Source organism: Pinus tabuliformis, chromosome 2_2, assembly GCF_031772625.1.
Source record: "Pinus tabuliformis cultivar Carrire ecotype Pingquan chromosome 2_2, CPIR1, whole genome shotgun sequence".
NCBI lineage: Eukaryota > Viridiplantae > Streptophyta > Pinopsida > Pinales > Pinaceae > Pinus > Pinus tabuliformis.
Genome location: NC_142300.1, coordinates 72,705,793 through 72,994,150, shown reverse-complemented (window position 1 = coordinate 72,994,150; position 288,358 = coordinate 72,705,793). Strand labels below are relative to the sequence as shown.

The window sequence follows — 288,358 nt, the reverse complement described above, 5'->3', positions numbered from 1 at the left end:
GCCTAGATGGCAAAAAGAAGGATAAAGGTATCTATGCATGTATTTAATTGAGTCGTGTCGTCATATGGTTGCATGGGTAAATGCTCTATCTCGTGAGCATGATCAGAGAAAAGGGATCTCCTCCTTTGGAAAGATGCAGGAAGGTATGGTTCACATATTGACTAGATGAAATCAACATAATGTGTCCTCATATGGAATATGAGGTGGTAAATATGAAGGAACTATGGGTGGAAATTCCTAAGGACCAATATGTGAAGAAAGAAAGAAGAGATTATGAAAGATGCAACTATGGTCACATAGAAAAGGAAATAAACATATGATCACTAGAATAATTGGTCATGACATATCCATAAAGAAGGCATGAAGATTCTGATAAGGTTTGTAAATAAAGGAGACACTTGACATTGAAATTTTTGGATATGTGCTTATGAATGTGTAGGATGTTGATACTGCAAGCAAGATGTCATGATGAAAGGCCATCACAAAAGGTAACTTTGATTTGAAGTTCATTTTTTTTTATTTTTGAACAACATCTAGATGGATTAATACAGGGGTACTGAAAGAGAGTTGTAAATGACATCTACAACTAGCACTCATGTGGTTGGATGAAATATCCTAAAGGAAACATGACTTGGAAGAGGTAGTTGTATGAAGAAAAGCCAGATATGGATTAGAAGACCACTTTTCGATAAAGAAAAGGATGACATTACTGACATGGTTTGTGAAGGAAAGTGATGGATGGTTGATTCCATATGAAGAAGTTCCAAAAGATGAAGGCCCCATAATGATAAAGATGAAATTTATGGCATCAAAAGAAGGAACCCCACACGCAGTTGATAGTCCCATGATCTCCACCTAAAGCATAAAGTTGTTGTAATAAAGTCCTTGGTTAAGAGGGATCTTGGACAACTCCCTAGATAAGAGGGATCTCGGGTAAATTCCTTTTATAGGAATGGGTGCATTCCTTCGTAGGAATGGGTTTATCCTCCCTAGTTGAGAGGGAGAGATAGACACATCATTCTTTTCTTCACTTTAGAAGAAAGAATGGAGGATTGGGTAAGAATATGGCATCCGATACTCTTTGAGGATGAGATAGGGCATTCAAGATAAGAGTAGTCATAAAGGATTTATTTACTTTGAGGATCGGGAATCCAAGACAAGAATAATCCTCGAAGGGCATACCTTGTGAACACCCGAGTTGGGTATGTACCTTGAGAGACAATGATGATGATGGTTGTAAGTCATTGGTCTCTCCAACATTGTGCTATGATCTTGTGGAGAGATAGAGTTGTTAGTCAATGCCTTGCTATGTAACAAATGTTGGATGATATGATGCTAAACAGATGGGTTACCAATCTAACTCTTCTTATGATAATTCTTCAGATTGAGAATGTTCAAGTACCTTGTATGGATTATGAATACCTCCCTAGTTCAGAGGGATTATTGAAATATGTAACTAGGTTTGGTCTTCATAATGACATTTGTAATCATGATTTTATGTATTTAATGGGGAGAGAAAAATAAATTTCTTATTGTTGTTCTTAAGGCATGGGTTTCATGCCCAAGGAAAAATTGTTTTTAGGTCAAGCACCCATTTAGTGCTTCTATGGTTTGTAATTGATTATACAAGTCAATTTAATCATTTTTGTGTATGAAAGACCCTTTTGGGCATGTTACATATTGTAAATAAAATTTACTTGAGTCAAAATAAAGTCAAAAGACCCTCCAAGACCTTATCATGGTGAAAAGATCAAGTTGGTCTACATGAAGGGATAAGTCAACCTAAAGATAGAAATTCGTACCCCAAAAAAGCCTATAAATAAGAAGGAAATCGAACTCATTTGGAAACACTCTCAAGCAAGTTCGATCTCCTCAAGATAGAAGATGAAAAAGGATGAAGAATAATAAGAAGAACAAGATAGAATTTTGGGCATCTCTCTCTCTCTCTCTCTCTCTCTCTCTCTCTCTCTCTCTCTCTCTCTCTCTCTCTCTCTCTCTCTTATTGGGGTTTCTACAATTACTGAAGATGAAATTATGAAGCTGTGAAGTTGCATCGAAGCTATGAAGTTGCATCGAATTTGTGAAGTTGCATCGAAGTTGTGAAGCTGCATCGAAGCTAAGAAGTTGTAGCGAGGTCCAAGTTGTGAAAGGTCGAAACCATGAATCCGCTGGAGATGTTAGTAGAATATGTTGCTTGAAGTTGCAGAAGAATTTCTTGGGTAGAAGAATTTGTTGGAGGTTGAAATTGAAGTAGTTTATAAGGAACTACTAGAAGGAAAAATCGTCAAGGGACTTGGTCTTGGAGGGTCTTGTTCAAGGGTCATTGGTATTGGAATTCGTCAATTGAAGATTCTATAAGAAGAGAATAATTCTTGTGGGTTTTCCTCTCAAGTGAAGAGGTTTTGGCCTTGGCTGATCGCCTATATATTATGTCCTTTTGTCTTAATGTTCTTTATGGTTTGCTAGTTGTTTGATGAAACTAACACAATAAAAATTAAGGATAAAAGGAATCTAATCAAGATAAGCAAAAAATGCATTACAAGCAGTTATCAAAGTAAGAGAAATCACATAATCTAGATGCCCTAGATTTCTCAACAATTTTTCCTCACCAAACTTTCAGTGATGGTTTTATTCAAAAGTTAACCTCAAAATGGGCCTACAACCTTTCAAAATCATCGTAAGTATATAAACTATGTCGAAGTTATATGTTATTCAGTGAAAAAGTCATTAATGGTGGAATTGACCATCATCTAATGACAACCTAACATTCGTTGGATATTCGATGCCGTCAAACTAATTTCATATATTCAATGGTAAAGGAAATTACGTCAGATATCCGATGGCCATTAAAAAAAAAATACATTTAACTTCTGAAAATATTTCTAATTTTATCCATACTACCGGATTCCATTGTCAGATTTTTTGCCCACGTCTCTTAATGACTCGTATGAAGTGAAAATTTTGTGAGAAATATAACGCTCAAGGTCCATGGGGTATTGGAAATGGATCTAATACCAGTAAATATGATATTGTGCCAACTCATGCAAAATATGTTATTCATCAAACATTAGCTCAGAGAAGTTTTTATGAAACTGAAAGGTTGGCAAAGCCCATTATAGAACTCATAGTGGCTATAAGTGAGGCTAATAAGGAAAAGGTCATAACCACCATGAAGTTAGAAAATTATTGCATAGAAGGATATTTCAATTGCTACTTATGAAAATCTATGTCATCTTCAAATGCATCTACATACACGTAATATGCCTTCTTGAGTGGAGTATTCTTCCTACACAAATAGAAAAACAACCACTGAAATTATTCACTCTATATTAGATTACCTTAAAGAGGTGCAAGCTAGAAAAATGTTAGAGAGTCCATTTTGCTCTATAATGTTAGATGAAAGTATAGACAATGTTTGGAACAACACCTTGTTGTGTATTCTACATATATAAACTTAAAAGGTTTAGGTCCTCCAGTCTCACGATTTATGAAAATGATTAGTGTTCCTCATGGAAATGGAAAGAGAATATATGATACCAGCATTAATTTAAAGGAAACAAGGAAGTTGAAAAATGAGAAACTAATAGAAACTTTGACTTATGGTGCTTCATCTATAGTTGGATGTGAAAATGGATTTGTCAAATTTCTAAAAAATGATCTACCAAATCTTATTGGTACCTATTTTATTGCACATCATGAAGCACTTGCAACATCATATGCTTCAAACAAGATACTATAGTTTTTGCATGTTGAGAAAATAACAAACAAAGTATACTCATGGGTTGGAAATTCGGCAAAGAGAAAAAATGAACACATTGATTTATTATAGATAATGGAATTAGAATCCTTACAGTTTATTCAAATCCATGGGATTCGATGGCTCTCTAGGGGTCAAGTGGTTGAAAGGCTAGTTACATTGATGCCTGCTATTTTTGAGCTTGTGGAAGAGAGAAAGAAAGAATTCATGGTATCATAAGACAAGGATTTTTTTAGTTGAATTTTGTTTGAATATGCCTGTTGATGTTTTGAAGGAGTTGAATAATTTAACCAAAAAATTTCAAGAAAATGTGCATGTCACATCTCTTAGAATAGCTATTAACCATGTATTAGATACTCTTAAAAGATATTTTTGTAGACTAGATTCTTTTGTAGAAGGTGTTGAATATATTTTTAGATTTTTAAAAACCTTTAAAGATGGTTTCCATGAAAATGTTGACAAAGAGAGGACTACCCATATACATGATTTCTTGTATATTCCAATCCATGATGAACAATTGTCACAACCAATGGAAGCTTGCATTGATGGCTCCCTCAAAAGTTGCATACAACTTACAAGAAATTATGTCCAAGAATTGATTGAAAGTTTCAATTCAAAGTTTCCATATCTTCATCTTTTTAATGCAGCAAGGTTGTTTAGTCCTTGTCATTATTTGTCAGATTTTTATGTTAGAGAAAATAATGCAAAGCATTGGCTTAAAATACTTTTTTCACATTTGCAACATAAAACATATAATGAAGGTGAAATTTACTAGCGTTTGATATTACAGCGTGTAAAAGATAATTATATCAATTTATTGATGTGGCTTATTTGAATGGAGTAAGATTTCCAATGAAATATGCATGGAATGTAATTTCTCAAACAAAAGATTGATATTCCAAGTATCCAAATATGCTAGAATTATGGCGAGTTGTGCTTTTCATACCAGTGAGCACTGTTTCATGTGAATGAGGGTTCTCTAGGCAAAATATGATCAAAGGTATAAGGAGAACAAGACTATTAATTAACACACTTGATGCATTTATGTGTATATCATTAATGGGTCCTAGAACAACAAAGGTGGAATAGGAACGAGTTTATGAGATTTGGAAAGATGTAAAAGAAAGAAGACTTTTTTGACATGTGAGAGTTATTAAGTTATAAGTTTTTTTACTTTGCACAAAGTTTATTTATGCATAATATTTTTTTGACTTTTGTTGTCCTCTAGTATATTTATATTTTTAATATATGGAATTTTAATGTTCTTTGTGTATTGATGGAATGGGGATTACATGCATTAATAGTTACATGGATGATAGCTACCATAAGAAGAAATCGAAGATATCATTTGAAAGCTTTTTCATGTGCCATAAGAAGAATGAAATGTTGATTTGTTGTTGTCCATTTGCATCTCATATACGTAGGTGGCCCATATCTCACAAACATTTTGAAAAATGAAACAAAAGATATGATGCATTTAGATTGGATCATTTTGCTACTATGGCAGGGTGTCTCTCCATTTATGCTTCTCAAGATGCATTTAAATACGAGGAGATTATTTTGCATAGATATCCAATCACCCTTTTTCTTTGGATTTATTGCATAGCTTCCATGCAACTTGAGGCATTTCTTTGCATTCATTTTCATTGGGGCAAAGGAATTTACATTTATATTTAGGGCGTCATATATTTATATTTTGCATCAAATCTTATATTAGATGATGTTGGAAATTATCTCTGAATTCACATGGAACTTAGTCTTATTGTGCATCTAAATATTTAGGTGGCATAATGTAAATCATTTTTGTTAAATGATAGTTTAAAAATATGCAATGGATAACCATCAAGCACTTTACCTATGACCGATTATATACTTTCAATAAGCAAAATAAACATGTTTAAAATGTTCAACACTTTTTGTTCAAACCTCTGCAATTGTAGCTGTCAAAGTATTATAATTTAAATATATTTAAATTTTAGGCGATATGTCTACGAGTTAGATTAAAGAGTATAATCTTTAAATAATACACCAAGGTAAAAAAAAAAAAAAAAAAAAATCAATGAAATCCTTTTGTCTAAAAAATAAACCAGTTAGATACTATATGGAGCCCATATAGTTAGATACTATATATATATAACAAACTCACTCTAAAAGGGCTCCATATAGTATCTAATAACATAAACCATGTTAATTAATCTACTTTTGAGTTTTTATTGATAACATTCAATAATTTTACTATGTTGGTCATCTTATATGTTCCATAAGATCTCATTAATCATATCACACATATACAAATGATATGGCATGTCCAAGTCAAAGACATTTGATTTCAGATTCCAAAGATTTTATTGTGAGTGTTCCATGCAATTTCAGATCAAGATTCAAGATTTAATGGTGTTATGGTCATTTTTTTTTCCCTTATAATAAATATGTGACATTTTTTAACATAGTTATGTTATTGAAGGGTAATTTTTTAAACAAGCTTTTATTAATAAAGTCTTAATTTATTAAAATAACATCACTACAAAATTTTAAACATAACTTTCTTGACCAGAAGTACAAGGACCGAAAATGTCAGGTAAATAGAAATTCAAATTAAAACCCTACTCTAAAAGAAATGTCTGAGATTGCGACCTACCAACTCCCGAGTCCCCACACAATCCTAGTGCATAGATCTCAAAGTTTGAAATCCATATTTTCTTGATGACTGGACTTTTTCTCCACTCAGTCGCTCATTTGGCCCGCGTCAAACATAATATTCTTCTAAAAATTGCTTTAATTCAGATGTCGATGTGGACCTGCCAGATCAATATGCACGCCCAGATTTTGTTTTTTTTTTTAAATCCATAATTTTCATCCTTATTTTCGATTTGAGAATTTGCGATCATCCTTTGATATTTCTCCTGGTTACGATTCCGATGTTGAAATTCACATTTGTGCTAACCTCTAATATGCCCAAACCATAACTGCAATACACATCCAACCTGTAATTGGTTTTGAAATTGATTTTAAATTAAATGGATGAAAATCAAACTCATGAATTGTCGTACAGCACAATTAATTTTGATGTCTGTACGACCCAAGGAAATTTGCACAAACATTATCTGGATATATTGTGAGGTTAATTGGGTTGTACAGTGTATCATTATTGTGAACAAACCACCCTTCAATGTCATAAAACCATTTTACAACCGTCACTATCAGTCAAACATTATCTGGATATATTGTGAGGTAATTGGGTTGTACAGTGTATCATTATTTACCCAGGCCACAATTTCGCGTAATCTGACGTTGTTTACCGAGGCCACAATTTCGCGTAATCTGTATATTGTTGTACACAACCGTCGTTTAACCATCTATTTCTCATTTCTCAAATTATATCAACGTACTATATATCAAACGTGTCCTATTATAGTCACTTCCTCTTCCACACTTTTATATTCGTTAAAAGGTTAAAACGGATAATTACTCAGTTCATTTATTATTATTTTTTTTAAACTACCAAATTTTTATTTTAAACTACCAAAATCATTTGGCTATATAAAATTCACATAGGCATGGTATTAAAGCACTCATAGTACTAAGTTATGTATTAAGGCTCCTTTTCAAATGGAAAGAGAAAAATTTAGATTACACAAAGATATTTTGATGTGATTTTTTTTCATTCCATGCAAAAAGGCATGAGCATCATGTAGCGGAAGCAAGGGTGGGAATGTAGTAAGGAAGCCTAGGTTTTTTGTTAGGGTTTTTGAAAGCATCTACTAAGTGTGTTTAGGGAATAATGTCATTGTTGATGTATGAGTCCTAGTTGTTGTATATCTCACCATTTTCATCACGTTTGATTCTCTCAAAGCGAGCAAACAATGTTTCGACATACGAACTGGATTTTGAGAATTATGATATTATATCGGGAGGTTTAGGAGTGTTGGTTTTTCCATTTGTCTGTCATCTAGTGTTTTTGGTTAGTGTTTTAGAGGTCTAGTTGTGCTAACTATTTAGTTTTGTTATTCTTTTTAAAACATATGTTGAGTCTAGATTATGTGAGTGGGGATCAGGGCATGGTTAAAGAAAATCTGGAGGTGAATGATAAGAAGAAGAAATCTCACTCCAAATATCTAGTTTTCTAATTTTTTTCATTGTTGGTGTTGTTGTCCTACTTCTTGGTGTTGTTAGTCAGCTTATATATTACTATTGTCTCTCTAGTTTTAAATGTTCTACAGGGGATGTGTGGGATACTCAAGTAACTTTGATGCTCTGAAGTCTGGCAGAGGGTTGCAAATGCGAATACAAGGATAAGTTGCATGTCATTTTTTTCAGTATCTTCATCCGTGATTATTGACCAAAGTTTTTATACATTGTATTAGTTTCGGGAGGATTTGGTAACATATTTGGATGTTTACCTTCTTTCATCTCGGGAAGGGTAGTTGAATTTAAGTTCTTCTGCATGTTTTCATGGTTGTTGTAATACATTGAGTGTTAGCTAGATTTTGCATGATCACCTCATTGATCTCGAGGTTGTTTCTGGGCATTTTTGGATCGTTCTTGATCTTTTGGTTCAGGACAATGACGTACCTACAAGAATATTTTTAACTCTCGGGATTCTGATTCTCAAGGCCTGAAGTTGCAGTGTCTTTAATTCTATGTGCTTATTTCCATTTAGTGGTTATAATTTGGTTTTCCCTCCTTACTTTCCATATCGAGTAGGTGACCAAATTCGATCGTTATTAATATTGGATTTGGGATAGATTTGGCTATTCAATTTTATCTTAGTATTCATGTTTTTGTGTTTTTCCAAGGGTACGCCACTTCTTGGGAAAATATGTCATGGTCCAGTGCAGACTCTTTTGAACAGGAAGTGATAACCAAGGCCACACTGTCGGTTGAGGAGGAATATGCCAAGTCATGCCCAGATGGAAACTTGATGGATTCAATGCTTTTGCGTGGAAAACAATTGGATGGGATCGGGCCCTCAAAATCTCATAATTTGCACAGAGTGAACATTGGGCAACAAAATCCAAAGCCACTAAATAGAAGACAACCTAGGCGCAACAAAAAAGCAGTTAAATCTACTACATAAACTAAATTGCTAAGATTTGGACATGACGTCCTATGGGACCATGTGGATAGTTTGAAAAAGAGAACGCTGGTGGGGAGGTGGACGTTTGTAGGCATGGCTAAGAGTGAGATGCAGGACTGCGTGAATAAATAGAGGTTTTCCATTCTGAAGTATACCCCAAAATTCTGCATTGTTGATGAATAAATGGATCAGTGTACACTTTCTCCACCAAGAATATGTGGAGCATATTATCAAGATGCCTTGGGTCAGAGGTCATATATTTATACATCTATTTCGGTGATATGTTGGATTTAATTCGTTAATCAAGACCCCTTGTAGTAGATATACATGGGTTAAGTTTCCAAGTATCCCACTGGAATTTTGGACACGGAAGGTTTTTGTGGAGAGAGGGAATGTCATACGGTGCTTTATTTATATGGATCATAAATGTTTGGGTGCCTGGGATAAACACATTTCCTGGCTATTGGTTCAGGTTAATTTCTCAAGCAACCTTCTTGAGAATATTGACTTAGAATGAGGGTTGATCAAAATTTGTCATCATGTGGATTTTTGGGGTATACCCTTTAGTTGCCTCTTATGCCATCATACTAGACACCTCAAGGATAGATGCCTTCAGAGGAATCAATTTAAGGTTGTTGAGGCTTAGTTTGAATTAGCATGGGAGCGATGGTCATGGAGATATTCTGACTCTCAAGAGCACTTCAATTTTCCAATTATCTCACACATTCATAAGCTTGTTTTTCCTTTAAGTAATTTAGATTAAATCCCCTCTACTTCTACTTGTTGGCCCTGCTCTCCAAATTCTATGGGGGTTTGGTTGGAGGGTGGATCATTTGGACCTGAGGAAATCCTTGGTTGTCGGTCTCCTAGTAAACGAGGCTCACAAATGGATGAAAAGGATTTGTTAGATTCTTTTGTTGTCCTTATTATTGAACCCTCCTCTAAACTGCATTTAAGAAAAATGTCAAGTCTTTAGTGTTTTACATCTCTGGATCCTCCCTAGGTATCGTAGATTTGAGGTATTCCCCTTCCTAGAGTCTCACAAGTGGAGGATGATTCACATGAGAATGTCCTTTCCCCTAGTCTTGATCAAGTTTCTACTCCTATGGACATCCCTACACTAAATTCTTCTCCCCATAACTTTGAGGGTAGTGACATTGAAATCTTGATGCATAATCTCACTATGGATCTCACGTCTCTCTCTATTCATAAAGCTGAAGATCCACATTTTATTATGTCCATTAGCCCTGGTTTAGCTTTGAATATCATTGTTCATAGGCATGGGGTAGAGGTAGCCAACATTTCCATAGGAAATCAACTACTAAATCGCTGGCTTTTGGCATAGACGACGACCTTCAGGACATTCCCATCATTTCATCAAAAGATTCACTGGGCCTTAGAGATCCATATTATAAGGGATCCCTCCAAGGGTAAGGCCCTCAACCATAAGAACAATTATGGGATGAAATAAAATCACAACCCTTGTTGAGGAACCTCTAGTGTATGGCCCAAGAGAAATATTTATGCTTACCTCACACCAATAAGAGGGAAGTGAGACTTTCCTTGATCTCTCTCTTGGTGAGACAATATGCTTTTGGAAGACTCATCCAACTGGTCCACATGCTCTCTAATGATAAAAATATTATGATCAAGGAAGTTTCAGCTGACCCTTCCTCTAAATCTCCATATTTGGGAATACTATGCTTCAAAAAGTTTTCATTAATCCTTCCCTAACATTCTCCGTGACATCAATACAATTCTCAAGGAATGGATGTATATCCCTTTCCTTATATATCCCTCTACAAGACATATTATTCTCAAGGAAGAGCTAATTGACCCTTCCCTATCCTCCCCTAGAAAAATATATTATGCTGAAGGAAAGGGCATCTAACTCTTTCCTCAAGATCCACTTTAACATTAATATTTCCTCTAAGGTTTGGCCAACCCTATGAAGTTGGAACATGGATGTTTCCTAAATTTTGATCGTGGTGATGGCAAACCTATTCTAGTTTGTATACCATGAGGTTGAGGCATCAATCAGATCATGGATACTAGTTATGTTCTACCATAGGTCAAATGTGCTAGCTTGGACAATGGTACTTATTACATATTGATGGTGTACCATAGGTTAGGTGTACTAACATGGATGATGGTACTGAGTACCATAGGTTAGGTGTGCTAACTTGGATAATGGTACTGAGTGGATGCTATGATTTTTATAGGTCAAGAGTGTTGACTTGGATGACTATGATGTTGATACTATGAGTTGTGAAACCTTATTCTTAAAAGAAAAAATTAACAAAGAGATACATCTAAATAATTCAAGGTGAATACCTCCCTAATTAAGAGGGAGTGTTGATTTTTGGGTAGCTGCGGGAAGTATTCCCCAGCTACATAAGTTAATATTAAAAGAAGAAAATTAAAGTTAATTTTAAATTTAATTTACAAACAGTTGTGTCTCTTTGGGGCAACCTAATACCACTATAAAATGACACTCGATACATTCATAAATCACACATCACTCACATATTCTTCTCTCGCCCACACACGTGGAAACATATCTAAGGAAGAGGCCAAAGTTTTTCTAAGAAGATTAAATGTGTGTGTGTAATTATTTAATGATGTTCATATATCGTTGGAAGTAATTACAAGATGAAAAAAAAATCTATTAAACACTATAAAAACAACAAGTGTCTCATTTATAATGTGGATCTATTTTATTGTGTGGAATTATCCCCAATTAAATCTTTCATTAATAAAAAGCGATTGAGAAAATAACTTACACTTAGACTTCAAGCCCACTTCTAATAAATCATATTGAACCTAATGGGGATAATATGAGATTAAATGTTATGAAACCAACTCACAAAAAGATAGAAAAGATAGATCAACACCTTAGAAATAAGCCTCTTCGAGGGGGCAACCTCCTTTACATTACACAAATGAACAATTCTTGGATGATACAAATGACAAGAACTCCTTTCTATATATAGGAATCTAAGGGGCCATAATATAATCAGAGCCGACATAACAATAATAATCTAAGGGCACACTAATAACAATAATGGGCTTCTATGGGGCACAATAATAACAATATGGGGACTACATGGGCACAACAATATAATAAGGAGGTTGTACTAATAACAATAAAGGGTTACATGCCCCTCTCCTTCAAAAAGTGTTATCCTCAACGCTTGCGTAGTTCTTGATGCTTTTGTATAAAAATGTTGTCCTCCCATGTGGAATCTTCAGCAAATAAGTTCTTCCACTTGATGAGATACTATGATATTGATCGATTTTGTAGTTGTTGGGTTCTTGTTTCTGTGACTGCTCCAGGTTCCAATATGATTTTTCCTTCCTCGTCAAGTTCTGGAAATATTGTTTGAACTGGGATCTTCTGCAACTTTTGAATGAGTGGCGACACTTCTTCATCCTTCTTCCATTCATCCCTTGCTTCATTTATCCAATTTGGTTGGATAATAGAAATAACATAAAACAATGCTTCCACATCCTCATCCCTTCTTGAGAGTGCATCTGCAACAACATTTGGCTTCCCGTTTTTGTAGATGATTTCAAAATCATAACCCAACATATTTGTGACCCATTTTTTCTTTTCTTCTAAAGATAATCTTTGTTCTAAAAAGTATTTCAGACTATCATGATCTAGTTTTACCTTGAAGTGTCTTCCCATTAGGTAAGGTCGCCATTTCTTAAGTGCATGTAGTATTGCCAACGTTTCCTTCTCATCAATATCTTGCTTGAGATGTAGCCGTAAAAATACCCAATCGCCTACATCAAAACTTCTTTCACTGCGATGTTGATCTACCTCTTGTTTCATTCGATTCTGCACCAAAGTGGCATTATCCTTTAAAAGTTGGAGAACTTGTTGTTGATGCTTGATTTGATCTTTCACTGCTTGAACCTTTTTCTTCTTGATATGTCCTTCTATCTTGAGAGTTTGAGTGGTAATTTCTTCCAATGCATTACAAGATATGGTCGGATTCATTTCTTGATGCTCGATGTGATCTTTCACTTCTTGAACATTTTTCTTCTTGATATGTCCTTCTATCTTGATAGTTTGAGGAGTGGTAATTCTGGCCAATGCATTACAAGATATGCTAGGATTCATTTCTTCTTTCTCGATGTGATCTTTCACTTCTTGAACCTTTTTCTTCCTGATATGTCCTTCTATCTTGAGAGTTTGAGGAGTGGTAATTATTTCCAATTCTTTACAAGATATGGTCGGATTCATTTCTTCTTTCTCTGGGGTTGGTTCTTGGTGTATATCCTCTTCTTTTGATGTTTCTTGATCCTTTTCTTCCTCCTCTTCATAATCTATGTAAAATAATTTCTTCTCAGCACACTTATGACCTTTAGTGTATTTTCTATCACAATTGTAACAAAGCCCTTTTTCTCTTTTTTCTTCCAATTTTTCTGATGTAAACCTTGTAGGTTGTGGAAGGCTAAGAGAAAAAACACTTCGATAATTATAGTCATGATTGGTGGGATTCCTTGTTTCCATAATTTTGCTTTCAAGTTTTCTTGCCAACCTGAATGCCTTCTCCAATGAATCAGGTTCCCAAAGACGAACCTCACGTTGAATGTTATCCTTTAAAGTCCCTATGAAGACATCAATCCTTTTCTTCCCTAGAATATCATTTACCCTTATATTCATTTTTTTTAAATCATCAATGTGCTCTGCCATTGAACCCTTTTGTTTGAGATTTATCAATTGGCTAAAGAAGGTGTTACTCTTTGTATCCTCATAATGTGCTATCATTTCTTCCGTGAAAACTGACCAAGTGACAAGTGGTTTACGAGAACAAAGCCCTTTATACCATAAAAATTGATCTAGTTCTAAATAATTAAATAGCAATATGTACCTTTTGTAACAGAGGTACACCATGTAGATCAAAATATTTCTCCATCTGTAGTATCTAATTTACCGGATCCTTTCCATCAAACTTCCTCATCTCACTTTTTCTTGATTTTAAGAGCTTGATTTTTGAACGACTGTAACTTTGTAGTTTCAGATCTTTAAGTTCTTAAATTTCTGCCTATAATAGCCCATTGAGTCCTCTTTTTAAATCCGTAGGTCCGATCAGAATTGTATTCCTAAAGAAAGATTTATTCCCAATTTCCCACGATGACCTAATTATAGACTTGTTCAGTAGAGAGAACTTGTATGACGTGCTGTGGGTCATTGTTTCAACCATAGGTTCTGAAAATGGTATCCAAAAAACTACATTCCATCCTCTTTCTGTAACTTCTTACGAAAATTCAATCTGATGCTCAGAGAGAACGTTATGACGATTTTCCCAAGGTGATCTGTTTGGAATGTAATTCGGGGGTCTGCAAAAACCCTAACTTCCTCAAATTATATCTCTGAAAATATAGCGAGACAGGATCTGAAATTAGGAGCTGAGGTTCAGATTGATTTCTTATCAAATGGGTTTTTTTTAGCTTCTGAAACTTCGTAGAAAAACGGTATAGCGCAACTTCCACAGTGACCTGTTTTAGATGAAATTATGGAGCTTACCAAAACCCTAACTTCCTCAGATCATATCTCCGAAAATATAGCGAGACAAGCTATGAAATTCGGACCCAAAGTTCAGCACGATTGCTTCTAAAATGAGTTTTTTTTTTTCGCTTCTGAAACGTCGCAGAAAAAAAGTTATAGCGAAAATCCCACAATGACCTGTTTGGAGCAGTGAAACCCTAGAATCCAAAGCTTTGATACCAAATGTTATGAAACCATCTCACAAAAAGATAGAAAAGATAGATCAACGCCTTAGAAATAAGCCTCTTCGAGGGGGAAACCTCCTTTACATTACACAAATGAACAATTCTTGGATGATACAAATGACAAGACCTCCTTTCTATATATAGGAGTCTAAGGGGTCGTAATATAATCAGAGCCGACATAACAATAATAATCTAATGGCACACTAATAACAATAGCGGGCTTCTATGGGGCACAATAATAACAATATGGGGACTACATGGGCACAACAATATAATAAGGGGGTTGTACTAATAACAATAATGGGTTACACTAATAGTATAGGGACCTAACATTAAATTTATATCTAATAGTGTTAACATAATAGGTGGCCCACATTTATAATGAGTAATAGTCAATATTGTGCTTGTCAAGGGTAGCCTCAATGGTTGAGAGTAACAGTGTTAATGTCACCCACCTATGTTTGAATCCTAGTTAGACTTGATCAATATGGTTTGTGAGCTATTATATTGGGTTGAGGGGCTACAATAGTAGTAGTATAGTGTGATCCTTGGTGGCATGAATGATTATGTTCTTGTCACTGATTCCCCCTTGAATATAGACACACACACACACACGTGGAATCATAATTTGGATGGATGTACTTAGATTATAAGGAAAAGGTTCTTCTAATGAGTAAGGAGTCACAATGTAACTCACCTCTATAATTACTTTGGGAGTTTTGTTTCATGCTAATATTTAGTATACATTATATGTATTATGGCTTATCATGTTATTTTAAGAATTAGTTTTATAACATGTTGGTATCAAAGTATATTTAACAAAAAATTAAATATTTTCACTTTAAATTATATTTGGGATTTTATAATTACGTAAAAATTGTTTGGTCGAAAAGAAGAAACAATGAAATATATTTGCTCCAAATTTCAAAACCTGTTTTCTTAATAATTTTGGATTTAGAAGCTAACTTGTAGTAAATATAGATTTAACCTCATTAGTATAGATATTCTTCCAGATACATGGGTAACCCTAGGAGAAATTTTTTCTCCTATAATGCAACCAATAGCCCCTACCATGATCCACAAATGAACATCCTCAAATTATTCTCGCCCATTCTACAGTCAGTACATTCATTGGTATAGCCCACTGATCTGATGAATGTGGAATATATCATGAGGTATGTTAACCATTTTTACACAAAATTGATTTAATTTAATGTTTAAGGCATTCTATTATAGATCATAGGTTGAAATTAGATTATTGACTACTTTGGTTTTGTGTCTGTTCCCTTATTTCACCTTTGTGGTTATCATTTTCCTCTAATCTAATGTGATCTTTCGCAGGGTCTTTCTTTCACTATCTAGGAGAGGCATATATAGGAGGCTTTGATTTTTGCAACACTCCACATTAATCCTACTTTACACTTGTCATTATTCCCCTTATTTTTTATCCCATATTTTTATTAGTTGTTTTCAGTGACTTGTATTATTTCCTTATATACCTCATCGTATGAGAAGGGGTTGGAAATACTTGAGGGCAGTGCAACTGTAAAAAAGAAAAAACATAAGACAAATGTTAAAATGGAAAAGGATGGAAATGGATGTAAATAAATAAAAATAAAATTATAGGTTGAGATCTACCCCCTCTTATATAGCCACTCATCCCCGAGATTATTCATGCATATCAATCTATCAAAGTAAAGGAACTCTCAAAGGACATTCTAACCCCAATGAAGCGATTAAAAACACATCATAAAAGGGGGTTATATTATATGTATTTCACAATAATCAATAAATATTTTCGAACAAACCAAATCAAATGAAGAAAAATAAAAATAAGGGGGCTTTGAAAAATTAAGGAGAGGGAAGGTAACTGAAGCAGTTAAGTGCTTCCTATACAAAAGTGTTCATGGATGAGGGTTTTGCATAATATTGTATAAGAAGTGACACCTTTTATGAAGTAAACCCCAATTCATAACACCTATCATTTGCACCTATCATTTTAAAGGGTCATCATAGAAATTGTTCCTTCTCTCAGGGTTGGGCGCACTTAATAGGGACATGTGATCAACATCTAATTTAGCTATGAAAATTGTGAATAAGTTATGTGAAATGGAGGTTAAATTAGAGAGAAAACTTGTGTGAATTACTTTTATGACTTGTACATTAAATATGATCCATTTTGATATTATTATGGTTCTTGTACCCATGATGATGAACTTACTTGATTCCTTGAGTATGTGCCAGATAATTCTTCCAAGTGTTGTTAAGATCCCTTGAGAGATGATATTATGCTTCTCCATCACTTCAGAGATGACATCTAACCACTTTTATGATGATGTAGAAAGCTTTGGGCATTTTTTTAGAAGCATTGACCTTGAGGTTGACTTGGTACAGTTGATGAGACCCTTCCCAAGCCTCAGGACCTTATACATTGACCTTTAAGGCTAGGACATTGGTTTGGATAGGTGGTTCACCCCTGCAATGATAGGATTCCCCTAGGATGGAAATATACCTTATTGATGGATGTTTCTCTTCTTTTGATGATGATTATTACTTGGGACCCCTTTAGAAAGGATATTGCACCTTCTACTATGATGATGTCATGTCCTAGCTTGATGACTTCACCTATTGCTACATATAATGATGGCATAGACCTTTTGGAGCATGAAATTGGGGCTTAAGAGGGATATTTGGTGATGAGGCACATTTTGAGCATGGAGATACATAAATTTTGGGATGAAGCACTCATTTTTTAGTTATATTTTGTGCCTTCTCATGAGGATATATGAATTTTACAGATGATGCCACCCTTTGGAGGGTATCTTTCTCACAGTTATGGGCTAATTGATATTTATTCTCATGTTATTTCGTTAGTTTGAATGTATTTGGGGGTCATCTTAATGACCTATCCACTTTATATCATGGATTTCACATTTTTAGGATCTTTTAGCCTAAATTAGGGACAAATCATTTGGTTACCCTACTATAAATAAGGGATCAATTTACCTCTTGTATTCATTATCAAAACTTGGTTCATAACTCATCTTGATTATTGATTATTCTCTCTTGTGTGCTATGGAGGCCTAGTTGAGTGACTTGTCTTGGGTGAATTTGTGACATGATGTGGTCTCTTTTTGTGCATGCTTATGGTTGGTATTGGAAGTTGAAGGGTGAATTAAGTTTTTTTTTGCATTATATTGGCATCATGTTCCAAGGGATTAATGATGTTGTGCTAAGTTAGTTTATTTTGTATTAGCTTTAGTATCCCTTGTTGTGCTAAACATTTCCTTGAAGTATTTCAAGAATAGAGATAGGTCTTTCTTTACCTTCATCATCTGGAAAATTGAGAACCTACATCTCAAACACTAGGGCGAGTTAGTTTATTTTCCCTATTTTTTTTGGATTTAGTATCACTTCAAGGAAACCCTAGAATTTTGTGTATCCTAGACTCCATATGTCGTAGATTGAGAAGGCGCTAGTCCATCCCTCTTGTGGCATTTAAAAAAAAAAAAAAAAAAAAAACATTTTTATTTGTTATTTCATGGTAAAATAGAGTTAAATTGCAAGAAAAATTTTTATTTTCAACATTTAATTACTTATTGATGTATTCCCTATGGTTATACATTAGGTAAAAGTGAATTAGAGAAGCAAAGCTAAAGCTCTTTAGCCAATTTTCTAGTGTTGACATCAAGGTTTTATTTGATATTTCACACCTTATTAACCATTAAAATTTATTGTAACTTTGTCCCTAGTTTTCTCTATAGTTTATCCTCCATTCACATAGCTTATTCACAATTTTCAGAACTAAATTTGATGTTGTCATAAACTATTATTTTACTACAATTTTTTGATTTAAAACTCTAGTTTATAATAGCCTTGAGTATTATCTTAATTTGGTGTTTTCGAGAAACCAATAGACTCTTTAGGATAACCCTGGCCTTTAGATTGACCTCTATATCCCTTGAATCCAAATTTGAAATGTATTCTTCATCCACATGAAACCCTAATTTTCCACATGTTTATCCAAAGGATTGTATTACAAAATCCTTAGGGGGAACTTAAGGTCCTTGGGTTATTTTATCCCTAAGGTCTGGGAAGGAAGCCTCCCTTGTGTTGGATTGTGTCCTTTACTAAATAAGGGAGTGGGTATTTGGGTGGCAATGGTGTCATTCTCATGTGTTGCACCTTATCCAAGTCACATAGTAACACTTTGCACTAAGTGTTAGGTTTTGTTGTAACAAGGAGTACTATATCAACTAATGTAACTAGAGATTCTAAAAACCACAATGACCTTAAACATCTAGAATATGTATTTTCTTTGTCCAAACCAAAGGGTTATTTATTTTTTCTAATCATGTATAATTGCAATGACATAAGATTTTTAAATTGCATAAGTGGTTGTGATGTATCATACTTAAACAATTAATGCATATAATGTAATTTCTTAGCGTTAGATCACAAAATTTAAGGTGAACCAAAAACATTGCAATAAGAAAATCCTAATGGCTAAGGAGAACTTGGATTGTATACCAAACTGATGTCACTGGAAAAAACAAAAAAGGCCAACTAAAAAAATACCTATGGAGAATAACTCAAAATTGGAAAAATAGGTAGAAGGTGAAATTGAACACCTTGATACCACCATCAAATCTAATTTATATATTGGATAAAGGTCAACATTTACATCTTCTATAGAAAAGTTTATAAAACATACTTAATCTGTTACTGGTTACCAAGTTAATCTAGTAGGGAATAAGTGTAGAATAATGGCACTTCAAACCATGAATGTGGCAACGTGTTGAGAAAATGGCCTATAATAATAGTATGTGAGATTTGATATGATGTGAGATTTCAGATTTTATGTTCTTTCCAACAAAGTAGTCTTTTGTTAGGAAGAGATGGTGGCAAAGGAATCAAGCCAAGTTTTCCAAAAAAAGTTAAAAAATAATATCTATCATTGTTATAATAACTTATTAGTAATTAATAATAATATAATTTGAAGTTATTAACTCACATTTGTAATATGTATATTGAGAGGGAGGACAGTTCTTCTTTAGAATAATGATAAATGTTAACAACCCTCTCATGTTTCTTATCCATTACATATTTACTATGTCCTTGATGTTGTTGGAATTCCAGTGAAAATATGAATTATTAAATATGATAATTACTTGTGAGCATTATTATAGTTCTTTTCCATTAGTTAGTTAATCTTCTTCATCAAGAAGTTATCATTAGATACAATACATTAAAGATCATAGTGTACAAGAGACAAGAGACACAAGAAGTTAGGCTCTAAGCCCCCACTCAGAGTAAAACCCATCAATCCTTTCCTTATATAGTCAAGAGAAATCCACGTCAAACACAGTTCAGTAACTAGTTCCTCCCATTTCCAAGTCATCCCTCTATTTTTCTCATTGGATGCCATCAAACTATCCTCCAAATATATGTATTCATAAGGCTAAATTTTGTCCATTGTTTCAACCAACTACAGAGATAAAACCATAGTCCTTTTTCTTAGCAACATAACCTCAGAAGACCAAACTGTATCACCTCATAAAATCAAACTATGTCACATCAGAAGCCTAAACTATGTCACCTCAGAAGCCAGAACTATGTCACTTCAAAAGCTTGAATTGTATCACCTCAAAATCTTGAATTGTGTCACTTTAGAAGCCACAAATGTTCAAGGAAAGGTCATTCGAGTTTCATAAAGAGAAAGGCACCCAAAATATTTTTATCCACATAGATTTGTACTTACTTTAGAAGATCCACACAAATGTACCTAAAATATGAACACGTTGGCCTATATATAGTTGTTTCCCACTTTTGAAAGGGTGCCCAATAGGGTTGAGTTGACCTATCTCATAGGAGGGCTGACTTGGAAAGTTGGAAGACAAAAATATCAATTATAAAATTCAATTTTTTCTTTTCTTTTATGTGTCCAAATAGGACATATACAAAATCAATTTTCTTTTATAAAATAAATGTCTTCTTCAATTAATTATGAATATTGAACCTAGTTACAATTTCCAACACTCCCTCTTAACTAGGGAGGTATTCATAATGACTCATCCTTATATTATCATCTATAAGGAAGGATCCAAATTGATAAGCATCCATGTTGATAGCATCATCATTGCCAACATTGTCACACTACCAAGACCTTGACAGGTACACTCTATCTCTCACAAGATCATAGTGTAATGTTGGGAGGCATTCCACGGGACACCATACCACCTCACCGAGGTACATACTCCACCTAGAATACCTAGAGTATGTCCTCCACTGAAGCATTTCCCTCAAGGAAATGTCTGCCCATTGGACCATTCTTTATCCAAGTCCATGTACTTGAGTTAGGATCTCCATCCTAATCCATCAAGTACATGATTGACGAATATTTGTCCAAGATGCTTATCTAATCCACCATTATCCTTATCCATGTTCATTTACTTGACTTAGGACATCAATCCTAATTCATCATTGTACCTGACACAAGGAGAACCATACCTATTCAATCCATTCTCCCTATCCATGATGCATGCACTAGACTTATGGTAGTTAGTCCTGGTTTAGTACGTGACACAGGAAAAACCAATGTCCAACCTTGCTCCCTCTCAACTTGAGAGGATAAATTCATTCTCACTCCCTCACAAACAGGGAGTGCATCAACAAGCCCTAACTTGTGTCAGAATTACTAGTACTTCCCTTTCATCAACTACTTATTATTGTTGTAGTTTCCTCAACCAACCCTCTTATCGTCAAGTTTTCTCATCTTGAAACTTCTTGAACTAGGGCTCCAAATATGCTTCCTAATATTCCATGATTTTTTACATGAGGTCTTCACCAACTGTGTCCAACACTACTTCCTGCCTTGAAGATAGTCCATCACACAGTTCCTTCAATTTTTCGATTATCATAGTACAAGGTTATCCAATCTATTGTTCAGTCAACCTTGAACATAACTTGGTTGACCTTTCCAATCAATCTCTATCAGTCAACGCAACTCCATAGACTCAAATAAGTTGTTATTCTCATCTTTTCAAAATAGTCAATTTAGGGTGATCTAGATCTCTTTAGCTACCAGAATTAACCAAGATATTTTACTTATGTGATGTTAACAGAATTTCATATGAAATAGCATGAAAATCATCATGTGCATAGTGTAAAGAAGATGAAACCTAATGACATTTTTCAAATCAAGAACACAAACACATTGATAATGGAATTCACCTAGTGTGGGTTACGTCTTAGGGCCCTGGTGTCAAGAGTGGGGAGGTCGTTTCATTAAATGTTGCAAATGATGATGATGTACATAGGACATTCTTTGGCATTACAATGATAAATACCCTTAATCAAAGTGGCATGTATCTCCACAAGAATTTATCATGAACTCTCACTCACATGGGAAAATTCCCTCAACAAGAGTGGTAGATCTCTCCACGAGACGTTCTCCCTATAGTAACTCTCACTCAAAATGGGTCTTCCTTCAGCATGACTAGCTAGTAAAATCTCACATGATGTGGCATACAAGTATCCCTCAACATAATGATAATCAGGGATCTCAACAACAAAAACATAATCTCAGAAAATCAAAGAAAATCATGACATAGCTGCATCATATACCTCCACTTTGATGGATGGATAGAAAATAAAAAACTTAGCTTCGAAAACAGACACCACTGATGAATTCGTGGTGCGAAATCGTGTCGAACAACTATAAACTTTGCCCCTTTTTGACACTGTCAAATTTTGGACCCTTGGGCATCTTGAAGATTCCCCCAAGATTCCTTCCTGAAGATGGCCGAAAAATTTGTTGCTCGGATGAATATTCTGAGCACAACACTTTTCTCCCTACGAAAGTTTGTGAAAAATGACTATAAAGTCGGCATCATTCCGTCTCGGTCAAAATATTCCTTCAAGGGAATCTTTAAGATTACATAAGATTCTACAAAGATTCCTTGTTGTTGGACACCTACATTTATGTTGCTCATATGGAGATTTTGACTGCACCGTTGGACTCCTAGTGAGAAAACGTGCAAAAATGACTATAATCTTGAAAAAATTTGTCACTAGCACGTCTGGCCCTTTAAGGGAATCTTTTTGGCTCTTAAGATTCTCCACGTTTAGGGTTCCACACCCTCTGCCCACTCATGGTTTCGCTATTTTCTAGCTCAGCACTCCTCCACTAGCTTCCGTTCAAATGCCAAGGTCGATTATATATATATATATATATATATATATATATATATATATATATATATATATATATATATATTTAGGGCATTGTTACCAATGAACATCTTTGGCGTGTTGGTTAAGGTGCTAGGAATAGAGGCGGGGAGGTCTGGGGTTCCAACCCCATCGACCCCACACCTTCGCGCGTATTTGTTGGAGCCATGTTAAATTTGAATGGTCATCGTTTATTTTTATCCATTGGTTGTCATATATTAAACCATTGTAACTTTGTTTTAGGGTCACCCGGTGGTCGGCCATGTGGGTCGAGCAGGTTCGAGCCCTGCCGGCCCCGGTGTTGACTCCAGTCTATGGGCAGGATATGCAGTACGTGGCCCTAACCCAATAATGCCTTTTGGCCTTATATGGAATGTGGAGCGAGGGTGGCAGCCCACCTCCCCCCATTAATACACACACACACACACACACACACACACACACACACACACACATACACACACACATATATATTAATATAACCAACTATACATTTTTTATTTTGCAAAATTTAAGGGTTCTTAGAAAAATTAACCATTCAAAAATTTTACCGGTCCCGTGGTCGATTTTCGTGTGCCTCTTAGCCAATTTGTTTCCTCCTTAAGCCTGCCACTTGCCCAACTTTGACCAAAACTTTGACCAGACATAACTCGACCATACGAACTCGGATTTGAGTGTCATTCACACTGTTGGAATCAGGGCGACGAGCACTACAATTTGGTTTTGGTTTTTCTTACGTATTACCACTTTGATTTTTGAGTTATTCTAAGCCACTAATGAGTTTTGAGCATGCCTAGAGCCACCTGGATCATTCCTCCCCACCGAGGAGTTTTTGTTCCTCCAAATTCATGAACACAATTTGCAATTGTTGTATTACATTCTCTGCACCACAAATGTCTTGACAAGTCACACTTCCTTCTCCTTCACCCTTGTCCTTCGGAGCCATAAGTGATAAACGACACCTGCATCCTTTGCAAACCTGTATTACAATCTTTTCAAATTACATGCTCAATTACATGACCAATCATGACCCAAGCATCCCCATACTTGCCAAGATTTTATAAGACACACTCTTTGTTCAAGTTTACATCGGAATAGAATTCAATACCCCAACTATCAACAAAAGGCCAAAAACATCATTGTTGCTTTTAATAAGTGATGAAAAACACATCATCACTTTTACAATTTAAATTGAAACACAGGATTTACAACACACGGTCATGACAAGCTACCATATCTAGAAAAACCATCTTTTACTCAACAAAGTGAATCGTACATGAATGTGGTAGATTTTCTTGTTGAACATCTTCCCCAACTAGTTTCTGCATGGGCGCTTTGTCCTTAAGATGCTGCTCTGGATAGAGCCTCCAATACATGGCTTTTTTATTTCCACATTTGTTGCAATCACTGATAAATGTCTTCTTCCTCCATACCTACTTTACCTTCTTCCTTTCCTGATGTGGATAAGGCCCTCCACGTCTCATTCTCTTTCTTGTTTTCATTCTCTTCCAGCACTCAGCAACCTTATGGTTATGCAAACCACAAAAACTACATGGGTTTCTACACCATGATTTTTTCTCATCATTAACAATACGTTTGTAATCAAAATGAACTTTAGAATACTGAGACTTTTTATACCTTTCTCAATTGTCTCTAGTGCAATTATGGCGATGAGAGCTTGCCTTAACTCTCCCTTTGCAATGTGCACTACCATGGGAGGATGGTGATGTGTTCCCATCATTCTCTTTCCTTTGACGGTTTCAACAATTCCTTGGAAGATTTTGACCCCTTTGAACACTCTCCTTTAGTGTATCAAAGACCTACAAATCAAGTTCTTTGTCCAACCTCCAATGGTTGAGTCATCTCTTGGCCATTAACACCAAGTCCTCCTCCTTTATACCCCATCTTGGTAAGGAGTCTCATGCCAGTTCCTGTAATGCTTACCTCCATGTTTCCAACATAAATAGTTTCATGTGAAGATGAAATTGAAGAACAATCAAAAAACTTTACCTCAGTTGTCGATTCTGAAACCAGTGATGATGGCTTCGCTAAGCCTTCATTTCACTTCAGTTGTTCTAATGCATCTTCTTTGGCTCGTAATTGAAGGTGCAAAATCTTCTTCTCCTCTTTCTCTTCTCATAGAATTCTCCTCAATTCAACATTCTCTGCTTGAAGGATCTGATTTATCTCCTCATCTAAATGATGAGAAGATTATGAAGAATATGAATGTACACTCGAGGGGGTAGATGGAGCATCATCATCTGCTCTTTCTTTCTCCCATTCCTCTCTTGCCATCTTCTCCTCATAATCTGCATACATTATGTCTACCATTTTTTACATCTTGTAGAATGCCTCATACATATCTTTGTCATCCTCCATTTTCTTTCTAGTTTCACGTTCAATCCTTCAAACTCACAATTCACATTAGCGAGAAGACCGCTCTGATACCAAACTTGATAGGGATCTCTTCAGCTACCAGAATTAACCAAGATATTTTAGTTCTGTGATGTTAGCATAATTGCATATGAAATAACATCAAAATCCACATGTGCATACTATAAAGAAGATGAAACATAACTACAACCATCAAATAAAGAACACAGACACATTGATAACGGAATTCACCTAGTGCGGGTTACGTCTCCAGGCCCTAGGTCAAGAGTGGGGAGGCCACTTCATTAAATGCTGCAAATGATGATGATGTACATGTGATGTTCTCTTTCATTACAGGGATAAATATCCTCAATCATAGTGGCATGTCTCTCCACAAGATGTTCTTAGGAACTCTCACTCACATGGGAAAATTCCCTCAACAAGTGTGGCATGTCTCTCCGCGAGACGTTCTCCTTATAGGAACTCTCACTCAAAATGGGTCTTCCTTCAGGATGACAAGTTAATAAAATCTCACATAATGTGGCATACAATTATCTCTCAACATAATGATAATCAGGGATCTCAACAACAAAAACATCATCTCAGCAAATCTAAGAAAAACATGACATAACTGCATCATATACCTCCACTTTGATGGATGGCCAAAAAATGAAAATCTCAGCTATGAAAACAGACACCATTGATGAATTCATGGCATGAAATCATGTCAAACGACTATAAACTTTGCCCTTTTCTGACACTGTCAAATTTTGGACCCTCGAACATCTTGAAGATTCCCCCAAGCTTCCTTCCTGAAGATGGCCGAAAAATCCGCTTCTTGGATGAAGATTTCGAGCAAACCACTATGCTCCCTGCGAATTTTTGTGAAAAAATGACTATAAGTCGACATCATTCTGTCTTGGTCAAAATCTACCTCCAAGGGAATCTTTAAGATTCCCCAAAGATTCTTCGCTGTTGGACACCTGCATTTTAGCCACTCAGTAGGATATTCTGATTGCACGATTGGACTCTTGACGAGAAAACATGCAAAAATTACTATAATCTTGACAAATTTTGTCATTGACACCTCTGGTCCTTTAAGGGAATCTTTTTGGCATCTTAAGATTCTCCACGTTTAGGGTTCCACACCCTCTGCCCACTCATGGTTCTACTCTCATCTGGCTTAGTGCTCCTCTGTTGGCCTTTGGTTGAATGCAAAGGTTGAGTATATATATATATATATATATATATATATATATATATATATATATATATATATTTTAGGGCGGAGTTATCAACGAGCGTCATTGGCATGTTGGTTAAGGTGCTAGGAATAGAGGCGGGGAGGTCAGGGGTTCCAACCCCGTCGAACCCCCACCTTGGCGCATATTCATTTGATTCGTGTTAAAGTTGAATCGTCATCGTTTATTTTTATCCATTGGTTGTCATATATTAAACCATTGTAACTTTGTTTCGGGGACCCAATAACGCCTTTTGGCCTTATATGTAATGTGGAGCGTGAGTGGCAGCCTGCCCCACCCCCCCCCCCCCAATTAATATATTGGTTTTGTTTTTTAATATAACCAACTATAATTTTTTTATTTTTCCGAATTTAAGGGTCCTTAGAAAAATTAACCATTCAACAATTTCAATCGTCTAGTGGTCGGATTCCCTGCACCGGGTCTCAACCAATTTGTTGCCTCCTTAAGCCTGCGACTTGTCCAATTTTGACCAAAACTTTGATTAGCCATAACTCGACCATATGAACTCGGATTTGAGAGTCATTTGCACCATTAGAATTAGCACAACAAGCACTTCGATCTAGTTTTTGTTTTGGTTACATATGGCCACTTTGATTTTTGAGCTATTCTGAGCCACTAATGAGTTCTGAGCATGTTTGGATCCACCTGGATCGCAGGGTCTTCAAACTTACTTATTATTCCTCTAGCTTCCTTTTAGATGACTATCCTTAGGGTTTTCAATAATATGCCTACTTTTCATTCTTCTAGTCATTTCAAAGAGTGCTCCTAAGGCTACTTAAACTTCCCTAACATTGTGACAAATCAACTATTCTTGTCACTCTACTTAGGGCTTTCAAATCTGCCCATATTATCAACACTTTAATTTCTCTAGAATTCCCTTCCTAGGGAACATTAATAACCCACAAATCTACACTTTTGTTGTTCCAAAAGTCAATTCATGAATTAATATACAAATCCCACTTGTCGTAGACTTCATTGAACAAGGACATCAAGCCATTCCCTACACAGTCTACAAATTTAGGGCTTAATGATCAGCCTACTCAACTATGATTTTTCATGTCTATTATTGTACTTTAGGGCACACATAAGATAGCCCTCACAACAATATGTTAACACATTAAATCATAGTCCTTAAGGCTTCTATAGGAAACCCACTGATTGTTCCTTTAACGATCCTTAGGGCACAATAAATGCAATCATCAAACTGCCAATTCCTTCAATGTTAGGTCTTCTATAAGCCTAGAATTCTTTTGAATATGCTACTAAACCATAGGTAGGCCTAGCAATCTCACTGACATGAAAGAGGCAAAGAGCATATAGATAGGAAACTTACCAATACCATCAATCAAGGAGGAAAGACATAGAATACTTATCTTTTGAAAATGATCGACCCTTACTTAATCCATGGGCTTCATGCATCCATTTTTTCAGCTTCATCTCTCAAGAAAAATCAGCTCCATCTTAAATTTGAGCTTGATAGGGCTAATCTCCAAACCCCCATAACCTATCAATCTAAAAATTGCAAGTTCTACAAGAATGCATATGTTAGGTATAAATTACATGATTGCTAACCATATGTTTTCCAATGATCTTCAACAAGGATTTTAACTTACAAGAGAGAATACTCTTATTCAATCAATACATCCTTATAGACCATAATCCTTCAACAATTCTCCAAAAATTTAATCAAAGCTTCTTAAGAACATACATCTTAGCAAGGAAAACTTAACGCATATTCTTGCCCAGATATCGAACAAAGAGAAACAACAAGATACATACCTTATCAACTTAGTTTATACTTACAATCCTCACATCAGTATATGTATTCCATCTTATTCTATCATGGTATCCTCAAGCCTTTTGGCCAACGAACCACCAAATTTCCTTCAAGTTGCTAGCAACATTCTTCTATCTGGTTCTCCTTTGAATACATCAATGTTTATCCCAATGCTTTTGAACAGGATATTACATATTGGAATCATGAGAATATTTTAAGAATTTTGGTTTCTTGTACACATATTGTCCTCATGAAACTGAACTACAAAGCACTTCAGGGGTTATGGGCCTACTAGGTCTCGACCTAGTCAATGAAAGATGATTGCAAGGCACTAGGCATCGGCCTATTTTCTTGTCCAATCAACAAGTAAGGTCCTGAATTAGATCTCGGCCTATTATACCAGCTTGGGTATACAATTACCAATTTTGGAAGCTTTACCTTCGGATGTAAACTTGAATCACCAACAAAATTTGGACTTCATATGTAATTCATGCATGAATAAGGAGTATGGAACATGAATGAATTCAAATTTTGTTTTGGACCATTATAAGAGAGTTCATATCTTTGGATTTTTCTTGCCACAGAGAAATCATACAACTTTAGGACCTCGCATATACAAAATTAGCATTATCTCTGAGAGATGTCACATAGCTCAGTTTATGTTTCAGAGATGAGATGAGCCATAGAAATCGTACTTTGCACTGTCACAAATCACAGAACCTTAGCATTAATTTTTTCTTCACATAGGAACATAACTCATATAGAATATTGATCTTCATCAAGACTCAGTTTTTCATAGTTTTTCCATATTAAACAAAACTCGTATCTCCAGGAACGCATAGAACTCAGATCTCCTTTTAACAGTGATCAAGTCTTATATATGTATGCATAAAAGGGGGTCTAGGTATTTCATAAGATAAGATAAGATAAAATAATTATTTTTATGTCCCACTAATGACCACAAATAGGTCAAAGGGACTATTGAGTACAACGATGTCAAATAAAGTTTTTTCTGCAAATGATAAGATACAAGACTTCTTACACCGAACTTCAAATCTACCAAAAAAATTGCTCTTGCTCTTGCCCTAGCTCTGATACCATATTGGAATTCAAATGAAAATGTGAAGTCTTAAAGATGATAATTATTTGTGACCATTATTATAGTTCTTTTCCATTAGTTAGTTAATCTTCTTCATTAAGCAATTATCATTAGATATAACACATTAGAGATCATAGTGTACAAGAGATAAGAGACACAAGAAGTTAGGCTTTAAGCTAGGGAAAAACCCTACTCAGGGGAAAGCCCATTAATCCTTTCCTTATAGAGTCAAGATAAATCCAAGTCAAACACAGTTCAGTAACTAGTTCCTTCCATTGCCAAGTCTACCCTCCATTTTTCCCATTAGATGTCGTCAAATTGTTCTCCAAATATATGTCTTCATAAGCTTGAATTGTGTCCATTGTTTCAACCTACTACAGAGATAAACCGTGTTCCTTTATCTTATCAATAGACCAAATTGTGTCACTTCAAAAGCCCGAATTGTGTCACCAAGCTTGAACTGTGTCACTTCAGAAGCCCGAACTGTATCACCTCAGAAGCCCAAACTATGTCACTTCAAAATCCCTAAATATTCAGGGAAAAGTCATCCAAGTTTCATAAAGAGAAAGGCACCTGAAATCTTTTTATCCACAAAGATTTGTACTTGCTTTAGAAGATCCATGAAAATCTACCTAAAATATTAACTTGTTGGGCTATATATACTTGTTTCCCAGTTCTAAAAGGGTGCATCATAGGGTTGATCCAACTTGTCTCCTAGGAGGGCCGACTTGGCAAGTTGGAAGACAAAAATATCAATTATAAAACTCAAATTTTTCTTTACTTTCATGTGTCCAAATAGAACATATACAAAATCAACTTTGTTTTATAAAATAAATGTCGTCTTCAATTAATTATGTAGACGAAACCTACTTACAATTTATAACAGATGTATGATTCATATTCTACTTTATTGTCAATTTTATAGAATATTTGTAGTGAATATTTGAGGATATTTTTATGGCTATACATCCTGCAGAATATCTAAAGAGATTAATTATTTTTGATGAATTTTTGCCTTGGTTTTCTTACCATATATCCTATAGAGAATATCTACGTGACTGAATTTTATCTACGGTGAATATTTGAGGTGGTGTGAACATTTATCTAGCCAAATATATACTCCACGGTCTACAACATTACACTTGCAAGAAATATGCAACAATATACTTGCACGAATTCTATGGAAATATACTCTACGACAATATACTCACTTAGTCATAATCATTGATGCATAAGTTCCTTTTATTTATTTATTTTCTTCTTACCTTTTTTTTAAATTATAAGCATTTAATCATATATGGAAAAACCTCAACCTAACAAGGGGAGGACAAGAAAAGCCACCCTAGAAAGTCATTATGAACATATTGATTCATTAGGAAAAAGTAGAGAAGAAAAATAAACAAAACATAAAATATAATTAGCTACAATGCTTGACAACAAATTCAAATTGTTAGATAATAAAATATTAAGGTTTGAAACTCAACTACAAAAAATGGAAGATATCATACAAGAAATGGAAAACTAGAAATAATCAACAATTGAAGAAAATTGCACCTTGAGAGATGAAATTAAAGAGTTAAAAGAAAAATAAATAGCAATTTGACCCTAAGTAATATAGAAAATAAATTAGACATCAAATTAGTTAAAGAGGAAATGAAAAAGCTAATTGAGTTGGACCATGAGTGCAATGAAAAAGCCTTGAATCTTATAATTATTGATATGAAAGAGCAGAAAGATGAGGATGCACTAGCAATATTAAAATAAATAAAAAATAAATCACAAATTGAAACAACTTATCTCATAGAAGCAAGAAGGTTGAGAAAGATATTTGAGCATAAAGATAGATTGATTTGTGTTAGAGTAAGTTGTAGTAACCATAAATTTAGCATACTCAGTCAATATCCCAACTTAAAAGGGGTAGAAATATTTATAAATGGGAGATCATTCCCGCAGCCCAAGTTGAATTAAGAAAGTAGGTTCAAAAGGTTAAAAAGTCAAAAAGGAAGGCATATGGGAAATCATTCAAAATAGGAAAGAAATTATTAGGGATAGAGACCAAAATGAGAGTAATAAATAGGAATTTGGAACACTACAAATCCTTTTTCAAAACTATTGTGGCTTTCCATGGTGTAAAAGTCCAATGTTACGCTGGTTCCTGAGAGAATTTGATATCATTTTTTTAATCAAAACTTGGAATCATGATGATTCTAGGGTCCTTCGCATATATGGATTTGTTTTGTGGTAAGCATGGAATAAGAAATCCTTTCACGTAGGATTTTCTGAATACCATGTTATATAATAAAGAATATTTCTCCTCACAATCAACTTCATAAGATAAATGCTCTCAATCGGTACATTTGGGTCGAAATCTCTAACATTAACACTAAGAGGCTTTATATCATGATTTATTATTTCACGTCTAACAACTCTATCCTAACAATGTGATTAATCTAAAATACTTATATCAACTCTATCTTTTTAAGAAAAAAAACCTAAATACAAATTTCCCTTGTAAAACCCTCAAACAAGATAATCATGGTTTAAGAACTGAGAGTAATATCCTCTTGTTATGATATTTTAATGCTAGAAATGCAACTAACAAATGATCCCAACATTAACCCTCTTTGGCTAGATGAGGACATTGTTTTAATTAGTAAATACAAAATAACATTTAAAGACTTGACTGAGAATTTGTTTGGTATTGAGTTAGTCAAAATTTGTAGTTGTCAAGACCTTATAATTTGCAATGACATAATCAAGTGGCGAAACCCCAACTAGATGACTTGTAGTCATGGGATTAGCAGTAGTGTTCTGTATTATGTGATATTTGATATCTTTGTTTCCAATCAGATTGTAAAATTTGACCTTTTAAATGACCATGAACCTAACTTTGATCATATACCTTTAACCCTAGCTCTAAACTTTGCCATGTACAATGGTCACATGCAAGAGAATTATGAGAATCAAAGGCACCTACTTTTCAAAAGGCTTCTCAAAGGATTTAAATAGGGATTTACACCTCTTAACTTATAAGGATAGCATCAAAACCCTCCATAATAATTTTACTACAACCCTCTCCACTTCCATTACCAAGTTCTCTATCAATGTGTCATATAAAAAGAATAATAGATATATCGACCCTTAGAATGATAATGATTGTAAAATTTCTAGAAAAATGATCAAGGATGTTCCTAATGAATATTTAAACCTTGATAAAAGAAATATGTATAATGCTCTTATTAAAAGGAATAAAATGCACTATATAAATTGGAAGAAAAAGTAATTGTTGCATATATCTCAATCTAATCCTAGAAAGTTTTGGAGGAAAATTCTAATACGTAAAACTAAAGAAAATAATATAATTCCCTTGAAGAATTAAAATTACCAACTTAAAAACCATTATGAATCTCCTAACTTCATGGAAACCATAATGATATATTTTCATTGGAATGCATTGAGTTTTGGTTTAAGTGGCTTGCTAATGGGAAAGTTAAGGATATTCAAGGCTACCAAGTAGGAATTTTTAAAATAGGAAGGAATATCCTCATCCCTCACATACACAAGCTCTTCAATTTGATAGTGAAGCAAGGCTTCCCCAAGACTTAAACACAAAGCCTCAATGTGTATATCTTTAAGAGTGAGGATAAAAATATTCTCTCTAATTATAAAACCATCATGATTAGCCAAGTTGTATGAAATTATTTTGGAAAAAAAAAGATTAGTCTATGGATAGATAGTCAAGGTAAAATAAATAATGGTCAAGATAGGTTTAGGAGATATCTTTCAAAAGTAGACCATGTGGTTACTCTCATGATCATTGCAAAGGAATGTCACAATAATAAAATTGATCTCTTCTATTGATTCATTGACTTTAGAAAAGCTTTTGACATTGTTCTCAGGACAAGACCATGGAAGAGTTTGGTAGAGATAATGGTTCCTTCTATGTTGAGCATTGTTCTGACAATGTTGTTCAACAATGTTACTGACAAGTTTAAGACCATTGAGTGTCGGTTGGAAGAAATTAAATTCTATATTGAAGTCAAGTGAGGTTGTCCATTATCCCCTACTATTTTTCGCATATTCATTGATAAGCTATAAGTATGTTTGGAAGATACAGGTTGTTTTGTCCCAATGGTAACTGATATAATCATAACTTTTCTCCTTTATGGTTGATCATATTGTTCTATTGGCAAGGAGCCATTATGATCTTGGCAAGCAACTAATAATCCTCCAATATTTTTTATCCAAGATGGTTATGACTATTAATAATAACAAAACTAAATTCATGATAATTAAATCCAAAAAATCACATATGATAGTTTCATATATGACTACTTTGAGGAAGTTCATCTAAATATCTTGGAATTAATATCCATAACAAGTTCAATTGGAATTATAGCATTGAGAAAAGGACGGATGGAGGATGGAAAGCTTACTATCAACTTGAAAATAATTTAAGTCAGTGGATCTTTGGATATGGGATCAAAAAAAACATTGAGACTCTCTTCACTCTTGTAATTTAATGTGGATGTGAATTTTCGTGTTGTAGCATCTCCAAAGATTCATGGAGGAAGATAGAATAGATCCAAAGTAGTTTATAATCTACAATCTCAAGATTAAAGGAAATACTCTCTATCATATCCTATTGATTGAAGCAAGTCTTTCCCTCATTAAAAGCATGGCTATGAATAGGTACCTTATGCATAAGAAGAAGCTAAAGAACATGGAAGTGTTGGAAATAATATTGAGAGGGGGGGTGAATCAATATTATTAAATCAATAACTTTTTCATGTCCATACTCAGATTCATATACGCTACTTCAGTTAAGGGAACCCGCGTGTACACGCAACTGTGTCTAATGCAACTTGCGTATATCCAGTAAACTTATGATTCAGTTAATCCATTAAATGTTGATCTTTAATTAGTGCATCAGAACTTCATTAACCATATGAACAATAAACAGGTGCAGTAGAACAGAATAGATCATCACACACAAGAAGCACACGTGACACCATGATATAAGGTGGAAACCCAATGTGGGTGAAAACCACCTGCTGCAATTCGTCTCTATCTTCTTTTAATAAGAAACTTCCTTTTACAACATTTCTGTACTGGTGCAGTCTTATACCAGTACGCAGGCTTCTACCTGCAAAAGGCTACAACCTTCTCTCATTCTCCAACTTCTCCTGGAAAGGGAGCTACAACCCCCTTAGCTCTTGTACTAGCTGATGTACTAGTACGTAGGTGCCGACCTACAAAAGTCTACAACCTTCTCTTTTCTTCCTCCAGGAACCATGTTTCATAAATTTTCAGACTAGATACTCATGGAACACAACATCATAATCTGAAGGCCACGTTTCATCCAATTTTCATATTGGGCCTATCAATATCATTGAAGCACAAAATCAATCACCACTTGCATCATCAATCTCTGAATCACCCAATACTGAATCATTGAAACCCTGTCAACAAAATGCAGTCACTAGAACACAGAGCAGAACACAGAACTCTGCAACAATATTTAGAGCCAACTGTATCATCAGAAATCATGCATCAGAGTGCATACGCTACTTGGAAGAGCCGAACCAGTGTGTATACACAACTTCACCAAAGCGAACCAGCGTATATGTCATCAATTACTTACTTATAACTTCGCTACACTTCCTAACTTCAGACATACCCAGATCATTACATATACAAGGATAATACGTATGTTAGCAACCAGATCTAGTCCATCAGATCACATAAAGATAAGTCATTATGATCCTGATCCATTATAGATCTCATCCATCAACACTGAAGCTAAACACAATCAACCAATCTGAATATGCAGAATACTGACACCAGTAAACAGTCACCAAAACTCAGACTTTGCATCAACAACCAAAACCACCTGTAACTTCAAACATCATAGTTTATATGGTATATGCTATTTATATGTATCTAACCTGCGTATGTACGTGCTTTTATCAAAGTCAACCAGCGTATACATCTGTAAATATTCATTCATGATTTGCAGCTATTCCAAACTTGAGTTATACCCAGATCATAATATTTACAGAACATTACATGTGTCAGTATACAGATCTAGAATAAGCATGATCAAACCGTATAGAGATGATTCATTCCAAGCCATTAGATCTCGATCTATCCTTAGATCTTGTTCTCCATCAACCGCTGAGATTCCTCCTTGGCTCAGATCAAGCAAAGCATCATGAACCCATAACCTGCATACTGGATCTCATACTTCATCAGATATTCAAGACTTTCTTCGTGCCTTTGCCTAATGATCTTCTCCTCCTTTTATAGTCTTAGGCCTTACTCAATACCATGGTCCAAAACCATGTAGAATTAATACCTTGGACCTAATACCTGGGGTCAACACGTCGAACATGATACCTTGGACCAATACCATGGATCACAATACCATGGTCCAAATACCATGGACCAAAACCAAATGTACACGCCTTTCCTTGCATGAAAGTGCATGTATACGTATATGCACCTTTTGGTCGGCTAACCCACGTGTATACGCGGCTTTATCAAGGGGAACCTGCGTATATCTATTTTTCTTCATTCTGTGAGACTGAACTGTGATCTGTCATCTTAGTAAGTTGCCATCAAGGACAACACCTGTATCATAATGCCAACAATATCCCCCTTTGGACTTGATGGCAATGTTATCTTGCTATACTGAGAACTGTCATCTTAATGAGTTGTCATTGTACATTACATCTGAACTGATTCCTTTGAGCTGCCCTGCATCCCATGTATTCTGTCACATCCGATATCTCTTCTGTAGATTCATCTAGTTATATATAAGTGAGTTGTTCTGCTACAAGTGGGTTGCCATCAAGTATAACACATGCATCATAATGCCAACAATCTCCCCCTTTGGACTTGATGGCAACAACCATACCAAGTCACTCTCCCCCTTTGACATCAAGGGCAAAGGGCGGACCAAGATATTCTCTTCCTTGATATACATTCTGTTGTCCATACTCCCCCTGAGTACCTACTGAAATCTCTTATTGAGCTCCCCTTTTGTATATGCCAAGATGTACCAATCCATCCATGATCCCTCTGAGTACATGTTGAAATCTCTGCTCTACTGAAGTGTGTTGTTCATGCTCCCCCTGACTATAAGCAAGGTCTGCAAGAAGATGTTCTACAAGAAGAACATGACTCTATACATCATAAATGACCTTCCTATCACCAAAGACTCATACATACATCCATCTCCCAACCAAGTGGGGGTATACCAATATTGACTCATCCACCCAACCAAGTGAGCATACACCAAATCTTATACATGATAAAACAAGAACATTACATCATCCATCCCAGGCATAGTGGGGAAACAAGATAGGTTGATACATGACCTTGATAATAAAAGAAATACATGACATAGAGACTAAATATCTAAGACTATGATAGTCATTAGCACTGTATGATCTACTCTATAGGCATCTATCAACAGCATCCAAACCAGCAACCTGTATATCTCCATTAGTGTAGAAGTCATCAACCTGTAACAAGGTATGTCTACATATAGATATCAACTCATCCTTTTGAACATTATCATAGCCTTCCATGAATTAATTCTACATATGACATACAAAATCATTCACATTATATCATATGTGAAAAACAACATAGTCATCTCATCATCATCAAGATCTGCATGATCTTATATACCATCCATGTATCATCCCTCGGGAACATCCCTCATCTGCATCAATCAACATATGTAAGTATCAACATATCATCATATAGGTAAGAATTCATCATCATCATGTCTCCAACAATGCAACTCTATTCTGCTTATTTGATTCTTCAAGATCTTCTTTTAGCTAGAGGATCTTAGCTTCAAGACTTTCATAGTAACTGGATCTATCTCTGAGTTTCTTGATTGTTTTGCTCCTTTCATTTGCTTCATTTCTTAATGATGTCACTTCATCCTACAAATTTTGACATTGATCTTCCTTTTCCTTGAATAGCTTCCTTACCTTGTTTCCTGCCTCTAGTTGAGCTTTTAGTTTGGTAGCTTCTTCTTTGGAGACACATTCCCTTTTGTGCAATAGACCTTTTTGATCTCTAATTTTGTCGGTAAGCCTTTTAAATTCTGCCTCTATTTGATATCTTTCTTTCTCACCCATAAGAGCAAATTCAGTTGTTTCACTATCACTTTCATCGTCTTCAACTGGATGGAGAAATGTATCACCAGAGGATAACAAATTTATACCTGATAGTTCTTTTGCTTGTTCATATTCATTTTGAAGTGATTTTGAATCTGAAGTGTTTCTTCCACATATTCCCCAATCGATTCTCCCACTGTCATAGTTCCTTTGAGATGTCTTCTTCTTCTGAGGTGCTTTCTTCTTTAGCTTCCTTCCCATTGTTCTATGGATCTCCTTCAAGCGATCAAGCTTCTACCAAAGGACCTGTTTTGATACCAATTGTTGGAAATAATACTGAGAGGGGGGCAAGTGAATCAGTATTATTAAATCAATAACTTTTTCATGTCCATACTCAGATTCATATACACTACTTCAGTTAAGGGAACCCGCATGTACACGCAACTGTGTCTAATGCAACTAGCGTATATCCAGTGAACTTATGATTCAGTTAATCCATTAAATGTTGATCTTTAATTAGTGCATCAGAACTTCATTAACCATATGAATAATAAACAGGTGCAGTAAAACAGAACAGATCATCACACACAAGAAGCACACATGAACCCCATGATATAAGGTGGAAACCCAATGTGGGTGAAAACCACCTGCTGCAATTCGTCTTTATCTTATTTTAATAAGAAACTTCCTTTTACAATATTTATGTACTGGTGTAGTCTTATACCAGTACGCAGGCTTCTACCTGCAGAAGGCTACAACCTTCTCTCGTTCTCCAGATTCTCTTGGAAGGGAGCTACAACCCCCTTAGCTCTTGTACTAGCTGATGTACTAGTACGTAAGTGCCGACCTACAGAAGGCTACAATCTTCTCTTTTCTTCCTCCAGGTACCATGCTTCATAAATTTTCAGACTAGATACTCATGGAACACAACATCATAATCTGAAGGCCACGTTTCATCCAATTTTCATACTGGACCCATCAATATCATTGAAGCACAAAATCAATCACCACTTGCATCATCAATCTCTGAATCACCCAATACTGAATCACTGAAACCCTGTCAACAAAATGCAGTCACCAGAACACAGAACTCTGCAATAGTATTCAAAGCCAACTGTATCATCAGAAATCATGCATCAGAGTGCATACGCTACTTGGAAGATCCGAACCAGCGTGTATACGCAACTTCACCAAAGCGAACCAACGTAGTGTCATCAATTACTTACTTATAACTTCGCTGCACTTCCTGACTTCAGACATACCCATATCATTACCTATACAAGGATAATACGTATGTTAGCAACCAAATCTAGTCCATCAGATCACATAAAGATAAGTCATTATGATCCTGATCCATTATAGATCTCATCCATCAACACTGAAGCTAAACACAATCAACCAATTTGAATATGAAAAACACTGACACCAGTAAACAGTCACCAGAACTCAGACTTTTCATCAACAACCAGAACCACCTGTAACTTCCAGCATCATAGTTTATATGGCATATGCTATTCAAATGTATCTAACCTGCGTATGTACATGCTTTTATCAAAGTCAACCAGCGTATACATCTGTAAAAATTCATTCATGATTTACAGCTATTCCAAACTTGAGTTATACCCAGATCATAATATTTATAGAACATTACATGTGTTAGTATATAGATCTAGAATAAGCATGATCAAACCGTATAGAGATGATTCATTCCAAGCCATTAGATCCTGATCTATCTTTAGATCTTGTTCTCCATCAACCGCTGAGATTCCTCCTTGGCTCAGATCAAGCAAAGCATCATGAACCCATAACTTGCATATTGGATCTCATACTTCATCAGATATTCAAGACTTTCTTCCTGCCTTTGCCTAATGATCTCCTCCTCCTTTTATAGTCTTAGGCCTTACTCAATACCATGGTCCAAAACCATATAGAATCAATACCTTGGACCCAATACCTGGGGTCAACATGTCGGACAAGATACCTTGGACCAATACCATGGATCACAATACCATGGTCCAAATACCGTGGACCAAAACCAAATGTACGCGCCTTTCCTTGCATGAAAGTGCGTGTATACGTATACGCACCTTTTAGTTGGCTAACCCACGTGTATACGCGGCTTTATCAAGGGGAACCTGCATATATCTATTTTTCTTCATTCTGTGAGACTGAACTATGATCTGTCATCTTAGTAAGTTGCCATCAAGGACAACACTTGTATCATAATGCCAACAAGAAGCCAAGATGTTTCTTAAAATTTCTTCTTCTAACTTTAGCCAAAACTCCCATTCGGATGAAGTGAGGATGACATAAGCATGCCCAATATTTCCTATATTGTTGGGGAATAAAGAACAAGATAATTTTGTAGAATAAGGATAATATTAAAAATATTATTACTTCAAAATTTAAAGAGAAATTGTGGGGTGATAAAGAGTTAGAAGGAAAAAATAAATGTTGGCATGCCAAAATGTTCCACCAGTGGTAAGGGAATATCCCCGATGAAAATTCCCAATTAGACCCTACACCGTTTGGGATAAGATTCCCATCCGATATGTGGGCCCGACTTCCACCATGTTGTTTTGAAGTTTTTTTTGGAAAAAAATAACAATACCTGAGAAAACCAATATAACTTCTTACAAATACAAGTTAGAATAGCTCTATGAAATACTATGCAAGTAAAATACAAAAGACATCACTGCAACAAAAGGTAATAACATGAATCTTTAAAGGAAGGATGTAAGCATAATTCAATTAGGATACTTGAATACAAGAAAGGATTTGTTAATCGATTGTGAATTAGTTCCCAACCAACATCGACGATAAAAGATAAAACACCATACAACTTCAAATAAGATATGTTTTCTAAAAAATGAAGGATTTAATTAACCTTAACACATGGAAATACAAACACAGACCATTGAATCACCACGAGATAATTCCCACAATGCTCAACAATACATGCATGAAATTGCTTCCTTGGCTTAATGAGCTTCTCAATATTATGTTGAAATGTCCAATGCACCATTACAATAATCATCCACGAAATCAAATAGTTGAAGTGATAAGCTATAACTTGATTTCTCATAAGGATGTACAAGCTTCCTAAACAAGGTGCTCAAAATGAAGTCTAATAATTTAAAAAAGTCCTTTATAACTAGTCACGAGAGTATATTTATACAAAATGAGGTGACCTTTCAACTTCCCTCCTAACTCTTCACCTTATTCATGATCTTTTATTTCTAAACTACCTTTATTTCTAAATTTTATTACAACTTTAATTTCAAAAATAAATTTATTTACAAATTACAAGGAATTTCAAAGGAAAAGTTTCCTTCATAGAACTAAACCCATGATAGCCATATATGGGGCCTCAACGTGCAACTCTTGTGTCAAGTACTTGTACCAAGCCTTGTATTCAAAAGTGATGGATTTGACCTTCTTTGACAATTCACTTTTGAATTTCATCAGGCATTCTACATCGTCCAACAATAGAATCCTCATGTCTAGTTGTATTTGATATGAAAGCCTAAAGTTTAGTGTGCAATTTGATTGGTCCTACAATATGTTGCACAATTGCTTCCTTTGTAGGCTCCAAGTTGTCTTGAGAAATGGCTTGCTTCATCACATCTAATCTCTCCTAGCCCTCTTGCCAAATTTCCCCTTCAATTCGTATTGCTCTTATAGCATAAATAAAGGGTATTTTGTATTCCTAAACAAGAGCCTCAAATTCGTTGAACCATGTTTAATACACATTTAGCATTCAAGTCATATTTTTGGTCAAATTTTCATGCTATTGTACCGACATTTTGATCTATCAGTGTTCATTCTTTCTTTCCTTGGAAGCCTTGTTGGTGCATCCAGATATTTTTTGCTCCATTCAAAAAGGTACTCTATAGCTGAGAAGGCCCGCTTTATCAGTGCTCCCCTTCCTTTCAGACCACCTTGCAATTATAATAATGGAGATATTGTTCTATGAAGGGTTATTATTCATTCATAAACTCACTTGATGACTTCTTCTATTACTTTTATTTCCTCCACATATTATTTCCTTGAAATCTTCTTTGTGCGAACTTGAGTCTTAAAGAGTGTGGTTCTCGGCACGCAACCTGTGATTTTCCTGTTATGCCCTTGCCAAATTCTCTTTTAACTCCCTCACTTCATATACCAAATGTTCAAAATTATGTGTAAAGACAAAAAAGAAGGTAGATATTGCATATGCTATGGCAACTGGATTGGCCACTATGCTGACAAATATGACCCTCTCAGCAATAACTTATGTGTGCTTCTTCATATATCTTGCTAAGTGCTTTCGCCTTTCTTGATAAATCTCATTCTCAAATTGATCGAATATGAAGTGTGAGAGATCTAGTACTTTCTATTCTTCTTCAAAGGTATCACACATTTCATCAATCGAAAGGTGTCCTCCAGTAATAGGTGTGGGAGGCTAGACATACATAGAAGATATAATTTCTTCTATCTGCAAGTTATTTGACTTGGTCTCTATTGAGAAATCTAGGGAGAAACAAGTGTAGGTGATTTCTCTTACTTTGATGATTTCTTGATGTATTTTTACTTTACTTGATTAACTTCTTCTTCCTTTATTATTATTAGTGTTCTATATCATCAAACAACTACCAAATCATAAATAACAATGAGGCAATAGGACACAAGATATAGGCGATCAGCGATGGCAAAAACCTCTCCAAATGAGAGGAAAACCCACCAAAATCCTTCTCTTCTTATAGAACTTCAATTGAAAATTTCCAAACCTATGAGCCTTGACCAATACCCTCTAAGACCAAGTCATCCTTCCTTCTTGATGATCTTTCCTTACACAGCTTCCGGCAACAAATTTTGACCTTCCAACAACTTTGACACCAACAACAATTTATGAAACTTCAACCTAGCATCTTCACGGCTTCAATTTTGATGCAGCTTTGACCTGACATCTTCACAACTTCGATCTAGAGGCAACTTCATAGCTTTGACCTTGCAGCTTCAAAGCTTCGATGCAACTTCAGGAATTTCGCCTAACCGAGAAACTATAGAAACCCTAATGAAAGAGAGAGAGAGAGGCCAAAAAACTTCGATCTTGATATTCTTCTTGTTCTTTGTCTGTTCCTTCTTCTATCTTGATGAGATTTAACTTGCTTGAGTGAATGTGTAAATGAGGTTGAATTTCTTCTTATTTATAGGCTTGTGCAGGGTATGAATTGCTATCTTGAGGCCGACTTGTCCCTTCATATAGGCTGCCTTGATCTTTGTGCCATGACAAGGTCTTGGAGGGTCTTTTGAATCTATTTTGACTCAATAATTTTTTCTTTACAATATGTAACATTCCCAAATGGGTCTTCAATACATGAAAATGACTCAATTGAATTTATGACAAACCTAGAAGCACTCAATGGGTGCTTGACCTAAAAATAAATTTCTCTTGAACATGAAACCCATGCCTCAAAAACGAAAATAATAAATTTATTTTTCTATTTTCATTAAATACATAAAATCACGATTACATATGCCATTATGAAGACTAAACCTAGTTACATATTTCAACGCTCCCTCTTAACTAGGAAGGTATTCATAATCCATACAAGGTACTTGGACATTCTCAATATGAAGAATTCTCATAAGAAGATTCAGATTGGTAACCCATATGTATAGCATCATATCATCCAATATTATTACATAGCAAGGCCTTGACTAACATCTCTATCTCTCCACAATATCATAGCACAATGCTAGCGAGACCAATGATTTATAGACACCCTCATCATTGTCTCTCTCGGAACATACCCCACCCAAGTTCTCTTAGAGTATGTTCCACCAGGACTATTCTTATCTTGGATTCTCAATCCTCAAAGAATAACAGTCCTCTATGACTACTCTTATCTTGGATGCACTACCACATCCTCAAAGAGTATCAGATGTCATATGCTTACCTAATCCTCCATTCTTTCTTCCCAAGTGAAGACAAAAATTATGTGTCTACCTCTTCCTCTCAACTAGGAAGGATATACCCATTCCAATGAAGGAATGCACAAATTATTATAAAAGGAATGTACCCAAGCTCCCTCTTAACCAGGGACTTGACCAAGCCTCCCCTTAACCAAGGGTTTGTTTCCAACAACTTTCTAGGTGGAGAGCATGGTACAACCAGTTGTTTGTAGGACTCCCTCTTTCAATGTCATGAATTCCTTCTTTGTTATGGAGCCTACATCTTTTGGGACTTCTTTGTAGGGAATCGACCATCCATTACTTTCATTCATGAATCATGGTAGTCATGTCATCCTTTCTTTCATCGGAAAGTGATTCACTAATCCATATATGGCTTTCCTTCATATAGATACCTTCTCTGCATCATGTTTTCTTTAGGATCTTATCATCCTACCACATGAGTATCAGTTGTATATGACATCTACAACTCTTCCTTTGGTATCCCCACATTGTCCCATCTAGATATTGTTCAAAAATAATAAAAAAATGAACATCAAATTACCATTGTGATGATCTTACATCATGAAATCTACTTTTTGTATCAACATCATGTATTCATATTGACACATCTCCAAAAGGATATTAAATTTTGAGGGTCATCTTCCTTTCCAGACTTCTTCAAAGTCTTCATACCTTTTCCATGGATATGTCACGGTCAATTCTTCTAGTTATCAGATGTTGATTTCCTTTTCTTTGTGACAGTAGTTGCATCTTTCATGGTCTCTCCTTACTTTCTTCACATATTGCTTCTCAAGAAATTCCATTCTTAGTTCCTTCATTTTTATCAACCACTTCATATTCCATGTGAGGAATTATTATGTTGATTTCGTCTAGTCAATATGTGAACCATGCCTTTGTGCATCCTTCCAAAGGAGGATATCCTTTTCTCTTGATCATGCTCATGAGGTGGAGCATTTATCTGCATTTATCTAGAATTCCTTCAACAACTTCCTTGATTGAAATAACTTCAATCACCTTGACTTGCTTCACTTATTTTGACATCATACCACCATTCCATGAATCCCATACAAGGTGGAATTCTTGGTGAGACACTTGGTTCTTTCGGTAGGTGAACCTTCCGATGAATATTCAAACGAAGGATCTTGATCATCCTCATCCTGCAAATGCTCCCTTTTGAATGATGTATGATTGTATCTATACTAGATGGATTTCATTTTCGTATAACTACTACTTATGCTTCTAATGAGGTTACCAAGAGCTACATAATTCTATAGGTGACAGCCCTAGACTTCTATTTTAGTTATCTTTCATTATTCTTTATGATTATGTCACGAGCTCTTGCTTTCAATCATATTCTTCTATGATTCCATCTCCTAAAATGATGCATCCTATCATGCTTTTAATGATTCCTACCATGATAGTTATACTTTACAACATAAAACTTGAAAAGAAATAGGTGAGGAAGACTATCTCAATCATAGTAGAGACCTTTTGCTTCCTCCTTCTTAAATTTTTTCTTTTCAGCTTCTTCCACTTCTTTAGTTATATGGGCTTATTCCCTTCCTCTTTTGTTGTTGTCCTTCTTGAGCTACGGACAATCTCTCTTATAGTGCCCATATTCATGACAACCATAGCATTGAACCTTCGATGGGTTCTTCTTATTTTTCTGAGAACCAAGCTTCCCAAACTTCCCTTTTCTTGTAGCCATGGCACCAAATACTTAAGCTTACTCACATGATCCTATTGTTTTTTGCATTCAGCCTGGTTTCTTCAATTTTTCACAATGACGATAGTTCGTTGAATGGAGTAGCTTACTTCTTCCCATATATGCTTAATGTGAAGTTTCCCCATTCCTCTAGTAGTGCATTGAGCACTATGGTAGTCATTTCCTTGTCAGACATTAATTCTCCCTACTTTTGGAGTTGGTCTCTCATTTTTAACACCCTCATAAGGTATGAGGCTATTCCTCCATCTTTTGATATATTCATCTTGTAGAGCTTGAGATTCTTCTTTTGGTGGTTCGACAATTAAACCCTTAACATGACCTAATAATAGGATCAAATTAAACCCTTACTAGGATCAAATCTATCCTCTTCTTCCATGCAAGAAAGTTTGACGACCCAACCAATTTGTTGCTCTCCTTCCAATATGAATTCATTTTGACATATTCAAATATAGATATAAAAATACTTGCTTGTTAAGTGAAGATACTCCTAGATGATGAAATATTCAACTTGATGCCTTCTTGATTTTTATGATGATGTATATAATAGAAGATGTCTTCTTGGTGAAGATGTCTTTCTTCAAAAGTGATCCTTATCTCAAAGGGATATCACATTGATTCCTTGATGATGATGACAACGCTTTTTCCTGCTTTTCTTCCTCCAATTCAACGCTAGTTAAACTTGTTTCACAACCTCAAATTTTCTCCCTTCTTTAAAATTTCAACATGTTGTAGCAATTCTGCAATTTCAGCCTTTTCTGCAATAACCCTAGTTCATGTGTGGCTAGAAGATGGACAAATTTACCTTCTTTCTACTTCACTTGAATTGAATTATTTTTCTTGTTATTTCGGCTTGCTCAGAACTTTATCCTTGATGGTGGCTGCAATTCGATACTTACTGATGCAGAAGGATGCCTTAATACTTCACATGAGTGGAGAATATAACCCAGAAAAACAGACCAAAAGTGCTTTGATCTTCCTTCCTCGTGATAATGACTCTAGAATGTGTGAGTTTCCCAAGAACGCTTCAAGTGTGGAACCCTTCAATTGGATGAGTCTAGGGTTTTTAGGTCTTCTTTGATGCCCTTAATTATTCCCTTTCAGTATGATGAGAGAGTTATTCCTTCTTGATTATTGATTTTCTTAATCTTTCCAAAATGATCTCTTTATACTTCAGCCCTAGGGTATCTTTGTTCGGTTTACCTTCCTTGATGTAGTCACCTTAGCTCTGATACCATGTTGAGAAATCTAGGGGGAAACAAGTGTAGGTGATTTCTCTTACTTTGATAATTGCTTGATGTATTTTTACTTTACTTGATTAACTTCTTCTTCCTTTATTATTATTATTTTTCTCTATCATCAAACAACTACCAAATCATAAAGGACAATGAGACAATAGGACACAAGATATAGGCGATCAACCAGGGCCAAAACCTCTCCAATTGAAAGGAAAACCCACCAGAATCCTTCTCTTCTTATAGAAATTTAATTGACGAATTCCAAGACCTATGACCCCTGACCAAGACCCTCCAAGACCAAGTCATCCTTCCTTCTTGATGAGCTTTCCTTACACAACTTCCACCAACAAACTTCGACCTTCCAGAAACTTCTACAACAAGTTCAACCCTAGCAACAATTTCTACAACTTCGACCTAGCATCTTCAAAAACTTTGACTTATTAGCTTCAGAGCTTCAACCTTGATGCAGCTTCGGCATAGTAGCTTCACAACTTCGATCTAAATGCAGCTTCACAATTTCGACCTTGCAGTTTCACAACTTCGATGCAACGTCTGAATTTCGTCTAGCCAAGAAATTGTAGAAACCCTGGCGAAAGAGAGAGAGAGTGTGAGACCCAAAAAAATCGATCTTGATCTTCTTCTTCTTATTTGTCCTTTTCCAACTTTTATCTTGAGGAGATCGAACTTTCTTGAGTGAGTGTGCAAATGAGGTTGAAATCCTTCTTATTTATAGACTTGTGAGGGGTACGAATTGCTATCTTGAGGCCAACTTGTCCCTTAATGTAGGTCTTGGAGGGCCTTTTGACTCTATTTTGACTCAATAATTTTTTTCTTTACAATATGTAACATGCCCAAATGGGTCTTTAATACATGAAAATGACTCAATTGACTTTATGAAAAACCTAGAAGCACTCAATGGGTGCTTGACCTAAAAATAAATTTCCCTTGAGCATGAAACCCATGCCTCAAGAACAAAAATAATAAATTTATTATCTTTCAATTAAATACATAAAAGCACGATTACATATGCCATTATGAAGATCAAACCTAGCTACATATTTTAACAGTCTCTTCTTCTTCTTTGTCAGCTAGCTCTTTGGCAATGAACTCCTCTATCTACTTGGCCAACTTTTGTTCTCTATTTTTATCTTCTTCTTCTTTTCTTTTTCTTTCCTCTTCCTCCCCCCTTTTCTTCATGGCTTCCTCTTCTTTCTTCTTCTTTTCCGCTTCTTTCCTTTTCTTCTTCTTTTCCGCTTCTTTCCTTTTCTTCTTCAATGCTTCTTCCTTTCATCTTTCCTCTTCCTCTCTTTTCTTTACCTCCTCTTCTTCTTGCTTTTTCTTCACTTATTCTTCAACTTGCTTTTTCTTGGCTTCCTCTTCATCTTGTTTCTTGGCTTCTCATTCGGCCTTTTTTTTCTTCAATCTTTCTTTCTTGGCCTCTGAATCCTATTTCCTCTTTATTGAAACTTTTATTTCCTCTAGATTCATATTCGCTTGATAGTCTCTATTTGAGTGTTAGGGGTTGTCTAAATGCTGAGAGGTGCCAATTCCTTGAGATGATTCCAAGGCTTTGGTAACATTGAATAAGTTATATAGCTTCTCCTCATCATCACCAACAAGTGAAGCATATGCCCAATTATAATTTATTGCTTTGCAATGTTTGGTGACAATGCCTTTTGGATCATATCTATGAAAATTTAGTTCACCAAACCTAAAGTATCCCAAATCTTGGGCTCTTACCTATGCATCCTTGAAATGTTTAATAAAATAGACCCCAATATTCAAGTTAAACATAGGCCATGGGGCTTTCTTGTATTTCACCAAGGAGCTTGTTAACCCTATAGTGAGTCAGTACACGACTTCTTGTAGTACCACTTTGCAGTGACGAACGTAGGTGATTGATGAGGGATCTTGTATGGACCAAATACCCTAATATACATATCATCCCTAGGAATGAACCAATCTTCCCTAGCCCTATTTGACATATAGGGAGACTCTGTATCGAAAAGTATCTGATATATTGTCGAGATGAAGTGTTTAGTGATTCGTTCATATATACCTTTGTATCTTGTGTCCCATAAATTTCTATAATAGATATATACAAGAAGAATGTCCTAATTGAAACTACTACTCCATCCTAGCCCCTCGAACTCGCATTTGGCACATAAGGCATCCAACAAGTACGATGCCATGTAAAATTTTGACTTCTCTTTCTTTGAGGAATTCTTTTCCCTTTTAATATTTTTTTGATTAGAAGAAACCAAGATATCTACCCAATTGAAAATTGTTCCATATGTGGCAGATGCATAAATCATTGAGACCTAACTTTCCTCAAAAAGCTCTGCATCTGATTTACCATACATTATACAACACATGGTTGTCAGCATTTGGTATACCTTACTGAGTGATTTTATTTTATAAATGAAATTCAAATGGGGCAATCCAAACAACATAAATCGCAATCGCAGATTGAAAGAGAGGAATGTAGTACTAACATGTGTCTAAGAACAAATCATAACTGCAGTCTGCAAAGTTGGGAGTGCTTCGTGTGTTGTGAACTCGCGAGCTTAGAGAAAACTATGATGTGTAAATGTATTGGGGGATGACCCCTTTATATACATTTGACCACTCATGTGAGGAAGTCAGTGACATAAATGCACGATCGCGGGAGTATTTATGAGATGGAGTGAGACAATGCGGTGGAATCTAGTTACCGGAGATTAAGTCTCTAGTTGCATCATCACAACTTATTTTTGCAATGCCGCAAGTTTGTTTGCAGTGAGGCATCATTCAATCACAAATCACATCGTCATGAGGTAGATGGGTTTCTATTGCAATTTGCGATGGCAATCTGCAATAAGGAGTTTTTCAACTTTTAACCTTGCAACGTGAATCAACGATGCGCTTAACTACAAAATTTTGTGACAAGTGATTTTTGGATAGAATTTAGAAGAGTGAGAAGACTTAGGATAATTCTAAGGATGGATAAGCCTAGGATAAACATTGTAATGTGTCTTCTGAGGACTTCAAAATGGGGGCTCCAAATTTTAGAGTGTTGAAAATTTTGGGGGTTATTGTAGCCGTTACAACAAGAAACTAAGATATTATAAGAAAATGATCAAACTCAATCTCAAGAATAAAAAAATATCTCTTTATCTTTACTAATGTTAAGTAGAAAATGAACATTGCTAAAATAAGAACAAATTCTCGTGAGCTTCACACTGACACTAGGTGTTAGTCAATTATCAAAACACTAATAGATGAAAGTATGTCATTTTTGTGACACTAAAAGGGTTGAAGATGAAAACTATTTTCTCTTGGATTTTCCATATTATACTCACATTCATTCTAATTTTCAAAATATTTTGTTACCTACCAACCTTCTTGACCTTTTAAGTTAGAAAAACTATGCAGATCTTGGAACACTTAATGTTTTCCAAGAATAGAAATAAAATGTTAACAAATTCCAAGTAATCTCTTACATGCTTAAGGTTTGATAGACCATATTACTCTTTAGTGGACATTAATCATCATCATAATCAATGATACATTATTTTTATTCCATTGTGATTTCTACAACCTTTGGTTCTAGTTGGTGTTTATTGTAGCACCTAACAAATGGTAAGTGTAAAGCACTTATATTTCAGTCACAATCTCGGTTGTAAACTATTTCCTATTAATTCAGGGAACAATCACAACCTTTTTATTATACTTCACGAAAAAATCAAAATATTATCTACTCGTGTACATAAAAGTTACATATGGTGTGCAAAGGAATTAATGTGCTACTTTAGTTTTTCAAAACTTAAGAAGGGATAAATTATCAAATAATTAACCATGAGAAGTGTGTTATAATTTTTGTTTAAAATTTGATATTATTTACTAGAAAAAAGCTTTAAATTTGAAACCATGGTTTATTTTTCACTATACAAGTTTATGACTACAAAGAAATATCCATTAACAATTAATCCTTTTTTATTGAAGACCTAATCACATAGACTCTTCAAATCCATGGAGTGAAAAATGAGATGAATATATCCAACATTCTTCATAACTAACCCAACAAACCTACAGTGATCCAATAAGAGGGATCTATAATGGAATGGTTGCCTAGGCATAATATGCCACCACGAGATTTTCTCACTATTCAAATGTAGCTTTTTGGAGTTTTTCTTCTAGTGTGGCTCATTTTGTTTATAACTTGCCCATGGGAATTACTATGGCAGGAACTTATCCATATTTTGATAATGTGATCCATGAAAATATAATTTAAATTCATACATAGAACCTTTTAAAAGTTACAAATGTAATTCAAGGGAATTGGTGTGCTACTTTAATTTTTCAAAATTTGAAATATGATAAATTATCAACTAATTCAAACCTGAGAAGTGTGTCATAATCCTTATTAAAAAAAATCATTTGATTTGTTAAAAGAAGTCTTTAAAGTTAAATCATGATTTAGTTTTATTATGCAATTATATTTCTCCCAAGGAGTATTAATTAGTTGTTTATTCTTTTATATCAAAGGCCTTGTTGCAGATACTCCAAGCCATAGAATGAGACCATGAGAACAAATCTAACAAGGTTCTTAACCCAACCCACCAAACATAACATGAATTGATGAATAATATGCCACCACGAACTTTTCTAACTATTCAATGTTGAAATGTGGCAACAAGAATATTCCAATTTTAATTTGTCCTTGAATTAAAATTGAGAATTAAAATTCGAATTCAGTCTCACCAACTGCTTGAAAAATAATTAATTAATGCATCTTGGATTAATTAGTTGGAGAAATTCAATCTAGAAGTCTTTGTGAAGTCATGCAACAATTATCCCTTAAATTAAGGAATTTATCCCTTAATTAAGGAGATAAGGATGAGTTATAATTGAGTTTTAATTAGTTAGCTCAGTTAACTGAGTTATGTCCAGTTAAATTAGTTCCAAACAGTTTGAGGAACTAATTGTGAGTTTAGTCAGTTAATGCATGCATGCATGCAACTAGTGTACTCCAGATAACTGAATATTCTCTCATAAATAACTCATGCATGTCTATTCAGAGAAAGACCTAGTTGATATTAAAGACAGGGAAAGTGTACTATTAGTTGCTATAATTTTCCTATAAGGAAAACTCTTGCATGCAGAAGGAATTCATTCCTTGAGATTTGCGCATTTTTGCAGGGTGTGAGATCAGTGTGAGTGATCAGTGTTACACATCGTAATAGTTGGATCACCCAGGGAAAACTGTGGAAGGAAATAGGAGCTTGGAGGGCAGAGAGAAGGCTCTATGAGCAGTCTATTTTGTCTGTGAGCTGAGTGAGAGGGATTGTACTGAGAGTTGGATAGCTGTGAGAGTTAAAGCTGTGTGTAATCCTGATATATTTCCACTTCTATGGTAATACAGATAGTGGGGTTTTTAGTTGAGGCTTTCCCCTCAATATTCTTCTGTGTTTCATGTGCATTGATTATGCTTCTGGTTATATGTGTTATGTTTGATATTGCTCAAATCTATTAAGCTTCCACAAGTTTGATTGTAGAAGTAGATTAAAGTATTTTTCTTTAGTTATATTGCATTATCATGTTAATCTACAGTGAGAATTTCTACATGGTATCAGAGCAAAGGTTATCAAAGTAGTAAATAGCATACGGAGAAGAGAATTCAAAGTTTGAAGTTCAGGATTGCAGGTACAAATCAAATTCATCTCATACTTCAGTTGGTCAATGGCGTTCTACGGCTTGAGACTCGAGAATGCCTTGGAAGGCAGCTCGAATTACATAGCATGGAAAGGTAGAATGGAAGTTGTATTAGAAGACAATGGTTTGAAGGATTTCATTGATCAAGAAATCCCCAAGCCAGCTGCAACTGATGTAGAAGAATTGGCTTAATGGAAGAAGTGTGTAGCGAAGGCAAGATAGATTCTTCTGGAGGGAGTTCGAGACCACATTGTCTCTAGTCTCCATGGAAAGGAGACTCCATTTTCAATGTGGAAGACATTGAAGGACCTCTATCAGAACAGTAGCGACCAAAGGAAACTGGCGCTCAAGGATAAGCTTCGGAAAATCAATATGGAGAAGGGCGATACTATTTCTACATATCTAAACAAGATCACCACCTGCAGAGATGAGCTTGGTAGTGTGGGAATAACTACTGTCGATGATGATATGGTGAGCCTTGCTCCCCTCGATCTTCCAAAGAGCTGGAATAGCGACCAAGACTCTATGAATGGAAGAGAGAAACTGTCGGATTAGGAATGACTGTGGTCGGATATCATGCAGGAGGAGATCAGGAGGAGCACTCGAGATGGTTCTTCATCAAAGAATGATGATGAAGAAAATCTGGCCTTAGAAAGTAAGGCAAGGAAAGGGAAAGGGAAGGCTTCCCATTCCAAATTGAATTCTTCTCATGGTGGGAAGAAGGGTGACAAATCTAAAGTGAGATGCTTTAATTGTCAAGAGATGGGACATTATGCAACTAATTGCCCATAAAAGAAGTCCAAGAAGGGATCCACAAAAGGATCGGAAGGTGAGGCATTGGCCTCTCAGTTTTAAATGGACTTTACCCTCATCGCATGCATGGTTTCATCGATGGTGGGTTGTGTTTGGTATGTTGACAGTGGAGCCTCATTCCACATGACTGGCGATAAAAGTTTATTCAGTACCTTGGAGGAGAAAGACCTCAAGATCCGCATAGAGATGGGTGATGACGAGAAGTACAGTGTCTCAGGAGTGGGCACGGTTGCTTTTCAGAGGGAGCATGGAGCTCCTCTCACCTTGACTGATGTGAAGTATGTGCCTAGATTGAATAAGAACTTGGTATCGGTCGCGATGTTGGAGGACAAAGGCTACGATGTTGTCTTCAGTAAAGGAAAGGCATTACTAAGACACATAGCCACGAGTTAGACCAAGAGTATCCAGATTCGAGTGAAGAATCTCTATAAACTAGAGGTAGATGATTGTGTAGCATTAAGTTCGAAAGAAAAATTGGTGCAAAGCCAAGACACTAGCAATTTATGGCACAGGCGGTTGGGCCATTTGCATCATGGGGCCTTGAAGATAATGCAGCAGATATCTACAGGACTTCCCAAAGGTAAACTTGAGCAAGTTGACACATGCAAAGCTTGTACCTTGGGAAAGTACACCAAGTCTTCCCTTCATGATCGAGATAGTCGAGCTGAAGCGATCTTAGAGCGAGTTCATACTAATTTTTTATGGACCATTCTTGACGGAATCCACCGCGAAGCAAAGGTATTATGTGATTTTCATTGATGATTATTCTCGTAAATGTTGGATTTATTTCATGTAGAAGAAGTACCAAACCTTCTCAAATTTTTGTGAGTTCAAAGCTTTGGTTGAGAAAGAGTCATGGAAGAAGATCAAGGCCTTGAGAAGCGACAACGGTGGAGAATATATCTCTCAAGAGTTTAAGGACTTTTGTGTAGCGGAAGGAATTAAATGGGAGTTGATGGCACCTCATAACCCACAGCAGAATGGGTGGCCGAAATGAAGAACAGAACGATTGTAGGGGCAGCACGGGTGATGCTACATGACCAAGGCTACCACTTCATTTGTGGGCTGAGGCATGCAACATAGTGGTCTATTTGCAGAATAGAAGCCCGCATCGCATACTTGGGATGAAGACACTAAAGGAAGCTTTCTCTGGTAAGAGACCAGATGTGGGTCACTTCAGGATCTTTGGCTCATCGATATATTTCCATGTGACAAAGGATGCACGGAATAAGCTTGAGCCGACAGCCGAGTTGGGGATACTTGTGGGGTACATTCATAGACCTCACAACTATTGGGTGTACTTGCCTACCAGTCGGAGGACAGTGGTTCACAGAGATCTCAAGTTTGGTGAGCAGAAAGCCTTGAGAGTTTCCCTTGAGAGGGAGCTCCAACTGCAGGCTGTGGAGGAACTATTGGTTCCTAAGGAGGAGGAGCCTCAGACTGATGCAGAGCAGCCACATGCAGAGGTTCTAGGAGTGGAGACATCCACTCAAGCAGAGTCTTCCAGAGATGGACAAAAGCACACAAGATAAGCTGACAGATTGTTGTCGGATGCAAGAGAGAATGTGGGAGAACCATCTTCTCAGCGCAAACAGAGGAGGTCACCTGAGAGGTACATTGTATACATGGCCCTTGTTGGGGGATTTGTTGAGACCGAGCCATCTTCCTTTGAGGAAACAATGCAACAACCGATTTGGGTTGATGTTATGGTGGAGGTGTATGACTCCATAGTTCGGAACAGTGTTTGGGATGTGGTTCCAAGACCAAAGAAAAAGTCAATTGTGAGTTCCCGTTGGCTTTACAAGGTAAAGCAAGCTATTGATGGTAGTGTTGAGAAGCATAAGGCAAGATTTGTTGCCCATGGCTTTTCTCAGATTGAGGAGATTGACTATGATGAGACTTTTGCACCTGTCGCAAGGTACTCATCTATCAGATCGATGTTGGCACTATCAGCACAGATGGGTTGTAAGATCCATTAGATGGATGTGAAGACTGCATTCCTCAATGGCAAGATTGAGGGAGAGGTGTACATAGAGCAGCCGAAAGGTTTTGAAAGCTTCAATCTTGAGTCGCATGTGTGCCGACTCAAGAGAGCTTTGTACGAGCTGAAGCAAGCACCTCGTGCTTGGTACACCAGGATAGACAACTACTTCATTGGGTTGGGCTTCACAAAGAGTGAAGAAGATGCAAACTAGTACCACATCATGTTAAAAGGTAAGTCATTGATCATTGTACTTTATGTTGATGATCTCATATTGACAGGTGATGATCAGTTGATCATGTCTTGCAAGGAGGACCTTGCAAGAGAATTCGAGATGAAAGACATGGGTATCATGCATTACTTCCTTGGCATGGAAGTGTGGCAAAAGGATGGGGAGTTGTTTGTGTCTCAAGGCAAGTATGCCAATGAGATACTCAGGAGATTCCACATGGAGAAGTGCAAGCCCATGCAGACTCCTCTAACAGGTAACTGGAGGAAGGAGGATGCTACTTCAGGAGAAGTAGTAGAGGCTACTGTGTACAGGCAGCTTGTGGGTTCACTAATGTACTTAGTGAACACACGACCAGATTTGTGCTATGCGGTGAACCAGCTGAGTAAAGCTATGGTTCTGCCTACAAAGATGTTTTGGAAGGCGGAAAATCATGTATTGAGATACCTCAGAGGCACATCTTAGTATGGATTATGGTACAGACGAACAGAGGGAGTGAAGCTACAGGGTTTCACTGATGCAGATTGGGCAGGGAGTCCATTAGATCGGAAGAGCACAACAGGTGGAATTTTCAACCTTGGGTCAGCGGCAGTTTCTTCGTACAGCAGGAAACAAAGGTCGGTTGCACTCAGTGCGACAGAGGCCAAATACATGGCTACAAGTCAGGCAGCATGTGAGGCCATTTGGATGCAGAAAATTTTAGTTGGTTTGTTTGATCAGAAGATGGATCCAACTGTGATCTATTGTGATAATCAGAGTTGTATCAAACTCTCTGAGAATTCAGTATTTCATGAGTGGTCCATGCACATCGATATTCGGTATCATCATCTTAGAGACTATGTAGCGAGGAGGATCATGTTGTTGCAGTATATTTCGACCGAGGAGCAAGATGCTGACATTTTGACTAAGGCATTATCAAAGTGTAAATTCGAGTTCCATAGAGACAGGATCGAGGTAGCAAATAATCCATTTCATGTTGAGAGGGAGTGTTGAAATGTGGCAACAAGAATATTCCAATTTTAATTTGTCCTTGAATTAAAATTGAGAATTAAAATTTGAATTTAATCTCACCAGCTGCTTGAAAAATAATTAATTAATGCATCTTGGATTAATTAGTTGGAGAAATTCAAGCTAGAAGCCTTTGTGAAGTCATGCAACAGTTATCCCTTAAATTAAGAAAGTTATCCCTTAATTAAGGAGATAAAGATGAGTTGTAATTGAGTTGTAATTAGTTAGCTCAGTTAATTAAGTTATGTCCAGTTAAATTAGTTCCAAATAGTTTGAGGAACTAATTGTGAATTTAGTCAGTTAATGCATGCATGCATGCAACTAGTGTACTCCAAATAACTGAAGATTCTTTCATAAATAACTCATGCATGTTTATTCAGAGAAAGACCCAGTTGAGATTAAAGACAGGGACTGTGTACTATTAGTTGCTAGAATTTTCCTATAAGGAAAACTCTTGCATGCAAAAGGAAATCATTCCTTGAGATTTTCATAGTTTTACAGGTTGTGAGATCAGCGTGAGTGATGAGTGTTACACATGGCAACAGCTGGATCACCTAGGGAAAACTACGCAAGGAAATAGGAGCTTGGAGGGAAAAGAGAAGGCTTTATGAGCAGTCTATTTTATCTGTGAGCTGAGTGAGAGGGATTGTACTGAGAGCTAGATAGATGTGTGTAAGTGTGTAATCTTGATATATTTCCACTTGTATGATAATATAGATAGTGGGGTTTTTAGCTGAGGCTTTCCCCTAAGTATTATTCTGTGTTTCATGTGCATTGATTCTGCTTCTAGTTATATGTGTTCTGTTTGATCTTGCTAAAATCTATTAAGCTTCCACAAGTTTGATTGTAGAAGTAGATTAAAGTATTTTGCTTTAGTTATATTGCATTATCAAGTTAATCTACAATGAGAATTTCTACATTCAAATGTAGCTCTTTGGAGTTATTCTTCTAGTGTGGCTCATTTTGTTCATAACTTGCCCATGTGAATAACCATTGCATGAAATTATCCATATTTTGATAATGTGATCTATGAAAATATAATTTAAATTCGCATAGAACCTTTTAAAAGTTACAAATGTATTTCAAGGGAATTGGAGTGCTACTTTAGTTTTTCAAATTTTGAAATATGATAAATTATCAAGTAATTCAAACCAGAGAAGTTTGTCATAATCCTTGTTAAAAAAATTCATTTGATTTGTTAAAAAAATCTTTAAACTTAAATCCATGATTTAGGTTTTATTAAACAATTATATTGCTGCCAAGGAGTATTAATTAACAGTTTATTCCTTTATATCAAAGGCCTTGTTGCAAATACTCCCAACCATAGAGTGAGACATGAGAACCTGTCTAACAAGGTTCTTAACCTAACCCACCAAACATAACATGAATTGATGGGGGGATTTGCATGGAATGGTTGCTTAGACATAGTATGTCACCACAAGAAGTTTTTCCCCGCAATCAAATGTAGCTCCTTCGAGTTTTCTCCAAATATTACAAGTTTTAATAATATGTTTGTTAGGCCCCTATAATACTAGTGTAACTCCTTATTGTTATTAGTATAACCCACTTATTATATTGATGTACCCATGTAGTGCCCATATTGTTACTATTGTGCCACATAGAAGCCCATTATTGTTACTATTGTGCCCTTACATTATTATTGTTATGTCCGCTTTGATTATGTTATGACCCCTTAGACTCCTATATATAGAAAGGAGGCCTTTTCATTTGTATCATCCAAGAATTGTTCATTTATGTAATGTAAAGGAGGTTGCCCCCTCGAAGAGGCTAAATTCTAAGGCGTTGATCTATCTTTTCTATCTTTTCTTGAGCTGGTTTCATAACATTTGGTATCAGAGCTTTGGATTCTAGGGTTTTGCTGCTCCAAACAGGTCATCGTGGGATTTTTGCTATAACTTTTTTTCTGCGACGTTTCAGAAGCTAAAAAAAAAAACGCATTTGATAAGAAATCACGCTGAATCTCGGGTCCGAATTTTAGAGCTTTTCGTGCTATATTTGCAGAGATATGATCTGAGGAAGTTGGTCTTTTTGTAGAATCTTGAATTACATTCCAAACAGGTGACCTGGGTAAAATTGTCATAACTTTCTCTCTGAGCATCGAATTGAAATTTTGTAAGAAGATACAGAAAGAGGACGGACTGTAGTTTCTTGTAGATATTTTCAGAGCCAAAGGTCGAAACAGTGACACGTGGTACTTCATACAAGTTCGCTCTTCTGGAAAGGTCTATAATCAGGTCATCTTGGGAGATTGTGCATAACTCTTTCTTGGAGAATCCAATTTGGATAAGACTGGTGGCATTAGAAAGAGGACACAGAGGGTTACTACAGGTCGCAATTTCAGAACTTAAATATCCAAAAGTATAGAGTTACAGTCGTTTCAAGATCGAGCTCCTAAAATCAAGAAAAATCAAGATGAGGAAGTTTGATGGCAAGGATCCAGTAAATTGGATACTTCAGATGGAGCAATATTTTGATCTACATGGTGTACCACTGTTACAAAAGGTATGTATTGCATCTTCATATTTAGAACCGGATCAATTTTTATGGTATGAAGGGCTTTGTTCTCGTAAACAACTTATTACGTGGTCAATTTTGACGAAGGAAATGATAGCACATTATGAGGATACAAAGAGCAACACCTTCTTTAGAGCAACACCACAACAATTGGAAAGAGTAAAAGGGCTTTGTGACATACTGGAAAGCAAAATTATGGAAACCGGGAAGCATACCCCTCACAACTATAAAGATGGAAGTGTTGTTTCTCCCATCCTTCCACAACCTACAAGGGTTACACCACAACAATTGGAAGAAAAAAGAGAAAAAGGGCTTTGTTACAATTGTGATAGCAAATGCACTAAGGGTCATAAGGGTGCTGAGAAGAAACCATTTTACATAGAATATGAAGAGGAGGAAGAAAAGTATCATGAAACACTAAAAGAAGAGGATATACGCCAAGACCCCACCCCAGAAAAAGAAGAAATGCATCAGACCATATCTTGTAAAGTATTGGCAAGAATTACCACTCCTCAAACTCTCAAGATAGAAGGACATATCAAGAAGAAAAAGTTGCAAGAAGTGAAAGATCACATCGTGAAAGAAGAAATGAATCCAACCATATCTTGTAATTCATTGGTTGAAATTACCACTCCTAAAACTCTCAAGATAGAAGGACATATCAAGAAGAAAAATGTTCAAGAAGTGAAAGAACACATCGAGCATCAAGAAATGAATCCGACCATATCTTGTAAAGGATTGGAAGAAATTACCACTCCTCAAACTCTAGAGATAGAAGGATATATCAAGAAGAAAAAGGTTCAAGCAGAGAAAGATCACATCGAGCATCAACAACAAGTTCTCCAACTTTTAAAGGATAACGCCACTTCAGTGCAAAATCAAACGAAACAACAGGTAGATCAACATCGTAGTGAAAAATGTTTTGATGTAGGTGATTGGGTATTTTTACTGCTACATCTCAAGCAAGCTATTTATGAGAAGGAAATGTTGGCAATACTACATGCACCTAAAAAATGGCGACCTTACCGAATGGGAAGACTCTTCAAGGATGAGGATGTGGAAGCATTGTTTTGTGCTATTTCTATTATCCAACCAGATTAGATAAATGAAATAAGGGATGAATGGAAGAAGGACGAAGAAGTATGGCCACTTATTCAAAAGTTGCAAAAGATCCCAATTCAAACAATATTGCCAGAAATTGAAGAGGAAGGAAAAATCATATTGGAACCTGGAGCGGTCACAGAAACAAGAACCCGACAGCTACGAAATCGATCAATTTCAGAGTATCTCATCAAGTGGAAGAACTTAGCCGCTGAAGATTCCACATGGGAGGACAAGAATTTTATACAGAAGCATCAAGAACTACTCAAGCGTTGAGGACAACGCTTTTTGAAGGAGAGGGGCATGTTAGGCCCCTATACTACTAGTGTAACCCCTTATTATTATTAGTACAACCCACTTATTATATTGATGTACCCATGTAGTGCCCATATTATTACAATTGTGCCACATAGAAGCCCACTATTGTTATTATTGTGCTCTTACATTATTATTGTTATGTCGACTCTGATTATGTTATGACCCCTTAGACTCCTATATATAGAAAGGAGGTCTTTTCATTTGTATCATCCAAGAATTGTTCATTTATGTAATGTAAAGGAGGTTGCCCCCTCGAAGAGGCTGAATTCTAAGGCGTTGATCTATCTTTTCTATCTTTTCTTGAGCTGATTTCATAACAATGTTCCATGAAATGGTTATTACTCACACTATCATAATAAATAAATAAATTGATTTATCATCACATTTATTTTCCTTTCAACTAGCCTCTATATTTCTAGAGCATTATAAATTGCACAAATATAACAAAGAATGTGCATTTCAATTGAAATGTTCCAATTTTAATGATGGGTTTTATGAAATGATTTTACTCACACGACTATAATAAACATTGAATCGGTTTAACTTATCATTACACATTACATATTTTCCTTTCAAGTAGCTTGTATATACATAGGCCATGAATAAGGGATTGCAAAAATATGATAGAGAGAACATGTACTCAGTTCAAAAGTTGACATTTGTTGTTTACATATTCAAATTTTGGGAATCCTCTAAACCACTACACAACTTAATATAAAATGCGTTTATGTTTATAGTTTTCGTTTAAGATTTTATATTATTTAAAATTCAATCCATGGTTTATTTTTCACTATACAAATTTATTACTAAAAAGAAATATCCATTAACAATTAATCCTTTTTTATTGAAGACCTAATCACATAGACTCTTCAAATCCATGGAGTGAAAAATGAGATGAATATATCCGACATTCTTCATAACCAACCCAACAAATCTACAATGATCCAATAAGAGGGATCTATAATGGAATGGTTGCCAAGGCATAATATGCCACCACGAGATTTTCTCACTATTCAAATGCAGCTTTTTGGAGTTTTTCTTCTAGTGTGGCTCATTTTGTTTATAACTTGCCCATGTGAATTACTATGGCAGGAACTTATCCATATTTTGATAATGTGATCCATGAAAATATAATTTAAATTCACACATAGAATCTTTTAAAAGTTACAAATGTAATTCAAGGGAATTGGTGTGCTACTTTAATTTTTCAAAATTTGAAATATGATAAATTATCAACTAATTCAAACCTGAGAAGTGTGTCATAATCCTTATTAAAAAAAATCATTTGATTTGTTAAAAGAAGTCTTGAAATTTAAATCATGATTTAGTTTTATTATGCAATTATATTGCTCTCAAGGAGTATTAATTAGTTGTTTATTCTTTTATATCGAAGGCCTTGTTGCAGATACTCCAAGCCATAGAGTGAGACCATGAGAACTAGTCTAACAAGGTTCTTAACCCAACCCACCAAACATAACATGAATTGATGAAGAATATGCCACCATGAGCTTTTCTCACTATTCAAATGTAGCTCTTTGGAGTTTTTCTTCTAGTGTGGCTCATTTTGTTCATAACTTGCCCATGTGAATAACCATTGCATGAAATTATCCATATTTTGATAATGTGATCTATGAAAATATAATTTAAATTCGCATAGAACCTTTTAAAAGTTACAAATGTAATTCAATGGAATTGGAGTGCTGCTTTAGTTTTTCAAGTTTTGAAATATGATATTTTATCAAGTAATTCAAACCAGAGAAGTGTGTCATAATCCTTGTTAAAAAAATTCATTTGATTTGTTAAAAACATCTTTAAACTTAAATCCATGATTTAGGTTTTATTATATAATTATATTGCTTCCAAGGAGTATTAATTAGCAGTTTATTCTTTTATATCAAATGCCTTGTTGCAGATACTCCCAACCATAGAATGAGACATGAGAACCTGTCTAACAAGGTTCTTAACCCAACCCACCAAACATAACATGAATTGATGGGGGGATTTGCATGGAATGGTTGCTTAGGCATAGTATGTCACCACAAGAAGTTTTTCCCCACAATCAAATGTAGCTCCTTCGAGTTTTCTCCAAATATTACAAGTTTTAATAATATGTTCCATGAAATGGTTATTACTCACACTAGCATAATAAATAAATAAATTGGTTTATCATCACATATATTTTCCTTTCAACTAGCCTCTATATTTGTAGAGCATTATAAATTGCACAAATATGACAAAGAACATGCATTTCAATTGAAATGTTCCAATTTTAATGATGGGTTTTATGAAATGATTTTACTCACACGACTATAATAAAAATTGAATCGGTTTAACTTATAATTACATATTTTCCTTTCAAGTAGCTTGTATATTCATAGGTCATGAATAAGGGATTGCAAAAATATGATAGAGAGAACATGTACTCAGTTCAAATGTTGACATTTGTTGTTTACATATTCAAATTTTGGGAATCCTCTAAACCACTATACAACTTAATATAAAATGTGTTTATGTTTTATTAGACTCAAACGAATGTGAGAGGAAATAATCTAGTAAATTGATGCATAGTAATTCGTGCAGCATGTATGAATTATGATGTTTTCCATACTTGTTAAAGCAACTTTTATTCACTACCCCAAAATACTTCACTTAAAAATTGTCAATTTCACTAAAAACTAATTTACACAAACATGATTTTTTTTTTAATTCATTGGAAACCTCATCCATTGAATTTAAATTACATTAACTTAACTTCTCTTCCCCTTAATACGATGGGAGACGATGGGAGCATAAATAGTTACTTTCTGTTAGAGTCCTATAATTTATAGGATCAAATGTTGATTGGCTATTATCTTTCAGTTGATAGAAATTGTAAATAATATTGTATTTTGCAAATGAGTTACAAAAATATGTATATAAAAAAATGATGATGAAAACGGGGATAAAAAATGTATATGAGAAAATAAAAATAGAATAAAAAAGAAAAAATGAACCCCCCCCCCCCCCCCACCCCCGAACCCAAAAAAAAAGATGTATGCATGTGAGCAAGCCTAAATGCCACTGAAAAACAAAAAATGCATCACTTTCAAAAATTTTCAAACATAGTGTGCAACTTGTTTAAATGCCACATAGGAATAGACTTCCTAAGTTCGATCATATTGTCTAATGATGGTTAAATTGAGTTAAATGGGGTTGTTTAGGTTAGTGAATAAATCAACCATCCAGTTTAATCTTGGTTGAAATTAATTAAGTAGATTAGAGAAAGATTAACCAAAGTATTTAAGCTTGGTTAAAATTCATAATTAAGCATTAGGGTAGAAGTTACACCTTAGAAAAATAAAAATGGGCTTGCTAGATTAAATGCGCCTTTAGGATTAATTAAACAGGTTTTAGAGTAATTAATCCCACTTGTAATAAATTAATCGTGTCATTTCAACACGATTAACAATATGTAAATGAGTTATTAGCGCTTAAATTTTGATTTATGGTAAAGTCGAAAGGGACAAAATTTGGTTTGTCGGTTTGTGGTAAAGCGGGCGCATGATCCAACCGCCACGATCTACCCCGCCCGGATCAATGGTGGAGGATCGATTTCGGACTCCCTAGCCCATTCTATCATTATCGGCAGGGGGGGTGGGGAGTCTGAAAAGCGGTTTCATTTTCACGGGCCCCACCCTACGTGGCAAGTTCTCACAATTTCATACCCGCCCCGCTCAATACCTCTTACCACCTACCCCCCCGAAAACCACTCCATCTCCTGCCAACGTTATAAATGCCCGTCACCTCACTGCTTCCCACCATGTCTCTGCTCCCCCTCCACTCCTATCATGCCACGTGTCCTCCCCACTCCCACATACCGTTTCCCTTCCCTTTGACACATGTCCTTTCCCTATCTTGACACCTATAATTCTCGTTACACCCTATCTGTTACACCATGACCATTTTCTCTCCAACGTGCACCAGATCATAACGGACCCGCTCCATAACGATCAAACACAACGAGAATTACCCAATTGCTTATAAAAACCTCCCAGTTATTCAGTGCGGCCCCCTTTCCACTTCCTGTTTACTTCATAGAATAGGTATAGAACCCCCATCTCCCCTACCAAATTGCTCTGTCATCCACTGTAGATTCCAAATAGCGTTTTCCCGGCCAGGTACTTGTTACAGAAAGTGAATTTTTTAGTAAAGCAATCAAATTTTCCCGAGTAAAAACCACTAGCTCTTCACCTCTCGTTCTGATAATTTTTAAAAAGATGGCGCCTAAAGGAAAGTCGAAACCAACCAATGAAAACCCAATGACCCCTCCTGCCATTGATCTAGACCATTTACCCCTGGTTGACCAGCAATATAAAATCACAGAGACTAATTGTGAGTTCGACTTGTTCGAACTACACAATTGGCTCAAACAAACCTTTCTAGACCAGAGTGATGAAATCAACCTCTGGGAATCCATCTTGCCACTATTCATGTTTCCCCAGACTCATCCTTTCCAAAATTTTGTTTTTTGGTGCCAGGCCAAGTATATCCCCAACCAAAGAGTCATGGTGTCCTGGAATAGAGACATTTTATTTACTATAACCCCATAGTCAATTAACCAGATGTTTCATATCCCCCACAATGATTCCTTGAGCCCTTTCTCTGTATATTCCCTCATGGAACTCTACCAAAAGATAACCTTCTATGGGAGAGCCAGAATATTTGAATTTTTCTTGCCAGGGGATGTCCAGCGTCCAAAGAAGAATCCACCATATCCAACCTCCATGTTTCCAGAAAAGACCAAGCAAATTGTCTCATTAGTATCTTGTTTCATAGGGTATCAATCAGATCAATGGGTGGATGAACCTATCCTAGGTTTTATGTCCATTTTTTCCACAGAAGAAAAAACTTCTGTAATGTTTAATTTCAATCTCCTTGTAGACAACATTCATGAACAGTTTCTATAATTACCAAAGAAGGAATGTTTAAACATGCATAAGTGCTAGTTTATATGTTTGTATTTTTCCAGGCAAAAAGATTCCCAATTGCTTTGCAGAAACTAGATGAACAAGGCAATGCACAATCAGTCATCCAGTGGACCTCTTTGGAGCGAAAGAGTTCGAATAATTTCAGTTTGAGTGCAACAATGTAAACTTTGAAACGGGAACTGATACTGTTACCCGTTTCGTAGAGATGCAAAAAAGGACCTGATTTTGAAAAGGGGTGATGCAGAATACACATGTTTTTTTTAGAGCATAGTTTTTGGCACTTTAATTTTTTTCATGTGCATTACGTATTAGAATGGTAGTGATTTTCATCCAAAATTTTAAAAAGTGTGTATTCTGCATCACACCCTTTTTTAAAAGACCTATTTTTTGACTTTGAATTTTCTAGTGTATGAAATGTAAATAATTATTTTCTAAATTTGATAGTTTTTGAAGTGGTCATTTTATTCATATTTTCTTGTTTTCTATCTTAATTTTATTTTTTTTTGTAGTGGGGTTCTTATTGTTTTTCATTTTTAAATTAGAAAGTCGATAGTTTGAATTTTAGATAATTTACATATTTATACATCTTTAGTTAATTTTTCAATCCACATGAAATAATTGTTTCTAAAAAGCAATATTTTTTAACAATGGACATAAAAATAACAATTTTTAACATAAATATAACAAAAAAACTAAACGTTTTGATAATTTTTTGCTAGAATTAACATGTCAAAATCACAATTTTTATACAAAAATATTAACTAAAAATGGTCAAATAATAGTTTTTTTAATGAATTTCATGTCAAAAAAATAATAATAATCATTTTTTCTCAAAAAAAATAATTAACTTCAAAATCAATGCGAAAATCACAAATTACAAATATTGAACACATAACAACTTTAATTGATTGATTATTCTTTTCATAAAATGTCAGAGTCAAAACATTGCAAAGCTTGATATCCAGGTATAACTTAAATTTAATCAACAATGTCACGTAATCCAAACTCTTCGTCCTCTAGAGTTTCATCATTGTCTTCTTCCACAATATTTTCTACTTCTTTTTGCGCATTTTCCTCTTCTAATGGGTCTTTGATGTCTGCGAATCTCCCAATATATGTCTTTCCAAACATTCCATGTAATGGTGGTTGGGGTTCCTTTGCCTTTTTTTCCACACGTGATTCACTAAAGTCCCTTTTTTTCAACCCAATTTCTTGCATTGCATCTGGAAGAAATTGAAGAGCATTAATTCTTTGCTGAATGAAATTGCATTGTAATGGATCTTTCTCAATTGCAATGCAATTTCTTCCTTTTTGAAGGCAGCATGCTAGTGTTGTACCTAATTATCAAGCACAAAAAAATAATGAACTAAATTAGTACAGTGACATATTAATTCAAAAAAGAACATATTGAAATTCAATTCCATGTGGCAAAACCTACCTGAGCCAGAAAATAAATCCAGAACCCAATCTCCTTCATTTGAACATATGTCTATAAGATAGTTAATCAATAATTGTGGTTTTTGATAAATGTTAACTATATCTCCTTTCGTTTCTTTGTCTTCATATGTTAGTTTTCTCACAACAGCACCATAAGTCAGTATTTGGCTATGACTCTTTCTATCCACCCGATTAAAAATCATAGACATATGGCTATCATCTTTTGCCCAACTATCAATATGAATGGACTCACAGTGATTTATAAATTGTTGATCTTCATTGTTAAGAAGATTTGACTTTTCCCTGTAACATGAAATAGTAAAAGTTCAGTTAACTTGTACATAAATGAATTTTTCAACATTAATCAAATATACCTTTTAAATGTCTTACCATGTAAGTTGCATCCTTGAATTTGTTTTCCCCTTGAAGCTTGACAATATCATTGCCAATTGTGTGTCTGAATGAAATGTCACAAATCTCCATAATGGTGATGACGTCACTTCTACAAATCCCACAACCACTTTATTAAAAGCTTGATAAGTATAAGGGTCACTATCATAGTAAATGTTTGGAATATTGAAACCATGGGGAATATCCGCAATAACTAGGGCATAGTCCCTTTTTGGTATGAGTTTAGCAATGTCTTCACAGTCGCCTTGTATTACTTGATATTGAATAGTGTTTAGCCCATTCCAAATGAAATGATTAAGAGTTGGATCAAGTTCAACATTCTTAATCGTTGCTTTCTCAATGTTTCAATCTTTATTTTTTCAATAAAAGTCTTGAAACTGTCTGGTGCTCCATTATCTTTTTTCCTCATCTTTTATCAAATAAACAAAAATATGTGTAAGTTTTAAATTAAAATAGTACACAGATGAATAAAAATGAATGTATAAATCAAGATACCTTTTTAAATGCAAGATAAAAAGCTTTTAATGTTGATGTAGAACTTGAATCTGGATAGTTGCGTACAACATCATCCCAACTATCTTCATTCAACAATCTAACCATTTGTTCCTGAATTTTCATGTAAACTTTGTGACTGCATAGATAAAGTAAGAAAAAGTTAATATAATGATATGTATAACAAATAATACCAAGAACAACATGTTTTATTTAAAAGATAACTATAATCCTAGAAATAAATAAAAAAAATTCAGCAAACTTACTTTTTAAATTCTTCAGACATTTCTTCCAATGATAATTCCCCTGACCTCACACGAGATAATATTGTTTTGAAAAAAATTTCATCTTTCACTCCTTGCATCGCCCTCCAAGGTGTGATGGTCATATCGTCTGGAAGTTGCTTCAGTTCAGGAGCTGATTTATTGTTGCTACATATCAATGGCTTAGACTTTTTGACCCTCTGGTTTTTAATGCCAATGTCTTCCCACATGCTAAAAATCTCATCAATCAACTTCCAAATATCTCCAGTTCTAAATGCCAATTGGAAAATGTTATCAACACCTCTAAATAAATCGCTATATCTGTTGTCTTTTCCACCTTTTGAATTGGTTTTCTCTTCAATTTGATAGCCTATTTCCATACAACATTCCTTTCGGAAATCTGCAGTAATATTCATCCTATCCCCACCACATTTTTCTAGGAATTCACTATGAATAAATCTAACCCTTTGGATGAAAGTCATAGACATCCTATATTCATTATCTGAATTATGATCCCATGCCACTAACTTTGCTTCTGTTTCATTTAAACCAGCATAAATGATACATTCCATTGCTTCAAAACATAGGTTATTAGGATATTCCTCCATCAATTGTCTTTGAGCTTCAACAGAATGGTTCCCCCCAAGCACATAATAATTGTATTCAAAACATTTTGACTTATCGAATGCTTCTTTGTTGGGAACTTGAAGTGGATCAACAAGAAGCACATAACTAACCACATGAGCATATGGATTGTACCTCATCAATGTCTTCAAGTTGTGAACATGCAGATGATGTGGCTTTCTGACTTGATATTGGAATTGTCCTTCACTTGCCTTGTATGTTTGTCTGACATTTAACTGAAATGTACAACCACCATCAATTAAGTTTCTCTTTGTCAAATTTTGTCGAATGGCATTTTGTTTTGTTTTGATAATGCCATCATCTAAATCAGCTCCTGGTGTAATGATTTCTCTGCTTTCTTTTAAAGTTTCACTAGGTTCTTGACTGCTGGTAATGACTACTTCAAGATCTTCAAATCTACTTTTCTTCGTCATAACATTCTTAATAGATTTATTCTTGGGCATTGTTACTTTTGGTCTTTTACAACTTTTCTCAGTTCCAATGTCATCTTCAGTAATGGCAACATATGCTTCACTGTCAATTTCAACTTCATCGTCCTCAAAAGTAACTTGTTTACCCTTGCTAGATTTATCCATCAGAGGCCTTTTTTTTCTGATTCTTTGGATGTAGTTTTGTAGCATCATCAATTACTACATTTTCCATGTTTTCGATATCTTCTTCTGACACTGAGTAAAAATGGCTGACAACTTTCATGATATCATGCTCTATGAAATGAATGCCTCCCAACCTAATTAAACAACTTTCAACAAAATTCTACTAAACAAAATATCATATGTCAATAAAAACAAAGTTAAAAAAATATAGCGAGACACTTTCAAAAACGCAAAATAAAAATACAAATAACAATACTTACGATGTTTTGTGTCATCTCATTTACGATTTGTTTACACAACTTTGTAGATACCTCTCTCGTGTCATATAATGAATATGATAGTCGGTATTTAATCCTTTCATGTGACTTGGGAGCTTTTGTAAGTACGTAAACAACTTCAGTGTTTGGTACCGAACACATATCTATGACTCTTCCCATCACCTCCAAATTTTCATTATTATGGGGTATATCAATATATAGATATATATTCACATTTGTGCTTTCTCTTTCTTTCACATACCAGACTCTTGATGGAAATTTCACCTCTTTTGAATTTTTCCAGTCTGAATTATCTTCTTATCACTTAAGGCACTTGAAATATTTGTAGCCATGAGCTCAGGTGGAGTTCGTTCACCAATGTTTTTTGAAGATGCACCTTTAAGAGTCTTTGGTCCAGAAAGATTCACAGAAATTTTCCTTGATGTCATTTTCCTAAAAAAATAAAAACACATAAATTAGTAAATAAAAAAACATATTAACTTAAATTAAAAACCAAAATATACCATAAATTTTTTATTTGTATAATCAGAATCGCCCAGCCACCTCTAACGGGCAAGCGGGTCGATGGGCGGGCGAGAGGTCGGGTGAGGGATGATGGGGCTAAGTGGACACCTAGGCAAGTATGGGCAAGCCCCCCCACCCACGCGCCCCCCACAACCACCAAGCAACCTGTCCTCAACCCATGCCCTCCCCTCTACCCCCCATACATATGCCCCCCTCTACCCAACTGACCCCCCAAGCCCCTTACACATGCCCCCTCCCCTCAACCCCCTTACCCATGCGCCCCAACTCTCCACCCCTCCCGACTCTCCACCTCCCCAAAACCCCCTACCCACGCCCACACCCCTACCCTCACCCTCACTCCCCTCACCTCTCGCCCCCCCGGCCACCACTACCCCCTACCCCGGCCGCTCCCCTCTCCTCCCCCCGCCCACACCCCCTCCCGCACCCCTCACCCCCCCTCCCCGCCCCCCCTCGACCACTGCCGCTCCCCCGCCCTCACCCTCACCCTCACCCACCTCACCTCTCGCCCCCCCCCCCCCCCGGCCACCACTACCCCCCTACCCCAGCCGCTCCCCTCTCCTCCGTTCGCCCCCAACCCCCCCGCCCCCACGAGCCCCGCGCCCCGCCTCCCCTCCCTCTTCCTAGGCCGCGCCCGCCACCCTCCCCTCCCCTCCCCTCGGCCCCACCTTCTCCCGGGCCGCGCCCTCCACCCTCCCGTCCCCTCCCCTCGGCCCCGCCGCCACCCTCCCCTCCCCTCGGCCCCGCCCCCCACACTAACCTCCCCTCCCCTCGGCCCCACCTCCTCTCGGGCCGCGGCCCCGCCCCCCACCCTCCCCTCCCCTCGGCCCCGCACCCCACCTCCTCCCCGCGCCCCCCACAGCCCACCTCCTCCCGGGCCGCGCCCCCCTCTCGGCCCCGCCTCCCCTCGGCCCCACCTCCCCCCAGGCCGCGCCCCCCTCTCCCTCTCACCGGCGACCCTGTGCAGGCCCTCGGCCCGGCACCGCACCCCCGCGGGCCGCCCGGGGGCGGAGGGTCGATTCTCGGAATCGACCCTCCGCCCCCGGGCGGCGCGGCGCCGGGCGGAGGGCCTGCATAGTGGCCGGGGGCGAAGGGTCGATTCCGAGAATCGACCCTCCGCCCCCGGGCGGCCTGCGGGGGCGCGGCACCGAGCGGAGGGCCTGCACGGGCCCCCGTGCAGGCCCTCCGCCCGGCGCCGCGCCCCCGCGGGCCACCCGGGGGCGGAGGAGGCCGGCGGAGCGGAGCGAGGGGGAGGAGAGTGGAGGGGTGGCACAGGGAGGTGGGGAGGGGAGGGGGAAAGGGGAGGGCGGGCGAGGGTGTGGGGAGGGGAGAGGAGGGGGTGGGGTGGGGAGGGTAGGGGGAAAGTGGGGGGCAGTCGAGGGTGTGAGGAGGGGAGGGGAGAGGAGGGGAGGGGCAGCCGAGGGTGTGGGGAGGGGAGGAGAGGAGCGGCCGAGGGGGGAGGGAAAGGGTGGGCCGGGTCCCCGGGGGGGAGGGGAGGGGGTGAGGTGGGGAAGGGAAAGGGGGTGACGGGCCCAGGGGGGTGCGGTGGGGTGGGAAGGGCGGTCGGGGGGAGGTGGAGCCGGGCAGGGGGGTGTTAAGGAAAGACGAAGGGGTGGGGCACGGGGGGTAGGCGGGGGGGCGCATGGGTTGAGGGAGAGTGGGAAGGGACATGGGCGGCATGACAATGGCCCACCCACGGTTATTGGGTGATTAAGTTTGATCGGGCCCACCATGTTCACGATTGACATAATTGTTATTTTGGCTTGGAAAAATTATTAATTTAAAAAAAATATATATTCTTCATTAAATTAATTTAATATGAAAAATTTGAAGAAAAAAAATGAACTTACCTTTCACTTGCGATAATTGTTCGTTGAATATGTTGTTATATAGCTGCTCCACAAATTCACGAGTCTTTCAACGAACTTTAGAAAACCTGGATGTGACGTGAGTAATAGTGACAATGAAATTTAATATATAAGTGAAATTAAGAAGATGTTTTTCCGTACGATTAATGTGGGATAATTTGTTTTAAAATATTATAAAGTGAATATTGTAGAATTGTTTTACAACGGATTGAATGTGGGATTAATTTGTTTTAGAATATATTATAAAAATTAAAAAAAAATTCAGTTGTTCAGTAAATATTATATGCTTTAACTATTAGAATAATTAATGTACAAGTTGTAGTCTACAATTTTAATTTTAGTGATTTATTTCATAAAAAAAATTAGTTTACGTTTTTCAATCAATTGTAGAATAAAATAATAAAGGTAAATAAATCTAACAAACTTTTGGAAGGAAATATTTTCGCGAAAATTTTTAGAGGGAAATATTTTCGCGAAAATTTTTGGAGGGAAATATTTTCGCGAAACTTTTTAGAGGGAATATTTCATTCTTTAAGCTATATAATATTCTTAGGAGACTCCATTTGTATCATTCAACATCTCCTATTTGAAAGGGATGGATTGTTTTGATAGTGAAGTTTCGATTTATACACCATCAACATCTTTATCGCGTAACAACTCTATTCATATTGATGAATATAGCGGGAATTCTTCCACTATGAATAGAAAGTCAATTCTTCCACTTAGTCCCGATTCTAAAGACTATGAGAGCAGCACTGATGAAAGAGGGGATGGAGAATTTCAAATTAATAAAGAGTCACAGATTCCACTTAGTCCTAATTCTAAGGACTATGAAAGCAGCGGTGATGAAGAGCATGATGGTGAAGTTCAAAAGAATGGAGTGTCACGATGTCCACTTAGTCCTAATTCTGAGGACTATGAGAGTAGCAGTTTTGAAGAGCATGATGGTGAAGTTCAAAAGAATGGAGTGTCACGGTGTCCACTTAGTCCTAATTCTAAGGACTATGAGAACAGTAGTTTTGACGTGCATGATGGCGAATTTCAAAAGAATGGAGTGTCACGGTGTCCACTTAGTCCTAATTCTAAGGACTATGAGAGCAGCAGTGATGAAGAGTGTGATAATGAATTTCAAAAGAATGGAGTGTCAAAGTGTCCACTTAGTCCTAATTCTAAGGACTATGAGAGCAGCAGATGAAGTGTGTGATAAAGAATTTCAAAAGAATGGAGTGTCAAAGTGTCCACTTAGTCCTAATTCTAAGGACTATGAGAGCAGCAGTGATGAAGAGTGTGATAATGAATTTCAAAAGAATGGAGTGTCAAAGTGTCCACTTAGTCCTAATTTTAAGGACTATGAGAGCAACAGTGATGAAGAGTGTGATAATGAATTTCAAAAGAATGGAGTGTCAAAGTGTCCACTTAGTCCTAATTCTAAGGACTATGAGAGCAGCAGTGATGAAGAGCATGATGATGAATTTAAAAAGTATGGAGTGTCACGGTGTCCAGTTAGTCCTAATTCTAAGGACTATGAAAGCAGCAGTGATGAAGCGCGGGATGATGATTTTCAAAAGATTGGAGTATCACAGTATCCTCTTAGTCCTGATTCTAAGGACTATGAGAGCAACAATGATGAAGGACAGGATGATGCAGTTAGTCCTAATTATAATGAGTACAAAGGTAGCAGTCACAAAGGACAGGATGTAGCATCTTCAATAAGTAAACAGCCACATTTTCAACGTAGTCCTAATTCTATGGACTATGAGAGTAGCACTGACAATGCACATGAAGAAGAATATCCATTAAACATCGACTCAGGTTTTCCATTTAGTCCGAGTTCTAAGGACTATGACAATAGCACTGAAGAAGGGGAAGATGAAGAGTATCCTCTAAGTCAATATTTGAAAATCAGAGCTGATCATAGTGTGGATAAAATTCCTCTTAATGATGATGAAAATTCTTATAAAAATGATGATCCAATGATGGAGATGCTGCCAAGAAATATTGTATCGAGGAGTAGGAGCAGGCTTTTTCGTATCAATGCAGGCTATTCTAGTTATACAAGGGGTAGAGCAGAATATCTGACGAGAAGAAGTTCTATCAACGCTCTCATTTCAAGTGAATGTTGCCAAAAGAATTGCTTAAAACATATGGATTTCACATTTGCATTAGAAAGCAGGAAGAGATATTTGTCAATGAATGAAAGCATGCAAAACTCATATTTAGTTGGCTGCATGCAATCTACATTGTCAGGTTATGATTATCATATTAGGAATTTATTATTGTGTAGAAAAGCTTTCAAAATGTTTCATTCAATTGGGAATTTTTGTCTCTCGAGAATTCAAAAAAATTTGGAAAAGGATCCCACATTTTATTTAGAGGTACATCATAAAACACAGTTTGGGCCATTATCAAATACTGCAATGTCATGGATGAAATATTTCTTTTCAAAGCATGGAGAGTGTATGCCAAATAGAGAGACAATACATATTCCAGATAATTTTTCAAAACGAGAAATCTACAACTTATACAAAGAATATGCAGAAAGTGTTGAGGGACATGGCCAATTTATTACATATCAATATTTTGTGAAGATATGGAAGAAAGAATTCAATAATGTCTGTATTCCTAAGAAGACAAGGATGGGGATTTGCAGTACATGTGCTTCTCTTAAATCAAAAAGGGACAAATGTGAAGGCTCAGAAAGAGGTAAGCGTTCATAACTTTTACTTTTAAAATTGTATAGTCATCAACTATGAAAACATATTTCTTAATGAATTTCTTTTATGTTGTGTAGATTTAATTGTCAAAGAACTTCAGGAGCATCGCGAACAACAAACAAATGAAAGGAAGAAGTTGTACAAGCATCGAAAGAAGTGTTATGATAATCCGAATAAATATTTGGGTTTGATAATTGATGGTATGGACCAGAAGAAAACACTTTTACCACATTTTGTTCGCACACCCAAAAATTTACAAGAGGAAAATTTTATTCAGTTTCACTTGGTCGGTTGTATGGTCTTCAATGGGAAAATGTTGCCAAGGGTGTACTTCACAGCTCCAAATATTCATAATGATGCAAATCTGACCATAACCATAATTCATGATGTGATTTTTCATTGGTCTGGTAATCTTCCTGAAGTTTTGTATCTACAATTGGACAACACTTGCCGTGAAAACAAAAATCAGGTTGTTTTTGGATATCTGAACATGCTTGTTGAATTGAGAATTTTTCAAAAGGTAAAGGTTGGTTTCCTTCTTGTTGGGCACACTCATGACCATATTGATCAGATGTTCAGTCGTTTTTCAGTCACATTGAGGAGGAAGGAAGTTAGGATCTTGCCATCACTAATTGAATGTATTAAGAAATCATACATGCCAGAGCCTACTTTTGATGTGTTGGAAGAAACTATTGACATGCGAAGGTTTATTCTAGGATCATATGGTGAGGGGAAATGCATTGAACAACTTAATGATATTAGCTTCCAACATCAATTTCATATCAAAAAAATTGATGGGAAAACACTAATATGGGGCAAGAAGTTTTCAACTACTACAGAATGGGCACCGTCATCAGGTTTGCAATTTTTGAAGTTAATTCCAGATCGTCCAATATTTGCATCAAAAATATTGTTATTACAATCAGTTGGTGAAGTTCAGAATGCACGCAGACAGAATAGACATATAAATTATTCTGATTGCTTAGAAGAAATTAAAAAATGTATTAGATATACATATGAGTACTTCGACATTGTTGATTCAGTTTGGTGGGAGTCATTTTTCAATAATTAAAGTGATATCATTTCAACAACAACAAATGAAGATATACCTTTGAAAAATCCATTTATTTGGCCACAAAATGTGTCGAATGAACATGAGGAAGTAAACATTGTTGAACAGCAACAAAGTCAAGGTATTATTAATTCTTCACAGACAATGGAAAGAGAGATGTATATTGGTTCCAGAAGATCTCATGCACAACGTGAAGCCATGGAAGACCTTTATAGGGGTTTAGTACATGATATTAAGGAGGGTTGCATGATTGCAGTGCTAGCAGATGGAGATCCCAATGGCTATCCATTTTGGGTTGCTAAAGTTATAAAGGTCTTTACAGAAAATGAGGATGTTACAGGTGTTGAAGTACATTGGTATGCCACAAATACACACCCATTCAATGGTGTGTATAAGCCAGAGATGGTGGTTGACCAAAAAAATGGCGGAAAAAGAAAAAGAAAGGGTACAAATATAAATCGCCACCGCACAGACATATTACAATTGGAGGATGTTGACATACTTGTTTATGACTTCAATTTAACAAAGAGAGGAACTCTTCGCTTCAAGACGATAGAGATTCTGAAAAGGTTGTTACCAGAAGGCACAGTGTTGACATGGGAGTCTGCTGAAACCAGTCATAGATCTATAAGACTTTTGAAACCTGGAATGTTGGGCATGCATGTGGACTCAGATGGGGCACTAGTTGATGAAAGAGAAGAATATGGAACATCTTCGTCAGCATCCAGTCACTCATCTGAAGATGTGAATTCTGATGGTGCGCAAGAAAATATGAGTGATTTTGAATAATTGTTTAAGACAGTTTATATAACTGATGTATGCATCATATATTCAAATAAAATTAATGTTTTCCATATGTTGTTAAATGAGAAGTTATGAAGCATTTTTATGTTGTTGGATTATGTCTTAAGTATGATAAATTTTATTGTTTAAATATCTACAATGCAATATCAAATTAAAGATATAATGTTTGTTTTATTCAGTATAGAAATAAAGACTTTGGAATTCATTTAGTGATATAATTTGTTCATAATGTCATGGTTTTTTAATTTTACAGTTGAGAAAATTTCAATTTCTTTTGTATCTAGCATGTTGTGGTTGAAAACACGTTAAATTTATACTTAGGAAAGAAAAATGATATTCTACCAAAAACATTAATGTGTTTTTTCCTCAAAAATAACTTTGTTTGAGACATAAAAAAATTGGTTTTATTAGTACTTTTAAAAAATTTTGAAAATTGACCCTAAAAAAAATATCATTCTTCCAGTATCATTACTTTAATTTTGAAGCTATATTTTGCACAAAAATTTCATAGTAAATTTCGTATTCACTACCATTTTTAAAACATGTTCAAAATTGACGCCTAAAAAATAAAAACATTGTTCCAGTATACACACTTTTCGTTTTTAGCACTGTTTTTGATGTTTTTTTGGGGTTTTTTTGCTAGAGTTCCCGTTTTGAGTTTATAGTTCCCGTTTCAAAGTTTACATTGTTGTGCCTTCATAGACCAGTGTATTTATACAGTTGCATGTCTACTTAATAGTGATGCGGAACCTAGAATAGGTTCTGAGATACAAAGAACTTTACACCTCGGTGAACAAGTTAAAACATGAGACTGGTACTTGTACCAGAGCTACACAGGAAGTAGAGTGTATGGTTGTGAGTTGCCACCATACAGACTGCCAAAATATGTTCCTAGAATATATAAGGAAAACGATTAACATGGATGACTTACACTTTGTTTCAGCTAAAAAGAAGGCACAGTTCAAGATCAAGACACGGGTGGGGCCATTCATATGCCACTGCAGAGCAATAGGTAAAGAGGCAAATGCACTTCTCAAACAAATGAATTTCCAATTAAGTTTTACTTGATCATATGACCCCTTTAGCATCATATCCAGTTTAAGAGTGAAACAAAAGACCACTCTTTACACTCACACTCCCAGGCCATAGGATCAATGGGAGGAGAACACTTTGCAAGAAATTGAAGAACAGGTTTTGTCTACAACCACTTCACAAACTCCAGTACCTCAGGAGAAGCATGACCAAAGGCCAAGAGAAGAAAAATATCTTGCAGTAACAGAAATTGAAACCAAGGAATTCCTAATATATACAACGAAGCAAAAAACTAATCCAAAACCAGTTTTCATGTTGGATGATGAAGGACAATGTACTATAGTTTCCATAGGTCCACATGTTTCTACAAGATCAAAAAAAAAAAATTGCATGTACAAGACAAGAAGACATTTTTGTAGGCTCTCCATCTTCCTCAACCTCACAAGATCCTCTAGATTTAGCACAGACAACAGACTTGGCTCAAGTCCAAACAGAGCCAAATATTTTTGCTAAGTACAAATAAATAAAGCAGAAATATGAGATGTTAAAGGTCAGCACATATACTCAGTTCTAGAAGCAAACTACTTCTTCCCAATGCAGGCTTCTATCAGCGTTTGACACTGAACAAGGAAGAATGCAAATGGCTTTTCTACAAGCACAGGTTCCATTCCCAAAATCACCAGTAGACTACAAGAAGACAATCTTCTCCTTTGACACCAATCAAATCCATTTGATTGATCATATGGATATGCACAAACAGACTGGGGAGATGTTATACTCCACTTTGACTAATATTGCCATGATAACTTCAAAATTGCAGGCCTCTATTAGCAACATACAGTCACAGTTAAAGTTGGAGAAGACCTCATCTTTGGCAAAAGATACTAGAATTAATTCATTGGAGAACTTAGTCATTAATCTAGGTTATGACCCCAGTGATGTAAAGGCAGTAGAGGAGATTGTAAGGAAAAAGAATGCAGATATAGCAACTCTGAGGAAGCAGCTCAAGTTGCCATCTACAGAGGATCCACAAACCAAGGAAATGGGAGAACTGGAAAAGAAAAAGGAAGACATGTTCAAGATAATAATTGAACAAAATGTCCAGATCAGAGAAATGGAGGTGGAACTAGAAAAATTTCTCAAGGAGAAAGAGCAGTCCTCACAGTTGGTTATAGTTCCACTAACTGCAATACCTATTTCAGCCGCAAGGATAACAGAGGCTTCTACGTCGGAAACAACACCAACACCAACTACAGATGTTGCCACCAAATTGGTTAAAGCCATGCATGAGATGCCCATTCAAGGAAAAGAATTTGAGAAGTTCAAATATCAGCTAAAGAATTTACAGAATTAGACACTGAATATAGACAACTCCTATGTAGCAGAATTGCAAAAATCTCATAGGCTTTCTCAAAGAATAGAGTTTTTAGAGAGTGAGTCTTTAGCACAGGCCAAAGAAAACGTATGGGTGGATATTAATCAGGCCATAACAGAAATTTGGCCATCAATTCAGATCATCTTTGAATAAGAAGAATTGATGCAAAGATAAAAAACAATGATAGAAGAGGTAAGAGAAATGTTGGGAGACAAGCCAAGTGAAGAAACAACCTTAATCAAAGTTTTGAATTCTAAAACTAAGGAATAACGGGAGGAGCTTCAGATTGCAGACAGAACATAAACCATTTTGGGGATAAGTAAAATTTTACAAAAGAGGAACCTCATGATACAACTAGAGAATAAGTGTCAGTCTCTAGAAACTGTTGTTCAGAGGTTTCATACCAAGTTCAATTTGCTAAATCAGAGAGGGCTACCAGGGCTGGTAGCAATGAATGACAAATTGATCAGTTTGAGTGACTACAACCACAAATTGTTTACTATTGCCCAAGATAAGTCTAAGTTTGCATGGGTAAAAGGAAGTAATACAAGGAAATCTTTCCTAGAAGCTTTAGAGTTTGATTTGATCATTAAACATGAGATCAAACACATTTTCATCAACAAGCCTACATTTGAGAAATATACCGAAGTTGATGAAACATATAGAAAGCTAATAAAACTTTCTATCCCTAGTGAAGATCGATGGGATCACTTGTGTGAATTACTTGAGTGAAACATATTTCATCTTAGACAGTGAGGCAGCACCTTTTTTGGGACCAATTATCAACAGCGATCCTCGACAATAGTGCCAGTAGTTCTAAATTCCTAAATTTTTGTACTATTTATGTAATCAGTTTTAGATATTTTAGGATTTTGTCTTGATCTTTTGACATCAAGATATTTTGTAATTATTTTTCTATAAGTACTTCATAATTCAAAGTAGTAGAGGTTGATGTTTATGTAAAAGAAAGGACCATTGATGTAAAGTTGTTCCACAGAGTTCCAGTGGACACATTTCAGTAATACAAAAGCTTTTTCAGGATTCCTGTGTCAGATTTTTGGTGAAGTAATATTCTCTTTTGTTATTGTGTTTTCCTTTCTTTGTAATTTCACATATGTTTTCTAATCTATTTTGTTCAAATAAAATTATGAACCTGAATTTAAGTACACTCAGTTCTGTCTTTTGAACAATTTCAATGTTTTCTACTGAAGTTAAGCAATAGAATTCTTAATTGCTCTCTGCTTAATGGACACTCGATCATTTCTTATTTTCCCATATCATCAAACATATAGGATCCAATAAATCTCGATCATTTCTTATTTTCCCATCTCATCAAACATATAGGATCCAATAAATCTGTCAACCTTGCCCTGTTAGATCTGTGTGTAAATGCTTAAATAAATCCATTCTATGTATGTTGGCTCCATTTCCCAATGGTGTACGGTTACATCATCAACAAAACAACCAAAACCAAATTACTGAACTTTCATAATTAGCCTAATACCTCAATATAAACAAATCTAAATCTGAAAAAAAAAAAAAATAAATAAATAAATCCCTCTCTGAAGCTGGCCGGGCTAGATCCCAGCTTCCAAAGTGGTTTTGTAGTTACCTTTGTATTTTTTTCAAAGTCTTAGGAAATACATAGTGCTAACACTTTCCAGAACACCTCTTAGTTCTAAAAAGAAATAGCACTAAGCTAATAATAAAGATCCCAGCACAAAATCCAAAATAGTAGTCTTTTTTGGAAACTGACCACTGTCCCATGCGTAAGATCAAGACCAAGGTAATAGCTGGCCTAGAAACCAACCACTACAAGAGTCAAATTTGACAAGGATACTAGAAACACCGTCTTTCCTGGAAATTGACCACCGTCCAAGGGATGAGATCAAGGCCAAGCCTAGAAACCAGCTATTTCAAGAGTGAAATTGACAAAGATATTACTCGAAACATTGTCTACACTTGCCATTTTTTCGTTAAACCACATGCTCATGTAAATCATTTTGTCATAGTGATGTATTTACTTTAACCACTTCCCTATTAGAATTTAAGTTGTTCCATTATAATTTATATCATATAAACTTAGCATCCCTCCACCCTGTAAGAATAAAGCATAAACAGGTATTTTCCTAAAACACTTCTTAGTGCTGAAAAAAATAGTACTAAGCTAGCAGTAAAGAAACCAGGCACAAAATCCAAATTAATAGTTCCCCTGGAAATTGACCACTGCCCCAGAAATGATCAAGACAATAGCTGACATAGAAACCAACATTGAAAGAGTGAAATTTGATAAGGATGCTCTGAAAACTGACCACTGCCCCAAACATGATCAAGACGATAGCTGACATAGAAACCAACTATTGCAAGAGTTAAATTTGATAAGGATGCTCTTCAAAACATGTGTGATTCAAACCACTTATTTAAGTTTTCTTTGTTAGAGCACATGCTCATGTAAAATCATTTTGTCGTATTCATGTACTTACTTTGACCGCTTCGCTATTACAATTTGTTATTCCTTGAAATAAGTTTTTTTTGTTAGATCACATGCTCATGTAGAATCAATTGGTCACATTCATGTAATTACTTTGACCACTTTGTTATTACAGTTTATTGTGACTTGAAATATGTCATTTATCTTTGTACATTCTTCACCATATATACAAGTTTAGTGACGTCAAGGTTATGATAGGCATTGCGACCCTTGCAGTGTTGAAAATAGCCTTATGTGTAACGTATGTTTGTACATTCTTCACCATGTTTAGAAGTTTAGTGCTTATGATGGGCATTGAAACCCTCGCAGTGTTGAGGGTTTATTTTTATTAACTAGATGAGTTTTTTTATATTCCAATTTAACATGTTAAATCTATTTGTATTCTTAAAGTCGTGTTACTTCTGTATCTTTCAGACACATTAGACCTTAATTCTTTGAGGCTACCTTATTCAACCCCGATTCAGTATGATTGCTAATATAGTAATATACAGATGCACTGGCCCTCATTGTTGTTGCCTGTGGTAACTCTGCATCAACAGTTGACATTCTTGATCCTCTCCCTCTCTCATTGCGTTATTAATTAAATTCGTAGCAAAATCTCCACTTCCTTCCCACAACAGATTGTTTCCAACTGCGGCTTGGTCAAAACCCAATCAAAACTTTCAAACAATATTTAAGTAATAACATGAGAATATTCATCCATAAAGACTGAATACTTGTACTCCCATCCAGTGTTCAGCAAAACTCTACACACTTGGATGTCAGCTGTACATTCAAGTGACCACTTCTTAGCCATCACTTAGCAAAACCACAAACGCGCTGCCAATCCATGTGTCATTATTCATGACAAAAGACCTCTACTTCAAAAGAGGCAGAAATCGTAAAAATGCTACAGCGTTAAGATCAGTAGCAATAATGAAATAATGGTTTTCTATTTTACATAGGAATTTTTGTGATTATTTTTCAACTTATTAGAAATCATAGATTATGCCCACACAACAATATCTCTTCAACGCCAGGCCTGGCAAATTTTCTAAAGTGATGCAACAACAAGAGGGAGTTTGCTTTTTCCACATCTCTCATTCATCTTAAACTCCAACCATGCTCTGCAAGGGCTTCTCGTACACGACTAGCTGCTTCAGCATTGTCATTAAGAGGAGGATAGCTCCAGCTGTCAGACATCTGAGCAGGAAAATTGCAATCATGATTATAAGATAAAAGAAACAGTAACACTGTTATGATAAAAATAGCAATTCCGAGTTCCATAATTATCTTAATACTTACATCCTCTGTTCCGGTGAATGTTCTCACAACACCTCGTTGACGGAGAGTATTATGAAATGCTGCAAATTTCCATGTACATCGTTCTGCTCCAATGACATACACTGGCTTCCTGATATTAACTCAAAGAAAATCAGCTTTCATAATAGCTCTGAGCATTACAAACGATCACAATAAAACTTAATAACTGGTCAAAGCTTCGCATACCCAGTACTACATGCTTCACTTAGCATACTGATCGAATCTGCTGTGACTACAAAGGCATCAGCCCACGCAAGGTGCCCTAAGTGTGGGTTTGGATCTGCAAAATCATTTAAGCATTTTCAGCAGCCACAGCAATGTTAACATAATAGAGATTATAGAAACACACCAATTTTGATAGAACCATGGTAAGATAGGTTCCCATGTCAACAGTGCAGTTTTCTTATTGCCAGATCTATCTACCCATGCCATCAGTTATAAGTAGAATAATGTGTGCAGTTGGTGTAAATCCACAGAAAACAAGCATGTGAGTGCATTTGGAAAAAGCCAACAGCTAAATGAGATCAGCCTTGCTTTTCTATGACTATAAATACAGAGTGGTAAAAAATGTACCTTGGCCATCCCAAATATAGACCTTTGGATGACTACCAAATTCTTTCCACATTATGTTACACACCTGTTTGCAAATAGGAAGAATGGCCAGAGTTAATTAACTACCCTGTATAAAAATCTGATGCTACCATAAAAGGAAATGTTATATCCATTCTATGCAATGTAAAATACCTCTTGCACAGACTAGAAAGAAAGTTATCATCCATTGTAGGGCCTCACCTGAAGAGGCGTTCTTCTCGAGAAAGAAATGCGTACAGTCCCGCATTTACCAAGCACCTTATATAGAGCATCTACTAGCTTTACAGCAAGGTCTGCGCCATATTTACAATGTCCTACAATAACCATGTGACAACAAACTTTTTAATGTTTGAGAAAAATATCATAATTAGGGCTTAGCGGACTTCAGACATTTCCTTTAGACTTATTAGAGACTTTATAATAAAGTGATGCAATCATTCACCAATAAATGTAGTCATTAAACGATTCAGCTTTTTGGGTTGACAGAAGTACTCATCTCTCCTACTATGTAAAGAGGCATTGTATCAATCAACATGGTACCAATCTAATCTCTCCTATTCTGTATTGTATTCACATTTACACGCATGTATAAAAAATGACATGGTATCAAAGCCACAGTTAGAAGCGAGAAGCTGACAAAGCAAGTGAAGGTGCCGAGAGACTACTGTGATCAAAGAAAACACCAAGGAACTGCAATCACACAGAGTAGAACATAAGTGAGGCAACACGATTTTGGCAGTGTTTTTCTTTATTTAAGTACTATGAATGTGTTTTTCTGATTTTATGTTAATTACTTGAGAAAGGAACCCAATAAAGAGCCATAATGGTCAAAGTCTGCGAGAACCATGAGATAGTGTTGTTGGGGATATGAGGGGACTATGCAGATCACCTGTGACTCTTGTGACATCATCCACACTGGCATACAGTAATTGTCAGTGGGATGAACAGACAACCCGACACTATGAAAACCACACTGGAATACAGGGATCGTCAGTTGTTTGAAGAGATAACGCAACACTTGATGACCTTATCCAGTGCACTATGAAGAGGAATTCATGAATACATGAAGAGCTTAGCAGTGAGGGATAAGGCGAAACCCATGACAAATCTGTGAATTACTAAAATTGTGAAGAGAAGCATTGAAGTCACTCCAGTGTTTCTTCAATGTTATGTGGAGTAATTCATAAGCCAGTAACAAATTGCAATCTACAATAAAGTTTGAAATTTCTCTGACAATAAAAAGGAGTTGCTAACAACTCTGACAAAAGGTGGTCTTGAGGAATTCATAAGAGAAAGGTACCACTACAAGAGCACTGTAAGAGCCCAAACTCATAAGAGAATGTCAAGCACAGGTATCTGAGGTCAGGTAAGGCCACACAAGCCACTACAAAAACATCAACCTTAACCATTAGTATGCCATGAAATTGAAAAACATGACCAGGCAATTGAAGTAAGTAATTATAAGTGCCCACAATTTCAAGATTGGTAGAAGGTTTTTTTATTTCTACTTCTGAATTTGAAATTAATTCCAAAGAAAAAAAAATTGAATAAATTTCGAATGGAAAGAATTAATGTGTAATGCCAACGTGAATCTACATTTAAAGAGTGATTGGTAGGCTATTGTGGTGTTATGATATAGTTCAAGATTCAGAACAGTTTAGTCTTTATAATACTAGGGATTTTCAAAATTTATTGATTTATTGAAACCTTCAAAACGGTTAGTTTATCCCATATTATGTTGGATAGCGCTCAGAGGTTTAACAGGAAAAACCTTACCACATGGAATTAGAGATTACTTGAGATTTTTGAATGCAAGTGCTTAAACAATAGTCTTTAGAAAGGACGTGAAAAGTACAATAGACGAGGATGCTCAATTTCAGTTCGATGCTAGAAATCAGGATGTGATATTGATACATAAGAGCTCCCTTACAGGGAAAATGGCCCACAGAGAATTACAGAATTTATATAGCAAATGGAACCTGAAAATATCAGCCCCCATGGAAAAACTCAGCTCCCTGGAAAACATGGGCCTTGGAAAATTTTGGCTTCCCCAATCTGCAATTCAACCTCCTCTCTTCTAGCCTCATATAGTTTGTGCATTGGGTGAACCTCTCATCCTTAGCAAGGTTGTGACTCGTATGACCCCTTGTCCAGGCATCCACACTGGATCTCAGCCCCCTTGCAAATTCGATCTTCCAAGATCTCAGCCTCCAGCTTTTCCTACTGCAATGTTTTCTTCTTCTTAGCCCTGAGTCTCTCACTCTTCACTTGAGAAAATCGTTCTCTCAATGATTCAATGTGTCTTCCTCCTCTCCTTAGGCTTTCTTTTATAATTTCTCATTGAGCTAAATCCCTAACCCTAATCTCCAAAGTGATGGATGGCTAGGATTAAATCTTAACCCACTTGAGATCAACGATAGAGATTAGATCTAATTCACTAAAGTGAATAATTCACTTTTCTTTAGAAAACCTTAGCCCAATAGCCAACATTAATTCATTAGTCAATGTGTTTCCTATGTTATACTTCAGAAAGAATCATAAAAGTCACTTAATAAATTAAGCAAATACCTAGAGAGATTTTTGACAACTTATGAATGCTTGACACCTGGCCTATGCAGAAGCACCCATCCAAGCAATAATCATCAACAAAATAAACAAGCCATTGGGAACAAAACAGATTGGTACATTGATTCAGGCATATCATGGAATGTTACTAATCAGAAATATTGGCATATTAATTTTGTTTAGGAAAGATCCAACTCTAATTGTGTTGTCTCAAGTGGCAGAGAAGAACAGAGTTCAAGGGAGTGTTCAACTTGAAATGTAAGGTAAGAGGTTGCTATTTAGGGATGTCTACTATGTCCCCAATTTACAAAAAAATCTACTTTCCATTATTTGCATTATGAATCATAGGCCATACTTAAATGTTGTCTTCAGTAATAATAGATGTTTTATCATTGACAAGAAGAGCAAAAATATGATTCCTATGGATGTGGAAGATGAGGATTTGTTTGAACAGGTTAGACAGGAAAACCTGGAGAAACAAGGTAAGCAGCTGATTCCTTATTTATTCTCTGCTGAGTTTCATGAAAAGAGGAAGACTCCTAGGGAGAGTGAAGATAAAGCAATAAAAAAACATGGTGCTTCCTTGAAGAAGAATAAATTGATATGTTGAACTGCCAAAATGTGGAGAAGCTGAGTTCAATGAACTAGCCAAGTTCTATGTCAATAGTGGAAAGGCTGACTATTCAATCAACATTTCCTTTCATCAAGCTGGTGAGACAATGCTCGTACAGAAGGATAGCGATGTGATTTCTACATCACCAACCTCAAGTCACCCTCAATTGCTAATTGAAGACCGTTATTAGAGAATTTTTGAGGTCTAAAATGGGCCTCATGAGGAATATTACAAATAGTGGAAATAATAAAATAAGATTAGATTACATCAACAAATTTTAGAGGAGAAAAAAAAAATACTAATTTTTCAACTCGTATTTTCAACTTATCCCCCTATGGTTTTACTCAATTTCAAGCGGGAGCACTCATTTGATGCAGAATTTAATTCTTCATCCAAGGAGTACCTATGTTGCATACTTTCAATGGACCCTGCTACATGAAAAATGAGAAATATATGGAAAACATTATTGCAATCACATATTTTCATGTATTTCTCATTTTTCGTGTAGCAGGGTCCATCGAAAGTATGCAACATGGGTACTCCTTGGATCAAGGATTAAATTTTGGATCGAATAAGTGCTCCCACTTGAAATTTGAGTAAAACTGTAGACGGATAAGTTGAAAATACCAGTTGGAAAAATAGTTTTTTACTCCAAAAATGGTTAATCATCCCCCATGGTTGACATCATCATCTTGAATCCTATTGGTTCTTATAAAGTTGATTTTGGTTGTATATTTTTGTTGAGGCCCATTTTTTACCTCAAAATTTCTCTAATGATTTTGGAGTTGCCTGCAAACATCTTACTTGTCCAAACTTTTGATTTTTCTTTGGAACAAGCATTTTTATGCAATATGACCACTATGGGAGGGTGTTAAGTCATAATTAGATCTTAGGGGTACTTTAAAGTTTAGACATTTAATAAAGGCTTAGTTAGAGACTTCATAATAAAGTGATGTAATGCTTACCTAACAAAGGTGGTCTTTAAAATATTAGATTTGCAAGAGTTACATTACTACTCTCTCTCCTACAATCTAAAGAGATATTGCATCACTCCATATGGTATCATTTTGTAATATCCCAAATAGATAAATTTGTAACGATTGGAGATATTATAAATGTTTTGTTTATTTATAATTCGTTTAATTTTGAAAATTTACAACGACAATTTTCACAAAATTGCAAAATTAACTGGAATAAGAAACACTGCAAATTTAGAGAAAAATAGAATGAATACTGGAAATTCAACTTTATTTATATGATATATGCTATTACAATAGAAATAGTTGAGATAGAACAAGAAGAAATGAAGCACCAGTTGAGGATCTGAATGATCCTCACTCCAATATCACTGAAGCTCTGTGAAACTTCTGGATGAAGTCTCCTCAAGGAGTGTTGGGGTTTTGTCCAACACACAAAATGGAAACCCAAGGGTTTTTGTCTTGGGGCTTGCTGAAGTTGGGAACTCCGTTCTCCAAACCTCACTATAACAAATGAACAACCAAACCAAGATATCCCAAATGATCTCATCCTCCTTCTAAAGGCTCGATAGATAGATCTCCAATCTTCTAGAAGTATTTTATTTTGATTATTTTAGTATTATTCAAGAAAATCCCCCTTGACTTCATCTAAGTGACTTTTAATTTTAATTTATTTTATTTAAGACACTTTTGGCCTTTTTTCCTTCAATTAATCATTTACCATTTTTTTATTTAATGGACTAACTAAAGTCACTTTTTAATCTGGGAAAATGATAAATCTTCCACCATACTTTCTCTGACCGCTAGAAGTCACTTCCCATCATCCCATCCTTCAGATCTTCTCGTTTCAGTTCCAACGAGCTATTACACTCAGGTGTTCCATCAAATATTCCTCTCAAAATGCCAACTTAAGCATAGTTAATTAGGTTAGGCTAAAATTAACCCCGTTTTACAAGAATTATCGAAATGCGACAGAACCAAAAGAAAGTTGTGCGAAACTAACCCCAATGATGGAATATGCCAAGAGAATGTCGTTGGATCCCATAAAACTCCTCAAAACCCCTCTGAGAGCTCTAATCACGTAATCTAGCTCCTATGACCTAGCCATCATGTACCCTAGAAATCCATCCTGATCTATAGAGGAAACTGAAAATGGGGACATTACACATTTTATTCTCTCTTATGCCCATGTATTCACATCCAAAAAACTGACATTTAAGAGATATTGGAAGTGCAAAATTTCTATTTTTCTGGCAAAAAGTGCCAAGGGAAAGAACATAATTCATGGGGAAAAAAACAAACTTAAAAGTAAAATTACAAAATCATTGTACCTGCTATATCTTTCTTACATTATATCCATTCGTAAACTCCAGGGTGAACTTTTATCAATTCAGGATATGCATTCAATTCTCATTCACCTCCTCCATACCATCCTACTCACTCAGAACTTCCACTCACACATCTTTAGTTAATACTAAATTGTATTTTCGCTTACGCATTTCATAAGATGATGGAGGGTCACCATTCCACCTCACCAGTACCTAAGTCACATGACACGAGGACACGAGACATGGAGGACACGTAAATACGAGTATTCAATACGAAACGCAGCGACCTGGAAACAGGACACGGGGGACACGTTTTATATATATTTAATATATATATATATATATATATATATATATATATACCGAACAGTGAACAGTGATATATATATATATATATCACTGAACAGTGATATATATATATATATATATATCACTGAACAGTGATATATATATATATATCATTGTTCAGTGATATATATATATATATATATATATCACTGAACAGTGATATATATATATATATATGTGTGTGTGTGTGTGTGTGTGTGTGTGTGTATCACTGTTTTAAGAATTTTTCAATTTTAATTCAATATGCAGTTTGTTACAAATTGTTGGGGTGTCTTTGATGTGATTAATGACAAATTGTTAAAAGTTAGGAAAAACTGTAGCCACAGGTGACAGTACCCATGGTAACAAAGGAAATATACACAGTGAACTCCACAGCACTGACTTCATTTCACACAATAAGCATAGCTGCAGCCTGCATATATATAAAAGGTGGTTTTTCATATTCTGTGGAAAGCTGAAAGTTTCAGCTATCAACTTGTTTGCCAATGAGAGTGCACCTCTGCGTGGAATACTCTCAAAGTTCTGCCAACAGAGCCTGCTCTTGAGCACTTGTCTCTAGTGTTGTAACTTGGGAAGTGGAACTGATACCCGAGACGAATTGTAGACCATATGACAAGACAATAGAAACTGCACCATGCCATAGCAGTGTATGGATAAATACAAACATAGTGCCCTGTTTCACTTATAGGGATCATTCGCTTCAACAATATGTTCACTAGATTCTCTTCTAAGTTCAACAGTTAGAACACTTGGCAATACTCTAATGAGAGGCTGATTTCAACTCTGAATGTTCAAACTGTGTCAGGTGGCAGCATTGATCTAGATATCAAATAAACTTGAGTTTATTCAACTAGTTTAACTTTTGAAGGATAAATGTTAACCAACATTTAAGCTTATCGTTGGTTGAAAGCACTAAAGTGTTATGCTGTCACTGGTCAGCTACAAGATACTAACACTCCTTTACTTTTTAAGATTGGAGTTCCTCAAATGACATGAAATTTATATACCCACAACAATATCTGAGGCAAACAAATTTTTTTACCTTTAAGTAGCAAGCTCACTGAAGGCGAAAGAGACAAGTGTTACTCTGGGCAGCTAACAACAAAGTATTGTTTCAGGATGTAATTTTTCTGAGGATTATGTTCTTAGCAAACATTTATGGAATGATTTCACCGACATCTGGCTTCACAGGTGCACATTCATTAATAGCCATTACCCTGCAGCCAAACTCAAGCTTTGGTATATTATCTCTAATCTCAGTGATTTGAGGGGAGTTTCTTAAAAGATAAATATCAGCAGTCAAGGCACAAAGCTTCAAGTCAGCTATTATGCTTGCCAAAGAAATCGAGTTATGTTACATTTCTAAGATTCTTGAAATTCAAGCTGACGGTAATCTGCAATTTCAGGAAAGCCACTGTGGATTGGAAAATGGAGGGTTGACTGCAAACACTATCCAATATAACTTATACCCCGACAAGGTTCACGCTGTTCGTTTGACAAAAAAAAAGGAATGCGCAGATAAAACACGGGTTCCGGCTTACTGGTTTACGGGCCGGTCTTGAACGCTGCACACTGGCACACTCTGCTCGACTTCAAATAGCTCCAGACTTCAAATATAATGGCAAATGCTAGACAAACACTCTCGCAGCTCCACACGACAGCTCCAGACAACCGAAAATAACCCGGAATAGACCAACGCGTAGGCTTTAAACCATGTTTTTTTTGTGATACGTATTCAAACCGTCGAAATACGTTAGGGCAACGTATTCTATGTACAAAATACGCGTATTCGAAAGTTATGACACGAAGGAAAACGTCGAATACGTATTCGAATTTTTATGACACGTTGAAAATCGTATTGGACACGTATTAGGGCCGTTTTCGTGTCAAATACGTAAAATACGGGACACGGGACCCTAGGGGACGTGTCCTGTGACTTCACCACATTTCAGAAACAGTACATATTTCCAAGTTTCATGCAAGTTATACTTGTACTCGGTGCCAGGTATATTACAGCTAGTGCACATGCATTGATATCTTTCACACTTTAAGAGATTCTCAATGTACATGTAGAACACGAAAGTTGACTACCACCAAATAATGGTACAAATACAAGCTTTTCTATAGTCAGATACTTGATAGACCCCAACTTGCCATTATTAGAGATCGAAACAAACTAAGGAGAGTGAGATTAAGTTCTCAAAAGCAAATCAGCATTACGTGCATTCAGCAGCAGGAATCCAGGGAGCATACAAAAAGCAAATTGGAAAACACTGTAAAGAGTGGTATTGTCGTAATAGCTTATTTCAAATGAAAATATGAATATCTCTGTTTAAATCTATAGACTTGGACATATCAATAACCATACAGAATCAGTTGATATTGAGTCCATGTGCCTTTGATATGCCTTAAAGATGGATTATTAAGTTGAAGAATCTTACCCTACACTAGTGAGATAGATGGCAACAAGTTTCTTAGCCACCATGCTTGTGAGGAATTTAGTTGCCTTAAATGCAATATTGCTAGATTAACAAAGACGATAAGTTTTTTTAAGGAGTAAAATGATTCATGCTTTAGAGAAATTGGAATAGAAATAGATGTGAAAGTGGAAAGGACACCTCAGGGATGTGTTTGTCATGAAGGGATACAATGTGTTTAGCCAAAGATTATAAACAAAAAATCACCATGAGATTTAACCAGCAAAGTGTTTCAAATCTAACTTCTAAATTGAAATTCAAAACTTTTATGTGCTATACAGAAAAATCAGCGAGATAATGGTTAGAAACTTTGCATGGATCTCCTTGCATTGCTAATTATGAAAGAATCATGAAACCAGAGGAATGATTTCATGATATTATAAATAAAGTAGTTTAGTAAGAACAATGGGTGGCAAGGGACAAGAAAATGTTTGTCTTCTATGTACAGACGACATTTCAATAAAAGTTGGAGAAAGCACATTATATAACAAATGGGAAGAGAATTCTTCTTGATTCAAGGGTCTTGTGAAGCAGTATTTCAACAAAATCCATTATTTACATCCACAATAGAGTCATATCAAAAAGGAAATTGTTACGAATAAAATATATATAAATAATATAAATATAAATAATTGTAATAATGATTAGTTAATTAATAATTAGTTAAACAAAGAGGCGTGTCTCTATAGACATGCCTATTCATGAAAGGGTACTTACCTGCCTATATATATAGGGCCCTCACTCTCATTGTATCATCATCTTATTCATACATTTTAATATATATTCTTGTATCTCAATGGAGATCTTTATATTCCAAGTATTCTGGAGTATTTGATCTAAAAAACGAACTTTGTTCGTTCCATTTGGTATCAGAGACACGTTTGATCCTAGCCTGTGGCCATCAAGGTTTCGTCAACATTGTTTCCATCAAGATTGAAGTGTTTCGCTACACTTTTGGAGTTTCTTCGTTGTTGAGTTCGTCAGAAGCCCTTGGCGATTTTTTTAAGACGACAAAATATATATATATAAAGAGAATATATCACTTCTAGCGGTCAAACACATATTACCTGGGCCACGCAAGCAATAGTCGTAGCCGCATACGTAACCCGACGGCCTTGACAACAAAAGCCAATAGACCATTGCAACAATACCCAACAAGCCGACGTTGCTGCAACCGTCCACTTCATTTTGCTCAGCACCACATACGACCCCAACCAGCGACCACAGCAGTCCAAACTCCCGCAACTGTAGACACTGCCATAGTCATTTATATGATTCCACTGCCATGGTAGACCATCGTCAGCTCGCTTACCGACCCTGACCGCTAAAAAAAAAAAAAAAAAAACCTTCTCTTTCGCGATTGCAGCTAGCTAACGACGTCACCACTATTGGTCCGCCTAACAAATCCATACAGAGTTGTATTTCGACCTCGCCGTTTCCAAGTCGCATCCATCTTTCTGGTGTCCAGAATTTAGAAACATCAAACTCAACACACTGGTAAATTCCAAATCGCGTAGAATTAGTGTCATAACTTCATAAGCCATTCAAAATCTTTGGTCAAAATTTGTGCGCTAGACATTGGATCAACACGCAAAATTCACCAACTTCCCGTGATCTCAATACATTAATTAATTCATGGCTCATTTTCATCACAATACGCTGACACCATTCTAAATATTCAAATGACCCTTCATAACATAAAAGGAATTATTTCCAAGGTTTAATTAATCCAAGAATACATTAATTTCAAGACTAAAATAACAACGTTTAAATTAACATATAGTATATTGGCATCACATCAACAAAAAGGTGGAAGGCTGGTTATATATATATATAAGCAGTGTTGAAAATATCGGTATCGTCAATATCGGCAAGCATAAAAAATGCATAATATATTCATTTTTTTCAAATTTTTAAACATATAAAGCAATAACAACATGAAATAAACACATTGGCACATAATTATGAAGAAAGCACTGATATATATGATGTCAAATAGAAATGATACATCAAAGGCAATACCAAATCCTGTTGATCCCAGATAATTGTCCATTCGAGGACTCAAATGTGGAGAACCAATACAAAATAACATCACATATATAAAAGTATCTCATCATCATGAATTATATGTAGCATAACAAATAAAACTAGCAGCTATCTATCTGAAATCACTGCCCTCTCCCCCTTTTACGGGAAAACATGATGGGCCGTTTGCCAGGCCTGCCCCTAGTAGTAGAAGGCCCTGACCCTGCCTCTGCACCTAATGTCAAATAATGAGTGCTAGGTATGGAGTTGTGCTCTCCTATATCTATAGCAGATGGTGTTGATGTTGATGCTCCCACAATGTCCTCCTCCTCCTCCTCTTGCTCCTCCTCCGAGTCCTCCTCTTGCCGCCCCTATTCTAATGGATCATCTGGCTCTAACCATGAAGGTGGCTCCTCCAAGATGGACTCCACCCTCCACTGAGACAATACATTAATATTGTTTAAGGAAATGGCATTTGGATCCATTGGTGCTTCTATTTGCCTCACTCGAAGTCAGATGTTGTAATGCACATACACTAAATCATTGAAGCATGCAAACTCCAACCTGTAAGAATGTCAAAAAAACTAATGAGTCTTGACTCTTGACTCTTGACTCTTGACACTTGAAGGTCATAAATTAAAAATTAAAAATTACAATAAGTGTAATTGCTCAACTGAAGGCGGGAGCTCAAAGTTATACTTGTTGCGCCTTTTTGCGTGTATTTTCTCAAATACACTCCAATTGCGCTCACACCCTGAAGAGCTACATGTTTGACTCAATATTCTTATGGCCAATTTCTGCAAATTTGGTGCCCTTGCACCATAGCTTCGCCACCAAATATCTACAACAAAATAAAGAAATAAAAAATTGAAAAACTTAAACATAATTAAACTTTCAAATAAAAGTTACATAATTGAATTTAAAAAAAAAATAGAATTATAAGGAAGGAAATTCTAAATTGAAAATTCTAATTTCTAATGAGTGATGACTTGTCACTTACGTGGCATGAAGAGGGTCCTTCCCCTAATAGCATCATCAAAGCCAAATAGGCCAACACAATCCCGATAATATTGTATCTCGCGATTGATTTTGCTACGAAGCTCAGGATCAGGTACCATCCTATGAATACAGGAATGGAGCCCTTCCATCACCTCGCCATCAAAATCAAAGACGCATTTGTATGAAAATGCGGGCTTGAGGAAGAGTGTTGTTGCATGAATGGGTCGATGAAGCATCCCTATCCACCGACTATCAATCACATCCCATAACATCATATGCCTATCAAGGCCAGCAGAACCCTTGTCTATAGAATAAGAACGAATGGCCTCCTTGGCCCTATCCATGGCCTTATACAAATAAGCCATTGCAGGCTTCTCCCCATCTACCAATCTGAGAACCTTTACTATAGGTTCACTAACTGAGCATGCTTATTCTACTCCACGCCAAAATGTCTCAGAGTACACCATTTTTGCAATGGCTTTCCCATCCTGTCTCCTGCTGTATCTACAATTACGCCAGTCATCAAACACAAACATTTGCTTCAACTCGAATTGACATCGAAGCAAAGACTAAAGAGTAATAAAATTTGTGGCAAAACGTGTGATCGCAGGACGCCGCAACTCCTTGTTTCTAGTGAACTTCCTCATGAGGCTAAGAACAAAAGCATGGTTATAAATGAACTTGGGGACGCTCCTAGCCATATCAACCGCCTCCTTGATGAAGGAGATTTTCCCCATATCCTCAAGCAACAAATTGAGACAATGTGCTGCACACGGAGTCCAGAACAATGTGCGATGCCTCTCCATAAGCATCTTGTCGGCAGACACATAATTAATTGCATTGTTTGTTATGACTTGCACCACATTCTGCACACCAATCTCCCAAATTAACCCATCTAACAACTCACATATCGTTGTTGCATCTTTGATATGTTCTGATGCATCCACCGATTTAATAAACATGGCACCTTTAGGACAATGTACCAAGAAATTTAGAAGGGTCCTACCCTTCCTATCTGTCCAACCATCAGACATCACTGTGCATCCAGTAATCTCCCATGTTTTTTTCAACTCCGCCAATCTAGAGTTGATGTCCTGCTTTTCTGCTTGAAGAATTGGCCCCCGCAACTCCTCATATGTAGCACTTTTGTAACCTGGGCCCACAACAGCAATAGCATCACACATTGGCTACCAAAATGGATTGGTTTTGGTGATGCTGAGAGGTAAGTCACTCCAGAAAAGACACCTCCCCATGACTCTATCTGCTTCTTGCTTCTCCTTTTTTTTAACAAGCAATTTTATGCCAGGTTGTGATCCATGTCCTGTTCGTGGAATAAAAAATGATGACCTCGCACTAGCAGTAGTAGGTGATGATGTGCCAGCTGTGGAGCCCCTACCACTACCCTCAACATCATGTCCAGTGAGTCTAGCCAGATGGTATTTCAGTCGTGTAACCCCTCCTGTCATCCTGGTCCCACACAATTTGCATGTAAGATATGCCCGATTTGTCCCACCATCAGGGTCCCCATACTCCCAAAATGGGTCCAAGGCTTTTGGCATATTTGAATTTTGTAGTGAGCTAACTCAAACCTAGGGCACCAAAAGAAAATTGGAATTAATAAGTAATAACCACATCATTTTACAAAATAATGTTTTTGCTACATTATTTGCAATGTGAATTCAATGAAAAACCATAAATGACAATAAGAGGGTGTATTTGAAAGTTTAAAAAAAAATGGAGTTTGCTCTCCAAATATGGAGAAAACCCTTGCATTTTCTCATGGGCATGAAAATCATAGCAAATGGAAAAAAAAAAAGCAAAATGATTGTAAGCAAATAAGCAAGCAAGAATAATCCTAAAACTCTCAAAAAATTCATTAACATAGGGGTTTATTTGAACATATCTGTTAATGGAAGAAATGAAATTTTCTCACTGTTCTTCAAGCTTAGATCAACAAAATCTTCGTTGTTGGTGGCGATAATAGCTATTCAACACTCAAACCATCCTTGGCAACAAGCACATAGCTCTCCCCTTCCTTCTCCAGCAATCAGAAATGAAAATGATTGAAAAAAAAAAACAAAATTGGACTTTTATAGCCGCGGTGGCAATTTTTACTGTCTCCCGACGATATTTTAGGTCGTAGTGCGATATTTCCCCGAGATATCGCCAATATTTCAGAAATATCGCAATATTTTCGGGGAGACCAAATATCGCAATATTTTCTCGGCGATATTTCGTCTCCCCGAAAATATCGCAATATTTCCGAAAATCGGTGATATTTCGGCGATATTATATACACTGCAACAAACCCATGTCTACACCTATGATCACTAACTGGAAGAAGCATCACACTTCTGATTCCAAGTTGGTGGATCCTACTCTATACAAACAACTGATTAGTTGTTTGATATATTTGGTCAACACTCGACCAGATATATGTTTTACAGTTAACACTATGAGTCAGTTCATGTGTGAGCCCAGGAGAGTGCGTTGGGTGGCTGCAAAACACATTCTTCGTTACTAGTAGGGGACTGTGGATTTTGGTCTTGATTATAGACAAGGTGATGGAGTGAGACTGGCAGGGTACACAGATTCAAATTGGGTAGGTTGTGCTTCAGATAGGAAGAGTACTTCCCGGTATTGTTTTGGGTTCGGTTCCGCAGTTGTGTCGTGGATCAGCCAGAAACAACAGTCAGTTGCATTGAGCTCAGCTGAGGCAGAGTATATGGCTGCTAGTTTGGCTAGTTGTGAGGCCATATGGCTTCGCAAGATGTTGTTTGGTCTATTTGGTTAGGCATTAAGACCTTCAGTAATTTACTATGATAATCAGAGTTGCATAAAACTCACGGAGAATCCAGTTTTCCATGACAGGTTAAAGCATATTGAGATCAAGTATCACTTCATTAGAGACTATGTCCAAAAGGGAGTTGTCAAGCTTGAGTACATTTTCATGAATGAACAGGTAGCAGACATTTCCACCAAAGCCTTACCACGGGGCAAGCATGTCTACTTCAAAGACAAGATGGGAGTGGTGAGGAAAACTTTCATTGGTAAGAGGGAGTGTTAAAATTTGGGTACCAAAGGACAAGCGGTTCCCTAAGGCTTTGATCTTTGGCCTAGGGAAAAGTGTCCAAATTTATTTTTTACTTTTCTCCTAAAGTGATTTTATCAGTAGTAAAGTCAATTTAATTTAAAAGTGACTTTATAAGTAGTAAAGTTACATTCTAATTTAAAAGTGACTTTATAAGTTGTAAAGTTACATTCTAATTTAAAGGTGACTTTATTAAGGTCAATGAAGAATTAGAAAGTGAAAAAGTGACTATGGAAATAAAAGGCTAAGTGGGTCTTTATTTAAAAGGGTGAGTTAAAAAATAGAAAGTGAGAATTAAATGCACATTTATTCTCATCCCTAGATCTAAATGAATCTCAACCATTAGATCTTAGGGTAACCCAAAAGGTCATTTAGAGAATAAAAGGAGAAGATAAGAGGAAAAGATCAATTCATTCTTTCATGAGCATTTGAGAGAAAGAGAAGAGAGAACAAGGAGAAAATTTATGAGCAGTGAGGAAGTGAAGGAGAGCAGCAAGAAGACATTTCAGCAAATCTAGGCAACAGATTTATTGGCATGCATCCCAAAGCAAAATCGTACAGTAGGAGAAAGGCACAGATATCGAGGAAGAGGGGCGGCACAGATATCGAGGAAGAGGGACAGCAGCAAGGGCACAAATTTTGAGGCATATTTGAGCATGAATTCCAAGGCAATCGTACTGCTGAAATTCGTACGATTTGTACAAGAAGTTCTGGGCACGTTTTTTGAGGTTGGTCATACAACATTTAATGTTGTTTTATTGCTAGAAAAATTTTGCTTTGCCTATTTGCTAATTGGCACGATTTTCGAGGCAGAGTGCAAGCACGGAAATCGAGATAAGTTGTAATTTGTGGTTGCTAGAATTTTTACTGTGTATTTAAATTTCTTTGTAAAAGCATTTTCTGAAATAAAGAAGAGCTCTCAAACTGGTTTTCCCCAAGAGTTGTAGGGGGTTTTCCAGGGTCACATTGACCAAAAATACCTATGTTATTTTATGTGTGTGGCTGTCATAATTTTGTTGTGTTTTATTTCTGCAATTTTAGTAGTTGTGAAATATCTAAATTTGTGTTTTCAGAAAATTAGTCATTTCCAGATTTTAGAATTTTTTACCATGCTTGGATTTAAAACTAAATTCATGGAATGATAAGGAACACTGATAATCAGAGTGGGGGTTGAAATTTCTTCAATCATATGCTGCTCATGCTGACTCATCACTGGTGACACGCTATCATGAATGTCTCCCATAGAGTCCACTCACTACTCGTCGTAAAAATCTGGCCTGTTGTCAACAACTCTACATGACTCGTGCCCCTCGGAAGCATCCTTGTACGAACCCATGGACTCATCCAAAGAAGAATCCTCACCATGGTGGTCAGAAGGAATCTCCATTTGCTCTACCTCTGTCATCTCCTCAGTGTCACTCAAGCATGAGTGGTCAAGTCCCCAAGGTCCCTTGCAGACAAAGAAAGTTCCCTTCCTCCGCATCTCATTCTTGCTGCATGATCCTCCAAACCTGAGCAGCTCCTCCCTAGTCAACTGTCTCCTAAACAGCCCCATGTTTTTCTCAACCAACCTTTTGGCCAGTTCATAAGCAACAGGTGAAACTAGTTGTTCTCTCCTCCAAATGGTCAACAATCTAGCCCGCAACTCCCTGCAAATGGCATCACGATCTCCCATAACTGAAGACAAAATGGACAACATGTTTTCTTTGATCGTGTCAGGGTGATGTTCCTTAATGCTGAAAAAGGATTGGAACATTTGAAGAATCAGGTCATCACACTCTAGATCAAACATGATGTCATAGGTTCGGAGCTTGGCCATATCCTCCAAAATTCAGAGCTTTTTCCCAAAGGTAAGACCCACAGTGTTATCTAAGTCCTGAAAGGTCTCTACTATCAACCTGAAAATTCTCCTCATAACATTATCATTGAAAGGAGGTATGGGTGCGGTCAACCTCATAATGTTACTAAGACATGATGCAACTAGAAGTTTGACCCTTCACAAGGTTCCTCCAAGAACTTGGGTTGTATGAGAGCAAGCATAGCTGGTTTTAGAGAACAAATTAATTTCTTCCCTTCTAACTGACTCACTTTGGAAAGGAGGGCATCTAGTTCATCAAGTTTGAAGAGAATCTTCCATGCGACCCTCATTGTTTCAAATTTATCCCAAGTGCAAGGATCTTGTGCCCAATCTCTGGCTCCTTCTGCAAATCTCTTGGCTATTCATGGGTAAGAATGGCATGGATCTCCTTTGAGAAAGGTCTGCTAGCCAATTTTGTTTCCTGGTCTGTATTGCAGCACATGGAGGTATTGTTGTGCTGGTTCATGGGGCGTTTCAAAAATCCCATTATTCAGTGGTATATATAAGGTAATGGAGCCAATAAAATATTATTGCTCATCAAGCTTTGGCTCAGCCAATTAACACTTGGCAACAATATTTACATACATTACTCATTCAACCAAATCTAGTTTCAAAGGACAGTGATGACACTTCATGAATAATTCTAATATCAGGGCCTAGCAATACAATTTAGTGCTCTAGCTACTATACTCAACCACACAAGATACATGAATACAATACATGGGCATGTAACAATGTATGATAACGATATAAATTCACCAACATCAACTCTTGTAGCAAAAGTAACGCACACTACAAACAAGCTTATGATAATTAGTTTGGTCCAGCATAGACTTTGACAACAAGGCAAAGTATACTCTTAAGCATACAACCAATGCAATAGAGAAATCGGGTTGCGATTTGACACTTGGTTCAGAAGATAAAGGCTCAGCTCCTGAGAAACTATGTCTTAATTTTGATGCCTTAATGAACTGTGTCCTTCAAACACGCTGCTACAAGACTTCCTTTGAAAAAAAATCCCCAGGTTTTGGTTAAGAGTTTAGTGGTAGCGTTTCTTCATAAACGCACTGTTGTAGATTCATTTTATATATTCTTCTCAAAACATCATACACAAAATTAAGAGAATATGCATGTCATCTACATGATATCATACATTTAATGCTACAAACCTCAACAAATATAGTGGAACGACTACCTGATAAATATAGCCCATAAATTGTCCCCTCTGTGAAAACTCGTGAGCTATAAAATTGATCGCTCAATGATGGAATCTGACACCCCTGTAGCTGCACATAGTCACCATTTAAGTGTCCTCAGGGTCAGCGATCATCCCCGTGGCTTCTGATGACCAATCCAGGCCTCCGCTTATCAATCGTTGATTTCCTAACTTGACTGTCGCCGACGCCACTTACACCACAATTCATATTTTACTCAACGGAGTGATTGCACGAGTGGTTCAACACCCAATCAATGGAATAGTGTTACCGTGGATTAATATTTCCACTGGGATGGGTCATACGCACCGTCAAGGCACCCTGCGATGTGGACTTTCTATCGTTGTTAAGTTATCCCTGGAACAAAGCTCGATCTCGCTGCAATTTTTGTCACCGTGATAAAGGTTTATTTTATGTTCACATAGTCGACAACAACCAACGGCTTGGTCCACAACCACGTCCACAAGCTTCTCCTGCAACCCCTTTGCTGAAAAGAAATGAGCCCACACTTCCTCTGCAATTGATCACGAACCAAACTCAGCAAATGCGGCGTCGATCTTCCTTACGCTTAGCCGCGACGCCAATCTCACCTCAGTGGCTCTCGCACAATCTTGTTGCCCTGACGCCCCCGAGGACTTAATATGGTCCCTGAGAAATGGTGACCCTCGCACATGTAATCCCACTCAAAGGCACACTGTAAATTTTGGCGGCCCCCACAGGCAATTCGATCCCTCTTCATCCAATTGTCACCAATTAGTTGATGGATTTGACAAATTTTGAATTTATATTTGTCATGCCTTCTTGATCGAGCTACATACATCAAAATCGCCCAAGGTACTCCTGCTCGTGATGGGAGAAGCACCCCACCAATCTCTACAATATAATTCTGCGCAATTTTTTTGATACAACTAGGCTCTAGTTGTTGGCTTTTGGGACACTTGATAATGCAACTCCGCTGCTTCAGGTCCCTTCTTAAAATTGATTTAATATGGCACCTCAAACAAAGATATTCCGACCTTAAAATTTGGCCGCATTGAAACCTTGATCCACGCCTTTTCAACACTTTTGATTCAAAAATGATCATTATGCCTGCAACGATTCGTTAGCAATCTGTAGGGCATTTACTAAGAGTGCAACAAATTTGCAATCATCATTGAACTTGATAAACCCTGGCTATAAAAATGTTCCTCAGCAGCAATCTGACTTCTCTCAGAAAGATATGTCTATGCAATAAACCCTCCGGCTAAGCCAACTTCGATGCTCTAATACCACTGTAATGTCCCAAACGAAATAAATTTGGAACAATTTGGGGTTTTCTTAAAATTGTAGAAAATAACTTCAAAAATTTAAGTCGTCAATACCATAAATAATTTGCACAAATTTTCACCATGAAATTAGCAGCAAAACCATGAAGCATAAACTGCAACTTAAAATGGACAAGAAATATATGCAGAATCCTCAACCTTATTTTATTAAAAATAAAGAGTACATAGAAAGCTGGAAATGGCTAAGAATATGGCCACCAAAAAAATCTGCTCTAATACTACACTGGGCCTCCAAAACAAACTAAAAATCAATAATCTGCAACTTGTGAACCCTGTATGGATCCACCAATGGAAGAGATGGGTGCTCGCCTACTCTCACTGAAGCACCCTAGGGTTTCTGTCTTGGGGCTACTACTGAAGTAGAGAACCACGTTCTCAAACCTCTCCACAAGAAAGAAAACTCAACTCCAAGATGCCTCCAAATGATTTTCTCCTCCTCTTTTATAGATCTGATGGATAGATCTCCAAGCCTCTAGAAGCATCTTATTTTATTATTTTATTATTATTCTAGAAGCTCTTCCATTGACTTTATCTCAAGTGACCATTTTATTTTATTTTATTTTACTTAAGTCACTTTTGGCCCATCTCCTCTAATTAATTATTTTTCCTTAATTAAGTGATTAATTAAAGTCATTTTTAATTAAGGAAAATGGTAAATCTCCCACCATACTCTCTTTGGCCACTAGAAGTCACTTCTCAGCATCCCATCTTGAAGATCTTCTTGTTCTGATTCCAACGACTTATTACACTGAGGTGTTCCATCAATTAATCTCTCCGGAATGCCACCTCGAGCATAATTAATTAAGTTAGACCCCATAATAATGCTCATTTTTAAAATTGTCGAAATGCGACGAAACAAAAGGCAAACTGCGCGGATGATGAAATATGTCGAGCGAATGCCATTAGATCCCATAAAAAGTCCTCAAAACTCCATCGGGACTCTTGATGACATAAACCTGCTCCACTGACCTGGCCATCCCCTGCCCTAAAAATCCACCCTGGTTGTACTATGAAGAAGAATAAAAATGAGGACATGGCAAGTATTCATAATGAATATCCAGATGTTCTCTTGTTGACAAATTTCTCTAAGAAAAGGTTAAAACAATTCATTATCAGCATCAGCATCATCTGATTACCATAATCCTGGTCAGCAACTCTGACCCATGGTAAATCAACAGCATCAACTAGTCACCATAATTCTAGTCGGTACCTCTGACCCATGGTGCATCATTAGCATCAACTAGTCACCATAATTTTGGTCAATACATCTGACCCCTGGTACATCATCACCATAATGTTGGTCAATACCTCTAATCCATGGTGCATCATTAGCATCAACTAGTCACCATAATTTTGGTCGATGCCTCTGACCCATGGTATACAGACTAGTCTTGGTTCACCATCATCTTGGTCAACATCTTTGACCCATAATGAAACCCTAGAGACACACTCAATCCAATTAAGTAATCCTTGTCCCAATCTCAAAGGCCTCACTCTACATAATTCTAGGCTTGATGCTAAATGTGGTCACTCAACCTATCTGGAGAGTAATTTTGAGCTCAATGCTGAAAGGTACCCACTCAACCCTATGGTTGAGTAATTTTGGACCTTTAGGACCATTCTTCCTAATCCTGGTCGACATACTTGACCCAGGAAGAATGACTATCCTCTGCCAGACCATTCTCCCTAATCTTGGTCAACATACTTGACCCAGGGAGAATGACTGTCCCTGATGCTATCATATCAATACTCTGGACCATTCTCCGTAATCCTAGTCAATATACTTGACCCAAGAAGAATGATTGTCTTTGATGTTGAAACTTCAACATGCCCTCTCACTGAGAGAGGCATTCTCAATCACTCCAAGCTTGTCCTTGAAGTATACAAGCTTCATCCTAAGATATATGCTTTGTCAACAATCTGCTTGACTGTAGAACAGGACTGGAGCCACGTTGCTCCCTTCTGTACCACATCTTGGTACTAGTTCTCAATGTGCTTTGACCTGTCATCACGTTTTTGTACCACGTCTTGGTTCTAAATCTCAACGTGCTTCGACCTTTCATCATGTTTTTTAACCACGTCTTGGTTCTAGATCTCAATGTGCTTCGACCTGTCATCATGTTCAACACTTGCACCTGAACAATTAATCCTGCAAGTAGTTTTTGAAGCCATATTGCTTCACAACTTGCCAATCAAGTTGCAATATTCGGCTTCTACAATGCTAAGTGTGATAGATGCTTGCTTCCTGCTCATCCACCAAATCATAATGAAGCTCAAACTGAAGCAACATCCTAATGAATTCTTTCAATCTTCTGCTCTCTTTGCCCAATCTAAATCTGTATATTCCAATAGCTACATTTTATCATTTTAATCCATATTCAATAGTACCATGTCAGTACTTCAACCTTTTGCAATTGTTGCAAAAATAGTGTTTCATTGAAATTTGCATCTTAATGTTTTGAAGCCTTTATGGCTCTAACATTTCCTTTAGCAAAATTTCACCAAATATTGATCCAAATTGGATCCATAGAAAACTGTCAAGAACCATGACTGTATCAGGTCGAACAAATCTCTAAAGAAATCCAAAACAGCGATCAAAGACACCCTGAACCAGTGGCAATGGTAGCCAACGTGGAACGACGAGGACCTCGGTCAAAGTGCGCTGACCGAGGCCCATGGAGACTACGCAGGAGGTCAAAGTAGCCCCTGGGAGCCCCGGAATGGGAAAAGGAGGTGATTTTTGATGCGCAAATCGCGCATCGCTGGGCGAACAGGGCCGTGAAGGAAAAGCCCGAGCACTCGGTCGCGTGGGGGAACCGGAGGACCGCAGGCGGAAAAAGAAAAAAGCGCTAAACGTACAAGGCGGGACCCGTACTCTCGAAAACAGGCAGTATTGATTGGGGCGCCCTTAAATGGTAAGAGGTTTTGGAGGTGAGAGAAAAGCGTCGTTGGTCAAACGCTATCAGTGGAGCAAGTCAATAGCGCGAAACGTGCGTATGGTGTCGAATCTGGAGGACTCAAATCGGACCGCTGAGATCACGCCCGATGGAGGAAGCGGAACCGACAAGGAATTAAGCCGCGTTTTAGAAGGGATTTGGCGTTTGTTTGACCGCCATGGTGGAGGAAGAACGCATCCACAATATAACTGAAGAAACGAACTAACAAAGCAGGCTGGGGCCGTTTAGAGGAGGACAAGTGGCCACTCCCTGACTCTTCATGATGACGCCGAACAGGGAACTCCAAGCGCAGCTGCAGAAGGTGAATTAACAGAGGCGGAAGAGGAACCGAACAGGCATTGGAATGAATGGCTAAAAGCCATGAACAGAGACAGTCGAATCAGAGTTGAGTTAGACAAAAGTCGAGAGACGAAGAAGTGGAACAGTGAACCCAAAGAGGAGGACTGAACACAGAGAACAGTAAAGCAAAGCAGAAGAGACAAAGGGCCGAGCTGACCAGCGGCAGCATCGAGCACCAGAGAGCTTGAAGATTCAAGCCATCCCATAGAGGAATCTGTCCGGACTGAGCATCACATTTGGCTCTTTCCACTGTAGACCAGAAGGTCACAGAGCTGGTAGGAAGAAGAAGAGTCTGTGTACTCCAGTGGCTTGGGGAATCCAAGAACCACCCTGCCAAGCAAAACCTGCTTCAGGAGAACTCACATTGAGTCCCTGTATTGTAATTTCTCTGCTTAAAGGCACAATAAAACAAGGCCACCACTAAAAGCTAAACCGGAGACGTAGCTCTGGAGAATAGCGTGAACTCCTTATAAAATTTCTTGTGTCTTTGTGTTTGCTTACTATGTTTCTCTGCTGTCTTTCCATTTTATTGTCTGTGTATTGGCAATCTGATCGACCTGTTGCTTCAATAACACAGAACACACACCAACACATGAGTCTGTAATACCTTTTGTTTAATAAATCTTTAACTGATGTCACTCATAGGGTGAATATCAGATCAAGATTCAAGTGGTATCAGAGCTCTAGGCTGCAAGGTTAGACAAGCTTGTGTTGGTTTAGCTGTGAATGCTCACAAGATCAAAGCTCAAATTAGGAGAAGAAGAGTTGGTGGAAACTAATCCTGAAATTGGGAGAGTCTATTCTCAAAAGACAATGTCAAAGGAAGGTTCTGTAGGGCCAGACCCTCAATTCATAGTGTTTCCTAGCTATAAAGTCTATGGTTGAAGAAATGTACAGAGACTTTAGAAAGAAAAAGGTGGAACGTGCATCAGGCTCTAAACAAGATAAAGAAGAAGATGAGTCTCACTTCCATGCCCACTCCAAAGGAAAGGGGAAAGAGGAAAGCTTTCTCACACCTCCTAATAGCCTTGTGCATAATAAGAAAGCATCTTTGATTAAGCTAGATGTTAAATTTGATTTGCCTATATATGATGGAGAGCTAAATGTTGAAAAGTTGGACAATTGGATTAGACAAATTGATGTGTATTGCAGGGTACAGAACATAAACTCAGACAAGAGTAAGATTCAGCTGGCAAGCCTACGCCTAGGAGGCACTGCCTTGGTTTGGTGGGAAGGCAGAACCCAAGCTGATATGAAAAGACATGGCAAGACCATCTCTGTCTAGAGTGAATTTGTTGTTGCAATCAAAAAGCAATTCTATCCATTGGCCTACATGCAACAAGCCATGATGAGTTGGCAAACTCTTCGACAGTTGAAAGGGCAAAGTGTGCAAGGGTATACTCAAGAGTTCAGAAAGAGAGCATTGATGTTGGGTATCTCATTAGACTCACCAGAGACTCTTTTGAAGTACATTGGTGGTCTACACAGCTACATGAGGCATACCATCCTCATGTTTAATCCCACTAGTATAGATGAGGTATCTATACAAGCTACTCATCTAGAAGCTAGAGGAAAGAATGGAAATCCAGAAGTTGGGGGACCATCCCAACCCACTGTAAGCAAGAGCAAGGAGAAAAGAAAACAAAAGTGAAAAGCAAGAAAGGCTAACACTGCACAGAAAGCTAAAGCTTCATGCACTCATTGTAAAAAGGAGCCGCATGATGATGAGCATTGTTGGATTCTGCATCCAGAGCTGAGACCTAAGAAGTCCTAAGGCAAGAAGAAGAAGACAACTGCAGCTATTCAGAAAGATTTGGGGTTAGACTCGGGAGATGAAACAACTATAGCAGCCACAAGTATAAAAGGTTGTCTGCTTTAGAGAACGCTGAAATCAAGAAGCAGGTGCAGGAGTTGCTCGAGAAGGGCTTCATCAGGCCTAGCACATCACCATGTGGGTCACCAATCGTTTTGGTGAGAAAAAAAGATGGCTCTTGGAAAATGTGCATTGATTACCAAGCATTGAATAAGATAACAATCAAAAATCGTTATCCCCTTCCTCGCATAGATGATCTTTTAGATCAATTGAGAGAGGTTGTTTATTTCACCAAGCTGGATTTGCACAGTGGATACCATCAGGTCAGAGTTGCAGAGCAAGATGCATGGAAGACTGCTTTCAAAACAATGCAGGGATTGTATGAATGGCTGGTTATGCCTTTTGGCTTAACTAATGCTCCTACTACTTTCATGAGATTAATGAATGATGTACTCAGACCATTTCTTAATAATTTTGTTATTGTGTATCTGGATGACATTCTAATTTTTAGTAAAACGTGGGAAGAACATTTAAAGCATGTTAAGCAGACATTAGATGTTTTGAAAAGAGAAAAACTTTATGTTAAACTCTCAAAATGTGAATTTGGCAAAACATCTTTAAACTACTTGGGTCATATAGTAGGGGGAGGTGAATTGAAAATAGATCTCTCTAAAGTGGTAGTCATTGTGAACTGACCTAAACCCAGGGCTGCTACAAAAGTGAGAAGCTTCTTAGGAGCAGCACAATATTGGAGGAAGTTCATTTCTAACTACTCCTCGATTGCAGCTCCCTTACATGCTTTAACAGGATTGAATAAGGTGTTTCAGTGGGGAGGCAAACATCAGAAAGCCTTCGACACCTTGAAAGAGAAAATTAGTACAGCACCTGTACTAGCACTGCCAGATCTACAAAGACCATTTGAGATCCAAACTGATGCCAGTGACTATGCCATGGGAGCAGTGTTGACACAGCACGGTAAACCCATATGTTATCATTCTGAGACTTTTAACCCTGCAGTAGTTAATTATCCTACATATGATAAAGAATTGTATGCATTAGTTCAGAGTGTGAAAAAGTGGAAACATTACTTAATGGGCAAAGAGACAGTAATACATACTGATCATCAACCACTTCAATATCTACACTCCCAAACTAAGTTGCAGCAATCAAGACATTACAGATGGATGGGTTTTCTACAACAGTTTCATTTAGTCATCAGATATAAAAAGGGCATACATAACAAGGTTGCAGACATGTTATCTAGACCCATTATAAATGCATCTACCATACTTAAGCATAATTTTGTGCTACATGAAAGCTACATAGAACAATATGCTCAGGATATGGACTTTAAAGATGTATATGCAACTTTGAGTCAAGGAAAAAGAGTAGAAGAATTGGACTATCATATAAAGGACCGACTCTTATATCATTGTGGGAAACTCTGCATTCCACAAACTGAGAGAGTAAAGATAATTAGGGAAGCACATACTTCTCTGATATCAGGTCACTTTGGGGTAAGTAAAACAGTTGCACAGCTGCAAAGATTCTGCTATTGGCCGAAAATGAATGAGACAGTTTCTAGATATGTAAGAGGGTGTGCCATGTGTGCTAAAAGCAAGCCCAGCAATAGAAAACTAGGTTTGTACACTCCATTGTCAATTCCTTCTCACCCTTGGGAAAGTGTTTCCATGGATTTTATTGGAGGACTGCCTAAATCTAGGAAAGGTCATGATTATCTATATGTTGTTGTGGATAGGTTCAGCAAAATGTGTATTTTGATACCTTGTAGTAAACAGGTCACAGCTGAACAAACTGCAAAGTTGTTCTTTAAACATGTATGGGTTCATTTTGGATTACCCGCTTCCATTGTATATGATCGAGACACCCAATTTGTGGGGAGGTTTTGGTCTAGTCTGTGGGAACTGATGGACACCAAACTGAAGAAAAGCACAACTTTTCATCCACAAACAGATGGTCAAACAGAAGTAGTAAATAGGACAGTGATCCAGTTACTAAGAGGATATTGCAGCAAGCATCCTAAGCTTTGGGATGAACACTTGTGTTATGTGCAGCATGCTTACAATAGAGCCAAACACTCTTCTACACAGAGATCTCCCTTTGAGACCCTTTGAGACCTGCTTTGGTTTCACACTAAGGTCTCCTTTGGATTTTGTCTTTGGTAAAGATACCATGGTCGATGGACACAGTGATGTGGACAAGGAACCTAGTTTCATTGAACAAATCCAAGAGATCCACCAGGAAGTAGAGGAACAGCTGGAAAAGAGCCAGGCCAAGTACAAGGCTAGGCATGATAAGCATCAGACGGAGCATAGTTTTCAAGTTGGAGACCAAGTCTGGTTGTATATCAGCAAGGACAGGATGCAAGGTGAAGGTAAAAAGCTAAAGCCCATCAGGTATGGACCTTTTAGGATAGTTGAAAAGATTGGTGAGAACGCTTTTCGCCTTGATTTACCAGCTTACATGCACATCTACTCAGTGGTAAATGCAAATTGCTTGAGATTGTTTGAACCTTCAATGATTGAGGACCCTGAAGAGCAAAGTCAATTGCCTTCTATTAATGACCTGCTACCTGAATACCTCAATGAGTTGCAGGAAGACACAATGCTGGACAGGAAGGTGAGGACAACGTGCAGGGGAGATGTTGAGTACCTCAGGATTGGGCTCAAAGGTTCAAAGCCAAGCAGTGCAAAGTGGATTGAGATTAGACAAGTGAGAAAACAGTACCCTCACTTAGTCGATGCTTAAAAACCAACTTTTGGTGGTCCAAAAGCTTTTTCAGTGGGAAGGCCGTGATCCGAATTGGATCCATAGAAGACTATCAAGAACCATGACTGTATCAGGTCGAACAAATCTCTAAATAAATCCAAAACAGCGATCAGGGACACCCTGAACCAGTGGCAATGGCAGCCAATGTGGAACGACGAGGACCTTGGTCAAAGCGCGCTGACCAAGGCCCATGGAGACCGCGCAGGAGGTCAAAGTAGCCCCTGGGAGCCCCGGAATGAGAAAAGGAGGTGATTTTTGATGCGCGAAGCGCGCATCGCTAGGCGAACAGGGTCGTGAAGGAAAAGCCTAAGCACTCGGTCGCGTGGGGAAACCGAAGGACCGCAGGCGAAAAAAGGAAAAAGCGCTAAACGTACAAGGCGTGACCCACGCTCTAGAAAACCGATAGTATTGATCAGGGCGCCCTTAAATGGTAAGAGGTTTTGGATGAGAATGGAGCGATTCCATACACCGATCAACGTGTGGCAAGCGGAGGTGAGAGAAAACTGCCGTTGATCGTGTGCTATCGGTCGAGCAAGTCAATCGCGCGAAACGTGCATATGGCGTCGGATCTGGAGGACTCAGATCGCACGGCTGAGATAGCGCCCGATGGAGGAAGTGGAACCGACAGGGAATTAGGTCGCATTTTAGAAGGGATTGGAATCCGTTTGACCGCCACGGTGTAGGAAGAACGCATCCATGACGTAACTGAAGAAACGAACCGACGAAGCAGGCTAGCACCGTTTAGAGGCGGACAAGTGGCCACTCCCTGAGCGTTCATGATGACGCCGAACAGGGAACTCCAAGCACAGCTGCAGAAGATGAATTGACAGAGGCAGAAGAGGAACCGAACAGGCATTAGAATGAATGGATAAAAGCCATGAACAGAGATAGTCGAATCAGAGTTGAGTTAGACAAAAGTCGAGAGACGAAGAAGTGGAACAGTGAACCCAGAGAGGAGGACTGAACACAGAGAACAGTAAAGCAAAGCAGAAGAGACAGAGGGCCAAGCTGACCAGCGACAGCATCGAGCACCAGAGAGCTTGAAGATTCAAGCCATCCCATAGAGGAATCTGTCCGGACTGAGCATCACATTTGGCTCTTTCCACTGTAGACCAGAAGGTCACAGAGCTGGTAGGAAGAAGAAGAGTTTGTGTACTCCAGTGGCTTGGGGAATCCAAGAACCACCCTGCCAAGCAAAACCTGCTTCAGGAGAACTCACATTGAGTCCCTGTATTGTAATTTCTCTGCTTAAAGGCACAATAAAACAAGGCCACCACTGAAAGTTGGACCGGAGACGTAGCCCTGGAGAATAGGGTGAACTCCTTATAAAATTTCTTGTGTCTTTGTGTTTGCTTACTGTGTTTCTCTGCTGTCTTTCCATTTTATTGTCTGTGTATTGGCAATCTGATCGATCCGTTGCTTCAATAACACAGAACACACACCAGCACATGAATCTGTAATATCTTTTGTTTAATAAATCTTTAACTAATGTCACTCATAGGTTGAATGTCAGATCAAATATCCATCAAGGAAACTTAGTATAGCATTCCATGTTCTTAAATCTCCAATTGATTGAAACTTGCTAGGATTTTGATGGACAGATTTTCTCTCTTAGCTCGTTGCAATCAAGTCTTCAGACATAGACTTACTCCTTATATGACTCCATATGCCCAGAAATTGGTTGATAAGCCAAGGCATTGATCCTTCATTCTCCATCACTTTATACCTTTTTGTAAATCATAAGAACCATTTTTTTAGGGTTCCATTCTCCTAGGAAATCTTGTATTATGTTTTGGCGACATTCTCTTTGAACTCTAACCTTGATTAATCTAAGAAACCTAGTAATCTTATGTTAAAATTGGCAACTAGGGCCAAACTCCACCTTAGACAGCTCATATGATGGAGATGACATATTTATTGGATTCCTCTTTCCGAGAGGTGCAAGATTGATCTAAAGATCCTCTCATTCTGACAAGTAGAAATGGAGTTATGAATTTATTTCTTCTATGGACAAATTGTCAAGGTCAGCCAGAAGTCTAATGTAGGCTCATGAAGCCCAACAGACGTGTCTCTTCACCCTCAATGTTGTGTATAAATAGAAGATCCCTTTTCCTCGTTAGGACATTTCACAACTCAACATTCCATTCTCTCCCTTCATCTAATTGGGTCGTACAAATCACAGGCAACCTGTTCTTCTCCACATGTGCGAAGGTTTTACTGGGCATTTTGGTTCTCTTTGTTGATCGAGTTACATCTAGCTTTGACCAGCGTTGACCGAGCATTGTTTGACTTCATTTGAATATGATTTTTATGGAAGAATCTCTGTTTGGGCAGGCCACATTCTGGCATAGATACCGAGATTTTTTGTGCAGGTTGACCAACTTTGACCGCAGCGTTGACCGACTTTGACTGAATTTTTCAGGACCGTTTTGGGCTGATTTGGATTGTCTTTGGAGGCCGAGTTGACTCGGTATGACTGAGCTAATTTGGAGACTTTTTGTTGGTTTGACCAGCGTTGATTTTCTGGTTAGGGCATCCTATTGACTGTAGTTTGACTGGACTGTTTTACAGTGATTGGACAAGTAAATTTTGTATATTGTACTCTCTCTCTGTGGTGAACTTTTGAAGAATAATAAGAAGATTTGATCAAAGGGTTTTCCCCACATTGGGGTTTTTCCCTGGCATCTGCCAAATATTGTGTCCTCTTGTCTTGGCTTGTCTTCTGCTTATTGTTTATGTTTTATCTGCATTTACTATCAGTGTTAATGTGATTGCTAATCTAGAAATTGATATTGGGCAAATAAGAAAAATTGAAGTAAATAGCTCTAAAGCATAGAACTTACCATTGTCATCTAAATAACATGGTATCAGAGCTGAGGTGAAAACAAAGCCCAAGCAAGATTGAGAAGAGCAATCACTGAGATTTGTTGGATAAGGACAAGATTCAATGGCCTCCTCATCTTACTTCAAATCTAATGACAAGCTCAATGATAAGTTTGATTATCATGCATGGAAGATGTCTCTTGACTTGACTTTGGAAGAGCATGAAGCTATGGACTATGTGCACGGAAAGATTGTTGAACCTCTGTCAAATGCACTGGTTGCCAATAAGACAAAGTATAAGAAAGGTGAAGTCAAAGCTAAGAAGATCATTAGGGATTCTATTCAGAAGCATTTAGTTGCTTACATCTCCGATTTGGGCACATCTAAGGAGATGTATGACAAGTTGGTTAGCATGTTTAATGCTAGCAATGCAAACCAAGTCCTCTTTCTCAAGAACAAGTTGAAGGACATAAAGACAGGAAAATGAGAAGATATCCAATCCTACTTCATGAGGATACCGAAATCAAAAATGATCTTCTATCAATTAGAGAAGTTATACCTGACAGGTAGCTCACTCTCATTGCCCTTGGAGGTCTCCCTTGTGAATGGGATGTGTTCAACACTACTATCCTCAACAATGACCGGATTCCAGGTTTTGATGAATTGTTGACTAGATGTACTCAAGAAAAAACAAGGATGACAGGAGAGACATGCCTTCAAATAGGAATGATCCTACTACATTCTCCGCTCATGCTAAAAAGAAGAACAATGCAGGTTCGAAGAAGCAATGTCAAGGAAGACCCGGATTCAAAGATGAAGAAAGGGTAGATGCTTCATTTGTAACAGGTTTGGCCCCTATGCTAGGGAGTGTCCTAATAAAAGGGATCCACCTCAGGATGATGACATCAACCGCAACAATTTTAGGGGCAACAACAATCAAAGGAATGGCAGGTTCAACAACAAAGGAAAAAGGAATGCTCCCGCTACTCAACATGGAAATAGTCGACCTCCCAAAAGATCAAGAAACTCCAGGTATGATGAATCTAATGTTGTAGATAACAAGAAAAAATAATTTTATCTTATATCTGCCCTCTCTACTGCCTCTCCTCCGGATACCTTGGGAAATTGGTTGATTGATAGTGGTGCCTCAAGGCACTTCACTGGGTATAAGGAAGCTCTTTCAAATCTGATAGAAAAGGATACAAATTTGGAAATCATTCTTGAAGACAATGCCACCTATCCCGTGAAAGGGACTGGGAATGTTACTCTCCAATTGAATTAAGGTAACATCATTCATCTACAAGATGTACTATATGTACCCAATCTAAAGAAGAACCTGGTACATATCTCGGCAATGGAGGACAAAGGATTCAAGGTGGCATTCATTGATGGAAAGGCACGTGTTTGGAAAAGAAATTTCAAAGAAGCATTTACTCTTGGATTTAGGGTTGATAGCCTATATCAAGTTGGAGGAAGTCCACTGGGAGCTATGTCTTGCGACACATCTCTTCAATCTGAATTATGGCACCGGAGGTTTGCTCATCTTCATTATAAAGCTCTACCTGATGCAAGGAAAATGGTAACAGGTATGCCCGAATTTAAAGTAGAGCATGAAGGTGTTGGTCAGGGATGTGTTGAAGAAAAACATACAAGGGGACCATTCACCTAAAGTGATAGCAAGAATACCGACATTTTGCAATTGGTTCATTTTGATCTATCTGGTATGTTTCCCGTGACATCTTTGGGAGGATAATTATATTATGCTATTTTTGTGGATGACTTCTCTCGCAAAACTTGGATTTATTTCTTGAAGAAGAAAGACGAAGTGTTCACATGGTTCCACTCTTTCAAAGCCTTGGTCAAAAATCAAACAAGGAAGAAGATCAAAATATTGAGGACCGATAATGGAACCGAATATGAATCAAATGAGTTCAATGACTATTGTAGAGAAGCTAGCATTAAGAGGGAGACAACAACCGCTTATACTCCTGAGCAAAATGGGGTTGTGTTGACGGTGTTGGACTCGCCAACATGTCAAGAGGATCTCCCCTGTAAGAAGTCCCAATCAGACCTCAGACCGTTTGGTGTAGGAGTCCCAGCAGTGGATCGTAAGGTAATGCCTTAACCATGATGTCGCACAGAGGCAAGAAAGATAACTCTGTCAGTAGCAAGGGTGTGACCGCTACAGTGAGACAAGGAAGGTGCATGAGAGGTTCTAACACAGGTGGGTTGAGATGAGGGTGAAGGTGAGTTCCAGGTTGAAAGGGATCAGTCCCAACTCGGCTAGGAACACACAACACACAGGACATACATAGCTTCTAGTGGAGCAGTCCACACGGATGCGGCAGTCACAACATACAAGGTAAGATAACACGTACAACACTCACGGATTAGTCCAAACGAGTGCAACGGTTGTTACAGCGAGCTTCATATGAAAGGTTTGTCTGATGTCCGGCAGAGCAGTCGACACGAATGGGACAACATTAACAACATATACAACACATTTCCATTAATAGATTATGCATTACAACAAATGAAATAGTTTAGATGTAGAACACAGGTTAAAGCAACATGCATTACAAGTGTTAAATATTAGTCTTACAACAGATACAATACATGTGTGAAAACGTGTTGGCTCTTATTATATAAAGAAGTGTAAGTTCCAATCATACAATACATCCATGTAAACCCGCTAGCCCCAACAGTGGAACGTTACAGCCACATCTGTCTGCTCCTCCAAAGAGATGAACTAACTCCATGCGGTGGAGAAGCCAAGGCGCATTACAATACTGTCCAAGCTCTTTCCAAGATAGTCTTATCAAAAGCTTGGCTAACCAAAAGCCTTTACAATGAGTTATGAGGGATTATTTATAGCAAAGGGTGGGGTGACCCTTGACATTCCCTTTTGTGACAGTTCAACTACCCTCATGACTCTTCACCTACTCTATGACTGTTACATCCAACTATTGACACTTGACTTACACTTGACATGACTCAACATTGCAATGCCCATGTACTCATGTGAGACAACATCGCTTGAGCAAGCCATGCAAGACATCACTGACACTCGGTCCGCTGTGATGAGACCAACTCTTTGACATGCTTGTGATGGTGAAGGTGATGAGTCGATGCCAAGCTTGGTCGTCCGTGATGGTGTGCATGCACCTCATGGTGACATCTTGCTGAAGCGAACTCTTGCCTCGCATTGGTTCGGCCCCTTCATCCAACTCGTCTGCTAACATGTACATGGTCTTCTTGGGTGCGGTTGAACTGGAAACACACTGATGCAGTGTCTGTGCTCATCTTCAAGTGTGTGTCGATGGTCATGCGCATCAACTTGCCGAAGTACATGTTCAGCTCCAGTTGGACTTGTTTTAGTCTTCGCCTTGGTGAGTGTGCTGAATGGGTTGGATAGCATGCGTGCGCATAATGACATGCATGCTGCTGAATCCCTTGCATGCAATCAACAACACTGCTCACCACGCCTACTCCGTGTCAGTTGCTGGGATGGATCCTTAACTTGTACGGGCGCTGTTTCATCCGTGAGTGCATGTTGCGCCCACTGATATTCCTACTCTTGCTGCAACTCATTCGTTTTTCTGTGCAGCTTCATGTTCTTCCTTGAGTTGCTACTTCAGCACATGCAACTCCTTCTTTGTTCCATTCTCTATCTCTGTGCGATCTTCATGTCGCGTCGTCACCTCATAGCCTGAGTCTCCAAAGTTGCTTTCATCATCAATGGATCTGCTTGAGCTTGCAACTTTGTTCCGCCTCCATGTTGTCAACAACCCTCCTCTTGCATTCGTTGCATCCGGTATGCTGCCTTCAGCTGTTGTTCATGATGTTGCTCGCTATGATGTTGTTGTTGTCATATCTTGATGCCCTTGTCTACGAACAGCTTGATGTCTTCGTGAGTAGGCAAGCTCATAGACACTTGATCGACTGCATCCCCAAGTGTGCTTTGAACAGTGTCTTCGACTCTTCTCTCCTAGAACCATTGTACCTGTGCTATGTGACTGATCATGAAGGTTGCGCAATTTGAACCGGGAGGTTAGGAGACTGACTGCCAAGACCGCACAAGGCACAGTCCGAGCTGTCATGAGACTAATTGGCTGTTGCGCAATGCACAGTCTAGCCTGACTACTGACTGCAGGTTCTTTGACTGCATTGCACAATTTTCTGGGCCAGCAGTCATTGTCCCTCAGGATTGCGCAAGGCAGGCCTAGGGAACAGCTACTGGGCAAAAATGTGCATTTCTGGAGAGGAAGTCAAAGCATTCCCTCTTAGGATTGCACAATGCTATCTTGGTGAGGCAGAGTCCGGGCCAAGGCTGGCCAGACTCGCCGACGGGCAACTAAACGTGAATGTGAATGCGAATGCACGCTAATACTGAGTGTAAGCATAAGTGAATGATCATGCATGCAAATGGTGAATGACAGATTCAGAAAATGGAACAACGTCCATGTGGGTGAGGCAAGTCGCCAAATCGACAATCGTTCGTGAAAAACAGTTTCATGCATGCGACAGCAGTGAGATAGCAACGAAAACTGAAACGGTGCTAAGACAAGCTATTATACATGTAAACCACAACAAGAGTTCAAAGAAATCAAGCAAACAGTACTCATACAAGAGAAAACACAAAAAGCGACAAAAATGCAACACAAGGCATGGGAAGCAGGATTACCCCAAAACAGCTGAGCTGAATGTGCCGACTGCTCCTAGATGTGATGTGGGATGTCAGAGCTGCAAGGTTGATGTGAGGAATGAGCTCTGTGGCGTCCGATTGATGAGTTTTGATAACATCGAGGTTGTGACGCGCATGCCACAAATCTAGGGAAAGCGACACTTGGTGGGAGGTTTCTGAAATGATCCTTGCATGTAACCTCCAACTGCTAAAAATAGATCCCTGAAACAAGGGATGCCTTTGCATGCTGCCTTGGGAGAAGCAACCCATGCATGCAAGTCTGTTTTTCTCGGTCCCGGAGGGAACCGGTCAACTCAGCTACACATGCAAGAGGTTGTTCGACTGCTTGAAGGAAATGTGCATTTCTGGCTGGGAGCTGGGCTGACTACCCAGGAGATTTGCGCAATTTCTGGGCAGAGTAGCTAACTGCTGCCCAGATTTGCGCAAATTCTAGGCTGAGCAACCCTACTAGGGAAATTTGCGCAATTTCTGCTAAGAGTGTTGGCTGGCAGAATTGCGCAATTTTGGAGCCTAGCAGGCTGCCAGACAGAATTGCGCAATTTCTGGAGGGAAGGTTGGTTTCCTTCCAGAAATGTGCAATTTTCCAGGGGAAGTTGCTCAACCTGCAACTGGACCAAGTTTGGGTGAACAGCCTGTGAGGGAAATGCATCAAGTTGTGATCGACAAGCTGCCTTTGTGCATGTAAAACACTGAAGCAAGGCAAGCTGTTGTGAAAAGTTGGTAGGGAGACTCCAAAATGGGCTAAGGCAAAATTTTGGAGGGTGGTTGTAGCCGCTACAACAAGTTGTTGAAATGAAGAATCATTCTATTATAGAAGCCACTTGTGCCATGCTTCATGATCAAGGCCTTCCGAAGTTCCTATGGGGAGAAGCTGCCAACACTGTCGTATATGTTCAAAATAGATGCCCTCATCAAGCATTGGACTCCAAAACTCCTGAAAAAGTTTTCACCAGTAAGAAACCTAATGTTTCTAACTTTAGAATTTTTGTTAGCCCCATGTATTTTTATGTGTCGAAAGAAAAGATAAGCAAATTGGATGCATCTAGGAAGAAAGGAACATTTGTGGGCTACAGTGATACTACAAAGGCATATAGAATCTATGTCCCTGGTCAAAGAGAAGTGGAAATAAGTCATGATGTCACCTTCGATGAAGATGTTTCCCTCGGGAAAATTAGGAACCTTCCTATTCCAAGGAAGGACAAAGAACTAGATACAAGAAAGCAGGGAGAACCACAAGATGAGTTGATGCTCGATGCTGAAGGACCAATGGATCCCATTGATCCACCTCCCCATCAGCCCTACTCAAAAAGGAGACCCTCATGGCTTAGAGACACTCTCGAAGATGTCGAGAGACATATTGCACCAAGGGGGACATTTCGTGAAAGTAAGAAGCCGAATAGGTACCAAGGGTACTTAGCTACCATGAGCAACATTGTTCAAACTGAGCCTTGCACATTCGAAGAAGCTGTGAAGCACCAAGTTTGGAAGGATGCTATGAACAAAGAGTATGAGTCGATTATGAAGAATGATGTCTGGGATGTGGTCCCTAGACCAAAGGACAAATCTATTGTCACCTCAAAATAGCTCTACAATATCAAGCATCGAGCTGATGGAAGTGTTGAAAAGTTCAAGGTCGGGTTTGTTGCTCGAGGTTTCTCTCAAAAGGAAGGTGTGAACTACAATGAGATATTTGCACCAGTTGCCCGATATTCCACCATCTGTTCGATCATCGCCCTTGCTGATTCTCAAGGATGGAATTTACATCAAATGGATGTCAAGACCACCTTCTTGCATGGTTCACTTAAGGAGGAAGTCTATGTAGAACAACCCGAAGGGTTCAAAGTTCATGATCGAAAGACACATGTATGCAGGTTGAAGAAATCCCTCGATGGGTTGAAGCAAGCCCCCCCGGCTTGGTATGAGAGGATCGACAACTATCTGATGAAGCTGGGTTTTACAAGAAGTGAAGTTGATATGAACCTTTACTTTAAGGTTGAAAACGATAGACCTCTCATCTTGGTACTTTATGTGGATGATCTCTCTCTGACAGGTGCAGACCCTCCTATTTATCAATGCAAGAGGGAGTTGACTTCTGAATTCGAGATGAAGAACCTAGGACTGATGCACTACTTCCTAGGCTTGGAGGTCTAGCAAAAGCCAGGTGAGATTTTCTTTCCCAAGGAAAATACATTGTGAAGCTACTTGAAAGATTTTGGATGGTAGACTGTAAGTCCATGACTACTCCGATGGAATTTAACTTCAAGAAGTTATGCGGAAGTGTTTCTCGGCCCGATTTGGGAAATCCTTCTGAGTATCGTCAACTCGTGGGGGCGTTGATGTTCTTGGTGAACTCCCATCCAAACAAATGCTTTGCAGTGAATACATTGAGTCAATTTATGGTCGAGCCTCATCACATACATTGGATTGCTACCAAGAATCTCTTGGGATATCTCTGGGGCACAATCACCTATGGACTGAGATACACTACCAGGAATTTGAGGCTCCATGGTTATTTTGATGCTGACTTGGCTAGCAGTGTGGTGGACTGTAAGAGCACATTAGGATGTCGCTTCTCACTAGGCTTCGATATCCTGGATGAGCAGGAAGCAGAAATCGATTGCTTTGAGCACCGCCAAGGCCGAATATATTGCTGCTAGTATGGCCTCTTGTGAAGTTGTTTGGTCGAGGAAGCTCTTTAGTGAGTTGTTTGGGCATGTGCTGGATACCACTGTGATTTACTGCGACAACCAAAGTAGGATTCGTCTTTCTGAGAATCTCGTGTTTCATGACCACTCCAAGCATATTGATATCAGGTACCACTTTATCCGGGATATGGTACAACGGGGAGCAATAAGGCTCCATCACATTGGGACTGATGAACAAGTCGCAGATATTCTTATGAAGCCCTAGAGGAAGGTAAAATTCTTAACCTTCCGAGAACGACTTGGAGTCGTGGAAAGACCCTCTTATGAGGGTCCCGTTTGAGTTGGATATTGAGCTCTAAGAGCTCTAGGGGGCTTGGCGTACTTCTTGGAGCTATGAGCAACCATAGAGTGAGTGGTTCACCTTCCCCTAGTGGTGCGTTGTGTACAGGGTGAGTGGTTCACCTTCCCCTGTGATACCCCATGATGGTTGATATATGCATAGGATGAGTGGTTCACCTTCTCCTATGGCATATGAGCAGGATGAGTGGTTCACCTTCTCCTGCAAATACATCCTACCCATTTATTCTGAGACTCATGGGAAGTACCTCTCATCTGGCCAATGAGTTGGGAAATGAGGTTAGGGACCATAGTACTAACGATGGACGCATCGTGTACTACCGTACTCCCTATGCTAGGATGTTTGATATTGTTCTAGGATCAGTGGAGACTAACTTCGGGTCAGTGGAGAGTGGAATGGTACACTCTCAATCATTTCTTCTTCATTATTTCTTCATGGTTCAGCAGAGCAAAAAGATAGAGATGGTACAGATTGACAGATGGTTTGGCAAGTGGATTTCTCCATAGTTGAGAGGGAGTGTTAAAATTGACAACTAGGGCCAAACTCCACCTTGGATAGCTCATATGATGGAGATGATACTTTTATTCAATTCCTCTTTCCGAGAGGTGCAAGATTGATCTAAAAATCATCTCATTCTGACAAGTAGAAATGGAGTTATGAATTTATTTCTTCTATGGACAAATTGTCAAGGTCGGCTAGAATTCTAATGTAGGCTCATGAAGCCCACAGACGTGTCTCTTCACCCTCAACATTGTGTATAAATAGAAGAGGCCTTTTCCTCATTTGGACATTTCACAACTCAAGATTCCATTCTCTCTTTTCATCTGATTGGGTCGTACAAATCACAGGCAGCTTGTTCTTCTCCACACATGCGAAGGTTTGACTGAGCATTTCTGTTCTCTGTGTTGACCAAGTTCCAACCAGCGTTGACCAGGCATTGTTTGACTTCATTTGACTGCAATTTTTGTGGGAGAATCTCTGTTTGGGCAAGCCACATATTCTGGCACAGATACCGAGATTTTTTGGGCAGATTGACCAACTTTGACTGCAACAACTTTGACCGCAGCATTGACCGACTTTGACTGAATTTTTCAAGACTGTTTTGGGCTGATTTGGACTGTCTTTGGAGGTTACGTTGACTGGGTTTGACCAAGCTAATTTGGAGGAGACTTTCTACTCGTTTGACCAGCATTGACTTTCTGGTTAGGGCATCCTGTTGACTGCAGCTTGACTGGACTGTTTTACAGTGATTGGGCAAGTAAGTTTTGTATATTATACTCTCTCTCTCTCTCTCTGCTGAACTTTTGAAGAATAATAAGAAGATTTGATCAAAGGGTTTCCCCCACATTGGGGTTTTTCCCTGGCATCCGCCAAATATTGTGTCCTCTTGTCTTGGCTTGTCTCCTGCTTATTGTTTATGTTCTATTTGTATTTACTCTCAATGTTAATGTGATTGCTAATCTGGAAATTGATACTGGGCTAATAAGAAAAATTGAAGTAAATTGCTCTAACACATAGAACATACCATTGTTATCTAAAATTAACATCTTATCTTCCACCTAAACCCTAATTGATCAAATCATTTGATTGGTGGAGCATGAAGTAGAATCATTAGAGAGCTTTTGACTTGGTGTGACTAGGCCATTAGATTTCTAGGATCTATAGCGAGAACTGCCTTTAAGTAAGGGGAGAGCTATCCAGAAGCAAGAAGAGGGTTGGTGAGGTGATATTGGCCCCCTCTGAGGTGCAGTGGGTCTCACACTTGAGCTTTTGGATTTTATCTCCAGAAGTGTGAGATTTTGCTGTAATAGGGACCAAAACAATAAAATTGAACTAAAGTAGCGATGCTCTCTCAGACCTAAAATGCATCAACCAATTTTATTTCAAGGCCTAAGTGGTAGTGCTTCAAAACATTTCAAAAAAAAAAACATTTATGAATTTGACAATACCACCTCTTGTTAGTAGAAAATGTCTCAAACTTTCAAACTCTAGCTTCAAAGGCATTGGATCTAAGTTGATACTACTCCCAAGAAATTGGTCTCCAGTTCAAGTAAGTTTTCACAGGTCATAGAACTCAAGCATGCAGTTTGTTTTCTAAGGAAGATAGCAACTGACTCTTCTTTTTACCTAGAGTCTAATCCTCTACTACTTTGATACTGTACCTCCAATAAATACACATTTATATTCTTGTTTATTAGCTCTAGATTTTCTCTAGTATTCTAGGGAGATGACTTGTGCACCCCTTATATCACCTATTTTGGTAGGTTGTACTTTCCAGTCCAGTCGACCTGTTATTTGGTCATCTACAGATGCTTATATAATTTCATTCATTTCTAAGTTGATTGATTTGGCCATTATATTTGGGATGAAACTCTATTCATCAGATTCAATTCCCTTGGAGATGGGAAAAAGTGATTGGTGCCATGTGCCAGTCCTAAGTGAATTCAATGAAAAGAAACCCCCTGTTGAGGCAACTTATCAAAATGTAGGTACTTGTGATATGTGATTCACCTCTAGAGGGTCATTTTTCCTGCATAAGTGGCCCTCTTGTGCTGCCCAACCTCTTCAGGCCAGTTGTAATGCGTTCAGGTCAGTTGTAATGCCTTCAAGTGAGTTGTATGCTTCTCTTGAGTTTTAAAGAAAGCATTTTCCAGAAAAAAACATTTTCCAGAAAAAGATATAGAAATTTCAAAATTAACAATATCTACTAAAAGGTCAGTCCAACTGTGCTTTCACTAACAACTTGCTACTTTCAAAGACTTAGACGTATAAAAATTCTTACTTGTAGGTCCCCCTATATTCACAACAAGCAATGGCTTTGGAAGTGGTGCTAATTCATCATGCCACTGTGCAGCAGCCATTCGTAATGTTGCAAAATCAGCCTCGTGCAAAGCTCCAACCGTAAGCACCTGCAATTGACAAATTTGAGAATCTAAACACCAAACAGTGCCATCAAATCTGTTTTCTACTGAGGACAACAGGCTCAGCAACTAATGCTTATAACAAAGGAGTTGGTCATTTTCCCTAGTGTTCCATACCACTTTTCTATCTGGTGGCTCTCTAGGAGTTATCCAATTCCATAGAAAACGAGGAACTTGTTGCCGTCCAGCAGGAGTCAAAGCATAAAAATCATGGTGAGGGGTTACCACCAAGTCAAATCGATTGAGCTGACACCTCGGGTGTTGTATCTGATTGTATATCCAAGAAAACAGTCAACACTAGATATATCTATATATATATATTAAATGCATCATTCCAAACCAATTATGTACCTTTACAGCATCGTTATGACAATCAAAGGATCTAGAAGTATGCATACAAAATACCAGGGATATAACGAATAACAAGAATAGGCTTCAAAAAATGTCTCAAATGGAAGGTTTGTACAAATGGATGTGCCTGTGATGTAGAGTATGCTATAATCCATTTGACATTTAAATTGGTGTCATTAACAAATTAAACAAAGGGGCAAAATTCAATGGAATAAAAACAGTTCTTCTAGTACCTGTCTCCTATTTCAGATATATATGGAAACAATAGTGATATATGGACATCTAAAGTGTGTTTTCATTGTCTTTCTTGGAAAATGTGTTATGTTAATAGAGAAAAATTTACAAAACAGAAATTAGAGACAGAAGGGTATATATACAAAAATGAATCATATCCTCTCCTCTGTGCAGAAATAAAATCAGAATAAGGTGAAGCATCTAATTCTTCAGCATATTTGATCAGAATGTATCCTTTGACTAAAACTGCATACATATCTCTTTCCACCAAACATGACAAAAATGTTATGATGTTAAAACCCACTGGCTTCTCATACTTGTTTGGAGTCTTTGGACACCCTTTTTGAAAAGTACATGAGAAAAATTGATCTCCAAATATATTCTCTAGGAAAAGAGAAATGTTTCATGTCACTTGCTTCTTGTTTGTATAGAATTCATGATTCCAACTAACACATTCCATGAAGATAATTAAGAATTACAAGAATGTTCAAGTTTCAAAAGGCATTAACCTTTCTAGCTAGGCATAACAGCAGATGAATTTTTGGCAACTAGGCTAAGGTAACTGGCACTAGTTGAATATCTATTATGACCACATAAAATGTTAAACCTAGACAAAATATTTTGAGAAATTATAAAGTTTAGCTGTAGCATTTGATTAAAAAAATCAATGCCCAAAACACAACACACGAGGAAAAACTGCAATCTTTTCTCTAGATATGACCAGTACCAGTTTTGGAGCCCCGTGCAGAACAGCACTTTCTGGGAAAACTTTTGAAATCAGGGATTTGCTGTTCTTGTAATACATGTGAAGAAAGCATCATTCCAAAGAACTTTGACATTGCTTAGGATGAGATTCCACCATCAACTAATTCTGTATTGATAGACAGCTGGTATGACACATGTCAAATGACTGGATCAAACTTGATGCAGATCATTTACTTGTGTTTTATTTGAACTTTATATAAGATGTGCCTTAGGCACTCCTGATGTAAATGTTAATTTTGGCAACTAGGGCCAAACTTCACATTGGAGTCTTGGACAGCTCATATGAAGAAGCTCATATTTTTATTAGATTCCTCTCTCTGAGAGGTGTAGGATTGATCTAAAGATCATCCCATTCTGACATCTACAAATGGAATTATGAATTTATTTTGATTATGGATAAGTTGTCAAGGTCAGCCAGCAAACTAATGTAGGCTCAGAAGCCCAACAGTCACGTCTATTCATCCACAACATTTGCATATAAATACAAGGTGCCTCCTCCTCATTTGGACACTTCACTCACTTCACAGATCTCTCTCTTCTTGATTGGTTACGGATTTCTGAAGCTTCTCTCTCCACACGTGCGAAGAAGGGACTGTTCTTTTGTTGTCCCTGTGTTGACCAGCATTGACCATCTTTGACCACGGTTTTGTGTGGGTATTTCTGTTTGGGCAGGCCGCAGTTCTGGACACGAAATCCGAGGCTGTTTGACCTCTGTTTGACCAGCATTGACTGTGCTAGGGTTTGCTGCAGCGTTGAATTTTATTGACCAGATTTTACTGGACTTTTTCAAACTGTTTTTGGGCTGATTTGACTTGCTGTTGGAGGCCGAGTTGACCAAGTTTGACCGAGCTGTTTTGGAGGTCAAAATTTGCCCTGTTGACCAGCGTTGACTTTCTGGTTAGGGCTTTCTGTTTTTGTTGTTTGACTGATCAGATTTCACTGTGATTGGGCAAGTGAATATTGTATATTGTACTCTCTCTCTACTGAACTTTTGAAGAATTATAAGAAGAATTGATCAAGGGTTTCCCCACATTGGGGTTTGTCCCTGGCTGGTGCCATATCTCATGTCCTCTTGTCTTGGCTTGTCTTCTACTGTTTTATTTATGTTCTATCTGCATTTACTGTCATGTTAATGTGATTGCTAATTTGGAAATTGACATTGGGCTAATAAGAAAATTGAAGTAAATTGCTCTTAAGCATAGAACATAGTAACATACCATTGTTATCTAAAATTAACATGGAATCAGAGCTGAGGTGAAGACAAAACCCAAGCAAGAGTGAGAAGAGCAATCACTAAGAGGAGCAATGACTGATCAAGGACAAGATTCAATGGCCTCCACATCCTACTTCAAGTCTGATGATAAGCTTCATGATAAGTCTGATTATCATGCATGGAAGATGTCTCTTGATTTGACTTTAGAAGAGCAAGATGTTATGGATTATGTGCAGGGAAAGATTTCGGAACCTCCTTCAAATGCATCGGTTGCTGACAAAGTACAAGAAGGGTGAACTCAAAGCCAAGAAGATCATCAGGGATTCTATTCATAAGCATTTAGTTACTTACATCTCCGATTTGAACACATCAAAAGAGATATATGACAGGTTGGTTGGCATGTTCAAATCTAGCAATGCAAACCAAATTCTTTTCCTCAAGAACAAGCTGAAGGATATAAAGAAGGGAAGAAATGAAGATATTCAATCCTACTTCATCAGGATTACTGAGATCAAAAATGATCATCTTTCAAGTGGAGAAGCTATTGCTGATAGGGAACTTACTCTCATTTCCCTTGGAGAACTCCCTTGTGAATGGCACGTGTTCAACACTACTATTCTTAACAACGACGGGATTCCAGGTTTTGAAAAATTGTTGACTAGATGTTCACAAGAAGAAACAAGGATGATGGAACTAGATATGCCTTCAAATAGGAATGATCCTACTGCATTCTTCGCTCATGCTAAAAAGAAGAACAATGCAAGTTCAAAGAAGCAATGTCAAGGAAGGTCAGGTTTCAAAAATAGAAGGAAGGGAACATGCTTCATTTGCAACCTAAGTCACATGACACGAGACACGGAGGACACGTAAATACGAGTATTCAATACAAAACACAGCGACCTGGAAACAGGGCACGGGGGACACGTTTTATATATATTTAATAAAAATACATATATATACCGAAATATAGTTTTTTATCCATATTAAATTGCAGGTTGCAACTTATCTAATCAAATTAAAATATAATTACTTCTCAAAGTTCATAGTTCACTTTAAAAAAATAAATAGAATCAAAATTTACCATTTAGAAATTAGAATGTGATATGCTTGGTCTTGATTCTTGAATATTCAATGTTCATTGTTCATGTACAACTTACAAGCACATAAGAAAATAACTAAAGTCTAATCCTATTGATTTCCTCTGCCCCTCTTGCGAGAAAATGCCACAGCTTTCCCTTTCCCTCTAGATGTAGATGCTGGTGCTGGTGGAGTTGGCAGTGGAGTTTGCTATGCTCTAGAAGCTGAAGAACTAGAAGTAGGAGCTATAGGAGGTAGACCACGTCCTCTACTAGTGGCAGGGGTAGCCCGGGCGGGTGGTGTCCCCTGGAAACATTACAATCTCCCAATCCTGAAATCTTGAAAAACTGATAAGTCTGCTGCATTTTGAATGAAATCTAAAATTCTACTTTCTCCATATGAAATCCAATGAGGCTGGAACCACTCTCAAACATCCTGAGTCATTTCATGGTAATGTTAAAAATTTAAGTAAAAGGATGAAAATGAAGATTAAGGAGAATGTCACTTTTACTTTAAGAATTTAACATTACCATGAATAGCATATCAATACTAGGGCCTAGACTTGATCATTAAGTTGCCCCACTCAAAAATTATTTGTTTCTTTCAAAAAAAATTGCAGCTTATTCAGGCAACGTTTTCTATCAACAGAATACGCGTTTTCCAGATGCAGGACACGACGAAAACTGGCGAATACGATTTACATTTTACAGGACACGATGAAATACGTTTTCGACACGTTTTAGGGCCGTTTTCATGTCCGACACGTAAAATACGGGACACGGGACCTTGGAGGACGTGTCCTGTGACTTAGTTTGCAACAAGTTTGGTCACTATGCTAGGGAGTGTCCTAATAGAAGGGATACACCTCATGATGATGACAACCACAACAACAACAATTTCAGGGGCAACAACAATCAAAGGAATGGAAGATTCAACAACCAAGGGAAAAGGAATGCTCCCTCTCCTCATCAAGGAAATGGACGCCCTCCCAAGAGAGCAAGAAACACCAAGTATGATTAATCTAATGTTGTTGATAACAAACAAAAAAAAAATTATCTTATATTTTCCCTCTCCACTGCATCTCCTCCGAACACTTTGGGAAACCGGTTGATTGAGAGTGGTGCCTCAAGGCACTTCACTGGGTATAAGGAAGCTCTTTCAAATCTGATTGACAAGGAAACAAATTTGGAAATTATCCTTAGAGACAATGCCACCTATCCCGTGAAGGAAGTTGGGAATGTTACTCTTCAACTGAATTAGGGTAACACCATTCATCTTCAAGAAGTACTATACGTACCTGATCTAAAGAAGAACTTGGTATCTATCTCGGCAATGGAGGACAAAGGATTCAAGGTGGCATTCATCGATGCAAAGGTACATGTGAAATAAAAATTTCAAAGATGCACTTACACTTGACTTCAGGGTTGATAGCCTATATCAAGTTGGAGAAAGCCCATTGGGAGCTATGTCTTGTGACACATCACTTCAACCCGAATTATGGCACCAGAGGTTTTCTCATCTACATTATAAGGCTCTACCCGATGTGAGGAAGATGGTGACAAGTATGCCCGAATTTAAAGTAGAACATGAAGGTGTTTGTCAGGGGTGTGCCAAAGGAAAGCATACAAGGGGACCATTCCCCTCAAGTGATAGCAAGACTACTAGCATATTGCAATTGATTCATTTTGATCTATCTGGTGCAATGCTCGTGAACTCATTAGGAGGATATTTATATTATGCTATCTTTATGGATGATTTCTCTCGCAAGACTTGGATATATTTCTTGAAGAAGGACAAATTATTCTCATGGTTCCGTTCTTTCAAAGCTTTGGTCGAAAATCAAAACGGGAAGAGGATCAAAATATTGAGGACCGATAATGGAACCGAATATGAATCAAATGAGTTCAAAAATTATTGTAAAGATGTTGGCATTAAGAGGGAGACTACTATAGCATATACTCCTGAGAAAAATGGTGTTGCTGAAAGGAAGAATCGTTCTATCGTAAAAGCCACTTGTACCATGCTTCATGAACAAAGCCTTCCGAAGTTCTTATGGGCCGAAGCCGCAAACACTGTCGTGTATGTTCAAAATAGATGCCCTCATCAAGCGTTGGACTCCAAAACTCCCGAAGAAGTTTTCACCAGTAAGAAACCTGATGTTTCTCACTTCAGAATTTTTGGTAGTCCCGTATATTTTCATGTGCCGAAAGAAAAGAGAAGGAAATTGGATGCTTCTAGGAAGAAAGGAACATTTGTGAGCTACAGTGATACTTCTAAGGCATATAGAATCTATGTGCCTGGTCAAAGAGAAGTGGAGATAAGTCATGATGTCACCTTCAATGAGGATGTTGCCCTTGGGAAGATTAGTAACCTTCCTTTTCCAAGGACGGACAAAGAAGTAGATTCAAGAAAGCAGGGAGAACCACAGGATGAGCCAATGCTCGATGTTGAAGAACCAATGGATCCCGTGGATCCACCCCCTCATGAGCCCTCCTCCTCGTAAAGGAGACCCTCATGGCTTAGGGAAACTCTCGAAGATGCCGTGAGACATGATGCACCTAGGGGGGCATTTCATGAAAGTAAGAAGTCGAATAGGTACCAAGGGTACTTAACTGCAATGAGCACCATTGTTCAATCTGAACCTTGCACATTCGAAGAAGCTGCAAAGCACCAAGTTTGGAAGGATGCTATGAACGAAGAGTATGAGTCGATTATGAAGAATGATGTCTGGGATGTGGTCCCTAGACCTAAGGACAAATCCGTTGTCACCTCGAAATGGCTCTACAAGATCAAGCATGGAGTTGATGGAAGTGCTGAAAAGTTCAAGGCCAGATTTGTTGCTCGAGGCTTCTCTCAAAAGGAAGGTGTAGATTATGATGAGATATTTGCACCAGTTGCCCGCTACACCACCATCCGTTCGATCATAGCCCTTGCTGCCTCGCAAGGATGGAATCTACACTAGATGGATGTCAAGACTGCCTTCTTGCATGGTTCACTTAAGGAGGAATTCTATGTAGAACAACATGAGGGGTTCGAAATTCAAGATCGTCAAACACATGTATGCAGGTTGAAGAAAGCCCTTTATGGGTTGAAACAAGCACGCAAGGCTTGGTATGAGAGGATCGATAGCTATCTAATGAAGCTGGGATTTACGAGAAGTGAAGTTGATACAAACCTTTACTTTAAGGTTGAGAATGATAGACCTCTCATCTTGGTACTCTATGTGGACAATCTCTTCCTGACAGGTGCAGACCCTCTTATTCATCAATGCAAGAGGGAGTTGACTTTCGAATTCGAGATGAAGGACCTAGGATTGATGCATTATTTCCTAGGGTTGGAGGTCTGGCAAAAGCCAGGTGAGATTTTCCTTTCCCAAGGAAAATACATCGTGAAGCTACTTGAAAGATTTGGGATGGGGGACTACAAGTCCGTGACTGCTTTGATGGAACTTAACTTCAAGAAGTTGTGGAAGTGTTGTTGGGCCCGATTTGGGAAATCCTTCTGAGTATCGTCAACTCATGGGGGCCCTAATGTTCTTGGTGAACTCCCATCCAGACATATGTTTTGCAGTGAATACATTGAGTCAGTTTATGGTCGAGCCTCATCACATACATTGGATTGCTGCCAAGAATCTCTTAAGATATCTTCGAGGCACAATCACTTATGGACTAAGATACACTGTCGGGAATGTGAGGCTCCATGGTTACTCTAATGCAGACTGGGTTGGCAGTGTGGTGGATCTTAAAAGCACATCCGGATGTTGCTTCTCTCTAGGTTCTTCTTCTATATCATGGATGAGAAGGAAGCAGAAGTTGGTTAACTTGAGCACCGCTGAGGCTGAATACATTGCTGCTAGTTTGGCCTCTTATGAAGCTGTTTGGTTGAGGAAACTCTTTAGTGAGCTGTTTAGACATGTGTTGGATACCACCATGATTTTTTGCGACAACCAGAGTGGGATTCATCTTTCAAAGAATCTCGTGTTTCATGACCGCTCCAAGCATATTATTAGGTACCACTTTATCTGGGATATGGTACAACGAGAAGCAATAAGGGTCCAACACATTAGGACAGGTCGTCGATATTCTTACGAAGCCCCTGGGGAAGGTCAAATTCTTAACCTTCCGTGAACGACTTGGAGTCGTGGAAAGACCCTCTTATGAGGGTCCTGTATGAGATGGATGTTGAGCTTGGGAGCTCCAGGGGGCGTGGGGTACTTCTTGGAGCGATAAGCGACCTTCCCTAATGGTGCAAGATGTACAGGGTGAGTGGTTCACCTTCCCTTGGGATACCACATGGTGACATGCATAGGTTGAGTGGTTCACCTTCTCCTATGGCATATGAGCAGGATGAGTGGTTCACCTTCTCCTGCCGACACATCCTACCCATGCAGTGGAGGATTCATGGGAAGTACCTCTCATCTGGCCAATGAGTAGGGAAATGAGGATAGAGACCATAGTACTACTGATAGACACATCGTGTACTACCATACTCCCTATGCTAGGATGTTGATATTGATCTACGATCAATGGAAACTGACTTCGGGTCAATTAAGAGTGGTACGACACACTCTCTACTATTGGAGACTGACTTCGGGTCAGTGGAGAATGGTATGATACATTCTCGATCATTTCTTCTTTCTTCATCGTTCAGCAGAGCAAAGACAGTGATGGTACAGATTGTCAGACAATTTGGCAGGTGAAGTTCCCCCTAGTTGAGTGGGAGTGTTAATTTTGGCAACAAGGGCCAAACTTCACCTTAGACAGCTCATATGAGGCAGCCCATATTTTTATTAGATTCCTCTCTCCGAGAGGTATAGGATTGATCTAAAGATCATCCCATTCTAACATGTACAAATGGAATTATGAATTTATTTTGATTATGGATAAATTGTCAAGGTCGGCCAGCGAACTAATGTAGGATCAGAAGCCCAACAGTCACGTCTATTCATCCTCAACATTTGCATATAAATACACGGTGCCTCCTCCTCATTTGGACAATTCACTCACTTCACACATCTCTCTCTTCTTGATTGGGTACGGATTTCTAAGGCTTCTCTCTCCACATGTGCAAAGAAGGGACTGTTCTTTTCTTGTCCCTGCATTGACCAAAGTTGACTAAAAATTGCAAAAGGTTGTTTTGACCAGCGTTGACCATCTTTGACTATGGTTTTGTGTAGGGTATTTCTGTTTGGGCAGGCCGCAGTTCTGGGCACAAAATCTGAGGTTGTTTGACCTATGTTTGACGAGCGTTGACTATGCTAGGGTTTGCTGCAGCATTGACTTTCATTGACCATATTTGTTTGGAATTTTTCAGACTGTTTTTGGGCTGATTTGACTTGTTGTTGGAGGCCCAGTTGACCAAGTTTGACCGAGTTGTTTGGAGGTGAAAATCGCCTTGTTGACCAACGTTGACCTTCTGTTTAGGGCTTTTTGTTTATGTTGTTTGACTGATCAGTTTTCACTGTGATTGGGCAAGTGAATATTGTATATTGTACTCTCTCTCTGCTGAACTTTTGAAGAATTATAAGAAGAATTAATTAAGGGTTTCCCCACATTGGGGTTTGTCCCTGGCTGGTGCCATATCTTGTGTCCTTTTCTCTTGGCTTGTCTTCTACTGTTTTATTTATGTTCTATCTGCATTTACTGTCATGTTAATGTGATTGCTAATCTGGAAATTGACATTGTGCTAATAAGAAAATTGAAGTAAATTGCTCTCAAGCATAGAACATACCATTGTTATTTAAAATTAACAAATTTCCAGCCACATTGACAACTCTTAGTCACCTAGCATGTAAATATAGTTGTTTGTTTCCTCATGCATCTTTTATTGGCATCATCATCCCAAACTCATCCAAATCAGGCTCATCTCAAAAATGACATGTACAAACATTTGCCTGCCTACTCGCACAAAATAATAAAATACAATAATTTTACCTTTCATAGGTTTTATGGGTTGTTTATCCTATTTATAAAACCAGAACCTGTCTTCAAACCAGTCACCTATCAAACTAATTTCGAACCGGAACCAGATTGAACCATATTCAATGAATCGGTTTTATAATAAATAAATAAAATAATTAATTTTTAATGGAAAAAAATATATATTTTAAGATTCCAAACCATTAGAGCCAAAATATGCAAAAATTTGCTCATCTATATGCCATGTAAGGGTGAAATATCAAAACAACACCAAGTGCAATACATATCAGCAACAAAATACATAATCAATGAAGCTCTATGGCCTCTGGAGTCCATAAACAATGTGACAAGCTACTAGGCACTAGCCTACTATAAATCAATGATCAACAAGATCACTCATCAAGCTCATCACCCACTACTAAAAATTGGATCAATAGCAGGAGCTCCATAAACATCTTGTTGACCACTATGTGTCAACGACCCATAGCAGTACACCCCATTTTTTCACAAAAGAGATAGCGCTTGATCGATGTGTCTGTGTCGTTGAGCTATCGTCATCAACCTTATTTACAAGATGTTATAATGTAAACCCATTATGCATGTATATGACGTAAATAATCTCAGCAGAGTCGTGTCATGTATGTAATTGCTTAGGTAAACCTACTTTTCTGGTGACGATCTACATTCTGGGAGGTTTTTTGTCTCACCAATCCATTCTCGGATGGTCGACAGAGTACTCCTTCAGTCTCACCCCAAAGTCGGAATGTATTTTGTCATTGGGATCTTAGGCGAATCCTAATGTTATAGATAGAGTCTATGTAAAAGTGATTTGGGAATAATCCTAACTATTTGGTTAAGTTATTTTATTACAAATTGCTTGGTCTGCTAGATTATATTTGTGTCGTAGAATTGGGTAGTCTGTGAGGGTCTATTACAAATGGGTTTTCCTCCTTATTATGTAAAAAATACGAAAATTATGATGTAAAGTGTCTTGAGGGTTGGAAAAATAAATTATCCAGGTTAATTAATTAAATTTTCTAGCCAAAAATTAATTAAAATCCTAAGCCGGAGATTTAATTAATTCTACGTCCTAGGTAAATTTAAATTCTCCAAAGGCAAAATTCGTCGATCCTTAAAAATCAAATTTTAAAAGATCCCGGGACTAAGGTAAATTAATTATTTTGCTAAATTTTAAGCCTTTGGTCCCCGGGGGTTAAGTCAAAGTTAAATTTTTGAGGAAATTAACTCAAAATTTTTATTTTTGAGTTAATTAAAATGCATTTAATTGAAAATTTGAATTTCCTCAAGAATTTAATATTTCGATGGGTGAAATTAAAATAAATTTTAATCCTCATCAACGGTCGAAATTGCTTTGACGAGGATCACTTGAACACAGCCGTTGGAGGATTTATCTTTAGATAGGAAGCCATTTGTCAGTTGATCCATCCGATCTCTGAGTTGTGTGCTAAGCAAAAAGCTCGTGTAATTTTTTTTTAACAATAGAGAAAGACTTTGTGGTTAAATTTCGTTGGTGTTACTTTTCATGGGAATACTGTAAGATGTGTTGTTTTCATGCATAATTTTTTTTAAGCCATTGATGATAGCTTCTAAAGAGTGATTTGAGTACAGGTATCTTACTCGGTCGCTGTGGTTTAAATGATAATTTAAATTTTGAATGTAATAGCAGTTATCTCTATTTATCTGAATTTTATTATCATTTTCTCGCTCTATTTTTATGGCTGGATTGAGTTTTGTAGGAATGTTTTGATTTTGGATCCTCGGGCGTTAAATAAAGTTTTCAGTTGGACCAGCCAACTCCCAATCTGTGTTTTCTAAAGAGCCCAGCTAAAATAGCTACGGGCTTATCATAAGATTTTTTAGCGGTGATATACGAAGGGTTTTGAGCTAAGCACCTCTTTTAAAAAATTTAAAACTTAATTTTTGTGTAAGAAATTGATAGATCTGGCTGTTGAGAGCCTTAGATTATTAGATCTGGGAGCGCAGTTGGACTCATACTCATCTAATAGATCTACCATTCTTGTGCACAAATCTGTAAAATTGCTTGGTTTTCTGACTTGAGTTTCTGGGGTTTTATTTATTTTTGTATATCTAGGTTCTGGGTGTTTTGGTTTTCAAGTATAGGTCGCAGATCTGAAGATGAAGTTTGATTTGAAGCCAAATCTATGCCCTAGAGGGTAAGATCTGGCCTCAAAACCATATTTGCCGGGGCATTATTTTTGCAGTCCAAGGGTTTGAAATTTTTTTTCTAACTCTAGAAAAAAATTTATAAAGGTTTTACTGATAAATATGACGCAGAATATATCAACTTAATCAGAAGTTTCTCAGAAAATTTTTAAGGATTTTACTGATAAATCTGAAGCATAATATATCAACTTAATCATAAGCTTCTCGGAAAGTTTTTTTAAGGGTTTTATTGGGCTACCATTTATTTGTTCGCTGCTGCATTGAGCGTCCAAAAAGCGCAGTTGGACTCATACTCCTCAGATCTGATAGATCTACCATTCTTGTGCACAAATCTGTAAAATTGCTTGGTTTTCTGACTTGAGTTTCTGGGGTTTTATTTATTTTTGTATATCTAGGTTCTGGGTGTTTTGGTTTTCAAGTATAGGTTGCAAATCTGAAGATGAAGTTTGATTTGAAGCCAAATCTATGCCCTAGAAGGTAAGATCTGGCCTCAAAACCATATTTGCCGGGGCATTATTTTTGCAGTCCAAGGGTTTGAAATTTTTTTTCTAACTCTAGAAAAAAAATTATAAAGGTTTTACTGATAAATATGACGCAGAATATATCAACTTAATCAGAAGTTTCTCAGAATTTTTTTGAGGATTTTACTGATAAATCTGAAGCATAATATATCAACTTAATCATAAGCTTCTCGGAAAGTTTTTTTAAGGGTTTTATTGGGCTACCATTTATTTGTTTGCTGCTGCATTGAGCGTCCAAAAAAAAAACAAGTTTATTTGCGTTTTCGGGTTTCTAAAAAAAAAATTGAAATATTTTTGTTGCGAGGCGTTTTCCATTTTTTGCTCCCTTATCCCTCCATTTCTCCTCACTGTCTGTTCTGCCCTCTTCTACTGCGTCATTCCAAAATCGCGGCCATATTTTCCCTATCTCCTCGCTGCTTGTCCGTAGCCCTCCCCTCCACACGTTCTGTTGCGGCCTACCCATCCTTCGCAATTCGTCGCTGCCCAAGTCCCCTCATTTGATCTGCGTTTCCCTCCTCTGCAACTTCTCCATCTTACACTCCCTCCGTGCGGCTGCCTTGTCTCTTTCCCTCACTTCTCTACTCCGTCCATTGCCCTTCCATTCCAGCTCGAATTCCATACATTGCTTGCAAACACAAGCAAACAACTCCTCCCTTCCTCGCTATCATCCCGTTGTCTCATTCTCCTCATCTCTCGTCCCTTGCTCCTTCAGCCTCCTCTCGCTGCTGTCGAGCTCAATCTGCCGCCACCAAACCTGCAAAAACATAAAACAAACACAATTCGATTTTTTTTTTTATTTAATTTCGCATGAGTTAGGTTTAGACTCTAGACTTTTTAACATTTCAATATTTTTTTATTTTCATTTGAATTGTTATGATTTAGGTTTGATTTTTTTTTTTTAGGTTTGGTTAGGTTTCATTTCTTTTGGTTTTAATTTGATTTTTTGTTTTTACATTTTGTTTCATTTTGATTTATTTTTTGATTTCATTTAAAAATAAAAAATCTAAAACATTTAGCAAATATTAAAAAATTTAAAATTAAAAAATCTAAATATTGAAAATGAAATAAATTAAATGGATTTGTGCTTTTACATTAAATATTTTAATGTGGCCTATGGCCCATTAAAATTTTAAAATTTTAACCCTTTGATTTAGTTTGACTTCTTTATTTATCACATTAAAGTTATTGCCTAAGGAATAACTAAAATTATAATTTAAAGTTCCTTGGTGTTATTTGGTGATTAAATGCATTTTTGTGATTTCTCTATTGTCAAGGTACGATAAATGTTTAAAAAATCATATTGACTGTCAGAGAAAGATAATTTTGCTAGATTATCATGCATGCTAAAGTTTTGAGCATTTTACATTTAATTGTTCATGATCGTCGCTTTGCCACGTTATAAATTGCTCTGGGTGACTTGTTATTCATTTAGTCTTTGGTTAATTCAAATTAAAGGCACTGGTCTGTAGTCATTTCTCATCTTGTGATTGTGTCTATCAATCTCAATTGACCGAGACTTGCTTTAAATTCATCAAGTTGTTCATCTTTAACATCTCCTAGGGCCTGTGTTCCACAGGCTATCCTCATCCATTCACCTTAGGGACTACCCCCCTTGACTTGTCTAGGAGAAACTCTAAACGGAGTGAGTAAGGATTAGAGTGACAGCCCTTACTCTAAGCGTTGTCGCAGTGCCTAAACACTTTCTGTGAGAACATTTTTTGGCGACATTCCTGGGGACAGAGTTTTATGTCCTTGGTCCTCTCATCTCTTCTCATCATTTGATCCTTCCATCTTCATCTCATATCGTCTTTTGTGTCTAAGTTAGATTTTTGTCCGAGTGGCGACTCCACTTCCTTCATCTTCTACAGGGGCATGTACTAGGAGGAATCCAAGCAGCTTGGCTAATCCTGCTCCAAATCCTGAAAGGGCTCTCAGAGCTAGATTACACAAGCTCTCTTCTCGTACACTCCTTGTCAATCTCGGCCAGGAAGCTCTCTATGACATCCATTCACTCTTCTTGAATCCTCCCGTTCCAGACATCATGGATATCTATCAGCCTCTTAACTTTGCTAACATCCAGGGTTATCCCCATAACCTTCCTAATACTGGTCTAGACAAGCTACCCGCTTTCCAAGGAAATAATGCAATCACTGTTAAAAATCATTTATATGCTTTTCAGACTTGGTGGGCTAAATTCGCTCTGGCTCAAAATTATGAGGATGTGCAAATGAAATGCTTCGTCTTGACCCTTGAGCAGGATGCTATGGATTGGTTTAGGGATAGGCCTAATCATAGCATTGATTCATATGATTCCCTCCTTAATGCTTTTAAAGAGAAATTTGGTGATAAGAAAGAAGATCGATTTCTAGCAAAAGCCATTAGCGTCATTAAAAAGAAAGAAAATGAGACGTGTGAAGAATTTAATAGAAGGTTTAATGGTATGCTTAAAGAAATATCTATTGATTATAAACCAACTGAGAAAATGCTTCTTGAACACTATCTCGATGCTTTCAATCCTGACACTTCTTATGAATTGAGAAGGTCCAAGCCTGGTGATTACAAGGCTTGTCAAATCACAGCTGAAGAGATGGAAAAGGATAAGAAGGCTTCTAGCAAATCTGAAGTTCCTGGGTTTGATAGATCTGTTGTTAAATTAAAAGAACCTAAAGGAAAAGAAAAGGAATCTGAAGAAGAATCTATGCAACAATTGCTTAAGAAGTTAGAAAATATGGAGTTAAATCAAGCTAGGATGATTGTTGATCATGCTAAGGAGATAACTGCATTACAGTCTAGGTTGATTCAAATGGAACGAGCTCAACCTAGGGGTCAGAATAATAATAATAATAATCGAAATAATTGGCAGAAGAAAGGTCAATCTAGTGAGCAGAGGCCTCCTCACCCTCTTGAAACGAATAATCTTGTGGAGGAGACCCCACCTTATTGTAGAGCCTGTGATGAGCTTCATGAAGAAGCCACTTGTCCTATTATCAAGAGAATCATGCATCATCAGATGCTTGGGACAAGCAACCAGATAAATGTGGTTGGTAAAGAATATCGCTTGTCACAGGAAAATTGGGAAGAGGTCAAGGGAAATAGTCAATCTGTCAAACCTTTTACATCTTCATATAGTATCAATAATTTTGGTCAGGAAATTGATGTCTTAGTTAAGCTCTTTGGTGAGAAACCTCCGCCTGAGCGAGTCCTTGAAATCGCTAAGGACAAGGGGTTAACTTATCAAAGGAGAAATCAAAATGATAATCTGGTTAATTCTCGAAGTCTTAATTTTGGATCAGCTTCTGGAATGAATATTGATTTAGGAGGTTGGTTTAATAACTCTAAAGTTTTGGTCCCTGTCACCGAAATAGTAAAGATCCCCTCCCAAAGGACTAAGTTATTGAATGCTATTAGTAGCACCCAGGTAAATGCTACTCAAGAGGAACCTCCTGAGGTTTTCTATCAGGATGCTCCCATATACTTGCAGAGTATGGATTCTGATAATAAAGAACACTCTTCGTTCTTCATTACTTTGCTTGTGAACAATTATCGCTTATATAACTGCATGCTTGACTCTGGTGCTTCCACTTGTGTGATGACTAAGAGAGTCATGGAACAGCTTAACTTAAGGATATCTAGGCCATACTATAACATATGTGCCATGGATTCGAAGAAAATTGAAGTTCATGGGTTGATTAAGGACCTACAAGTCCATCTGTCTGTCTACCCTGATATCATGATTGTTATGGACATTGTTGTGGTTGATGTGCCTAATGCTTGGGGTATGATGTTGTCTAGGAAATGGGCCTCTGATTTAGGAGGAAGCATACAAATGAACTAGTCATATGCTATGATTCCTTGCCCTAATGGTCAAAGATATTTTAAGTTGAACAGAGAGCCTGAAAGGAGATTCCATGTGGAAGATCCTAAAAGTCCCCACAATGAAATCATAAGTGAACAAACTAGCCTTGGGAATCATGCTATCTTGTCTAATTCTATCATTCCCTTGGAGGCCAAGGTTGAAGAAAAAGTGGGTAATTTAAAAGATAAGGTTTGGTATTTATACTTTGATGGTGCAGCATCTAGGAATGGTAAAGGTGCAGGGATTGTCTTAAAACCTCCCCTTTGTCATATTTGTTAGAGAATTATATGTTATAGAGCAATGGAACACATAAAATATTGCAGAAATATAAGCACAGAAAACGCATAAAACAAGAGAGACACAGATATACGTGGTTCACTCAGTTTGGGTTACATCCACGGAGAAACAGCCAATCCTTCTTTTTATATTATCCAGCAAACTGAAGAGATACAACCTACAGCGGATCCGTTGTAATTCCCTCTTTGCTCTCAATCTCCTCTCTCTTCCTCACTCAGAATACAGATCTACATAGATGCAATACAATTCCCTCATATATAGCGAGGGGTTGCCTTCTAGGGCAAAAAACCCTAAGTTAAACATAACTTCTACTGTCATATCTCCGCCTAATGAACGGCCCAGATTGACTATGAAATTACAACATTTTACAAGGCAATTTTACATCTATTCTTAACTTTGGGGGCGCTGCCCCCTGGCGGGGGGGCTCCAAAAGGTCGCAGTCGCCTCCCCCTGGACCCCCCTGCAGCGAATATTTTACAGGCCCCATTACGAACTGGCATCCAATGCGGCAATACCTTTGAATACAGAGGATAATCAGGCTCCACACCCAACAATCTCCCACTTGGAGACTGATTATAGCAACTCCATCGCTGCCTCATTTGCTGGACAATGACTCCACTTTGGACCTAGTTGTTTCTCATCTTCTTCATCATAATTGAAGACCAATTGAAATTGAAGCGACTAACAATGTGGCTGAATATTAAGCCGTGTTGTCGAGTATTGAATTTGCAAAAGTTTTGAAAGTTAAATTGATAAGTATCAAGGGTGATTCAGATTTAGTTATCATGCAAATTAAAAATAAATTCACATGTAAAAATCAGAGATTAAAAAGTTATAGGAATGTTGTGTGGGATACCATGGAGTATTTTGATGCCATTAACCTTGAAGCTATCCCAAGGGAGCAAAATAGTTTGGCCAATGAATTAGTTGTTGCTGCTTCCACCATGCAATTATCTGATAATTTAATTGAAGATAAAATTAAGATGGAAATTGTTTTTAGACCTTCTGTCCCAGATAATTCTGAGCATTGGCAGGTCTTTGATGATGAAAGACAGATTATTCGCTTCTTAGACAATTTGGATGAGTTTCAGGGTTTTCAAGTAAATTATAAGGAGGATGGACCTGATATCGATGAAGATATTTTAAATCCTACTCCTCGGAATGTTGTTGCTCTTGAGCAACACTTTGATTGGCATGATGTTGTTAAGAAGAAAGAGGAAAATAAAATTGATCCTGGAGAGTTTGTTGAAGTAAACATTGGTACATCTAGAGATCCTAGAACTATTAAAATTGGTAAGGGTATTAATGAAGATGAAAGAAATAAATTAATAAATTTACTTCACGAGTATAGGGATGTTTTAGCTTTTTCTTATGATGAATTAAAAGGCTATAGGGAAGATGTTATGGAACATACCATTCCCTTAAAGGATGAAAATGCTAAGCCATTTTGTCAGAAACTTAGACAAATAAATCCTAAATTGCCCCCCTTAGTCCAAAAGGAGCTCACAAAGATGTTGGCTATTGGCATTATTGCTCAAACTAGGCATTCTACATGGTGCTCAAATTTGGTGATCGTTAGGAAAAAGAACGGTACAATCAGATTGTGTGTCGATTTCAGAAACCTTAAATTAGCTTGTAAAAAGGATAACCATTTGCCTAATATGGAGACCATGTGGCAAAGAGTGACGGGATCCGAAATGATGTCATTGTTAGATGGTTTTTCCAGATATAATCAAGTTTGGGTAAAAAAGGAGGATCGACATAAAACGACTTTCACCACACCATGGGGAACATTTGAATACATAAGAATGCCTTTCGGTTTAACGAATGTTGGGGCTACTTTCCAAAGGGCCATGGACTATGCTTTTAAAGGTTTAATTGGAAAATTCATTGAAATATATCAAGATGACCTTACTGTTTTTTCTAAGAATTGTATTGATCATATAAGTCATCTTAGGCAAGTTTTTGACAAATGTAGGGAATTTGGCATTTCTTTAAATCTTGCTAAATCTATCTTTGGGGTAACTGAAGGGAAGTTACTTGGTCACATAATTTCAAAGGATGGGATCAAGATTGATCTTGAAAGGGTTGAGGCAATTCAAAATATTCCTCTGCCCCATAATCTAAAATCCCTCTAGTCCTTCCTAGGAAAAATAAATTTCCTTAGAAGATTTATTCCGAATTACGCAGAATTAGCAAAGCCTATTCAAAGTCTTTTGAAAAAAGACGCAAATTTTCTGTGGAAAGAAGACAGTAGAAAGGCTTTTCAAGAAATAAAGAATGCTATAGCCAAAGCTCCTGTTTTAATTAGTCCCGATTATTCCAAGGATTTCATGATTTTCTCTTTTGCTTCTGAGGATACCATTGTTGGTGTCTTACTTCAAAAAAATAAGGATGGGCAAGAACAGCCTATTGCTTTCATGAGTAGAGCGCTTCAAAATTCTGAGTTCAATTACACTACCATGGAAAAGCAAGCTTATGCCTTAGTTAAATCTCTTAAGCATTTCAAGACATATGTGGGATATTCCAAAGTCATAGCTTACGTCCCACATTCTGTTGTCAAAGATATATTAACTCAAACTGATTGCTTAGGGACCCGTGCTAGGTGGGTAACGAAAATTCAAGAATATGATTTGGAAATTAAACCCACCAAGTTGGTCAAGGGTCAAGGTTTAGCTGAAATGTTAACTGAAAATAACGAGAAATTTCTTGGTTTGATTTGGCTTAACGATTCATCTTCACCTGAGCTGCAAAGATTAGGAGAGCATGAATGGTACAAGGATATTATATATTACCTATTGAATCTTACATGTCCTAGCCATTTAGTTGCTCATAAAAGAAGGGCTCTTAGATTAAAGGCTTCTAAGTATTGCCTCATGAAGGATGGCCTTGGGTGGCGAAATCCAGAGGGCATTATACTTAGATGTGTTGACGAAGTTGAGTCTAAAAAGTTGATTTCCGAGTTTCACTCTGGATTTTGTGGAGGGCATTATGCTGCTAGAACTACCGCCCACAAAATCCTTAGAGTTGGATATTACTGGCCTTCAATTTTTACTGATGTGCACAAATTTGTTAGATGTTGCCAATCCTGTCAACTATTCACTAGGAAACAAAAGCTAGCTGCCCTGCCCCTTCAACCTATGGTTGTTGAGGCTCCTTTTCAGCATTGGGGTTTGGATTTCATAGGGAAATTTCATGAAAATTCTAGCAATGGCTACTCATGGATTTTGACCGCTACTGATTATTTTACAAAATGGGTAGAAGCCATTCCAGCTAAGAATGCCACTGAAAAGGTTATTATGGACTTTCTTGAAAATCAAATAATTACTAGATTTGGTGTCCCTGCCAAGATCACTACTAACAATGCTAAGGCTTTCAATTCTATGGAACTTTCATCATTCTATTTTAAGTACGGAATTGTGTTATCTCATTCATCTAACTATTATCCTCAGGGTAATGGCCTAGCTGAATCGAGTAATAAATATATTATAACCATTATCAAAAAAATAGTGGGAGATAACAAGCAATCTTGGGACAGTAAAATCAAGTATGCTTTATGCGCAAATAGGATAACAAAAAAGATCTATGGCCTGGACGCAACTTTCTCAGTGCACCTTAAATTGCCAGCTTACCAACTCCTTCAGCGCTTTACTAACGATAAAACTGTTGTCCAGAATAGAATTGAACAGCTTGTGGAGTTGGATGAAACGCATAGGAAGGCTTTTGATAATATGTATAAGAATCAATCTAACATCAAGAAAAGCTTTGACAAAAAATCTCGTCCTAAATCTTTGCAGGTTGTAAATATGGTCTTGTTGTGGGATCCAAAGAATGAGAAACCGGGAAAGCATAACAAGTTTGACAGTCTGTGGTTGGGACCATACATCATTCGAAGCATTGTTGGACCCAACTCATTCCATTTGAGCACATTGGAAGGCGAACCACTGGATTTACCCGCGAATGGCCAAATACTCAAATTGTACTTCAGAGAGGACATCTGATGCCACTGGGCATCCTTTGTATTGTATTCCTAACCCTACACCCTTTCATTTCAGCATTTCATTTTGTAGTTATGTCAGATTTATGTTTTTCATGTTATTAGATAGTTAATAAATGAAGAGCTTGTATTTTCCCTGTGCTTAATATTATATGATGATTTCTGGACGGACGCTACTTATGTTATCCTTTGTGTTGCATGGATGCAGATTCTGGATTCTCACATTCCTCTGGTGCAGCAACGTGTCCCCAAGTAGAGCCAAATGTTGACCACTACGTGTCAACGACCCATAGCAGTACACCCCCTTTTTTCGCAAAAGGGATAGCACCTAATCGATGTGTCTGTGTTGTTAAGCTATCATCACCAGCCTGATTTACAAAATGTTATAATGTAAACCCATTTTGCATGTATATGATATAAATAATCTCAGCAGAGTCATGTCATGTATGTAATTGCTTAAGTAAACCTACCTTTCTGGTGACGATCTACATTTTGGGAGGCTTTTTGTCTCACCGATCCATTCTCAGATGGTCGGCAGGGTTTTCCTTCAGTCTCACCCCAAAGTCGGAATGTATTTTGTCACTAAGATCTTAGGCGAGTCCTAGTGTTATAGATCGAGTCTATGTAAAAGTGATTTGGGAATAATCCTAACTATTTGGTTAGGTTATTTTATTACAAATTGCTTGGTCTGTTGGATTATATTTGTGTCGCAGAAATGGGTAGTCTGTGAGGATCTATTACAGATGGGTTTTCCCCCTTATGATGTAAAAAATACGAAAATTATGATGTAAAGTGTCTTGAGGGTGGGAAAAATAAATTATCCCCTCATAGGTTAATTAATTAAATTTTCTAGCCAAAAATTACTTAAAATCTTAAGCCAGAGATTTAATTAGTTCTACGTCCTAGGTAAATTTAAATTCTCCAAAGGCAAAATTCGTCGGTCCTTAAAAATCAAATTTTAAAAGGTCCCAAGACTAAAGTAAATTAATTATTTTGCTAAATTTTAAGCCTTTGGTCCTTGGGGGTTAAGTCAAAGTCAAAATTTTTAGGAAATTAACTCAAATATTTTATTTTTGAGTTAATTAAAATGCATTTAATTGAAAATTTCGAATTTCCTCAAGAATTTAATATTTCAACGATGAGATTAAAAGAAATTTTAATCCTCATCAACGGTCGAAATTGCTTTGACGAGGATCACTCGAACTAGCCATTGGAGGATCTATCTTTAAATAGGAAGTCATTTGTCAGTTGATCCATCCGATCTCTGATTCATGTGCTAACCAAAAAGCTCTTGTGTAATTTTTTTGAGCAATAAGGAAAGACTTTGGGGTTAAATTTCGTTGGTGTTACTCTTCATGAGAATACTGTAATATGTGTTGTGTTCATGCATAATTCTTTTTAAGTCATTGATGATAGCTTCTAAAAAGTGATTTGAGTACAGGTATCTTGCTCAGTGGCTGGGGTTTAAATGATAATTTAAATTTTGAATGTAATAGCAGGTATCTCTATTTATCTTAATTTTATTATCATTTTCTCGCTCTATTTTGATGCCTGGATTGAGTTTTGCAGGAAGATTTTGATTTTGGATCCTCAGGTGTTAGGGGAAGTTTTCAGTTGGACCAGCCAACTCCTGATCTGTGTTTTCTGAAGAGCCCAACTAAAATAGCTCCAAGCTTATCATAATATTTTTTAGCGGTGATATACGAAGGGTTTTGAGCTAAGCACCTCCTTTTAAAAATTTAAAAATTTAATTTTTGTGTGGGAAATTGATAGATCTGGTTGTTGAGAGCCTTAGATTATCAGATCTGGGAGCGGAGTTGGACTCATACTCCTCATATCTGATATATCTACCATTCTTGTGCACAAAGCTGTAATTTTTATTGGTTTTCTAACTTGGGTTTCTGGGGTTTTATTTATTTTTGTATATCTAGGTTCTAGGTGTTTTTGTTTTCAGATACAAGTTGCAGATCTGAAGATAAAGTTTGATTTGAAGCCAAATCTAGGCCCTAGAGAATAAGATCTGGCCTCAAAACCATATTTGCAGGGGCATTATTTTTGCAGTCCAAGGGTTTGAAAAAAAAAATTAACTTTGGAAAAAAATTTATAAGGCTTTTACTGATAACTCTGAAGCAGAATATATCAACTTAATCAAAAGTTTCTCGGGAAATTTTTATAAGCATTTTATTAATAAATCTGAAGCAAAATATATCAACTTAATCATAAGTTTCTCGGAAAGTTTTTTAAGGGTTTTATTGGGCTACCATATTTTTGTTTGCTGCTGCATTAAGCCTCCAAAAAAAAAATCGTATTTATCTGCGTTTTGGGGTTCCTAAAAATAATTCTTGAAATATTTTTGCTGCCTAGGGTTTTCCATTTTCTGCTCCCTTGTCCCTCCATTTCTCGTCATTGTTCGTTCTACCCTCTTCTTCTGCGTCATTCCAAAACCACAACCATCTTTTCCCTATCTCCTTGCTGCTTGTCTGCAACTCTCCCCTCCACATGTTCTGTTGCAGCCTACCCATCCTCTGCAATTCGTCGTTGCCCAAGTCCCCTCATTCGACCTGCGTTTCCCTCCTCTGCAACTTCTCCATCTTACACTCCCTTGGTGCAGCTGCCTCGTCTCTTTCCCTCACTTCGTTGCTCTATCCATTGCCCTTCCATTCCAGCTCGAATTCCATATGATGTTTGCAAACACAAGCAAACAACTCCTCCCTTCTTCGTTGTCATCCCGCTGTCTCATTTTCCTCATCTCTCGTCCCTTGCTCCCTCGGCCTCCTCTCGCTGCTGTCGAGCTCTTTCTGCCACCGCCAAACCTGTTGAAACATAAAACAAACACATTTCGACTATTTTTTATTTAACTTCGCACAAGTTAGGTTTAGACTTCAAATTTTTTAACATTTCGATATTTTTATTTTATTTTCATTCGTATTGTTATGATTAGGTTTGATTAGGTTTCATTTCTTTTGGTTTTAATTTCATTTTTTGTTTTTACTTTTCGTTTCATTTTGATTCATTTTTTGATTTCATTTTTAAAAAAAATCTAAATCATTTAGCAAATATTTAAAAAAACATTAAAATTTTAAAATTTTAAAAAATCTAAAAATTGACAATGAAATAAATTAAAGGGATTTGCGCTTTTACATTAAATATTTTAATGTGGCTTATGGCCCATTAAAATTTTAGAATTTTAACCCTTTGATTTAGTTTGACTTCTTTATTTTTCACATTAAAGTTATTGCCTAAGGAATAATTAAAATTATAATTTAAAGTTCCTTGGTGTTAATTGGTGATTAAATGCATTTTTGTGATTTCTCTATTGTCAAGGTACGATAAATGTTTAAAAAATCATATTGACTATCAAAGAAAGATAATTTTGCAGGATTATCATGCATGCTAAAGTTTTGAGCATTTTACATTTAATTGTTCATGATCGTCACTTTGCCACATTATAAATTGCTCTGGGTGACTTGTTATTCATTTAGTCTTTGGTTAATTCAAATTAAAGGCACTGGTCTGTAGTCATTTCTCGTCTTGTGATTATGTCTATCTATCTCAATTGACCGAGACTTGCTTTAAATTCATCAAGTTGTTCATCCTTAAAATCTCCTAAGGCCTTTGTTCCACAGGCTATCCTCATTCATTCACCTTAGGGACTACCCCCCTTGACTTGTCTAGGAGAGAGTCTAAACGGAGTAAGGATTAGAGTGACAGCCCTTACTCTGAGGGTTGTTGCGGTGCCTAGACACTTTTTGCGACAACACATCTTATGGCTCAAGGTCTTCAGATTCCTCAGACACCTCAAGGACATTTGCAACCTCGGTAATAGTAGTACTAGCACTAGGCCTAGCTGAAGCAAGAGTTGGCCGAGTTGCACAACTCGTGCTTGCATTTGCCATGCTTGGTTCTTCGCTTCCTTCAACTCCTAGTCTGACTATTGGATCTGCATTGGGATCAACCCCCCAAATGTCCTGGCATCAACATCAAAATCAGTATCAAACTTTACCAAATGAGTCTCTTCTACCCATTATGATCTGTATCAAATCTTTTGTTATGCAATTGTTCGTATCTTCACCAAAGGTTATACTACATGAAGACGAGATCATTTAATTGTTTTTGTTTCAAATGGTTTCTCTTCTTCGTGTGAATCTACTCAAAAATAGACCAAGTGTACTCACACATAGAAGCACTGCAAGCTTGACTAAGGAATCTAACTGCAAACTTTTGCAATTGAGGACATTGGCTGCCAAACGACTGCCACCAATGTGCTACAAAGACAAATACTAAAGTTAGTTCAATGTTCAACAATTTAGATTATGAGTTTTATTAAAAAACAAGCATTTATAGGTTCAATTTTAAACAATTAAACCTTAAAAAAAAATTGGAATTGCTTGCCTAGGTGGTCGACATCTTTTGCAATCTGTTAGGATTTTACCAAACGTACTTGTGGCCTTAGTGTAAACATTGATCTCTCAATGTACTTCTAAATGCCCAGACTCATCAAGGACCATGCACACCAAGCACTCATACAACCCATCCTTGACCTGCCCAATCTAATCTTCTCCTAATCAAGCTTTGTAATGATACCTTGAGTTCAAGAAATACCCAGCTACATGTATAGTGTGATGGAGTTGATTGTTCCATTTATTATCAATGATCTCCCAAATAGGCCCATACTTACCTACTCTAACCTTGTAGGTTGCTCATATCTGCTCCTTGATTCATAGCCTCATAGGCATAGTCCATGGCCAATATTTCCCCATCTAACAACTGCAACACCTTAACAAGACGCTCGCCAATGTGTTGCAGCATTAGTAGGGTGTTGCAGCAATGACATGATGGAGGTGTTACAACAATACAATCTAGGGTGTTGCAGCAACTGAACTTCTTCAAATCCTTTGTTGTTGCCTCCAAGGGTACTTGTATGGGTAGTTCTGAACTATTTCCCATAAATTCGTATTAGTTAGCATAAAAGGAAACTTGTTTCCTAATACATTGTTAGATTTCCTTAAAATCCAGTAAATTGATTTGCAATTTTCTAAGTGTAAAAATCCAAAAACACAAATAACTATTATTCTAGAAACTTAAATCACAAATACACGGAATTTTCTAACTTATCATGCATAGTGGAAAATAAATCAGAAGGCAAATACATCAAAACATAGAACACAAAATATACCCAGGAAATCCCAACTTCGGGGAAACCCTGCAATGTTGTGTGTCTTTATTACTTTCTTCGGCAAAGGATTTTCTTCTAAGAATTATAACAAAGGAGAAACCTCCCTTACATCACAAGAAAATAATCAATTACTCTCCAACCAAATCGATTCCCCTTCTTGTGCACTAGATCTACAAAATTCCTAGCCAAAACAGCGAATCAGCCCACAACTAAGATTAAAACATAAGTTAAATTAGGAATTTTTTAATTTTTCCTAACTTCAGGAAATAGTTAAATAAATTAATATTCTATTAAAGTGGCAGTCTTATGGGTTCTTCTACTAGTCTAAGCACTTCTCTACTCCAATCAACACTCCCTGTTAGACAGGAAGGTGTTTTTCACTACACCCAACTTCTCTTCGAGGTAAACAAATTTGTTCCCTGGCAAAGCCTTGGTCATAATGTTTGTTGTTTGCTCCTCTGTTGCTACGTACTGGAGTGAAACTATACCTTGCTGAACAATATCTATGATGTGGTGATAATGTATGTCAAAGTGCTTTGAGTGATCGTGAAACACCAGATTTTCAGAGAGCTTTATGCAGCTCTGATTGTCACAATGTATCAATGTAGACTCCAACTCTATCCTAAACAATCTCACGAGAAGCTTCCTCAATCAAGTAGCTTTGCACCCTGCCAAATTGGCAGCCATGTACTCAAACTCGATTGAGCTCTATGCGACTGATCTCTGCTTTTTGCTGAACTAAGAAACAATTATTGATCCAACACTGAATGTGCAACCCGATGTGCTCTTCCTATTTGTGGAGCTCCCTGCCCAATCTGCATTAGTGAAGCCCTCAAGCTTCAACTCATCAACCTGTCTATACCACAATCCATGCTCTATTGTCCCCTTGAGATATCTCAACACATGCTTGGCAGCAACCCAATGCACTCTGGTAGGCTCGACCAAAAACTGGCTCAAAGAGTTGACTGCAAAACATATATCTAGTTGTATGTTCACCAAATACATCAGCGACCCAATCATCTATCGGTAGAGTGTAGGATCTACTTGCTCTGATATGGATGTATCCACCTTCCTCCATTTGCAACTAGAGGCGTGATCATGGACCTGCAATCCTACATGTGAAACCTCCTTAGAATCTGCAGAACATACTTTCCCTTTCCCATGAAGATCTCCCCATCACCCTGCCAAACCTCCAGCCCAAGGAAATAGTGCATCAGCCCCATATCCTTCATGTCTGACTCACCTACAAGATCTCTCTTGCACTTCTGGATGAATTTTGCGCCTGTTAAAATCAGATCGTCCACATATAGCACTAGAATAAGAAGCACACCTCCAACAACAATGTAGTAGAGGTTGGGGTCCGCTCCACTCTTGGTGAAGTCCAATCCCTGAAGGTAATTGTCTATCCAAGCATACCTGCCCACAGAGCTTGCTTGAGCCCATATGAGGATTTCTTGAGTCTGCAAACGTGTGTCTCTTTCTGGCATGTCTCAAATCCCTCCAGTTGCTCAATGTAAATCTCCTCCTTAACAACCCCATAGAGGAAGGTTGTCATCACGTCCATCTGGTGGATCTTCCACCCCATCTATGCTGCAACAGTTGTAACTACCTTGACAGATAAATACATGGCAACTAGGGCAGAGGTTTCATCATAGTCAACTCCCTCTATCTGCGAGAACCCCTTGGCCACGAATCTTTCCTTGTACTTCTCGATACTCCCATCAGCTCCATGCTTGATCTTGTAGACCCAGTGAGAGCCTACCATAGATTTTCCCTTTGGCCTCGGCACCAGCTCCCAGACATCATTCTTCGTGATGGAGGCATACTCCTCCACCATGGCATCTCTCCACCCCTGCTAAGTGGTTGCTTCTTGTTAACTGGAAGGCTCGGCATCCAACAACTTCACCATAAGTGCCATATATCATGTGTATCTTTGTGGATGTCTGCTCTATCGAACTGATGTACTAGGAGCACCAACTTGCTCCTACGCCTCCTGGATCAACTGATTTGCCTATCTCGCACTCCTCCCCCCAATATTGGGGTCACTACATGAGTGGGCTCTACTCTCCTCCATCTGCGTGTCCCTCTCGTCCTCATCATATCCATGCACAGTTGTGGTATGAGGTATTCGATGAGCCTCATGCTTGGGAGCCTATTGCTCCTCCCCTTACATTATAATTTTCTCATGCTCTACGGACTTTTTCAAGGCCCTATCCTCCTCAAGCTTCATGCCTCTTCTAATGACTATCTTCCTGTGTGCTAGAATGTACACCTTGTATGCCTTGGATGTCTCGTTGTAGACCATGAAGATGCCCTTCTTTGTTGTGAGCTCCAACTTCTTCCTCTTCTCCTCTAGTACAAGGCAGTACACAAGGCTACCGAATATACAAAAATAAGGCACATCTAGTTTCTTCCCTGTAAACGCCTCCTCTGGTGTAACTCACCCCAACACACTGTGTGGGCTCTGGTTCTTCAAGAAAATTGTTGTATTGCATACCTCAACCCAAAGAAACTTGGGCAGCCCTAGTTGTGCAACATGACTTTGGTCGCTCCTACTATGGCCATGTTCTTGCGCTCTACCACCCCATTCTGTTGAGGATTATGGTGTGGTTAACTCTCTCCTGATGCCCTCCTTGGCACACAACTCCTTAAAAGTATTTAAGGTGTACTCCCCACCATTATCAGACCTCAGCGCCTTGAACTTTTTACCAATCTAGTTTTCAACCAAGGCCTTAAACTCCATAAACTTTGAGAAGACCTCATCCTTCTTTTTCATGAAAAATATCCAGGTCTTCCTTGAGCGAACATCTATGAAGATGACATAGTAGTTGTACCCACTAAGGGATACTGTAAAGAAAGGTCCACAAGCATTTGAATGAACAAGATCCAAGATACACTTGGCCATGTTGTCTCTACTAGGAAAAGATTACTTGGCATATTTGCCAAGTGTGCAACCCTTGCACACCTCATGTTAATCCACGATGCACTGTGGTATCCCTTTCATTATCTCCTTAAGAATCTTCAGTGCTCCATGGTGCAAATGCCCCATGCACCTATGCCACAACTCTCCAAGCTTGTTGTCTGAGTCAAGACCTCCTCTGCTAGTCAATGATGTGGGTGTCTCAAACTGTACTTTGTACAGTCTCTTGTGCCTAACCCCGATCTGCTTCACCACCTTGGTGTTTGAACATTTTTTTAAAACCCTCCCTTGTCTGAAGATCACTTTGTACCCCTTATCCTCCAACGCTGAAACTGCAACAAGATTCTTCTTGAGCCTAGGTACGTAAAGAACATCTCTGAGATATAGAGGGTTTCTAGACTCCCTCTCAAAATGAATGGACCAGTACCCTCAACCCAATACTTCACATCGTCTCCCATCTCAATATCGAACTACATGTCCTTCTCTAACAATTTGTTGAAATACTTCTTACTTCCCATCATATGACAAGACGCACCACTGTCCACATACTATAAACTGCTAGCCATTGAACTTGCCATACATGCAATGAGCGAAAACTCCTCAAAATGAGGCGAATTCATCTATCTTTGCAGAGGCTGCTACTTGGTCCTTTTTGGACCCTTTCTTCCTGTTAGGACATCTAGTAGCGTAATGCCCAAATTAGTGGCACGAAAAACACTTGATCTCGTTGAGATCATGTTTCTTCTTCTCTCCCTTCAGACTTAGCTCACCACAACCACTTCTCTTTTCACCATTGGACTTGGTCTCTTTACTAGTTAGAGCAAAATTTTCTTCAACTTCCATCCTTTTAACACAAGATCTAGCTTGAGCTTGTCTGTGAATCTCCTGTTGGACGTAGTCACCCCACAAACGCTCCCAATCTAGAAAGTTTTCTCGGGCACATATCCCATCTGTGAAGGTTTTCCACGAATTCGTGAAACCCAACAGAGTAAAATTCACCAAATCCCTATCTAGAACTGTCTCACCCACACCAACCAACTCTTCCTTTACCTTAGAAAACTTGTTGAGGTAAGAAACCACAAAATATGACTTGGATATCTTAATGCTCCTAAGCTTGTCTTTCAACACCAACTTTCTTGCCTCGCTCAAACCCTAATAGAGACCAATGACGGTAGTCCACATTTCCTTGGCTTTTTCTTCCCAGTCAAGTGAGGGATAATGTGGTCTTTGATTCCTTCCAGGATAATCCTTCTTGCTTTGGCATCCATTTTATTATGTTGAGCCAACTATTGAGGATATGTTGGTGTGGCTAGGATGTTATAAACAAAATCCCAGACCCCTTGTTCCTCCAACACCATTGCTATCATTTCACGCCATGAACAGAAGTTGGATGCATCGTCCAATCTATCTTCAAATCTGAGACCCTTATATGCGATACTGCCAAATCAGACTATTGAATACAAATCGCAGTGGTAGAATCAATGTGCACTGCTCATAACCTTCACAGCCAAGTCAATATGATAACTTGCTCCCTCTAAATCGCAGAATCTGCTCCTAAAGATAAGATCTGTGCTCGGTCTTCAATCACAAACTTTGCTCTGATACCATGTTAGATTTCCTTAAACTCTAGTAAACTTATTTGCAATATTTTAAGTGTAAAAACCTTGAAACACAAATACTAATATTCTAGAAACTCAAATCACAAATACATTGAGTTTCCTAACTTAACATGCACAGCGGAAAATAAATCAGAAGACAAACACATCAACACATAGAAAACAAGACATACCTGGGAAACCTCAACTCCAGAGAAAACCTGCAACCCTATGTGACTTTATTATTTTCTTCAGCAAAGGATTTTCTTCTGAGAATTACAACAAGGGAGAAACTTCCCTTATATCACAAGAAAATACTTGATTACCCTCCAACCAAATCAACTCCCCTTCTTGTGCATTGGATCTGCAAAATTCCCACGCATAACAACTAATTGAATAACACGTGTGAGCGCAATACTACTCTCATTTGCACATGTGCGAACGGAAAAAATGCATTGGGTTGTAAGAGCTCAATCCTCACTCGATTTCTACTACTAGGATGTTGAGTCCTACAATCCGAGAAACCCTCGAGTCTTCATTCGTTGATCTCTCACACTTGCTTGTGCTCAATTGACTTGCCACTAACTCGCTCCATCTCTTCTTATAATTTCGATCTCAACCCTAATCTTTCTCTCAACAGCTGAGTTTAAATCGTGATCAATGGTTGAAATTAAATTATAAGTTAGAATTTTTAAAATTTTCCTAACTTTAGGAAATAGTTAAATAAATTAATATTTTGCTAAAGTGGCAGTCTTCTGAGTTCTTCTGCTAGTATTAGCACTTAGACAAGAAAAACCCTTACTTCTCTACTCCAATCAACATACATAAGAATGAACACTAAAAGTATTAAAATCAAAGAAATAGTGTACCTTGGTCAAAAATGCATTCTTGTGTGTAAAATAGGCTATAAGATGGTACGGAGGTGGAAAAAAGGTATCAAAAGGTGGTGAATGGTGTTGAAAGGATGCCAATTTAGGTGCTCATCAGTTATGAACTCTGCTTAGAAATTCCCCCATTTGAAGACTTGAAGATGTATCAAATATAGTCCTACAAGGTTATCACAAGTCATTACAAAAAAAGCACGTTCTTCAACATGAACTTGGCAAGGTTGTCACGAACAAAAATGAAGAAATTTCTCACCTTAAAAAATGCAATAAAAGCTTGTCACACAAATTGAGACATTAAAAAATGAAAATAAGACACGAAGAAAAATCTATAGCAACTTACAAATAAAGAAGCTATGGTCGACAAGGAGACAATGGAAATAGGGATATCTTCAAACATCAAAGTCCAAGACTCCAAGAAATTGAAATCCAAGTGCCTCTACTAATATATAGTCAATGATCAACAAACCAACAGATTTTTATGAAGAAGACATAACATTAAAAGTGAATCAAGATAACACTACAAGTACGAGAATCAAGGCTCCATCCTTGGTTGGCAGCAAGAGCAATAATTGATCGGATAATGGTATATTGAGCAACCGGTGCAAATATTTTGTCATAGTCCACTCCTTCCTTTTGAGAGAAGCCTCGAGCAACGAACCTGGCCTTATATTTTTCAGCACTCCCATCAACTCCATGTTTAGTTTTGTAAAGCCATTTTGGGCTGACCACATACTTGTCCTTAGGTCTAGGCACAACGTCCCAGAGATCATTCTTCATGATCAATGCATATTCCTCATTCATCACATCCTTCCATACTTGGTGCTTTACAGCTTCTTTGAATGTGCATGGTTTAGCTTGAACGATAGTACTCATAGTTGCCAAGTATCCTTGATACCTTTTCGGCTTCTTACTTTCGCGAAATGTTCCTCTTGGAGCCATATGTCTTTCAGTATCTTCAAGAGTATCTTCGAGCCACAGAGGCATTTTCCTTGAGGTAGACGAATCACCAGGAGGAAGATCAATAAGATCCATTAGACCATCAACATCAGACATAGACTCATCCATCAGAGGTTCTTCTTGTTTTTCGATAGCATCATCATCGTCCTTCCCTGGAATAGGGAGATCTATGGCTTTCCCAAGGGCAGTATCTTCATCAAAGGTGACATCACGGGTTACTTCCACATCTATTTGACCAGGGACATAGATTCTATATACCTTCGAATTTTCACTGTAGCCAACAAATATTCCCAACTTATTCATTTTCGCTTTAGGCACATGAAAATACATGGGACAACCAAAAATTCTAAAATGAGAAACATCAGGTTTCTTACTAGTGAAAACTTCCTCAGGTGTCTTCAATGCTTGATGTGGGCTCCTATTTTGAACATATACAGCAATGTTGGCAGCTTCTCCCCATAAGCACTTTGGTAGACCTTGATCATGGAGCATGGCACAGGTGACTTTCATGATTGTTCGATTCTTCCTTTCAGCAACGCCATTTTGCTCAAGAGTGTATGGAACGGTTGTCTCCCTCTTAATGTCAGCTTCTCTACGAAAGTCATTGAACTCATTTGATTCATATTCGGTTCCATTGTCGGTCCTCAATATCTTGATCTTTTTCCCTGTTTGATTTTCCACCAATGCTTTGAAAGAACATAACCATTTGAACACTTCATCCTTCTTCTTCAAGAATAGATCCATGTTTTGCGTGAGAAGTCATCCACAAAGATTGCATAATATAGGTATCCTCCCAACGATGTTACGGGCAACATACCAGATAGGTCATAATGGACCAGTTGGAGAATAGCGGTTGTCTTGCTTTCACTAGACGGGAATGGTCCCTTTGTAATTTTCCCAACTATACAACCTTGACAAACACCTTCATGGTTCATATTAAACTTGGGCATACCTGTGACCATAGTCACCAGGTTCGAGTTCGAGTTCGAGTTCGAGGACCATGAAATTCGAATAAAGTTCGGCAACTCAAATTTTGTCGATAAAATTCGACATAAAATTCGACATATAGAAATTCGAAAAAAAAAATGTATATTTATCATATGCATATGAGAAATGGTATGGAGTGAATTTTATCATGATTATCCTTATAATCAGACTATTAAATGCTTAATATCAAATTTTATATCAGAATAGATCAAATTTTCAATAGCTGCACTCACCAATTGTTAGCTCAAAACCAAATATCAGACCTTTATGACTGCTGCAACCACAGTTTGTTAGCCACATACACATGCCAATAACAGATCAGCCTTATAGAGAAATAACTAGCAGAGCTAGGGAATGAAAATTTGGAGATTTGACCACAAAAAAGTGATGTTTAATGCTTGATACTTGGTGACCAACCCTTGCAAGGTCTGAAAAACGCCGAATTTCCCTTGAAAAACGCCGAATATGTTCGTTTTCCCTTGAAAAACGCCGAATTTCGAATTTAATGCTTCAAATTCGGCGTATCTGGTGACTAAGCCTGTGACCATCTTCCTTACCCCAAGTAAGGTTGTGTAATGTAAGTGGGCAAATCTCCGGTGCCATAGCTCAGATTAAAGATAAGTATCGCTTGCTAAAGCTCCCAAAGGACTTCCTCCAACTTGATAAAGACCATCAAGCCTAAATCCAAGAGTAAATGCATATTTAGGGTTTCTCTGCCAAATACGTACCTTTCCATCAATATATGCTACCTTGAAGCCTTTATCTTCCATCGTAGAAATAGAAACTAGGTTCTTCTTCAAATCGGGCACATAAAATACTTCTTGTAGTGAATTGTTTGACCTTGATTCAAGTGAAGAGTGATAGTACCTATCCCTTTCACGGGGTAGGTGGAATTATCTCCAAGTATGATCTTCAAATTAGTCTTCTTTTCAACCAAATTTGAGAGGGCTTCCTTATACCCGATGAAGCGCCTTGAGATTCTACTATCAATCAACCAATGATCCAACATATCCGAATAAGAGGCAGTAGATAGAGCGGAAATAAGATAGAATTCATCTTGTTTTTCTACAACATTACTTTCATCATACCTAGTATTTCTCGTCCTTTTGGGAGGTCGACCATTTCCATTTCGAGTAGCGAGATCACTCCTCTTTCCTTTGTTGTTGACCCTGTTGTTCCATTGATTGCCATTTCCTTTGAAATTGTGGTTGTTGTTATTGTCATCATCCCTTGGATAATTCTTCTTGTGAGGAGACTCTCTAGCATAGTGGTCGAATCTGTTGCAATTGTAGCAACGCTGGTCAAACCTACAACAGTTCCTAAAATTTCAGCCCGTAATTTGCCCTGAAATTCAACCTTCATGGCACACATGTGAGAGAAAAGATATGCCCAATAAGTTGTACGAACCAATCAGAGGAGAGAGAAGAATGTGTGATGAGATGATGCCAAATGAGGTTTGAGGTCTCTTATATTTATACAAGTCGTTGGGGCTCAAGTGACATGTCCATTAGACTTCATGAGCCTACATGATGATGAAGCCGACCTTGACAATTTGCACATATGTGGGCTTGACCTCAAAAACATATTTTCGCTTGTCCAAATTTGATGATCTTTAGGTCGATTTTGGTCCTCTCAAAAGAGGAATTCAATGCAATCATCATCTCCATCAAATGAGCTATCCAATATGGAATTTGGCCCTAGTTTCGAATTTTAACATTACCTAGTGTGCCTCTTGAATATTGGAATGCCAACTCCCACAAGGCCATTGGAACCTTTGGGTATGTTTATTGCTCTAGATTCAAAAACAAGGCACTAGCAATGTTTACATATATTCAAATTTGCATTGAAGTTGATCTGTGTTAATTTTACAATGATCTAATTTAATGTTCTCAGCAATTACTTTATACACAGAAAATTATATTCACCCTATCAAATTGATTTTTCTGAAAACTATTGACTAAAAGATATACTTGCATCTCAGTTAAATAATTGTAGCAGAAATTTAATAGAAAATCAGTTACAAAACACATCAGAAATTTGCCCAACAAATTCTCCTTCACTTTATATTACTCAGGGAAATTAGCACCCCCCATTAGATGGAAAATGAACCTCAGAGAATACACAAAAAATACAACACAATAGAACCTAGTTTTTCAGCCCCCTGGGAATTTTAGCCATGTGAAGAATTCAGCCCACTGGAAATTCTCAGTTCTAGAAATAACTCGACCTCCACTTGCAAATTTGACCTCCTCCACAACCTATATGGGCCCATGCACACTAGAAAAATTTGTCCTCCTCTTGAGCAAGCTTGGATGGAAAAACCCAACCCCTCGAAAATTTTGGCCTCTCCAAGTCTTGGCCTCCTCTCTCCACAAACTAAGCCTCCTCTAATCCTTCTCTGGAAATCACCTCGTTGCACACCTTCCTCTTCACTTCAGTATGCCTTGAGAAAATCTCTCTCCCAAGCATTCGATCTGTCTTCCTCTTCTCCCTTAAGCTTCTTTTATAATTTTTGTTAATTCTTTTATACCATATTTGATTTATTTTACTTCAACAATTTATTAAAAGCCTAGAAAATATTTATCTCAAATATTTCTGAAATTGTTGATAAACTAAACACATTGGTTATTAACTTAGAAAATAAAATGCAACGGAAATATAATGAGAAATCAATTACAATACAATAGCAAATTTGGGCCTAGACCCACAGATAATACACTAAAAATTACAACTATTGTGAACTTGGAACTCAGCGCCACTGGGAAAAATCAACCTAAAGGAAAACAACACTACTAAGGAAACTCAAGATCTGGAAAAATTAGCCTCCCTCACCAACAATTCAGCTCCTCTTTTCCCTTGTACGACCCTTGCACACTTGAGAAATTCGAACTCTAGAAATTTCAGCTCTCCTCTTCAGCTGACTTAACTTCTCTCTTTCATAGTTTTGAGTCTTGACTTCCCTTAAATTGTCTCCTGAAATTCCCTGTTACAATTCTCCTCACTTCTCTTCAGTCTAATTGAGTGTCTCGCTCTTGAGAAAGTCACTTCCTGAACATAATGTGTGTCTTCACCTCTCCCTTAGATTTATTTTAAATTTCATTAAGCCAAAATCCCTAACCCTAATCTCCTAAATGATCAATGGCTAGGATTAAATCCTAAACCTCACTAAAGATCAATAGTTGAGATTATATCTAAGTCACTTAAATAATTTTATTATTTATTGATAGAACCTTGGCCTAATAGTCCACAATAATTAATTAAATTAATTATTGTACTTTTCCTAAGTTAACCCTGGAAAGAAAATATAAAATCACTTACTCCACCAAAAAATCACCTAAAGAGGCAATCAAATATCTTCTACATGCTAAGACACCAATCCAATGTAGAAAACCTTTTGAAGCTACAAAATCAACACTCCCTCCTACCATGGAAGGGATTCTCCACCACCCCCAACTTGTCTCTGCAAAACACAAACTTCCCCTTCACTAGAGGCTTGTTGAGAATATATGTACTGCAATCCCATAACACCTCTCTGGACCTTGTCTTTAATGAAGTGGTAACTAATCTCTATATGTTTGGACCTATCATGAAACCCTGGATTATCAAAGAGCTTAATGCAACTCTAATAGTCACAATGAATCACAGTGGACCCCATCTCAAGACCAAATAATCCTGTCAGCATCTTGCAAAGCCATATGGCCTCACAACTCGCCAGACTCATTGTCATGTACTCGGATTTTGGTAAGCTAAGTGCCATTGGGTGTTCCTACCTACCATACCACGAGATCATAGCTAATCCCAAGTTGAAACAACAACCTGAAGTACTCTTCATGTCCATTGCGCTCCCTACCCAATCTGAATGTGTGTAGCCCTACAACTCCACTCCTCCATCTCTGAGATTCCTCAATCCATATTCCACTATACCATGAAGATACCTGAGCACATGCTTCGCTACCACCCAATGAACCCTCCCCGGCTCTACCATGAACTGGTTGAGTGTATTCACAACAACAAAAAATATTCGGCCTAATGCTGACCAAATACATCAAGGACCCGATCAATTTCCTGTACAATGGGGGAATCTAGGATCCACCAACTCCCCCTTAGAAGCACTTAGCTTCCTCAAGTTGATGATCATAGTTGTAGACATCGATCTACAATCCTCCATCCTAAATCTCTTCAAAATCTCAACTACATACTTGCCCTGCCCTAAGAAAATCTCTCTTAATTGTTGCCACACCTCCAGTCCCAAAAAGTAATGCATCAAACCGAAGTCCTTCATCTTGAACTCCAAAGCAAGGTCCTTCTTGCACATCCCTATGAGCATCTCCTAACCTGTCAAAAAGAGATCGTCAACATACAACACCAAGATAAGCAACTCACCATCAACAAGTGCATAGTAAAAGTTGGAGTCTGCCTCACTCTTGGTGAAGCACAATCCAAGTAGGTACCCATCAATCCTGGAGTAATGCGCAAGCCTCAAGGTGCTTGCTTAATTTCCTATAAGGCCTTCTTCAATCTGCATAAATGGGAATCCCTCCCATGCACTTCAAAGCCCTGAGGTTGCTCAATGTACGCCTCTTCCTTAATCACCCAATTGGGGAAGGCAGTCTTCACATCCATCTAATGTGTCCTCCACTCCATCTCTGAATCAATAGAAATGACTGCCCTAATAGATGCATATCTAGTGATAGGAGAAAATGTCTCCTCATACTATACTCCCTCCTTATGTGAGAACCCTCTCAACACGAACCTCACTTTATACTTCTCGATACTACCATATGTTGCATGTTTGATCTTGTAGATCCATCGAGAAGTGACCACTTACTTCCCCTCAAGCATCAATACGATTTGCCACACATTGTTCCTCATGATGGAACTATACTCTTCCATCATGGCATCCCTCCAACTTTGTTGTTGTTACCTCCTCAAAGGTAGAAGGCTTAGACTCATCAATGTTGCTCGTTAAGGCCAAATAATTGAAAATACGGTTGGTGGTCTACTCTTCCTAAAAGAGCTGCTAGGATCCCCCACATGCTCCTCAACATCTCTCAATGACTTCTCAACCCATCTCAGCGTCCTCCTAATAGAGCTCGAAGGAACCTCTCGCTCCTCCTGACCAGAAGGTTGTGATCTTGTTGCTAGTGTTGTTAGTCCTTGCTCAACCTTAGGAGCCTCTCACTCCCAATCCTCTACAATTGTTGGAGTTGTCCCATGTGACCTCCTAAAGGTCCTACCCTCCTCAAATTTCACATCCCTTCTAACCACTATCTTCCTCTGTTTTGGAATGCAGACCTTGTACACCTTTGAACTCTCAATGCATCCAACAAAAATGCCCCTCTGAAGAGCTCTCTAGTTTAGTCCTCTTCTCTGAGGGAATGTGGACATACATTGGACTACCAAAGTTGCACAGATGACTCAACTCCGATTTTACTCCTGTAAAAGCCTCCCCAGGAGTCATGTCCTCGACTACCCTATGAGGATTCTTGTTCTGCAAGTACACAACCATATTACATGCCTTCGCCCACAAGAATAGAGGAAAATCCTAATCATGGATCATGGTCTAGGCCACTTCAACTATACTCATGTTCTTCCTCTCTACCACTCCATTTTGCTATGGATTTTAGGGTATTATCGACGCTTTCTTGATTCCTTCTTCCCAAAATCCTTAAACTCAATGGAAGTATACTCGCCACCATTTTCCGATCTCAGTACCTTGATCTTTTTCCCAGTCTAGTTCTCCATAAGAGATTTGAACTCTTGAAACCAACTGAAGGCCTCACACTTGGCCTTCAAGAAGTAAATATGTGTCCTCCTAGAATAGTCATCTATGAACGTCACAAAGTAACTACACCCCAAGATAGACTCCGCTGACATAGGTCCACAGATGTCAGAATGCACCAAATCCAACACATCCTTGGACCTGGTCTCACTGCTAAGAAACGTTGCCTTGGCCTGCTTGCCAAGTGCACATCCCTTACACACACCATCATGTTAATTCATGAGAATTTTCGGAAAAAAATCACATAGAGTGTATTTGGTTGACGCATTTCGAACTAGCCAGTGTGGTTCATCTTTAGGACAAGATGAAGAGACAGATCTCAGAGGACGGTTAAATAAGAACCTAGGTCAACCTAACGGTCAGAAGAAAAAATGGCTATATTTGACAGGGGAGGGAAAATAATATTGAAAACCAACTAAATGGCTAAATAAGAGTAGGGAAGGGCATCACTTTAAGTTGTTTAAATAGTTAATAGATAATAATTCAATTTATTTAAATAATTATTTAATATATTAATAAACTTATTCATTCTTTATTTAATATTATATATTTTTTATTCGATCAAGAAGAAATGAGTAAAATATAAATATAAATATATAAATAACTAAATGAATAAACTAAACTAAACTAAAGAAAATATAAAATGGATAAATAATATATAAAAATAAAAAGTGAAGGTGTTCTTGAAAAAAAAAAATAGAAAAATAAATGAATAAAAATAGAATAAAATGAAATAAAAATATAACAAATTATTAAATAAACTAAAATATATATATATATATATATATATATAGATAAGTAAAAATAAATAATAAATAAACAATAATACATTGAAAATTATTTAAAACATATATATATATATAAAATAAAAATAAAAATAAAAAAATAAAAAATAAAAAATAAAATTAAAATAAAATTAAAATTAAAATTAAAAAATGAGTAAATACATAAATTTAATAATAATAAAGAATAAAAATCAATAAATCGTAACGATAATGTTAGTAGTGATAATAATAGTAATAAATGAAATTGATCACAAAAACAATAAAAATAAATAAAAAGAGGGGGAATCCTTTGTAAAACCAAAAAAAAGGAAAAAATGCTCAGAAAAAGAGGAGAAAGATTAAGAGGAGAGGGCGGAATCCAACAGCTACTGATTTTCCATCCGTCATCCCTATTAATGTTATTAGAGGACCGCTCAATTTCAATGGCTTCCCTAAACTTGCAGTGATGAAAATGAGAAATTTTTGCTACGACCTTAGCCTCCTCAATGCATATGTGATGCTTGGTCTTCACTGCATGTTCTGCTAAAGCCGAGGATTTGGTCCTCCCATGTTTGATATCAGCAGCATGTTCCTTAATCCTTTGGTTAATAGATCGACCCGTTTCTCTGATGTATGAGGTCCCACATGAACATGGGATGACATAAACACCTTTCAAATCCATAGGGTTCACTTGGTCTTTAACCGACTTTAGGGAGCTTCTAATGGTGTTGAGGGGTCTAAAGGTTGAGGGAACATTATGTTTCTTCAGGATTCTCGCAATCTTGTCTGTCGTCCCTTGGATGAAGGGGAGGTGAACTCCTGAATGTCGATCAAATGTGTCGGTTTTAACCTTAGGACCCTTTCCAACTTTGAGGAAAGCTTTAACACCCTGCTGCCTACTCTAGACAAAAACATCAAGGAGATGGGACTTTTCCTTAGAAAGGTGGTCTTCATCTGAAATCCTTAAAGCACGAGTGGCTAATGTGCTGAGAACACCTATTTTCTTAGCAGGAAAATGGTGGGAACTTGCATGAAGATATTGCTCAGTATGAGTCTTTTTTCGATACACCTAATGGGAGAAAGAACCATCAGCCTTTCTAGAAATGAGGACATCAAGGAACAGAAGGCAACCATCCACTTCTCGTTCCATGGTAAACTTTATGGAGTTAGACTGATTATTAAGATGCTCGAAAAAGCTATCTAACTTGTCAGGCTCATGCTGCCAAATGGAGCAGGTATCATCAACAAATCTTTTCCAAAGTTTAGGTTTAAAAACAACTAAGGATAAGGCTTTGGATTCAAAGTCTTCCATGAATAGGTTTGCAACGATAGGGGACAGCGGGGAACCCATGGCCACCCCACAGGTTTGTTCATAGAACTCACCTTCAAAACAAAAAAAAGTAGAAGTGAGGCAAATCTCAACTAATCTAGCAGTGTCGGGATCAGTAAGGCGAAAGATTACATCAAGAGCTTCCTTGATGGGGATGTTAGTGTATAGGGAAACAACATCAAAACTGACAAGACTGTCTCCAGGATCAAATTTCAAATCTTGTAATTCACTAACAAATGATGCGGAGTCTTTGACAAAGGACTCTGTCCGACCTACCAGGGGCTTAAGCTTCGTGGCTAAATATTTAGCTAAAAGATAGGTAGGCCCACCTATGGTGTTGACAATGGGTCTAAGGGGAGCCCCTTCTTTGTGAATTTTAGGGAGACCATAGATCCTAGGGAGGATAGAGTTACTCCCAATAAGCTTATGGCTAAAGGAGCCAACAGTGCTACTGGATTTAATGGCAAGAGCAACCGACCTAGAAATCTTTTTCAAGGGATTCTTGTCAAGCTTTTTGTAGCTTCTGTTGTTGTTTAGGTGATCCAACATCTTCTTCTGATAATCTACCTTATCAAGGATGACAGCAGCCCCACCTTTATCTTCTTTTAAAACAACGATGTTTGAGTTCCTATTCAAGGATTTTAGGGCATCAAACTCTTCCTTACTGATGTTAAGCTTAGGGGGCTTAGCTTTCCTTAAGATAACTGCACAGTCTTGTCGAATAGTATTTTTAATATTAGCTAGCAAGTCCTTTATCCCATACTTGACATCACACATAATGTCCACCACCGGAAATTTCTTTGGAGCAAGGGCAAAATTTAATCCCTTCTCCAAAAGCTTAAAGACCTAAGGAGGAAAAGAAAAAATAGATAAATTAACTACTTTGTTATTAGAATGATTAATAGAATTTTTAATTGGATAAACATTATTATTGTTATTATTATTGTTATTAATATTTTTTATTATCACCTTCATTATTATTATTCTTAATAAACCTAAGACCTCTCTTATTTATGTTATAATAGTTAGATTCTTTATTATGACCTGATCTATTGTTTATATTAATAAAGCTCATTATATCATCTTCTTTATCTATATCTACAGAGTTGAAGATGTTACCATTAATATTATTATTAATATCACTAAAAGATTTATTATTATTATTATTATTATTATTTTCCCTCCCTAGTCAAATATAGCCGTTTTTTCTTCTGACCGTTAGGTTGACCTAGTTTCTTATTTAACCTTCCTCTGAGATCTGTCTCTTCATCTTGTCTTGAAGATGAACCACACTGGCTGGTTCAAAACGCGTCGACCAAATACTCTCTATGTAATTTTTTCGAAAATTCTCATGAATTAACATGTTATGGATCACAGAAGCTTGAATTCGAACACACCATCATGCTTAATACTGATCTCTGAAAAACTAGTGACCATCTCTCATAACAGTGGTAGAGCTCTGTAGTGTAGATGTCCCATCCTACTATGCCAAATCTCACACTGGCTATCACTACTATGTACTAGGGCTTTCATTGGTTGTCCTCTCAACAGATACAAGTTATTCTCCCTACTGCCTATAACTCGCTTCATGCTAGGATCAACCCCTTTCATCCTAACAACTACCTCACCTCCCATGAAACTGACCTCAATTCCCAACTCAAACAAAAGATTCTTTTGGACTTGCACACTCCCCCCTTAGGAGGGGACTAGGGATTTTTAAAAACTTACCACATGGTCAAGAAGGAATTTTTTTGGGATGGCCTTAAATCTAATATTCAAAAGTTTGTGGCAAAATGTTTGGTTTGCCAACAAAATAAAGTTGAGACAACTAAGACCCAGGGTTTGTTACAACCTTTAGTCATTCCAAGTCAACATTGGGAGGAGGTCTCAATCGATTTTATCACAGGTTTACCCAAGTTCGAAGAAAAGAGTGTCATCATGGTGGTAGTTGATAGACTTACCAAGTATCCACACTTTTGTGCATTATCTCATCCTTTTAAAGTCAGTACAGTTGCTACTGAATTTATGGAAACAATTCAAAAGCTACATGGAAACCCAAAGATCATTGTAAGTGGCAAAGATCCCATTTTCACTGGAAATTTTTGGACGAAATTATTTTCTTGTTTTGGTACTCAATTAGCTCATAGTTCATCTTATCATCCTCAATCTGATGGGCAAGCTGAGATAGTGAACAAATGTTTGAAAGGATATATTCGTTGCTTTGTATCCGATAAACAAACACAATGGGTCAAGTGGTTACCTCTGGCTGAATAGTGGTATAATACTTCGTTCCATACTCCAGCAAAAATGACCCCATTTATGGCAATTTATGGATATCATCCATCGTCCATCACATCATCTTTAAGAGAAAAATCTAAGATTCAAGCAGTCGAAGACCATATCGAGCATCAACAGCAAGTCCTCCAACTCTTAAACGACGGCCTCACTCTAGCACAGAATCAAATGAAACAACAGGTAGATCAGCATCGCAATGAAAGAAGTTTTGACGTAGGAGACTGGGTATTTTTATAGATACAACCATACAAACAAATGTCCCTCAAGCAAGCTAAGAAGGATAATAAATTATCACCCAAGTACTATCGTCCTGATAAGGTGTTGCAAAAGATTGGTACTATGGCATACAAATTGGAGTTGTCTGCATCTTTCTGAGTACACCCAGTTTTCCATGTTTCATACTTAAATAAGGTTATCAATGACAAGCTCCCAGTTCAAACAATATTTCCAGAACTTGATGAAGAAGGAAAAATCATATTGGAGCCTGAAGCAGTCACAAAAACAAGAACCCAACAACTACGGAATCGATCAATTTCAGAGTATCTCATTAAGTGGAAGAACTTACCCACTGAAGACTCCACATGGGAGGATGAAAATTTTATACAGAAGCATCCAGAACTACTCAAGCATTGAGGACAAACACTTTTTTTTAAAAAGAGGGACATGTTAAGTCCCTATAATACTAGTGTAGCCTCCTTATTGTTATTCTTAGTGTAGCCCCCTTATTGTTATTGTTGTGCCCATGTAGCCCCCATATTGTTATTGTTGTGCCCCATAGAAGCCCACTATTGTTATTGTTGTGCCCTTACATTATTATTGTTATGTACACTATGATTATATTGTGGCCCCTTAGACTCATTTATATACCAAGGAGGTCTTGTCATTCGTATCATCCAAGAATTGTACATTTATGTGATGTAAAGGAGGTTGCCCCCTTGAAGAAGCTAATTTTCAAGTCGTTGGTCTATTTTTTCTTTTGTTTTGTGATTTGGTTACATAACACTTTAGGCTCCCATAACACACCCTTGAATGACTATAGCAATTTTTACAATTGTTGTTTTTGTTCCTTAGTACACCCCTCTAGGGATGACTCGGCCCTCAATGACACTTCTACAAACTATTTTTCTCTTAAAAATAACAAAACATACGTCTTTCTAGAACTAATGAATTTCTTGGCTTAATTGGCACTTACCAATGAGATACTTGACTTGCCCTTATCTGCGTTGATGATGAAGGATTTTCCATCCTTGATGAGGTGGTATTAGTTGGCTCTTCGCATGGAGATCACATCCCACATGTACATATAGGGATTCCCAAACAAAACTCCACATACATCAAGTGGAACTACATCCAATTCTACCTCATCAATAAAATCGACATTGATAGCAAATTTGATTTTACACTATTTGTTTACCTTCATTCCAGCCTCCTTGTTGACCTATCACGATGGATAAGGGCTACGATGTTCATGAACCTCGAATCCCAATTTGTTGACCAACTCTGCTGCAACAAGATTTTCTTGTGACCCTAAGTCGAACAAAGCATCGCTTTTGCTCTTCTTGGCTTGTATCTTTATATGGAAGAGTTTGGTCATCTCCTTCTCTTCCAGTTGTTGAAAGCTACTCAAATTCACCCCTTTTTGCACTAATGTGCAAACAATCTTCTAATACATGTTCAAATTGCTTTCCACCAGATTACTCGAATCTATGGTCGTGATATTTTTCTTCTTCTTATCCTCCTTTTGATTCTTTAAGTTGAGTTCTAGATGTAGTTTCCACATCTTCTCTTTTGTATGACCATCGATGTTATAGTCGTTGCAGTGGTTATTAGGATCTTTGCATTGGTGTGCTATGGTTGTTGTCTTTTTGTCCTTCCCCCCTTTCCATTTCTTCTTTCCTTCTTTGGAAGTTTCTTGGTGTTCCTTCTACTTTAACCCACTTGATTGCCCTTTCTTTTGGCTTATGTTTTCCATGTACTATGGAAATACACAAGCCTTATCCACCACTATGGGGAATAGCATCACTTGCTTTCAAAGATGGCTACATAGACCCCTCAAATACTTGTGGAGTAAGTCTGGGTTCTTGGGACAAATACCCAACATTATTACCATCTTCCTGAATTTTGTAGTGTACTCCTATACACACTACCTTGTCTTTACTTGAAGTAATGCCACCAAATCCACTATTCCTCTTCATATCCAATAGGGTAGAAGTAGGACTTTATGAGGATTTTGAAATCCTCCCACTTAGTCATGGCAAGAACGCCCTCCAGCGTCAGGGTTTTCATTTGGCTTTCCCACCAGGTCAAGACATGGCTCTCTAGTTCAAACGAGCAAAAGATTTTTTAACCTCTATGTGATGAACACTAACATAGACCTATAATTGTTGCAACCAGTGATTTAATTTGAAAGCGTCAGTCTCACCTTGATACAGCTTGATGTCGACCTTCACTTCCATCTTGAACAAAGACTATGAATGGTTCATGGAACTCAAACTGGGTTGTTCTTTTTCGAGTTCTCTCTTACCCTTCTGGTTCTTCTATATCTATTGATTTTCTCTCTAATCCGACCTCCAAGTTGGAACCTTCATCTTCTCTGATTCCAAGCTTATTTGCCAAAGCCACCATGAGAAGGTTCATATTACGATTGATATTTGTGACCTACTCTTCCAGCGTTGCTAATCTCCCCTCTGCCAAAGCTTGAGGGTTATTAATAGATTCATCATCCATGGCTAGGGTTTTATGAATTTCAACTTAACTGATATGGATCCCCTGCGACTCCCACAATATACTGAAGTAAACCTGCTCTGATACCCAATGATCTGTAAATTGCAGTGAATATTCCACTCGATAGTTCATCACAACAAATCTGATAAAATATATCTAAAATGTGAATCTAAACTATAAAGGTTAATTTTCCTTAGATTCTTGGATTTATTAAATCATTGTTTCTACTTATAACAAACCAATGACACAAGATATGCTCTAGGAAACCCTTATGGGAGAAAACCCAATTGGAAGGTAAGGTTGCTCTACTTTCTCTTTCTCTAAATGAAAATGGATGCAAGTACAAAGGAGTAAGACCTATGGCCCATGGGATATTACAAAACACAAACCATTTATGTTTCCCTCTCTCTATCCACTCACAACTACTCTACTCATATATAAAACAAAAAGCTCGAGAATAAAATGGAACCCCTTTTCCTCTTAGTGGCCCAGTTATAACATAGTCCAATAGCCAACTAGTGGTTAAGTTTGACTCCTTCAACTCTTAACTAGAGTTACAATATTCACCATTATAGAAACTTCTTCATCATGATCACGTGGCTAGCCACTTTTCTATGAGAAATGGGGCTAACGTGGCATCCTCTCGAATCATGGTGGTCAAAACAAAAAGGTCAACTTCTAAGCGACATCAATTTTGCATAGGGACTCTGTTTGAGGTCTTTCCTACATCGTTGGAAAGGTATCTGAGTGTATAATAGTGTCAGGGGGTCTTGCACAAGTGAGATTTTTTGGACCCCAAAAAACTTTAGGAAATGCCTCAAACTGCCTTAAGAAGGTTTAAAACCCCAACTCACCAAACTAAGACACACCTATAAAAATGACCCTTTGAGTTGATTCCTCCAATTTTTCCACTCTGAAAGCATTAAGATGGATGACAAATATTATAAAAATCCAATCCAGATAAGTTCCTTACAAGATGTATTTCCAAGACAAATACAAAGAGTGAGTACAATGATGATTATTATAATGAGAAATGACTCCCTTCTTCCTTTATTTATATGAGATAAGGGAGGAAAAAAATATAACAGTGGTCCTTATCCACTAGAAGCAACCTATCCACAAGAAGATAGACCCATATGTGAAGTGATCCCTGTGAAAAATCAGTGACCTGATTCCTTGCTACAGCAACTGATTAAATTTCTCCTACTTGTTAATTTCTAAATCAAGTTATTTACAGTGTTACGCAGTAAACATCGAAATCAAATCTACTGCAGCCTTCACAACATAAAATACTGCGGAAACAAAATACTGCGCAAGAAAGAAATAAACACGCATACAAGTACATCATTGGTTTTTGACAAACATCCCCAGAAAAACCCAATGTGGGAAAATTGGTGCAACCGCTGAGGGTTTTAATTATTATGCAATAGTTTCTGAGAATAAATCTTTAGATGCCCAAACTAGTAATCTGATACAGAGAATAAACTGGCAAAGAGGTAGTGAGAAATATTCCCACACTGTCACTGGCAATTTGACACTGGTCCAGGCTCTGGGTGGCTAGCTCCACGCTACCTCTGTGCAGTCACTGCTTACATCTTCTAGGAGCTACGTCACCCTTCAAGTTGATCGATTTGTTGACTGGAACTCGACTCTCTGGCCCTCCAGTCTCACAACCCGGCTTCCGGCACTAGATCTCGACTGCTCCCAACAAAATTGCAGACTTCCTCTGAAGCACTGCGCTGCCTCTCTGAGCCTCTCGATGCCTTCTCTGCCTTGCACTCACCAAAACTGGAAAAATCCCCTCCAGTCTGCTATCCCTGCTCCTCACTACAAGAAGATCACTCGATCTCTCTCCGACAACTCAACACTGCTACTCTTGAGAAATTCGATCTCTAGATCTCACTATCTCAGTGTGTTCTCCAAGTGCCCATCAAGCTCCTTCCTATAATCTCTCATTGGAGCACCAACGGCCAAGATTAAAACATAATCAAAGGCTAAGATTAACTGGGAGTTGATCCTCGTCTTTATGATTTTATCTAGAAGATTCGCACCAGATTGAATTAATACCCTTTAATTAATCACATTTCCTAAGTTTAGACTTAGGAATACATTAAAAATGATTAATTATTTTAATTAAACCATCGCTAGGAGGAATTTTCCCAAACGATTTTTGGGTTTTGGAGAATACATGTATTATAGCCTCTCCACAAATTTTCGTGGCTAGAACATAGTCGATGCTACAAAAATCAACACTCCCTCTTAGCGAGGAATGTCTTCTAGCCTACAACCCACTGAAACTACACTCTGTCTCTGTAACCCCTCCTGTTACGCTGTTGATTTCTGGCTCTACTGCCCACCAACTACTACGCAACTCTGACTTTTGCATCTGTGTTGTTGTTGGCCCTACTGAACTGTTGCCAACACTGCATCTGCACTGCAACCCTTTCCATCTGTTGCAGCTGCAACTGCAACAACTACAATGGAAAAGCATCCAAAATACTGAACCATCTGTGGTCAGTATGATGCATCCGTCGTCTGAGTTCTGACTGTTGCTAGCTTCTGCGTGGTCACCAAAGCCACTGTGTTGTTGCTGACTCTGCACTATGCCATTTGCACTGCTACCAATTCTACTATGCGCTACTAGCTACTGCATCTGTCACTCTGGCACTTGACTGCACCAACTGCCACTGGTCCATCTTGCTACTGTTGACTATGGGCTCTCGTAGCAAGGTCTTGATCCAAGAGGTGGACTCCTCAAGGATCCTGCCCATCCTGTAGCTCTCTGGGGCTACAGCTCTAGATCACCCCACTTCACCCTTGGAGGTAACTCGACAATCATGGCAAACTCTTCCTCCAATCTGGAGGACAGCCTGTCGATCTCAGCGGATGCAGCGTACTAATCCTGCTTCCCCTCCTTGTTCTTCTTTCTGAGAGGACATTGAGAGTTGTAGTGGCCAAGCTCACCACATCTGAAGCACTTGATCTTGGAAATGTCCTTCTTCCTCCTGCGCTGCTCCTGCTACCCCTGTGATGCGAGGGCCACATTCTCCTCTTCCTTTACTTGCTTCGTCCCACGGTTGTTGTTGCTACCACTAATAGTGCTCTTCACCAGATCTCGCCTCATCTCCTCCTACTGCAAATCAGCCCACATACGATCCCAATCTGGCAGTGTTTCTCTACCCAGGATACTCTAGACAAAAACTTGCCATTCTTCAAAAATGTTATTCAGAGCTAATCGCACCAACTCTGTAGGTTGGGGCACTGACCCTACTGAAGACAGTTGGTCTCGAGCATCCTGAAGCTTAGTAAGGAAGGGATCTATATGCTCCCCTTTCTACATCCTCATGCATCTCAGCTTCTCCTCAAGATACATCTTTCATTGCTCGAAAGATCCTTTGTACAATGTAGCTAACGCTTCCCACATCTGTCGGGCCATATTTTTGCCAGCTATGTGAGATACCATGTGATATCGAACCCCATTGAGAATCAACCTCTTAACTTTCACCATCTCCTTCTTGTATTTCTTAAGCGTATCTACATCTGCGGGTACAGCTACCACACTATCGATATAAGTTTTGAGATCATGTTCATCTAGAAGGCAGGAAATTCTAGCCTTCCAGATCACATAGTTAGAGGCTCCCTCCAACTAATCTTGATCTCTCAACCCAGTTGATGCCATCTCTCTAAAAAAAAATGTCGAACTCCTCTTCTCCTCTGCACAGCTACTGCCCAGCTATTCGCACTCCCTTCTGGAGTGAGAAATCTTGCACACAACCACTGCTACTCTACTAGGAAAATTAGAACTTCTTGGCTAGAAGTCCTTTGAGGAAAGAATTCCCTCAGTGTGTGCTCTTCCTTCCTTCTGACACTATTTTGCCAGCAACTGCTGCAAAATGACTGCGTCCCAACTGAAGATCTGCTCTGTGTGGGAACTTCTGCACTACTCCCTCTGCCTCTGCAAATCTTCGATCCAAAAAATTTACTCTCTATCGACTCACTCAGAGAAGTAATTTTCCACGAAAATTAGCCCTCTTGGCCAATGGATTACACAGTCTCTCTAGGGTTTCAAAATGATGCCTACGCAGTGTTTTCGAACTCCCTCTTCCACCTGCAATTGAGCTCCTCTGCTTCACATGCACTCCGATACCATGTGAAAAATCAGTCACCCAATTCCCTACTACAGCAATTGATTAAACTTCTCCTACATGTTAATTTGTAAATCAAGTTATTTACAGTGTTACACAGTAAAGATCGAAATAAAATCTACTACAACCTTCACAACATAAAATATTGCGAAAACAAAATACAGCATAGGAAAGAAATAAACACACACACAAGTAAATTATTTTTTTTTGGACAAATGTCCCCGGAAAAACCCAATGTGGGAAAACCGGTGCAGCAACTGAGGGTTTTAAATTTTTAATTATTATATAGTAGTTTTGGAGTACAAATCTTTATATGCCCAAACTGGAAATCTGATACAGAGAATAAACTGGCAAAGAGGTGATTAGAAATATTCCCACACTATCACTGGCAATCCAACATTGATCCAGGCTCTAGATGGCTAGCTCCACGTTGCTTCTACGCAGTCACTGCATTGTCACTGTGTCATAGCTTCTAGGAGCTACGTCACCCTTCCAACTAATCGATTTGCTCACTGGAACTTGACTCTCTGGCCCTCCAGTCTCACATCCCGGCTTCCGGCACTAGATCTCGACTGCTCCCAACAAAATTGCGAACTCCCTCTGAAGCACTGCACTGCCTCTCTGAACCTCTCGATGCCTTCTCTGCCTTGCACTCACCAGAACTGGAAAAATCCCCTTCGGTCTACTATCCCTGCCCCTCACTACAAGAAGATCACTCGATCTCTCTCCGGCAACTCAACGCTGCTACTCTTGAGAAATTCGATCTCTAGATCTCACTATCTCAGTGTGTTCTCCAAGTGCCCATCAAGCTCCTTCTTATAATCTCTCATTGGAGCACTAACAACCAAGATTAAAACATAATCAAAGGCTAAGATTAACTGGGAGTTGATCCTCGTCTTTATCTAGAAGATTCGCACTAGATTTAATTAATACCCTTTAATTAATCACATTTCCTAAGTTTAGACTTAGGAATACATTAAAATTGATTAATTATTTAAATTAAACCATCTCTAGGTGGAATTTTCCCAAATGACTTCTGGGTTTTGGAGAATCCATGTATTCTAGCCTCTCCACAAAGTTTCATGGCTAGAACACATCAGATTCTACAAAAATAAACAATCCCCCTACAAGTCACACATGTCAAGCTCCAAGGTCAATATGTCCAACAAGCAAGCCTTCAAAGCATGAATGCTCCTCAAGTTGGTACATCACTCCACCTCTACAAGCCTCCATAGCTTCAATGCTCCTCCTAGGTCATGTGCTCCTTGAAGTCCACCCCACCTATTGATCACTCCCTCAACCCAAGCATCCTTAAGTCAAGCATAAGCCTTCATGCAAGAAACTAGGTGAGCTCATGCCATTTAGGGTTCAACGCCCTCCTTCAAGATGCCCAACACTCCTCCAAAACAAGTTGTCGTCCCAAGAAACCATCCAACCTTCATGTGGGCATCATGAAAAAGTCACCAAGCTCTACATGTCTCCAATGCTACAAGGAAGAAAGCCACATAAGTGTTGAAATTTGGGCAACTATGGGACGAATTTCCTCATAGCCCATCTCACCCAAAAAGAAAAATTCAAATTGTACAAAGGAAATTATTATTAATATGTGGGCATGCAATTATTAAAGAGGAATATATTTAAATATTACTTTGAGCAAAAAAAAATTGAATTAATGATTCCCTCCAAACAAACAAGTTGGTTTCCGTTTGACCCCTTTTGTCTCCTCCATCGAACTATATAAATAAGTGGCAATGGAGCTCATCAATCATCATCCTTTGTGCGGAATCACTTTGTCCAAAATGGCTGCAAACCTGAAGGTGATTAATCCGTACAAAGGAGGTGGAGTGAAGTTTCTTTATGTTTTATACAGGCCGAAGGAGGAAGATTAAGTATGGTGCTCGTTCCACAGCTTGCATTCTGCTCACATAACTTTTATGGCTTGCATTCTATAATGTTCGCATATTTTTTCTCTGTGGTTTTGTATGACAAGCAATTCGCATTTTATAGCTTGCTCTTTGTTCCGTGGCTTGCATTATAAATCTATGGATTACATTATCGTCTGAGACTCGTATTGTTCTGAATGGATTGTGGTTAGTATCTACAGTGGCTCTATTACTCTGTAATGACTCGTCTATTCATCGTAGCATTGCTATACTCTGGTATCATGTGACTCTTTGGCTAACATTACACATCGGCTCATATTATGCTTCGCATCTCTTTTAAAATTTATACTATACACTATGGCTCATCTCTCGTATATTACACACAGTGACTTGTACCTCTCGCATATAATATGTTAAGGTTCGTAAATGATCTTTGAACTACATTCTGAAGCTCATATTACAGTGATCGTATGCTTAGCTTATATTACAGTGATTGTACGTCATTTTATATGGCTCATATATACATTACAGTAATCGTCTATCATTCGTTGAGGCTCGCATTGTAATGGTGGTTCAATGTCATAATTGTATGGCTCGCAATAATCAATTTATAGTTCTTATCTATGTCATGTTGACTATTCCTATGCCTCACTTTTCTTTCTTATGACTCGCACTTATCTTTGTATGATAAGGGACTCTCTATGACAATAATAAGGGTCTAGGTCTATAGCAATGATTTATAATTGTAACACGTTGGACAAAGATATCATTATCAATATTATATCATGACACTGACCTATGCAATGACCTATGTGAGATGGTGACCTATGTGAGACAGTGACTGTTATGAAACCAGCTCACAAAAAGATAGAAAAGAGAGATCCACACCTTAGAATTTAGCCTCTTCGAGGGGGCAACCTCCTTTACATTACATAAATGAACAATTCTTGGATGATACAAATGACAAAACCTCCTTTCTATATATAGGAGTCTAAGGAGTCACAATATAATCCAGCCGACCTAACAATAATAATATAAAGCCACAAAAATAACAATAGAGGGATTCTATGGGGCACAGAAATAACAATATGGGGGTAATAGGGGCACAACAATATAAATAAGGGGTATAACTACAATAGTAATGGGGTAATCACTAGTATTATAGGGACCCAACATGCCCCTCTCCTTCAAAAAAGTGTTGTCCTCAACGCTTGAGCAGTTCTGGATACTTCTGCATAAAATTCTCATCCTCCCATGTGGAATCTTCAGCAGATAAGTTCTTCCACTTGATAAGATACTCTGAAATTGATCGATTTCGTAGCTGTCGAGTTCTTGTTTCTGTGACTGCTTCCGGTTCCAATATAATTTTTCCTTCCTCGTCAAGTTCTGGCAATATTGTTTGAACTGGGAGCTTGTCGCCTATAACCTTCTTTAAACATGAAACATGGAAAACTGGGTGCAATCGAGAAGCTGCAAGAAGCTCCAATTTGTATGCCATAGTACCAATCTTTTCCAACACCTTGTACGGACCATAATACTTTGGTGATAATTTATTATCCTTCTTAGCTTGCTTTAGGGACATTTGCTTATATGGTTGTAGCCGTAGGAATACCCAATCACCTACATCAAAACTTCTTTCACTGCGATGTTGATCTGCCTGTTGTTTCATTCTATTTTGTGCCAACACGAGGTTATCCTTTAAGAGTTGGAGAACTTGTTGTTGATGTTCGATGTGATGTTCCACTGCCTGAACCTTAGAATTTTCTCTTAAATATGATGTGATTGATGGTGGTTGGTACCCATAAAGTGCCATAAATGGGGTCATTTTTGTTGCTGTATGGAAGGAAGTGTTATACCACCATTCAGCCAGAGGCAACCATTTGACCCATTGTGTCTGTTTATCAGATACAAAGCAACGAAGATATCCTTCCAAACATTTGTTTACTATCTCAGTTTGCCCATCAGATTGAGGATGATAAGATGAGCTATGAGCTAACTGAGTACCAAGACAAGAAAATAATTCTGTCCAAAAATTTCCAGTGAAAATGGGATCTCTGTCACTTACAATAATCTTTGGGTTTCCATGTAGCTTTTGAACTGTTTCCATAAATGCAGTAGAAACTGTACTGGCTTTAAATGGATGTGATAATGCACAAAAGTGTGCATACTTGGTAAGTCTATCAACTACCACCATGATGACACTCTTTCCCTCAGACTTGGGTAAACCTGTGATAAAATCCATTGAAACCTCCTCCCAACGTTGGCTTGGAATAGATAAAGGTTGTAATAGACCCGGTGTCTTAATTGTTTCAACTTTATTTTGTTGGCAAACCAAACATTCCGCCACAAACTTTTGAATATCTGATTTAAGGCCATCCCAAAAAAATTCCTTCTTAACCCTGTGGTAAGTTTTTAAAAATCTTGAGTGCCCTCCTAAGGGAGAAGTGTGCAATTCCATAAGAATCTTTTGTTTTAGCTGGGAATTCTTACAGAGGTATAAGCGATCTTTGTACCATAACGAATCATTTTGCCAGCTAAATGTATCAAAAGTACTGGAATCTTGTTGTAGCTTTCGAATAAGTGCCCACACTTCTTCGTCATTCTTCCATTCCTCCTTTGCTTCGTTTATCCAATCTGGTTGGATAATAGAAATGGCACACAACAATGCTTCCATATCCTCATCCTTTCTTGAGAGTGCATCTGCCACCACATTTTGCTTCCCTTTTTTGTAGATGATTTCAAAGTCATAACCCAACATCTTTGTGACCCACTTTTGTTGCTCTTCAGAGGATAATCTTTGTTCTAAAAAGTATTTAAGGCTATCATGATCCGTTTTTACCTTGAAGTGTCTTCCCATTAGGTAGGGTCGCCATTTCTTAAGTGCATGGAGTATTGCCAACATTTCCTTCTCATAAATAGCTTTGCTTAAAAACTTTCCCTTGATTGGACGACTTTCAAAAGCAATGGGTCTTTCATCTTGCATTAGAACAGCACAAATTCCATTTCTTGAAGCATCACATTCCACAATAAAGGTTTTTGTGAAGTCCGGTGTAGCTAAGACCGGTGCTTGGCACATTGCCTCTTTAAGATGTTTAAAGGCCTTTGTTGCTTCCGGAGTCCATAAAAATGAATCTTTCTTCAATAATGTTGTTAGAGGTGCTGCTATTCTCCCATAATTCTTAACGAACTTGCGATAATACCCTGTCAACCCAAGAAATCCTCGCAGATGCTTTATGGATGTGGGGATTTTCCATTCTTTAATGGCTTTAATTTTGCTAGGGTCTACCTTAACTCCTTCATGAGATACAATATGACCCAAATATTCCACCTCCTGGACTCCAAAGAAACATTTGGATCTTTTTGCATATAATTGTTTCTCCTCCAATAGTTGTAGCACCTTGTCAACATGTGCAACATGATCCTTCCAAGACTTGTTGTAGATTAGTATATCATCAAAAAATACCAACACAAATTTTCTAAGGAATGGTTTGAAAATTGAATTCATCAAACCTTGAAATGTTGAAGGTGCATTGGTAAGGCCAAAAGGCATGACCAAAAATTCATAATGACCCTCATGAGTTCTAAATGCCGTTTTCGGAATGTCTTCAATCTTCATTCTGATTTGATGATATCCCGAACGAAAATCCAACTTGGTGAAGTAAATTGATCCATGCAATTCATCCAGTAATTCATCAATGACAGGAATGGGGAACTTATCTTTAATAGTGAGCTTGTTGAGCTCCCTATAATCTGGACACATGCGCCATGATCCATCCTTCTTGTGCACCAATACTACTGGCGCTGAGAAAGAACTTTGACTCGGTTGAATTATACCAGCCTCTAGCATTTCTGCAACCATACGTTCAATTTCACTTTTTTGGACATATGGATATCTGTACGGCCTGATGTTTGGAGGAACACTTCCTGGAATCAGATGAATAGCATGATCATGATCACGCATAGGTGGGAGACCTTTGGGAGTCTCAAATACCTTGGAATGATTGTCCAAGACTTTTTGGAGATCTGGAGAAATAGATGATTCCAATGTGGAAACATCTAGCGAACATAATTGTGCAATTACACCTCTTTGCTCCTTTTTTAGAAGCTTTGTCATGCCATTAGAGCTGATTATCTTTCCTGGTTTCCCTGCAATACCCCTTAATTCAACTTCCTCTCCTTCCACCGAAAATTTCATGAAAAGTTCTTGAAAATTAAAAGCTATTGTACCCAAGGATTGTAGCCATTGGACTCCTAGTACAACATCAGCACCTCCCATTGGAATGGAAAGCATTGGGCTAGTCAATACATATTCTCCCATGGATAGCTTGATATTATGGCACTTTCCAGAACAATTTATTGTTCCTCCATTTGCAATCATCACTTGACACTCTGGTGCTGGATATAGGAAGCAATTCAATTCTTTTGCTATCCTACAATGAATAAAATTGTGGGTGCTTCCTGAATCAATCAACACTATTACCTTTTTCTTCTTGATTTGTCCTTCTATCTTGATGGTTTGAGGAGTGGTAATTCCCGCCAATGCATTACAAGATATGGTCGGATTTATTTGTTCTTCATCTAGGCTTTGTTCCTGGAATATATCCTCTTCTTTTGACCTTTCTTGCTCCTTTTCTTCTTCCTCTTCACAATCTATGTAGAATAATTTCTTCTCAGCACACTTATGACCTTTTGTGTATTTGCTATCACAATTGTAACAAAGCCCTTTTGCTCTTTTTTCTTCCAATTGTTGTGGTGTCAACCTTGTAGGTTGTGGAAGACTATGGGCAACAACACTTCCGTCTTTATAGTTGTGAGTGGTATGCTTCCTAGTTGCCATAATTTTGCTTTCCATTTTTCTTGCTAACCTGAATGCCTTCTCTAATGAATCAGGTTCCCAAAGGCGCACATCATGTTGGATATTATCCTTTAAAGACCCTATGAACACATCAATCCTATGCTCCTCTGGAATATCTTTTACCCTTATGTTCAATTTTTGGAACTCCTCAATGTGATCCATTATTGAACCCTTTTGTTTGAGACTTATCAATTGGCTAAAAAAAGTGTTGCTTTTTGTATCCTCATAATGTGCTATCAATTCTTCCGTAAAAATTGCCCAAGTGATAAATTGTTTACGAGAACAAAGCCATTGATACCATACAAACTGATTTGGTTCCAAATATAAAGTTGTCATACGTACCTTTTGTGTGTTTTGCACATTATTGAGATCGAAGAATTGCTCCATCTGTAATATCCATGTGGCGGGATCCTTGCCATCAAACTTCCTCATACCGATTTTTGGAACATGGTGAGTCTTCGATCCAACATTAGAGTCCATGGAATCATGATTAACATTTCTTTTGTTCTCATCATGAGTTTCCTTTAGTACTCTTTCACCCTTAGTGACCATTTCTTGTAGCAACTTATTCATATTTATCTTCAATTCTTCCATCTTATCATCCATGCCATCAATTTTAGCGTCCATGCCCTTCACCTTAGCTTCCATGCCATCCATCTTAGCTTCTACGCCTTTCTTTAAACAGTCCATCTTAGCTTCTACACCTTTCTTTAAACCATCCATCTTAGATTCTGTTCCTTTTTGTGCAAGGGACAGTTGTTGCACTTGGTCTTGTAATTTTGATATATCATGTTGCATTTCTTCCTCTTCTTCATGAGTCATGCTAGAGCTTTCAGGTTCCTTACTAGGTGTTTGCATTTTCTTTCCTCGGGGCATCAGTTACCGATAATAATGCTCTACTATGCCCTTTGAATTCCTTCAACCAAGCTTACACACAAAAAAATAAAAATAAAAACTACACACCTTTTTTCACTTTATAGAAGCCTGATATTGAATCTGATGTATCTCTGTAATTTTGGATCATCCAGTTCTGAAATTGCTACCTGTAGTAGCCTTCTGCGTCCTCTTTCCAATGCCATAAGTCTGAGCCAAATTGGATTCTCCAACGAAGAGTTATGTGAAATCTCCCACAGTGACTTGCTTTTAGACTGGTTCAGTAGAGCGAACTTGTACGACGTGCCACGAGTCACTGTTTCAACCTTTGAATCTGAAACACACACACAAGAAACTACAGTCCGTCCTCTTTCTGTACCTTTTTACGAAATTTCAATCCGATCCTCAGAGAGAAAGTTATGACGATTCTCCCCAGGTCACCTGTTTTGAGTGTAATTCAGGAGTCTGCAAAAAGACCAACTTCCTCAGATCATATCTCCGAAAATATCACGCAAAAAGCTCTGAAATTCGGACCCAAGCTTCAACGCCAATTCTTCTCAAATGGGTTTTTTTTTGCGACTTCTGAAACGTCACAGAAAAAAAGTTATAGCGAAAATGCCACGATGACCTGTTTGGAGCAGCGAAACCCTAGAATCCAAAGCTCTGATACCAAATGTTATGAAACCAGCTCACAAAAAGATAGAAAAGAGAGATCCACGCCTTAGAATTTAGCCTCTTCGAGGGGGCAACCTCCTTTACATTACATAAATGAACAATTCTTGGATGATACAAATGACAAAACCTCCTTTCTATATATAGGAGTCTAAGGAGTCACAATATAATCCAGCCGACCTAACAATAATAATATAAAGCCACAAAAATAACAATAGAGGGATTCTATGGGGCACAGAAATAACAATATGGGGGTAATAGGGGCACAACAATATAAATAAGGGGTATAACTACAATAGTAATGGGGTAATCACTAGTATTATAGGGACCCAACAGTGACCTATGTAAGACAACGACCTATGTGAAATAATGACTTTAATACATGTCAATGGCCTATGTAAGACAATGACCTATGTGAAACAGTGACTTTAATACATGATAGTGACCTATGTAAGACAGTGACCTATGTGAGACAACAATCTATGTGAAACAGTGATTTTCATACAGGATTATGACCTATGCAGTGACCTATGTAAGACAGTGACCTATGAAGTGACCCAGTGATGACAATGCTCCTATCACAGTGATGGATGTGCCTCTATGATAGTGCTCCTTGACAGTGAAGACTCTTGATGATACTTATTGCAGTAATAGGGATGATGCTACTTGAGGCAGTGATATGATAGCAGCTCCCTTGGACTTGTTTCGTTCAGTTCACAAACGAAGTTGTGAACTAACTTGGGTTGGCTCTAGGGTGGCCTGATATGATTGTTGTATCTCATTCTCATTGTACTTTGTATCTCAGCTGAACTATTGATGAATATCTAATAGAAGAAGTATTTGGATGGGTTTCCCCTTTGTCGCGTTTTGCCTTGATCTCTGACCAAACTCCTAGTATCTCTATTGTGTATGTTTTTCTTCTATTGTTCGTTGTTGTTCCGTTGCATTATTGATGTTATTGTTTTCTCTATATAATTGCTAACAATGATATGATGTTAAGGGGTGAATGTAATGTAAAATGTTGAAAAAGTTTAGAAATGCAATTATCTATAGCAAAGAAGAATCTAGCCCTAAAAATTAACAATAAGCACCAAGATGAGGTCTAGCAATCAATGAATAAGGCCACTTGTCCATCATGGCACATCAAAGGGTCATTTATATGACATGCACCTCACATCACATGACGCACCCCCAAGCATGGTATAAACACTTTGAAAGTAATCCCAAAAGCTGACAACTTGTAAGATCTATTATTCTTATGGATAAGATGGATGTATTATGATCATCTATAAGACCTAGTAAGCCACCGAGATCAAGTATACAACAATAGGTATTGCCAATACAATCCACTTAGGGATTGATGCATGAAGTTTGCAATGAAGTATGGAACATTGGTACAAAAAAATGGTTAAAGAGGATTTCCTCATATATCCAAGAAGATAAAGAGGCAAAATTGATTGGAAAAATTTAATGTGCAAATAGGTGATGTCTCTCTCTTATTATCACTCCACAGTTTATTGTAGCTATTCTCTCTAGGAAAAATGATAAAGATATCTTTATCACCATACATTTCAGTTACCTAGAAAAATGAAAAGTTATACAATTGCATGGAATACATGGTTGGTTTTGAGGGACAGTTTACTCTAGCACAAGGGCATCATAAGAAGCTTAAGATCTATAGATTATTTGTCTGCCTCTATTAACCAAGAAGAAAATTATCTAAGTAAATATGGTATGATTACCAAAATATAAGACATAATAGGGTATCCTATCATGAGTATGAATGTATATAATAGATTAATTGTACTTGTAGTCTTATCCCTTAGATGTGAGTACAACGTAAGTGCATCAAACTGATGTTTAGTGTGGAAGTGTTTACAAGACCATGATCAATTTTAGAATATTCTATGACAAATTAAATTCTAGCATACTAGCTTAACTTCTACAGTAAGACCAACCTAGTGGGCTAATCATAGAAAATAGGCCATGTAATTTGTGCTATACCGAATTCCAATACTGGAGACCAACCAGATGGTGCTATCCCAAACCAAAGAATATTCTATGACAAATAGAATTCTAGCATACTAATTTAACTTCTACAGTAAGACCAACCAAGTGGGCTAATCATAGAAAATAGAGCGTGTAATTTGTTTGTGCTATACCGAATTCCAATACTGGAGACCAACCAGATGGAGATATCCCAAACCAACAAATAGATAATTTACAAGTTCTGGGATGCTTATTTTTACTACCATGTATGGTCCCAAACTTCTTATTGCCATAATATGAGTTACAGAGACAAAAGCCTTATTAAGTGAAAAAAGGAGTAGATAGAAATCAGGCACTGCAACATTCTCCTAGTATAGTGGCCAGTGGGAGGACCTGTGATGCGATTTGAATCACCTCTTTAATACATAATAGGTGTAATTATCAACTTATCACCATGAAACATAGCACAGTTTCTACGTTGTACTAGAAATTAGAATCGATTTTATTTTATCTTGTATATAGTCAAGAGACATATGCTGATATTACTCTTTGAATCCCAAGAGGCGTCGGTTTTCTCAATATGACAAATGAAATGAAAGAGGAAAAAATCTACAAAGTACATGAATGATTTGTTGTGAACAATAAAATAAAGCAAGCAATACTGATTGAAAGTGATTGAAAATTGCACGAACTAGATGAAGTCTTGATATTGCTTTCTTGGTCAAGACTCTACATTTTCCATCTTTTGTATCTCCCTAATTCCTTTTCCCTTCAACTTTGGGTTTAAAGTTAAGTGATTATTATAGAATGTTTCTTTGGACTTTTCCCTTGCAATATTTCCTTGAGTTTGGACTTTAGTCCCACTTGATTGAAGAACATGGAACCTTAAAGATGTACGCCATATATGTCATTTCAGTTTCAAATTTAAACTGCTTCCCTGCTTCAAATTTAAACTGGATTTTTCCCTGCTCCAAAAGTGTTCATCAACTTGCAACTTGCAACTTGCAAATCATTTTCTGTTTCCTGTGTGTTATTTTAATTCTTAGCTATAACAATATAATCTTTCACTATTAGGAAGAGATGAACAAGATACAACTCCATCAGAAGCTTAGTATGTTCCATTATGCATATCTTGAACCATACAATTCATGTGAGAATTGGAAGCATTAACTCAAGAAGGGTCTCACATAATTTAGCCAAGGTAGCAATAATTAACAGCCTAAACAATACAAAGCACTCAAAACTGCACTATAATGTGAAGCTTCATGAAATGAACATGAAATTTCATGACAGTAGAAAATATAAGATAAACAAGCCAGCCAGCCAGATATTAAGATCTCAGTGAAAATGAGTTTGACTTTTTCTATTACTATCTTGCAAGATTGCCTTGGAACCGATAAACTCATATATCAGAATCACTTAAGCATCCACAAGCAGGCAATGGAGATCAAAGAAACAAGAAGAAGCTTATCAAAGGAATGATTTCTCTTTCTCTGTACCTGTATTACAAATGTATTTTGGGGAGCAAGTCTTTTTATTGCACTCGCAATTGAAACTGTGTCCCGACCAGATGCAACCACCAGCAATGGTCCCTCTCTGTTTGAAGCAAAACTTACACATCTGAGGTTACCCATGGTATTGTGACAATTATAAGAACTAAAATACAAACATGACCATAATATAGAAGATAAGTAATAATATCAATAATATGTGCATGTTATGAATCATAGCAGCAATCTACTCCAAAGTGGACAACCAACAATAGCAAGAATATGTGCATGTGATGATAGCAATCTACCCCAAAATAAAAATAAAAGACTTGCAAATGCATATATCCAAGATAGGGAGCATCCAAATGAAGAATAAATGACGAGATAACTGAGCGCTTTATCTGAAAGTACTTCATGCCAAGAACCAATGTTATAAAGTTATTACCAATATAGTCTCCCTTATGGAAAGAGATAATTTGAATGGTGAGATAACTGTTGATGAACTTCTCAATGCCCTTAACTCGATGAAAAATGGAAAATATCATGGTCTTGACTCTTGATGGCATGCCTTGTGAATTTTTTAAAAGAATCTGCGAGATTATGGGTGAAGAATTATATCAAATAGCTGAGGCTTTCTCCCTAGAGAAACTGTCAGAGTCGGTGGCATCTCATAGTGCTACTTAGTGTCTCTTATAAAATCGTAGCCAAAGCAATGGCTATGTGGGCTCAACATATTGTTGTCTCATCGTTAAACATGAGCAGAGTGGCTTTGTTAAGAGAACCTTTATTTTAGACAAGATGATTTTCGTTTGGGACGCTATGAAATGAAAGTTGAAACAGGGAGACTCAACAAAGATCCATATTCCTCAAAGTTGATTATGATTAAGAATGTGATAGGATTGATTGGAGTTTCATAACTGAAATGTTGCATTGCCTTGCTTTTGGTGCTGACTGTGTGGATATGGTTAATACTCACTGTTTGCATGCTTCAGCTTTTGTTTCGGTAAATGGCTCTTTTATGATAGGATCAATCTTCACTGACTCATCAGGCAAGGTTGTACATTGGCTTGTTACCTATATGTTTTAGCATTTGACACCTTAGCTTATGTTTTTCAAGAAATCAATATAGGGGCAGATTGGGAGTATTTCTCTTCTAAGAAGTTATGAGACGGTTAATAATTATTTTGCTAATGAATCCTCGTCAGGACTCATAAGGAATCGATAGACCCTATCAGTAATTGCCTTGATATTTCCTATTCTGCGAGTGCTCAGGTGAGTGACTACAACTTACAAGTCAAAGTTTCTATCCTCAAGGAGTGCTGTGGCTAGTGACTACAAGTAACTTTTGGCTCACTGGACATGAAAATCCTCCTGCTTGGATTCACAGAACCTAGAGTTTCATCCTTCCTAGGGTAATTATAAAATATCTGGGGAATCCTTTTGGTGTTGATCTTTCCTCCGCTAGTATGAGGGACTGGTTTTTACCAAGGCTGCAATGGTAGCTCCAATATTGGTGAGGATCCTTCTACTTGGTTTCATAAAGCCTAGAATTTCATCCTCCCTAGAGTGATTACCAGATATACGGGGATTCCTTTTGGTATTGATCTCTCTTCCGCTGTTATGTGGGATTGGTGTTTACAATGGATGCAATGGAAGCTTCAATATTGGCAATATAAAGATCCACCCTTTGCTAGTAAGTTAAGATTGTTTCCAGAATTTTTCAAGTATCCTATATTTACTATGTTTCTTCTTGTCTCCTTAAACATTCCCAATTTGGAAAATTGGAGAAAATCTTGAGCTCCTTTTTATGGACCAAGTATGGAGGCAAAAGGGGCTGGACAAGGGTCCCTTGGCATGTGTTTATCCTTTCTACAGACAACGGTAGCTTGAGCTTGATAGATTCAAAGCTGTTGGTCTTATATATCTTCTTGAAACTATGGAATTGCATACGAGTTTCAACATTGTTTATTCTTTGGAAAATGCATTGTAAAAGTATTTTGAAAATGGTTTAAGCTTTATCTCATCCTTTCTTGAATCCTGGCAGGAGAGCTATGATCACAATTGCCTGCCAGAGTTACTTGATTATGGATACCATGAAGCAATATATATCTGCTTAATCTAATTTGATTTTCCTCTTAGTGGCACTGAGAAAAGTTTGATTGTGCATTCTTCCTTCTCTTTGATACATTGCTCTCCTTTTGTACCTACCTTTTGTATAACCTAGGCAGCATTTTTCAACAACCACAAAAATAAAATGTACAAAGTACAAGTTGTTATATTCCAACATGATCCCTTGACCCTTTTTTTCTCTCAATTTGGATGCCAAACTTACAGGAGGCAAAGCTATGTAGATCCGGCCATCTACTCGCCAAAGGAACTAACTTTTTGCCAATTGTCAGTGGTCATCTGACCAGCTTGAACAACAAATACTCATGTTGACCAATGCTCATTAAAGTATGGTTTGATCTCAAAGTTCAGATATTGGGCACCATACTTATCCAGATTTACCTCTAGTTTCTAACTTTCTCTTGTGATAGAAATTGTCTCAAATATAGTCATGGCCTTTCTGATTGCTTTATATGAGTTTAATAAGGTTTAATTGCTTTTTCTTGAATTTTCTCACAAATTATGCCTAATTTGACTTAGTTGACCCTTCTTTTTGGAAAGGTATCATAAACTCTCACTATGATCGCAAGCTTCAATAATGAAACATTGCATTAACAAGGATACAAATTTTATCAATCTTCCTGCATGTTTCCAGGAGATATAGATGCGGGAGCAGGGGAAAGCATCTATGAAATGTGTAGAAATACTTCCAAGGTCTAAAGAACCTCATAGGGGCCAATTGTTAACTGAAGTTGGAGAAGGAAGGGCTCTGCTAAATTTCGAAGTGCACTAAATTTAGCAGAACAACCCACATGTGAAGCTAAGGCATAGTTTTAATTTCTCTTAGTGTTGACTTAGGAAAATTTTCTTGGTCAAAAATAGTAAATCGAACTCAGCATGCATGGAGATTTTATCTCAGTTCGACTTCAGTTCAGTGAGGTATTTTGACTTGAGTTCAAGAGGCCAGTTTGCTTGAGTTCAAGATGTCAATTAGACTTGAGTTCAGTGAGGCAGTTCGACTCGGGTTTAAGGAGCCAGTTTGCTTGAGTTGAAGAGCAGTTAGATTCTATATAGAAAAGGGCGCAGACTTGACGAGACACATGATTATGCACTAGCAAGAATTTGTGTGTTTTTGAGTTCAGGAAAATAGTTCCAGGTTAGCGCATGAGGTCAGGGAGAGCCAGAGCGCATAACTTTAGGAGGCTGAGATAGCTTGCGCAAGGAGACAGTTCAGCCTATACAATTGGTACAGCCTGCGCAAGAGAGAGGCCGAATTGGTCTAGGGTGTGCAAGATATTGTGTTGAGGAACAGAGAAGTTGGAAGAGAATTTTCCCTGTGCTTTTTAATTAATTACTGAGATTTTTCTGAGCAGATCAATAAAACACACAAATTAGCAGGTTTTCCCCAGTGGGGGTTTCCTGGGTATTTCTGGCATTTTGTAATTATGTGCTCATGTCTTCATAAAATTATTTTCCGCTGCAATATCGTTAGAATACTCAGTATATTTGATCAGTGAATTTCGCGGTTCAGTTTCTAGTTCTTACATCTCAGAATATTGTTCAAATTAGCTGTTGGGTATTAGAAAACTAACATGGTATCAAAGCTGCGTTATTATTGAAGACCAGAAAGCAAGAATTTTTTCCTCAGGAACAGGTGACAAACACAGCAAATAGAGCGCAGTATTTCCCAAGAGATCAGTGCGCTAGAGTTTTCTCCTAGCAGGGTTTGCGCAGGAGTTTTCTAAGCAGTTCAAACTAGCAGCATGGCATATTTGGGGCTATGATTTGAGGACCGCCTTGATGGGGCCGCAAATTTCTGTTCTTGGAAGAAGACAATTGGTATAGTATTCGAGGAGCATGGAGTTTGGGAATTTGTGGAGAGTCCACCAGCTGCTCCAGCAGATCCTCAGCAGCTGGCCCAGCAAAACAAGAAGGACGCAAAGGCCAGAAGAATAATCCTTGAAGGAGACAAGGATCACATCATACCTCACCTTTTCGGAAAGAAGACAACTCATGTGGACAGTTATCTTAGAGTTGTACCAGGTTATGAGTGAGGCTGGAAAACTGGTACTCCGAGATAAGCTCAGAAATATCAAGATGACTAGATGACTAACTCTGAGTCCGTGATTTCTTACCTAACCTGTTAATTTTCCAGTGTTCTATGCTTAACACAATTACTTATTCCAATTCTTCTTCAAATAGCAATCAATATAATTCAATCTTTCATCAATAGTAAGCAATTGTAGATAGAACAGTAAACCAATGCACAATAGAAGACAGCGAAGAGAGACAGACACAGTATTTGGTCAAAGACCAGTGAAAACCCCCACAAGAAGGAAAACCCTTTCAAAATTTCTTCATCTATTAGATTGTCATCAAATGTTTAGCAGAGAGATACAATGTTCCAATTCAACAACAATGAGTCAAAGTCAAACCCTTGACTATCCCAAAAATCAACCAACCAATATCCAATGAGAGACGAGGCCAAAAGTCAAATCTCGTCAACAAGTCAATTCTACAATTTTGGTCGAAGTCTACAACAGTAACAGCAGCCCTAACCAGTCAATGGTCAATAGTCAACAACCCTCCAAATTAGCTAGGTCAATAGTCAAAAATATGTGGCCTTCTTTGCTGGTCAAATTCTAGTCAAAATAGTGAATAAAAGCTCGGTCAAATGAAAGAGGATCTATGGCCAAACTTCAAAAAATTTGCAGTCAACTTCAGTCAAAGTCTATGGTCAACCTTGGTCAAACTACCCAAAAAACTTCGGCCTCTTGATCAATCAATTCGGCCTTCCAAAACAGAGATTTTCCCAAGCCAAACAAAGTCAAACCAAGCTCCAAGTTCAAAAAGTCAACGCTGGTCAAAGTCCCAAAACAAAGATAAATTTCAGCCAACAGAAAATACTCTCTCTCCTTCGCACGTGTGAAAAGAACCTGCAATTTCAGAAGTAGTCGAACCAATCCAAGAGAAGATGTGATGTGTTGATGATGCTCCAAAGTGATGTGACATGACTCATGAGGTCTATTTATATGTGTCTCAAAGGGTCGAATTAGCTTGCCCAAGTTGACTTGTACTTTTGTACACGTTGGTTTCACCTTAAAAATAATATTTTTCCTTGACCAAATTAAATTCTTACAAGGGCTAGGAGGGGCTTCTCTAGAAGAGGAAGGCTCTCCTATGGAGGGAATTCATCCGTGAGTTGCCAAATTAACACTCCCTCTCAGCTAGGGAGAAATTTCTGACTGCATCATGAATCTCATCTCAAAAGACCTATCATCATCATCATTGTATCATATCATATATCATCTCTACTCATCTGCTGAACACTCTCAAATCTAAAGAAGAAGAAGAATCATAGGGGAGCTCAAGCTACCACCCAACATCTAAAGACAATAGGCTAGATACAACTTACCGGGCAAGGATCATTCTAATAAAAGAATGTGCACTTTATTAATTAATTAATAAATGAACTTTTGAAAAAACATAGGATAATTTTAATGACGATTTCCATAAGTAGACACCCTCATGGAAATACATGTTTGAGCTACAAACACCAACACTCCCTCTTAGCTTGGAAGGTATTCTCCACCACTCCAAGCTTGTCTCGAAACCAGCCAAGGGCTTGCTGAAAATCTTTGCCAACTACTCTGTATAAATATATTGGAGCTTGACTGCTCCTTTTAGCACCCTATCTTTGATGAAGTGGTATTTGATCTCAATTTGCTTTGACCTATAATGGAACATTGGATTCTGCGAGAGTTTGATACAACTTTGGTTATCACAGTGAATCATTGTCAGCTCAAGCTTTTGACCGAACAATCCTATGAGTAGCTTGCAAAGACAAATGGTTTCACAACTAGCTAGACTGGTCGCCATGTACTCTGCCTCAAGCTATACTCAATGCTATTGAGGTCTACTTCCTACTGAGCTAGGAAATCATTGTTGACCCCAAACTAAAGCAGCAACCAGAGGTGCTCTTTCGATCTGTATCACTGCCTGTCCAGTCTGAATGTAAGTACCCCTGTAACCTCACACCATCTCCACCAAGGTATGGCAACCCATATCTTACTATGCCCTGCAAATATCTGAGCATGTGCTTTATTGCAACCCAGTGAACCTCCCTCTGTTCCACCATAAATTGGCTCACAGTGTTAACAGTAAAGTTGATGTTTGCTGAGCGTTGACTAGATACATCAATGAGCCAATGAGCTGCCTATATTGTCTAGAGTCTGCCAACTCTAAAACTAAAGAATCAATCTTCTTTGGGTTGGTCATTATTGGAGTGGCCATCATTCTGTTATTAACCATCCTAAATCTCTTCAAGATCTCTAGAGTGTACTTCCTCTGTCCGAGGAAGATCTCGCCCGATTGTTGCCAAACCTCAAGTCCCAGAAAGTAATGCATCAACCTGATCTCCTTCATCACAAATTCTGACTTGCAACCTGCAATTAGTCTCTTTGTACCTGCCAGAATGAGATCGTCCACCTATAACACCAAAATGAGGGCTCAGATCCAACCAACAAGAAGTATAGGTTAGGATCTGCCTCACTCTTGGTGAAGCCTATGCCCTGCAGATAGTTGTCAATCTTGGCATACCAAGCCCTGGGTGCCTGTTTGAGTCCATACAAGGCTTTCTTAAGCCTACATACATGCGTCTCTCTGTCATGGACCTCAAACCCCTATGGTTACTCGATGTAGACTTCTTCCTCAATGATGTCATTGAGGAAGGCGGTCTTCACATCCATCTAATGGATGCTCCATCCCATCTTAGAAGCTATTGAAAGAACTGCTCGAATAGAGGAGTATTTGGCTACAGGAGCAAAAGTCTCCTCGTAGTCTACTCCCTTTTTGTAAGAGAACCCACAAGCCACAAATTTGGCCTTGTATTTCTCCACACTGACATCTATAGTATGCTTTACCCTATAAAGCCACTCGAAAGTCACAATTGACTTCCCCTTTGGTCTCAACACAATCTCCCAAACATCATTCTTCGTGATGGAGTTGCGCTCCTCCACCATGGCATCTCTCCACACCTGTTAACTGGTTGATTTCTCAAAGCTGGAAGGCTCTAAATCTATGATGCTAGTCATCGAGGTCATGTATGTTAGAAACTTCCACAAAGATCTACTCTCCCTGAAGGTTGTCCTGGGAAGCTTGACATGCTCCTAAGCATCCCACAAGATCTGCTCCACCCACCTAGGCCTCCTAACGGATATCAAAGGAGTTGATTGCTCCTCCTGCGTTGAAGGTTGTGTATCTCTGCTATTGGAAGTCTCTGCTCTCGGCTCCTCCCTTGGTTCCTCCTCCTAAGGCCCCTCTACAATTGTTGGTAGGTCCTGAGATTTTCTAAATGCCAAGTTCTCCTCGAACTTGACTTCTCGACTCAGCATTGTCTTTCATTGATCTGTCAGGAAGACTATAAGCCTTTGAATCCTCGTTTTATCCCACCAAGATGCCCCTCACTTGAGGGTTGCAACTTTGTCCTCTTTTCCACAAGTATGTGGATATAGACTGGACAACCAAATATCTTGAGATGTCCTATCTCATGCTTCTTGCTTGTGAATTCTTCCTCTAGTGTCTTATCCTCCAGACTCTAGAGTGGGCTCCTATTCTACAAATACACAGTTGTGTTGCATGCCTCGACCCACAGAACATCGACAAACTCTTATCATGGATCATGGCCTTTACCACACTAATGATAGACCAAATCTTCCTCTCTACAACCCCATTTTGCTACGAGTGGTAGGCCACTTTCTTCTCCCTCTTGATCCTTGCCTCGTTGTAGAAATCTGTGAACTCATTAGAGGTATGTTCACCCTGTTGTCTGCCCTTAGCACCTTGACCTTTCTTCCTGTCATACTCTCCACCTAAGCTTTGAAAGCTTTGAAATTACTGAAGACCTCGCCCTTGGTCTTCATGAAGTAGATCCAAGTCTTCCTGAAGAAGTCATCAATGAAGATCACATAGTAAGATGCGCCCTTTACTAAAGATACATCAGATCCAAAATTACTTTGGATCGAGTGTCATTGCTAGGGAAGGATGCCTTGACATTCTTTCCAAGTGCACACCCTTTGCACACCCCCTGTCGGTTTAGACTGATGTATGGAAGCCCAGTGACCATTCGTCTAAATAATGGTAGAGTTTTGTGATGGATATGTCACATCCTCTTGTGCCAAAGCTCACACATGCTCTCACTGGTGTGTACTAGCACTTGAGTAAGCTAACCCTAAAGTCTATATAGGTTCCCCTCCTAGACTCCAAACCTCATTGCAGTCTCTGGACTAGCTCCCTCTGGGCCAATGAACACTTGCCCCCTCTGGAATTTAACCTCATAACCTTTGCTCTCCATGACTAAGATGGACAAAAGGTTCTTTTTTAGGGTAGATACATAGAGTACCTCTTGTGCATCAAAGGACCCTCCTGACTCAATCTAGAACTGAACTGTCCCCTATCCCCTCACTACACACTTGGCATCATCAGCAAGCTCAATATGGATCCCTAAGTCATTCTCTACAAAACTACTAAATAGCTAACCTCTGTTATGTGGCGGGAGGTGCCATTGTCCAAGTACTAAGCACTTCTAGCAATGGTGTTGGTAGAAAGGCAAGACACGAGTGAAAAATCACTCTCAAACTTGGAAGCAAGCTTGCTCAATTATGTCTTTGTTGTCATTGCAATTGTCTGCAACTTCCCTTTGCCCTTCTTCCTTTGTGGACACTGAGAAGCAAAGTGGCCATTCTTATGGCAGATATAGCATTTGATCTTTGCTCATATCTCTCTTATGCCTGGAATGTTGTCCCTTTCCCTAATTGTCACCCTTCTTGATGGAAACTTTCCCTTTGGTCTTCTTCGTCTTGCTGACCAGGGCTAAGTTTTCATCTATTGCTCCTCCTCCCTGCTTGTTGGTCTTGGACTCTTTGCGAGTCTCCTCTTGGATGCAGTTATCCCAAAGTCTCTCCCAGTTGGTATGACAGCTCTCGCACACAGATGCTCATGGTGAATAGTTCCCAAGCCTTGGAGAAACCATTCAGAGCAACATTCACTAGCTCTACATCCAATACAACTTCTCCAATAGCTACAAGTTAGTCAGAAATCTGTTTGATCCTCATAAGCTAGCTAGTTAGTTTGTTAGAGGAGTGCATTCTACACTCTCTAGGCTTAGTTTTTTTAATCATTTTCCGACTAATGTTATCACTTTGAAAAATCGATACTAGGGCATTAGACATATTCTTAGATTTGGTCATTTCTGTAACACGCGGAATCAAATGATCCTTAATAGCTTCAAGGATCACCCTTTGTGCCTTTATGTCCTTATCCCATGTTGCCTGCAGTACAAGTTCTACTACTACTGGTGTCTGCGTGCTCCCTAAGGCCTACGTTTGAGCTAGAGGAGGGTTGGACATGACTTCCCACATGTCTAGCACCTTCAAGATCACTAAGATTCTTACCCTCCATGGCAAGAAATCGAAAACCCCATCAAGTCGATCCTCAACTTTCACATTGGTTACTAACATGGTTGTCCTGGGCTTTATCTCTCAAGCTCGCTAAAGTAACTTGAAAATTATAGCTATGCTTTTCTCTTAGAGTTGGAGCTCTATTACCATATTAAATATCCTAAAACCAGCTATTTAAGCAAACAGATCAATTCTAGTTACTTGTTGGTAATATTAACTTTTGCACGCAATGCAAAACAAAAAAAGCAATCACACAATGCAGAAATATTTTTGCCCTTTTAGATCAATTCATCATTCAAAATTATCTTCAGAACTTACAAGAGCTCCCTTATAGGGAAAAATGGCTTTGAGAAATTAATCAAACGAATCACAAACCTAAACATTATGATTTGCACAAAATCAAGGAAACCTACCCTCAAATCCATACAGATGTACGGAATCTGTATGTCGGTACGACCTTCTCTGTTAGGCTATATGGTTGTCTTTTCCTTGCTGCTAACTGGTTTCTTGTCCTTGCGGAAGACTAGCCACCTTCTCCTTGCTGAAATACTGTTGAAAGCCTCACCAATGGCTGAAAATTAGATCTCTAGTTATCTCCTTCACTGACGTGACTTGTCAAATGAATGCTCTGTGTGTCTTTGTCCTTTGTTGTCTCTTTCTTTTATAACTTTGACATGAACCAAAATGTAATCTTCAACGGTTGAGATTTAACCGTGAGATCAATGGCTCTCTTTTAATTAAATTATTAAGTGACCCACTTTAGTCACTTTATTAATTAAAAATCACTTTAATAAAAGAATGTTCACTTTATTAATTAATTAATAAAGTGAACTTCTAAAAAAGCATAGGATACTTTTAATGACGATTTCCATAAGTAGACACCCTCATGGAAATACCTATCTGAGCTACAAACACTAACAGAATTTATGTGATTGACTACATGTAATAGCACTTGACCAATGTAGAACAAGCTACAATTTCAACACTCCCTTTTAGCGAGGAAGGTGTTCTGCACAACACCCAACTTAATCCCTGAAGAATACAAACTAACCCTTCATCAAGGCCTTCGTCAGGATGTTTGCTCCCTGCTCTTGTAGGTATGTACTGTAGCTTCACAGTCTCCTTCTACACACAATCTCTGATGAAGTGGTACTTGATCTGAATGTGTTTTAACTTGTCATGAAACATCGAATTCTCAGAGAGATTGATGCAACTCTCACTGCCATGGCGAATGGAAGTCGGCTCCAACCCCTGATCAAACAGCCCCACAAGGAGCTTCTGAAGCCAAATGGTCTGTTACCACAAAATCTAGCAAGTCTTGCAGAGGGAAACCCTACAAGACAAGAGCTAGACAAAGTGCTAACAATGGGGTAGAGGCCCAATGTCACCTCAGCCAAAACACCCCGCGCTTTATGGACTTTCACTGATGGGAGGAGCATCGGTAGGAGGGAGATCACTTAAAATGGAAATGCTAGGAATAAAGCACAAAGTGATCAAGCTACAGCAGTTTTAAAACTGAGACTCAACAATGGCTCAAGGCTTCAAGGAAGCAAAGCACTCTCTAAGAAAATCCCTATAAATAAAGGTTCAACACCTTGGGTTTTGAGGTTTTTCAGTGGTGATAAGTATCCACAAGGTCAAGAACAAAGAGAAAGGGCTTCTTGCAAAGATAATCAGCTATTCCAAGGCTCATGAAACCCTCAAGAAAGACCTCAAGTTTAGGGAGAAGAAACTAGGATTTCCCTCTTAGAGCAAGACCTAGGGAAAGAGATTTTATGGATGAAATTTGAGTGGATACCCACCAAAATGATAGGTCACATAGCAAAGGCCTACCTCTTGATGTTTAGGCTCTCAAACCACCAAAAAAGCCTCCCCCCTAAAATTTCGCTCCAAGTCCTTGTTTTTGTCACTAACCTTAAAAGGACAAAATTTATGGAGAAAATTTTGATATGATCACCAAAGACTTACTAGTGCCTTGTCCTTTAGACATATGGAGTCAAGGATGTGATAGATAAGCCAAATTTGTTGCTAGGGAGGTTGAAATTTGATGTCCTAGGTATCAAAATTCCAGTGTTTACCCACTCAATGATAAATGGAGTTTGACGAAGAGTTACAAGAATTCCTCACTAGGAACATTCATTACATGTTATAAAATGAGTAACATATGCAATTCTCAGCTAGATAGCAATTGAAATTTATTTTCAACAAATTAGGGCACAATCAAGCATAATCTAGAAGCAACAATTCCATATATTAAACATTCAAAATGATAACCTTCAACAATAGGCACTTACAAGATAACATGTAGTATATCCAGTCATTCACCAAAGAAATAGCTCTAAAGACAATCCAAAATAGCTTCCAAACATCAAAATGCATTCTAAGAATCTCCAATAGCCAAGAAGGAACAAGTGTGAATTCCTATATGAGGTCTAAATTCTCCTAGTGATGGTGATCAGAGGATCAAATGATCCCTCTCTTATTTATACATGTCTTATGATCTCTAACTTAGCCTAAAAGCCACTCAAATTGTAAAATAATGGGCTTGATACTAAGTGAGGTTACAAGCCAACCTCATAGCCAATGCAAAACATAAAAGTTAGCCCTAAAAAGAGGTCGAAATGCTGACATCATGCCCCCCGAGGCCCTTTTGGGGCAAGCATTGGGATCCTTCAGTGGCAAGTCGAGTTGAGAGGGCTCCATAAATCACAATCTAGGGGTTAGCCCCTCAATGTCCATGCAAATCATCTTGTACACCCCAGTTTTGTATTTGGGGCACAAAATGGGTCTCATGGGTCTCTTGGTGATAGAATAAATTGGTCCTGCTCCAACGTTGAGGGCTCAGAGAATGGTGCTAGCCCTCCCATGTCACAAAGGGTGAGACAACCCTCATCTAGGCCTCAAATCAACTGCCACAACCTATACGAACTGTTAAGCCGACTCAGGGCATGCTGGTCCAAGTGCATCATCTCATGAATAATGTTGGGCAAAGTGCAGACTGTTGGGGTGCTGCAAGTGCCCATGGAATGGAGTGACGCCTGCAAATGATAGGAATCCCATGGCCTTGACGCTTCACCTGTAGGGTGTCATATGCTCCTCTAGTGGGCTTGGGCCCCAGTTAAGTTGCCAACCCATGATGAAAACCACCTACCATTCACACATAATGTCCAGTGCTACATCTTCACCATTAGGTACAATTAATCATTAGTGCATCTAAGTGAACCAAGCTTGTTAGTCAAGGGCAAATTGAGACTTCATACAAGGCTTCTCTTCCAAATTTGGGCTTTGATCTCGTAGTAGTGTTACCTCCCTAGGTAGGAGTGGCTAATAGACAACCCTATTACGTGTTCCCATCCCCTAAAGGGAAAGATATGTCCCAAGTACATCCTTCAATCAACAGGTGGTATATGAATAATGATGGAATGGATGGGTATAAGAGGGATCTCAGAGCCAAATGCCATGGGCCAAGGGGTGGCAATAATGAAGAAGTCCTTATATTGGGTATATAGATGTAAGGAGGGAGCAATCGTGGATGCATGAGTTACTCCAACCTTTGTTTCTTCCACTCCTATTTATCTGCCTTTTGCTTTCTCTTGATTATTTTTTGTATTACTACTCTAAGCTCTACAAAATGAGAGCATGTTGTGAATGATGCATAACAATTATTACCCCCTTAAAAGTGAGGTAGTTCATCACCCACCAAGGGTTGGGACGTGCATGGGTTCCTTTAATGATGTAATTGGGCAATCAATGGCCCTAGGAACAAGGTGATGGCCATAATTGTAAGGGGAAGAGTTCATGCTTGGCTTTTTCCCACGTGCTCTTATTAATGTCCCAGCCATCTTTTGCATTTTATGATTTTCCTTTTCTTTTGTTTCTTTTCTGTGGCCATGATATGCTTTTAACTTTCTTTTAGCTGCATCAACCTCTGGGGCAACATTTCCAGGCCCGACCCAGGTATGTGGATAAGGGAAGGGGGTGTGCCAAACCCTACGGACCCGATGGTCATGTGGACCCGAAGAAGGGAAATAGTGAATAGGGCTCGTAATGTGCGGAGTGAAGTGATAAATATGGAATAGGAAAACGGGACCACACTACCAAATTCAGGGTTTCCCAAGTAGTGTCCTTCCTAAAGCCATAGGCCAATAGGGGAAATCCCATGGGACTAAGATTGAAGATTAACCCTCGATTTAAGGTGAGGGAACAAAACCACGGTCAAAGCCCTTCCTTCTTCCAAGTCACCCAATAAACCATGCCAAAATTCCCAAATAAGAAAACAAGCATAAGCACCCAATTTCACAATGAATAACTGTTAATTTAAGATAAAAATGGTATGTTCTATGCTTAGCACAATTTACTTCAATGTTCTTTAGCAGCGCAACAACAATTTTCAGTAGCAATCACATCAACCATTAATCACATTGATAGTAAATGCAGATAGAAGATAAAAACATACGCAGAAGACAAGCCAAGACAAGAGGACACCGGATTTGGTGGATGCCAGGGAAAAACCCCAATGTGGGAAAAAGCCTTTGATCAAATCTTCTTATTATTATTCAATAGTTTAGCAAAGAGAGAGAGTACAAAAGTCAAATAGACTAGCCCAATACAAAGTCAAATCAGCCCTGTGAAACTTTGCAGTCAACTGCAGTCAAACTTCAACCCTAACCAGAAAGTCAACGTTGGTCAAATAAGCATTAAGTCACCTCCTTTGAAGCTCGATCAAAGGCAAATTAATTCGGACTCCATTAAGAGTCCAAGTCAACCCAAAACAGTTCCACAATTGCTGGTCAAACAACAATCATCCCTACGGTCAATGCTAGTCAAACAGTTCGAAACACCTCGATTTTTATGCCAATTAATGCGGCCTCAAGAGAGCGAAATTTTGCCTCCAAAACAAAGTCAAAATTCAGTCAAATCAGCAAGGGTCAACGCTGGGCAACAGTCTTAAAAACTCAGTTCTGTTTGAACCCAGAAAAACAATCCTCCTAGTCGCACGTGAGAGAGAGAGAGAGAAGATCCCCAAGTTGTACAAACCAATCTGTTGAAGAGAGAGAAAAATTGTTGAGTGAATCATATCTAAATGAGAGAGGTCTCTTCTATTTATAAACTTTGATGTGGGTGAAGAGACACATCTATTGGGCTTCTTGAGCCTACATTAAGCTAAGGCCGACCTGAACAATTTGTACATGTGAGAGAATATAATCAAAATCACACTTCTGCTTGTCCGAATAAGATGATCTTTCTATCAAACTTGGACCTCTCGAAAAGAGGAATCCAATGCAATAATCATCTCCATCATATGAGTTGTCCCAAGGTGTAATTTTGCCCTAGTTGGCAATTTTAACACTCCCTCTCAACTAGGGAGAATTCCACCTGCCAATCCATCTGTGATCATCATGTCATACTGTCGTCATGTACCATCTCCGTCATCACTGCTTTGCTTTGCTTTGCTCTACTCTGTTGAACCATGAAGTAATAATGAAGAAGAAGTGAACGAGTGTGAGTCACGAGACCTTAGCACTCTCCATTGACAAAAGTCAGTCCTTGATCCCAAATCAAGTTGTTGAACACCATGCATCCTAATCATAGCGAGTACGGCAGTACATGATGCGTCCATCTGTAGTGCTATGGTGCCTAACCACTTTTCCCAACTCATTGGTCAGATGAGATGTACATGTTGATTTGAGGTAGCATCGAATGTGCTCTAGCCACGAAATTTGGTGGAGAGGTTGGGGCACATGAGATCTCCAATACCCAGAAAGGGTTTGGGCAGATTCTAAACAATTTGAGAAATATTAAAATAATTAATATTTTTAATGGAGTCCCTAAGTCTAAACTTACGGAAATTAAAATATTAATGTGGATTAATATAAAATCGTGTTAGAATGGTCCAAAAGACATGGATCAAGCCAGATCTAATCTTATCCGTTGATTAGAGACTTAATCTTGGCCATTGATATGTCAACGAGAAAAGTATAAGAGGAGGCTTAAGGGTCACTTGGAGAGTACACCAGATGATCAGTCATTCTATTCTCTAAAGAGGGGTTTGCTAAGAGAGATAGAATCAGTGATCGAAGTTGCAGCGGAGAGGCAGTGAGTACAGAGAGACAGAGAGGCAGAGATAGTGTCGGGAGATCAGCGCAGGAGCCAAAGAGAGTGACGCAGAACCAACCAGGGCTCACTCACGGCCACACAGAGGCAGCCAGTAGTTGTGCAGTGCTTCAGAGAGGCCAGCGTTGCTGAAGCAAAGCGCCAGAAGGCTGACGCAAGCCCATTCAGGGTGACGTAGGGCCAACATTGGGCAGAGAGAGGCTGACGCAGTCCAGAAAGGTAGACGCTGGGGTTTCTGGGGCAGATTGCAGCTGAGGAGCTATCAAAGGGTTTATCCGGAGTTTCAGCCAGGACATCTATCTCACATTGAGAGGTACTACTGCCAAGGGAATTCTCTATTGGGTACACCGGATTTGGCACCCAGATTGTACTTTGAAATTGCTTAATAAGAAAACCCTTAGATAGTTGCACCGGTTTTCCCGCACTAGGTTTTTCCAGGGACATTGGTCCAAAAATAATGATGTCATTTTGTGTTCTTATTTCTGTTTCCTTCAGTTGATGATCTGTAATATGTTGAACATGCACTAGTATTTATTTTCAGTATTTACATTGTAAATAACTTGTTAAGTAATGGAACAAGTAGGTAGGAATAAATCAGTAAAGTGCATGGAGGGTTTCTAACTGGTAGACTTAGAAACTTCAACAGTGCTTCCCAAGAGTCCCAAACTCCATGGGTAGGATGTATGTTGGGTCATTGGCAGGAGAATGTGAACCACTCATCCTGCTCATATGCCATAGGAGAAGGTGAACCACTCATCTTATGCATATGTCAATTGTAGGGGAAGGTCAACCACTCACCCTACATACATGTGTCCATAATCGTAGGGGAAGGTGAACCACACACCCTACACTGATCCAGGTGGATATTGGTGGCCACCTGCCAAGTCCACCTGGACCCCCACCATTGTCTTTCTCAGCATTTTCAGTTTCCTTAATTGTAGCACAACTTACTATTTTTAGCAGTTTTTCGGGTCCTGAACTTCCGGAGCCGTTTTGAGGCCCTAAACGACGTTTTTTGGGGAATCCGAGGGCAACATGGAATGGACCGATGTTGCTCGTTCCAACAATGATAGTGCTCGGATAGATCTTTCTAATGAGCTATTGTACGCGTCAAACGGAGATCATATGCCAAAGTTACGACCCCGGGAAGTTGATGTACCAACTTACCCCCAAACGGGGCCCACAGTTTGGCGTTTCATCTCCTAGGGTTAGGTTTTGGAATGTTAAGGGTTTTCCATTGTTTCTCAATAATAAATAGGCCTTCGAGCCTCATTGTAACACAGTTCAGAGGCATGTAGCCATCACATCTCTTCTCAGAGATAAGCTACCATCGCCCTAGCTGGTTTATTTCCATTTCTGGTTGTAAGCATATTTCAGTATTTTCCATTAATGAAATGAAGTATTATTTCCGCTGCATCTTTGTGTATATGGTTATCTCTGTAATTTGTTGCGTTCCTGTTTAAATCCGGATCAGTGGTATCAGAGCGGTCTGCTCTTTCTCTGTTTTTCTTTGCATGTCCCCAACAAGGTCGGGATATAAGGAGTTAGGGCTCGAACTGGTTGAACCTTTGCAAGACCAGCCTCGCAAATCCCGACGGCCTCCCATGGCGGACGAGAAGAAAGACGAGGGGGCAGGAGATCCCATCAAAATCTTGCTCGAAGAAGCCCTCGAGCGACAACGGAACGCGATGATGGACAGCTTTGCCCAGATCCTTCAGCGGCTACCCAGAAGCAACGCATCGGCTTCCAGCAGCTACTCTGGAAACGCCACACCCTTTAAGGTACAAGTTAATTTTGAAATCCCCATATTCGAGGGTCAGATAGATGCAGATGCCGTAGATAAATGGTTAAATCTGCTAGAGGGTTATTTTTCTGTTCATGAATTTTCGAGTCGGGAAAAGATTGTTTTTGCTCTCCTCAAAGCAGCCCCCCACGTCAAGGACTGGTGGGAAACCTACTGCGAGCAGAAGGATGAAAGTACTGGCTCACTATTTTCAGCCGCACCCACCTGGGATTCGTTCCGGGATGCCATCAAGGAGCAGTACTACCCTGTCGGGAGCTATGAGGATGAATACATAAAGTGGACCACGCTGCGGCAGGGAAGGGACCAAGACGTGCCGGAGTTCACCAATCTTTTCCATACCCTTCGCACAAAGTTGGGTATCAAGGATTCGGAGCAACATTTGATACTCAAATACCGTGGCTGCCTGCACAAGTACATCCAGGAAGAAATACAATTCCTAAACATCCCCTCGCTCGGCGCAGCATACCGGTATGCCGTCAAGGTCGAGCAGAAGTTTAAACAAAAGAAGCGAGACTTTGGATCTGCGAATCCAAAGCAAGGGAAAGGTGCCCCTAAACCACAGAACAAAGGACAAAGCCAAGGCGGGACAGCCCAAGACAACCAGCCGAAGCTGCAAGCAAAGAACAGCGCCGCGAAGCCGAGAAAGGACACTGGAAAATGGTGCGAGTTCCATAAGAGCTCCACTCACAACACAAGTGAGTGTCGGGCCAAGCAGTCACTGGTGGCTGAGCTAAAGGTTTCAGAATCAGATGCATGTTCCGACTCTGAGTCAGAACCCGATAAGGGGTATGAAAAAGGGAAGCAGATCATTGATGCGGACCCCAGCGCCACTGTTGCTACCGCAAAGATCCAGAAAAATGAACCCGAAGATCCAGAGGAGGAGGAGCGTCTCTTCCACTCCCAGATGTGGGTAAAGGGCTCCCCGATACAGTTCATTGTTGATAGCGGGAGTCAAAAGAACCTCATTTCGGCAGAGGTCGTGAAGCGGTTGGGCTTACCGACCACAGCACATCCACAACCATACACCATTGGGTGGCTTCACCAAGGACGAGATCTTCGCGTGAGCCAGCAGTGTCGCCTTCCATACAACATCAAGCCCTTCACGGATGAGGTATTGTGTGACATTGCTCCCCTTGAAGTTTGTGATGTATTACTAGGACAACCATACTTGTGGAAGCGACATGCTGTGTATGAATCAAGGCCCCGTGCTGTTATTATTACATTGGGAAATAAGTTGTTCAGGATACCAGAAGTAGCACCACCTGCCGCCCTCTCTTTGATTACTGCAAAACAATGCAGTAAGATCATTTCGAAAACCAGGAAATTTGTTTTCCTGATGATACGCCCTCAAGGAAAGAAGAAGACAGTGGCTGCGGCCTCCAAACGGGGCCCCTCTGCACGACAACTACAGATGGACAAGATTGTGGAGGAGTACGAGGACATCTTCACCTCCCCGGCAGGGGTTCCTCTGCACTGTCAAGTCAAGCACTCCATCGATCTGACCCCAGGTGCGCCGCTACCCAATGGACCAATTTATCGGCGCTCCGTTCTGGAGAACGATGAAATCAAGAGGCAGATTCAGGAGCTCCTGCAGAAAGGTCACATTCGTCCGAGTTCATCGCCCTGTGGGAGCCCGATCGTGTTGGTACAGAAGAAGGATGGGACGTGGAGACTCTGTATTGACTATCGGGCGCTGAACAAGATCACTGTCCGTAATAGGTACCCGATCCCGCGGATTGATGACCTCCTAGACCAACTAAAGGGGGCGAAATATTTCAGCAAGATCGACCTGAAGTCGGGATACCACCAGGTACCAATCGAACCCTCCGATGTGTGGAAGACTGCCTTCAAATCCAAGGAGGGCCTCTTCGAATGGTTGGTCATGCCTTTCGGATTGACGAATGCTCCTGCAACCTTTATGAGGCTAATGGATGACATCTTGCGGCCATTCACCAACTCCTTTGTAGTAGTATATTTGGATGACATTCTGATCTTCAACCAAAGTTGGGAAGAGCACCTCCACCACATCCGACAGGTTCTCCAAACACTGCGGCAACACAAGCTATGTGCCAATTCGGAGAAATGCACTTTTGGCATGACCCAGGTTCAATATCTGGGATACATCATTGATGAACAGGGGGTGCATGTCAATCCAGCCAAGATCCAAGTCATTCGGGATTGGCCCTCTCCAACCACTCTAACAGAGCTCCGCAGCTTTCTAGGTCTTGCCAACTTCTACCGCAGGTTTGTGTTGGGGTTTTCTCATATTTCTTGGCCCTTGAGTCAAGTCACCAAGGGCGGGGCGAAAGCAAAATTCTTTTGGTCTGAATCTCAACAGAAGGCATTCAGGGAGTTGAAGGATCGCCTCTGCACGGCACCAGTGCTCGCGTTACCAGATTTACAACAACCATTTGAGGTCGAGACAGATGCCTCTGACTATGCTATTGGGGCAGTCCTTACTCAACATGGACATCCAGTGGCATATCACAGTGAAACACTTTCAGACACAGTCCGGAAGTACCCCACTTATGATAAAGAGATGTATTCCATTGTACAGGCCTGCCGACAATGGAAGCATTACATTTTGGGGAAGGAAACGGTCATCCACACAGACCACCGACCTCTGCAGTTCATACAGACCCAAGGGAAATTGCAGAATGATCGCCATCAGAAGTGGTCTACATACCTGCAACAGTTTCACTTGAATATCAAGTATAAAAAGGGCAGCACCAATAATGTTGCAGATTGCCTCAGTCGACCACCGATCATGGCGCTAACCACCGTGCTCAACTCTTGTGGGCACGAGACTTCTGATTGGCCACTTCTCTACAAAAGCGACCCAGAATTCGGCCACACATACCAGACACTCTTGGAGGGTCGGCAGGTTGCAGATTTTCACCTCCAGGATGCCCTATTATGCCACCTCGGTCACCTTTGTGTTCCTTCAAGCGAGCGTGCCAAGATGATTTGGGAAGCACACTACAGTCGGGCTGCTGGGCATTTCGGGGTCGAGAAAACAGTGGCAGTACTGCAAAATTATTTCTATTGGCCGAATCTTCGACAGGATGTTGGAAAGTACATCCGATCATGTACTGCCTGTGCCATTGCCAAACCGGCCATTAAGAAGCACGGCCTCTATACCCCGTTGCCTACCCCTAGTCGACCTTGGGAATCCATCTCCATGGATTACATGTCAGGCCTTCCTTCCACTAAGCATGGAAATGACTGTGTTTTTGTGGTCGTCGACAGGTTCTCGAAGATGGCCATTATGGTGGCCTGCAAGAAGAATATCACAGCAGAAGCCACTGCTAAACTCTTCTTTGAACGAGTGTGGGTGCACTTTGGGATCCCACAGTCTATCATCTCAGATCGGGACAGTCGGTTTCTCAGCACATTTTGGTCCAGTCTCTGGTCAATGCTGGACACCAAACTCACGAAGTCCACAGCCTTCCATCCTCAAACTGATGGCCAGACAGAGGTTGTCAATAGGATGATTGTGCACATTCTGCGCATGTATAACTCAAAGCATCCACGCACATGGGACGAGAGCCTCCCCTATGTTCAGCACAGCTACAACCGAGCTCTTCACAGCTCCACTGGCCATAGCCCTTTTCAGGTGGGTTTGGGATTCCAGCCACTATGCCCCATTGATGTGGCCATGCCACTTGCAGCTACTCACATAAATTCAGCTCATGTCCAGTCCGAAACAGATAAGGCCACCAGCTTCATTGAGCGCATCCAACATATTCGCCAGCAGGTCCATGACATTCTTAAGAAATCAAATGCCAAGTACAAGCAGCGACATGATCAACATCGGGTGCCACACAAGTTTCAGGTGGGCGACAAAGTCTGGTTGCATTTGCAAAAGGAACGCCTTACTGGAGCCTATCGGAAATTGAGACCACTCCGATATGGTCCCTGCACCATTACTAAGGCTATGGGAGACAATGCATTTGAGCTCAGCATTCCCCCATTCCTTGGCCTGCACCCAGTGTTCAATGTGGACCACCTTCGACCATACTTTCCACCATTGCTAGACACATCCGACATTGCAGAACAGCTCAAACCCACAAAATTAAATCCAGATTGCATGGAACAAGCTGCAACTGATCGGATCATGGACACACAGATCAAGAACACTCGCCAACAGAATATCCAACTGTATCGAGTTGTCAAAGCAGGCCAACTCCTTCAGCAGGGCAAGTGGCTCACCAGGGAACAAGTTCAGCAGAAGTTTCCTCATCTCATGGAGGAGCTCAACGCAATGGGGACCATTGCTTCCTAAGGGGGGAGGAATGATCCAGGTGGATATTGGTGGCCACCTGCCAAGTCCACCTGGACCCCCACCATTGTCTTTCTCAGCATTTTCAATTTCCTTAATTGTAGCACAACTTACTATTTTTAGCAGTTTTTCGGGTCCTGAACTTCCGGAGCCGTTTTGAGGCCCTAAACGACGTTTTTTGGGGAATCCAGGGGCAACATGGGTCCATGGAATGGACCGATGTTGCCCGTTCCAACAATGATAGTGCTCGGATAGATCTTTCTAATGAGCTATTGTACGCGTCAAACGGAGATCATATGCCAAAGTTACGACCCCGGGAAGTTGATGTACCAACTTACCCCCAAACGGGGCCCACAGTTTGGCGTTTCATCTCCTAGGGTTAGGTTTTGGAATGTTAAGGGTTTTCCATTGTTTCTCAACAATAAATAGGCCTTCGAGCCTCATTGTAACACAGTTCAGAGGCATGTAGCCATCACATCTCTTCTCAGAGATAAGCTACCATCGCCCTAGCTGGTTTATTTCCATTTCTGGTTGTAAGCATATTTCAGTATTTTCCATTAATGAAATGAAGTATTATTTCCGCTGCATCTTTGTGTATATGGTTATCTCTGTAATTTGTTGCGTTCCTGTTTAAATCCGGATCATACACACATGTCAACCATCATGAGGTATCACAGGGGAAGGTGAACCACGCACCCTATACACAGTGCAGCAATAGGGGAAGGTGAACCCACTCACCCTATGGTCACTCATAGCTCCAAGAAGTACCCCAAGCACCCAGGAGCTCCCAAACCTCAATGTCCAACTCAAGTGGGACCCTCATGGGAGAGTCTTTCCATGACTCCAAGTCTCTCTCATAAGGCTAAGAAATTGACCTTACCTAAGGGCTTCATGGGGATGTCTGCGACCTACTCATCAGTCCTGATGTGTTGGAGCCTTATTGATCCTCATTGTACCATATCATGGATAAAGTGGTACCTAATATCAATGTGCTTGGAACGGTCGTGGAACACGGGATTCTCTGAAAGGCGAATCCCACTCTGGTTGTCGCAAAAGATCACGGTGGTATGTGGCACGTGCTCAAATAGCTCACTGAAGAGCTTCCTCAACCAAACAACATCACAACAGGCCATACTAGCAGCAATGTATTCAACCTCGACGCTACTTAAAGCAACCGACTTTTGCTCCCTACTCATCCAAGACAATGAAGAAGACCCCAAAGAGAAGCAACACCCAGACATACTCTTACGATCCACCACACTGCCAACCCAATGAGCATCAGTATATCCATGTAGCCTCAAATTCCCAGCAGTGTATCTTAGTCCATAATGGATTGTGCGTCGGAGATATCTCAAGAGATTCTTGGCAGAAATCCAATGAATGTGATGAGGCTCAACCATAAATTGACTCAATGTGTTCACAGCGTAGCATATGTCAGAAAGGGAGTTTACCAAGAACATCAGGGCCCCCACAAGTTGCCAATACTGGGAAGGGTTCACTAATCCGAGCCCAGCAACACTTCCACATAGCTTCTTGAAGTTGAGTTCCATCAGAGTAGACACGGACTTGCAATCCACCATCCCACATCTCTCAAGTATATTCACAGTGTATTTTCCTTGAGAAGGGAAAATCTCACCTGGCTTTTGCCAGACCTCCAACCCTAGGAAGTAGTGCATCAGTCCTAGGTCCTTCAGCTCGAATTCGGAAGCCAACTCCCTCTTGCATTGATAAATGAGAGGGTCATCACCTATCAGAAAGAGATCATCCACATAAAGGACTAGAATGAGAGGCATGTCATTTTCAACCTTGAAGTATAGGTTCAGGTCAGCTTCACTCCTTATAAAACCCAGCTTCATAAGATAGCTATCTATCCTCTCATACCAAACTCTAGGGGCTTGCTTCAACCCATAGAGGGCTTTCTTCAACCTGCATACATAAGTCTTACGATCTTGAACTTCGAACCCCTCGAGTTGTTCTACATAGACTTCCTCCTTAAGCGAGCCATGCAAGAAAGCAATTTTGACATCCATTTGGTGTAGGCCACATCCTTGAGAGGCAACAAGAGGTATAATCAAACGGATAGTGGTATATCAGGCAATTGGTGCAAATATCTCATCATAGTCCACTCCTTCCTTTTGAGAGAAGCCTCAAGTAACGAACCTGGCATTGAACTTTTCAACACTCGCATCAACTCCATGTTTGATTTTGTAAAGCCATTTTGAAGTGATCACTAACTTGTCCTTGGGTCTAGGAACCACATCCCAGACATCATTCTTCATGATCGACTCATATTCCTCGTTCATCGCATCCTAAGTACCCTTGGTACCTATTCGGCTTCTTCCTTCACGAAATGTCCCCCTTGGTGCAATATGTCTCTCAGCATCTTCAAGAGTATCTTTGAGCCACAAAGGTCTTTTTCTTGAAGTAGAGGGCTCACTAGGAGGTGGATCAATGAGATATATCGGACCTTCAACATCAGGCATCAAATCATCTGTCAGAGATTCATCCTGCTTTCCTGCATCATCATCATTGTCCTTCCTATGGATAGGAAGATCTCGGACTTTCCCAAGGGTAGAATCTTCATCGAAAGTGACATCATGACTTATTTCCACTTCTCTTTGACTAGGCACATAGATTCTATATGCCTTTGAAGTTTCACTGTAGCCCACAAATGTTCCTTTCTTCCTGGTGAAAACTTCTTCGGGTATCTTGAAATCTAATCCTTGATTCGGGCCTATAAGAAAAGCAATAAATTTCAGCCTAGCATAGCGAAAATAGCCAACAACACGCATGTGGCATAAAAAAATGACAAAATAACATTAAAAGAGTACTTACATGTAGGAAAAAGTATATCCAATCATCATTATATGCCAATAGTGAAGCTCCAAGACAAAAATGAAGAGATCCAAACATCAAAATTCATCCATTCATCCAATTTCGTCCACCAAAAAGAATAGCGAAAATCTCCCAAGGGAGAACGATCCAATCCAAGTGATCATGAAAATGATTCATCACATTTGTATCTATACACTTGCTAATGAGTTTGATTTAGCTAATTAGGCCTAAATTAGCCCCTCAAATAAAATAATGCGCATAATAACAAAACTTTTGGTGACAAACCCACCAAATAGCTCAATAATGTAAAGATAACCCTCTCAAGAGGGTTGAATGATCAACAAAGTGAATCGTTGGGCCTTTGAGGAGGCCTGATGAAGTCCAAGGGGTGCCATAATGAAGAAATGGACTCCAAACATAGTGGACAAGGGGTTGGCCCCTTGTTATCCAATTAAGAACCTGTGGTGCTCCCAAGTGGGTGTGGGGGCACAAGGACATCCTCATGGGTCTCCAAATGGATCAAATATGCTTGTAGACCATCTATAAGGGTTAGAGTAATGACATAAGCCCTCCCTCTACAGCAGGAGGCATCCTGGAACATCTGCCAAGTGTATGGTGCAACTGTGGAGTCGACTGGGCATGGTGGACCAGGTGCATCATCCTCATCCAAAAGGTGGAACACGAGCAATCAATGAATGTTGTTGGGGATCCATGAAGTAATATCTACTATGGTGGAGGCCCATGGCTCTCAACGCTCACCCTACAAGTGCCAATGTGGCCCTTTGGAGGGCTAGGACCTCGTATAGGGAGACCAAACCCTAAATGAAGACCCACCTACAATCCTACATAAGATCCAATGCGTCCCCTTGCCCTCCAATACAACAAATCATTAGAATAATCAAGTAATAATGCTTACAAATCATGGGATCAATGGGGCACTTCATGGTGGCATGCCCTTCCATAGTGGGTTTTGGCATGTACAAGTGTCTCCAAGCTCAATAAGGGGTTAACCAAGGACCCTATTAGGTGGTTTCAACCTCTAAAGGGGGTGGCATGTCCATAGTACATCCTTTAAGAGGTAGGTGGCAAGTGATATAATAATGGAATGGAGTGGGGGATCAAGGGAATCATCCAGACCACATGTCAAGGTGCATGGGTAGCTATAATAAGGGAAACCCACACCTGGGTATATGAGTGCATGAGGGAGCAAATCGTGGTACATGAGTTACCACGACCTTTGTTTTTCCACCCTTCTTCATATGTCTTTTGCATTTTATATATTTTTCTTCATAATTGCTCAGGGCTCTAGGGGATAAAGAGCACGATGTGTAATATATAGCAGTGAATACCCCCTTGAGGTGGGGCAGTTAATCGCCCACCTGGGGTTGGGACAATCATGGTTCCTTAATGATGAAGGGGGCTCATTTAGGACCCATAGAAACCAGGGTGATGGCCATGAATAAGGGGTAGAGCTCATGTTTGGCTTTTGCCCACGTGCTAAATTTGTATGTCCCGGCCATCTTTTGCATTTTGTGGTACATTTCCTGTTGAGAGTGGCCAAATTAGTCTTTTTAATTTCTTTTTAACTGCATCAACCTCTGGCGCATCGTCCCAAGACCGACCCAAGGTGTGGACAAGGGAACGGGGAGGTTAACCCTATGTGGACCCAATGGACACATGTGGACCCAGATGGGAAAAGAGATGAATGGGGCTCAAATAAGTGGAAAAGGGGCTAATGTAAGTGGTGTCGAGAAGTGGGACCACACAACCAAAATCAGGATTTTCCCATGTAGTGCCAGCACTAAAGCTAATAGCCAGTAAAGGAGATCCCTCGGGACTAGGATAGAAGGGTAACCACGAAATCAAGCAATGGAGACAAGAATACAAAACATAAACCACTCTTTCCGCTAAATTCCCCCACCAATTCATACCCAGAAGTGTCCATGACAAGTGAGGAAAACTACTCAACTATACTAATGAAAAGCCATTGGGGTCAGAAGGCCCACCTTCAAACATACATTCATGACAGATAGTCAAGGGACCACATGGCGGGCTCAAGTGGCATAGAAAGTGGGACATCGAGTTATCTGGGGGCTGCAAGGGGTTGTTGCTACCAGTTGAGGACCATCTAGGAGAAAAAATTTCTCTCATATACAATACCCACAGGTGGTGGATAACACGTCCCACATTTTCTTTGTTGTATCTAACTCAGCGATATGTGGAACTATATGGTCCTTTACTCCATCAAGGATAATCCTCCTAGCTTTGGCATCTTCCTTCTTGTACGTTGAGAGTTATGTTGGATCCGTTAGTATGGCTATCACACTGGTCGCATACTCCTTGAGACCATTTTCTTGCAACAACAAGATAATCTTAGCTTTCCAGACACCAAAATTTCAGGCTCCATCCAACCTGTCCTGATCTCTCAAACATGTTAAAGCCATTTCTTGCAACTCTTGGAAACTGGGCAAAACTCAATAAATTTGGAGAGGTTCGAACTGGGTTTTACAAACCCTCGTTTTCTCTTTTTGTGCCCTGCGTTGATCTACTTCTCGTAAATCCCCTACGCTTTAGATCTACTCTGAAACCATGTGAAATTTCCTTAACTGTAGTTACTAGAAATTATTTCTCTATCTTCTGCAAATTATTTGTCTACAGAAATTAATTACGACAAATAACAAATAAAATCACTAATGCAATTTTCACCAATAAAAACAGGAACTAAGAAAGTAATGCACACACATGAAAATTTAGACACCGAAATTTTTGGACAATAGTCCTTGGAAAAACCCCAGTGTGGGGAAAACCAATTCTGCAGATGAGGGTTTATATTATTAATAAATCTTCAGCAAATTAAGGATTACAACTACTTCGCTGACACTGGCAAAGCTCTGGCAAATATTTTTCTCCACTCCTACTGGCAAAATCGAATTGGGAAAACAAAAGTCTCCCTCTGCAAATCCACACGGCCTCTCCCAGGCTATTTGCACCTCCTCCAGAAAATCACACTGACAGATAGAAGAGTATCAACTGGCCACCCAAAAACTCGCACTGCCTCTGAGAAAATTAATCTTGTGTATAATCCTACCTCCAGCAACCTAATAAACCCACTTGCTCTGCCTCTGGAAAGATATCCAGCAACTGGCAACTGAATCGAGCCTTTGGCTACTTGCACTAGTTGAACTGGCTACATACATTGCCTGATTCGGCCTTCTCTCTGCAGAATAATTCAGCCTCCTTTCTCTTCTCGAAACACTGGAATCTCGGTGCAAAATTTCTTTGGAAATTCTCTCCTCAACTTCTCTGTTGAAACCCCACTGCTAGTGTCCCCCACTACTGGTGTTCTCCATGCTATCACTACGCCCTTGTTGTCATTGCAATTCTGTGTCTTGAATGTGATCTCCCAGTGCCCCATCAATTTCATCTTATAATCTCTCGTTGGAGAATAAACGGCCACAATCTAACTCCAATCAATGGCTCAGAGCATCTTGACCCCATCAAATGACTTTTCTAGAAGTCACTAGAGCAAAATCGATTTGTCTCAATTAATTTGATTTAATTAACCACTTTTCCTAAGTTAGACTTAGGAAAATAATTAAAAACTAACTAATTAATCTAATTAAGACATTTCCTTAGAAACCTTTTTTGGGCCTTGGAAATAATTATCCTTTTGTGTTCCTTAGCCTCGTAGACACTAAAAGAGACTAGAACACATGTCCAAGCTACAAAAACTAACGGGTTGGATATGCTATTCCGTTTTCCCATGGGAAATTAATCAATTGAGGACATTACACAAATACATAGGCGTAGGGATTAGATTGGCTACCCCTAATCCATAAGATGTGGGACCACAAGCCCACCTAATAACCACCAATATGGGCTCTAACCAAAATCACTCAAATAATAGTATAGAAGTTGCTTAAAAGTTTAAACTCAAGGTTTGACCCCATGGATATGTTTCCTTGATAATGCCTGCCATTTTCCCCTTTCAAAAAGTCGGTTTGATTATATTGAACACTATAGAGTTAGACCACTATATAAATTTCTAACAATGCAATGCAGAAATATCTATTCCAGGATGGTTGAGAGCAATATGAAAGTGATATTTTCTATTCATGGTAGCCACACATGCATGGCTTACTAGCTCTAATACCCTTGTTAGATTACAAATAAGATTGTAATCACGAGATAATATAACACATCATAGAACATCAACGCAAGTAAGCACACTAAATAGAATAACATTATATATAAACAATAAACAAATTTATAGAAGATGGTCACAAAATGATTCGTGAGTCCTTGCTTGTTGGGCATCTCTGTTGTGTGTAAAGCTTTTATTGATTCTAGGATGCACCGTCTTGCTTGTCTAATATGATTTAAAGTATAACTTTGATTCAGTGTTGCACTTATTGCGATAATATCATAATTATTATGATAATATCGCCAAAACCAACTTCAGCGATAATATCAGCAGTATTTATCGTGATAATTTTCCCTTTTGAAATTATCACAATAAGCCCCAAGGGTTAGCTCAATTGGTCAAATTCCCATTGCTAAAGTACCTCGCCAATGGGAGGTCACGGGGTCAATTCTCCTCGACACCCTTGGGGCTAGGCTTGCTAGTTTGGCTAGCGGGATGTGATCCCTTTGAGTTGATCTGCATAGATTTTCCTCATAAGTAATTAAAAAGAAAAAAAACTATCGCAATATTTTAGGTAATTATTGTGATAATTTCAAAATTATCACCCTATCTCTGTCAATTTCAACTTATTACCATTTTCCTTTTCTTTTAACCCTAATTTTTTAAGAGTTAGGGGATTGAGCTGTGAGGATACTCTGACTATTTCCATCAAGCAAACAAGTGGAAATCTATTTTTTTCATTTCCATGATTCATCTCATGAGATACATACCCTAGTTGTGAAAGGTAATATTAAATTTTTGAAGTAAAAGCATGAAAAAAATTTACATGAATTTTTAACATTACCATTAATTGACTTAGGATGTTTGAGAGTGGTTCCCACCTCATCGGATTTCATATGGAGAAAGTAGAATTTTAGATCCCACTCAAAATCCATTATCTAGCAAACTTAACACTTTTTAGGATTTCAGGATTGGTGAGATTGCAACATTTCTACTAGATTTTGTGATGTACAAGGGTATGGAATTAACATTTAATCAAGGTAACCAAACCCTCTATGTACCTCGATGTTGGTGGCATTGATTGTTAAGCTCCTCCTTCATGACCCCAACAAAGATGTGCACTTAACTCAAGCAAAGTCATTGATTAGGATGTTAAGTTTTTTCTATCTTATTTTAATGGTTAGAGGATGGTCTTAATAAGGATCTCAATATAGGCAATGATTTTGATGTTATATACCTACTTGTTGTAGCATTATTTTCTTTTCAAAATTTGAATATTTTATGTATTTTTTGTTAAGAAATCTACAGGGAAATAGTTTGGATGATTTCTCTTTTCTTGATAATTGCTTGTGATGTATTTTTACTTTTTCTTACTTATTAGTCTCTTCACTTATTATTACGTTTGTGTATCATCAAACAGCGACCAAAACAAGAAGAATAATAGTACACAACAACACGGAATGTAGGTTGCAAGCCAGGGCCAAAACCTCTCCACTTGAGAGGAAAACCCACAAATCTCTTCTCTTCTTATAAATTCTTCAATTGATGAAATTCTTCAATTGACGAATTCCAAGACCTCTAGACCAAGACGAATGCCCTCCAAGACTAAGTCCAACCCTTCTGGATGATGTGCTTCCTTTGTCCAAGTCAAACCCAATCAAATCTCTTCCAGCAGCACAACTTTGACCCCCAACTTCAGAATTTTGGCCTCTACCGCAGGTCTGAAATTTTCAGCCCTCCCAGCAGCAGTTGTTGCCACACGTGTGAGCTTATCCTGGCCTCCCAAGGCTTCTTTAGACCTTCACTTGGCTTTCTCCTACTTTTGGTGCTTAAGGATAACCTAATGTGACCTTCGTTGACCTACCTTCGCTCTCTTCTTGGTTCAAGATTGAACCAGCAACAAAAAAACCCTAGTTCAGCGTCATAAACTGTTAATTTTAGGCAACAATGGTATGTTCTATGCTTTGGAGCAATTTTACTTCAATTTCTTTATTAGCCCAGTATCAATATTCAAATTAGCAATCACATCAACATGATAGTAAAATGCAGATAGAACATAAACATAAACAGTAGAAGACAAGCCAAGACAAGAGGACACAAGGTGTGACACCAGCCAGGGGCAAACCCCAATGCGGGGAAACCCTTGACCAAATCTTCTTTTAGTCTTCAATAATTCAGCAGAAAGAGAGTACAATTTACAAATCTGATAATTTATAACAATAGCAAAAGAGCCCTAACCAGAAAAGTCAAGAATGTTCAACAGGGCAGATTTGACCCTCAGCAAATCGGTCAACTTCAGTCAACTTTGGCCTCCAAACAGCAAGATAAAGCAGCCCTCAAAACAGTCAAATTCAGCCGAGTCAAAGTCTGGTCAAACAACCCACCTGCGTCAGCCCTAGGTGCAGTCATCCCTAGCTGAAGTCAATGACGGTCAACAGTCAACATTTAGCCTCGATTTATGTGCCCAAAAATGCGGCCTACCCAAACAGAGATAACCCTTACAAAAACGCAGTCAAAGGAGATCAACACATGCTGGTCAACACTTGGTCAAACTGTCCATAAATTCAGTCTCCTGGAATTTTGGCCTCCTGAAATTTCGCTCTCCTAAAATTTCGCTCTCCTGAAATTTCAGACGTGTGGAAAGAGAGAGGCCCAGAAATCCATATCCAATCAATGAGCAGAGGGATAGAGAGAAGTGTGAAGATGAGTGTGTCCAAATGAGGTTAAGTCACCTTCTATTTATATGCAATGTTGAGGATGAATAGACGTGATTGTTGGACTTCTAAGCCTACATAAGTTTGCTAGCCGACCTTGACAATTTGACCATAATCAAAATAAATTCATAACTTCATTTGTACATGTCAGAATCAGATGATCTTTAGATCAATCCTACACCTCTCGGAGAGAGGAATCCAAGAAAAATATCAGCTGTCATAAATAAGATGATCCATGTGGAGTTTGGCCCTAGTTGCCAATTTTAACACTCCCTCTCAACTAGGGAGAACTCCATCTGCTAATCCATCTGCCAATCTGTACTATCTCTGCCATCAATGCATTGCTCTGCTCTACTGAACTATGAAGAAGAAGAAGTGATCGAGAATGTATCATACCATTCTCTACTAACCCAAAGTCAGTCCCAGTCAAAGGAGAGTGTGCCATACCACTCTTACTGACCCGAAGTCAGTTCCAATCAAAAGAAAGTGTCCCATACTACTCTTACTGACTTGAAGTCAGTTCCAATTGATCCCAGATCAATATCAGTGATCCTAGAATAGGGAGTACGGTAGTATACGGTGCATCCATTGGTAGTACTATGGTCCCTATCCTCATTTCCCTACTCATTGGCCAAATGAGAGGTACTTCCCATGAGTCCCAGACTGCACGGGTAGGATGTCTCAGCAGGAGAAGGATGAACCACTCATCTTGCCTAAATGTCGCCAAGGGGTATCGTAGGGGAAGGCTGAACCACTCATCCTGTACATATCAAACCACTAGGGGAAGGCTCAACCACTCACCCTATGGTTGCTCATCGCTGCAAGAGTACCCCAAGCCCCCCGGAGCTCCCAGAGCTCAATGTCCATCTCATATAAGACCCTCATAAGAGGGTCTCTCCACGACTCCAAGTCATTCTTGGAAGGCCAAGAACTTGACCTTCCCCAGGGGTTTTGTCAGAATATCGACAACCTGCTCATCAATCCCAATGTGATGGAGCCTTATTGCTCCTCACTGTACCATATCCCAGATAAAGTGGTACCTGATATCTATATGCTTGGAGCGATCATGAAACACGGGATTCTCTGATAATTGGATCCCACTCTAGTTGTCGCAGAAGATCACGATGGTATCCAGCACATGTCCAAATAGCTCACTGAAGAGCTTCCTCAACCAGACAGCTTCACAGGAGGCCATACTAGCAGCTATGTATTCGGCCTCAGCGGTGCTCAAGGCAACCGATTTCTGCTTCCTGCTCATCCAGGATATTGAAGCAGAACCCAAAGAAAAACAGCATCCAAAAGTGCTCTTGCGATCCACCACACTACCAGCCCAATCAACATCAAAATAACCATGCAGCCTCACATCTCCGGCAGTGTATCTCAGTCCATGAGTGATTGTGCCTCGAAGATATCTCAGAAGATTCTTGGCACCAATCCAATGTATATGATGAGGCTCAACCATATATTGGCTCAATGTGTTAACTGCAAAACATATGTCTGGACGGGAGTTCACCAAGAACATCAGTGCTCCTATGAGTTGACGATACTCAGAAGCATTTCCCAGAGCTCCCAGAGCTCAATGTCCATCTCATATAAGACCCTCATAAGAGGGTCTCTCCACGACTCCAAGTCATTCTCGGAAGGCCAAGAACTTGACCTTCCCCAGGGGTTTTGTCAGAATATTGACAACCTGCTCATCAGTCCCAATGTGATGCAGCCTTATTGCTCCTCGTTGTACCATATCCCAGATAAAGTGGTACCTGATATCTATTTGCTTGGAGCGATCATGAAACACGGGATTCTCCGATAATCGGATCCCACTCTGGTTGTCGCAGAAGATCACGATGGTATCCAGCACATGTCCAAATAGCTCACTGAAGAGCTTCCTCAACCAGATAGCTTCACAGGAGGCCATACTAGCAGCCATGTATTCGGCCTCGGCGGTGCTCAAGGCAACCGATTTCTGCTTCCTGCTCATCCAGGATATTGAAGCAGAACCCGAAGAAAAACAGCATCCAGAAGTGCTCTTGCGATCCACCACACTACCAGCCCAATCAACATCAAAATAACCATGTAGCGTCACATCTCCAGCAGTGTATCTCAGTCCATGAGTGATTGTGCCTCGAAGATATCTCAGAAAATTCTTGGCACCAATCCAATGTATATGATGAAGCTCAACCATATATTGGCTCAATGTGTTAACTGCAAAACATATGTCTGGACGGGAGTTCACCAAGAACATCAGTGCTCCTATGAGTTGACGATACTCAGAAGCATTTCCCAATTCAAGTCCAGCAGCACTACCACATAACTTCTTAAAGTTAAGTTCCATCGGAGTAGTCACAAGCTTGCAATCCACCATCCCAAATCTTTCTAATATCTTCACAACATATTTTCCTTAAAAGAGAAAAATTTCACCTGGCTTTTGCCAGACCTCCAAACCTAAGAAATATTGCATCGGTCCCAGGTCCTTCATCTCAAATTCAGAAGCCAACTCCCTCTTACATTTGTGAATGAGAGGGTCTGCACTTCCATCAACTCCATGCTTGTCACTTGATTTTGTAGAGCCACTTAGAGGTGACAACAAATTTGTCTTGTGGTCTAGGGACCACATCCTAGACATCATTCTTCATAATTGACTCGTATTCTCATCCATAGCATCCTTCCATACTTGATGCTTCACGGCTTCTTCGAATGATGAAGGCTCATTTTGAATGATAGTGCTCATGGCGGTCAAATATCCTTGATACCTATTCGGCTTCTTGCTTTCACAGAAAGTCCCCCTTGGTGCAATGTGTCTCTCAGCATCTTCGAGAGTCTCCCTAAGCCATGAGGGTCTCCTTTTGGAGGAGGAGGATCAATAGGATCCATAGGTTCATCAACATCAAGCATCGTTTCGTCTTCTTTTGCATCTTGATTTCCAGTGTCAACTTCTTTGTCCTTCCTAAGATAGGAAGGTTGTTGACCTTCCTGAGGGCCATATCTTCGTCGAATGTGACATCATGACTTATCTCAACTTCCTTTTGACTAGCCACATAAATTCTATATCCCTTAGAATTTTCAGTATGGCTGACAAAGATTCCTTTCTTCCCAGATGCACCCAATTTACTTCTTTTCTCTTTCGGCACATGAAAATATACGGGACTTCCAAAAATTCTAAAATGAGAGACATCGGGTTTCTTACCAGTGAACATTAAATCGGGAGTCTTGGAGTCCAATGCTCGATGAGGGCATTGGTTTTGAACATACACGACGGTATTTGTAGCTTCAGCCCATAAGAACTTCGGAAGGCCTTGATCATGAAGCATGGTACGAATTGCTTCTACAATAGTGCAATTCTTCCTTTCAGCCACACCATTATGCTCAGGGGTGTATGGCGTTGTAGTCTCCCTCTTAATGCCAACTTCTCTGCAATAATCTTGGAATTCATTAGATTCGTACTCGACCCCATTATCAGTCCTCAATATCTTGATTTTCTTCTCGGATTCGTTTTCGATCAAGGCTTTAAAGTGTCAGAATGAAGTGAACACTTCATCCTTCTTGTTCAAGAAGTAGATCTGGGTCTTGCGAGAATAATCATCCATAAAGGTGAGATAATATAAGTATCCTCCCAAAGAGTTTACGGGCATCATACCAGATATGTCGGAGTGGATCAATTGCAATATATTGGTGGTCTTGCTATTACTTGAGGGGAATGGTCCCCTTGTAAGTTTTCCTTTGGCACATCTCGGACATACACCTTCATGCTCTACTTTGAACTCGGGCATACCTGTCACCATCTGTCTCACATCGGGTAGGGCCTTATAATGAAGATGGGCAAACCTCCGTGCCATAGTTCAGATTGTAGAGATGTGTCGCAAGACATGGCTCCCAATGGACTTCCTCCAACTTGATACAAAGTGTCAACCCTGAATCCAAGAGTAAAAGCATCTTTAAAATTTCTTTTCCAAACACGTACCTTTCCATCGATGAATGCCACCTTGAATCCTTTGTCCTCCATGGCTGAAATGGACACCAGGTTCTTCTTGAGATTAGGTACATATAGTACTTCTTGCAAATGAATAGTGTTACCTTGATTCAATTGAAGGGTAACATTCCCTACTCCCTTCACGGGATAGGTGACATCGTCTCCAAGGATGATTTCCAAGTTTGTCTCCTTTTCTATCAGATTAGAGAGGGCTTCCTTGTATCCAGTGAAGTGCCTTGAGGCACCACTATCAATCAGCCAATTTCCCAAAGTGTCCAGAGGAGACGTAGTGGAGAGGGTCGATATAAGATAGTACTCTTTTTGCCTATTGTTAACAACATTGGATTCTTCATACCTGGAGTTCCTTGATTTCTTGGAGGGTCGACCATTTCCTTGATGTCCCGCATTCCTTTTTCCTTTGCCATTTGACCTACCATTCCTTTGATCGTTGTTGTTAAAGTTGCCCCTGGAATGATTGTGATCATCATCATGCGATGTGTCCCTTCGAATTGGACACTCCCTTGCATAGTGGCCAAACTTATTGCAAACAAAACATATTCCCTTCCTTCCATTTTTGAATCCTGGTCTTCCTTGACTTTGCTTCTTTGAACCTACATTGTTCTTCCTCTTGGCATGAGCGAAGAATACAATGGGGTTGCTTCTATTAGAAGGCATTTCTTGCTCCACCATTCTTGTTTCTTCTTGAATGCATCTTGACATCAATTCTTCAAACCCTGGAATTCGATCATTGTTGAGGACGGTGGTTCTAAATACATACCACTCAGGTGGGAGTCCTCCAAGGGTGGTGAGAGTAAGTTCCCTGTCAGAAATGACTTCTCCAATCGAGAGTAGATCATTCTTGATCTCAGTAAACCTCAAGAAATACGATTGAATATCTTCGTCCTTTCCCTTCTTAATATCCTTCAATTTATTCTTAAGAAATAGAATTTGATTAGCATCACTAACCTTGAACATGTCGACCAACCTATCGTAGATCTCCTTGGAGGTCTTCAATTCGGAGATGTAGGCCACCAGATGCTTGTCAATGGAATCCCTGATAATCTTCTTTGCTTTGACTTCAGCCCTATTGTACTTGGTCTTCACAGCAGCCGGTGCATTTGAAGGAGGTTCAGGGATTTTACCCTACACATAGTCCATCACTTCTTTTTCTTCCAAGGTCAAATCAAGAGACATCTTCCATCCATGATAGTTAGATTTATCATGGAGCTTGTCTTCAGCCGGGAAGTAGGATGAGGAACCCATTGAACCTTTTGTCCTTGTCCAACTGTCTTTGGTGATTGCTCTTTCACTCTTGCTTGGGCTTTGTCTTCACCTCAGCTCTGATACCATGTTAATTTTAGGCAACAATGGTATGTTCTATGCTTTAGAGCAATTTTACTTCAATTTCTTTATTAGCCTAGTATCAATATTCAGATTAGCAATCACATCAACATGATAGTAAAATGCAGATAGAACATAAACATAAATAGTAGAAGACAAGCCAAGACAAGAGGACACAAGATGTGGCACCAGCCAGGGACAAACCCCAATGTGGGGAAACCCTTGATCAAATCTTCTTTTAGTCTTCAATAGTTCAACAGAGAGAGATAGTACAATTTACAAATATGATAATTTATAACAGCAGCAAAAGAGCCCTAACCAGAAAAGTCAACGCTGGTCAACAGAGCAGATTTGACCCTCAGCAAATCTGTCAACTTCAGTCAACTTTGGCCTCCAAACAACAGGATAAAACATCCCTCAAAACAGTGAAATTCAGCCCAGTCAAAGTCTGGTCAAACAGCCCACCTGCGGTCAACCCTAGCTGCAGTTAGCCCTAGCTGCAATCATCCCTAGCTGCAATCAATGTTGGTCAACAATCAACGTTTACCCTTGATTTCTGTGCACAGAAATGCGGCCTGCCCAAACAAAGATAGCCCTCATAGAAACGCAATCAAAGGAGGTCAATGCATGCTAGTCAACGCTTGGTCAAACTGTCCAGAAATTCGGTCTCCTGAAATTTCGACCTCCTGAAATTTCACTCTCCTGAAATTTCTGACATGTGGAGAGAGAGAGAAGTGTGAAGATGAGTGTGTCCAAAGGAGGCTAAGTCACCTTCTATTTATATGCAACGTTGAGGATGAATGGACGTCACTGTTGGGCTTCTGAGCCTACATAAGTTTGCTGGTCGACCTTAACAATTTGACCATAATCAAAATAAATTCATAACTTCATTTGTACATGTCAGAATCGGATGATCTTTAGATCAATCCTACACCTCTCGGAGAGAGGAATCCAAGAAAAATATCAGCTGTCATAAATAAGATGACCCATGTAGAGTTTGGCCCTAGTTGCCGATTTTAACATAAACCCTAGCCTTCCTCGCACATGTGAGAGAGAAATAACCAAGAAACAAGTCTTCTTCGTCGTCTTCCTTCTTCGTTGCCTTCTTGCTCTTCTTCTTCACTAAGATGAGAGAGTGAATGAATGTGTTCCAAGGAGGTCGAGTTCCCTCCTTTATATAGGCTTCTAAAGGTGGACATGGCTCCTCAAAATAGGTTGACTTCCCAGCTGCCAGGCCAACTTGGTCTTGAGGGGTATTGTGACACTTTTAATGACAAAAATATTTTTCTTTACAAGTTACAATGTGCCTGATGGGGTCTTCGACTTATGACAATGACTATTTTGACTTCTTGACCTAGGACAAATCCTAGAAGCACTCAATGGGTGCTTGACCTCTAAAATAAAGGACCTTGAGCATGAAGCCCATGCTCCAAAAATAATAATAACAATTTTGATTTTGTTTTCATATTTATGAACGCCAAACCTAGTTACACATTTTTCAACACTCCCTCTTAACTAGGGAGGTATTCATAAATGTTACATGGACATTCTCAACTGAGGAGATCTCATAAGAAGAGTCGGATTGGTAACCCATTTGTTTAGCATCATAACAACCAGCATTGTCATATAGTAAGGCCTTGACTAACAACTCTATCTCTCCACAAGATCAGAGCACAATGCTCGCGAGATCAATATTTTATAAACACCATCATCATTGTCTCTCTAAGCACATACCCCACCCAGGTGTTCACAAAGTATGTCCTTCCTTGGACTATTCTTATCTTGGATAACTAGCCCTCAAAGAATATCGATCCTCGACTACTCTTATCTTGGATGCCCTACCTCATCCTCAAAGAGTATCGGATGCCAAATGCTTACCCAATCCTTCATTATGTCTTCCAAAGTGAAGACAAGAATGATGTGCCTATTTCTCCCTCTCAACCAAGGGAGATATATCAACCAAACCAAGCTTGTCTCTCAAATACACCAGCTTCTTATTAGGAAGAGATTTTGTCAATCTGTCAGCTACTTACTCATCGGTGGAGATATACTATAGGTGCAGCACACAATCTTGTACTAGCTTCCGAAAGTAGTGATACTTATTGTTTATATGCTTTGTCTTTCCATGAAACACTGGGTCTTCAGACAATCTTATACAACTGGTGTTATCACAATGTATCACTGTAGGGTCCATTGGTCCTTTGAATAAGTCAGACAATAGCTTCCTCAACCAGACAGCTTCTCTACTCACTTCACAGGCTGCAATATATTCAGCCTCGGCACTACTCAAAGCAATCGTATCTTGCTTTCTGCTCATCCATGAGATCATGGAGGATCCCAAACTAAAACATCCTCCTATAGTGCTCCTTCCATCCTGCTCACTGCCTCCCCAGTCGAAATCTGTATATCCAATCAAGTGGACATCATTCCTCCTATCATATTTTAGGCAGTAGTGGATTGTTCCTTGCAGATATCTCAGTATGTGCTTCGCTGCTATCCAATGATCATGTTTTGGCTCCACTTGGAACTGACTGAGAACATTCACTGTAAAACATATGCCTAGTCGAGTATTCACCAAGTACATCAGTGAGCCAATCAATTGTCTATACCCAGTTGGATCCACTAGGTTAGATTCAAAATTCCTTAGTCTTCTCAAGTTTGTGATCATCGAGGTTATCATTGGTTTGCAATCCATCATGTCAAACCTTTTCAACATCTCAACCACATACTTCCCTTGACTTGGATAGATTTCATCAAGTCCTTGCCAGACTTCTAGTCCCAAATAATAGTGCATCAGCCCAAGATCCTTCATATCGAATTATGTTGCTAGCTGCTTCTTGCATTCTTCAATTCGACCTTCCACACCTATCAAGAGAAGATCATCCACATACAGAAGAATGATTGCAGGCTCGCCCTTTACAACATTACAACCTTGAAGTAAAGGTTCGTATCAGCAGAACTTTTTGTGAAGCCCAATCTTTGAAGGTATGCATCCATCTTTGCTTACCTGTCCTTGGTGCCTACTTAAGGCCATAAAATGCCTTTTTCTACCTACAAACATATGCCTCTCTGTCTTTGACTTCAAATCCCAAGGGTTGCTTTACATAGACTTCTTCATCAATTGTGCCATTCAGGAATGCAGTCTTAACATCCATTTGATGTATATTCCATCCTATCGATGCTTGCAAAGAGACCAGTGATCGAATAGTTGTATACCTTGCTGTTGGAGCAAATGTCCCTTCATAATCTATGCCTTCTTGTTGAGAGAAGCCCCTAGCCAAAAATCTTGCCTTATACCTGTCAATACTTCCATCTGTCACATGTTTAATCTTTTATAGCCACTTGGAAGTTACCACAGACTTGTCTTCAGGCCTAGGTATGATCTCCCATACCCCATTCTTCAATATCGATTGGTATTCTTCGTTCATAGCATCTTTCCATTCTTGATGATTAACAGCTTCCTCAAAAGTGGATAGCTCTACTTCTATTAACTTTGTCATATATGTTGCGTACTCTGAATATATTTTGGGCTTCTTGCTTTCTCTAAATGTGCCTTTAGTTGCTCCATGACCCTCTACATCTAATAAGGTAGATTTCAACCAATTAGGTCTCTTTCTAGTCTTGAGGATTACCATAGGTTGTATAGGTTCACTAGGACCTTCATCTTCATGATTTGATTCTTCTTCCTCCCTAGCAACTTCCTCTTCAAATACCAGAAGTTCTACATCATCAAAGTCCATATGGAGATCTTTTGATTTCTTAAATGCAATACTTTCATCAAATATCACATATCAACTAACTTCTATTTGGTGTCCTTATTTTATGTAGATCCTATAGGCCTTTGAAGAATTACTATAGCCAACAAATGTTCCCTTCATGCTTCATGGATCCAACTTCTTTCTCTTGTCCTAGTTTATGAATATAAACAGGACAACCAAAAATACGGAGATGATCTACCCTTGGTTTCTTCCCAGTGAATACTTCTTCAGGAGTCAAGTTATCTAGTGATCTGTGGGGACTACAATTTTGTATGTGCACAGTTGTCTTTGTTGCTTCACCCCGCAGGAATTTTGGCAAACCTTGACCATGTAGTGTTGCTTTCACACTTTATTCAATGGACCGATTCTTTCATTCTGCAACTCCATTTTGCTCGAGATTATATGGGACTATCAACTCCCTCTTAATCCCAAACTCCTTACAGAAGGCTATAAGTTCTTTGGAAGTATATTCTCCCCCATTATCAAATCTTAATATCTTGATTCTCCTTTCTGTAAGGTTCTCTACTTCAACTTTGAATTCTTGAAATTTGGTAAAGACTTCATCCTTGGATTTCATTAAGTAAACCCAAGTTTTCCTTGAATGGTCATCTATGAATGTGACATAGTATAGATGACCTCCAAGTGACTTTGGAGTCATAGGACCACAAACATCGGAATGAATAAGATCCAAGATTTCTTTTGACCTTGAAGCACTGCTTCCAAATGGTCTCTTGGTGTTCTTACCCAATGCACATCCCTTGCAAACTCCTTCATGATCTTCTTTCAATTCGGGGATGCCATTTACTATGGTATTTAGGGTTGGTAAGATTTTGTAGTGGAGATGACCAAATCTTCTATGCCAAAGTTCACATGGGCTAACTTCAATGTGAACCAAAGCTTGAGCGAGGGGAGTTATCAATCTATAGAGTCTTCCTTCACGAATCCCAATCATTCTAGCATCTTCTATGCTTGAGTTTTTACCCCATACTACAACCTTTCCATCAATGAATGCAACTCGATCACCCTTGTCTTCTAAGCATGAAATGGAAAGTAAATTCTTGTGCAAACCTGGAACAAATAAGATATTGTTGAGATGAATGTTTCCTCCATTTTTCAGCTCAATTGAAGTTGATCCAATTCCTCTGACGATGTAGCTTTTATTATCACCAAGTTCTACAGAGTAAGAAGACTTCCCTTTTGATAATGTCTACAATTGCTTATGTTGACTAGTCATATGCCTCCATGCTCCACTGTCGATCACCCAAATATTCTCTTAGTGAGTGCTCAGAATAATCCTTCATCCTTTGTAGATGTCTTCGTCACTTCCTTCTTAGAAGAAAATAAGAGATCCCATACTTCTTTGATGCCCTTCTTGAGTTGACTTGCCACCTTTGTACACTTCTTTAGGAACTTCTTCAGTGTAGTAGAGATCTTCATTATGCCCTTAGCCAACCTTAGCTCTGATACCATGTTGAGAAATCTATAGGGCAATAGTTAGGATGATTTCTCTTTTCTTGATAACTGCTTGTGATGTCTTTTTACTTTTTCTTACTTATTAGCTTCTTCACTTATTATTATGTTTGTGTATCATCAAACAGCGACCAAAACAAGAAGAATAATAGTACACAAGAACACAAAATGTAGACTGCAAGCCATGGCCAAAACCTCTCCACTTGAGAGGAAAACCCGCAAATCTCTTCTCTTCTTATAGATTCTTCAATTGACGAATTCCAAGACCTCTAGACCAAGATCAATACCCTCCAAGACCAAGTCCAACCCTTCCGGATGATGTGCTTCCTTTGTCCAAGTCAAACCCAATCAAATTTCTTCTAGCAGCACAACTTCGACCCCCAACTTCAAAATTTCAGCCTCTACTGCAGGTCCGAAATTTTCGACCCTCCCAGCAACAGTTGCTGCCACACGTGTGAGCTTATTTTGGCCTCTCAAGGCTTCTTTAGACCTTTGCTTGGCTTTCTCCTTCTTCTAGTGCTTGAAGATGACCTAATGTGATCTTTGTTGACCTTCTTTCTCTTCTTGCTTCAAGATCGAACCAGCAGCAGAAAAACCCTAATTCAACAGCAGAAACCCTAGACTTCCTTCGTGCGTGTGAAAGAGAAATAGCCCAAAAACAAGTCTTCTTCGTCCTCTTCCTTCTTCGCTTCCTTCTTGCTCTTCTTCTTCACTTGGATGAGAGAGTGAATGAATGTGTTCCAAGGAGGTCGAGTTCCCTCCTTTATATAGGCTTCTAAAGGTGGACGTGGCTCCTCAAAATAGGCCGACTTCCCAGCTGCCAGGCCGACTTGGTCTTGAAGGGTATTTTGACACTTTTAATGACAAAAATAATTTTCTTTACAAGTTACAATGTGCCTGATGGGGTCTTCAACTTATGACAATGACTCTTTTGACTTCTTGACCTAGGACAAATCCTAGAAGCACTCAATGGGTGCTTGAACTCTAAAATAAAAGACCTTGAGCATGAAACTCATGCTCCAAAAATAATAATAATAATTTTTCTTTCATTTTACAATATACAAGAATCAAAAGTACTTTTCATATTTATGAAGACCGAACCTAGTTACACATTTTTCAGCAAATCAATCTTTTGGTCCAGTTCTAATAACAATGTTGAAGATGCTATGACCATTTTCCATCAAGCCAAAAAAGGGGATATCTGTTGTTTTCATTGCCATGATTCATCCAGGGATAACAAGTGTATTACAACAAAATACATCTATACATCCTTCCAGGCAAGGAGTTCAAGGCATAATGTACACCTCTGCATAGGTGTCAATTGAAGGAGTTAGCTGCAAAGAAAGCTGTAAAACTTTACTTAACCCCAACAAGGCAAGCTATAAATGTTTTCCTGCATGCAAAAGACAGTAAAAATTAGATAAAGACATACTTGTCCGTAATTTCACGAGCCATTGATGCAATCTGCCTTGCATCAGCTTCTGGAATAGATATAGAATCTGCACTAGTCCTTTGTGCCAAAGTAGAAGGTGCAAACTGTTTTCCTCTGAAATGATTTATAAGTGGTAAATCAGCACAAATATGTCTTATCAGATAATCCAGCCTTTTGTGAAGGGAAACAGGAAGCCATCTCAACCATTCGTTATAACCTCCTCTTGGTCTTGTAACACGCTGCACAAATAAAGAAAAACAGCTCAGACAATGGAAAATCCAAATTCCATGAAACACAATGGCCACTCTAAAAAGCTATGTACTAATTTGTAAGTCACCAAATTTACAAATGTAATATTCACCGATTCTTACACTCATTACAAATTAACAGAAGCATCAGAATGGGAAAACATAATCCAAGAAAAGGGACAAATATTTTCATATCTACTTTATCTAAGACAATTAAAATCACAGCAAAAGCTATAAAAATCATTATTTGTTCTACAGAACATGCAGATAGCCACGCATACATGGCTAGACTACCTTGCTTCTAAATGAACAAGAGCCATCAGGAATAAGGGGAACCAGTGGAAAGTCATCTTCCAAAGCCATTTAATGTGTCAGTTCCCTGCAAACAGAGTATCTACAAATACAATTACTGTAGAGCCCTTTACAGTTCGTATAGTATTTTATGCAAACAAAGGGGATCCATGCCAATCAAACAGATGATTGTGCCGCCAATGCAGTGGACTCCTCAATCACAATCACAATCTGTTATATAAAATCAAAGCAGAGATGACTAGATAGTAAACAGAACCTAGTCAGAGTGGAGATGAAGATTGAAATCTACAAAGAAGGTTTCCAAACAAACAATAGAGCAGCCTGTTAGCTTTTAAGGCTACTTAAAAAGTGGTTACACCATGCTTGAGGGTGCTTCATGTGATGTGGGGTGCATACTGTGTTGATTACCCCTAGTTGTTCTATGATGGGAATATACATTGGAGAGAGCTTACACTTGGATTATGATGCCTTGTTCCTTGACTGATGCTTATGTCACAGACTTCATTAGGGTGTTGAAGACCTATATAGTTTAGTGGCCTTCTTCATGGAGCATGCACATGAATGTTGCTTGCTTGGGAAGATGACTTATTTTGGAGAAAGAGGGCAACTTACCTAGGAGAAGCTTTGGCCATCTTGGAGGAGAGCAATCAGCCCTAAATGGCACAGGGACATTTGATTGCTTGCATGGAGGCCTGTACTTGACTCGAGGAAGCTGGGGTTAAGGAGTGATCATGTAGGTGTGGTGGACCTAGAGGTACACATGGCTTAGGCAAAAGCGTTCTAGCATTGGAGGCCTCTACGGTAGGAGTGTTGGACACATTTCATGGAGCATCCAGCCTTAGACCCTTGCTTGTTGGACATACTCACCTTGGACCATGGTATGTGTCATCAGAATTGGAGCACTCTACATTTAAGCCTATCTTGTGTAAAGTTAGGTTGCTTGTAGTGAAGTAGGTCCATTTGTATCATTGCCCTTAAAGTCCCCCGTGTTGTTCCCACACTCACATGGGTCAATACCAAGGCATAATGTGCAGAAAGAATCCTTTGAGTCAACTCTTGGGTTAGAGGGGGGTACCCTCATCTCTGTGGAAAAATTCGCGATAAAATCATGATGAAATCGGCAACTCACGATTTTTTAAACTTGTCGATGTTATCGGCCGAGTTTTTCACGATTTTTTCAAAAAGTAATAAACTTGGGAATTTATTATTAAACTCGCGATCACATCGGGACTCGATCCAAAAAATTGTGACAAGAGTCCGAGCCACGTATAAGTTAGGAAAAGGCTGAAAAATTCACTCATTTTGCACTCTCACATTTTCCATCCGTGCCCGTGGAGAGAGGAAGTGTTTGTCACTGCCCAAGAGGAAGAGATTTACCAGTTTTGTGGCGTGGATTTGGAGTTTTGTCCACTGCTCAACGTGAGAATCTTAGTGCGCCGATTTGCAGGTGCTAGGTATGTATTTTAATTTCTCTCTGAGTATTTGTAACACAAATGGTTTTTTAAATCTGTCTATCAGCTTGTTTTTAGTTTTTTGTTGCTTTGAAATTTGAATCAAAATGTTTCAAACTTAATTTACCGTAGATTGTTTACTATAGATTGTTTACATGTTTAAAAAATTCAAAAATTCAAACCCTTGTTTAACGAATCTGAGTGTGTTCACTATTAACTTTAGTGAGTGAGAAGAAGCATTTAAAATTTTAAATTAGCAATTACAATTATGTTTGCTTCTTATGTGATGGGCAATTTTGATTTTTTTTTCAATTTTTTTTGTGCCCTATGTTCAAATTCAAGTTCAAAGTTTCAAACAAAATGTCAAGGCATTTGGACCCTTTGTGGCAATATGGTGAACCTGATCTTGTACCCGAGAGGGAAGGGCGGGCGAGCGAGCGGGCGGCGGGGGGGAGCGGTCAATAGCCAATATTTGACTTGCAAGTTGTGTGGCAAGCATATGTCAGAGGGTGTCAACAGATTTAAATTCCATCTGGGGCAAAATATGTAACTTTGCCCAAATGCAACTCCAGAAATCATCTAGAAGGCCATTAAATAACTGCATGATAAAGATGATGCAAAAGACAACAGGGCAGCGGTAAAAAGTCAAATTGTAGAGGTAGGAGTGGGGGGAAGTGAGAGTGGTTCTCCAACATCACATTCCACATCCACATGGCCCAACCCTTCAGCTTTCTCATATTTTTTTGTTCCTAGAACCACACTTGGTGCACAACATGGGATCAAATTGACACTTAAAAAAAGGGAAAGGAGGAAGCTGACAGGCTGGTCAATAAGTGTCTTCTATGGAGTGATGTTACTTTCAACGTTGCTAAGACCAATCCATTCTACCAAGCTATGTTTGATGTTGTTGTTGTTGGCATGGGGTACAAAGCCCCTACCTTTGCAAAGTTGAGAGGGCCTCTTCTTCAAAATGAAAAGGTCGATTGCACAAACTGGATTTTAGGGCATTATGATTGGAGGAGTTTAGGGCATCATGGGAACGCACTGGATGCACAGTGATGTCAAATGGTTGGACTGACCTGAAGGGTAGGACCTTTCTTAACTTCTTGGTTAGTTGTCCCAAGGGGACAATGTTTATGAAATTTGTTGATGCATTTGCACAGAGTAAAGATGCACATTTATTATGTGAGTTGTTGGACACCTTCATTCAAGAAGTCGGTCCACAAAATGTTGTTCAAGTCATAATGGACAACGCTACAAATTATGTTGTTGTTGGTAGGTTGCTTATGGAAAGGTATCCTAACTTGTTTTGGACACCTTGTGCTACACATTGTATTAACTTGATGCTGGAGGAAGTAGGGAAGATTCCTTTTGTGAGAGATATTGTTGAATCATCCAAGAGCATAACAAAATTTATATATAATCATGCATTTGTGTTTGCCTTGATGAGAAGATTCAACAACAACAAAGAGTTGGTACGTCCTGCCATTACACGATTTGCCACTAGTTTCATATCTCTTTAGTCTCTGTTGAATTCTATGTGGGATTTGAAGACCATGTTTCTTTCACAAGAGTGATGTGCTTTATTTGTTAGCCACAAGCCGGTGGGAGAGGGCATATGCACATTGCAGACTAGTTTCATATGATTAGAGCTTTTGGGCAGGAGTGGAGGAGGTGTGTGCTATTTCGGAACCTTTGGTAAGGATTCTTCGGTTGGTTAATGGAGAAAAGCCCGCAATGGGCTACTTGTATGAGGCCAGGATAGGACCAAAGAAGCCGTTCGTGCCTATTATGAAAGTAAGGGGGATGAGGGGTTTGAGAAACAATAGTTGCTCTGGAGAGTGATTGATCAATGATGGAACAATACCCTCCATCACCCCATTCATGTTGCAAGTATCTACCTCAACCCCACATTTTCTTACTCTTGTGGTTTCAGATTTGATGCCGAGGTGATGGATGGATTCTTCACTTGTGTTGAGAAGATGGTGACATCTGAGCAAGAACATGAAGATATTTCTAAAGAAATGGAGATATATAGCATGGCAAGTGGCACATTTGCTTTTACCATGGCTATTAAGAATGGGACGACCAAAATGCTAGGTAAGCTTCAATTTGTTTCAACTTTCAAATTTCATAATCCATTCTCTTCGTAATTTACTTCAAGTTTAGAATTTCAAAGTTTTAACTTTTTTCTTATGTTTCTCTTATTTCTTTTAACATGTAGATGCTTGGTGGACAAGCTATGGTGGCAGAGTACCCCATCTCCAAAAGCTTGCCATTCGAGTGCTCAGCCAAACATGCAGTTCCTCTGGGTGTGAGTGCAACTGGAGTGTATTTGACAAAATACACACCAAAAAAAAAGCAACAGGTAAAGAAAATTCGAATTAAAATTTTAAATTCATTATAAATTATAATTTATTATTTTTAATATTTAAATTTTCTAAGTACTAATTTACAATCGATGACCCTAATATAGGTTGGAGCCCCAATCCCTCAATGACATGGTCTACATCTACTACAATCTCCGATTGTGGGTGAGACAACTTCAGAAAACCCCAGATGTGGAAGCCATCTCATTGGACCATATTGACACCATTGTTGCATGGATGGTTGAGACTGAGAGGCCTATCATGGACTCAGTCCCTGATTGGTTAGAGGTGGATCTGGAGGCACTAGAGGCGGAGGAGGTAGCAACTGTAGGGGAGGGAGAGGTAGAGGAGGAGGAGGAGGATCAGGAACAAGAGCAGCAGGAGGAGGAGGATCAGGAACAGGAGGTAGAGCAACAAGAGGAGGAGGAGTAGGAGGAGGCGACACCATCTAGGATGGGCAGCAGCAGAGGACAGAGGCAATCTCCTATTTTTGCTTCTAGAGGACGATAGATTCCATTTGTAGCCCAAGGGGCAGAGCTTCTTCATCTAGAGGAAAAGGCAAAGCCATTCCATATTCCCATCAAAGGGGCAGAGGAACTCAATGACTTATTAGTTTATGACATGTAAATGACTCGTGATGATGAATCACAATATACATTTATTATATTTTTTATCGATATTTTGACTCTTGAGAGTCAGAACTCGGGATTCGGGATTTGATTGACTATTGATATGTGATGTAGCACTAGACTGCTTATACACCTTATATATTAGCTTTATTTTCATATTTATGTGGCAATGCATTTATCTAATGTTGTGGATATTTTAGAGGCTAAAAATATTTTTTTTAAATGAAAATTTTTATACTTTTAAAATTTTGCCAATTTTCTCAAAAACCTCTAGACTTTAACGATTTTTTCAATTTCTGGACCCGTGTTGATTTATTCCGGAGGTCGACTTTTTTCCATTTTGACCCTCACTAAACTAGATATACTCTTGGATTACACAGACAGGGTTTCAAGAAGATAACAACATTGTAGCCTTAAAAAACTAGAGAATAGGTTTAAGTTATAATTTTGGAGTGACCAAATAGCCAAACAACACGAGGATTAAAAAGATTTTAGCCATACAAATGATCTTCTAAACCACAGGATTCGTAATCCAAATCTATTAATAGATAACTCAAGGAAAATGGATTTGCAATGAATGGAAGGGTTGTTTAGAATTTATTTCCCATGATTGTAAATTCCAGACAGTAGACTTATTCATGGATTTCTTCACATACATATTACATCAAAAATATTTCTAGGAAGAGAGGAAATGGCATTGGGGGGTTGACTCACCTCTATCATCCATTATTCCTCTAAATTTGAAATAGAATGTCATTTGTTGTGACATTCTTCAGTATATCTCTTCCACAATGACATACATTGGGTCTTGTTACCCCTCCTTCTAGCAAGGGTACTTATATTTAAATTCTTCATTATTATTAGCAAAGTAGATTGGAGACAGAACCATATTTGGCCCTTTCCACATTTCCAGAGGCATTTCATAGATCCCAATGCACAAGGCTCCCAGGTCAAAGATTCAACAAAGGCTCATTTTATTCAACACAATGCATAGTTGACATGCCACATTGAAATTTTGGCAAAAGAAGTTTTTTCGAGCAAAATTTAATAAGTAAAGGAGGATGTGAACACAGTAATGTGTGAGCAAAAGGTGGCAAAGTATATCTAAGTTGCATATCATGCATAGAACCTCCTATCACATGTGCCAACCTCTCGGAGCCCAAAAGTAGCAAAATGCTAGAGTTCTAGCACCCATGCAAGCAAAAAATGGCAATTTCCAACTCACATGTGTGATTTATTCAAGATGTCCTACAACTACTGCCCTAGCTCAAAATTGGGCATGTAATAGCTCATTGGAATCCTCATGACAGGGCCTACATCCCTAAAGCAAAACACTCAACAAATTTAGTAAGGTGTTTTTTGCACAAGGCAGTTTTTAGGACTAGTCAATTCACATGCCAACTCAAGCTAGTTGTTGGAGCCACTTCAGCTAGTCATTGGTCTACTATTCCTCTCATTTAGCTTAAGATTTATTGATGTTTGTAGCTTGGGCAAGTACTTCAGCATAGGCCTAAGTGTCTAGGCATGCATAAGTCGTTCAAGATCACCAAGCACTAGTATTGATATCCCCAGAGGATCGAGGGAGAGGCTAGAGGAGGAGGTAAAGGGTGTCACTAATGATGAGGATATCAATATAAGGGAACATTTTTATGATATGTAGTTATTTTTTTGGACTCTAGAAACCATTTCAAGCCTTCACGTTAATGTATTTATTTTAAATATATATATATATATTCCATTTACAATCATTTATAAATATATATATATATATATGGGGGAGGGTGCCCAGTAACAGACCTGTTACGAGGGAGGCACCTGAGTGTTGATTTATGGTAGCATCAGATGTGCTCTAAGTCTCAAAATGTGTAGGGAGGCTTAGACACATGTATTCTCCAATACCCAGAAATCGTTTTGGGAAATTCCACCCGGAGACAGTTTTATTAAAATAATTAATTTTTTTAATGGGACCCTAAGTCTAAACTTAGGAAATTAAAATAATTAAAGGGTATTAATCTAACTGTAGGTGAAACTTCTAGAAGAAGACGAGGATCCAGCGAAAATGATCTAAGCCATTGATTAGAAGTTAATCTGGGACGTTGGTTGTCCAACAAAAAGATATAAGAAGAGGCTTGAGGGGCACTTGGAGAACACACAGAGGGGAGATCAAAAGTTCAATTTTCTAAAGCAGAGCAACTGCCGAAGAGATTTTCGATAGTGAACTTTTGCAGTGAGGGGCAGGGATAGCATCCAAAGGGAAATCTTTCCCGGTCAGAGAACACTCAGGCTTCAGCAGAGAAGGCAGAGAGAGATCCAGCAGAGGCAGCAGAAAGCCAGAGAGGCTGACACAGAGTCACGCAGAGGTAGCTTAGACGCCAAGAGGGAATCCGAAAATTTGCTGAAGAAACCAATTGCAGTAATCGGAAGCCGGGGTGTGAGACCGAGAGGTGCAAATCGAAGTTCCTGGGTAGCAAATTGATCAGTTGATGGGGTGACACTATCCCCAGAGGGTGTGACGCCGGGTTGACAAAGTGACTGCGTAGAGGCAGCCAGGGGCAGTTTATTCAGTGGTTGGATCAGCCAAGATTTCCAGTGATAAGGTGAGGTAACCTCACTTATCTCTCTGTCAGTGATATTCTCTATAACTGGATTGCCGGGAAGGCATCCAGAGATTGTATTCAGAAATTACTACTGCATAATAATAAAACCCCCAAAGTTGTTGCACCGGTTTTCTTGCATTGGGTTTTTCCAGGGACATTTGTCCAAAAATCATTGTGTAGATGTGTTGTGTATTTTTTTCTTATTCGATTTCTTGTTTTTGTATTTTATTTAAATGGTGTAGGCTGCAGTGTATTCGTTTTAGTGTTTACTGTAGGAAACTGTAAATAATTTGGTTCAGTAATTAACAAATAGGAGAAACATAATCAGTTGCTGCAATGAAAATTTGGGGCAACCAAATTTTCACACGATATCAAAGCTGCAGGTGAAACAAGAGAGCAGTTTCGGAAGAGCCCAGCGCTGAAGGAAGAAAGGAGTTCGAAATTCCTACAGAGGTAGCAATTCGAATCCCTAGAGGGATTGTGCAGTTCAGGCCAGGAGGGCAAGATTTTCGTGATAAATCTCTCTCTGAGTGAGTGGACAGAGAGGGAGGATTTCCAGATCGAAATTTGTGAGTGGCAGAGGGAGCAGCAATAGAAGCTTTAGCAAAGAGGGGTTTTTGGTGGGACGCAGTTTTCTACAAGCAGTTGTTGGGCAAAAAGACATCAGAAGGAAGAAGAGAGACACTTGAGGGAATTTCTTCCTCAGAGAATTCCTAGCTAGGGAATTTGAATTCTCATTTGCTAAGTAGCAGCAGGAGAGAGGAGGTCATTCGACTTTTTCGATTGGCAGAGATGGCAGCCAGTGGATTGAGAGATCATGATAGGTTGGATGGTGCATCCAACTATGTGATCTGGAAGGCAAGGATGTCGTGCCTTCTAGATGAGCATTTTCTCAAGATCTCCGTCGACAGCATGGTAGCTGAGCCCAGGGATCCAGATCCGCTCAAGAAGTACAAGGGAGAAATGGCAAAGACCAAGAGAATCATCCACAACGGACTGAAAGATCATATAGTCCATCACATCGCTGGCAGAGACACTACCAAGGAGATGTGGGATGCTTTGTCGACGCTATATCAAGGATCTTCTGAGCAGTGGAAGATGTACATGGAGCAGAAGATGAGATCTATGCAGATCCAGAAGGGGGAACGCATTGATCCAATCCTTACTAAGCTTCAGGAGACCCGAGACGAGCTAGCAGCTATGGGGTCAACACCTCAAGGTTCCAAGGTGGTAAGACTAGCCCTGAATTCAGTTTCTGAGGAGTGGCAAGTTTTTGTCCAGAGTATCCTGGGCAAGGCGACTTTGCCAGACTATGATGGAAAGTGAGCAGCTCTTAAGCAAGAGGAGCTGAGGAGAGACTTGGTCAAGTGTAAACTTGACAAAAGCAGCAGCAATGGGTCGAAGCCCAAGTAGGAGGAAGAGAATGCAGCCCTCGCATCCAAGGGACAGCAAGACCAGCAGAAGAAGAAGAAAGATGTCTTGAAGATCAAATGCTTCAGGTGTGGTGAATTCGGTCACTACACAACATAGTGTCCTCTCAGAAAGAAGGACAAAGATGAGAAGCATGATCCAAAGGTTGCAGTCACAAAGATCGAGGAGGATGAGTTTGCCATGACAGCCGAGATACCTCTAGGAGGGAGGTGGGCTGATTTAGAGTTGTAGTTCGAAAGAGCTACAGATGGGCAGGATCCTTGAGGAGCCCACCTCTCGGATCAATTCCTTGCTACGAGAGCCCAGAACATAGGTAGTAGGATGGACCGGGGCAATTGATGCAGAGGAGTGTAGGAGTGACAATTACAATGGCTAGTAGCACTAGAGACCGAGCAGAGTTGGCAGCAATGCAGATGGCACAGAGCAGAGGTCAGCAGCAGCACAGAGGCTTCAAAGAGTCAGACTCCAACAGCGAGATGCATCATACTGAACACTAGTTCAGTAGTTTGGGACGCTTTTCCATTGTTGATGCAGTAGCAGCAGCAGCAGCAGTTGGAGAAGGTTGCGGTGCAGATGCAGTTGGCAGTGCCAGCAGCAGCATGGATGCAGAATTGAGAGGAAGTTGCAGTACGGATGCAGTGTTGACAGTGGTAGGGTCAGCAGCAGTACAAATGCAGCATTTGCGCAGTAGTTGGTGGACAGGATGTCAGACATCAGCAACGCAAAAGGAGATGTTACAGAACAAAGTGATGCTTCAGCAGGTTGCATTGCTAGAGCACATTCCTCGCTAAGAGGGAGTGTTGATTTCTAGTAGCATCGAATGTGCTTTAAGTCTCAAAATTTGCAGGGAGGCTTAGACACATGTATTCTCCAATACCTAGAAATTGTTTTGGGAAATCCCACCCGGAGACAGTTTTATTAAAATAATTAATTATTTTTAATGGGACCCTAAGTCTAAACTTAGGAAATTAAAATAATTAAAGGGTATTAATCTAACTATGGGTGAAACTTGTAGAAGAAGACGAGGATCAAGCCAAAATGATCTAAGCAATTGATTAGAAGTTAATCTGGGTCGCTTGTTGTCTAACATAAAGATATAAGAAAAGGCTTGAGGGGCACTTGGAGAATACACAGAGGGGAGATTAGAAGTTCAATTTTCTAAAGCAGGGCAGCTGCCAGAGAGATTTTTGATATTGATCTTTTGCAGTGAGGGGCAAGGATAGTATCTGAAGGGAAATCTTTCCCGGTCGGAGAATATTCAGCAGAGAAGGCAGAGAGAGCTCTAGCAGAGGCAGCATAGAGCCAGAGAGGCTGACGCAGAGCCATGCAAAGGCAGCATAGAAGCCAAGAGGGAATCCGAAAATTTGTTGAAGGAATCGATTGCAAAAGCCGGAAGCCGGGGTGTGAGACCGGGAGGTGCAAATCGAAGTTCCTGGGTAGCAAATCGATCAGCTGAAGGGGTGACACTATCCCCAGAGGGTGTGACGTTGGGCTGACGTAGTGACTGCGCAGAGGCAGCCAAGGGCAATTCATTCAGTGGCTGGATCAGCCAGGATTTCCAGTGATAGTGTGAGGTAACCTCACTTATCTCTCTGTCAGTGATATTCTCTGTAATTGGATTGTTGGGAAGGCATCCAGAGATTGTATTCAGAAATTACTACTGCATAATAATAAAACCCTCAGAGCTGCTGCACTGGTTTTCCTGCATTGGGTTTTTCCGGGGACATTTGTCCAAAAATAATTGTGTAGATGTGTTGTGTATTTCTTTCTTGTTCAGTTTCTTGTTTCCGTATTTTATTTAAATGGTGAAGGTTGCAGTGTATTCGTTTCAGTGTTTACTGTAGGAAACAGTAAATAATTTGGTTCAGTAATTAACAAATAGGAGAAACGTAATCAGTTGCTGCAATAGAAATTTGGGGCAACCAAATTTTCACACTGAGTGATTACATGAGGAGCAGAGGCAAGAGGTAGGGGAAGATGACCAACAACCATTGGAGGTTAAGGAAGAGATTAGGTGTGAGAAGGTTGATGTGCCAACCTCAACACCACATTGTACACAAAGTCAAACACTCACCAATGACCATCCATCTCTACCAATAGGCATTCTCCTACAATAAGATGACCCACAAGCAGTCGCTGGCTGCTAGATTAATTATCATAAATGATTCATGATGACCCACAAGCAAGGTGTCTAATACGTGAATTTGGTGTCTAGCTAAGGCATGACCTTAAGATTAGATGATGATGATGATTCTTACTATTTGATGAAATTTTGTATTTTACTAATCTTGAATGGACAACTATCAAGGTTCAATGCTAATTTTGATGTATATTTAACATTTGGTATCCACTACATATATGTTGGTGTTTTTTTGCCATATTTATGTGCCAATGTGCTTATTTGATGTTGTTGGTTTATATTTTTAAATTTATAGAAAAAATATTAAAGAAAAAAAAATAATATATATATATATACTAGTTAATTAGCCCATTTTTCCAACGCGAATTTTGTGCCGATGCTGAATTTTTCAACAATGGTTTTACTTTTGCTCCTCAAAGGCTCTAACAATGGCACTCAAATAGTTATTATTTAACAGTACTTATCTTCCAGTACAGCTAAGCTATGAGATATGGATATACAAGGTAATATCGTGGACCCTTAGAATATAATGATTCCAAGTGGATATGTAGTAATCAATTTATAAAATCTTATTTATTTTGAAGCAGTTGTACAAATGCAACAAATTGGTTCAGATTCGGCAGCGGTCCAACCTCGTGTCGTATTCATTTTAGTTTGAACTTAAGTATTCGAACAGACAAAATGAGCTGAGTTCGATCAGTTTTTATAGCAGGCCGTTCACAGTTCAATCCTAATAGGGTCACCATTGCTAGGAGGATGTTTTTGCGCGGATAACCAGGCTTTTGAAATCTTATTCAAACCCAAGCCCAGGTTTTATGTTAATTCTTAGGAATTAATATGTTTGTTACAAAAACAAGACCTTTATAATTTTGAATTCAGATCATAAACCCGAAAAACTCTGGATTAACTGGAGATCAGGACAATGGGGATTTTGGATTATACAGTTTTATACAATAAAAATAAAACTAAAAAATTTAGAAAAACAAAAAACAAAAACCGAAAAAATAGACCCAAATCAATCCCTGAGGATTGCACTTTCTCTACAGTCAAAAAATAGACACATGAAAAAGAGTTGTATATACGGTGAATGAATAAAGCAGAGGTAAAATCAACCAAAAATTGGGGTGAAAACCAACAAAAGGTGTACAAGACGATGACTTACAAATATAGAATGTGTGTTCGATTGTGTTAGTCCGAGAGCTCTAACGAGTCCGATGCACTGATTCTCAGCACCGGGGACACCATTGCCAATTATGACAGCCCTTCTTACAACGCTAGACACCCCGCTATCAAAAATCTCTGGCATACCTGACGAAGCGCCGGGAGGCTCTGGTAGCCTTATAGGCCTCATTGCTCTCCTTTATATTTAACGACCTAAATAATTGAGAGCTAAATGCCCCCAGTTACCCCTTTACTTCCTTTCTTCAAGCCCTGCACTTTAGGAAGATGTTTAGAAGGACTGTCCTTCGGTTATTCCTGTCTATGGAATCCCTGCTGCTGCTCGCCTTTTAATTCTGTCTTCGCTCGGCTCTGCAAAGCCTCTGTTTGCGTTTGTGAATCAGCGATTGTAAAAGCAGATTATGGTCAAAATAGGAGGCGTGCAACTCCAGGTGGCGAAACTAAAGCGCACACACATGAATATATATGCACCTCCTTTAGCCTTTGTTTTGTTTTCTTGTAAGATACTTTGTAGGTGAAATTGATATCACATTAATTTTAAGTAATTTTCTATTTTCGGGAAATTTAAAAAAAAAAATGTATGGATTGGTCCACTACTTCCAAAAGATGATGTTTTTATTTGAAATAATGCTGAAGATCAAAATTACAAGCAAGTTAAGTTTATCTCGATTAAATTATTTTAGTAGTAATTTTGAATACGGAGTGGGGTATAAATAATTTTATAGTAAATGAAGGTTTTTTAATAAATATTTTGAAAATAGTTTTTATAAATTTCATATTTATTTAAATTAGTGTAAATTTAATTTAGTTTGTGATTTAGTAAGTATGAAAAGAATATGATAAATTAAATGGAGTCTATTTATTACTTTTTATTTTATTTTTTTTAAATTTAGTTCACATTGTGGCTTTGTGAATAAGGGGCAGGGTTTAAATTTAAGATTTTTTGTACGAGGATCTATCTATGCATAGGAATTTACTTATTAAAACTTACAAAAGTGTCTCCTCGTAGGACAACCAAGTGGTTGGTACACTGAGATGTTATCCTTTCCACCCAATTTCAAATCCCATGAGGGGACATCTTTGGCTCATTGTGATAAGGCTCAAGGAGGGGGCTCCCCCGCCCTCATGGAGTCTCGGCTCTTACTAAGTCATAAATTCTAGGTATATTTGGCTTACGAGTTGTTGGATATACTCTTGGCCTTATGGTGGCAGTCACTAGGTTTGATCTTGGACCTCACCCAAATTAATCCAACGAGTTATTAATCCAAAGAGTGAGAGACTCTGAGACTGGAGAGAGGGAAAAGGATTGCAGCAAGGAAATTTCGGCAGCAAAGTTTAGGGAGGGCGAGTTTCTGAAGAGGAGGGTTGAGTTTTTGCGGGTGGGTTGAAATATGCAAGGGCCAATTTTTCTCAATTGTGTAGGGGTTGTATGAAGGGCAAAAAAGGGCCCAAGTTAGCTAGTAAATGAGGTCAATTTTCCAAGGCTGAGATTTTCAAGAGGGCCCAATTCCTTGGGGCTAGTTTTCTAGAGGGGTCGATTTTGAGGTTCCAGGCAACTGAGAATTTTTTGTGTATTCTTTATGGGCCTAGGCCCTAATTTTCCCGAGTAAGATAAAGTGAAGAAAGATTGTGGTGGGAAGAGTTTTGTGTTGTTGTGTGATTGATTTACCTATTTTATTTCCATTGAAAATTTAATTTCTAAAAGTTAAAATACCAGTGAAATCATTTTCCAACAAATTTCATGTTTTGTTCAGTAAATAATTTTTAGGTATAAAATAATTGTTGAGGCATGCATATGTGTGTGTGTGTCGCTTTAGATATCATGTGTGTGTGATATCTAAGGGGGAGATGCGGTTATGTGGCCTCGCCTACGTGGTTTGGGTTTTCCTCACGTGACAAGACTTCAAAGGTTTTGGCAACTCATCAGGTATGATCTAGCATCACAATTCTCCCTCGTCTTTTTTGTACCCTTTATTATTTATCATTTCATTGGAGCTCTCGGATCTTGGTGATAGGTTGTTTGTCCTTCCTCATGTCTGGTCCCTCGCCATCTGCACACTGAAGTTATGGAATATTGAGGGGAGGACGAGGTAGACTACACATATAGCCAGTCTCCCTCCCTGCCTTCGTCTCTCAACTAGAGTTCGTTATGTGTCACTCTCACGTCATGTTTTTTCCTCTTGAGACATACATGTCAAATGCCCTGCTCCAGTCTAGACCTTTATCCTCTCCCTCACCTAGTTCCCCCACTCCCTCATGTCTGTCTATTTTCTCTAACTCAAGCATTGGACGTCCTTTCAATGATGCCCCTCAGGCACCATATAACCCTTCTCCTCTTCCATCTGCCTTCATCGACCCTTTGCCTCTAACAGGTCAAGTTTTAGTAGGCGACTTAGGTAGGCGAAGAAGGAAGTGCATCTGACAATGCCACGATCTGGTAAGCTTTGTTGTTGGCAAAGATATCTCTCTTTTGCAAGTTTTGGACTACATAAGCAAAACCCTATTGGGCCGTTTTAGTGGAAGCCCCATCAAATTCTCTACAGTTGAGGCTTGGCTCTCAAAAAACTAGAAGCCCATTATCATATACACACCAAACTTTCATTTGCTTCCTCATGGGTGGTTGGTTTTCATTTTTCAATTTGAGGAGGAAAGCACCAAAATTATGATGAGGTAATGGTTTTGGGGCAAGGTGGGTCTTACCCTTCAGCCTTAGACAATTAATTTTGACCCATCCATGGAGCTAATGGACCACATCAAAGTGTGGGTTATTCTACTAGGTTTCCTTCATGGCAATAAGGAACAATATTGGTTCCTTCGTCAGCGTAAATGAGGATGGGACACAAAACCTTATTGCAGATGGGCTTAGATGCAAGTTGAGGTGAGCTTAAAGGAAGGCCTTCTAGAAGACTTGGAGTTTGAGGTGATCGAACATAGATGGTTTCAGAAGATTGACTACTAGAAGTTCCTCTTTGAATGTTTCCAGTGTCATGAGATAGGTCATGTAGGAGAAGATTGTCAACAATTAGGTCCACTTTTTGTTGTTATCTCAAAGAAAAAACATGCTACCAACAAGGACCCTCCTCATTGTCTTAGTTCTCCTTCCTCAAGGCATCACTCTCCGAACAACACACGACCGTCATCTAGTTAGTACTACACCTGCTCTAACGGTTTCAACAGGTATGACTTTCCCTCCCCTCCCCCCTCTTTTCCCCTTATTTTCTAGTAGTACCACTCTCCCTCCTGCCACTTCTCCCCCTTTGGCTCCTTTCCCCTTTATAGATTTCCCCCTTCCTTCCTTCCTCCCCCACCAATCTCCCTCCCTCCATTCTCAACCCCCTTTATCCCTACCCTCTATTGCTCTCTTCCCCCCTACTCTACCTTCTCCTATCTCTCACCTAAAAGACACAGAACACTATGTCTTATACTCTTGATCCAAATTACAGGAATTCCTTATTTCAAGTGGGGGACCTTGCTCTTGACTTCCCCGTCCTTAATACGGTTGGAAAAAAAACCAAATTCACATAAAGCCCAAGAAAAGGCTTTAACCAAAATCAAGAAAGGGAAGCAATTTCCCATCTTCAAGGCCCTTAGAGCTAGTAAAGCCCCCTCCTCCCTTTCCAAATGATACTTCTCTCCTTTAATTCCAAAGGGTTAGAGGTCACCCACAAAATTTTAGAATTGCTAGCCACTAGCCGGGTGTTATCCTCATCCAAGAAACAATATGCCTTGTGTTTATTTTTAAGTGCAATATATATACAAGCACATATTTCTTAAAAATTCGAAAATTACTTCCAATTATATAGTTCTTCTTTTAAAAATTCCAATTTATCATTAAGCAATTACACTTCAAAAATTCAACCATAAAACATAAGGACAATAGAGATCACAATGCACAAAAGAGAACACAATATTTACCCTGGGAAAACCCACTTAGGGGAAAAACCCAACAACCTTTTTCTTAGAGAAATTCTTCAGTTCAACAAGAGATACATCTAATGTTGCTAGTCAACTATGCCAACAAGCTAATGGTCAAACTAGTCTCCAACCCTCAAGTCAAATCAAACCAATTCAAACTTTTGCTTTTCAAGATTTTGACCTTCTCAGATCTACCCAGAATTTTGGCCTGCTAAGAAGCTGCCCAAAATTCGCCCTACCCAGAAAATTGACTAGAAATTCGGCCTATCCAAAACTACTGCCTAGAAATGTCACAGGTGCAAGTCCTTGGAGAAAGAAATGTGAGCTAGAGAGAGATATATTTGTCCTTCTTCTTCTTCTTGTCCTTCGCTTGGATGCCCATAACTTGTCTTCTTGTGATGAGATCGAATGGTGCTCTTGTGGAGGAGGTCAAATGCCTTTATATAGTTGTTTTGCCTTCACAAATGGGTGTGTCTCTTCACAGGGGCTGACTTGAATTGAGGGAGGGCCAACTTGACTTTCTTGGAGCTAAAAATTCAAATTTCAAATTTTGAAAATTTATCTTTTAAATCCAACATGAAGAACATGTCTTATATAAATTCTTTCAAGGGCTAAATAATCAAAATGACATGAAGAACATGTCTTACAAATTCTTTTTCATTACAAGAGAAAAAAATATAATTATGAAGACCGACCATAGCTACAAAAATTCAACACTCCCTCTTAGCTAGGGAGGTATTCATAATTACTAGACAGATGTTCTTCTTGTGAACAAATTTCTCTAAGAAAAGGTTATAACAAATCATCATCAATCAACTACCATAATTTTGGCCAAATAAATTTGACACATGGTAGGATAATAACATCAAAAAACTACCATAATTATAGTCAAGCATCTATGATACATGGTAGATCAACAACATTAACAGGTTACCATAATTCTGGTCAGTATTCTTGATATATGGCACATAATTAGCATCAAATAGTCACCATAATTTTTGTCTATGTGACACATGGTATATAGACTAGTTTTGGTTTACCATCATTTTGACCAATACCTAGAACACGGTCAATCCCCAAAGGCCACACTCTAACTGAGTGTAACCACCCCTTCCATATTTACCTAGTTTCACCAGCCCTCTGGGTTAAACATGGGAGGAAGAGCTACAATGACATGACCTACCCTCCTAGGTCCCATCAAGGAAGTGGGGTCGGCCATGAAATACAACTGATAATTCAACACATCCTATAGGGGCTACAAGTCACTTAGAGGTTAAGTAACCACTCTAGGTTGCCAAAACCTTAGTTGGACACCCTTTTTCTAATATAAGCCCTCAACCACTCCCACAACGAGGAATCCATGTGGTTGGGAGCCTCCAACCACATGCATAAGCCTACATCCCAGTAGTTGTAGCCCAAAAATTTCAGTTCAAAGCATGCGATCTCGAATTTTGAGCCTAATTTCCAAGTTAGCCTCCAGACCACTGCCCAAAACTCAGTGAGACTTTCCATAATCATTTCTAACATGAGGGCAAAGACACTTAACCAAACTTGAATAAAAAACATGACCTAACCAGCCCTAACCATGACATTCATTTCATAAAACATGTGGCATACATGTAATCTGCAGGTCAATGCATATTTAAACATAGGGGTCTAATACCTATCTAAGAATCATCAAGAAGGTCTAATGCCCTCTCATAATAGTTGCAATAACATTTATTACCTCATGCATTCATTAACCATTAATCAACAAATCAAAACACATCAAGAGCCATAGTCAATATAAATCTTATAACTAGCAAATGAACAACATACACACCATGATAGAACAACCATCAAAGCCACATAATAACAAGTACAATTACTCATGAAAATACAAGTGGAAAAGAGTTCTTATTAACATTATTCAAAATCCAACGAAGTTGGGGACTTCCACGTACTACCTGACCATAGATTGGGTTGAACCAAATCTCTCTTTCAGCCAATCACCCCCGTGACATATTCTAAGCGTGAATGTGGGATCTCATGGAATGAACCCAACAAAACCAAATCAGGGCTTCCAAAGGCCAAACCACCTCAACCCTCAACTAGTGATTCCACCTCATGGTCGAACATCACTAACACCAACTAGATCGTTCACTACCTAAGTTGTCCAAGGCTCTAGAGCATTTGTCCCAACCGAACTCCAAGAACTAATAACTTAACCCACAACCTTCCAGGGCTCCAGATCATTTTTCCAACCAAGGCTCTAGGACTAGTAACTCAACCCACCGAGGGCTCCAGAGAGTTTTTCCAACCAAGGCTCTAGGACTAGTAACTCAACCCAAGTTGTTCCAGGGCTCTAGAGCATTTATTCCAACCAACGGTTCCATGAACTGGTAACTAAACCTGTTGTTTCTTTGTAGATAGTTCTAGACTCGGGAATTGTGCTAAAGCATCTAAATTAGTATTTACTTAAAGGGATGATCAATGAATCAAATCATTCACATGTACATATCCCATATATCTTAAATATTTCCCAAAGTGTTGATTCCAGTACTAACAACATGCAATCTTTAAATGTTTATGATAGATGAAAAATAAGGTATCTAATAATTAAATACCCTTCCTGAATATCTATATTACCAAACATAGAAGAGGTGTATAGAAATATCTCTATAGCTAACAGTTATACATTTGAGAGATTACAGAAGGCAATAATTTAATGATGTAGAGGTACTAATTCAAACAAATTGTTTAATTAGCTAATCTTAGTGATGATAATAACTTTGCAAAGGCTATCAGGGAGGTCAAAACTCGACCTAGCCTTACCCAATACTTCTATATTACCTCAAATACATGAAGAATAACATAAATGATTACACAAAGGAGACTCACATGAACACAAATGTTGCTAGAAATTGAAGCCAGAAGCCTTTGATTATCTTCAAAATTTCCAGAAATACAATAATGTCTTTGGTTCTATCAAAGTATCAACCCTTCTTACTTTGAATTACAAAGTATTTATAGAGTCTTCTAAAAATATCTAATCTATTACAATCTTTTACATAAAAATAAAGTTTTATCCAAAATAATTTGGATAACTCTAATTAATACAACTCAAAATAGAAATTATGAAACTGATTTAGTGGAATCAACACACTATTCGAGGACTTAGTTTCCAACTGCTTCCTTTAAAACCGATTCCGCTAATTTTGCTCCTGTTGCTTTTCCCAAATCCTGCCTCCAAACTTGCTTTCTGTTTACTCGATAAGTTCATGGAACTTATCCCACTTATCATCATCTAGATATGAAAATTTAATTACTTTCCTATATGTTTCATCTACCTCAGTGTATTTTTCAAATGTGGGCTTAGTTACAAAAAGATGGTGAACTTCATATGAAATGAATAAATCATTTTCTAAACCTTGGAGAAAAGTTTTACCACCAAAATTTCCTTTTACTTTAGCAAATTTTGAGTTGTTTATTGCTATATCGTGTAACTTCTTCTGATAATCTTCCTATTGGATCAATTGGCCATGAGAATCCCTTAATTATGGGAGTCCTTTTTGCTGAAGAATATAAAATTGTTTATGAAACCTCTTGATCTGAACTTATAGGTTTTGGCATTTTTTTTCTAGTTTTAGCATCAAATTCCTCTTTGTCAATACTTTTCTCACTTCAAGGACTACATCCATTCTGTATTCAAGATCCTCTTTAGTTTTTGAATACAAAACTTTGATAATCCTTATTGCTTCTCCAAGATTATTGTCCAAATCCTCTTTAATCTCAGCAACAACTACTTTTGCTTTGTGCACCAGTTGGTCCTGTTAAAAAATAATTTCTATTGATGTCCAAACATCTAAAATGGATGAATTTATGTTTGTCCAGATCTTCTCCTTAGCTTCTGTCAAATTTTGTGCACTGATTGATTCATCCATATATTTTTCAAGTTGTCTAGTGAGCTTGAAATTATTTTGTACTTCTGCAAGATATGCATTATTTGCTTTGATTTTATTATCTTTTGCCTTTTGTAATGATGCTTTAAGTTTCTCAATTTCAATATTCCTCAGTGATAGATATCCCATGGCTTTAGATAATTGTTCAGTTGCATCTTGGTTGGCTGACCCTATTTCAGCTGTAGAAGTTCCTACACTGACTTGATGTTCTTTCTCCTTCAGAAGTTTTTCATGTCTACCTCCATTTTATGAATCTAGATGTTTTGCTCAACAACCATATGTAGCATATTCTCTTTTTCTTTCTCTAATTGCCATAGTTCTTGAGCTTGAGGATGCTCCCTTGTTGTCAATTTCAATTGTTTCCTCAGTGCTTAAATGTCTGCATTCATGTTCTTAATAATTTCTTGAGCAACATTAACATTATTAAGATTTAATCTTAATTTGATTACAATGTCCTCTAAAGCTTTTATTCTTTTATCATTTGCTAAATATGACATATTTTCTAACTTAAGCTGAGAATAAGTATTATTTAAAGAAGCTTGTAGCTTTGAAGTAGCCATGGAAGAACCTGTTAAAGAAGAATATATCATTTCACCAGCTTGTTTATGTAGATCAATTTGATCTATGGGATGAATTTGTTTTGTGTCAAAAGAAAATATTGAAGTCTTATAATCTTCTATTGTTTTTGGGCTTGGGAACTTCGGCTCAAGGAATGCCAATTGAAATTTTCCTCTGTCAAGGTCTAACGTAGACGAGTCTAGTTTGAGTAGTATAATTTTGTTTCCAGAACTCAGAGCATGTAGCATTCTTTAGCATTTCATTCTTCTTCTTCATTTCTTTGAATCTAGCAAAAATACTTTGCTCACCAAAAGAAGGGAAAGCAGATATATCAGGAATTGTTTCTTTAGTTTGTTGCAAAGTGAACACAGACTCACTTGATAACATGAATGTAGTAGATACCTATGTATCTTTGACCTCTCATCATTCTTCCTTTGTATTCTTTGTCTTCCTCCTCTTAAAAACTTTGAATTTTGCTAATTTGGAACATGAACCAGCAAGAGACATACTTTCACTTGGTCTCTTTAACTCTTTCTCTTTAATTCTTGTATTTTCCAATGTTGTTTGACTAGAAACTTCCTCTTCAACCTTTGGTAATGTGTTCTCCTCCCATACATCCTTATTAGCATATTGTTCAATTTATGGTTTTAAGATATGAGTATAAGGAGTAGATTTTTGTTTAAATCTGATAGATGAAATTGCTCCCAAAGGGTCATAAGTCCAACTGAAACTTAATGGACCAATTTAAGCCTTTTGTTTGAATTGGGCCTTTTTCTTTCTTGATACAAAATTAATTTCATCCATGTTCAAACTCTGTCTTACGAATTCTAGAGCGAAACCATAAACACAAATTGGCAGTTTGTATGGTTGCAACTCAAAACCATAAACTCTAATCTCTGTGAAATTCTGATACAAGTACCAATCTCCTACCTTTGATTGTTCACTTAGATACAAAATCCTTTTAATTTTTGTTGGTACCCTTGGGAAAACATCACTACTAAGGAGACACAATGAAAAATATAGGAATTGATCTACAAAATCACTAAAAATAGTATACTTCTAAATTTCTTCTAACTAATGAGGTCTAGTGAATAACAGACAATGGCTTTCCTTGTGAGTCAAGCTTTTGAAGTGGCATTTTGAACCTTTCTGATTGATGATATAAAAATAAATACACTAATACAAATTGATGTTTAAAATATCTTTCTACACTAAACTTCAAAAATTGTTCATGAATGATGTCTGAAATAAACTGACCAAAGTTGAAAAGAACAAAGGACTTTTTACCAGATGAAAAGACTGACAGAAACCCTAAAATGACTTCATCAACCCATTCATCACTCTGGTAGCCTAAAAGACAACAAGCCATAGAAATTACTTGTCTGGACATTTCTAGAAAGGTTGTTGAAGAATATGGTGGATTATGACAAGGTAATTCAAAACCCTCTAGCATGAAAGACTCAAAGATACTAGCTTGCTGCTAAAAGTTGAGTTTCTAGTAGATTTTCATCAATGGATCACTGAAAATGTGTGAAGGGAACTTGGAGGGTTAACTTGTAAGGCCTGACAAATGGATTTTGGGGTTATGGAGAACAAAGATTCACCATTTCTAGCTACAATTGCTCTATGGCTGGGCAGATAACGATTTTCACACCAAGAAACAAATTCAGGGAAATTATGAGTTTGAGGGAAAACAAATTGTGGTAACATGGATTCCCAAAAGCTAAATTCATCATTGGCATCCTCAAATTTCTAAAATGCCCAATTGTATGATTTTAAAATCTGTATCTACTAGAGGGAATTCATCTAGATTAGGAACATGAGGAAGCATTGGGTTTTCAATAGAAACCTTAGCTTTTACCTTCTTACTAGCCATTTCTAAATAAGAGGAAAGCAAGTAATTTAAAAGTACCTAGTGATCTATTGACTGATTGAAGTGGTTGACTGTGAAATTCAGAAATCTTTTGTCACTGAGCACCTTTGCAAACACTGGAAAAATGAAGGAAAATGATATGGTTGATGGAGGATAAACTAGTTTAGCAAATGATTTTAGATAGTCGTTATTGAAATTAATGTTCGTCGTGTCACCAAACAATTATTGGACGTTTGTGAGAAAGCATTAACGACATAATAGTTAAATGGTTAAGCTATCGGAGAAAATGGCGGGAGTTAATTTGGAGGAAGTGTTAAAATAGCGAAAGTGGTGGTGGAGAGAGAAATTGAGTGGAAAGCGGTTTGTGGGGGGGGGGGGGGGGTGGGGTGCGGGCCTCAGTAGCGGTAAATGGTATTCATGAGGGGTGTCCCTCAATGGTTGAGCACGTGACATGTTAGGGTGGGCGGTTTTAATGAAACCATTTTGTGGATCCTCCCCCACCCTTCGTTAAATGGCGGGAGTGCAAGGGGGTCCAGTAATCTATCGTTGATCATTGATTTAGGCGGAGACAATCCGTGTCGTTGGAAACTACCCAACATATAATTGTTGCCAACATTTTGCAAATAACACTTAAACAAAATTTATTTGCGCCTAAAATTTAATTATAGAGGCATTTATAAAAATATGTCGAACTTTATTACATAATGCGGTTAAACTATATATATATATATATATATATATATATATATATATATATATATATATATATATATATATATATACAATTTAGAAATAATTTGCACGGGTAAAAAATAGTTACAACACAACCCACAACCATAAGGAACATTAGCATCAATCAGAAGTAACAATTGGAAAAACCCACAACACCATTGTTATCCAGGAAATGGCAAGGCTAAGAAAAACCAATGTTAATCCATGCAATCCTCCATGCCAATGAGAGATCATAACCAAATAACATGCCTATACCATGCATGTCAAAACTAGCAAGGAAATCATACATGTGACTTGATACCTGCAAAGCAATCCCGCTACAGTTGTTGATCTCGTTGTTCCCTTGTGCTTTCCTACTTTCCTTTGCCTTCTTTCTCCAAATCTAATGAAAACTAGAGTGCTTCAAACATGCTCCAATAATGTTCTAAGTGTATAGAAGAGAGCTCAAAGCTAAAACTGACAAAAGGTTTCACACATTGACCAAAGCTATGAACTGATCCTCAGAAGCCTTGTTATCATTGAGGCCTCTATTTTCTTCATTTTCCTCTATTTTTCCTTCAAGTTTCTTCACATGCAATTTTGTGGCCTTTCACCTTACTTTTCTTTTCTTTTCCATTATTTTCAAAAATAAAATGTCAATTAATGTCTCTTTGCCTTTGCCAATTTCCATAGCCATTTATTAATCACCAGTGATCCCCGTCACTATATTTTTTCCCAACATTCAGCCTTGAATATGCATCCCATGACCTTGGTTATTATTTTTATTTATTTACAAAGGAAATCAACGTGGGGTTGTTACAAACCCCTTCCCCTTGGGGGAACATCATCCTCGATGTTCAATGACACTTATGAAACAACAAACACATGCTGTCTGTGGAGCTTTATAACACAACTCGATACAACATTTACATTATATCCATCTGCTGAAAACATAACCAACATATCATGAACACCATACCGCTTATTGAAGCTTTATAACACATCTTGATGCGGTATTTACAACATACATATGCTTATATAGACATAACCAAAATAAAACATCAAAACATACACTGAAAGACATCTTCTCAACCAACGAATAGAGAAGGATACATAGCTCGCATCAAATCGACCATCTCCCATGTAGCTTCATTGGGCCCAAAGTGCTTCCACTGCACTTTAACTTGCTCGATTACTCAATTCCGAAGCATGAGCATCTTTTGCTGCAAAATGCACTAAGGTCCCCACTGGAATTCTCCTTCTAGTTCCACCTACAATACAGACCAATCAATCACATGATCAACATCTTTCACATGCTTCTTAAGCAATTACACATGGAAAGCATCATGGATTTTCATTGTCGGAGGCAGTGCAAGCCGGTACGATACTAGTTCAATCCTCTCAAGAATATTTAAAAGCCCACAATTCCAAGCTGCCAACTTGGCACATGATCCGATCCCCAAGGAGCTCTTCTTGGGCTTGATGCGCAAGTACACCTGTTCGCCAACCTAAAACTCCTTAAACACCTTGTGTTGATCTACATAAGTCTTATGTATGTCCTGTGTTACCTTTGAATTCTTCTTGGTTACCTGCATTTCTTATTCCACATTTGCTAACATGTTCGGCCCAATCAATACCATGTTCACTGGATCACTCCAACTGATAGGAGTATTACAACACCACCCGTAAAGTGCCTCAAACAGACTCATGCTCAAATATTCTTGATACCCCTTGTTATATGCAAACTCCACCAGTGGAAGATACTCTTCCCACTTTCCTTGCTGATGCATAACATACATTCTCAACATGTTGTCCAAAATCTTGTTGACCCTCTTTGTCTATCCATCTATATGTGGATGATAAGTTGTACTAAAGGCGAACTATGTCCCCAAACATGCAAACAACTCTTTTCAAAACTTGGAAGTGAACTTGTCATCTCTGTTTGACACGATATTCTTAGGAATACCATGTAACCTCACTATCTCCCGATGAATACTCGTGCTACTTCACTAGTTGAATTCATATACTTCACTAGAATGAAGTGAGATATCTCGGTTAATATTTCCACCACAACCATAATGGAATCATGTTGTCTTGATGTCCTCGACAAACCTGTAATGAAGTACATTGAAATGGCCTCCCATTTCCACTCTGGAATCGAAATCGGCTGCAATAGCCCACCTGGATGCTTACACTTTGTTTTACTTGTTGACAATCCAAACACCTCTCAACAAACTCAACCACCTCTTTCTTCAAATTCGGCCAATGGTAGAACTTCTTAACTGTTGTCAATGTCTTCTGATATCCTGGGTGCCTGAATACGAGTTAGCATGAAATTCCCTCAAAATAAGCTTCTTGAGCTCACTGTTGTCTGACACATAGATCATGTCCCCAAATCTAACCAAACCGTCTGTCGTGAGATGACAGTCTGCATCCTATTACCCTGTACCCTGTTGTTGTAACCTGTGCTTAAGCTGCTAGTACCTGTCATCTTGTTGTCCTACCTGCAAGATCTGATCATGAAAATATGTCCCATATGAACTTATAGTTGTTATTTGATTTACCTATACTCTTCTGTTAAGAGTACAACCTTATTCTCTTTTACCTTAACGTACCTGATCTCAAAGTCAAACTCATTGATCGTGGCCAACCACCTAGATTGCCTGACATTCAAATTAGGTTGGTCAATTAAGTATCTCAATACAGTGTGATCACTCATCAAGATAAACTACCTACCCCAAAGATAGGCTAGAAGATAGTGTCTCCACGTCTTCAATGCATGGATGTCCATTGCCAAGTCAAGATCATGTGCCACATAGTTGTGCTCATGCTCATTCAATTTCCTTGATTCATAGCATACTACCTGTCCTTCCCACATCAAAACCCCATCAATTCCTCTCTTACAAGCATCTGTACATACCACAAACTCTTTTTCTAGATATGCAATCTTTAGAACTAGAGCATTCATAAGCAATTGCTCAAAACTCGTTGCACATCCCTCTATCCATTAAAATTTCTTTCCTTTCCTCTGTAAACATGTAATGGAATAGGCAATCCATGAGAATTTCCTGATGAACTGCATGTAGTAACCTACTAATCCCATAAAAGATCTTACCTCATCCACATTCCTAGGATTTTCCCATTCCATGATAGGTTGGATCTTTTCTGGATCGACTGTTATGCCTTCCTTGGATACCACATGCCCCAAATAATGTACCTTTGTCTGAAAGAAGCTACATTTACTAAGCTTGGCATACAATTGATGCTCTCTTAGAAATTTCAACATTTTCGCTAAGTGTTTTGCATGCTCTTCCTCATTCTTAGAATATATCAATATGTCATCAATTAATACAATCACAAACTTGTTCAGATAAGGACATAACACACTATTCATCAAACACATGAAAGTAGCTAGAGCATTAGTCAAACCAAAAGGAACCACAACAAACTCATAATGCCCATACCTAGTCCAGAAATCAATCTTGTAGATGTCTTCTTCTTTGATGCGTACCTGATGGTATCCTGATCTCAAATCAATCTTCGAGAACACTACTACTCCCTTCAATTGATCAAACAAGTCATCAATCCATGACAATGGATACCTATTCTTAATGGTTACCTTGTTCAACTTCCTGTAATCAATGCATAACCTGATAGTTCCATCCTTCTTCTTCACAAACAACACTAGTGCACCCAAAGGTGACACACTTGGCCTAATGTATCCCTTGTTAGGCATTTTCTTCAGTTGCAACTTCAGTTCCACTAACTCTGGAGTGGTCATCCTATATAATTCATTTTGATGTTGGTGCTGCTCTAGACATCAACTCAATAGAAAAGTCCACTTCCTTGTGAGGCGGTAACTCTAAAATCTCTGTTGGAAATACATCTTGAAACTGCTACAAAATCAGATACTTCTTCAAGACCTCAGCATCCTCAACATCCTTACCTTTATCACTGGAAATATGAATTGCAAAAAATACACATCCTTTCCTGCTACTATGCATTTACTGCATATTTGTAACCATTCTAACTGATGTCGCCTTCTTCTTACCCTGCAAGATTCTTTGTTCGTCATTGTCATCCAAGCACTCAATAGCCTTTTCATAACAATCCACCTTAGTCCCATGAATGTACAACCAATCCATACCCAACAACATATTGTATGATCCCAATGGAAGCACATTTAGATGCACTGATGTAGACATGCCATTCAACTCAAATGCACAAGCTCTTAACCAATGATGAGCTATTTTCTTAGTACCTATAGCCAACTGCACTAATCAAGGCTCTGCATGCACTTCTTTATTCAAACCACAATTATGCACCAGGTCAGGAATGATATAACTATAGTTAGATCCAGGGTCAATCAAAATAGAAACAACTTGATCACAAAGCTTACCTTCCACCTCGATAACAGATGCATGCTGATCAGCCTGCCTATTATCCAACGTTGCATAAATCCGACGAATACTTTGTCCAACATCCCCACTGTCTATGCCTCCTACACACTGTAAATTTGCAGTCTGCCACCCTGATGTTGTGAACAATCTCTCCTGTGATGATCCTTGCCACAAGTCCAGCATTGTAAAGGCTTCCTACCATCACCCTTGTTCTGCTTCTTATACTGAAATCCCTGTCCTATGTCAGATGCATTGAACTTCTTATGCAATGTTGCATTCTCCTTGTCATATGTATCTTGTGGCGTTCCTCTCTTCTTAGCCCATTTTCCCTTATTCTTCTTGTTACCTTTCCAATCATGTTTAGTCTTAGACCTGCACTTCGATTGATCATAATAGTGTTTTGACTTTCTGATGGCTTCCTCCAACAATCTAGGATCATCAAACTCAATCCTGTCTTTGAATGATACTGGCAACCCACTGATATCTTTACTTTCTCCTCTTTAAGACAAGGCACATATCTCAACAACTCCAAGAATCTACTAGTATACTCCTCATCGGTCATAGATCCAATATTCAACTCATAGAACTCCTTTTCCCTATCTATTAGTGCCTAAATCTACCTCAGGCTGAAGGAAGGCAGGTCTAGGGTAACATCAAACCACGCTTAACCTGGTAGCTATCCCCACCAGGTAGGGAGAGGGCTCTCTCCTTGTCAATCTCAATTAGGATATTGTCAACTAGGGCCTTAGATGATTGAAATGAATGTTGATTTTAGGCTAGGTATAGTAGATCAAATAATTTTGTTTGATTTTAGGTTTTGGTTGCTGGATCAATTGGAGAAGGTAGATTGGGTCCGAGAAATCAACTCAGGGATACAGTCATGTCCTGTGGGGCAAGGTAGACAAGGGTTTATGTATTAGCAATGGATTGAGATGGTAGATAAAGACAGCTAAGGAGTTGAGGAGGGCATAAAGAAACTATGAATCCTCTTCAAACAGTGAAAACATTGAAAACTAAATGCATTCCCAAGACAAAGCACTGTAAATTAGTGTATTTTGTCTATTCACCTTGACTCGTTTAGTTTAGAAGAGAGAGAGAGAGAGAGATGTGGATACATATAAAACATCATAAAAAACTCATTACATAGAAGAAACAATACATAAACTCACTGTCACAAGAATCCCACAAAAATAGTTGTGAAACCTGGTTTTATTCCTTGCCAAACTGCTAATACAAATGTTCAATGAGTCCAACAGTTCTGCCAAAGTCCAACCTTTACAAATGAATCAAAAAGTACATGATATAGGCAAGGAAACTACTCAAGCTAGCTATTAGGTCGAATCCATGAGAAGAGGGGTGGTTTCATAAGAACATGAATATAGGTAGTGGAACAACTTGCCTCTAAAACCAAGGAAACCAATTTATTACAGCTCAAAACCACTTGGAACTTGATGTATCTACCCTATGAAGTGATTTTCAACCATATTTACATCGAATTCATCATTTACCATGCTTACATTTACCAAGAAATGAGGAAAAATTGATCTCCCAAGAAAACTAGGAAAAATCTAGAAAATCAAGCAAAATTGGCAAAAACAGTTTAATGCGCAGCGCTTTTTCTAGGACAATTTTAGAAGGCTTCCCAAAGTCCAAATCAGGTGTAGGATAGCTCATTGGAAAGCTTGTCAAGTCTAATTTCTGGAGAAACTTGAATTTCTAAATTTGGAGTCCATTTTCCCCTCCAAAAATTGATTCTCCCAAGACTGCTTCCTGTGTGGCAAAAAAGTGGCAGAGAGGGCACTTTTTAGGTGTTTTTTGCCCTTTTGGAGACCTAGAACTTGTCCAAAATTCCTCGCCATTTTTGAGCTTTCATATTTTTCCATGCTGATTCCAAAAATGTAAACCATTTTGCAAGAAGATGTCCCCAACAAAAGCGCAGCGCCACCTATTGGAAAAGCCTGTTTTTCACATTAAAAATTTCAAAAATGAAAAAAATTTCAATGATCCTTGTTAGGTGATTTGATGGGCCAACGATGCTTCAGCCAAGATCTTGAGTTTATCTTGCTCTTTTTTGTTCCTCAAAGCTCTTTTTAGCTTGGCTTTTAGCCTCTTTACCCTTGTTTTACATATCTTGTTCCATTGTTCACTTACATTTGGAATCCCTGTTGCTTCTGAAATAATAGCAGGTGACATCATGAATGAAACAACAACAAGGTTTACTTGACCATTGTCCAGATGAGTCACAAATAACCTTGTTAGCTCATGGTGAAACTTGACCCTCTCCACCATTTCACAGGAATCAAAGCGAGAGTGATGTCTGAAACATGATATGGCAAGTGCGCAAGCAAGCAATTGTCTCAAACTGATAGGCTCCTCCCTAATTAGTTTTCCCCCTTATGAGGTCTTTTGTTGCACATATTTTTCCCTAGAACTATCACTAAGGGCTTCTTCCTCCCTTTCATAATCAATGTCGCTTTCCATGGGTTTTGGTGACTGTAGCTGCTAGTGAGGAATGAAGGGACGAGGTGGGGACAAGATGAGTATGAAGAGATCTTAAAAGATAAGATGAGTGAGGTGTATAGGGATGGTGAGTGCTTGAGGGAGTGGAGGTTTTGAGGTTTTAGGGAATGAGGGGAATGAGGGGAGTGAAAGGGTTTTAGAATGTAGAATAAGGTTTTGATAGGGAGGTAGGAGTAGTGAAGATGTAGGGTTTGGGAATAGTGTATAGGGCTAGGGTTTTATATGGAGGGCAGGGTTTTTGGAAATGAGCTCTAATGAATTAGGGATAGGGGAGGGGACTTAGGAAAGTAGGTGAAAAATGGAATAGGAGAGCAAAAATAGATGTTTTACAACTTATGAGAGGTGAATTAGTGATCAATTTAGGGTTTTGAGAAGAAATTCAAAGACAACTAGGGTTTGCTTTAGATGAGACCACACAACTCAATAAACCAAGCAACAAATCTTCTTCAGTAAGGTGGATGACTGTACTTACTTGGAAGAATCATTAAAGAGCTCCAGAGGTGTTTTGATGACAAATTTGAGGTGTTTTCAACAGGTGCGCAATGCCAATTTAATGCGCAGCGCCAGTGTAATTTTACACTGGAAACCTGCCACAGGTGCACAACGCCAATTTAATGCGCAGTTCCTTTTTGTAGACCAGTTTTGAAGGCCTTCCTAGTGTCCAAATTGGGCGTGTGATAGCTCGTTGGAAATCTTATCAAGTCTACTTTCCATAACATCTTGAATTTTCCAATTTGGAGGTCATTTTCCCTATCAAAAGTCCAATCTCCCAAGACTGGTCAAAATGTGCAAAATGAGGCTGCCTAAATGCAGAGTGCTGTTGCAGTCAACTTTTGAAGGTCTTCCTCAACTCCAAATTGAGCTCATGATAGCTCATTGGAAATCTCTTTGTGTCTAGTTATCATTTTACTCATCAAGCAAGTCATTTGGCCAACCAAGCTAGGATAAATCTTGATTTTCCCAAGGTCACTCCAAAGGTGCATTAACTCTCCTAAGGCAATTGTATTTTTGACATTTCTATAAAACCATGATAGCTCTGAAAAAACTGAAAGAGGCTTTTCTTCTTGGGACACTGAGGGACAAAAACCTCTCTCACATTTTCCAAATTCATCTTTTCTTGCTCACAAATATCATTTGAGTAAAACCTATCCCGATGTGTGGAACAGGGATTTGTCGAAATTAAGGGAAATGAAGGGGATAAGGGGCTTCTAAATTCTTGAGAAAATTTTTGGAAGTAGGGAGGGATGTTAGGAAATAGGGGAAAGTGGAATTTGAAATATTGAGTGAGGAGAAGGGGTCCAAAAGGGAAAAACACAGGCTTAGCCTAGAAAATTGTCAAATTGTAGCAAGAAACTAGGGTTTGTGGGAAAATGAGGAATTTGAGGGATATCAGTAATGGGAAGTGTTTAATAAGGTGAATTAAGGATAGGGGAAGGTGTATGAACATCAAGATGCAAGATTTGTTGATGATTTGACCATACAAAAAAAATTACCTTCAAAACCCTAGGAGAGGGAAATGAGTCTTACCCAAGCACAACTGAAACACGAACAAGGTGTAAAATGACCCATTGGAACCTGAAATGATGATGAAAACTCTCTGAATGATGGTACACTCATCTGAATAGTGACATGGACCGACATTTGGACAACTTTGAGAGAAGTGAAAACAAATCCTAAACCTAATACCTAATGACCAAATTTTACTTGAAGACTCACTAAAATAACAAAATTTGACTTTGACACCCTAAGACCACTTTGTAAGAGCATGTTTGATCACTGATGGAAGGTTTCAAAGGTTGACACTAACATTGGCTCCAATGGGGATGGTAGCTCCTTGGAGGTGCCAGGAACCGCAAATCTTTGGGAGAGCAGACCAGTGCCTTATTCATTGGGCAATATGGAATCAACATCTTGGCAACAAAAACATCAAAACTCAAGACTCAAGATTCAAGATTCAAGACTCATAATTGAAATGAAACTGACGCAATACTGAAACACAACGAACAAACTGGAAAATATGCTCAAAATGGAGCTTATTCAATAAAACCTACTCTAATTGTTCCATTCATCATCTGATCAAGTGAAATGAAACAACCAATGCAACCAAGTAAGCATTCTAGCTGTTGTTTGAATTCTCCACAAGTGCTTTCTTATGAACCATAAGAGAGAACTACTGAAAGGCAACTCCCATGAAAACTTGTAAACAGATCCGTTGAATAATATGGATTCTCTATCTGACTCCAAAAACACTGCATAAGGATCTTGAAATTCATGTGCACTAGGACTTAGCTCATCCAATGGATTACTTTTCTTCTCCTCGTACCATGAATGCAAACTTTCATCTAAGATTTGTGACGAGACTCCTGCTAAAAATGACAAAGAAACCAGCTACTGGATCAAGTTTGTATTAATACTTTTTCCAAGCTCACAGTTAGCTAATGGAGAAGGACTTTGATTGCAGACATCACCCAACACGTCAGCTATTGGATTGTGAAAAACTTGAGAAGATTGTTGCAACCCATTTTCTATTGGCTCCGATGAGATTACATGATTTTCTACATGCTGCCCATCTTTTATTGAAGATATACTATGCAAATTTCCTTTCAAAAACTGAAATGATTCAAAACAGAATGGTACAGAATCATCTTGCATCATTTGATCATATTGTTATAGACATTTTTGTGCCTTACAGCTCTAAGCATTAAATGTCCATAAACCAAGGGATCCTAAGTCCCTAAAAGTGTTGTTCCTACCCCTAGAGGAACAAGGTCAACCAATTACAGCTTCTCCCAGAAGTTCTCCACCAGAAACTGCTCAGAATCAGTCAAATCAGGATCATTTCAGCTGCTCCACTAGCTAGCTGCGTTGCATAGCACCCAAGTACACTAGCTAGGTGCGTTGCAACGCACCTAAATGCACTACCAGGGTGTGCTGAGCGGGAAATGACAAATGGCAGTGTCATTCCGCGAGGTGGATAGACAATGGAAGCTTCCAAAATCTTCCCCAATGACACTTGCCTCACTGAGTTCGACCAAGGATGATTAAGAGGCTCTCAGTCTCCAAGTGGAAGCAAGAACTGACAGAGAGAAGCCACTAGTCAAATCATAAGCTGACTCATCCTCTTTGCATACATCTATATATGGATCCCTCATCCCAGAGATCCAGAGGCTGGAATTTTGTACATTGCAGAGAATTGTTGTTGGTTTTGAGATAGAGATCAGTGTATTGGGTGATTTATGCTTTGTTGGAGGTGAAGAGGGGATTCCTTTGCTGGGGGGTTGATGCTGGATCAGGAATCATCGGTTGTAACTCCTCCTGGACCTTCTTGTTATATCAATAAAACTATTTGAGTTTCTCCTACATGCTTGTGTATCAATGATGTTTTGTTGTATTTGCATGTTTAGCTTAAATCTGATCCTAAGCTATTTATGAATATAAATCCATGTCTTTGTGTAGTTTTCTTCTTCTGTGATCTTGCAGGAACTTGGTGAAGCTGGGCAAGTAAGGGAGCAGGTAGCTGGAAGCTGTCAAAGAGGAGAGAGATGGGATCAAAGGACTAGCACAAGACACAGGTTGGTTCATCCTATTCCTCTTCATTTATATTTCATAAAGAAGAATACGAAAATAGTTTTCTCTGTTTGTTTCTAAGGTACTATCACACCTTAGTGGGATAGGGGCGTTCTGAGTAGACACTTTTCCCGTTAACAAAATGGCGACTCTGCTGGGGATCGTGTCTAGTTAGTTTGTTTGTGTTTCTCTTGTTGTTTGTTTCATAAACACAAAAGTAGCAATCGAACTGCATTTGCCATTATCAAATGCAAAGTAGACACCTGCTACTTCAATCCATTCACTGGATTTGTTTATGATTTGAACAGCTGATTCACAAATAATCTGATTACCCTTTGTGATAGCTCTTAGACCTCCTTTAAATCCACCCTCTGATTGTGCATTACTGATTGCTTTTACTCGGCCAAAAACCATAGATTAAACTGCAAACCGTGACCCAGAACCCGGATAGAAGTCTCGTTTCTGCCCCAGCGCAGGCACAGTGAAGAGATTTTGCATTTCAATGCAGTTCCCGAGAGGGCTACCTGTGCTGCAATTCAGTTTCTCTGTGTAACAGGTGCGCTGATCAGCCTAGCCCTGTGCAGCTGAGGTTCTTTGCTTCATTTTTTCAGTTTTGTCTCTGATTTTGCAGCCTGTGATCAGTGTGTGTCTGTTTAAAAACCCCTTTTCTTTGCCTTAATTCCGCCTCCTTTGTACAAAAAGACTGTAGATTTTCTTTGTGTGTTTGTTACATCATTTACAGTTTTCCATTGAAAGAGTAGAATAGTCACACTGTCGTCCTTAGATTTAGATCTGTCGTAAGTGTCGATTTTGATCTTAGGAGAAAGTTTATTTGTTGTTGACAGTCGATTATGCTTTTACTTTTGTCTTTGGTTTGAATTTGTCACTTTCTAGTGTCGAAACGAGTGTTTATTTCAAAATCATAAAGTGTCGTAATCTTCTCTACCTTTTGATTTCGAAAAGAAGCTTGTTTGTGTTTGTCGCTTGAAAGCAAATTCAGATTTGTACATCAACTTTCTTTTTAGGCATCAATATTAAGAAAGTGAAAACAAATACATGCATATGTGCATTTGCATATTGATAGTCTGTTTGGATTGATTTAGGAAAAGTGCATTTACAGTGTGCTCTTTGCTCTTTGAGAAAAGATTGTGTCTTTCTTTTCCCCTTGTAGCTAGGATTTTCATTGCTGAAAAGAGATAAAAGCTTGCTTATCATCTTTAGATTTCATTTTAGGAATTACATCTACATCTCGTGGTGATCCAAAAAAGGCAAACTTCTAAGAAAGATCAACTTAAAATAAATTGAATGAATCTAACAACGCTTTGGAACTTAACGCACAACATTTAGAGGTCTAGGCTAGAGACGTATTCCGGCGTCGTAAAGCCTGGTAACTGTTGTCCTCACTGATGGTTGGGTGATTCCTCCACTTTGAGACGATAAGTGCCAGTACGGACTTGTGCTCCCACGTACCGTCGAGTATATATTGGGAGACCCCTATAGGCTTAAAACCTTTTATCCATAGGAAGCCGTGTCGGCCGCCCTACTGATCGCAATGCACCGAACACAGCATTCGGGAAGATTGACTACCGTACCTGTTGGTATCATCCTAAGACCCTTTTTCCTTCCCAAAAACATATCATTTCTCCATACATTTTCATCACATATCCCTCAAAATCCTTGAATATTGATTATTAATTGTTCTATAGTTATTAAATTGCATAGAAATTAATTTAGGGGTTTTATGTTCCAGAATTAGAGGTTTTTGATGACATGGTTACAGGAAGTACCGACATCCTGTAATGGGCTTACCGTTTGACATGTGGCGCAGCAGATGAGCGAGAACGAAAGGCATGGGCGAAAAGCAGAATGTCCAAGCATGGACAAACACCTCTCACCCAGCCAAATCGAGCCTCCTATGCATGCGGTCAACTTCAGTCAAAGCAGGGTACTCTGGCGCATAAAAGCAGCAACAGCATCGTTCTATTTTCATTTTGATTTTTGTTCTTTTTGAAACATATGGTATGGAAACATTTTGAAAAGGCTATGTAATAAACGCGGCAACAGCACTATGTACATTCAATGTATCAATGACATGGCTGTGTGTACGCATGTGTAAATACAGTTAGTTCAATGTTTGAAGGTTAATCAATCGTTGAAACATTTTCTCAGAACAGAGTTTTAGTTAATACACAGAACCATTTACAGTCACAACGTGTGTATACCCTTTTGCATTGGTTGATTGCTGAACGGTGGTAGTCAGTATACCCTTAGGCGCGGACGGGCCCTGCGTTCTTCGTTTGGTATACTGCTCTTCGTTTTGTTACATTTCAGTTCATATATATTTGCACAGCGTTGTATTAGATTCGATTTATATGTTTGCACAGCGTTGTATTGGATTCGATTTATGTATCACATGGGTTGCATCATAGTTTCGATTTACATAACTGTTGATTTACATAGCATACGGGTTGCAGTCATATAAGCTTTCGATTCCTTTATCCTTTGAATTTCATTACATGTATATGGTGTGCGCATATGAAGGGTTTATGGTTATGTTGAATGGTCAGCACTAGGATCTGGAACGAGAGTCTTGTAAGGGATTCGGTCTCTGTGTGATTTATAGATGCATGCTCATAAACTCTGCTTCATTTCACAGTCTATTTATGTTCTTTTTATATAGTTTAATAGTGTAAATATCTTGCATGCTGTGTGTGTTTACCAAGCAAAGGTTTTCTGAGTGATACCTCTGTAAGGAGGTTAGAATCATTGCCACAGTCATACACAGTACTTAGATTCATAGTTTGCCTTGATAGATGCATCTCATAACCAGCATTGTAGTCAAATATATCAGTAGGGTAATCTAGGTGTGTGAAGGATAGGCTGCATATAACGGTCTTCCGTAAAGAAGCCTTGCAATCTACCTCATAATCACCTGGGCGGTAATTCTTTATGTCTATATATTTTAGACCACGCCTCTAAGCTTACGCACCTCGGTCGATATTAAATATAGAGTCCAGTCTAGTACCCTAGCTGGAACCACTACATTTTGGCGCCGTTGCCGGGGAGGCGTACGTAAAGGATTCAAACAAAAAGAAAAAAATTCAATACACAAAAACAACCAAAAACACAGTTACAAATCATGTTCATATATGCCTAGACTTAGAGACACTCAAGGGAGATTTGTGAGAACCCCCCACCATCTCAACACTAACCCATCATCATCAGGAGCAGACTCTCCGGGGAATACAACTGAGGAAAATATTCAAACAATAGCTGAGAAATTTTATTCAGGACAGCACATTACTCTTGCTGAGAGGGAAACTCTGTTTGCACATAAATCACAGCATCCACCCTTTCCTAAATCTTCTACACAAGGGAAAAGTAGCACCATTACCAAACAATTTTCCTTTCTCCCTTTTCCACCAAGAGACACTAAGAAACCAAGTAGAATGGCTGAGGAGGGATCTGGATCAGTTCCCCATCAAGAGGAGGAGGAATCAACTTTTAAATTCCCTATACAAGAACCACAGGAGGATGAAGAGATCAAAATGAAAAATATACCCCCATCTGTGCTACCCAATTTCTATGGTATGGCTTCAGAGGATCCAGACTCATTCTTATTCGAGTTCGATATTGTGTGTCGAACTTATGGCTATACTGATGATGCTCACAGACTGAGATTGTTTCCAGCCACATTAAAGGCAGCAGCCTTGAAATGGTTTATGGGGCTAGGTGAGCATGCCATAGTGGATTGGGATGGCATGAGGAGAATATTTCTGAGGAAATATCAGCCTTATTGCAGATCCAAAGACTCTAAAGATGACATCTTTAGAATGAGTCAGTAGGAGGATGAAACCTGAGAAGAATATCTAGAACGGTTTGTCTATAACTTGCAAAAATCTAAACACCGAACAATGCCTCCTGATCTAGTCCGCACAATCTTTTTGAAAGGTATCAGGGAAGAATACATGGATGATCTCAACTTAATGGGCAAAGGTGATATCTCTGCCTTACCCTTTGAAGAAATAGCTGAACTGTGTGAAAAATATTCAAGAAGTAAAGCCAAAATGGGAAAGAGAACCTTGTCATCTAGGGTCATAAAAACTGCCTCTGCTAGTGTCACCCGGGCTGAAATTGGTAATCTTTTAGAAGAGTTCAAAACAGATTTGTTGAGTACTCTAGGAAACCAAATTGATACCTTAAAATCCAAAAATAAACAGGAGGAAGAAGACAATATCATGTCTATTTTCTGCCCCAAGTGTCGCAAGAAGCATGCATTAAAAGACTGTCCTCTAGACAATATACAAGTATGTGCTTTCTGTACTGAGCATCATGATATGTTTAACTGTCCTAAAGTTAAAATTGTGCAGAACTGTAACATGGCAGCCAGCACAGAGATGGAGAACGTGTACTACATGGGTGCAAAGCGACCATGGCAACCACGGCAAGCACCCCAAGGTATGTTTCCTAATCAAAATATGCAATTTCCTATGAATGATCAGATGTATGCACAAAACTCATGGAATATACCTATGCCATGGCAGCATGGAAACCAATCACAAAATCAATGGAGACCGTCTCAACAGTATTCCCAATCCTACCATCAGTATCCTCAATCATACCCACCTTACTCACAGCCATATCAGCAGTACCAACAGCCATATCCATCACAATCACAGTCATATCAGCAGCACCCTCAGCCAGTTGTTTATCAACCCCAACCTTCTCAACAGACCTTACCTGCTCCTCCACAAATAAATGTACCACAACTTCAATTTCCAACTAACCCACAACCTCCCAGACCCACACAAATACCTGCTCAAACTGTCCCAAATCCGAACAATAGAGCAGAGAGGCCAGTTTATAATGTAGAGGAAGGAACCTCCTACTCCACACTGCCTTTGCAAAACATTAATCTGAGGTCTGGTAGGGTGCTCCAGAAGGATTCTCTAATAACAGATCAGCAAGAAGAAAACTTAGAAAAAGAAAATGAAATGACCACTCAAACAAAACCAAGCAGTGAAACCAAGGACAAACAGATGCAATCACTGCAACCACCTTTTCCGGACCGTTTGGTTCAAGTAAAACCACCATTGCCTCCACCACAATTTGATGTCTTGGATGAACTTAAAAATGTCTACATAAAAATCCCTTTGCTGCAAGCTATAAAGGACATTCCTATTTACACCAAAGCCATCAAAGACATGTGTCTCAAGAAACCTGCTAGAAAGAGGATTGATCCTCAGACCATTCATGTTTTAGGAAATTTAGCAGGCCTTATGACCAATACCATCTCCATGGAGAAGTATGTTGATCCAGGCATTCCAAAAGTGACCACCATCATTAACAACATACGGATCCCAAATACTTTGATCGATCTTGGAGCTGCAATCAATGTCATGACCCTTGAAACTATGAGAACACTCCAGCTTGCGAATTTGCAACATACCACAATTGTTCTTGAACTAGCTGATAGGTCCAAAGTCATTCCTGAGGGGATTTTGGAAGATATCATCGTCTCACTGGACTCTTGGGAGTATCCGGTGGATTTCCTAGTCCTTCAACCCAAATCCAATCTAGCAGGACATCCTATCATTCTAGGTAGACCATGGTTAGCGACTGCTGATGCATTTATTGGATGCCGATCAGGTAACATGATTATCTCTAGAGGGACCGAAAGGAAACAGCTCACCCTCTATCCATCGGCACAATCACCTGCAGTGACACATAACTTGTGGCTTGATGACAAATTTAATGACAAAGAAGAGGTACAATCTGTTTTTAGCATTGACCAGATCTATGATTTCCATGAAGACAATACTGATTTGGTAGAATTATTTCTCTCACAGCTTGATATATCTGAAAATTTGAGAAATGAACAATATAATGCTGCAGATGTACTTCTAGCTCAAAACTTTCAAGAAACATGCACTATCCATTCCTTACAATCTACATTTCATGACATCTTTCCAGTTCAATCCATCACCAATACTCAGAGTCAAGTCATAGAGATCAGTCCGGGCAAAACTTTGAACATAGGCAACCACCTTGACTCATCTCAACAAGAAAAATTGATTAGACTCTTGACGAAGTACCAAAAAGCCTTTGCTTGGGATTACACTGACATGCATGGGATTCACCCCGACACATGCACTCACCACATTTACACTGACAGCACCATTAAACCGGTGAGGCAACCACAAAGAAGAATGAACCCCATGCTCCAAGACATTGTCAGAGAGGAGTTGCAAAAACTTTTAAGAGTCAACTTTATATATCCTATTTCTGACAGTCAGTGGGTATCCCCATTGGTTATTGTGCCTAAGAAGAATGGCAAGTGGCGTATCTGTGTTGATTACAGACAGCTGAACAAAGCCACACTCAAAGACTACTTCCCACTGCCATTCATTGACCAAGTGTTAGACACCCTAGCCGGCAAATCATCATTTTCCTTTCTTGACGGTTTCAGTGGCTACAACCAGATCCAGATTGCCTCTGAAGACCAGGACAAAACCACCTTCACCTGTCCTTGGGGCACCTATGCCTACAATGTTTTGCCATTTGGACTTTGTAACGCTCCAGCTACATTTTAGCGAGCTGTGTTAGCTATCTTTGCTGATTTGATTCATGATTGTGTTGAAGTGTATATGGATGATTTTTCAGTATATGGCAATTCTTTTGAAAATGCATTAGAAAATCTAGAGAGAGTTTTGAAAAGGTGTATTGAAGCTAACCTGTCCCTCAGCAACGAAAAGTGTTTTGTGATGCTAAATGAAGGGATAGTGTTGGGCCATTATATCTCTTTTCAAGGCATCCAGGTTGACCCAGCCAAGATACAGATTATTGCCGATTTGCCTATTCCACAGAACCAGAGAGAGGTAAGAAGTTTTCTTGGGTATGCTAGCTATTACCGCAGATTCATTGAACATTTTAGCAAGATAGCCTTACCTTTGTTTAAACTTCTAGCCAAAGATGTATTTTTCAATTGGACTAAGAACTGCCAACATGCATTTGAACAACTCAAGAAGAAACTATCTACTGCACCAGTCCTGAGAGGGCCTAATTGGAGTTTACCATTTCATATTTTTACCGATGCATCTGACACTGCCATAGGTGCATGCTTAGGCCAAAAAGAAGAATCTTGTACATATGCAATTTATTTCATTAGTAAAAATCTCACACCTGCCGAGCTAAACTATACAGTTACAGAGAAGGAAACACTTGCCATCATTTATGCTGTGAATAAATCTCGCCATTACATAACTGGTTATGAAGTCTTTGTACATACTGATCACTCTGCCATTCGACATCTCATGAATAAACCAATAACTAGTGGCAGAGTTACCAGATGGTTACTATTGTTACAGGAATTTAACATCACAGTGTTAGATAGACCAGGCAAAGAAAACCAGGTGGCAGATTTCCTCTCTAGACTGCAAAATCCAGGTGAGATTGTTCCTGTTGAGGACTCTTTTTCGGATGAGCACTTATTTGCAATTTCCATAGTAACTCCTTGGTTTGCTGATTTAGCTAATTACTTGTCTACAGGTAGGACACCTCCACATTTCACTGCAAAGGAAAGGAAAAGACTGATCAAACAAAGTGTTAGATATTCATGGCTCAATGGCGATCTCTTTTACACTGGTTTTGATATGATCATTAGGAGATGTGTACGAAATGATGAGGTAATTGACATTCTAAAATCTTGCCATGATGAACCGTGTGGTGGGCATTTTGCAGCAAAGCGGACAGCCTTCAAAGTTCTAACTCTTGGATACTATTGGCCATCCATTTTCAAGGATGCCAAGAAGTATGTAAAGAGTTGTGACAACTGCCAAAGGATGGGCAGACCCACAGCTACCGATCAGATGCCCCTTCAGCCCCAAGTTCACTTGGAAACATTTGATAAGTGGGCTCTGGACTTCATAGGACCGATCAACCCAGCCTCTAATGGTAAGAAGTACATCTTAGTGTGTACTGATTATGTCACAAAGTGGGCAGAAGCAAAAGCACTGGTAAGAGCAACCGAACACACAGTAGTCAATTTCCTTTTTGAGGAGATCTTTGTGAGGTATGGAGTGCCAAGAGAAATTGTCACTGATCAAGGTACCCAATTCACCTCCAAGCTCATGAAGGACATCACAGACAAGTACCAAATAAAGCATAGGAAAAGCACCCCTACCATCCACAGGCCAATGGGCAGGTGGAATCAACCAACAAAACTTTGGAGGGGATCATTACCAAAACTGTTGCAATGAACCGCAAAAACTGGGAGGAAAAGCTCAAAGAGGCACTCTGGGCTTACCGGATTACTTGGAAAGATACCACCGGATTTACACCATACCAGTTGGTGTACGGTAAGGATGTCATGCTTCCTATTGAATTCCAAATTCACACTTTTAAATTAGCTGCAGATTTACTAATTGATTTGGATCAAGCACAAAAAGAGAGAATCCAGCAGTTGAACCAGCTGGATGAGATGAGGCAGCAAGCAGAACAAACCACCACCCTCATGCAAAAGCACCGGAAGCAATGGCATGATTCACACATTAAGAAGAAGAACTTCAAAGAAGGTGACTGGGCTCTGCTTTTTGATTCAAAATTCAAGGATCATAAAGCTAAGTTCACCACCCATTGGATGGGCCCTTATGAAATTGTTCAGGCTTATGACAATGGTTCAGTAAAACTCCAAACTATTGATGGCAAAGGTCATTCTTTCACAGTCAATGGTCATCGCCTGAAGCTGTACAACAAGCCCATCAGCAAGCAAGATTTTCTCAATACACTATCTCAGCAAGAAGAGGTTGAGGTACTGCAACCCTCAGCTGCAGTATCACTGCCTTAGTTTCATTTTCTTTCAATTTCAAAATCAAGAAGAACAATAAAAAAAAAAAAAAAAAACAAACAAACAAACTAAATAAAACAAAAACTAAAAAAAAATAAAAAAATAAAATAATAATGGGTTAGATGTGAAAACCAGTATCTGGCACAATCTAACCCCGAATTCCTACCTGAAAACCAATTTATTGGCGGGTATGAATTCTATTTCTGTTGTTCATTGTTTCATTTCTCAGTTGCATCATGACTTGAGGACAAGTCAAACTTTCAGTCGGGGAGAGGGAGACATCTGTTCTGTTACTTTTATCTCTCCCTTGTAAATTCTTCAGATTTCTTATCCTATATTTCACTGTAAATTTTCAACAGCAGCTTGTTTCCAGCATTCTAGACTTTAACAAATAAGCTGTTCTGTCATGATTTTCAGAGGGACCTGGTTATAAATAGTTTGCAGGGGGACCTGTTTTGTTCAGACATCTATGCTACCAACACCAACAGCAATTGACACCTGTTTGAGACATTCCAACCAGCAGTAAGGGACCTGTTTAAAACATTCAGTTGGGACCTGTTAAAAAAAATTTCTTGACATCAAAGGCTACTTCAACAGACTTCCACCAAGATTTCCAGCAAATTGCAAGCTCAGTGAACCTGTAACAATACAAAGAGCTGCATGAACATCTTCAGTTTTTTTCCAAGGGACCTGTATCTTCAAATTTTCTTAAAGGACCTATTGCATCTTCAGTCTTCAAAAAGGGACCTGTACATTCCAATTTTTCAGAGGGACCTGTTACATCTTCAAAACTTTTCTCAAAGGACCTGTGTATTCAACCTCCCTCAGAGGACCTGTCAAAAAGAACAGTCAAAAGGATTAGCAACTCAGCATGTCAAATGATCAACAAAAGAGTAATGTATTTCTGTTCTTGGGCATTTAATTTCCTAGATTAGTTTTTAATGTAATTTTAGTGACTATAAGCTGTTGTAATTGATTTCAAGGACATCTTCATACATCCACTCATCACCCTTATCCCACCAAATTTCATCATTTCCCTACATCAACCTATCCCTAAAACCCATCACCAACACATTCACCATGTCATATACCCTCCAGGCATACCAACATTCTCTACATGACCGAGTATAATTAAAAAGGGCACGTGGTGAGCTGTGTGTTTGTTTTTTAAAAAAATATAAAGGATGAGATAGAAGCGGCCTATATATATTCTTCACTCCATACAGTCAAATTATAACAAGCGGCCTATATGTTTTACACCGCACACACCCGAATCATAACCTCGCCACCCAGCATTATAGCTCAGCACTATGGGTACGCTCTCAGCGTTCTTATGCTAACATGCATACAAGCGTACAACACTCTGTTTTTTTTGAATGATTGCATTATAAGGCGAGTACAGGGTATTTCACATCCTCGGTTCCCATAACTTACAAAGTGAAAGTTTGAAGCAAGGAACGCGAGGAGATTGCTATCATTCGAGTAGAGTTACAAAGTAAAAGAGTGAAGCAAGGAATGCCGAGGAGATAGTTATCATTTGAGTGGGGTTACAAAATGAAAATCCGAAAAAGGAGCGCCGAGGAGAGTATCACTGTTCGGGGTCGGTTTACACAGTGAAACCGGTGAGCGCCGAAAAGGGAAGCATCACAATTCTGTCTCTAACTCCCGCCACAGTCACATCGACCAGCCAAGCACCATAATTGAAGATTGAAGGAAGCGATATATGCCAGGTAACCAACTTGACACTTCTGTGTTTAAATTTTAAAGAGCATAGACAGAGAAGGGTTCGAGGCACAACCCTCTGCCATCACCATGACTAATAGGGTCGAACCCAGTACATTTGATAGCTCACAATACCATAACGATTGCATTGAGATTCTTCGAGAAGCACAGTGGTTACCTTTTCTGGAAAAATTCCATGGGAGTAATGAAGAAGTCACAAAACAATTTGCCTTTACCTTCAATGGAGAAAAGGCCCTAATAGGCACCTTCTCCTTCAGAATCTCAGAGGATACCATAGCTCAGGCAATTGGACTCAGCCCTGAGGGAGAAAAGTACTTTAAAACTAAACAATTCAAGGAGAAATCATGGACACAGTTCATGTCCAGGTCTAGAGTTTCCTCAGTAAATTGGAAGAAGGGAGTTCCAAGAAGCTGGTTAGTTCATCCTTGGGATGAAATGGTTTACATTATCCAAAAGTTTATAACATGTGAAGGTAGATACAACATTGTTTATCTATATCACATCAAGCTACTCCTCCATTTAAAGAAACAATGTGTAATCAGTGTGCCATATTTTCTGCTGCAAAGTTTAACAAAGATGGCCAAAACTATCCAGAAACAAAAAGGGAATGAGGATAAAAGCCTGTACCATTTTGGCCTGATTAAAATCCTCATTGAACATGAGTTGCAGAAGTGAGGGAAGCCATGGAAAGAATTCTTAACTGTCAACCAAATCAGAGATGAGGAGGAAAAAGAAGAAGTGCAAGAAGATTCTGGGTTTATGAAGGACATAGATGAGGAAATTCCAGTGTCCAAGGCCAGCAGAGCACCTCAACCTGTGGGCAGCATAAGGACCAGGAACATACAAAAAGAGGATGCCAAGAGGGCTGAGAAGGACAAAATTTTTACCACCTACTCCCGAAAAACAAGGAGGACACCAAAAACTCAGCTGCAAGAAGACCAATTCGAATCTCATGCCCCTGCACAAATTGATGTTGAAAGTGGTGATCATTCACCACCAGCACCAGAAGTTGACATAGAGGTGGAAAGCCATAACAAACAAGAAAAATGTTCACCACCTCCCACCAAAAGACAGAAGAAGTTAGAAAAACAAATTGAAGAATTGAAAGAAGAGCTCATGGAAGCTAACATGTTGGAAAAGGTTATTAAAAGAGAAAATGAAATGCTCAGGGCACAAAGCAAAGAAACACAGAAGACAAATGAAAAGCTCAAAGAAAGAATCAGTGAGTTGGAGACTGAGCAATCTGAGATTTCCAACTGGGCCACTAAGTGGTACAATCAGAAGAAGGCTCTTAAAGAGAAATATAAAAAGTTAAAGCAGGAACTCAAGGGACAGAAGGATCACCAGGTGAAGAGGAATGTAGATACCTTGCCCAAGGCAGCAGAGATCCATGCAGGCACAGAGTTCAAGGGGAGTACTTCTGGGGTAGCATGAGGACATGCTAAGTCCTTAAGTCGGGGAGAGATGTTGGTATCATCCTAAGACCCTTTTTCCTTCCCAAAAACATATCATTTCTCCATACATTTTCATCACATATCCCTCAAAATCCTTGAATATTGATTATTAATTGTTCTATAGTTATTAAATTGCATAGAAATTAATTTAGGGGTTTTATGTTCCAGAATTAGAGGTTTTTGATGACATGGTTACAGGAAGTACCGACATCCTGTAATGGGCTTACCGTTTGACATGTGGCGCAGCAGATGAGCGAGAACGAAAGGCATGGGCGAAAAGCAGAATGTCCAAGCATGGACAAACACCTCTCACCCAGCCAAATCGAGCCTCCTATGCATGCGGTCAACTTCAGTCAAAGCAGGGTACTCTGGCGCATAAAAGCAGCAACAGCATCGTTCTATTTTCATTTTGATTTTTGTTCTTTTTGAAACATATGGTATGGAAACATTTTGAAAAGGCTATGTAATAAACGCGGCAACAGCACTATGTACATTCAATGTATCGATGACATGGCTGTGTGTACGCATGTGTAAATACAGTTAGTTCAATGTTTGAAGGTTAATCAATCGTTGAAACATTTTCTCAGAACAGAGTTTTAGTTAATACACAGAACCATTTACAGTCACAACGTGTGTATACCCTTTTGCATTGGTTGATTGCTGAACGGTGGTAGTCAGTATACCCTTAGGCGCGGACGGGCCCTGCGTTCTTCGTTTGGTATACTGCTCTTCGTTTTGTTACATTTCAGTTCATATATATTTGCACAGCGTTGTATTAGATTCGATTTATATGTTTGCACAGCGTTGTATTGGATTCGATTTATGTATCACATGGGTTGCATCATAGTTTCGATTTACATAACTGTTGATTTACATAGCATACGGGTTGCAGTCATATAAGCTTTCGATTCCTTTATCCTTTGAATTTCATTACATGTATATGGTGTGCGCATATGAAGGGTTTATGGTTATGTTGAATGGTCAGCACTAGGATCTGGAACGAGAGTCTTGTAAGGGATTCGGTCTCTGTGTGATTTATAGATGCATGCTCATAAACTCTGCTTCATTTCACAGTCTATTTATGTTCTTTTTATATAGTTTAATAGTGTAAATATCTTGCATGCTGTGTGTGTTTACCAAGCAAAGGTTTTCTGAGTGATACCTCTGTAAGGAGGTTAGAATCATTGCCACAGTCATACACAGTACTTAGATTCATAGTTTGCCTTGATAGATGCATCTCATAACCAGCATTGTAGTCAAATATATCAGTAGGGTAATCTAGGTGTGTGAAGGATAGGCTGCATATAACGGTCTTCCGTAAAGAAGCCTTGCAATCTACCTCATAATCACCTGGGCGGTAATTCTTTATGTCTATATATTTTAGACCACGCCTCTAAGCTTACACACCTCGGTCGATATTAAATATAGAGTCCAGTCTAGTACCCTAGCTGGAACCACTACATTTTGGCGCCGTTGCCGGGGAGGCGTACATAAAGGATTCAAACAAAAAGAAAAAAATTCAATACACAAAAACACAGTTAGAAATCATGTTCATATATGCCTAGACTTAGAGACACTCAAGGGAGATTTGTGAGAACCCCCCACCATCTCAACACTAACCCATCATCATCAGGAGCAGACTCTCCGGGGAATACAACTGAGGAAAATATTCAAACAATAGCTGAGAAATTTTATTCAGGACAACACATTACTCTTGCTGAGAGGGAAACTCTGTTTGCACATAAATCACAGCATCCACCCTTTCCTAAATCTTCTACACAAGGGAAAAGTAGCACCATTACCAAACAATTTTCCTTTCTCTCTTTTCCACCAAGAGACACTAAGAAACCAAGTAGAATGGCTGAGGAGGGATCTGGATCAGTTCCCCATCAAGAGGAGGAGGAATCAACTTTTAAATTCCCTATACAAGAACCACAGGAGGATGAAGAGATCAAAATGAAAAATATACCCCCATCTGTGCTACCCAATTTCTATGGTATGGCTTCAGAGGATCCGGACTCATTCTTATTCGAGTTCGATATTGTGTGTCGAACTTATGGCTATACTGATGATGCTCACAGACTGAGATTGTTTCCAGCCACATTAAAGGCAGCAGCCTTGAAATGGTTTATGGGGCTAGGTGAGCATGCCATAGTGGATTGGGATGGCATGAGGAGAATATTTCTGAGGAAATATCAGCCTTATTGCAGATCCAAAGACTCTAAAGATGACATCTTTAGAATGAGTCAGCAGGAGGATGAAACCTTAGAAGAATATCTAGAACGGTTTGTCTATAACTTGCAAAAATCTAAACACCGAACAATGCCTCCTGATCTAGTCCGCACAATCTTTTTGAAAGGTATCAGGGAAGAATACATGGATGATCTCAACTTAATGGGCAAAGGTGATATCTCTGCCTTACCCTTTGAAGAAATAGCTGAACTGTGTGAAAAATATTCAAGAAGTAAAGCCAAAATGGGAAAGAGAACCTTGTCATCTAGGGTCATAAAAACTGCCTCTGCTAGTGTCACCCGGGCTGAAATTGGTAATCTTTTAGAAGAGTTCAAAACAGATTTGTTGAGTACTCTAGGAAACCAAATTGATACCTTAAAATCCAAAAATAAACAGGAGGAAGAAGACAATATCATGTCTATTTTCTGCCCCAAGTGTCGCAAGAAGCATGCATTAAAAGACTGTCCTCTAGACAATATACAAGTATGTGCTTTCTGTACTGAGCATCATGATATGTTTAACTGTCCTAAAGTTAAAATTGTGCAGAACTGTAACATGGCAGCCAGCACAGAGATGGAGAACGTGTACTACATGGGTGCAAAGCGACCATGGCAACCACGGCAAGCACCCCAAGGTATGTTTCCTAATCAAAATATGCAATTTCCTATGAATGATCAGATGTATGCACAAAACTCATGGAATATACCTATGCCATGGAAGCATGGAAACCAATCACAAAATCAATGGAGACCGTCTCAACAGTATTCCCAATCCTACCATCAGTATCCTCAATCATACCCACCTTACTCACAGCCATATCAGCAGTACCAACAGCCATATCCATCACAATCACAGTCATATCAGCAGCACCCTCAGCCAGTTGTTTATCAACCCCAACCTTCTCAACAGACCTTACCTGCTCCTCCACAAATAAATGTACCACAACTTCAATTTCCAACTAACCCACAACCTCCCAGACCCACACAAATACCTGCTCAAACTGTCCCAAATCCGAACAATAGAGCAGAGAGGCCAGTTTATAATGTAGAGGAAGGAACCTCCTACTCCACACTGCCTTTGCAAAACATTAATCTGAGGTCTGGTAGGGTGCTCCAGAAGGATTCTCTAATAACAGATCAGCAAGAAGAAAACTTAGAAAAAGAAAATGAAATGACCACTCAAACAAAACCAAGCAGTGAAACCAAGGACAAACAGATGCAATCACTGCAACCACCTTTTCCGGACCGTTTGGTTCAAGTAAAACCACCATTGCCTCCACCACAATTTGATGTCTTGGATGAACTTAAAAATGTCTACATAAAAATCCCTTTGCTGCAAGCTATAAAGGACATTCCTATTTACACCAAAGCCATCAAAGACATGTGTCTCAAGAAACCTGCTAGAAAGAGGATTGATCCTCAGACCATTCATGTTTTAGGAAATTTAGCAGGCCTTATGACCAATACCATCTCCATGGAGAAGTATGTTGATCCAGGCATTCCAAAAGTGACCACCATCATTAACAACATACGGATCCCAAATACTTTGATCGATCTTGGAGCTGCAATCAATGTCATGACCCTTGAAACTATGAGAACACTCCAGCTTGCGAATTTGCAACATACCACAATTGTTCTTGAACTAGCTGATAGGTCCAAAGTCATTCCTGAGGGGATTTTGGAAGATATCATCGTCTCACTGGACTCTTGGGAGTATCCGGTGGATTTCCTAGTCCTTCAACCCAAATCCAATCTAGCAGGACATCCTATCATTCTAGGTAGACCATGGTTAGCGACTGCTGATGCATTTATTGGATGCCGATCAGGTAACATGATTATCTCTAGAGGGACCGAAAGGAAACAGCTCACCCTCTATCCATCGGCACAATCACCTGCAGTGACACATAACTTGTGGCTTGATGACAAATTTAATGACAAAGAAGAGGTACAATCTGTTTTTAGCATTGACCAGATCTATGATTTCCATGAAGACAATACTGATTTGGTAGAATTATTTCTCTCACAGCTTGATATATCTGAAAATTTGAGAAATGAACAATATAATGCTGCAGATGTACTTCTAGCTCAAAACTTTCAAGAAACATGCACTATCCATTCCTTACAATCTACATTTCATGACATCTTTCCAGTTCAATCCATCACCAATACTCAGAGTCAAGTCATAGAGATCAGTCCGGGCAAAACTTTGAACATAGGCAACCACCTTGACTCATCTCAACAAGAAAAATTGATTAGACTCTTGACGAAGTACCAAAAAGCCTTTGCTTGGGATTACACTGACATGCATGGGATTCACCCCGACACATGCACTCACCACATTTACACTGACAGCACCATTAAACCGGTGAGGCAACCACAAAGAAGAATGAACCCCATGCTCCAAGACATTGTCAGAGAGGAGTTGCAAAAACTTTTAAGAGTCAACTTTATATATCCTATTTCTGACAGTCAGTGGGTATCCCCATTGGTTATTGTGCCTAAGAAGAATGGCAAGTGGCGTATCTGTGTTGATTACAGACAGCTGAACAAAGCCACACTCAAAGACTACTTCCCACTGCCATTCATTGACCAAGTGTTAGACACCCTAGCCGGCAAATCATCATTTTCCTTTCTTGACGGTTTCAGTGGCTACAACCAGATCCGGATTGCCTCTGAAGACCAGGACAAAACCACCTTCACCTGTCCTTGGGGCACCTATGCCTACAATGTTTTGCCATTTGGACTTTGTAACGCTCCAGCTACATTTTAGCGAGCTGTGTTAGCTATCTTTGCTGATTTGATTCATGATTGTGTTGAAGTGTATATGGATGATTTTTCAGTATATGGCAATTCTTTTGAAAATGCATTAGAAAATCTAGAGAGAGTTTTGAAAAGGTGTATTGAAGCTAACCTGTCCCTCAGCAACGAAAAGTGTTTTGTGATGCTAAATGAAGGGATAGTGTTGGGCCATTATATCTCTTTTCAAGGCATCCAGGTTGACCCAGCCAAGATACAGATTATTGCCGATTTGCCTATTCCACAGAACCAGAGAGAGGTAAGAAGTTTTCTTGGGTATGCTAGCTATTACCGCAGATTCATTGAACATTTTAGCAAGATAGCCTTACCTTTGTTTAAACTTCTAGCCAAAGATGTATTTTTCAATTGGACTGAGAACTGCCAACATGCATTTGAACAACTCAAGAAGAAACTATCTACTGCACCAGTCCTGAGAGGGCCTAATTGGAGTTTACCATTTCATATTTTTACCGATGCATCTGACACTGCCATAGGTGCATGCTTAGGCCAAAAAGAAGAATCTTGTACATATGCAATTTATTTCATTAGTAAAAATCTCACACCTGCCGAGCTAAACTATACAGTTACAGAGAAGGAAACACTTGCCATCATTTATGCTGTGAATAAATCTCGCCATTACATAACTGGTTATGAAGTCTTTGTACATACTGATCACTCTGCCATTCGACATCTCATGAATAAACCAATAACTAGTGGCAGAGTTACCAGATGGTTACTATTGTTACAGGAATTTAACATCACAGTGTTAGATAGACCAGGCAAAGAAAACCAGGTGGCAGATTTCCTCTCTAGACTGCAAAATCCAGGTGAGATTGTTCCTGTTGAGGACTCTTTTCCGGATGAGCACTTATTTGCAATTTCCATAGTAACTCCTTGGTTTGCTGATTTAGCTAATTACTTGTCTACAGGTAGGACACCTCCACATTTCACTGCAAAGGAAAGGAAAAGACTGATCAAACAAAGTGTTAGATATTCATGGCTCAATGGCGATCTCTTTTACACTGGTTTTGATATGATCATTAGGAGATGTGTACGAAATGATGAGGTAATTGACATTTTAAAATCTTGCCATGATGAACCGTGTGGTGGGCATTTTGCAGCAAAGCGGACAACCTTCAAAGTTCTAACTCTTGGATACTATTGGCCATCCATTTTCAAGGATGCCAAGAAGTATGTAAAGAGTTGTGACAGCTGCCAAAGGATGGGCAGACCCACAGCTACCGATCAGATGCCCCTTCAGCCCCAAGTTCACTTGGAACCATTTGATAAGTGGGCTCTGGACTTCATAGGACCGATCAACCCAGCCTCTAATGGTAAGAAGTACATCTTAGTGTGTACTGATTATGTCACAAAGTGGGCAGAAGCAAAAGCACTGGTAAGAGCAACCGAACACACAGTAGTCAATTTCCTTTTTGAGGAGATCTTTGTGAGGTATGGAGTGCCAAGAGAAATTGTCACTGATCAAGGTACCCAATTCACCTCCAAGCTCATGAAGGACATCACAGACAAGTACCAAATAAAGCATAGGAAAAGCACCCCTACCATCCACAGGCCAATGGGCAGGTGGAATCAACCAACAAAACTTTGGAGGGGATCATTACCAAAACTGTTGCAATGAACCGCAAAAACTGGGAGGAAAAGCTCAAAGAGGCACTCTGGGCTTACCGGATTACTTGGAAAGATACCACCGGATTTACACCATACCAGTTGGTGTACGGTAAGGATGTCATGCTTCCTATTGAATTCCAAATTCACACTTTTAAATTAGCTGCAGATTTACTAATTGATTTGGATCAAGCACAAAAAGAGAGAATCCAGCAGTTGAACCAGCTGGATGAGATGAGGCAGCAAGCAGAACAAACCACCACCCTCATGCAAAAGCACCGGAAGCAATGGCATGATTCACACATTAAGAAGAAGAACTTCAAAGAAGGTGACTGGGCTCTGCTTTTTGATTCAAAATTCAAGGATCATAAAGCTAAGTTCACCACCCATTGGATGGGCCCTTATGAAATTGTTCAGGCTTATGACAATGGTTCAGTAAAACTCCAAACTATTGATGGCAAAGGTCATTCTTTCACAGTCAATGGTCATCGCCTGAAGCTGTACAACAAGCCCATCAGCAAGCAAGATTTTCTCAATACACTATCTCAGCAAGAAGAGGTTGAGGTACTGCAGCCCTCAGCTGCAGTATCACTGCCTTAGTTTCATTTTCTTTCAATTTCAAAATCAAGAAGAACAATAAAAAAAAAAAAAAAAAACAAACAAACAAACAAACTAAATAAAACAAAAACTAAAAAAAAAAAAAAAAAAAATAATAATGGGTTAGATGTGAAAACCAGTATCTGGCACAATCTAACCCCGAATTCCTACCTGAAAACCAATTTATTGGCGGGTATGAATTCTATTTCTGTTGTTCATTGTTTCATTTCTCAGTTGCATCATGACTTGAGGACAAGTCAAACTTTCAGTCGGGGAGAGGGAGACATCTGTTCTGTTACTTTTATCTCTCCCTTGTAAATTCTTCAGATTTCTTATCCTATATTTCACTGTAAATTTTCAACAGCAGCTTGTTTCCAGCATTCTAGACTTTAACAAATAAGCTGTTCTGTCATGATTTTCAGAGGGACCTGGTTATAAATAGTTTGCAGGGGGACCTGTTTTGTTCAGACATCTATGCTACCAACACCAGCAACAATTGACACCTGTTTGAGACATTCCAACCAGCAGTAAGGGACCTGTTTAAAACATTCAGTTGGGACCTGTTAAAAAAAATTTCTTGACATCAAAGGCTACTTCAACAGACTTCCACCAAGATTTCCAGCAAATTGCAAGCTCAGTGAACCTGTAACAATACAAAGAGCTGCATGAACATCTTCAGTTTTTTTCCAAGGGACCTGTATCTTCAAATTTTCTTAAGGGACCTATTGCATCTTCAGTCTTCAAAAAGGGACCTGTAAATTCCAATTTTTCAGAGGGACCTGTTACATCTTCAAAACTTTTCTCAAAGGACCTGTGTATTCAACCTCCCTCAAAGGACCTGTCAAAAAGAACAGTCAAAAGGATTAGCAACTCAGCATGTCAAATGATCAACAAAAGAGTAATGTATTTCTGTTCTTGGGCATTTAATTTCCTAGATTAGTTTTTAATGTAATTTTAGTGACTATAAGCTGTTGTAATTGATTTCAAGGACATCTTCATACATCAACTCATCACCCTTATCCCACCAAATTTCATCATTTCCCTACATCAACCTATCCCTAAAACCCATCACCAACACATTCACCATGTCATATACCCTCCAGGCATACCAACATTCTCTACATGACCGAGTATAATTAAAAAGGGCACGTGGTGAGCTGTGTGTTTGTTTTTTAAAAAAATATAAAGGATGAGATAGAAGCGGCCTATATATATTCTTCACTCCATACAGTCAAATTATAACAAGCGGCCTATATGTTTTACACCGCACACACCCGAATCATAACCTCGCCACCCAGCATTATAGCTCAGCACTATGGGTACGCTCTCAGCGTTCTTATGCTAACATGCATACAAGCGTACAACACTCTGTTTTTTTTGAATGATTGCATTATAAGGCGAGTACAGGGTATTTCACATCCTCGGTTCCCATAACTTACAAAGTGAAAGTTTGAAGCAAGGAACGCGAGGAGATTGCTATCATTCGAGTAGAGTTACAAAGTAAAAGAGTGAAGCAAGGAACGCCGAGGAGATTGTTATCATTTGAGTGGGGTTACAAAATGAAAATCCGAACAAGGAGCGCCGAGGAGAGTATCACTGTTCGGGGTCGGTTTACACAGTGAAACCGGTGAGCGCCGAAAAGGGAAGCATCACAATTCTGTCTCTAACTCCCGCCACAGTCACATCGACCAGCCAAGCACCATAATTGAAGATTGAAGGAAGCGATATATGCCAGGTAACCAACTTGACACTTCTGTGTTTAAATTTTAAAGAGCATAGACAGAGAAGGGTTCGAGGCACAACCCTCTGCCATCACCATGACTAATAGGGTCGAACCCAGTACATTTGATAGCTCACAATACCATAACGATTGCATTGAGATTCTTCGAGAAGCACAGTGGTTACCTTTTCTGGAAAAATTCCATGGGAGTAATGAAGAAGTCACAAAACAATTTGCCTTTACCTTCAATGGAGAAAAGGCCCTAATAGGCACCTTCTCCTTCAGAATCTCAGAGGATACCATAGCTCAGGCAATTGGACTCAGCCCTGAGGGAGAAAAGTACTTTAAAACTAAACAATTCAAGGAGAAATCATGGACACAGTTCATGTCCAGGTCTAGAGTTTCCTCAGTAAACTGGAAGAAGGGAGTTCCAAGAAGCTGGTTAGTTCATCCTTGGGATGAAATGGTTTACATTATCCAAAAGTTTATAACCTGTGAAGGTAGATACAGCATTGTTTATCTATATCACATCAAGCTACTCCTCCATTTAAAGAAACAATGTGTAATCAGTGTGCCATATTTTCTGCTGCAAAGTTTAACAAAGATGGCCAAAACTATCCAGAAACAAAAAGGGAATGAGGATAAAAGCCTGTACCATTTTGGCCTGATTAAAATCCTCATTGAACATGAGTTGCAGAAGCGAGGGAAGCCATGGAAAGAATTCTTAACTGTCAACCAAATCAGAGATGAGGAGGAAAAAGAAGAAGTGCAAGAAGATTCTGGGTTTATGAAGGACATAGATGAGGAAATTCCAGTGTCCAAGGCCAGCAGAGCACCTCAACCTGTGGGCAGCATAAGGACCAGGAACATGCAAAAAGAGGATGCCAAGAGGGCTGAGAAGGACAAAATTTTTACCACCTACTCCCGAAGAACAAGGAGGACACCAAAAACTCAGCTGCAAGAAGACCAATTCGAATCTCATGCCCCTGTACAAATTGATGTTAAAAGTGGTGATCATTCACCACCAGCACCAGAAGTTGACATAGAGGTGGAAAGCCATAACAAACAAGAAAAATGTTCACCACCTCCCACCAAAAGACAGAAGAAGTTAGAAAAACAAATTGAAGAATTGAAAGAAGAGCTCATGGAAGCTAACATGTTGGAAAAGGTTATTAAAAGAGAAAATGAAATGCTCAGGGCACAAAGCAAAGAAACACAGAAGACAAATGAAAAGCTCAAAGAAAGAATCAGTGAGTTGGAGACTGAGCAATCTGAGATTTCCAACTGGGCCACTAAGTGGTACAATCAGAAGAAGGCTCTTAAAGAGAAATATAAAAAGTTAAAGCAGGAACTCAAGGGACAGAAGGATCACCAGGTGAAGAAGAATGTAGATACCTTGCTCAAGGCAGCAGAGATCCATGCAGGCACAGAGTTCAAGGGGAGTACTTCTGGGGTAGCATGAGGACATGCTAAGTCCTTAAGTCGGGGAGAGATGTTGGTATCATCCTAAGACCCTTTTTCCTTCCCAAAAACATATCATTTCTCCATACATTTTCATCACATATCCCTCAAAATCCTTGAATATTGATTATTAATTGTTCTATAGTTATTAAATTGCATAGAAATTAATTTAGGGGTTTTATGTTCCAGAATTAGAGGTTTTTGATGACATGGTTACAGGAAGTACCGACATCCTGTAATGGGCTTACCGTTTGACATGTGGCGCAGCAGATGAGCGAGAACGAAAGACATGGGCGAAAAGCAGAATGTCCAAGCATGGACAAACACCTCTCACCCAGCCAAATCGAGCCTCCCATGCATGCGGTCAACTTCAGTCAAAGCAGGGTACTCTGGCGCATAAAAGCAGCAACAGCATCGTTCTATTTTCATTTTGATTTTTGTTCTTTTTGAAACATATGGTATGGAAACATTTTGAAAAGGCTATGTAATAAACGCGGCAACAGCACTATGTACATTCAATGTATCGATGACATGGCTGTGTGTACGCATGTGTAAATACAGTTAGTTCAATGTTTGAAGGTTAATCAATCGTTGAAACATTTTCTCAGAACAGAGTTTTAGTTAATACACAGAACCATTTACAGTCACAACGTGTGTATACCCTTTTGCATTGGTTGATTGCTGAACGGTGGTAGTCAGTATACCCTTAGGGGCGGACGGGCCCTGCGTTCTTCGTTTGGTATACTGCTCTTCGTTTTGTTACATTTCAGTTCATATATATTTGCACAGCGTTGTATTAGATTCGATTTATATGTTTGCACAGCGTTGTATTGGATTCGATTTATGTATCACATGGGTTGCATCATAGTTTCGATTTACATAACTGTTGATTTACATAGCATACGGGTTGCAGTCATATAAGCTTTCGATTCCTTTATCCTTTGAATTTCATTACATGTATATGGTGTGCGCATATGAAGGGTTTATGGTTATGTTGAATGGTCAGCACTAGGATCTGGAACGAGAGTCTTGTAAGGGATTCGGTCTCTGTGTGATTTATAGATGCATGCTCATAAACTCTGCTTCATTTCACAGTCTGTTTATGTTCTTTTTATATAGTTTAATAATGTAAATATCTTGCATGCTGTGTGTGTTTACCAAGCAAAGGTTTTCTGAGTGATACCTCTGTAAGGAGGTTAGAATCATTGCCACAGTCATACACAGTACTTAGATTCATAGTTTGCCTTGATAGATGCATCTCACAACCAGCATTGTAGTCAAATATATCAGTAGGGTAATCTAGGTGTGTGAAGGATAGGCTGCATATAACGGTCTTCCGTAAAGAAGCCTTGCAATCTACCTCATAATCACCTGGGCGGTAATTCTTTATGTCTATATATTTTAGACCACGCCTCTAAGCTTACACACCTCGGTCGATATTAAATATAGAGTCCAGTCTAGTACCCTAGCTGGAACCACTACATTTTGGCGCCGTTGCCGGGGAGGCGTACGTAAAGGATTCAAACAAAAAGAAAAAAATTCAATACACAAAAACAACCAAAAACACAGTTAGAAATCATGTTCATATATGCCTAGACTTAGAGACACTCAAGGGAGATTTGTGAGAACCCCCCACCATCTCAACACTAACCCATCATCATCAGGAGCAGACTCTCCGGGGAATACAACTGAGGAAAATATTCAAACAATAGCTGAGAAATTTTATTCAGGACAACACATTACTCTTGCTGAGAGGGAAACTCTGTTTGCACATAAATCACAGCATCCACCCTTTCCTAAATCTTCTACACAAGGGAAAAGTAGCACCATTACCAAACAATTTTCCTTTCTCTCTTTTCCACCAAGAGACACTAAGAAACCAAGTAGAATGGCTGAGGAGGGATCTGGATCAGTTCCCCATCAAGAGGAGGAGGAATCAACTTTTAAATTCCCTATACAAGAACCACAGGAGGATGAAGAGATCAAAATGAAAAATATACCCCCATCTGTGCTACCCAATTTCTATGGTATGGCTTCAGAGGATCCGGACTCATTCTTATTCGAGTTCGATATTGTGTGTCGAACTTATGGCTATACTGATGATGCTCACAGACTGAGATTGTTTCCAGCCACATTAAAGGCAGCAGCCTTGAAATGGTTTATGGGGCTAGGTGAGCATGCCATAGTGGATTGGGATGGCATGAGGAGAATATTTCTGAGGAAATATCAGCCTTATTGCAGATCCAAAGACTCTAAAGATGACATCTTTAGAATGAGTCAGCAGGAGGATGAAACCTTAGAAGAATATCTAGAACGGTTTGTCTATAACTTGCAAAAATCTAAACACCGAACAATGCCTCCTGATCTAGTCCGCACAATCTTTTTGAAAGGTATCAGGGAAGAATACATGGATGATCTCAACTTAATGGGCAAAGGTGATATCTCTGCCTTACCCTTTGAAGAAATAGCTGAACTGTGTGAAAAATATTCAAGAAGTAAAGCCAAAATGGGAAAGAGAACCTTGTCATCTAGGGTCATAAAAACTGCCTCTGCTAGTGTCACCCGGGCTGAAATTGGTAATCTTTTAGAAGAGTTCAAAACAGATTTGTTGAGTACTCTAGGAAACCAAATTGATACCTTAAAATCCAAAAATAAACAGGAGGAAGAAGACAATATCATGTCTATTTTCTGCCCCAAGTGTCGCAAGAAGCATGCATTAAAAGACTGTCCTCTAGACAATATACAAGTATGTGCTTTCTGTACTGAGCATCATGATATGTTTAACTGTCCTAAAGTTAAAATTGTGCAGAACTGTAACATGGCAGCCAGCACAGAGATGGAGAACGTGTACTACATGGGTGCAAAGCGACCATGGCAACCACGGCAAGCACCCCAAGGTATGTTTCCTAATCAAAATATGCAATTTCCTATGAATGATCAGATGTATGCACAAAACTCATGGAATATACCTATGCCATGGAAGCATGGAAACCAATCACAAAATCAATGGAGACCGTCTCAACAGTATTCCCAATCCTACCATCAGTATCCTCAATCATACCCACCTTACTCACAGCCATATCAGCAGTACCAACAGCCATATCCATCACAATCACAGTCATATCAGCAGCACCCTCAGCCAGTTGTTTATCAACCCCAACCTTCTCAACAGACCTTACCTGCTCCTCCACAAATAAATGTACCACAACTTCAATTTCCAACTAACCCACAACCTCCCAGACCCACACAAATACCTGCTCAAACTGTCCCAAATCCGAACAATAGAGCAGAGAGGCCAGTTTATAATGTAGAGGAAGGAACCTCCTACTCCACACTGCCTTTGCAAAACATTAATCTGAGGTCTGGTAGGGTGCTCCAGAAGGATTCTCTAATAACAGATCAGCAAGAAGAAAACTTAGAAAAAGAAAATGAAATGACCACTCAAACAAAACCAAGCAGTGAAACCAAGGACAAACAGATGCAATCACTGCAACCACCTTTTCCGGACCGTTTGGTTCAAGTAAAACCACCATTGCCTCCACCACAATTTGATGTCTTGGATGAACTTAAAAATGTCTACATAAAAATCCCTTTGCTGCAAGCTATAAAGGACATTCCTATTTACACCAAAGCCATCAAAGACATGTGTCTCAAGAAACCTGCTAGAAAGAGGATTGATCCTCAGACCATTCATGTTTTAGGAAATTTAGCAGGCCTTATGACCAATACCATCTCCATGGAGAAGTATGTTGATCCAGGCATTCCAAAAGTGACCA

The 288,358-nt window shown here is 38.7% G+C and overlaps 1 protein-coding gene across 1 annotated transcript; it reads right to left on the bottom strand.

The window, feature by feature from the left end:
* Positions 1–81,660: 81,660 nt before the first annotated feature.
* On the bottom strand, positions 81,661–241,075 carry ELM1 (fission ELM1-like protein (DUF1022)). The gene is made up of 10 exons (XM_089404303.1): positions 240,608–241,075; positions 228,269–228,507; positions 184,854–184,950; positions 123,204–123,353; positions 122,948–123,074; positions 83,117–83,229; positions 82,898–82,961; positions 82,511–82,604; positions 82,307–82,415; positions 81,661–82,204 (listed from the first exon to the last, which is right to left on the bottom strand). Exons 1-10 carry the CDS (start codon positions 240,794–240,796, stop codon positions 82,106–82,108), a joined length of 1,281 nt encoding a protein of 426 aa, XP_089260429.1. The 5' UTR covers positions 240,797–241,075; the 3' UTR covers positions 81,661–82,105.
* Between the last annotated feature and the right edge of the window lie 47,283 nt (positions 241,076–288,358).

Bases quoted from the DNA above. Each gene is read 5' to 3' on its own strand.
- ELM1 (XM_089404303.1), bottom strand. From the start codon at position 240,796: ATGAGGCCTATAAGGCTACCAGAGCCTCCCGGCGCTTCGTCAGGTATG. The intron at 228,508-240,607 runs GTAAGTCATCGT...TTATTTGTGCAG, and splicing joins CGAACACACATTCTATATTT to CGTGTTACAAGACCAAGAGG. The intron at 123,354-184,853 runs GTACAGAGAAAG...ATATACAATCAG, and splicing joins AAAATACATTTGTAATACAG to ATACAACACCCGAGGTGTCA.